General features: G+C 42.3%; 15 protein-coding genes and 3 long non-coding RNA genes across 24 annotated transcripts in view; 8 read left to right on the forward strand and 10 right to left on the reverse strand.

Annotated features, from left to right (window-relative positions):
• Window positions 1–361: 361 nt before the first annotated feature.
• On the reverse strand, window positions 362–20,135 carry LOC119135075 (gamma-aminobutyric acid receptor subunit pi). The gene is made up of 10 exons (XM_037272421.1): window positions 19,894–20,135; window positions 15,402–15,497; window positions 7,653–7,765; window positions 6,850–6,917; window positions 5,389–5,606; window positions 4,055–4,137; window positions 2,329–2,466; window positions 1,973–2,125; window positions 1,366–1,556; window positions 362–1,170 (listed from the first exon to the last, which is right to left on the reverse strand). The coding sequence occupies exons 2-10, from the start codon at window positions 15,452–15,454 to the stop codon at window positions 811–813; spliced, it is 1,377 nt and encodes a 458-aa protein (XP_037128316.1). The 5' UTR covers window positions 15,455–15,497; window positions 19,894–20,135; the 3' UTR covers window positions 362–810.
• A 5,842-nt stretch (window positions 20,136–25,977) lies between these two features.
• LOC119134610 (cilia- and flagella-associated protein 46) lies at window positions 25,978–48,804 on the forward strand. Its single transcript, XM_037271437.1, is given in 60 exon segments — window positions 25,978–26,068; window positions 26,393–26,467; window positions 26,545–26,663; window positions 26,876–27,007; window positions 27,148–27,212; window positions 28,057–28,221; window positions 28,729–28,852; window positions 29,676–29,770; window positions 30,091–30,207; window positions 30,583–30,682; window positions 30,952–31,050; window positions 31,556–31,746; window positions 31,884–32,109; window positions 32,578–32,695; window positions 33,428–33,557; window positions 33,711–33,835; window positions 33,958–34,073; window positions 34,235–34,341; window positions 34,610–34,822; window positions 35,035–35,188; window positions 35,293–35,448; window positions 36,595–36,699; window positions 37,166–37,347; window positions 37,523–37,654; window positions 37,734–37,899; window positions 38,325–38,391; window positions 38,479–38,614; window positions 38,685–38,868; window positions 39,028–39,181; window positions 39,254–39,268; window positions 39,347–39,357; window positions 39,482–39,787; window positions 39,956–40,063; window positions 40,171–40,329; window positions 40,405–40,553; window positions 40,772–40,870; window positions 40,950–41,010; window positions 41,103–41,243; window positions 41,309–41,509; window positions 41,576–41,682; window positions 41,801–41,983; window positions 42,085–42,223; window positions 42,895–43,089; window positions 43,572–43,760; window positions 43,962–44,078; window positions 44,712–44,894; window positions 45,042–45,215; window positions 45,526–45,623; window positions 45,868–45,938; window positions 46,329–46,501; window positions 46,578–46,684; window positions 46,765–46,844; window positions 46,967–47,131; window positions 47,227–47,297; window positions 47,492–47,600; window positions 47,973–48,075; window positions 48,166–48,278; window positions 48,360–48,441; window positions 48,619–48,740; window positions 48,743–48,804. Coding segments are annotated over 59 exon segments (7,620 nt in total). The 5' UTR covers window positions 25,978–26,068; window positions 26,393–26,418.
• Window positions 48,805–55,345: 6,541 nt separating this feature from the next.
• Window positions 55,346–62,832, reverse strand: valopa (vertebrate ancient long opsin a). The gene is made up of 5 exons (XM_037272429.1): window positions 62,119–62,832; window positions 58,943–59,153; window positions 58,727–58,844; window positions 58,221–58,454; window positions 55,346–56,006 (listed from the first exon to the last, which is right to left on the reverse strand). The coding sequence occupies exons 1-5, from the start codon at window positions 62,483–62,485 to the stop codon at window positions 55,767–55,769; spliced, it is 1,170 nt and encodes a 389-aa protein (XP_037128324.1). The 5' UTR covers window positions 62,486–62,832; the 3' UTR covers window positions 55,346–55,766.
• Window positions 62,833–73,711: 10,879 nt separating this feature from the next.
• LOC119134811 lies at window positions 73,712–74,761 on the reverse strand. The gene is made up of 2 exons (XR_005100402.1): window positions 74,629–74,761; window positions 73,712–74,272 (listed from the first exon to the last, which is right to left on the reverse strand). It is a non-coding gene; the product is annotated as an uncharacterized LOC119134811 (long non-coding RNA).
• Window positions 74,762–78,319: 3,558 nt separating this feature from the next.
• Window positions 78,320–80,818, forward strand: nkx6.2 (NK6 homeobox 2). The gene is made up of 3 exons (XM_037272444.1): window positions 78,320–79,029; window positions 80,169–80,341; window positions 80,432–80,818. The coding sequence occupies exons 1-3, from the start codon at window positions 78,534–78,536 to the stop codon at window positions 80,693–80,695; spliced, it is 933 nt and encodes a 310-aa protein (XP_037128339.1). The 5' UTR covers window positions 78,320–78,533; the 3' UTR covers window positions 80,696–80,818.
• A 2,588-nt stretch (window positions 80,819–83,406) lies between these two features.
• LOC119134523 (inositol polyphosphate-5-phosphatase A-like) lies at window positions 83,407–159,519 on the reverse strand. 4 transcript variants are annotated; one of them, XR_005100362.1, is made up of 17 exons: window positions 159,028–159,518; window positions 150,529–150,570; window positions 145,499–145,599; window positions 145,203–145,290; window positions 126,627–126,690; window positions 125,106–125,209; window positions 120,710–120,762; window positions 119,552–119,671; window positions 113,667–113,751; window positions 102,028–102,123; window positions 101,577–101,651; window positions 96,462–96,535; window positions 88,109–88,220; window positions 86,116–86,184; window positions 84,997–85,084; window positions 83,887–83,982; window positions 83,407–83,856 (listed from the first exon to the last, which is right to left on the reverse strand). XR_005100362.1 is itself a non-coding variant. In XM_037271241.1 (17 exons), exons 1-16 carry the CDS (start codon window positions 159,106–159,108, stop codon window positions 83,933–83,935), a joined length of 1,251 nt encoding a protein of 416 aa, XP_037127136.1. In that variant the 5' UTR covers window positions 159,109–159,519; the 3' UTR covers window positions 83,407–83,856; window positions 83,887–83,932. The 4 variants fall into 4 exon arrangements, 3 of the variants coding, with proteins under 3 accessions (XP_037127136.1, XP_037127135.1, XP_037127137.1); XM_037271241.1 differs by having other exon boundaries at window positions 85,048–85,084; window positions 159,028–159,519; XM_037271240.1 differs by having other exon boundaries at window positions 83,407–83,982; window positions 85,048–85,084; window positions 159,028–159,519.
• A 12,608-nt stretch (window positions 159,520–172,127) lies between these two features.
• On the reverse strand, window positions 172,128–178,362 carry pwwp2b (PWWP domain containing 2B). Its single transcript, XM_037272255.1, has 3 exons — window positions 177,826–178,362; window positions 174,074–175,811; window positions 172,128–173,230 (listed from the first exon to the last, which is right to left on the reverse strand). Exons 1-2 carry the CDS (start codon window positions 177,963–177,965, stop codon window positions 174,074–174,076), a joined length of 1,878 nt encoding a protein of 625 aa, XP_037128150.1. The 5' UTR covers window positions 177,966–178,362; the 3' UTR covers window positions 172,128–173,230.
• A 503-nt stretch (window positions 178,363–178,865) lies between these two features.
• LOC119134487 (serine/threonine-protein kinase 32C-like) lies at window positions 178,866–205,110 on the forward strand. 2 transcript variants are annotated; one of them, XM_037271183.1, is made up of 12 exons: window positions 178,866–178,985; window positions 189,002–189,057; window positions 193,238–193,389; window positions 197,454–197,627; window positions 199,598–199,635; window positions 199,797–199,886; window positions 200,397–200,500; window positions 200,687–200,803; window positions 202,031–202,156; window positions 202,259–202,387; window positions 202,951–203,018; window positions 203,852–205,110. In XM_037271183.1, exons 1-12 carry the CDS (start codon window positions 178,940–178,942, stop codon window positions 204,027–204,029), a joined length of 1,278 nt encoding a protein of 425 aa, XP_037127078.1. In that variant the 5' UTR covers window positions 178,866–178,939; the 3' UTR covers window positions 204,030–205,110. The 2 variants fall into 2 exon arrangements, with proteins under 2 accessions (XP_037127078.1, XP_037127077.1); XM_037271182.1 differs by lacking the exon at window positions 178,866–178,985 and adding an exon at window positions 181,724–182,168.
• On the reverse strand, window positions 184,495–203,853 carry LOC119134489. Its single transcript, XR_005100350.1, has 4 exons — window positions 203,257–203,853; window positions 195,779–195,783; window positions 195,294–195,296; window positions 184,495–184,507 (listed from the first exon to the last, which is right to left on the reverse strand). It is a non-coding gene; the product is annotated as an uncharacterized LOC119134489 (long non-coding RNA).
• Window positions 205,111–209,855: 4,745 nt separating the features above from the next.
• On the forward strand, window positions 209,856–223,471 carry LOC119134486 (L-threonine ammonia-lyase). Of its 2 annotated transcripts, XM_037271180.1 has the most exons (12): window positions 209,856–211,294; window positions 213,465–213,804; window positions 213,880–213,996; window positions 214,100–214,341; window positions 214,438–214,603; window positions 215,198–215,297; window positions 215,387–215,462; window positions 216,151–216,276; window positions 217,060–217,227; window positions 217,377–217,434; window positions 218,075–218,135; window positions 222,531–223,471. In XM_037271180.1, exons 1-12 carry the CDS (start codon window positions 211,179–211,181, stop codon window positions 222,680–222,682), a joined length of 1,722 nt encoding a protein of 573 aa, XP_037127075.1. In that variant the 5' UTR covers window positions 209,856–211,178; the 3' UTR covers window positions 222,683–223,471. The 2 variants fall into 2 exon arrangements, with proteins under 2 accessions (XP_037127075.1, XP_037127076.1); XM_037271181.1 differs by lacking the exon at window positions 222,531–223,471 and having other exon boundaries at window positions 210,581–211,294; window positions 218,075–218,181.
• tmem254 (transmembrane protein 254) lies at window positions 218,936–221,653 on the reverse strand. The gene is made up of 4 exons (XM_037271184.1): window positions 221,503–221,653; window positions 219,992–220,095; window positions 219,592–219,651; window positions 218,936–219,527 (listed from the first exon to the last, which is right to left on the reverse strand). Exons 1-4 carry the CDS (start codon window positions 221,587–221,589, stop codon window positions 219,410–219,412), a joined length of 369 nt encoding a protein of 122 aa, XP_037127079.1. The 5' UTR covers window positions 221,590–221,653; the 3' UTR covers window positions 218,936–219,409.
• Window positions 223,472–224,591: 1,120 nt separating the features above from the next.
• Window positions 224,592–226,400, forward strand: LOC119134611 (double homeobox protein 4C-like). The gene is made up of 3 exons (XM_037271438.1): window positions 224,592–224,616; window positions 224,659–224,870; window positions 225,419–226,400. Exons 1-3 carry the CDS (start codon window positions 224,592–224,594, stop codon window positions 226,124–226,126), a joined length of 945 nt encoding a protein of 314 aa, XP_037127333.1. The 3' UTR covers window positions 226,127–226,400.
• A 2,410-nt stretch (window positions 226,401–228,810) lies between these two features.
• Window positions 228,811–236,876, forward strand: LOC119134592 (rho-related GTP-binding protein RhoQ). The gene is made up of 5 exons (XM_037271417.1): window positions 228,811–229,382; window positions 229,670–229,728; window positions 234,217–234,381; window positions 234,504–234,599; window positions 235,098–236,876. Exons 1-5 carry the CDS (start codon window positions 229,241–229,243, stop codon window positions 235,257–235,259), a joined length of 624 nt encoding a protein of 207 aa, XP_037127312.1. The 5' UTR covers window positions 228,811–229,240; the 3' UTR covers window positions 235,260–236,876.
• Window positions 236,877–241,192: 4,316 nt separating this feature from the next.
• On the forward strand, window positions 241,193–255,529 carry socs5b (suppressor of cytokine signaling 5b). Of its 2 annotated transcripts, XM_037272503.1 has the most exons (4): window positions 241,193–241,675; window positions 245,506–247,222; window positions 255,121–255,127; window positions 255,515–255,529. In XM_037272503.1, the coding sequence occupies exon 2, from the start codon at window positions 245,543–245,545 to the stop codon at window positions 247,217–247,219; it is 1,677 nt and encodes a 558-aa protein (XP_037128398.1). In that variant the 5' UTR covers window positions 241,193–241,675; window positions 245,506–245,542; the 3' UTR covers window positions 247,220–247,222; window positions 255,121–255,127; window positions 255,515–255,529. The 2 variants fall into 2 exon arrangements, with proteins under 2 accessions (XP_037128398.1, XP_037128397.1); XM_037272502.1 differs by lacking the exons at window positions 255,121–255,127; window positions 255,515–255,529 and having other exon boundaries at window positions 241,194–241,675; window positions 245,506–249,529.
• Window positions 249,742–272,791, reverse strand: LOC119135138. The gene is made up of 3 exons (XR_005100495.1): window positions 272,780–272,791; window positions 268,572–268,578; window positions 249,742–249,953 (listed from the first exon to the last, which is right to left on the reverse strand). It is a non-coding gene; the product is annotated as an uncharacterized LOC119135138 (long non-coding RNA).
• prokr1b (prokineticin receptor 1b) lies at window positions 264,133–267,811 on the reverse strand. The gene is given in 4 exon segments (XM_037272504.1): window positions 264,133–265,275; window positions 266,071–266,227; window positions 266,230–266,636; window positions 267,674–267,811. Coding segments are annotated over 3 exon segments (1,140 nt in total). The 5' UTR covers window positions 266,507–266,636; window positions 267,674–267,811; the 3' UTR covers window positions 264,133–264,569.
• Window positions 271,122–277,333, forward strand: LOC119135128 (filensin). Its single transcript, XM_037272497.1, has 8 exons — window positions 271,122–271,634; window positions 273,059–273,119; window positions 273,397–273,492; window positions 274,048–274,140; window positions 274,639–274,752; window positions 275,513–275,733; window positions 275,869–275,960; window positions 276,030–277,333. Exons 1-8 carry the CDS (start codon window positions 271,267–271,269, stop codon window positions 276,992–276,994), a joined length of 2,010 nt encoding a protein of 669 aa, XP_037128392.1. The 5' UTR covers window positions 271,122–271,266; the 3' UTR covers window positions 276,995–277,333.
• A 326-nt stretch (window positions 277,334–277,659) lies between these two features.
• Window positions 277,660–287,065, reverse strand: part of pcsk2 (proprotein convertase subtilisin/kexin type 2) — a 15,562-nt gene continuing 6,156 nt past the window's right edge. Inside the window, exons 6-12 of the mRNA XM_037272499.1 lie at window positions 284,443–284,519; window positions 283,661–283,749; window positions 283,366–283,541; window positions 282,406–282,621; window positions 281,701–281,801; window positions 280,264–280,491; window positions 277,660–278,612 (exon numbers count right to left, since the gene is read on the reverse strand). Coding sequence (XP_037128394.1) covers window positions 278,123–278,612; window positions 280,264–280,491; window positions 281,701–281,801; window positions 282,406–282,621; window positions 283,366–283,541; window positions 283,661–283,749; window positions 284,443–284,519 — 1,377 coding nt within the window. The 3' untranslated portion in view covers window positions 277,660–278,122. The remainder of the gene's footprint in view (window positions 278,613–280,263; window positions 280,492–281,700; window positions 281,802–282,405; window positions 282,622–283,365; window positions 283,542–283,660; window positions 283,750–284,442; window positions 284,520–287,065) is intronic.

The raw sequence follows: 287,065 nt of genomic DNA on the forward strand, positions 1-287,065 counted from the left end.
ATGCCAACAACTGATAATATTAAAGTCAGACAAGCAGCCATGGAGCAGCCATTGGAGCTGATAAGGAAATGTAGACATCTTCATTTTGTCTGTCTTTATTCCAGCGTGAAACAAATGGTCTGCTGTCTAGGGAAGATAGAACGGTTTCCTCTCCAGTATAACAAAACGTTTTTCTTTAAACGAGGTTGAGTCATGTGAATTATGAACGAACGACGCAGTCTACTGATTTGGTAGTGATGCGAAGTATTAATAGCAAACGAATCAAATGATGTCTTCATCTCCTGTGTTTTTAGGTAGTCTTGAGTTTTTTGTGTACTAAAGACAAATAAATAAAGACATTTAGTGCTATTTGCTGGAAGTGAATTTTCCCCCATACTGTGCAAGTTTTTAAAACACATCTGCTTTCTTTTTATTTCTGCCACTGTCCATTCGTTTGGCCTAGTTTGATTCAAGATGTGAACCTTCAGGCAGAAAAGGATCAGAAAATATTATCGGGTAAAAGCGAACTGTCCTTTCAGCCTTTCACAGCACCGCCGGACATCAAATGAAAAATTGCAGCGCCGTCTTCTATGAATTAGCCACCAACCAACTTATTTCACATCAAGCTTTTCTGCGTATCGGACCTCACTTGTCAGCATTAAGTAGGCAAAAACAGAGGTGTTGAATTAAAACACTTTTGCTCTGCTCAGAAAAAAACATTCTTGTATCATTATCTTCTTCATTCTGTTGCTGCTTAGAAATATAGTCAAATCTCACCTCGGAACCACACCTAAGTCACACGGACAGTCAAATCAACTTCCTGTCTAACGACTAAAAGTACAAATAATACGTCCAGTAAAGAAGATTAACAAGAACAAATGAGAGGGGGAAAGTGACTCTTGAGTAGTTGTCTATGTAGTGGGGATTTTCTATGTGACAACAGCTTATGAAACTGAGAAGTTTACGAAGGGTGGCCAGAACCACGAGACAGCGGTTGGGGGGTTCTGGAGGGGAAGCCTCAGGCTTGGGCTCGCTGCCTGTCGGGCTGGAGGGGTCGACCGCCAGTTCGGTGGGAGCGGCTGCGGGACCTGCGTCGGGTTCCTTGCGTCTCTTGGTCCTGTCAGAGTGGCTGGAGATGGTGGTGACGATGCCGTTCATTTCGTCGTCAAAGTTATGCATTTGGTGGCCGTACTGTGGAGCAAATGTTAAACGACAATGTTAGCTGCGCAAGGAACCGGAATATTTTCGACTTGACTTCCTCTGAGGTTTTGAATAAATAATAGATCCCATTTTTTAAAAATCCAGAGGAAGGAATCCAGAAACATTTTCCAGTCAGTGAGCAAAGAGATACAACAGCAGGACAGAATAATAAGAGGAGGATCTCACCATGAGCATGTGCGAGTCACCGTAAGTGAGGGTGCAGAAATGAGCCACAGCATACTCGATGAGGGCTCCAAAGATAAAGCTGAAGCAGATTCCTAAGTACACGTCAATGGCCTTGATGAAACAGTTGGCGTTGGGGAGCGACGTGCGAGCTCCCATCATCAGAGTGGTCATTGTCAGCACTGTTGTCACTCCTGGCATGGAACACGTACGCAGTGCACATTCGTTCTCATTTTTCATTGAAAACAGGGTCATGAAAATTTGAAGAGGATTTTCCGGGAAAGCGGGCATTAAAGCTAGCTCGGTAAGCTCAATTGCAAAGTACGGTAATGATGAGATTGTCCCTAATCTAGGCTGTGAATAAAGACTACTCTGTCATTTGTAAGAATGAAACAAACAATTACAAATTCAAAATAACATTGTTTACCATCCGAATGTTTGAACTGCGATGGAAACAGATTTTGTTAATAATGCTTGTTTGCATTGTTGCAATGTGTTGTTCCTGTGATACCATTTGAAGAGAAGGTTACATTTATCTATGCTTATAATTCCTTCATCCATCATTTAAGCTCAGGATCTGAAAGCTTCGCTCTTTGCGACTGCTACGTACCTATACAAATTCGAGCTGGGACAGAGGACAGGGAAATCCAGAAGGAGACCCAAGAGAGGACCACCAACAGGCTTGATGGAACGTATGTCTCCAGGATGAAGTACAGGATGCTCCTCTTTAGCTCAAAGTGGAAGACCAGCTTGGGGTAGTGACCTTTCAGACAAAACCATAGAGAAGCTCAAATGTACCGAAACGTTTTGGCAAGTCATGTGATAACAGCGCATGAAATGAAATGTACGGGCCGAAATAAGCACACAAACAAGCAAAACAAAATGAAGTAGCATCAAATAAATAGCAACAAACTTTGTATATGTAATCATTTCTTTCCTGTTAGGATCTTTTGCCGTTCTACTCACCAGTTTCATAGATAGCCTCTGACACAGAAGTGTAGTGGTCTTCCACTGTAAACTGAGCAAGTTGAAGAGTGTCTAGGCCACTGACAGACTCATTTCCTCTGGTCCAGTAGAACATGACATCATTGATATTGTAACCCCCTATGGAACAAGAAACGGATGAAAGTGAAACTTTTTTTCCAAATGAATTTTACAAGAGATACGGCACTTCAAATGAATGACTTCCTTTAAACGGAAATAAGCACACTCGGATATTGTCATGCTCTTCTGCTCAAGTGGATGTGCACTTTCTGCATCAAGCTTTTCTCCTCATGTCACACAGGAAAGCTGCTATTAATACAAGACAGAATGTCACTACAGCAAAATGCACCACTACTGAGGACACCTATTAACTGTGCTGCACACACTATTAGGTTATTAAGGGATTACAAGATCGACTTGGCATAAAATCCCTCTTATACAAGAGCGCAAGGAATGGAAAACTCGCGCACGTGTTAGCCTTGAGGGGGATACAACATTCAAATCATTCTGCTTTCATCGCAACACCTGAAATGGATACATTGGGGAAGAACATCTCACAAAGCTTTGAAAGATTGTCAGCCACAGTGCAAATGGAATATTTTCACAGCTATAAAGTTCAAGACCGATAAGAATTGTTGACAGAAATGCATCCGTCATGCAAAGATATGTTATTGTCAAGAACCTCATTGGTGTGCTTCACACATTTTTCACCAGAGGGTGCAAGAGATGGGGGAAAAAAAAAAAAGACTCAGCGCTATAATGTTTTTCTAGTTCACTTTTTTAATTACTCGTCATCCCTCCATGTATTATTTAATGTATTATTGATACGCTAAATAATTGAGAAGAGAAACCCCACATACTAAGAGCAAAAGTTCAAGATCTATTTCCCTGAGCATTATTGAAGAACTCTACTGTACAATGGATGTGCCTGAAATGTCAAATACCACACAAGTCAGGATCAAATGGTTACCAAATGTAACCATCACATCTGACATATCTGTTCAAACATTGCTACTAAATATTTGAGCACAGAATGCTCCGCCGCCGCACTCTGCTGTCAAGTGATTTTTTGCATAATTTTAGAAGAAATGAATCTTTGACTACATCTTCACACTGGGAGATATGCAAAACAGAGGAGAATTAGGGCAAAAGAAAGTGAGAGGGAGATGTCAGTAAAGGGAGCCAGAAGATCAAAGTGAAACTTCAAGCAAAAGTGAAAGACAGTGGCAAAGGTGCAGGCAGATATTTAGCTGGGACTTATTGAGACAGCGGAGGAGGGAGCCATCATCCTTTCAGCGCCAACCTCGGGATGTCGTTGTGTCAGTTAAGGGGGATTGCAGCCCCTTCATTTTGGCATGATGGCTTGTTTGGCTTTTGGCAGGGACCAGAATGGGCTAAGCCTCCATGGCTGACTGTCATTTAAAAGGCAGCAGATCAGCAATGACAGCGGATCACCGAGGGTGGCAAAAAGCGCACGGGGGATTGTTTGTTTCTCAAATCAGGGTCTTTTCATAACATGATTTCGCTACAAAGATGCTCCTGCTGCCTTCCTGATACATATGAAATGATTTGTGGGAGAGGGAAAAAAAAAAAAGAAGACCGATCTGACCACGATCAACCTTTTTGAAATTTAGCGAGAGCTAATTCTTGGGTTGCTCTTCTTAAAACACTTGGTGAACTTGGCGAAAGAGAAACATGAGGTTCTTACAGCTCTCCAGTTGTAGTGTGCAGGTTTGCTTGTCCATGGGATACTTGGTCAAATCCATGTTACAGGCCACAGTGGTGGTAATTCTGCGGGACATAAATGTAGCAATTCATTTGAGAATAGCAGATGGCAATTTGATTGTTTTTTTTTTTTCAATCCATTCACATATACAGACACACTCTGCTCTTTTTCATTTGTGTTTGCGGTCTTTTTGGAGAGGATTGTTTGGCGGAGTCTCCTGTGTTTAATGATGTCATCAAATTGCTCAGTTGTGTCTTTTTACTTTGGCCGTCATGCCACAAGTCGGACGAACAAGCCGATGCCACCATCAAACACGCGTAACGTGAGAACGTGAAAAGTGATGCAAGATGAAGTCTATATTTGAAGTGCTGTTAAATCATGATATTTATATCAAGGCGTACGCATTGCACAGCATGCAGCAATAATTACTGCAATGAAGAGGCAAGTGTGTAGATACATACGGTCCTTCTTGGAGAGTCATGACTAGTTTTGTGTGATTGCTTTTTGGGCTCTGCACAAATCCTTAAACCGTGATGCAATTAATAGCTGTTCATTCTGAACACAGTTCAATTGCCCAAATCAACCTTAACTCTAATGGATATTTAAATCATGATTTGTGAAAATCCCCTTGACATTGCTTCATGAAATCTCTCCTCTCAGCCACTTGACCGTATGTACATCTCAGTGCTTTCTCATGTTGTCCCTAAGGCGAGCACTGAAACATGTGCCTCACATTTCTCATTTCTTACCATCTCTTTTCTCAGCCCCAATTCCTCCCGGTAGTCATTCCTCTTCTGATGGTGTTTTTAGTCTAGTTTCACTCCGACTAGCCAAGCTCTCCAAACACCATCTCACTTAACATTTTGGTCTCAGTGGACCAAGGACATTTAGAGCACTCATTGCAAATGAAATACATTAAAAAAAATAAAAATAACAATGCACATGTTGGCAACACAACAAACTCCTCACAGTAGTATGCCATCCAGAGAGATGTGCTCCTGCAGACTGAATTGAGTGGTACTACCCAATTCAATTTTACCACAACAAGATCTTGCCGTTCATTTCTTCTCTGCTAGTTGCAAAACTGCCGTTAGCAAGAGTCGAGAGGTATCCCATGGGAATTTTTCTCTCTTTTGCCACTCGACAAATCACTGTGCTTCGATCCATTGGTAGCAGTATTGACTCCCTGTTCTGCAATTATGTAGTCAAGCCATATGCCAATTTCTTCTCCATCACCCTGATGACATTTCATTATTTAGCAAAGCAGAGAACACAGCCGACAACCAATAAACTGGCAGTTGCGTTCATGATCTGACCTCAGCGCATAAAGGACGGTCCCATTTGGAAAGATGCGAATCAGTCGGTTCTCCACAGTGATGTCATGAAGAAAAGACTTCTTGGAGTCCACGATGAAAGTGTCAGGGACCCAGAGGAGCTCCACAAGCCGTCCGTCAAGGCTCAGGCTCTTGTTGCCTTCAAACACCAATCGCTCGTCCGTCCAGCGCTGCCGAAGGAATATGGTGGCTGTGTAGTCCTACGAGATTGAGGTCAAAAGGTTAGAACAAAGCTAATGGACTATTTAACTGGCCATGTCCAAAATATGCTGACAGATAAGCACTGATTTCGCTAACTATGACAGTCCTGTGTAGTTAGAGGGCGTTTTTGTTTTTTGCACCGTTGGATATTGGCGGCATCACGTCCCTGAGCTGTTCTACGCCTAAAGCAATTGAAATGCGGCACATTGCATCAAGTCAGCAAGTTAGCTTCTACGTTTGAGAGAACACGGAATTGTGTGTCGCTGTGCGTGTGGCCATACTGCAAGTCTTGTTCTTTTGATAGGTGTTAATGACCTTGGAGCTTCCGACTGCGCATCAAAGGCGTGCTGCTAACGTGAGTAAGCGAGAGCAAATGCTCAGGTAATTGTTTTCCATTCATCAGTGAAACGGGATCATTTGCGTGGCTTCTGAAGGGCTTGACAGCAGGCAGGACAGCAAACCCGACGAGGTGTGACACGTTGTCACATTTACTCTATTCATTGAAGGCTATGATGAGTCCGTTTCATTTTTAAAGGTCAGATACACAGTGGCAACAATTACAGAACACAGATGAATTGCGTTACCGACATCTGGACGACGACTGATATTCCCATTGGACGATTCGTGGAAACGTGCGTAGGGCCACAAAGGTTTAAAGTAAGCGCATGCAATGAGATCATAAAGATAATAAATGCCCTGAAAAAAAAATGGCCTTCAGAGAAATATTTGCTTTACTGCGTTGGTATAGATGAGTACTGTATGTATCTGTATCGTGCTCGCGCTATATACGTATATCTTCCATTGAAGTACACATCTGCTGTATTGATTTGATCAAGTTGTTGACTGTGGTTTGCGCCTGCCTATATTGGCCATTCAAAGATACTGAACATTGGCAGAAATTGAATCACAAAGCAAGCCAAACTTGCTTAGTGCAATGGAAGAAGTGTGGAATGCTTCAGAGACCAAAACATCTGTTTCATGATCTTGGAGGATTTCCCAAGTCGCGGACTGGCATGCTCTGTGTTTGTGACATTTGTTGGATGTACGCCTAACTCTGAGAATGAATCTTGGAAGGACTTATAACAAACAGGAGTTGGACTAAGTTAGTTCTGTCCTGGGTGGACATCGCTCCGCTTCTTAGAACAGATACGATAACTTCAATTTTTGTGACATTCTGTTGCACATAAAAGTTCACATTTGGAGTCGGCTTTTCTTGGCCAGGCAGAAAAAAAACACTCTTACCATATTGATCTCTGAAATGGTGTCAATACTAGCAATGTCCAAGCTCATACCAACAGTCACAGGACCATCTAGAAAAAATAAATAAATAGAAGAAGTCAATAATGGATGCAATATGTCCAGGGGGATTGTGGGATTACACAGTAGGTCATGTCATCAAGAGTTCAATCATGCATTGTGTTGAATAGTCAAGTGGTGATCAGGGAACACTCATAAGCCCTAATATTTAATGGCATCATCAACTATGCTTTGTTAACAGTTACATGCCAATTAGAAACATCTTTGCTGTAATGCGTTTGTTCATTATTCCTTGTTATAATCAAGTTTAATGAGGCTCTTACAGAAAAAAAATAACAAAGGCCGAACAGCCAAAATTTGATACAAATGTGGATTAATAGCTGTGCTGATGAAGAATCATTTTAGTAAATATTCCTGTCAATCATATGTATAATACTGCACACTTTCATCCATCTCCACAATGGAGGGTTATGATTTCTCAAGTCCACTTTTCTCTTGGGCACCTCAAAAAGCAAACTGTTTTTGTAGCCTTCTTCAGATTTTGACCTTGCCACAATCATACTGATACACTTGAAGCAAACATTTCATTTCTTGAGTGTGTTTGAGTCTTTGACTAAAATGACATTGAAATAAATGATGATTGTCAACTATTTTTTAGTGTGCCCCACAAATAGTATTGAAGAGTTTTGATATGACAAATTTCACACAATCTCAGACGGAATCAGTATACAGTAGGATCATCCTCGCTGTCAAAAGGTCAGTACTGCGTGTGGATGCAATTTCCTTACTGTCAAAGAAAGGCCTCAGGTACTTGTTATAGCCTTTCATCAGCTTTTGAATGGTTGGAGGCAAAATTTCACCTTCCTTCATTTCTGCATTGAGCATGGAGCTTTCGAGCAACCTGAGGAGGATGAAAAGAAGTGAGAAAAGAAAATCTGCACACACTCACATATTTACCAGGTAAATTCCCTGATACTGTGGAGTATCCATTTCGTTCTGGTGAAACACTTGCTGAGGGAGGCATGAAATTGAGAGAAATGGGATTTTCCATTCAAAATAAACATGCAGCTTACATGAAAGCTTGTTTAATTATTTTGGAGTCACTTATCATATGTTACGCTATCCGCACTTGCTTGCATTTTAATTGGTGGCGTTCAATATATTTTGCTACGCGCGCTATCCCGAAAGGCTCATTGGGAGTGTGGGAAGACCATTATAGAGCTTGTAATTGTGATATGATTCGCCCCACTTTCCCAATCTTTTGCTTAATTGTGTGTTTGTATAGAAACTGGGAACTGGAGAATATAGGAGCTTTTACATGTCATGGTATAACACTGGCGGAGAAGAGACAGAACTGGTTCTTCCTCCTCATTCCCATCGCTCACTATTCCACAACGGCAAAATTGGTCACAGCAAAAATATGATGGCACCAGCGGGAAAAATACACTGTTGAGAATTGGAGACAAGCCTCCACGGAGAGCGCACACATTATTCTATTTGACAATAGCACACAGTTGAGGAAGTCTCAACCGGCACATCACATGAGCTTTGTCTTTTTCACGTAGGTGGATCTAACAAGGATGAGAAGAAAACCAGATCCAAACTAAAACCTCTTGTCGATGTTGTTGTTGAGCTGCTATGCTATGTTTTCGCTTTCTTTATTGTTAACAAGGCAAACAATGTTACGCAGAGGTGTACTTGGAACAAATGTATAGACAAATAACACTATTTACTGTATAGTTGGGGTGTTTGGGTGCAACAAATGTTCTTCTTCCTCAAGGTGAATCATTGAGAAGCACCGGTTTTAATGCAACAAATCAAATATACTGCATTTAAAGAAAATTGGGATATAAATGCAGTAGTGCAGTAGAGTAGTTGAAAATGAAATGAACTACAGAGAGCAAATGATATGTCTTTTTTTCCCTGAACCGAGTCATTTTACATCTGTGGCACCATGCTAATGATGTTTCACGAGTCTACTGTGAGCAGTAACATTTTATATGCGAAGCTTTGCTGCACAAACCTTGTCGGGTGAGTCAGAAAGCCACTGTTAATAGGGCTCTAGATTTGCAATACAGCATATCAAAGCCTTGGATAAATCCTTAATTAACATCAAATATGTACCTTTTAACCACGCATAACCAACCACTCAGTTATGGATAAAAGCAATTTGCATCATTTCGATTTGGGAAATCATAAAGATGCAATAAACAACACGTACAGATCTTATGAAAATCTGCCTGGTGCTTGTCCTACTTGTAAAAGCCCCATGTGGCATCCAAGTGGAACTGGTGCTGAAGCTGACAAGCATCCTCACAAATAAATGAAAGTGAAGTTCAGCTTTCAGAGCACCTGACTGTGTCAAATAAGTGGAGACAGCTGGTAAGTTGCTCCCAGCACCCTGTTGCTACGCTGCACCAAGTCTCACTCACATGGCTTGCAGCCTGTTGTTTCAGTAGGCAACAGTCTTGGATGCCAAAGCCATGTTAGTGATGCCGGTGACAGCGCTCTGCCTCTGGCCCACCGAATTATCATTCACAATTATGCTTGCCAAGTGCATGAGTGGATTCTTTGTCCAAACACACGCACGCACGCACGCACACAGACAGACAGACTTTTCATTGAGTTGATCTATTTTGGTGGATAAACATAAAGAAAAGAGCGTGCAACAAACCCTCGGAATCATTGTACAAATCAATTCTTGAACACATTTTCATTATTTGTTTCATTTTTATCATCGCAGCTATAGGTGTTATTTTTCTATTCCATTTGAATTCTATTTTTGAACTGCATTTGAAAGCAAAGTCTTCAGAGAGCACATTTTCCCAGGGTGGAATCTGCCAGACCTGACACACCTGCCCACTGGGCTGCCTATCAAGAATAATAAGATGACACACTGAGTGCCCACAACAGAGCTCAGGGGGCTGATGCCATGCAGACAACAATCCTTACTTAAGACTGCGTAAAAGAAAGAAAGAAAGAAAGAAAGAAAGAAAGAAAGAAAACGACCCTTTGTGTAATATACGTATGCATCTAAAATAGCAGCTCATCACAGATCCTACGAGTACGACTGCTCAACATGATCAAAACTACACATTCCGTACAACATCACTCACTAGCTGTGAGAACAGATGGTGCTAAATATGTCCAATGCTAGCTGGGGAAAATATACTGCAGACATGTCAGCACTGCTGTGCATAACATACTGTTATGTAAAGGGTATTTTGTTGAGCTCCTAAATTTTTCTGAATATTCTCGAGAGTCATAGTAAGGAACAATTGTTGCAAAGTAAGTTAGGAAACACTCAAGCAGAAGCAGCAGTCGCACCCTTGTGATTGTGTACAGGACAAATGGTATGGAAAACAAATGGATTCTTTTCTGTGTGACTCGTCGGTGCCGATCAATAAGAAGGAAACACAAATAATGGCAGCGCCGTGAATCAAGTAGCTACCAATCAATGTGCAAAAACACACACACAAGGACAAAAAAGCGAAAAGCACATTAATGGGCTGCTCACCACTTTCCCCTGAAGAACAATTCATTAACGTCTTTATTTTGATTGCTACATACTAAATGAGATCAATAGATTAGCTGAACAAGATCTCCATATAATTGGAGTATCGTCTAAATCACTTGTAGAATGTATTTCCTCCTTGAAGGTCCTTGACCTCTACCGCCACGTGCAGAATGTGACGTTAGAAGCTGGAGTAACTTGCGACCACTGGGCGGCCTTCCGCTCTCTATACATTCAGGGCCCTGAAGGCAATACTAAGATGGCCGTGGCTACATCTTGAAAGCTACGTTGTATGAATCACTTCAGACATAGCTATACAGAGGTGCCTTGGAATGAAGGTCTCACGCCCTGTGGCAGAATTTGCCTTTTCAGATACGGTTTCATGACATAACCTCTGGAAAGACCTCCCCCCGGCCCCACACACACACTCATCTTTCCCAATCTTCATTCAATTCAAAGGAAGCATCAGTCCAGGCGGCTCTCGCGCATTTCATAGCACATTAATTTAGATGAACATAGCCTCCCCTGCAGTGAAGTGAGTAACGCTCTCCATGGATTTCCTACTCCCCTCCCCGTCTTTCCTTTCATGCCTCCTCCCACTCAGCAATATGCACGAGTCGTAGCGGCTTCCCACACTTCCTTCATTGATTCATGTCATTATCTCACTCCAGCATCCAAAGCATGGCTTTTGTTGTACAGAAATCCCATGTGCATATTGCACAGGGAGCGATTTCATTTTTTTTTTTTAATGCATTCTGAAGCATTTCAGTGCTGGCAGGGATACCGTTCCGGCAAAGTTTGTTGTTACTCCCAAAACTCTGACTCACAAGGGATTCACTAATACATTTTCATGGGATTTTTTTAACACTAGATTTATTAAACCCACGAGTCGTATTACCATAATGTATGCATTTTCTTCCATACTTGTAAATGAATTAAAAACACAGCTGTAAGACCTGCTTGTTTAATTAAAATGAGTTATTGATCTAAAATGTCCTTAGTTCACATTGAAATGATTTATTTTAGAACAATAGCACATTTTTAAAAATAGATGAAGCCATTGAATTGTATTTGTTTTCTTTCTGGTGTCCACATGTCATGCATCAAAAAAGCGTAGCGCTGCTTTGTCTATTTGGATGGAGTACTATTTGAATACGCTTACCATATTTTACGACTCGACAAGAGGCTGCTTATTTCCCAAGTGTTGAACAATGAGCCTTTGAATGTGATGCAGGTAATTTATGAATTTTAACTGACCAGCTTCAAGATGCCAATAAACAAAATCTCATCACAGCGGACAATGAAAGTTGCTTCACTGGCCATTCGCCGTTGGAGTGTGCGCGCGTGGGAGTTCTATATACGCGGAGCGGTCCGAGATAGTGTCAAGGTGCAACTGAGAGCAAAACGACAAGCCATGTGTGCAGCGTGAGGCCCCTCTCTCTATCTGTTGCTTGCTTGTATCGCGGCTCCCGCCATTGTTAACAAAAGATGACAGGCGTCCCCAGGGGACAGCATTAATGGCTCCCTGCATCTCCCTAACACTTAACTGCTTCCCAAAGCTGCTGCTGCTGTATAAGATCATTGGAGAATTGGTCTCGTGATAACAAGAGAGACTGTGAGAGATTCGGGACTAGAACCAAAGTTCATGAACTTGTTCATAATTTGGAGAATCAAAGTTCATGAACTCGTTCATAATTTCATTTAGCACATTTTTGCTTTGTGAACGCGCTCATTCTGGGCCCAATGAACGTTTTTTCTTGCTAACGTGCATGCAGTCGCGCTTTTATGCGGAACTGCTCGAAAACCTCATTTAATCTGACAAAACGCTTTAAAATTGAGGAGTGTGAAAGTGCATTTTTCTGTGTGGACAGTCAAATCGAGTGTCATTTTGGTGCAATGCACCTTGACCAAGGAAAATGGCCAGTCACATATGACTTTCTTCGTAATTAAACACATTATGTTTTGATGAGTGTAATTCATTGCGTCTGCTATGGCATATTATAAGGAGTACTGGAGCCAGAAATTGCCTTTTGTGTCAGATGTTTATAGATCCAAACTCCTGCTCACCTTTTAACGTAGTTACACAAAGACACTGGTCTGAGAGTACGCCACTGTGTGATCAATTGCTGTTGGCATAGTCTCCTGACCGGGCTCCATTCTGGTGCTTTGCTGGCTGGCTGGCTGGCTGTCCATTCTGATCCTGTCCATAGTATAATAAAATATTGCTGTTTGCCTCTTTCGTTATATTTTATGAAAACAGCTCCTATTGTGGTAACGGGCCGCCAACTGACCATCCCTGGGATATTCCATTCCATTTCAGAGCACCACTTCTATGCTGCTGTATCCTCAATACCTGCTGAGGCACCAAGCCGGAATAGCGGGACTTCTGGAATGTGAACTGAATGTAAACTGGTTTTAAGCTCAAAGATTGAAATGCTGACACCTGTGTAGGAACTTGCTAAACTTCCTCTCAAAGCTTTCCATCAACTGCTTTGCTTTGCTTTTGCGCTGACCAGATCACTTGTATTTCATTCCTAATGGCCCAAATAATGCTCTAGGACATTGCCTTTGGTCAGCCATCTTTGCGCGTGAGCAAATCAGCAAACTCTGCACTGACCTCCGATTGTAGCAAGCCATGGTGCAATGCGGATGATATTGTCAAGTCTCGTCATTATTGCCATGATTTCAGGGAGAATTTCTCCAAGGGCGGAATCCCGACTCATGCAGTGGTAAGAAATCAGGTGAGGGCGGAGAACTTTCTGGCACTGAACCAGTCATATGTCTCAGCTTAGCGTTCTGTAACTGGAGCTCCTTCAATGGCAATTGACAGCACTTTTTTCAAATCTAGTCTTTTAAATTCAGCAGTTCCAGGATTGCGTTGAAAATGTCTTCACGCCATCTTCAACAAACTCTCTTTTTGACACTGTGCATTATCAAAGGCATCAGTGGACTTGCATCCACAGCTAGGAAATGCATTTTTAATCCCATGAAAACTCTATCAATGTGTTTAATATTTATGGCCAGTGGATTTAGGCATTTCGCTAAAATGAAATATCTTATGTTAAGGATCTGCGTACGCTGTGACTAAACTAACAACTGTAACAAAGCAAAACAGGATGCAGTAGGGAGCATCCTTAGCAAAGCTACGTATCTCTGGCAGCAATTGCATTCATGATGTATTTACCTCAAACTAAGCTTGCATCACAGGATCATTGAGCTCCAGGGTGCAATTAATGCTACAACTCTAAAAAACTGCTGCTTTGGCCAAGATAATCAGTTCCATGAAAATACTTTGTAGTGTCAATTTTAATTCATTAATATGGGCCTTAGATCTTATTTAAGCTTTTAATAGCTGGATTGTGTCGAAAATGTTCTTTAATAAAGAAGCAATAGCACCGCAGGCCTTCAATTGGATTACATTATACCATGGCGCGCCTTCATTTCCATTTTTATTTTTTTTAGTTTGTTAGCAATCTTTCAGGCTCCTCTGCCCACATCCAGAACATTTTCTACCTATACTAGTTCATTCAGCAAACGAGAACACAAAGAACCCTGTGGTTTGAAGCTTTTAATATAATGGAATAGAGAAACCAAGACTAATCACTTTGGAAGATTAAAATAACTCCCAACAGAGGGAAGATATTGTTCTAGATAGGGAGGGGACCGACAATTAAGACTGATGAATATGCCAAAGAGGGTTCGTTCTGCATTGCATCAGCAATAAATAGAATCGTCAAACCATAGATCGATCCATCCATCCATCCATCCATCCAACCATCCATCCATCCATCCATCCATCCATCCATCCGCAAATAAGTCGCCGTGTGTTTGTAAAATGCTTGTAGATACATTTGTATTCCACTGGTAGATGGAAACGTATCATTCCTAATAGCACTAAAACTGTCCAGCCTCTTGATCCCAAGACCAACATGGGTTTGCTGATGAATTGCATAGTACTGTCGATTAGGTCTCCAGGGTCTTTAGATCAAACAATTACTTCAACTGTAATAAGGTACGGCCTCAAAGAAAAGTCATTTAAAATGAGCTGTTTCAAAAAGTCAAAATTATTCAAATGGGGCTACTGACAGAACAATTGATTTTGGCATCTTTAGGTGCTCTTGGATGAGCTCTGAGTGAACATTCAGACAACAATGTTTTCCTGAGAAGTGACAAATGTGGCGCAAAATATCTCATCAGCCCCATAAGACCCGTGCTGGTATCTAATCAGTCAGCATCATGAAAGCGTTAATGGAATTTTAATGTTCACGCTCTGAAAACTGCAGCTGATTGTCAATGTGGAGGGAGCCTTCACACACAAATGATATGCTCTCCTCTTCTCGCCATTAGTGTCACAGATTCAAATCTGACATGCACTTATTGGGTTAGTCTATTCTTATGCCCAGTGCAAAGCGCCTTCTTATTGTGCGCATGGCTAGAGTTTTATTTCTTTTACAATCAGAAATGGCCATTTGCCTCGTTGTGAGTGTGAAAACAGTGGACTTGCGTCCTAGACAATGAAAGCAACTCCTCTTGTTTCCAATAAGTGTTTGACATTTCGGAAGGAGAAAGGGAATCGCTGGAGCCCATGCAGAAGATTGAAGCTAGCAAAGTACGATTAGTAGGACCAAAATCAGAATATAGGTGATAATAATTATAATGGCTTGATATTTATAAATTAAATATGACATCCACTTCACATCTATAAATTAAATATGACATCCACCTCACATCTCCACAGTGCTCAGAATCCAATTCACCAGAATCACCTGTGACAAAACTTAGACCTGCTTCCAGCTATTCTAAAGTTTAGTCGATTTTTGACCACCAAATTGTGGTCAGATGCACCAGGAGCATGTCAAAAAAATGCCCTCAGGTCCGCAGCATGACGTCGCCTGACAAACTCTCAAACAAATGGGCACGGAAATCAAGATGCGCCACTTTCAATGCCCTAGTCCACACGCAATAAAATACAGGCCATTGTCTTTCAAGCTAAGATCCCCAAATTGTATTCCTTCTTTTGTACCTGCTAATGAGGAGCACAGAGAACAGGTTCCCCGCAGATACAAATGGACCCATGGCTGCAGAGGAAGCGAAGAGGCTGCTGAGTGGAGTCTGGGATCTGGAATAAAAAAAAAAATGGAAGTTACCATGACGCAAGACTTGATAGATTGTGTTGCCTTTAAAATGAATACTCTTTTCCGCATCGAAAAAAATAGAATGATGCAAGAAAGCGTTTGTGCTTAACAACACACTTGAAGATCTTCAAAACAAATTCAGATGCCAGGCATCACAGACAGTCTTGCCAACTGCTCAAAATACTGTCAAATATAGTCATTTAGGAGCACTTGTGAAAGAAGGGACTGGCCTCTGGCTGTCTGATGACCTCAAAAAGCCTCATGACTGTACCTTATACAGCTGGTGACATGCCCTTGAGATATTCTCTATACAGCATAATGACATCTTGTTAATGACTTTTCCTTGTGAAGACTGTGCGCTTCAAAGCCACTGCTAGATACTTGGTTGAAAAGCAAAAATGAGCAGCACAGTTTCCACCAAAGTGGGGCTCTTTGTTTTTGTCATCTCTCAGAAGTCGAAGATGAAAGTAATGAGAAAGACTTCGGAGACTTGCACGTTCACCACTTGAACAGACTGCTGTCGAATGCAAATTCATCGACACGCTACTTCATGTTGAATGGAGGCCAACGCAGGTTACATGTACTATTACACAAACATTTACGCTCGCATTCATATCAAAAAGCAAGGTAGAGTCTTCAATGAACAATACGTGCATGTTTTTGCAATGTGGGAAGAAATCAACGTTTTGGTGAATTGTGAAAGAACTCAAGCAAGAACTCTCTGTTCTCCTGTGTGAAGCAGTCACTTCAAAAGTGTCTCTTTTTTTTTTAAACTCAATTGCTCTCTTACTAATATTATTTCTGTCAACCTTCATGAAAGTAGACTAATCATTATTGTGTTGAATCCAAATGAAACGTCGACTTTAACGTTGAAAAACAATGCTCGATATTAGTGCCTGTTTTCCGACACGTTACAGACCAAACTATGAATTGAACCAGAATTAATTTTTGGTTGCATTTTCTGCACGGGTAGTGACAGAGTGACCACGTGCAACAAGGACCTTTATAGAGTTGGAAAGCTAGATAAGTGGGAGCAACACAGGCAGAAGAACGGAATTAAGAGGTCGGGCAAGCGACAGGTAGCATACAGGTATCAGACAGACAGACAGGTAGCAAGCCCGACTAACGGCTTTGCAAGGTTTAAGTAACAGAGTCAATGAGCCGGCAGCAGGTGTCGTAATGAGCAGCAGGTGCGGGCAACTAAAACAGGACGGGAGGAGCAGTCGCAGAGAAAGAGAACTGTCCAAGGTTCTGATCCGTGCCAGGCGTAGCTGAGAACAATTGGCGGAAGGAGGTGACGCCAATTCTAAAAAAGGGATGGATTTTTTTTAAACAACAAAACCATTGAAAATGAAGGAATGATTAAAATATGATCTATTTCCTTGAACTGAGCGAGGTATGTGCTCAACTGTGAGCGAGTTTCCCTCCCCAGAGTTGCATCGCAGCGGCTGCAAAAGTCAATGTGGCGGAGGCTCAATTCCCCACACTGTAAATAGTCAAATAGTGTGGGAGACAGTGACATTAGCTTTGGAGAAACCTTTACAAAGCCTGACACATAGTTTCAAATCAATATTTGGCAACACCAAATGAATTAGCCGCCGCCTTGACTCAAAGATGAGAACGATACAAATATGCATTTGTTCTCATTTCACACTATGAGCACAAATACAATGAAGTCTATAACGAGCTGTATTTAATCAGATAATAACAATGAAACACAGAATAATAAATCCATCCATTTTCTACGCTGCTTGTCTAGGGTACAAATAGATAAACAACCTTTTCACATTCATATCCATGGTCCAGTCATATTATTTGAAGTTCAAGCATGGTAGATATGGCTTAACTGTTACATTTAATGTGACCCCGATAGTTTGAAAACAATCTAGCAATCGTGATGGTCGCCATGGGAACATGTTACCCGTGACAAACGACAAACCCGCATCTGCTCATTTTCAAGTATGCTGGTGTTTTAAGAGTGGGAGTCTTCCAAAATGATTCATATCATCTGTGGGCATTTTGATTTAAAGCAGACTTGAAAAGGGCATAAAGAAATATAAAAATATATGTCAGGCAGAATTGAGTCACTCATATTCCTTTGTCATAGATAGATACGTATATGAGTCACATCTGGCCTCAAAATATTATACATCACTCAGTTACTGTCATTTGCAAGTTCCAAATGAATCCCCGGGTGAGTGTGTTAAATGGCTCTGAGTACAAATGATGAAATAATGGCTGTGCTTCACCAATTTGGGATTCGACTGAAGCCACGCCACAATGCCAAATGCATGCACGGCATAATTAGTCTGGCAACCAAAGACGCAGACGATGAGAAACAAGATTAGCTGGTCTAATGAAGACAGGATTTCATGCAGGCATGATTCAAAAAAGTCAAAGTCTGCTTTATTGTCAATTTCTTCACATGCCAAGACACACAAAGAAATCGAAATGACGTTCCCACTATCCCACGGTGACAAGACACAATATACATCCAAGTAAACACCACTTGGTCTATCGTGGAGTGCCAGAGTCCAATCCTATAAGACATATGTGGAGACTCGCAACATCAATCCCACAAAGACTGAATTGAACCGTTTTTTTTACTCACTTTGCATTCATTTGCTTCCAACCACTGACAAAGGATGATGCATTGCACTCACCCTGAATCAAAAGGGACTATTTTCTTTATTATTATTTTTTTTAAAGCTTCTCAGCATCCCCATATCTAAGCTTTGGACACATTTCTTTGACACGTAATCCTTGAAAACGAAAGCCCCCCGGGGAGACCTTTTTCTCTGAAGAAGAATCTGGACACTTTGACATTTTTGAATTGGACAATACCAGACGGATTTATACCCCTTGTGATGCATGCAGCTCTACTTCAAACAAACCTACATGATGATTTCACTGCATGCAAGTGTCTGAAAGTGAGTGAATGCTGTATATGGTCTCTGCCTGATGACATCACTAATGTGCTTGTTGGGATTCGGAACTCCCCATTTATCATTTTACAAGTTTAGGTCAAGACGACAGTCAACAGGCAGGTTAGGGGATAATCTAGATTGCAATCCAGATATCAACTATGTCTTGAAGTAAAGAAATGAATTGGCAGATAAAAGAGATTAACAGCCAACAACCACTCACACATGATGTTTAGGCTACAAGTGTATGCTTTGGGCAGCAATTTGAAATCAAATGAATAGGAAAGAGACATTTTTTCAACATTCTCACGGTTTTTGAAAATGTATTTTCATTCTTTTGCCTTTACTGTGATATAAGTCTTGGTCTTTTCTTGGTCTTAGTGAGTTCTCTTGTCAGGCAATTATCGTCTTGGTCTCTGATAGTGTGCTCCTTGATCAGATCAATACATTGTCAACTTCTTTTTCATTCCTGTCAACAACGTGTTAATTTGTTCCAAGTGCCCTCCCTCCATCTAAAAGAAGGAAAAACAACAGCACTTGCAGCTCTGGAGTAGTGATGATAACACTTTCATTTGCCACACAACTCTATTTATGTAAATCACATTCCTCTAGCCTCCAGTCGCGGTTTGTAATGGTTGGCCTGCATTGTGAGATGTGAACGCTGGCAGCTGGCACTTTAGAACCAAAAACTACACCAATTAAGTATGCTTTGCAATCTGGCTTTGGTCCAGAGATGAAAGGCAATAGGAGTGTTAGCCTACAAATGTTTTGTGAAATTAGAGGAGACCTTAGAGAATCGCAATATAATGCTTTCACGGGATATCAGAATGATTTTCAGCATTATTGCTTTGCATTTTGTCATTACAGCAGAATTTCTATGAATTATTTTATGTGTCATTGAACCTGCTGACAGACAAATCAATTTGCTTGTATTCTTGTTCAAATGGCAATTTATTTCCGAGTACTACAGTATGGCAGAGATTGCAGCATTGACCACATTGAGGCTTCATCCCTGCCTGACCTTCAACTTGTGTGCTTAAATCTAACCCTATCCCAGATGGAACATTTTATTTCTCCTGAGTCCAAAGCCAAAGAAATCAATAAACGATGAAGAAACACAAGATTACATTTAATAAAAAAACCTCAGTCCTCCGACATTCACATTTGACACCAAGAAATGTGCATATACGAGAGAGAAATAATTCAACCAATTAAAGCTGAGGCATACGCTCCTGATGACAGAGGACTATTTCACTATAAATGAAGTTTTAAAAATCGCTCGCATCCTTCAAAGTTGCAGACTTCAGATGCCTGCCGATGCGCATCAGCGCGCTGAAGAGAAAAGCGGCGCACGAGAATAGAATGAAGGAAAAGAATGCACCGAAAAGGGAGGAGAAAATATTACACTCAAGAAGTTATAGCACCGATTTTACGCGGGGTAAAAGAGGAAATGTACCTGAAAGTGCCCGTCGCTGCGATGTCACATATTAGCGCATCCTTGATTATTGACTTGTGCCATCCGCAATGGCAGAGATTCCCTTCTTGTCTGCGTCCTTGCAGTTATAGTTCGACACCTGCTGCTCACGTGAAGAGGACAGAGCAACCGCTTGTGCTCACTCAGCACATTGCCATATCACTTATGGGCTGGCTGGATGGCTGTCTGGCTGGCTGGACGTGCTTCTGCGCAATGACGCACACCGCGCATGCCAGCGGATGTGGAGTCGACTTCCCAAAAAATGAAATCTCAAATCTGATTCGTTGACGACCACTGTACGTTGTCCTTCCTTGCTGCGCTCTGTGGGTTGGAAAAAAAAAAATCAAAAGAAGAAAAAGAAAAGAAACACATGCATGTCCTGATCAAATGACAAGTGACAAGAAATAATATTAGTTCCATGCACTCACAAGGGTTCCCATCAGCTAAATGAACTCTAATTGTAGCCTGAATGAAATGGGTATCGGCACCCAACATGCACGCCGTGTCGTCTAGTTTGGTTCTTTGAAGAAATCAAGTGACAGTAATCCTGTCAGTGCAAATTTAACGCTTGGAAGCAGCACCTGCAGGCTATTATGCTTTCTAATCGACCACGTTGGGAACAGTCTGCTTTCAGGAAAGAAAAATAAATAAAATCTGCAAAATATTCCAAGACTCAGGATGAGGTTTAACATTTTTCCTGCAACCTCACCTTGTTTTCTTCCAAGATGCACCTAGAAGACATCAACATGTCCAGAGGTCAGTCACACTCATGCAGCTGTGCTGTTCCTATGTTAGCTCAAGTGCGCTGGCTACAATTGTTGAAGCTCAGTCGATAAGGCAGGAATAGTGCCAAAGTGCCACCATCCATGTGGGGGAGCGTTTGCTTGCCCCTTTGTTGGCCAACTGCCTGCTCACGAGCAGGAGCTTGAATAAGCTTCCACCTTCAGGGAACCTGCTCTGTAGCTGACCTCTGATCTGTCCCTGAATTGTGAAGGATTATGTAAGGAAAATAGAGTCATGCCATATGTAGGCCTACTACATTTGCTTGTGGATCCAAGATATGAACAAGGTGTAGCAAAAGTTTATTTGAAAAGGAGTGCAGGGATTATGTAATATTAATATTTATTTCACCCCTCCGCAACTCTTCACTCATTTGCATTCAAGTTGCCTTGAGGTACAGCGACTTGCAAAAGGTCGAATGTGTGCACACGGGCCGCACGTAACATGCAGATTTAACGTTTTGATTTTTAATTTGGTAGGCACTTTACAGTCATCATCACTCTTAGCAATATTTTTCTTTGTGTGTTCATTCCTAATAAACTGTCACTTTGATTAAATGATAAAAAACTAAAAGGTGTTGTGAAGACATTTTTTGTGAAGAGTGGATTTTTATGTCACCTTCTTGACCTTCGCCTTTGTTTATGACATTAACACATGACATTTTTATAATGCCAAATAGTTAACATTTGCTTCAAAGAAAACAGAAAAAAAGGTCAACAGCACCACCAAAGAAGAGCGACCACTCGTTTGTTACTACAACAACAGGGGGGGGGGGGGTTACAATGCTGCATATATTAAACTTCTACACCAGCCTGCTCCCGCATTGGTGTCCATTTGGCCTAAGGACACTATTCTATACGTTCATGTATTCTAGCCCCACTGCAAATAAGGAGTGGAACATAAGCTACGGTATGTTGTTCCACATCAAGTTGATCAAAATGGCAAAATGTTGGAAGAAAATATCTTTGAAAGTTTCAAGATGATGAAGCCTTTTCAAAATACGAATCACATTTCTGTCAGTGTCTGACGGTGAGCTTGGAGATGATAGTCTTGACCAAAAGCTAAGAGTTCATCACTAGCCAGCCACTGAACTTGTCTGTCAGCAAATGTGCCTTTTTTGTTCAATGAAATGGCTTGTTTGAGGAATGTCTGTCTGTCAGCATTTTATCCCAAAGTCAAGTGGGATGGTCTCACCTGCGACACGAATGAGAAGAAGTTGTGTAGGAAATGGATGGATCTTCTGTACATCCTTGAAGTTCCAACAGTGCCTCTTCTACTTGTTTATGCATGACGGAATGTGAGAGCGGTGACCACTTGAAGGCAGGTCATCCGGCTTTCAACTTGCCCCTCCCCGTTCCTTGCCATTCTAATTCTGCTGAGGAACGTCACCACATGGACCTGAGCTCTCATTCATCTTCAGCTTTTTACCTGCGGTCATAGCAGCATGTGCATATTTTATTCATGGTTTATGTGTGCTATCATTTATGTTTGTGTTTACGGTGCACACTCAAATCAAAGCCATTTAGTTTGGGTTTTTTTCCCAGTCATGGTTTGGACTCTCAACGAATCAATTGTGTGAAATGAATATGAAGAAATGATGACCTTTTTCTTCCCCCGTATGATTAGTGTCAAAGGTCAAATGATCATCCGAGCATTCGAGAGTCCTCCCAAGTTATTTACCATGTGACCAGAAAACAAGAGGAGCTTTTTGAAATGGTTTTGCATTATTCATCATTTCATCTGCTACAATGCTTATGGTAAAACAATTCGAAAAGCTTCAATGGATTTGAAGGGTGACCTTGCTTTCCTTCCTCATCTGGGTGATGAATTTCCGTGTAGAGCTTCAGAAATCATTTGGCCACAATTTATTCCGTGAGTGTCTTGCAAATACAGTTTCATATAAAAAAACAAAGTAACAAACAAACAAACACTGCATGCTTTGTATTTCCCTCAGGGTACAAATTGATCAAGATACATGTTGTACTATAGTAGTGTTGTCATTTGAAGCTCATTTTCTATCTTCTTCTCTGTAAAGTGGAATTTGAGCGAAAATGTATTGGCATGATCTCAGACTATTTACAGCATCCTGGCTATCAGGAACAGATGTCATCGAAAGCCTTGTCATTTTCCCTGAGCTTTTCCTCTATTATTTTCCTGCCATGCTCATCTTAAACTGTCTTGAGAGTTTGCTGACATCAACACTGTGATGGCTGACGCAAGCCCGTGTGCACAGGAAAAGGATGTGTGCTTGTTACAAAACAGACTCCCGTCAAGAGATACAAATATAAAACATGTTTTAATAATGTGTCCCACAGCTCTATAGGGTTTACTTGCTCGCTTCAAGATGCCTTTGAATTAGAGCAACGGATACCATCGCTTGGGTAGATGCTACTTCAACATTGCAGTCGAAGCAAATGAAAAAAGAAACATACCAAAGGTTCTTTCATATCCGAGTCGAGTTTCTTACTCTGATTTCCTGGCGCATTCTTATCTTGCATGCGTTTCTGCAAATATCTTTTTGGCTCATTCAGACATGTCTTTCAATCTTTTATTCAGGATTTTGTTTGTTCTTGCTTTGCCCACACAGAAGCAGAAATAGCTGGGATTAGCGGGTAGATGGAGAATACGAACAGGCATGGATGTCATAATCAGGCGAACATCTGAATATATATTTGTATCCATTTTCAAATAAATACAAAAGTTACGTCTTTCATAATCCAGATCTTTGGTGGCAAACTCACGTGACTCCTGCAGAAAGCACAATGGACTCACTGAGTAATTAAAGGAAGCCTAATATTTACAATTGCTTATACGTATTAATATTTCAAATGCTAAAGTCACATCTGAGGTAAAGTGGCTTCTAAAGTCTAACTTCGGTTGACTAAAAGTCAGTATTCAATACTTGGGTCAGGTGTCCAACAACAATATTGTAATAAGAGCCTCTCTCAGTTTAAGTGTGGGTCATTCTGATTAGTGAATGAAAAAGAATGATCTGAATGAAATTGAAGTTCTATGCAAATCATTTTCTTGCTATGTGTGTAGCAACAGTACCTCTGAAAGCATACTGGACAAAGATGGATGACTTGCAAGCACGCATTTCCCATATTGCCACTGCCTGGCAAGTATGATTAATAGCCCACTCATCCCATTCATTGACCGTCTGGAGATAAGTTCTGGATGACGTTGTCTTTGTACCTTTGGAGTTAATTACAGCACATGTTCAACAAATGGCAATACAGTGTCTTGGAAAAGGTTTAGGATTCTTTTATCAGGAAAGGAACATTTTACACATCGGCAACCTATTCCAATGGGAACTATGTAAACATTTTGACAAATGTTTTCATGAAAGCGCCCCTTGCACCCGCAATATGCTGGAGTAAAAGGTGATATTCGGCAAATAGTTTTGATGTTATTTGCCCGCAGAAGCAAGTATTTTCTGGAAAATAGGTAAGAAAAGGAAACATCGTCTGATTTATTGGGTGGAAAAAGCATTACGTAGGATTAGTTGTTATCATCACACGTTACTGGCATCACTGCCTGTAATCCCCCAACACAACTTCACCAAGCACATGTAACCTTTAAAAAAAAAAACAACGAGGCTGTCGTTCCCTTCAAAGAGTTGATTTTAAGAACCAACGCATCATCGCTATTATATGGACAGTTTTATCAAATAATCCTTTGTTGATCCCCAGAGAGGAATATCCATGTGTTTCGACAGTATGGGGTAAAGCACCAGCAGCTAAAGATTAATAAAAAAAAGATAAAAAATTAGAAAAGTCATTCTGTATGTGTGAAATGTCTATGGAGCCTGATTGGTTACGTCGTCATTGGAGCTGATGGATGCCCCTGGCCCTGGATGCCAATTTAGCACGAGCTGACGTGATTCCAAATCCCATCAGATTAGCCAGTTCAAATGAAATCACTTGACATATTAAATGCAATGCATAAAACTCACCATCAGGGGACCCGGGGACTCGTTTCCAACATAAATGTGTTGCGCTTGCATCTTCTTGCATACACACACACATGCACACGGTGCACATGCGGCATAGCGGCAATATTGTGTGCTCTTTTATTCAGACTCAGAAGGTCCTCGCATTCTGATAGTCAAGTTTCCATTAAGATTGCTCGGAGCATCAGTTGTATTGATTGACAGTGTTTAGCAATTCCAATAGCAGCATGGCAAAGTCAGAATGGCTGCAAATCAGTTATGATTAGGAACACTGTGATTGCTCCACTGGCAGACATCAATAAGCCACTTAACAGACACCGGCTGGATGAATCCTGACATTGTACTTGTGCACATCCATCATCCAAGCAAATATCATTCATGTTTATTTCGATAAAGAAAGACCCAAATCTTTGGATGGAAACGTTTTGTCAAATGATTCTGTCTTTCGATAACGTCACAATGGATTTGAATCAAAACAGTAAACATCATTGACTCCATCTTTTCTACATTGTAGACGCACAGACATATCACCTAACTATTCTGTTTTCTGAACAATCACAATGTTCATGGATTTTCATTCCCAGATAAAAAAAAAGCCTGCAAGCGTTTGCTGGAGTTGTTAGATAGTTGCTATAGGCCACTTTACATGAGATGTGGGGTTGTTGTGCTCGAGGCGCCGGTTTACAGTTAACTTACGTTCCATTTCAAAATGTAAAATGCTCAAATAGCATTAGTGGGGTATTGGGAGTACCCGCTTAGAATACAGACCAAGGGGAATGTAGAAGCTGAGAATCAGTGCGGGTCCCTTCGAATCGATTGGGAAAGCCCTGGGGTGCCCTGCTTAGCAGCAAATAAATTGTTTGTCCCCCTGAGGAAGGCCAGCCCGGCTGAAATGCATTAGGGTATTATGTCCATTTTGACATGCCCTGATATACTGTATAAGAGGCATTTGAACTTTATCCACAGAGTGCCTTGGGTTTTGATGTTTTTAGTATAGGTGGATAGATATATGGCTAGAAGTAGCACTTTCAAGCTGAAATGAAACATGTTCTAAATAACAAGTGAGTGGAATAAATGACAGTTTTGTTCTGCTCATTTGAATGCATTAAAACAATAAGATCACTAATGCTGCAGAACAGATGTATGCTTGTGACATAATGAGTGAAGGGAACACACAATTTTCATTTAGCAAACCTATTCATCATGATTAAGGACCATCTGTGTGGGGCGGACGCAGCAGATCAATATTACAGAGAATAAAAAAGCACGGTATTTTTGTCTTTTGTTGCTTACCGTAGGGCAAACACGGTGGCTCTGTTGCTAAGCAACACACCAAACAAATTAATAGTAGTCATAGTGATTGACGCAACATTTGGGAAAAACAACGAGCAGAAGACATTTTCTTCTTAAAATTCTACTACACGGGTAATGTGACTGTTTTACGCTTTATTAAACTAACTAGTGAGATGTAACATTTAGGGTACGTTTGAAATAGCTATAATGCAATCAAGGCTTGTTGCACACTAAACTCGGAATGTGCTATTTTTAAATTGCTGATTAAGCACCAGAAGAATAAAGAGCTGATTTAACATGAACAGGTTAAGAAATGTGCCAGGAAAAAATCACAAGTATTTCAATTCAAATTCATAAGCTTGTTGGTTTTGTAAATAAAGATACCAGTAGCTGTTGAGATAACAGGGAAAGTACCTGCAAGGGAGCTTGAAAATCAGTTTATTTCTGCTTTTACAGTACGTGCTCTGCAAATAGACGGCAAAATGGATCTGGATGTCCTCCAGTATTTGGGCAAAGCCAAGAAGAAAAAAGGTTTGTCTTCCTGCAGGTTCAGTTACTGTTAAGATACACCATTGAAGTTGCATTTTACAGTTTTGTTGCATAAACAGACTCCGGAGCTTTGCAGTCAGCCTTCAATGAATTGGAAGAGATGGCAGAAGCTGACTCAGGAGGAACACTCAGCTTTGACCGACATATGTATATCTACTGTGCAGAAGTTGCTCTGGAGGTATGCGCCCCGACAATTGAAATAATGACAATGCAAAGCTTAGTTTAGCTGCAACCCTTACGCAGATGGAAAATGACCGTTTCAATAGGTGGATGCTTCTTGGATGATGCAGGTGTACCTAAATAGAAGTGTCTTAGCATGGTCTGTGTGCAATCCAAATGACAAACTGATAAACGTATTGAAACTGTCATTTTGTTTGCATTGTGTCTTAGCTGGGTTGTTTCGAGATAGCGGCAACCTGCCTGAAGAGGTTCTTTGCTGACAATCCACCACCTGATCAATATTTGTGTCGTGCCTTGCTCTGTCAGAGCCAACTGAAAGTTCCCCCGCCCACAGGCAACATGGTGAGTACAGTAAATTAGGTACAGCTTCTTGGTGGACTTACTTACACTAGAGATGCACTCAATAGAAAGAGGCAATGGCATTTAGGGAAATAACTCTTTGAGGTGATGAGTTCTCACTGCCCTATTTCTTTGTCTTTTAGGGAGACTTGAAAGAGAATGTCCAGTATTTACTTAAAGCTATTGACATTTCAAAGCGAGAGAAAAGGTAAGAAATCCTTTTAGACAATTGATTGTTGGAATAAACCCATCTGCGTGAACAGTAAGACACAAAATGCATACCTAGTCAAATATACCAGCTGTAGAAAGTCGACAATGCAGTGCATTAGTGTGTATAGTTAGTTTCATTTTTCATGACATGAATGTTTGAATGGCAAACAATGAATCATTCAATGTTATCTACTTACTTACCATGACCATCTGTCCTGTGTTGGTTTAATTCAAACAACTTTTTGATGTACATTAATTCCCCGGTGTTTCTCTGTAAAAGATATTTGGATATTTGCAATGCATCTGTTAAGAAAAGGGGAATGCGTCAAGAAAAGGGTCAAATGAGCAAACCACCAGCACCTAAAGGGATATACCGTAATTTTCGGACTATAAGTCGCACCGGAGTATAAGTCGCACCAGCCATAAAATGCTCAAAAAAGTGAAAAAAAACATATATATGTATATAAGTCGCTCCTGAGTATAAGTCGCCCCCCCACCCAAACTATGAAAAAAACCGCGACTTATAGTCCGAAAATTACGGTATACATATACGTATATGTATGTTCAAGCAAGCCCAGACAAGTACACAACATGCTCTCTGGTGGATAAATTAGGAACACTAAAGTAGCCTATTTAAAATGAACACACATTTACTTTTTATACATCAAATGATTTCTCTACTGTGGCTCATGAAACAAATCGTTGAAATGTCACTCTTTTTTTCCCCATTTCCTCTTATTTAGACATTCATCACAACACAAATTGCGAATAGGGTTGCGTCGATATATTCGTCGGCTATCCCTGATGTTTTCTTTGTTGCGCTTGTGGTTTGTTTCTGGCAGATCGCACTACCTTGTGTTCAATGCCTCAGTGCTGTATCTCCAGATGGTACGTCCTCTTCTCCAGCCAGGGCGGTGCCGCCACCTCATATCCTCCCTCGGGCAGGTGGTCAAAAGTCTGGAATTGGTGGCAGACAAGGACCACAGCTGGAGGGCTCAACTCATGATGCAAGTGGCACCTCGTTGCACTCTTATGTTCATTCTTCAATCATAGCCATGCCATACCAAGCTAATTAAGCAGCGTTTGGTGTGCCGCAACATCTTTGTGGCTTGCCAATTAATTGGCTTGCTTTTGGTGTGCGCTGATGTAAGATGTCTCGTCTTCATGAAAACACCTCAGGTTCAAATGCTAATTTGGTTTTTGGTCACCAGACACCATGTACAATGTGTGTACGCACGCTGCGGTGCGGTGAGAGTGACTTTTAATTGGATTTACACTTCCTGACAGGATCAGATGGGGTGGATAACTTTTTTTTGTATCTCAGTCCACACGGTCCATTTTATCATACGGAACAAAGCAACTGCACCGTGTACAAATAAAGGTCAATGATTGACAAATAATAAGTGTCTCATATTATTTGTTAATCACATATGGATGCACTGTGTTTTTGACTTTGACACAATGTGAAAAGATTTTTTGGAATATAATGTCCATCAATGCTTGCTTGTGTTCAGGTACCTAATTGACTCTCTTTTGGATGCTGGGAAAAGTGATGATGCTGCAAGTTATGCCAGAGTTACAGAGGAATTCATCAGAAAACACTGCCCTCATCTTTTAGCAGACGTCTTTCGCTTACAGGTATGCAGTGCAGGGACAAATGGAAACACATTTACTATATGGAAGAAGCAAATTAGCTTTGTGGGATTTTGTCCAAAAGTTATATAAGCATTGCAAACAATAGAAAACAGTTTTTTTTCATTTTGTCCCTCGTTTGTGAACACATGGAAAAAATATTGACACCCCTCTGTTAATAAAAGAAGAATCTGAATGAAAAATAACCAGATGAGATATTGCTTTGGAATTGCGGTTCAAGAGAAAGGTTTGAAAAACAAACCGATGACACATTATCGTCTAGAACGATCATTCTAATGTCTTGAGAGAACCTTGTTTTTTGTGTTTCGTGTGTTAACACAGCATGTCAGCCAATAGCACAGTGGCTATGTGGCATCATTTGAATGGGATGGCTGACTGCTTCCATGTTTGAAAACATCTGTGATGCTAATTCAAGGACACGCCTTGGTTGAATGTCCATATGTCATTTCCAATCTGGTACCATCATTTTTGTTTTTTGAAATGTGGAATCCCAATTCAACAGCAATGTTTATTTACTATGTGGCCCTTAATCACAAGTCTCAAAGGACTTCACAAATCTCACGTTTGACAAATATGTATGAAAACAAAGGTTTGAAAAGGACATTTGGAATGAATGGCCCTTGGTTGTGGAACTATTTATCACAGTATGGTAAGCAACAAAACGATTCTGTAAGGGAATTCACGGATGCATGCACACACGCTCTCACACGCACGCACACTGTCCACAGGCACGAATGAAGCGACAATTGCGTCTCATAGCATTTGTATCCCAGAAGTATCAATTGTAACCGCAGCCCTCTTGCCTTAGGTGTGGCACAACATGTCCAAAAGGGAAATCCTCCTCAAAAAAAGCCGTCAGTCTACTACCTTGACTGTCATTTTCAAAATGCTGCAATTCAAAAGGTAAGGAACTATATGATTTGGAATGGATTTCTTATTTGCTTACTCTCTGCACAAATTTGGTGAATTAAAGTTATACTTTTTCAATCTACATTTACAATATTAACTAAGAATGATCTCAATGATTTGTGTAGTCTATCACCATAAGCAATTGGATGCCGTTTTTTAGCCAAATGTAGAAATACTTGTGATTGTATCATTGTTATATGTGACGTGTTCTGTTATATATATATATATATTTTTTATATACTATATATTCTGTAAAGAGCTTTGTTTCAGCGACAGCTCTTTTAAAAGTGTTTTTACGCAAAGACTGTTTTTAGGTGGTTGGGAGAAATAAAAGAGGAGGAACTAGCAAAAAAGGATTTGAATGAGCTTGAGGAGATTTTGAGTCTCCTGGGGGACTCCACAAAAGCTTCTCCCATTCTGCCAGCTGAAAGGTATGTCACCTTAAAATCCATGACACTTCTTCATGTCTTACCTACTTGCAGCCAATATTTTTTGGGAGCGGCAAATACGGTCAATAGTACTCCCGAGTACATTCAGACATATGTTAGAACTGATTCACAAATACCTTCAAAGTACTCACAACTAGGCTTGAACGTCCATTGAGTTAAACCTTTTACCCATTATGCCTTTGCTATTGACTTGTGCATGCAGGAATAAAAAGCTATTTTGTTGTCAGTATTTGGCATTTCCCCCCCTACTTGTTGTAATGTAAATTATGGCTGCTCTTGGGCCTCCGTTCCGAGTACTGTCATGTAACATTTTGCTTTTGGCTGACACTGCACATTCTATTTGACCTTGTATTTCAGAGTGGCCTTCCTCTTGGAGCTGGCTCTGTTGGCCTTACAAGGGAAAGATCACAAAATGGCTGAGAAATGCTTAAAAAAACTTAAGCCGGCAGGGGACACAGTGAGTGCCCAATATTCAATCTTGTGAAAGACACTGATCATGTTATTGGGAAACAGATCAATATTACTAACAGACCTGTGGGCTACTCATTGGTGACCCTTGCTTCATACCACACCAAAACAGCATTGGAAAGATACATTCATAAAGGGAAGGCGATGAAAACGATGCTATAAATGGCAATATATCATGTATAAATAGCTTCTTGGGTTTAAAATAACGCAAATCTTTTCTCTCATTACATCAAACATTGACTCGCTCTCTCCTTTTAGAGTCTCGGTGAACAAATAATAATGGAATGTATCAACTGTGAAATAGAGCTCCGGAAGAAAGAGACAAAGACGAATGACTACTCCAAATCCAGTGTGGAGGTGCTCCATCAGCAGACACATCTCAGATGATATTAATCATCAAGCAGTAACTTTGGCTGTTTGATAAGCACTTCAATGTTATTATACTTTCCTTTATTCATTCATCTTCCAAATCCTCACGAGGCTCACAGGCGTGCTGGAGTTTATCCCAGTAGTCCAGTTGGCAGCCAATCACAAAGCACATATTGACGAACAACCATTCACATTCACGATCACACCTAAGGACAATTTCTTGGGAATGTGGGAGGAAACCCGAGCACCGGCCTGTTAAAAGTTTCACTTTCTTAAATATTAGTTACATTGACGCTTATACTTGGAAAGCCAATTAAGTCCTGAAATTGCTGATCAGATTGCGTTTCATGTTCGTTGCCGATCGCTTCATTAGTGCATACACTGCTACACTGTATTCCTGCCGTATTCTTCTTATCCTCGTTGTTTAATGGCAGACTCTGTGATAGAAGGCTTGTCTCTTGTAATTGCTTCAGAAGATATTGTTTTCCCCCAGGCCCGTCTCAAAGCAATAGGAAAGCTAAATCAGTGTCTGCTGGCTGCAGTCAGAGAGGGGGACCCTCAAGCTGTGCAGGCCGTTTGTGCAACCCAGTGGAGCTTCTGTCTTCCACTCTTGCAGCATAATCTCCGCCAACACGTTAAGACACCTATGTTGCGGATGGCTCAAACACTAGAGGACATGCAATGGTAACCCGTTTGATGGATCGTTGCTAAATGTGGCCATCTAGGGCTACTGCTTACTAATAGCAGTAAGATAAGATGTATATCCTAACTTGTTTTTTGGGATTGTTCCTATTGTAAGAATTTGGATTTTATTTTCCCAGCATGCTGTTCCTAGTTCGAAGTCAGGTCCACGCGGAGCTTGCCGCGTCTGAAGAGGAAGACGGACTCCTCGAGGCTTCGATGACTCACCTACAAAAAGCCATGCTGCTGGATAACGGCACACAAAAAGAAAGATTGTCGTCAGCTTTCCATCTCCTTCAGCTCAGAAGAAACCTTTATCAAACGCCCTCTCGGACCGAGGATAAAGCCGCCATGCTTATGCAGCAGGTTTGCAGCACACATTTGAACAGTCCTGGAAGCGTGCAAGGTAGAAATTTTGACAGAAAGGATACTAGTCAAGCCTATTAAGAAGGAATCGAGGAGTAGCCAGTAAAATCTATACATTGCCTACATGTGCCTACATTTCCAACTTTAATAAAGCAGTTTAATTGCCCGTTGTAACGACATTTTCTTACAGCTTGTCTTTTCTTCCCTTTATAAAATCAAAGACAGTAATAGCAATGCTGTGTCCTTTTGTGCAGACGACTTGGGTTTGACTACACGGCCACTGCCGGTCCCAAGCCCGGATTTAAACCAAAAAACGGAAAAGAAATTAAATAAGTAAATGGGGTTGTTTGGCTGGGTGGTTTTTAACTTTACTATATGCAGTGGCCACATGGCCGAATGCCTTTGGCTATACGTACAGTGCCCTTCATTATACTGTACTTGGCAGTAACTCTGGTCTTTTTCTATCAGGTCAAGGACAGGCAGCCCCAACAAAATACAGATTGTCGTCCCTTACTGCTGACTGTGGGCCAACTATTGGCCCCCGCTGATTTCCAGATGGTGTTGAATGCAGATAGCATCTCCAAAAGTACAAATTCTTCTTCTTCTTCACATTCAGTGGTCACATAATTGTCAATTGATTTTCTTTCAACACATCTTGCACGTAAACCAAACATTTCACAAATGTACTTGCATCCTGCCTGCATGCATCCAGTCTGCATGCACTGAAACTAAAATTCAGACTGGCATGTTAGCGTCACATGACTTCTTAATGTGAGGACATTGATCGTCTTTGTGTAGAGGCTTGGAAAAATAGATTCCATGCATTGTTTCACATGAGCTGTGATATTGCGGCATTTCAAAGGACATTCATTCCATCATGGGAGACGACTGTTAATTAAAAAGTCATTTAGATCAGAGATAGCACATGGAGTGAAGGATTAGCAACAACAACACACACTCATATACTGTATACATTTTGAACCACTGCTGTATTCTTCATCTAATTTCTCCACCAAATGCCCCCAGTGCTGCTGAGACCGTGGCATATCTAAAAAAGATCTGAACGAGAAGCTCTCTTTTACGCTAATGCTTTTGCTGCGTAAACCACTTTTTTACACACACCTCTTCTTCCTGCTGTGTGTATTTATTCTAGGCATATTTAATCAATTGTAAATAAATGAGAGGCAGTCACTGAAGTTCAACAAAGTGCAACAAAACAAATAGAATATTATGTGCACTCGTCACCTCTACAATACCGCCCTGATAAATTATGAAAGTACAATTTTGCATCGTAAATCATTGAGTTTTCTTTGATTAGTTACCAAAGCCAGTGTGGGGTGTGGACCGATAGCTCAGCTCTCCGCTCAGGCTCACAATTACTATGCGGCCGTACAGAAGTTGGATGGATACCTGGATCGACAAGGAGAAAACGCTGACAACACAGAGAGGTGTTTTGAGCGTGCATGTGCAAATTGGTTCTGCCACTTTTTAATGTCAAACTGCAAATCTGAATCCCATTGCAACTTCAAAACCTGATTACATTTGTGTATCATTTCCAACGGCGTTCATAGAAGGTGACGTGTATCTATCGACTTGTCTAGATTGAGGTTATGGGCGACGCTTGCAAAGACAGCAAGAAAACAGGAAGTCTGGGATGTGTGCAGAGTGGCTGGTCGATTCTGTTTGCTCTATGATGAAGCCAGAGCCAAGATGTCCATTTGTCGCAGTAAGATCCTCAATGAAATGATCTGCTTCCATATTAAATAGGCCTGAAGACAAAACGTTCATATTGAGTTACATTTGTTAACATTTCAACATACAAGGAGTTGTTGCCCATTTTGTGGACAGAATCCAAATGCTCAGAGCAAGAGAGCTCTACTGAAAACCTCAACAGCTATGAAGAAAATCAACCTTGTGCAAAAAAGTTGCGCCTTTTGGCTGAAATATGCTTTATCACTGCTGAGGTATGTCAGTGTTTCCTAAAATCCATATTAAGGGCATATTTTGGAAGATGATCTGAAAGTCTGGGATTTAACGTGCTTTAAACTGGTGTGTGCATATTGTGTGTAATTCTGGAACGATGTAGCTAGTGTTTGAAGGTGCAATAATCACCTTTCTTCTTCAGGCTACTGCCCAAAAGCTCCAAATGCAAGGTGTGCAGCTCAACAGCCCTGCAGTCTTGCCACAGGATGTAGGTGTATCTGAGGATGACCCACATTGGATTATTTACAGGTATAAAAAGACAAACACAACTATTTGCTTGGTCCAAACTCTAAAAACACACGAGGCCCTTTTTGCTAGCCTATCAGGGAAGCATAAAATACTGTCCTGTCCTCTATTGACCAGCTGCCACTGCTTAATGACATCTGTCAGATACTGACCACGCTGAATATGATCTATCCCATTTAACTGTTTCACATTATTGCCTATGAAATGTGAGGCTATGAAATATATTTGCAACTGTATCTGTTGTTATTCTTCTTTCCGTAACTCCACTCAGAGACTGGATCCAGGATCTGTCCGCTTATGCCACGTCCACTTTCCTGCGAGCAGCCGAGCTCGGCACACAAATCAGGGAACCCTGGATTGTGGCAAATTCTGCCATTTACTTATGGAACTACAACAGGCACTTGCTGGTTACTGGAGACTATAACTGCCTCATCCCCACCTTCCAAAACCTGGTAGAGATGTTCCAAAAGACCGAATGCACAGGGTAGGCTTTACTTTTAAAAAATGGATTTAAAAACGGCATCAATTTGCCAGTCCAATTTAAAATGAGGCCTTCAAGCTTCTGTTTGGATTGAAGCACTGGTCTGGACTTTAGCCTTGCTTTAGGCCTCCCACGTTATGGTTTAAAACCATTTTTAAGTGACTTAACCTTCCCCAAATAGCTCGTATAATACATTGATTTTCATTCATCCATAGAAATCATGCTTTAGTGGTGCACCTTTGTGATGCCGTGGCCCGAGGTTTGTATGAAGAGCTTGCGCTACCGGTCAACATGGGAAAAGTCAAATCTGAGAAGACGAACGACGTGCTCGACCCTGATGCTCTCCTGAAGGTTCACAAAGCTTTTGAGGTATGTACGTCCGTTTGTGACGGTTTCATTCATTCAAGTTTCAATTTCTTCCAGTAATACTCAACTTGATACTTTATATACGTATGTTTTGTCTTCATTCTTAGCTGTGTAACTACGCCCTTTCCATATCCCACGGCACCACAGGGGAGGCAGTACCTATTGCTGTCCAGAAGCAACTGGTGGCCACGTGGGCACAGATCAAGATCCTCCTGCAGCAGCAGGCTGGCTGCCAAACGGACATCGGTTTCACGGTACCCATGGTGAAGAAGTTAAGCCTTGTTTAGATAGATGGATGGAAGGAATTGTACATTATACTCTATTATCATCCAGTACTGGAATTGACAATTTGGGTTCATGTTTTTTAAACCCCAAAACAAAAGATCTTGTTTTAGACGAGCAAAACAGTGTTTTGAGTTTTTGCCTTGAATAACAAGGTTGCTTCCTCCATACCCCGAAAGAAAGATCACAACAAAAAATCTTCTTTTAGACGAGCAAAACCGTGTTTTGAGTTTTTGCCTTGAATAACAAGGTTGCTTCCTCCATACCCCGAAAGAAAGATCACAGACTTGCCTTAACAAAGACATCAATGTTGCTGCATGGCACTGGATCAAAAACTGAAAGTTTTTACAACCCAAAAAAAAAAAAGTTCTCAACTATATTTGGCTTTGTATTTCTTTGACACCCACGACATCTATTCAATTTTTCTCCCCGACTACATAGAGAGAAAAGATTTGCTTCTTTTCCCCACATATCAGTCATTCAAATGAACAAATAAAGAAAAGAAAAATTGCTTTGTTATGATCTTAAAAGAGAAATACTAACCCTAACCTCAACTCAAGCGTGACCCATTTGTTGTTTTCTGGTCCCAGCACACGTTTCCTATGCAGTACACGTTGATGTTATTGCCATTTTCACATGGAGTTGTAACACACAGCGACTCCGTATACAGTCAATGAAAAGACTGCTTCGTCACAGAAATCGACTGCTAAATCACCATAATCATATCGCCCTGAGCTTGATGTGTTTTTTGTGTCCAAACTAATTAGATTTGTTCCTCCCCGGGCTCACTGAAAACTGCATAAATGGTTTCTACTTATAATTTCAATCCATCATTCATAAAATGTTGTTCTTTCAACGCGCAAGTTTTTTTGGTTATTGAACATACAAATGTCTTGCATTATAAACAACTGAGTCTGTTTTATAATCGAATATGCTTTTTCATTTGATAATGACACTACATGTGCACAACCTTCACTAATGTTTAATGCTACTATTCTACAGGCTTACCTCACAATGTGTTAAATGCATGTATAATTCATAACCAAGCATGAATACAAACAGATATGTATGTAGTCGGAAAATGACTGCATCCAAAATCTAAAGATAATTCTTGTTGTATTCTTCAGATTGAAGAAATGTCACCTATAACGCGTGTGCTGATTGCAGTGGAGATGCTTCAGTCGTATAAAAATTCCAGTTCCTCGGAAGGTTATGATCCCAGTCTCTCAGCGGTACGTACCTACATCACCAGTTGCCTTGGTGACCATACATTGAGTTAGCTGTCCAATACCTTGAGAATGAATCATCCCTAACTAAGTTAACATGGGCCCAGCTTGCCTTTGGCTCTGTTCCTCTTGTTTTGAATGGATGTGCGCTACTCAACCTTTGCTCCGTCTATTCTTAAATGTTATTTTTCTTCTCCGACAGTACTGCTCCCTCATAACGCAAACTCATGCACTACTATCTGCTCTCGATGCCTTGTTCCCATTCTTGACTACCTCATTATTTGTAATGCTCTTTTATTCCTTCCGCTTGATTTACTCCCTTATCATTTCAACTCTCCTCATCACTTGCTATCAATCTCGTCTTATCACTTTTTGTAAATCGTTCCCTTGTGACAGCTATTAATTGTCCTTTTGTCCACCAAAATCCCTCCGTCTTACATATTTTCTGCCCCCCCCCTCTTGTCACAAAAAGTTGGTGAGCATGGTGTCTCAATGCAAGTGGACTGATGCTGTGGTAGAGTTACAGACATGGTGCCAGCTGGCTGCATTCTGCCATCATGCCAAGGAGTACAGTTTGGCCCTGAGCTGCACAGAGAGAGCCATGGATCTTGAGGATGCGGCATCAAAGTGTCTTAACACAACTCCTTGTCTTTTGTAAGTACAATGACCTTTTGTAATCATTTAATCCCTGAAGATCGAATTGTATAGACATAACTTGTGTATGAGGGGGTGAGATGGAAACATCTTGGGTGAAGGGAGAATGTTTCCTGAAATGACCAATTCTTTTGAGGTTCTACAGACTTCCTAATTCTGCTTCTCACTTCCCTAGGTATGGCTTGCCTGCAGTGAACGAGATGCTGAGCACAGCAGCTTGCTTGAGGGGCTTAAGCTCAATCCACGAGTCTATCGGAGATGTACATATTTACAAGACAGCTATGGACATGCTTCTGTCCAGTATCAGGTGCACCTGGAGCCCAAGTGCTTCGAGGATCCTCATTCAGTTTCTCAGCCTCTGTTCTAAATGTAGATTCTCTTCACAGGTACGCCCAAAAGGCAGGGCATTCGGAACTATGTTTTACAGCTGCCAGGCATTATTGGAACAATTGCCTACCTCGAACGCATTCCCCGGAGGAAAGGCATCAGCTGAAAGAGCCCGTGGAGGCCATTCTTAATGCCCTCCTCCACACCTATCCTAAGCATACAAATGTATGACTCGCATTCTTTGGCCATATTGACACCTGCTGCACAGACATACTATTTATTTCCCACTGTGGAATTGTGTGTGAGAAGGGCCTGCTGCCAATATTGGCAGCCAACATTTTGGTGAATCGTTAATGTTATTTTTCGAAATGAAATTGGTTTCCTTCCTATCAATCTGAGTACATTCTATAGACAGCAGGGCTCCAGACTAATTCATTATTTATGAACCGGTGACAACTTGTGGATAGGATCAGGAGTGAAATCTCAAATTTGAGAAATCTCGCTCTCTATCTCTTTCTCTCCCTCTCCCTCACACGCACACACACCACATACTTCGTACTACAGCCTAAAAGAAAAAAAAGCCTGCTGACTGCTATGGTAACTGTAGTAGACCACTTTAGTAGTAATATTTTTCAAAATTCATATTTCAGAAGCAGGACAAAGTGAAAAATATGCAGAAAGGAGTCCCTCTTGGAAGTTCTAAACCTGAAGCACCAAGTAAGAGCTACAGTACGTACCATATGGATCCTGGCATGGTTCTTCTCTTAATTCTCCACTCTTCTGTTTGTGTGCTTCTGTGAGCAGATGAAGAAGTCCTAACCCTAAGATCATCACTGTACTGTCTGTTGCTTCAAATCTATATTGATAGAACAGATTGCAATGGTGCTTTGCAGCTGTTGGATAATGCCGTTCGAGATATGCCTGCCACTAAACATCGACTGTAAGTCAAATGTCATTTCAAAAGAGCGAGGAAGATAAAAGCAAAAGTTGTTCTTATCTGTATTTGACAGATTTCTGCTGAAATGTCGCATCCAAATAAAGGCACGGCTGGGGGAAAGCGTATTGATGGACATGCAAACGTTACAAGGCAAAGAGGAGCAGAATTGCTCCTTGATGTGGCACAAAGCAGCTCTGTGTTCTTGCCATGTCACGCAGCAGCTGACCTGCTATCAGAAGTCGGTCACCTCTCTCATGGTAAGGCGACTGCAACTATCAGCTGATGAAAACAGTTAAGTGGGGTCGAAAAGAAAAAAACTGGGATCTTACCACCATCTTGTGGAATCAAGACAGGATTACAGCTGTCCAAAAAAGAACGCGTGCATCTGTTTTCTATGTTCTACATATGTATTGAAGTCTGAAGAAAATCAATGGCAAAAGGTCAGCTTCCTGCTTGCGTTTGGAGCGTGGATGTACTGTCACAACTTGTCGACGGAAGAGGCCCGACATCAGGTTCAGTGGGCCATTGATATTCTTCTACATTTGGAAACAGAGCAGTCAGAAAAATCAGGTACAACCTGCTGGCTAACTGGTAATTTAGTTGCTTTGTTGAATTCATATCTTTTATGTTTTTATTTTTCAGGTGTACCTGTGTCAGGTGAGTGTCATTTCACGCCACTCATGACCAAAAATATTTTGGAAGAAAATGGCCTCTTTTTTTTCTCTCAACCGTAAGGTCAGCCTCATGTGTGATTACTGTTGTCTTGTTAATATTCCTTCTCCACAATCCAAAAATGTGTTATATTGACTTTTTGTTAAGTGCACATTTGAGATGTTATTTGTACCAGCGTGAATGTCATTGGAGTCACAGGTCTCCTCACACTCCAATCCTCTTATTTTCTACCTTGACCTTGCTCCATGTATCCGACATTTTTTCCCACTTTTCTGTCTCGAAGAAGACTCTCAGAATATGGATCCGGGCTCAGTGAAATGTGAAACTCTGGCTGTTGTTCAAGGACTGTCATTCACACAAACGGTGTCCAATCTGAGGGAGGTGCAACGCCTTGACAGCTTGGTACAAGCGCACACTCTGCTTGCTGTCATGGCAGATCGGAATTCACCGGAGCACCAGTTGAACCTGCTCAGAGCATATGATTTTGTTCTCCAAATATGGCAGGTGAGTTGGGTTCTTTTTAAAACAATCATGTGCTTTTAAATGTGTTTAAACTTGTCTTGATGACAAAATGGGTTGATTATACACATGTATAAAAAAGACAATGGATTGAGCCCTGGGGCACCCCACATCTCTACCTGTCGTAAATATGGAAATTGTTTATCCCTGCAGATGTCAGCGCTAGTTGTTTCTGCGACCCCCAGCGAACAACCGAAAGGCCAGAATCCCACACCTGTCGGGAATAAAAAAGACAAGGGAAAAGGCAAAAAAGTCAAAGATGTACTTTTCGACTACTTTTCCTCATTTGGGTGATTCGCTTTAATATGTGGTTGTGATGAAGTATAGCAATATGCTATTGTTTGTGTATGATTTCCTTGCCCTACCAGCCTACCCCACCGACAGTGAATCCCAAACCTGTCTTGGATTCCACTCTTTTTTCTACTCTGGAGTATTGGGTTAAATACACGTGCTCTGATCAGGTCCGTTACACCTTCAAAACAAATTGTAACCCACAGTGCATCAATATTCACAGCATTACAAATCAGGTAAGTCCACTTCAATCACATTGTTTGGAGTTTCATGATTGATTTTCATCTTGTTTTTGTTGTGCCTGATGTTAGACCCAGAGCTTGTTTTATCTTGACCTTCTGGTAAAAGAGCTTCACTCGCTCTCATTGAGTCACCTGACCCTACCTGTTATGCACCTAGCTGAGACGTTTGCTCACGATCTTTTGGATAGGAAGAGCCTTTCGGACTTGTATCGTCTCAGGTAGAAACGCTGACACGTGAATACTTTGTATAGCCAATCTGGTGAAGGTCGTAAATGAAAAACTACACAAAAATGATTTATGGGCGGGATTTCAATAACAAGAGGGTATTAGTTTAATTGGTGGCCATATGGTTTAGAAATATTTTATAGGCCTACTGTGAATCCAACATCAGGGTCATGATTTTTTTTTTTTCTTTCTGGCCTTCTCTCCTTTTCAGAATAGTTCGGACCTGCTGTCAGCTTGGCATGGAGACTGATACCTCGTATCATGAGAGTCTAATGAATCTGATGAAAATACAAGAACAAGAACAAATTACGTATGTGAAGGACAACTATGTGTTTTTTTTTCTACACATAATATCATTCGTTTATGATAAACTGTATTCACTGCCTTAGGTGCCATGGAGCAATCACTCTTTCACAGGAGAGAAAACGCCTCTATTCATCGCAGAATCAGGTCAGCCCAAAAATGTCTATTTATGTTGTAATCATTACCTTTGAGAAATGAAAGAAACAAGAGCGTGCTGATGCTTCTTCCATTGCTGACAGGAATCCGATATGGAGTCGCATTTACAGAGGAAGAATTTGTTTGGCTTGAATATTTGGGTTGACAAAGCAGAGGTTTGCCTGGAGATGGGATTGTACCAAGGAGCCCGGCAACTCCTGGCCGAAGCTCAGTTGGTCGCTCGAGTGAGTTGAGAGAATAGTTGTTCAAGTTAGCTTCAAGCATGACATGTTTGTTTCCTTTGTATTAGGAATTTAAAGACCAGACTGTAATGCCAAGGATCTTACTGGGTATGGCTGCTCTCGCTTGTGAGGAGCAGAACTATGTGCAGTCCCTCTACCTTCTGGATAAGGCCCAAGCCCTGGGTGGGGACGAATACTTCTGGCACACGTTTACCCTCACAAAGGTTGATGCTGTGTTGGGCCAGAGAGTCCAGGATGCACAAGCCAAGGTCAAGAAAAACATACTGCCGTTTCTCCAAATGTTTTTTACATAAGCATCCGTTTCTTTTCAACAGATTGACCAGATTATCAAACAAGGGTGTGAGGCTTTGACGGTGGTTCTGAAGCGACGGGTGAACCGAGTCTCAGAGATCACATTTTTAATTACATCATTAGAAATGAGGTCATTGGACTTATTCATTCATTGAAATATTCCTGAAGATTAAAAAAAAAAAGGTCGATTCGGCGGTGAATGACAATATTTGAGACATCTCCCAATGTCATTTATGCTTTTGTTTCAGGGGTGCCATTGAGTCTCTAAGTGGCATTTGTGTCAGTGAGCCAGGAGTGGCACTGTCCACTCAGGAATTGCACATACTGAAAGCTGCCTGTGATACACTGGGGCAATGTGCCAGGGTTTTCACCCAACTCAACTACAGAGAGCATGCTGCTAAGAGCCATGAAGAGTGCACATATGGGTTGAGGTCAGTGAGGGCAAAGTTGCTCCGGATTTTTGGGGGTCCCCCTGTTTAATGCAGACACTATATCTATGTTTTCCTTTTACAACATTGTCAACCTTCTGAAGATTTCTGGCCAACAAGGCTCCGGACAAAAAAGAGAAGCAGCGTTTTCTCCTTGACGCCTTCTCCCACATGCAGTTAGCAATCTCAGAACAAGAACGTGTGGTTTTGAATGCTGAGAACCTGCTCCTCCTGGAAGAGGCTGTAAGTCAACGGCACCGATTGAATGTCGCAAATGAACACTTAAAGCTTGTTGTCATTGTCAACACATTCATACCAGATGGGCTTGAGCGCAGGCACTGGCTGATTTATTTGGATGGCATCATTAAAAAAAATGATTGCACCCTAACACCTCTTGGAGAACCAAGCACAATTGGGTTTTGGAGTGTGGACTTGGGTGTCTGTAAGAATACTTGCCCAATAGATGGTGCTGCTGCTCTAGTCACTTGTGCTCATCTGTTCTAGTCATCTTTTTATGGCTACAGTAATCATCAATATTAATATCATTAGCATCTATAGTTGAAAAAAATGCCACCTGGTGCATTTGATCAAATACATGCACCTTATGATGTGTGAACATTTAAAGCTTTGCCATTAGTAGTTTTGCTTTGCAGTAAGTGTTTTTTTCCAGATAACCTTTCATCACTGGCTGTTTAGTCTTTTGCTTTTGTTCAATCAGTTATTTTTTTCTGCAAAATCATTTAGACCGTTTTTCATGAATATCTAAAAAGTTCTGAAATTGCTTATCTTTTTCACAATAAATCCAATTTTACTTTAATATCACTGGAATACAATACTACAAGTATGCGCCTCTCTTCAATTCATGATTTAAATACTAAGTATGACATGGTATGTTTATTTTCCTTCTTTGCCAGAGTCGTGGAGTGATATTATCACCCAAGTGGACACTACTACGCCTGCGTCTCACCCTGGCAGATGTTTGTTTGGCAATACTCGAGGAACACTGTGAAGAAATAGTCAACCGAGCCCTGGTCAAGGACAAGAGTACTGCTGAGATAGCAATTGAGGATTTTATGCGGCGCATTCCTGAAACCAACTCCATTGAACAGGTAGATCTTGCATAAACGTCAATAAAAGTCATCTTTGGTGTTTTGTGCGATTCTCGGCCACCCTGTGGCCCCTCCAAGGAGAAAAACCTAGCTCCGCCCATGCACTCAGTCTTAATAGGTTGAAGATGCTAACGCTTGAGAGAGACATTTAAGGATGTGAGTGGAAACAAGTTTAGACTGTAAGCATTGCTTCAATCAATTTCATGAGGAGCATAATTGCAAAGGGGTGATGGAGTTTAGCTTTGCCCAATCACAATGCAGTTAAGTATGCCAATCATTCTCTCGAATGAAGCTTTTGCTTCCTCCCACTCAATCTTCATAATGGATCATAATATAGGCCAGCACAAGTACTTGATTTCCATTTTACCTGGCTATTTTCATTCAACCAGTATTTTATTCCTGCCAAAGCAATTTGTTTCTCACAAATGGTAGGCTTTTCACATGCTGTTACGTCCGACATGAAATCCTTGCGTCTTACACAGGAGTGGATGAACGTGGGAAGCACATTGGGCCAGAAGTCATTGTGCCAGCTGGCTGCTGTGAACTCTTGCTCGCTGGACGACATGGAGATGAGAGCACGTTTCTTGAGTTTGATGGGAAAGACCCTGAGACTGCTGGCTGTGCAGGAGGATCCTGTTTATATGTCTTCTCTCTGGGACAGACACTTGAAGGTACAAAATGCCTAGTCTTCTCTTTTGGCTCCCACAGCGCAGCAAATGCCTGTTTCCAACTGAGCGAGTCTACAAAAATAGCAAAGGAAAGAAAAGTTCACACATGCACCATGGACTTGCGCTGAGCAAAAAAGAAACATTTTTTTGACCATGCTATGGTTTCTATTAAACCTGTGATCTTAAAATCCTCCTCCACAACAGGAAGGTACATGTGGCACTAGTACCACGGTGACAGAAGACAATTTTGGAAAAGAGAAGGAAAGTACTTTAAGCAGTAAAGAGTCCAAGAGGACCTCTGCTAAAAGCACTGAGCCACAGGTACATACTCATCTCTTGTTTGAGATTTTACTAATGTGTCAGGAAATGAGTTGAGCCAGGGCGACCAAATGCAGCTTGGACCAGGGTTTATTGAAGGGAAAAGGGAGTTGGAAGGGAGGAAGGAAGGAAGGAAGGAAGGACGGTGGGCAACAAAGACGCAGACGGGCGGGATAGAGACTCACGGCCAGCAAACAGACAGACACACCGACAGACAGAAGTCAACTTGGCCAAGGATACAATTCTGACCATGAGCCTCCAGACAAGACCAGGGGGAAACCAGACGACAAGAACACAAGGCACGGACAGGAACCCAAAACAACAGTAGACACCGAACAGGAGGAACACACGGGCAGGGTTTAAATACACAAGGTAACAAGAGGAAGCAGGTGACAGACATTACGGTAACAAAAGGGGTGTGGCTGAGGGAAGTTGCCAAACACGTCCATTTCCTGTTCTGATTGATTTATTTATTTATAACACATCCCGGCATAGCATTGTATTCTTTGATATGGAATGTTTGGGTTCAATTGATCCTTTCTTATTAGCGGTACATTCGAACTGATTCCAACTACAGTACACAATAGCAACATGACCAATATTTGTTTGTAACTGCTACCTCTTTTTGCCATGCAGCAAAAAAAGCGCAAGGTTGAGCAGCTTTTGGCCCAAGCCAAGAACTTACTGTCTCAAACGGTTAGTCTATGTCTTGAGCACAATTTGCCAGCCTCCATCTTGAGCGATGCCTCTCTCAATATGCTGGAGTGTCTTGGCCAGTCAGACCATGAATTGGCATGTCAGTATCTGGCCTTGTTTCAGGTAAGGTTCTGTGCATCACAACGTGTAAATGTGTGAGAGCTTTGCTTCTTTAATAATGACCAATATACCAAAGGTCATCTGTAATTTGTTCTTGAAGAATGCCACCTCCAACTACATGACCCCTATATCATGTGTTTTGATCCCTAGAGTGCTTGTACCGTGGATGTGATGGCTGATGTTTTAAATTTGGCCTGTGACGACATCAGCGTGTCCCAGCTATCGGCTCTACTCAGCCTGTACAGGAAACTGGCTGTGTCTCAAGAGGGTAGACCCACTAAAGTGTTGGAAGGAGTAAGACACTCCCTGAACAGCATTTCCAAGGTAGCACACTATTCATGATGAATGCTTTCTGTCATAGCATGTTGCTTAATATTGGGGATGTCCATGCTCCTGAAAATTGCTTACAGATGCTGAGCTATATATATGACCTCAAATGCTTTTGTACATTCAAACTCATGTTAAATGACACCATTCAAGTCAAAGGGTTTTGTGCTAACACTGACTGTTCATAATTCTCTCCTCGGTGATTCACACTCCAGGAGAAGAAAAATAGACATTCTTTAGAAACATTTTCTGCGTGTTTTTAGACACAAGTTATTTGATGTGACGTAACGTACCACTTTTTTTGCAGGCCTTTTCCCAAATAACTATCAACCCCAACCACCTCCAACTTCTTGCAGAACTTTCATCCGACCTGAAGATTATTTTACTGCAGCATTCTAAAGATGGGTAATTTCTACTTGTGTAAATGATTCAATCACTAACAACTAGCGAACTTGCCGTCTCGGAGAAAAGACGTCAACATGTACCACTGGTGCATATCTTCTTCTCACAGTCTTGTATTGTTTTTTTGTTTTTCTCCACCATCACAAAATGTGGCTATAAGATTCAATTCCTTGTTGAAGTTTTTTTTTCATGATAAACCTCCTGTGTACCTTAGTAACATTCCATCACCGTGTGTGTCGTGTTTTAGGTCTGAACTTTACGGAGCACTCTACAAGGTGCCTGAACCTGCAGAAAGTCAAAAAGGAAAGACATCACAAGGTTAAAAGCACATACTATATCTTTAATGCTTACAGAGTAACACACGTACACAATACTCATAGGAATGTGTTATCACAGTCTGCATTTAAATTGAGTTGGAGGTTTGTGATGGACAGGTGTTTTGCATTTGAAAGATGCATTCGAACTTTAGTTTGACCTCTTTGCATAAGACAAATGTAAGTCGTAGTAAAGAAATTTGTTGTCTATATTTTGGAGAATGGGGTGGTTCCGTGAAACAGAAAATGGTGAGGAAGAAGGAGAATAGAGAAACAAAAAAAGAGGGATTGCAGGAAGATATTGGCAAGAGGTGCTCTCTGGGACCAATTACAAGTGGTGTACTGCAAGTGTCTCTCAGCATACATTGAGTGTGTGTAAATGTATTTGTTGTAGCTTGGCCGCCGTGCTCTAGAGTGGCTAAGGTTTCTGTCTGCCAGAGGGCTCTGCTGGCTCTTCGAGAGCAGAAGCAGGCCTTTGACCAAAAGATGAGACACGGACTCCTAAAGGAGTCCTGTTTGCATGATGGACGAGTGCAAAGCCCTGAAGACGGTCACATTTCTCATCCGGTATGTCTGTCCTCCTCTCTTACCTACCGCAGTAGTAGCAAAAGCACCTAACACGTTCTCTTGACGTTCTGAGCAGAGATCTGATCAAGAAAATACCTTAACGCTTCACTTCAAAGAAATTGTTCAACAAATGGAAGAATACTTGAATCCGCTCCTTTCTCAGTTTGATTTCACTTTCTTGAGGTATCGTACAGCAACTGCGCTACGCTTGATGCCTTCACGATTTCATGAGAAGCTTTTTCTCTTCTTTTTTTTTATCACAGTTCCCAAGAGTCAACTGTATCAGTTTCTGAAAAGGCCCAAGACAAAAGTGAAGAAAAGAAAGTATCCTTAAATGAAGAAGGTATAGTACAATTTTATCCTGAAGTATTGCAATTCCATATATTACAACAATCTTTACTCTTGTCTTAATACAATTTGGTGCTGTTTAGAAGACGCTAATGTGTGTTTGTCTGTGAAAATCAGAAGCGACAACAAAAGCGTTTGTGGTGTTACTGGCAGACTCCAAATTGATGGAGTTGCCATTAGAGGCCTTGTCTGTCCTTGAGGGAGACCTACTAAACTCTGTATCTCGAGATTTCTCCCTCCAGCTTCTCTGCAGCCGTATACCAAAAAAAGAGCCTGTCAAAGGTATTGAAGATTCAAATGTGCCCTTTGTGACAAATTGAAATCAACATTAATAGAAAAGAATCCAACATGCATGCATTTGTTCATTGCATTTGTAGTCGCGGAAAAGGAGCCCAAAGGAGGTAAAGGCGGGAAGAGGAAACCCAATCAGAACCAACCCGTCAAAGTGGTGAGTAAACTGATCTGGTCCTGCACATACTGTAGAACTGGCCAAAAAAAAAAAAGACTTACACTAGATAGTGGTCTAAAAAAATATTTTTTTAAAATATTTTTGTTTGCTATCATTCCTAATGTGTCTGATCAAGCAAGTTGAGTAAACAAAGACACTTTTGTGCAAAGAAGGTATGTCTAACATGTCCACAGGTAGCTCCTGTCAGTAATGTCTTGCCTGAACACACCGTCCCAGTGGACACACGGAACTTCAAATGCATCTTTAATGACAAAGATATTGTCAATACTTTCACCAATGTTGGTGAGTAAAACTTAATGCCAGGTAGTGGTTGTTGTTTTTTTTCTTGTTACTTTTTGGGGAAACACACCAAGAAAATATATATTTGCACTTTATAAACATAATGCTCTGTTTTGATTGACACTGTCAGAGATGTTTTCATTTCTCTATTAAGTTTGTTGTATAGCTTTATTTCCAGTAGGCTGTGTCCTACTATTCTATCTTATCTAAATTCTAAATGAATAAATGCATGAATCATGTTGCTAAATAAACTATCTAAGAATCCTAGTTTTTCATTCTCATTATCTTCACAGCCTTATATCGCATTCAGCTGCATATTCCACTTACTGTGACAAGTGTATATTTAATGACAATAGTTGCCCAAATGTTTTCCAGAAGGGACCACTCTTGTTGACAGTATGAAGATGAACTGGGGCTCCTACGGTCAGAATTTTAACAATTTGTTGCCGGGCTTTGTGGGCATCAAACAAACTCCCAGGTGTGACTTTGTCATTTTTGTTTTTGGACAAAGCAGACTTTGCATGGTCATAGAGGAATGCACTTCATCTCATCTATGTTTTTTTTTTAGTTTGAGTGAGTTGGAGACGGTGCTGTGCAAATGCAGTGGCTTCATGTACCTGGGAGCAGAACGCTTCTTGGCTCCGATCCCACCTGCCAAACTAGCAGCACTCAATTTGCCAGGTCCTTCTTTCCCCAATGCACACATACTATATCTCTATATTTAGTTACATATCTAATGAGGTGATTTTCTGTCCTTTTCAGAATGTAACTTGGCTCTTCTGTTTGATCTGGTCCAGAGTAAAACCAGTGCTGTGCACTCATCGAACCTTGACATGCACAAAAGGTCAAATGAAGCTTCCTTCATTAGAACATGTATTTATTTTCATCCTTTTGTCTTTAGTTTTGACATTTCCTTTCCCTGTCTCCGCTTTCAATGGGCTCCATTTCAATCCTTCTCTTTTTGGTTGAAAATGAGATGGTTCCATTTTTCCTGGCAAGCCTCCTAACTCTTTTGTTCCAGGGCCGGAAAACGCAGCCTGGAGAAGCCGCTGGAGGTGGCTCTGCTCTTGAGCTTGATTGGTGTCAACTGCGTTGTCCTCAATCAGTGGCATAGCAGCCTTCAAGAGAACTCGGAATACATCACCAACTTTTGGACAGTATGTTTGTTTCTTTAGCTGTTCACATGTTTTGTGTTGTGGGGACTTGAGAATAAGAAGAATCTCTGTTGTAGATTTTCTCAGCGGCAAACAGACGTGTGGTCAGATTGTCCATCTCCTCAGACGAGATGACGACGCAACAGGATCAAACGGTAGGCTCCATTCTGCATTCCATCTCAAACAATGTTGTGTTTCTGCAAATGTATCCATCCATACCAAATTGTTTTTAGAAATTTCGAATCACCTTGTAAAAACATTTCCACCTCTTCTCATCTCTCTGAAAAGAGAAAGGCATCAAATAGACACATCTAACTGCAGTAGATACAGACTTCGACCTCTCAAAAGTGGACTTTTTATTCCCCCCCCCCCCCCCCCCCCCCCCCCCCTCAATGCAGATCACAGTTCTGTCTCTGATTCGGATGAAGATCTTCAGCACAAACCTGATCTGACACCATCAGACTTCAATTGTGTTCTCTATGGACTCCCCAATTTAACTGGCACGTAAAGCTATTCAATCAAGTCAGATAATTTGATAGAAGTCATGTGAAAAGTGAAGAATGGATATGACACCTACTACATTCTTCATGACATTCTATTCTTTGGTGTTTCGGATGGTTTCATAAATATAGGATAACATCAACTTGAAGCCGTTTCCATGCCTTTTACTTCTGCAAACTCAAAAAGCATTTCTCATTTGTCTCAAATAAATCAGCAACACATAGAGAAAATGATTCATATTCTATTTTAAACATGCACCCAGCCCTAAGGTTCCAAAACACCGGGTTGACATTAGTATTGTTTATTTTTGCCAGTTGTATCCAGAGGATGGAGTGAGACTGGAGCTGGACTTGTATAACGCTTGACCTTTGCGTGCACTTCATGTATGCATGTGGGTCAGTGCAAGAGGGCGCTCCAAATGCAAACCTCGTAAGCCAGAGGCTCTCAAGAGACTGCATGAAAATGTGTTGAAATGAAATGTAATATTAAATAACTCATCATGAGGTAGTGGCTCTGATATCCATGGGTCTGGACCCTTAATACGAAATACTTTTGGACATTTTTGTTTTACTCTTGGGGTTTCGGGACAGATCAGCAAGGCACGCCTCTAGATGACAGCAATCTTTTTCTTTCCAATGACATTGAATTGAATAGTGTCCACATAATAGTGAAAGCCGGTGTTACATTTGCCCATCATTCCCCCAAAAGTAGGTGCTGAACACTATAGGTCCAAGTACTGATCCCTGCGGGATGTAACATTGCGAAATTCACAAGTTGCATTGCGTTTTTCAACAAGTCAAGAAAATCCTTGTTTGCTTGGTAGTCCTTTAAAATGCAATCAACAAGTTGCTTTAATTAGTCTGTAAGAGACGCCATCAAAGATTAAAAAAAAACTTTAGGGGTTGTTTTTTTCCTCATTTTGCATGATTAGACTTCACATGTTTGGACTTGATCTTGACTTAACCTCTGGGAGCATCTGGCTCCTGTCTGCCATGCCTCAAGGTGGACATTAAAGCAGCCATGATGTGTCAAACAGAGCGGTAAATCGGATTTCCTCCCACTTTAAACAGAACAGGAGTCCACAGGCATTATTTTAATAAGCATGATCTTCAATCTTATAGCAAAGCAACATTTAGCCACATCACATTTGCCCAGCGTATTCATAATCATGTTACCCAGTGCTAAACTGTAATTAGATTGTCTAATCACATTAGGTGTTGCAGTGGTATTGGCTTGCTCTTAGCACACATCTGTTATTGATTTTATAATTGAATGTGTAAACAATGTTTTCCAGTCAGCCACTGTCAGTCAGTCCATGCAATCCAAGTCATTATATAGCTGCACGTCTGTGTTCGCATGATGATCATATCATGAATATTTCAATGGTCATCATTTCATCATTTGAATCATATGGGAAGGAATGCAAAAAAACACTCTGATTTATTATACCACATCAGATATTTTTATATACTATATTTGTATACATATATTTTTTATTTGGGCATACTGTATATATATATATATATATATTTTTTTTTTTTGTTCGGGGAGCTCATTCTGCACAGTATTATTTGTCATTTGTCTCAGGAAAGTCACAAAGGAATTCTGCACTTTTTTTAATTTGGTGCCAACAATTATCCTGAATAATTCTGTATTTTATTTGAAGACCAATTTTGGAACCTCATTTAGAGAATATTCAAATGTATCACCTATTTTTGTCCAAATCCATCACTGACATGTGCAGTTCTATTTGGGTTTCACCAAATTACCCAAATGGACCAACAACACAGGGGCTTTTTGATCTGGTCTGTTTCATCATCTGCCTTTTCCTTTCTCCTGGGATAAAATATTAATAGCAAAAGGCTGATGAATTGATGACAACCTATAAATTAATGATGGGATTAAATGTGGGGATATAGAAAGCACCAATGTTCTTTTTCATCTTGTGAAGAAATGAATGATGCTGTGGGATATTTACACATTAGCCATTTGACCTGACAATTTGAGCCGAAACCTGATGATGCCATCAGGTCTGTTAGTTGTTCACGTTGTGTCAGTTGGCCCCACTGACGGTAAAGGTTAAGAGTCTCGATAGATCAGGCAACTCCCCGTTTGTCTTCTAACGCAATATTCTCAGTCTGAAGTGGATTTATTGCGAAATGATTTTCTTCTCCTGAAATTGGGCTCATTTTTAGACTTGGGCCTTTGCCAGCCAATTTTATGGCTGTTACATTATGCTGATACGAATCCAACTGATTGTATGGTGTTTTCATGGTCCTAATAGAAAAACAAATGTGTTGCAAGATTTAGTTCGCATCAATCCTTTCAAATTGGATTTATAAAGTAAGTAAACAAAAAATGACATGCAAGTGTCTCAAGTGAGGATTGTCTTGAGGGTCTGTTTATGAGTGAGAGGATGGCACGGGCAGATCAGTGCCATGCGGACTCGGTATTGCTCTGTGACAAGGGAGCTAGAAACTAAACTCAGGGAATACCTTGGGATCAGAGCTGGTCAATGAGTCTCGGGAGAGGGAAGTCTGTCTTTTCCTGCTTAACATGCTGACCGCCGACACAACCCTGGAAAATGGATGGCTAGATAAGATGATGGATCGATCCCATGACGCAGGCCCTATATTTCATCCTTTACATTTTACTGGTGACTACAGTTCATTTATACAGTGTACATAAGTGTAAGGTATAAAAGCAATAAAAAAAGATAGATTTTGTAAATCTACAGTCTTGTATCTAGTCAATGTTTATTCTCTATTATACATAAATGCCTTAGCTAAAATAAGATTCAAAGGCCTCTCTCTGTATTGCATTATCCCTTTTGTATGTGTTAAAATCTTGGAAAGATTTGGTTAGAATGTTTGTATCGTTAAAGCCACGCAATATGTCTCTGGGCATATTGGACGCATCAGTATTTACAGCCACCTCTCACTATATATGATGCAGTGTCAGTTAATATAGTTTGTCATGTGATGTGTGATGTGGCGTTAGCTTTACGGCGTACATCTGGACCAACATCCATCATCAAAATAAGATAAGTTGTAAATATTGATCGCTTCAACCTGGCAATTCAGAAAGACCTTGAGAACACCAATGTTGAAGACAGACAATCTAAGTTACAGGCTGATTTACTTTCTTGTGTCGCCACCTGAGGCTTTACCTTAGTCACGTAAGAACAGATCACAACAAGATGAGTACAACAGCAAAAAAAAGCATTTCTACAATTCTTCTCGGAAAAAAACTGTTTGGAAAACATTACCCTCCCTCCAATTTCTGAGACATGTAGATCAAAATGGAGACCTGATAAATGATTGGGTCATTCCACCTGAAAATCAAAAATGGCATGAGTCGATTTTTATGAGTCACCCTGGACATAGTATATAGCAGGAAGCTGTTTGCAAACTAAAAACATCCAGGCAACCAACAACAGCACAACGAAACCTTTACGAACCTACAACGTTGCAAAACAGCCCATTATAAAAAATGATAGCTTGTGCGTGTCTGTGGAATCACTAGGTCTAACACGTCTTCGCGCAGATTTACACTTCACAAAAATAGAGCATGTAATTACCTCCAAGAGCATCCTGTTTCAAGCCTCGTAATCGCAAGTTACCGTGTCGTCTCGGTCGCGTGATGTCAAAATGGGAACAGCGTGATGGTGAGGATTTTTTTTTAAAACCAATTCTAATTGAACTAGGAAATGAATTGGTGAGTTCATGGATCTCTTGTGCATGTGCACCACGACCGTATTTTCATCTGTACCCAGCTGGACTTTGATGAAGATGCTTTGGTAACCTGCAGAGATATTTGCGAGCAATTTTGATTAATTGCGATTTCAAATGGGTGTTGTGGCCCTTGAAAAGAAAATGTTTTTTCAGATGATTGCTATCATGCTTGTACAGACGAGGGATGCATCTCAAACATTGTGGATAGGCGCCCTTGAGGACCAGAGTTGGTGACCCCTGTGCATAGGTTCCCTCCTTGTTTTGTTCTACTTGTATAACACTAGCCACAGACTGCCTCGTGTGTGTAGAATTAATTCATTGAAAAACTGTCACACCTATAGTGAGGTCATGACCTTACTGAGTTTTGACCGGTAAAATAATTGGATGAAAGGGCACTTCAGTGGAGGAAATATCTCTAGAAGCAATTTCACAATCACAGTTATGCTCTTAAGACTATTGTAATGCATTTGCCATTCTTTATTTCTCGACACCATACCTATTGATTTGCAATTGATGATAATACCAAGTTGAGGGTAATAACAGACAGGTACAATCTCAACATACAATCTCATTTGTCATATTATAATACGGGTGAAAATGATAATATGTCCTCTATATGGCGTAAATCACAGTTGAGATGAACAATGGTGTCTTCTAATAATGATGACAAAGCAACACAATTCACTGAAACAGAGTTTGTTCCACCGGATTGGGCACAGATTCAAACACAAAGTCAGTACACAGCAAACACCATACAATTACTTTCAGAACATTGTGCACCATGTGGAATTGAGACTACAAACAGTATTGGACATAGCAAACAAACATGCAACACAAAGGCAAGAAAACGAGAACACTTTGTCACATTTACATATGTGTGCGTGCGTGATTCTTCAAACATGTGACCTGGCTGCCACATAAACTACTTTGATTAACAGTATTAATTCAAACACGCTACGACGGAGTTTGTCGTAAAACAACAGCTGACAGTTGAAATGCCTGTATGAACACATACATATATATATTTACAGTATACACTTTATGGAAAATCGTATCGGTACATTGCCATGGACTAATAAGACACACAACAGCTATAACAGCTATCAATCACTCTTCTGGGGATTTGTTTTGTCCATTCATTCATCCATCCAGGAGAGCAAAGTGTTCGACAGGCCCGCAGTTACGGACTGTATTCGCTACTAAAGTTAAAAGTTAAAGTCCCAATGATGGTCACACACACATCTGGGTGTGGTGAATTTTGTCCTCTGCATTGAACCCATCCCCGTGTGATTTTGATCCATCCCCTGGGGGAGAGGGGAGCAGTGAGCAGCAGCGGTGCCGCCCTCGGGAATCATTTGGTGATCTAACCAAAGTCATCGAAGCAGCTCTTTGTGTTAGGGTTAGTCACGCTGCAACAGAAAAGGGCCTCAAACTCTCACCACAAAGTTGACTTTGTAGGAAGTTAAGACACGTGAAGATTATCCCTCTCGTACCTTGTTTTCATTGGTGTATTAAGGTTTCATTTCCTGCACGTACGTGAACAATCTCTCGGTTATTGTGTAATGATGCCAGTAGCATTTGCTCGAGTCAGATGTTTTCCTGGCTGCAAGAAGAAATTCCAATGAAATAGCAGTCAGGATTTTTTTTTATCTGTAGCCCGTCTAATTCTGCGCAAGTCCTGAACAGTTCTGGCTACTAAAGTGAGGCTTAAATCAGCAATTTACGAACATAAAGCCGCTATAGCTAAACAAGCATTTGTCCAATGTACATGTTGCTGACTTAACTTGCAAAATTCAATCATGCTCACAAATATAGAATTGCCCAAAATGGCTTATGGTTTATTATACATATTTGATTTATAGATATATATATTTTTTTTATATAATTTATAATACATTAAAATGCAAGGAAAACCGATCCAGCCCATGAGAAGATAATTCCTTGAAGTGTGTCAATCAATTTATTGCCTATATTTAGCTCGCGCTTATTGACTGTGTGCATCTTTGTGTGCTCATTGTTCTCATTTTCACTGCATAGCGTGTCTTACCCTTGTATGTCAGCAGTCCAGGCAATAGGGACTTCCCTCACTGACCATCTGCAGTACGGATGGATAAAAGTATTGCCAGTCCCTAGTCAACCCACTATGAACAAAAACTAAAGCCTACAAATTCCGACAGAGGTTTCTAACTTTTTGACGGGTGGATTTGACTGAAGATGTGCTGCCAAACTGAAACAGCATAGTAAAACAATGCATCCTCTGCAGGCTTTGTCTCAGGGCTTGAAAAATACAGAAAGTAGAGTAGATGAAAGGCAGAATTTTGGTATATGAATATGACTGACTGGCTAACTCACGCTGTGATTTTCCAGGAGCTTCGTATTCGTATGGAGTTACCACGTGAAAGTCGATTAAAGTGCAGGTTGCATTTTGTAGCAGATTCGAAGTTGTGCAGGTGTGGTCAAGCTTATCTATTGGGTAAAGCTGTGAACGTTTCTATCTGCACATTTTCTTTTCTCGCAATATTTAGGGCCAATTCAAATGAAATTTTAATGCACTTCAGCAGAAAGCTTCATTTGCTTTTGATTCCTCAGCGACTGCAAATGAAATGCGAAGGTGACAGCTAGGGAAAAAAAAAATAGGTTAGTCGACATATATCTTGAGCTTAATCCATCTCGAATGAAAATGACTACTGGGAAGTCCAAAGATGTGTCTGGCAAGAGTTGCGTGTTGTTGTTGTTGTTTTTTCTTCTTCAAGTTGGAGTAGACCTGCTGCAAGTAGCTGTCACATTGGACACACTTTATTCTCCGGGATGGGGAGCTGCGCAAAGGAAGCACAGTCAGTTGGCGAATCTTCCAACCTGGGCGACGTTGTACCGCCGCCGATGGGGATACGGGCCGCAATGGCAGACATTTCTCCCGTTTGACTGTCCGCAGTGATTCCTGGTCGCTCTGATGTCTGGTTCATGTTGCTTTCTGGCATGCCCACAATGCCGGTGAAAAGCTGGATGATGCACTTCCTGAACTAAACACAAATAAAAAGCGTGAGGAGTCTAGCATCTGCTTGAAGTTTTCTGTAAATAAATGGCTCGTCATTAGCTTACTCTTTAGACTACTTTAACTTTCCCAGTGACTTGATCCCACAGGTTCTTTAATGGAACCAAGACCTCGTGCTGTCATTTCTATTCTTTTTCAGCACTTAACTTGAACATAATTTGTCATAGCTTGTTTGAAATTCTAGATTGTAGATTTCCCTGACCTTTATTGATCTAAGCAAAAAAGATTAAAAAAAAAAGAAAACGTGACTAAAAGTATTTAAAGTAATGTGAAACGGTTTTTTTTTTCTTGTACGCGCATCCATCCACATTTTGAACGTGTAAGGGTCAGCGTGAGAGCTGAAATCGATCAGCATTGATTTGTGAAATTGCAGAGTGATTACGACTGCTGAATTGAATGACAATTGAGCCCGCCCCCATCACTACATTCCTAACACAAGAAGAAAATACATCACCATCCATGTATTTCTATTGTTTGTTTGCAAGCTTCTACCCAAATGTATCATTAGCACACACATTGTTCATCTCAGAAATCACATGAATCGACATCACGGCTGAATTGATCTTGAAATAATGTGATTCGCTGTCAGTTTGGCCTTCACATTTTAACGAGTTCCTCCTTGAATAGAAGCTGCTCGTGGTGCCAAATGTAATAAAAATGATGCCGTGAATTCCAGAAATATCCCACTCGTGAAAATGGGTCAGCTGTGAGGTTACAATGGCCTTGGACTTAGAGGCGCTTAGATGTGACTAACAGAACACGTTCAATGCTGTTTTGAATATATTTAAGAGAAGCGTTTTATTTGAACCATATCCCCAGAAGGACGGATTAGGTGAAAAGGTGCTAGAAAAGCATCTGGACCACGAGGTCTGTGCAATAAGAATTGATATATCACTTTTCACTCGGTTGTCAACAGAATTGGCTCGCTAAATGTGCTCTTGCTACTTTCCATAACCGTGTGTCTTCAATGCAGGTAATTCATCTTAAAGACTGTTCTGTTTGCAAGTCGATCGGCGTTTTCGTTTCACAATGAACAAAGCTTTATACGGTAACAATCTTTGCAAGTTGTGGGGGAGTGGATTTTATTTCTTCATCAGGTTCGTAAGTGCTTTGGTGGAGTATGTCCATGTTAGTCATCCAATTATGTGTAGCAGCCAATTTTAGCAGCATAGGGTGATTTGTTATCCAGCCATGGCTTGCCAGTCAAGTAAGGTAGCACTCTAGTTTGTGTCATTCATTAGTCTGTAAATACAGTCTGCTAACTATTAGGAGACTGACTGCGCATGCGATCTCTGTGCAGAGACTGAACCCATTCCCAGAACTTTACCAGGGCCAATGCCAAAGGCTCAGTCCGCGTGTCTTCAATGTAATTGCGTTTTTGTAAATCTTATTCGCATGATGTAATAAAAGTCACTTGACTTCAAGTACTGGCTGCTTAGTTTAAGCATTTGGATTCTGTACTTATTTACATCTATTTCCCATGTTGACAGAGGCTGACCCGTTTAAACAAGTAGGACACTCCTATGGACATACAGACAGCATGCAGTTCCCTGCAGGGGAGTCTGAATGGCTTTTTTTCCATGCAATTACACACTTAGTTGGCGGTATGTTGCATACGTATTTCCCATCGATAATATTTAGCGCCATCATATTAAGAAAGCCTATCCAAGACCTTGATAGTCTCTGGTCATTTGAAATGATTGAATGAGCAGTCATGTGCTTGCTGCCTTGAATCAAATAAATAAACAAAATCCAGAGACCAAAATACCAACAGTCACTAAGGAGCGTTTGAGTCGAGTGCAGTGCAGTGCAGTATGGTAAAGTTCTTTCTTCTTTTTTACAAACTTTCCATTTGTCGATATCGGATCAATCGATTATGCTGTTATGTGTAGGCTTCGCAAATGTATACAAGAGAAATGTGACTGGAATGCGCCTAGCGGTAGCACTAGCCAACTTTACAAGCATTACATAGGTGGGTTATGCATTTTTCAACAGCGCTTCATCTGGACAATTGTACCTACTGAATTGTACATTTTATTTATTCATATGATGTGCATTATTTAGAAGCACACAAACTCCTCTGCCACTATAGACGTCTTGGGATCCACTGCAATATTATTCTGCTGTATGTATACACATAGTGATACTATGTCTAAGCTTCCGTTATAAGAGGAAATATTACCTGTCTGTTCATGAACACGTAGATGATTGGATTATACACCGCGGCCGTCTTGGAGAAGAATGCAGGGATGGAAGCCAACCTCGCATCCAATTCAATGGTTGGATGAATTGTAACCAGTATAGCAAAGACTGCATACGGTGTCCATGCCACCATGAATGCTATAATCATGACTACGACCATCCGGGTCACCTGGCGCTCAGGCTTCCTGGCGGTGGCCAGACGGCCATGGGACACCTACAGGGGAAGAAAACCCTTCTTGATTTCATTTGGATTGGAGATTTTGCTGATATGGCTTGACAGGTCAAATGAAAGTCAAAGTCAAATGCACTTTTCAGTACACTGGTACTGCTCGACTCAGGTCAGAGAAATCACGATGCAACTGGTTAATAAGCAAGACAATCTTTGGGGATGACAATTCTCTTGTCCGTCTGTTATGCTCCGAACAATGCTATAAATGCAATCATCGCAAAGTACGATTGCCTTTGTAAAGGAAAACATTTTGTGACCTTCCGGAGCTTCCGCAGGAGCTTCCCATAGCAGAAGAAGATGAGTCCAAGAGGCAGAATGAAACAAGTGGAGAAGAAGGTGATGATGTAGCTGTGGCTATTGATGTCGGACGTATACCTGGTTGACACACATTGATTGAAATGCTGTTTCGTTTCAGCGTACGGCAATGACATCTACATATACGATACTGTCAATGTGCCGAGGGTATTTCTCACCAGTCAGGCTCACAGGTGGTCCCAATCTTGCTGACAGTGTATCTGTTCCAGCCCAGAACCGGAGGGAAGGTCCAAACGAAGGAAAAGATCCAGACGAACAGCAGGCCCATGACGGCGTGTTTGGCTTGCAGCCGAATGTTGCCCAGAGGTCGGCAAATCACGAAGAATCGTTCGAAGGACAGAACGGCCAGAGACCACAGGGCTACGATTCCTGGGACAAACAGCAGGTCGGTCACAATGGCAGAATACCAAAGCCGCATAATGAAACGTAACCTATACTAATGTCTTGATACCATATATGAAAACCCTGAGATAATTGAACTCCTCCATTTGGGGTGGTATTTCATCATCCCCTTACTGGTTCGAGCAGGGAGCCATGGTCCCAGATTAAGAGGTGCTGATTTTCATCCCTACCGCTTCGCACTTGGCTGCAAACCGCTCCAGTGAGAGTTGACATGACCAAGCCAACAGCACTGCATCGGCCGCAAAAATGCCCCTTGGATGCACCTAGAAATTGTTTTCATGAAGCTTAGAAACACAATCAATGGTAAAAGCCAGCCTTAGTGGTGTGCAACCCTTACTGGAAACCAACCCAAGCAAAACTCACATGTCAAATCACGTGTGGACAGGTTAAAAAGGAGGCCGGCCCACATCCCAGGGTCTGCCTACTTATCCAGAGGCACTGTCCTCTATGTCTCATGCAACATCCAGAACCTTTAGGAATACCCACTTCCAAAGGGCCATTAATCAGGTGATACTATGTGTTTAACCAATGCAGAGTGTCCCAACCTTCCCCCATCCAGCACTAAGCCCGTTAAAAAGTTCCTCTTTTAATATGTGCGCTCATTTGTGTATGTAACACCGTCATGGAATTACATTGAACGATTCCAGAATGTTATCATGTTAAGTGTGTGGTGAATTCCTGCATTGGCAATGGCTTCCTCTCTTCACTGAAATTGTATTATGGTCAATTGTATTATGCTTGGGAGCGTACGGAGATGGATGGCCTGGTTATAACAGTGCGGCTATTTATTATTGTTTGACAACCAATCTCAATGGTATGAAGCCAAAGTGTTTCAAGTTACTAATGCTAGAAATAGTTAAATGATCCAAGGTGGGTGAATTAGGCTGCCTCGTGATAGACTGGAAAAAAAAACTCTTTAATTATGATAATAACTCACTCAGCGGGTAATTACCTTTCTCTGCGCAACCAAAGACCCTCAGTGTCTGAGCTTAGTGTGGAGGACAAAAGAGAGTGGTGGAAACCGGGATGTTCAATTATGTTTCACACATGAACCCATACAAAGATTCACTAATGAAACGGACACTTTTTGTGTCTTGTTGTATTTTTAGCAGCCCATAACAAATAGAGAAAATGGTGCATTCATTTAGAAAGTCTCACACACATCTACATATTTTCTTACCACCGCCTCGAAATCTATTCACTATTGAAATCCTGAGCAAAAAATAACTGGGACGACTTGTTTCCTGCTTAGTTCAATTCATTTCTAATTTATTAACACACACCAACGCATCTGACCACACTAACACACTTGTCGGAACTTAAGACAAGGCTGGATTTCCTCTTCAGTCCAATCCTATTGATTATACATCACCTGATCATATGTATTATGCAAGATAGTTTCTTTTGGTCATCGTTGAACGCGATAGGCCTTATTTACTTGCTTCCCAAATTGTATTTTTTACTCTGACAGAGTGTTAGGAGGTGTGATTTATTAAGATCTTCTACCAAGAGCTGAAATATTCAGTATATGACAACAGTTGTAAAAGTGGTGACATAGGGCTTTCCAGCTGATGGTCTTCACAAAAAAAGTGACGACATTGGAAGTGTTCCAGGAAGACAAACAAACATTACAGCATTCCCTTGCTAGATTGCGGTTCAGCTTTTGCGGCCAGGTTTATTCGGAGATTTGGCGGGATGTCATCATATCTTGCTTTTATTTACTCATTTGTTTTACAGCGTAGGAATGGCAAATGTCAAATAGATGCCATCATTTGTAGACTCTGTTCGTACATCAGCTTTTGCACGCACAAACCTTTAGTAAGTCTGGCCGATTGTGTTTTATGCCACCAGCGTGAAAGCTGACCTTTGTTTCAACATACGTATATGGTAATCATGCTGCATTGGCTTTGTGGTCATAAATCCTCCTCAAGAAAGACTTTATTTATGTGTCCTAAGAAAATGTGCTTTATTGGCTAAAATTAATTTGTACCTTGCAGGTTTTCACATCTATTTATTTAATGCTTTGAAACTTTCTATTCATGCAACAGAACAAGTATAATATCAATTTGGAGGATTTTAACTGATACTGCAAGGAACTGCCTTTTGCATGACACAGAATACGTAAGTAATTGCACAAGTACCATTTTGCGTCAGATTTCGAAGCGAGATTTTCAACTTGATTTTCAAATGCATGCCTGAATGAACTTTACTTTGGGTGACCTCAGCAGATCGTCAGCACAGCTCTTGACCCAATTCACTGACTTCATTCAATAGTGGGCTCAATGCTGGTAACTCACTTATGATAAGCCATGCAAGGTGATCGACAATTAACATCTGCTGAGTCCAATATTGGCCCGTAAAAAATATTAATAATCAAAACGATGCAAGAGCCCATTGTTGTAATATTTCTCAGTGACTATCCTGAGTAAAATCCGTCATTAAGTGCATTTCTTGATGAATATTTTGAATACATATCCATTTATAAAATTCTCAAGAGTTAATTTGGGTCTGGCGATCTACTTTTCCACACAGGGTAGAAACAGATGTTGGAGTCATGATCCGACATGCAACTTTTGTGTCATGTTAATTATTCATCATGGTAGTAAAAGAAGAAAAAATGTTGCAACACTGACACCTGCAGCTTGAAATGAACACACAAACACAAACGGAGAGACAAAAAAAACTCTAAGAGGTCTCAAGTCTTCAACATTCATGAAGCAAGTCTTATTTTGTCGAACTCCTCCCGGGATCATTATTGCACTCCATTTCAACGCACAACTTTCATAACATAACTTCAATCATCATCATATGGTTGAATATCTGAGTGACAGTCAAATTGAGCTTTTCACAACAAACAACTTTAATCCGAAAAGTATTTTGCGTCATGCAATAAATCATCCAAGTGAAAAAAAGTAATAAAAGGGGCACCTACCGAAAAAAGTGACAGCAAAGCCCTCCAGCACACAAGCCCACCGGCCCAGGAAGAAATAACCTCTTGCATTTGTCAGGAAACTTATCAGTCCTCCTGTGAGGGACACTAGAAAGTCAGCTATAGCCAAATTGACTATGATGTAGTTGAGTGGCTGTCTGAGTTGTTTGAACTTGTATGTGGCAAACATGACGAGGAAGTTTTCGCTCAGCGACAGAAACGTGACCACAAACATGAGCAGCGCCAAAATGGTGAAGTTCCACGGGGCGATGTTCTTGATGGGTCCGGTGAACGGGTCATCATCGATCTGGTGCAGCTCAGCCGCCACAGTGTAGGACACCGCGTTTACGGACAGACTTAAAGCCTCCATAGTCCATGACCACCGTGCACGCACGCTACTTGCAAATCCGGATTTGGGTCATATTTGCAACTTTAAGTCAAACGCGCTCAGTGCGTGCCGCAACCCTCTTCTTAGAAACTTTACGCGCTGATATCCCTGCAGTCTGAAATGCATCTTAAAGCCGTGGTGGGAAAGGAAAAAAGGAAATTGAAAAAAAGTGCAAGATGTTTAGGAAGGGGAAAACGTGAGCGCAGAGCTGCCGGGAGGGCGACGTGCGCAGTGGACGCACGCTTCACAGGCTGGTTGCAGGGAGCAAGAGCAGCAGTGAGCGCAGAGCTCCCGTCTTGGGGTGTCATTTATAGGCTGCTGATGATGATGATGCTGCTGCTGCTGCGGCTGATGCTGATGCTGATGCTGCTCGTGCAGCTGATGATGATGATGATGTTGAAGATGATGATGATGTTGGCGAGCGCACAGTCATTCTCCTCCAAATGCCAGCGATCCTCTCATTCTTCATCATTACCAACAACCACCAAGAAGATTTAAGGATTTTTCACTAGTGACATGGCTTGTTCATTTACTCGTGGCGTCACGAGCTTTATTTTGGTATTTTAGGTATAGGCTATATTCATGAATGTGCTTCCCATAAATAAAAAAAACTAAATAAGAAAATAGACCAATAAAATAAACAAATACAATAAACAAATAAATAAAAGATTAAATACATAAATAAACATTTAGAAATAAATCGCCTGTGTAGAATGACAGGACACTCGCTCTCGGTAAGGTTTGTGCGCGTGGGTTTATCTCTCGGGGGTTCATGCATGACCGGGTCACGCACGATCGAGTAAAGAAGGCACTCTCCTAGTGGTGGCGATCTTACTGTAATTAGCATGTGCATATCTCCTGCACACATTCCAGTGAGTCACTTATGCTTCTTCTGCCATGTAGATGGCTCACCTCTCCTGTGCTGAACTTGCCGCTTTGATTGTTCAAGAACTACAATGGCCGTGTTCATTTCTCACTGCGCCAGTCTGCTCTTCACACTACATCCTAGACTTGTGCTGGGCCCAACAAGTTGATCCTACGTCAAGTCTGGCAACAGTCAGAACTTCAGGTCACTTATCTGTTGTTCATCAGAGTCACCCCGCCCAATAAGAATTTGCCCAGCTTTGACAGGGAACAGGTTTAACATTTACGATATGTCAGCCAGACTATTTTCCGAGCAGCTCAGGGAGGAATAATTACTCTTCACACATCCCACCCAAGGGGATAATCACTCCGTTTAATCTTATAGCAAAGTCGACAGAGAAACGGTTGACTAATGCTAATCCAGGAAAATGCTCCAATTTGGTCTGATTGATTCAACAAGGTTGAATATTTTTGCATGCCACACTGACCTTCGAAATACATAGTCGTTGAAAAGCATTTATGTTATGAGCCACTTGACGAAACAATGTTTTTTTACGATGATGATGATACACATATTCCAAATGTTTGCTAATCTTGCATACACTTTCTGAAGGTCACAAAACTCAACTTTTTATGATTATTATTTTTCTCCTTGTAGAGGTGAATCAAAGTACGATTGTCTACAGTGTCGCTCGACCCTTGGTCTTGTTCGTTGCGGTGGAAACCAACTTGTCACACATCAGTGAACCTGTCCTAAATGAGGATTTATTGTCTATTCTGTCTCGCCAGACCTCAGTATGACTGACTGACTTTGTTTGGCAGGCTTGGAAAGCAACAGTGCCAAGTCCAACCTTGTGAGTGGGTCAAGAAGAGTCACAAGACCACATCCAATTAGTTACACTCCAAACTCTCTAATCAGACCTTTTTCACACTGTGCAATGGAAATATGCTCCATCAGCACCCCATTTTAAGCATTGAAATGATTTCCAAAAGTAGCTCTATTACACGAATAATACATAAGTGTGGAAAAAAAAATGCCTGTGTCTGTTTTTTAACTCATTCAGTGCCATTGACAGTCAAAGATATTAACTGGGTTGGCAGTGAACGGGTTAATGCCACTGATGTTTGTCTGTGAATAGCCAGCACAAGGCAATCTTATCGCCCTCCGTCATTGCATGATACTGAACTACAAGTAGGGCAGTGACCTGTGGAATTGGCTGCTCTTACCATTACAGGATCCAATAGAAGACCACTGGGAGGAAAACATCATTCAAGTTTGTATACAGTTATATTTGGTATTGGCTTCTGTCATGTTCAAAGCTGCAAGAGGTGCACTAATGCATAGCAGATGCAGATACATAAATATGTATTGATGTGGCAAATTGAAATACATATGGCATGCATGAAATTCAATTCATCACAACATCAGTGCCTCTGGATTTTATTGATTTTTTTTTGTTGACAGCCTTCTTACCATTTCTCTTCTTTATCACACCGATTTGGCATTTTTCAACATTTCCCCCTAATTCTTTAAAAAATCATTTTATTTTGCAGAATGGCAGAATTGGTGAAGTGACATGATTGTTGCCCCTCACGACAAGGTTTGTATTTAACCTTGAAGTAAATAGCCCAAAAGAATTTCTGCCACGATAAAGGATCAAATATGTACGTAGAAAAACAAAACACCCCTTGTTGTTTGCGCACTTTGCATGAGTGCAGGTTGGTTCACTTGACCCCTCTCCTCTCCCGGCGGCCTGATGAGCCTTGTTTATGTTGTGTCCATGCTGGAAAGCGAAAAGTTCAGCAAAAGCCTGCAGGTATGTCCTATGACTTAATTAGATGAGTTCAGCTATTTTTGCTCTGCTGCTTGTATAAAACAAATATTGCAATGGATTCGACTAAGCATGCTTTCTAAAGCCTCACCTTACTTTGTTATTTTTGGAATAAAACAGGATTTGGCCTTATTTGAAAAAATGTCTTGACATTAAAACTGACCTCTGTGTTAGAAGTAAGATAAGTAACCGAAAGTCCGCTCTTTGCACTTTGTGCAACACGGCGAGATGCCACCAAAACATCCTGCTCCTTCTAAGGCTCCATGTGCGGAGGTGTCATTGTGCTCGGCCACCAGCTGATGACTCGTTTGCTTAACAGCAAACAACAGCGCGATGGAAAATTTCAACTCCGATCCAACAGGCAGGCAGAGAAAGCAGAGTGGTAAACTTGTCAAAATGATGCAGAGAAAGGTCCAGATCGCTGTTCTGACAGCACGGCAGACAGTTTGCTGTTCAACCGGAGCTGCAGTAAGACTTTTCAATTTTGGGGGGGGGAATTTTTCTTTTGACTGCACCAAATTGCCGACCGACCAAACTGCAGCTAGTCACTTTTGATATGTTTCAAATTTGAGAGCGTATAAATGTATGATGAAGTCAAAGATTTATAAATGACTAATGGGAGTTAATTGACTACTGTCAAATTCAAATGATATATGAATTCATATTCCACAAACAGTATGAATAAGAATGCCATGTTTAGATTTGGCTCATTTAGTGTATCTTTACTGTGTTTTGTGAAAAGTCTAAAGCCATTGTACGGTTTGTCTTTTTAGGTTATATTGCAAAATATTGCATCCTTTCTGTTCATGCATTCTAATGTGCACGTATTTACTGACAATCAACTCTTTGTACACCATATATCCATTTGACAAGTGACCTTACAAGTGTGGCGGGTGACACATACTTGATTTTGCTTACTGATGCTAAACATGTTGCTGTGTTTTCAATCGTCAGCCCAGAACGTAGTATGTACGTCATGTACCGTGTCTGAGTGAAGCTTTGCGACTTCGTGGAAGCACATTATCATATGAAAGCACCACATGAAAGGGACTAATGTTCAGAGAGAGAGAGAGAGACAGAGACACAGAGAGAATATAGACTTAAATGTTCTCAAGAGACTGTAGAAAGCCTTCCCAGAGACGAAAAGGAAAGCAGCTCCATATTTTGCGTTGAATGCCACGGTGAAACAATTGGCTGCCATAAATAGTATGGGTGATCACAAATGCATTTGAAACGGTCCACATCAGTCCAGTGTTACCTCTTGGACACGTGAATAAATGCGATGCGCCCAATGTGTTTCCTCCAGTGTACGGCTGTCACAAAGAGGTCACGCTAATTCATTCTTTGTGACATGACAATCAAGTGGATCAATAGTCCCCAGCAGCTCAAGCAGATGACCTCTGCTATTCTTGCTTTTCCAAGAACGCAGCTGGAAAACCAAGTTTTGAGCAATGACTTAGTTAAAGCTGTTGTCTTGATTACTCTTGAGGCTCCGCTGGATGGTTCGCTCAGTGACCACCAGGGAATTGTATTACCTACCCACAAAGTGATTGCACACAAATAAATCCCCTGAGGCTTACCTTCTGTAAAAGGGGGGACGCGTGCCACCAACACTATATCATCATGTTTGGAATCGATCCTTCATGTTTACCCGTCCGTGTTGAATGCCGCAATAAAAAGCCCTGAGTTGACAGGATCTGTATAATTGCAGGCAGGTCACCTATGTACATCTGCAGATCAGCTCTTACGCATTTGAAATTTCTACAGTTGTATAAAAGATCAGCAGTGGTGCATTTGTGCTATAAATAAAAGGATGCGCGCAGTTTTAATCTTCCAGCGAAATGATTCAAACAGTATCCAAGTACAGTACACTGTCCCTCTCTGTCCTTCTCGTGTTTTAGCAAAAGAAGTATATCTGGCCGTCTACGACGACCACGTCCAAAACTCCTGTCAAATGATTCATGGTGTGCATTTCGAGGGCACAAAAGGTGGGAAAACTCTTCAAAGTAGCAATGGTGACATGAGTAACGTTTGCTTTATTATGACCTCATCAATCACTGAAACAGAACGACTCCGCTAGAAGTAGCTGAATTTATCCTCATCAGTGAAGAACGTTTGAATGGATTTCTTTGAGCTGTTGGTGTTCTGCCTTATGATCATTCCTCTGTGTGTTTCTTTCTCTTGAGGCATTCCTTCTCTTTATGATGTGAAATAATAAGTACATTAGACATTTTTGTTTGTTTTTTCCAACATTGGTTAATGCAAACGCTTGCAAATCCCTTTCATAGAAACCAGACTGGGTGTTACCATGGCGACACTAGCTTGTTTTGTATCCCAAACCATGGAAGAACTTTTCAAAGCAATTCATGTAACATGGTGAAACATATTATAAGAACGTAATATCGAAAAAAGGTGGAATTTGACTTGAAGACTTTCCATGATGGTGTTTGTTTCAACAGAGTGGGAGGGAACTTTATCATATGTCACCCAAATATTTGCTTGATGTCTAGTCCTTCGTCTGATGCTGCTGACTTTGAAGCAACACCTGCTATGTTTGTAGGCCCCTGGTATGTGGAGCTGAGATGACCTATAAGAAAGTGTCAAGATCATTTCTATACCTCCAACCTCAGCTAATTTGGGTCTTTGAGAGATCAAACGGCCGTAGTTCTGACTGTGCGTCTCGCTGAGGTCATTTATGCTGTGGGCTGTTTAGATGACACTCACTCCGGGACCTTTCTTCATATGCCAGTCGTTCCAGTGACATTACACTTTGCTTTCTGCCAGTTCATTTGCTTTCCCTCTTATCTGCCACATGAGAGGACCAGACAACCCCCTCCCATCAGGAGACAAATGAAAAGTGTCAGCGCTTTTTTTTTTTTTTTTCCAGGAAGACGCAAGCTTGGGAAATGGACTGGCATTTATCGCCCATCAGTTGATTGGTCAAGCTGAAAGGCTGCGAGCGAGTCTTCGGGCCGCTGAATACAATCTGATTTTGCCACACGCGCACACCTAGACAACAGGCTTCAATAGATGTATATGCGCAACCTTAACCTCTTCATTAATATCACGAATAAAAGTAGCAAATTGTTCCGTCTATTCTTGAACTCATTTTTATTCCAATCTACTAATGTCAGATTTGCCAGGATGTATTTTGTTGAATGGTCAACACAATTCTCTCAAGTCTTTACCCCGTATCTAGTTATCTTAATAACCTATGTAAATGCTAATTAGGCTTTTGTATTCGTCAGAAGGCTCACCGCGTGCACAATGCATTATTATTCCATAATGGGCAAATCGTATAAACAAATGGCAACAGTGTGAAACTGTCGATGAACCTCTTCCTGCCGTGTTGGATAGTGCAACCTAGTGCCATGTTGAACACTCCACCTTTTCAAATGTGGGCCTGTCTATGTCTGCTCGTGACATAACCTCAAGCACTTCATACATGGTTGCATTCCAATAGTTTGTCGTGCACGGTAGAAATCCCCAGCCGCAAACAAGTGTCACTACCGCGCTAGACGGTAAAGTGAAAGAAGAAGAAAAAAAAAGTGTAACCGTAACTTCATGTCGACAATAGATGAAGCACCTATTTACAAAAATGGTCATGCATCTTTCTGGCGCTTCACTCACTCTCATCCCAGTTCACCCATAAAACATAACAGACAAAGAGGCTCAAATGAACCACCAATATAGAAATGTTTATAAAACTGTGAGATCATAATAGTAATAATAAGAAGAATTCATCTATTGATTACACACCAAGAACAAGACAAATTCTTGTTCCAAAAACACAATAGTATTTCATCCCAATGCAGTGTTTACGTCAATGGGAACACATTAAAAAGGCATTTTGACTCAACTTCCATTATAAAAGGTCAAAAATGATCACAAGAGGACTGATTAATTTGTCATTGGCAATTTTCAGTTGTGACCATGCTGGTGATAGATTCTTGGCTGAAAACACACATGAGTTCAACATTACAGTGAGAGGGAAAGAGTGTCATTACGGTGATGTAGATGTGTTGCTATTTGAGCGGCGCCCGAGGTGAAGACTGTTATGAGCAGCTGGCCGCCTGTTGAGACCTTCAGCAAAACCTAGTCTGGATGCCCTTGATGCATGTCTTAGGCCGCAGACACGTCCAAAAAGTCACCAAGATTCAATTGCGCCCCCCTTAACCCGCCCTACTGCTGCATATAGGCTGAATATGTGTGCTCATGCTTCATTGATGTCAATGCAATGTACAAGTAAGCATATGGTGGGTGCACCTTGCACTAATGGAGTGAGGCTGGGGTCAAAAGGTTTGTACTTGAAAATTCATGGGTATTGAAATTTTTCACATCAAATTGTCAATTTTGCCAAAGGCTTAAAATGGGCCTTATTGTGGCCATAAGGTTGCACAATTGATCAAGAAGGTGGCGTCATAAGTGTGTGTGTGTGCATGAGTAGACTTCTTTACACACACACACCTTCAAGCTAGCTTGTATCGCAGCATCAGCAACGATCTACGTGGTGCAGATAGATAGATACTGTCCCTGTCAAATAAAAATTTAAAAAAGAGAAAATTGTTTCATCGAGTGTTCGCAGCTCACGCAATTCTTCACCGATTTTTAAATTGCAAGGTCACAAGTTTATCCATGAATCCCCTAATGAGGCAAGTTGTACAGTTGAGATGAAAGATAAATCATGTCAAGATGGCTGCTTGAAAACTAGCTGGGGTAAGGAATGCGGGGGCTCAGACTGCCCGGCCGGCCAGGCGCAGCTGTTTGCCCGAAGACGCGACAAGGCGGGGGGAAAGATTCTGCCAGCATACTGTGTCACCTCCAACCCAGCACCCAGCACCCCTCCCTCCCTCCCTCCCTCTGTGCCCACATGGGGACTGGACACATATGAGGTCTGATTATATGGCAATTACACAGCATGGCCCACTTTGATCACTTCATGTTGGATATGGTCATCCTACGAGTTTTTTTTGTTTTTTTTTAGGGCATTATTTGCTGGTATGTTTTCTTAAAAAAATTTGTTTACTTTCCATAATATTCAATTCCAAATACTATGTCAGACTCCATTACAGTTAGTTGAAACTGTTAGACATTTAGAAATATATTTCTACTCTTCAACATAAGAACGAACAAAACGTGACTTCCAAAAAAATAAGAGCAAGTATAATCTCCATGGCAGCTTTATGATGTATTTTTCCTTTGAATGCTGACTTAAATGTGTCATGTATAAATGGATGGATTGGAGAGTGAGCAGGTTCGTGAGTTGAAGAGAGCAGCTTGAAGGTTGATGAGGCAGTCAAGTGGACATCCTCTCCAACAGGAGTCACCAACCTTTTGAAAAATGAAAGCTACACTACTACTTGGCCAGTGATTAATGCAGACGTTACTTATAAAATAACAAATAATAAATAAATCAATAAAATATTCTTAATGTTGTCCTGGGCCAATCAAGTCATTTTCAACTGGGTGGAAAAGATCATTTTTGTTTTATTTTCTTCATTTTTAAAGGTGACCATTTAAGATGTTAATTTCGTAAGTGCATTTCTTTTTTTTTAAAGAAGGGATATAATATATTTAGAGAGGCTTTTTCAGATAACACCATGTTAGAGCTTAGAGAACATCTTGATTTTTCACCTGATTTGATATGAGCCTAATTTTGCAGGCCTGTAAACAGCCAGAGTTTGATTGCTGAACCGTGGGGATGCAAACAACCCGTAATTCCTTCTTCCTTTTCTCTGAACACTCAACAGAGGCTCCAACTTGCTCTGGAGCGAATACAGGAAGTGAACCAATTTGTTTTTGACTCACACTAAGTCGCTTTAGATGTGCTGCACTTGTGTGAGCAAAGATGCACAGAATTGCATGAACAGACATCAGCAACGCTTTTTTTCCGCTAATAAATTGAAATAAATGTGAGTGACAATCTTGTCATCCATACTTGATCATATTCAGAGTGGTTGTCTCTTGCCAGGGTTCGGCTATAATGAGCATTGTTTGGCCGACTCCTCGCTGGAGTTTATGTGTTGACAGTGATCCTCAAGCAGGGACATTCAGCCAGCCCATCCTCATGTGAATTCATGGGCCCGCCCGGACCAGTGTTAGTGACTCTTTCCTCTTGCTTCCAGCTCTCCTGGAGTGAGGCACTAAATGGGCCACAAGCAGCAGCCCCCAGGGGAGTGCTTACGCTCACCTGAATGACGACCTGAATCCAAATCCTGCCAATGTTTTATTGCAAAACGGATGTAACTGGCATTGTAATTGGGCATTTGAGGGGGGGGGGGGGGGGGGGGGGGGGGAGAGAAGGAGAGAAGCGAGGAAAGAGAGAAGAGAGAGATGAGAGAAATCAATAGCGCTATTTTGTTGGTGTGTAAGGTTACAAATAAATGAGAACAATAAAGGAAGTGAAAAGACTCTTATAAAGGAGAAAAAAACAAACTTTTTGGCATGGACTATATATTGTTAGTGCTTCAATTTGCTGACTTTTTCTATGTATAAACTAGGTCACTCATAACCTGAGGTTCCATTTTATCCTGCTTGAAACTTGAACATATGGTCAAGGTATGTGTCCCAACAAAATATACAGGTGAAAATATGCCATAACGCTAATAATCCCAAGGTTGTTGTTACAAATCTTTCCCTAATCCCCAGATTTGTGTGAGTCAACGTTTTCATTTCAACTCTGATATTAAAAGAGAATGAAGAGAGCATGCAAAACAATTTCTAAGTCCCCAAACTAAAAAAAAACATTCTAATTAATATCACCTACAAAGATACAGCCCTCTAACAAAAGAGTGCTATTTTTTCAATAACAATGCATGTCAGATGGTCCAACACTTCCATGTACACAGCTAAAACTAAACATATATGCAGCAAAATAATATTTGGTTACTAGCCTGCTGATAGAGGAGCCCAGGAAATTCCTGGCGCAATAATACACTGATGTAAACCAATATCAGCCTTCTCTCACAGTCAGCGAGCTCAAGTGATTGGCCAGCTCAGTGGCCTAGTGGTAGAGTGTCCTCCCTGAGACTGGAAGGTTGTGGGTTCAAACCCCGGCCGGGTCATACCAAAGACTATAAAAATGGGACCCATTGCCTCCCTGCTTGGCACTCAGCATTAAGGGTTGGAATTGGGGGGGTTAGATCACCAACTGATTCCCGAGCGCGGCACCGCTGCTGCTCACTGCTCCCCTCTCCCCCAGGGGATGGATTAAAATCACACGGGGATGGGTTAAATGCAGAGGACAAATTTCACCACACCCAGGTGTGTGTGTGACGATCATTGGGACTTTAATCTTTAATCTTTATTAGGGATTAATGTCTTCATTCTTCTTTTTCTCAACACCTATTTGCAATGTCAAATTGTTTTGTTGCCTTCGTCAAGGCTCACTTAGTGGCCCCTTCAGCTCACGTAGCTAATTATCTGCCTTGCCTGCTCTCTTGTGGCGTTTTGCAATTGATATTTCCTTGCAATTCTAAGTGCCAATCAGAATCCAAGTCTTTTGCTACTTTGTGTTCTTTGTTGTCTTGAATTGCTTCGACTTTTATTTGAAAGTTTCTAAAGTAAGAAAGAAAGAATTGACATCTCACCAGCTGCTCTAATGAGGAATTGCATGAGAGAAAAGAAATGGTCATAGATTATTGTGAGCAGTCTACATTGGTGGAGGTAGCATCCATTCCAAATCTCAATGGAGAATAATACTTTGAGAAATTCAAAAGGAGCTCAATAGAAGCCGGTTCTTGCCGAATCTCTCGACAGTAAATGAGTCTTAAATTGAAAGACTCATTCAAGGTCCTCACACATTTTCCCGACTTACTTATCCTTGGTCTGACTTGAAGCTGTCAATACTGGAATCACACTCCTCTTTGTCCTGCACATAGAATCAGCATCTTTTAAAAACACCTTCAGTCGGATCGTACTTCTCAGATGTAGTAATGACTTCTGAGGAAAGGAGCACAACATTTTACGAAAATAGGCCTAGCATTAGCGTGTCACGGAGTGGAATGGAGCAGGGCGACCAAATGCAGCTTTGACCTGGGAAAAGGGAATTGGAATGGAGCATGAAGGGAAACAGAGAGCAACAGGCAAATTAATAACATGACCGACAGACAGGTATGGCAAACAGAAAACAACCGAGTGAAAAACAGAAAGGCAGTAACAACGACAGACAAGAAATAACCCGACAGGAGGGACACGCAGACAGGACTTAAATACACCGCAGCTAACGAGAGGTAGGTGAGGGTGATCACTACACTGATTGTGAGGTGACACAGGAGGGGAAGGGAGGGGCGAGCACACAGACAAAAATGATGACCAAATGTACACACAAAGGACCGACCGGGGACGAGTCGTGACATAGCCACCTTTTTTGCAGAGTCTTTCAGGCCTGCGCTGGCTGTGTGAAACGTTCATCAAATTATAAAAAGTCTTCTGTTACATAATACGCTTTTGGGACTGATATAGGTTTACCTTGAACTCCAGCCACATTGCATGAATGGAGATGGAGCACAAGTCAGAGATGATTTTTTTCGTCATTTAGGACATAATACAACCATGAGATGGATTCGATATATTGTGCTGTTGATTATAAAAGCCTTGTGATGAAAATGTCATGTTGGCCTACATTTGAACTGTTGGGAAAAAATGAGCCCGAGCCAAATGTAAACTAACCTGCTAACCTGTACACTGTTGTGTCGGGGTCAGCAACTTATTGTAATAATAGGAGGGATACAAAAGCTGCAATAGTTTGAAAGCAGAGAACAACGCCAGCCAAATCTACATCCCCTCCTTTGTCATTCATCTGACTTTAAGACTCTCACGCCTTCACTTGGCTCCCTCGACAGCAGACATCAACAGCGTCCCTGAAAAAGGCCTCTAAGAACCAAAAAAATGCTCAATATTTACAGGGAAAGGGAGGCAATTCAACTGGCGCCAGCTTCTGAGACCTTGGCGCTGCGTCGGAGGCTGCAGTGCCCTGGCGATGATGACCTTTGCGTGTCAAAGCAATCAATCAACCTGACCCTGTGGGTGCTCCAACTCTCCCAAACTGCCAGTCCGTACCCTTGATGGCAGCCTAACAGGAGACATTACATTAATCTCCGTGCTGACACTTATTACGCCGGTGTCACATACACCGAGCAGAAGTTCAAACCTTCAACATGCTTAACTTTCATTTGATTTCAACACAGTTAACATTCGAAGGTAACCCTGCCTGTATTTCATCTTTAATTCAAGCGAAGGGCCATTCAATAAGGCCAGTTATCAAGCATTTATAGGCTTTGTGCAAACACTGTGACTCACCAAAAGGACACAGACATCATTTGTTAGAAATCATTGACAAATGAACTTTCAGAATACTCTCAACTGTGATTTTTTCCCCAAAGCATTAGCATTTTAGTAAAAGGTTAATGTTTCATGATTGGCACATACTGTATTTCATTCCATTCATCTAGCCATTTGCTTTGCTGCTTGTCCTCATTGGGATCATGGGTGACTCCAGCGAGAAGCAGGACGCATTCGAGACCGGTCCACAGAAAGGGTTCAACCAACGAGTGCCGACTTGACCATTCTGCAAAGACAGTTGATGAATTTCCAAATTTGCAAGTCTATCCTTACAATTGCAAGGCACACTCATGCATGGCATGCAGCAGGGTAATGACGCAAAAGAAAACATCCAACTCACATTTCTTTGAACTGACCACCATCTTTCATCTTTGCAGTGGGCCACGGACATGAAAAAATAATATGGCATTTTTATTCTGTGGAGACATGAAAACAACACAGCGGAGAAATATTCAAGCTAGGCGCCCTTAACTTGTAGTATGCGTGTTAGGTTAGGTTAAAGGACATTTTAGGTTCGTTGAAATTAATCTCACATGAATCAATATCCTATGTAGCCTGCATATATACGTATATATAAAGATGGGGGGGGAGGCTGCAAGGCTGCATATCAGTGCTTAACTTAATGAATGTTGCCATCTAGTGGTTGTAAACGTTGAAGTGAATGAGTACCAGTAATATGGATTACTACTAGATTTAGATTCAGAAAAAAACACATGTAAGCATGAATGAAACACTCATCCTGAAAGACCCAGATATCCTTCATTAGCTAACATTACCAATTTATTGAATGTTTCTGGGTGGTTAGGGTTAATTAAAAAATTAAACATTAAAAAGTTATTTAATGTTTCTGGATGGAGAAAAGTCATTAAATTGGCTCCGGTAATTGGACAATGTTTCTTTCAGTTTTGTCTATGAAGGCAGGAAGTGCTCCTATACACATTTTTAAATGCGTCGCTCATAACTAACTAGTTGATGGACTTTTGTTTCCTAAAACTTTTTTTCGGAAATAGGTCTTCAAAAATGTCACAAACATGCTTAAAATGATTTATTAAAGAAATTGGTCTCATGTAATATTTCAATTTTCTGAAAACTGAATGCTAGTTTTTCATTATATGTTAGATGAAATAATCAGAATTACGCCCAGTTAAAGTTTGAAATATTTCAATCTATAAAAATATCTTATTTAAATATTGATTTAGAATTTTGCATACAAACAATACATTCTTATTATAGCGTTTGTTTGACCGGCAAGCAGATTTCACTGTCACGATTTAGAGTGTCACCACAGGGTGGCGCCAACTACCTGTTTTCCAAGCGCATTCGCTGTTCAGTGCGTGTGAGGCTTCTTTTAATTTCCACCATGCACCCACCCACCCACACATCTTTTCAGCGCTTTGCGCCATTGATTAAACTTTGACAAATAATTATTGCATCCCTGTTTTCACCTGAAAACACAAACGTTTTTTTTATGTGTGTATTTTCATCTTCAGGCCGTTAAGTGTGTCATTTGTAATGAGATGTGAGACATTGAAAGGAAGAAATGAAAGAAATCAGGAATTGAGATAGCCGAGCTGGTGTCTTCTTGTGTGCAAACATCTGCTTATCTTGCCCCGTGAGAGCTTTTTCCTTGCCATCTGTGCCCAGATTGCAGGCCGATAATCTTATCGTTTCCATCTTTATTAACCCTTTCCCATTCGATGGATAGACAAAGGCCTCTGGTGGAGGGAGCCATTATTACAAATAACAATAGATTTTAATGGCATAAATCAGACCCTCTTATTTGCCCGCATCGCGGCCGAGCAACAGGTTCAGATTGTTATTTAATTGTGATCATAAACTGTTTAATGTTGATAGTACCGTCGTTTTATAGTTAGCAAACCAAAATGCACGTGTGAGTTTATTTACAGTACGTAGCATTTATGTAAGACACACACACGCCTACACGCACACACACACACACATATATATATATATATATAATTTTAAAATGATTATTCTATTAAAATATGCTATTGATCGAATCGAATCTGTTTTTTAAATCTTGGTTTTGTGAGCACCACGGCTATTTTTGGAATGTTTAAAATGAAGTGATGTAAACGCAAGTCAATTATTATTCAATTGAAAGTGCCATTTAGTTTTATTGTGACGGCCTGTATGGGCTGGCAGAGTAGCGTTTGGCTGCAGATGAACTGCATGAAAAATGAAAAAGTGCCCATTTCTTTGTCATTGATCTCTCACTGACTGCTTGATGTACCATTGAGATGGAGCCTGGGATTTATTGTGTTTCTTTCCCAAGCTGTTCCAGTAGTGATTATCTAAATGTATTTTATAAAAGAATGCACATAAATATGCGAGAACCGGCCAGGTGTGATATTTAAATGAAAACCTTCCCAATGTGTACCCTTTCAACTTTGAAGACATACTATCACAATTGTGAATCAGCTCGCGTTGAAAACCTTTTAAAAAATCACAATCTTTTCCTTGGTGAGAAAATGAGAAGCAAGGTGCATTTGGTGCCTTTCAAATGACAACATGGTCATATTTCACTCTTACAACCCTACATCTCCATAAAATATTACAGCACTCACAGTGATGACTGAAGCCCCCCCTCCCACACACACACACACACACACACACACACACACACACACACACACACACACACACACACACACACACACACACACACACACACACACACACACACACACACACACACACACACACACACACGCATTCCCCCTTTCTAGTGTGATAACATTGTTTGTCTCCAATGCAGGCATTAGTTAACTCGTGTAAAACTTTGTCCTTTACACTGTAATGTTCAGATAACTGGTCGTTGTTAATCTTCTTGTTGTTGTTTTAAAAACAGTCAACATAGGGATAGTTAAAAAAAAAAAAAAGTCAGGTAAATGTTTAAAATAATTAAAATCGAATATTCAATGCAAAGTTCAATTTCAGATTATTATTTTTATACAGCAGTGAAATAATAAAGCAATATTTCAAATACATCACATGAAAAATGAATCATTTGACATCTTATTTTGATGAAAAGTCTAAAATGATTGAATTACGACGAAATTCAATGATATAAAAAATCGTTACGATTGTCTATTTTATTCTTCGCTACCTCCAGTAACCGCTTTTAATATTTTGATTGCGTGCATTTGTTATATCTTTTCTATTAGATGCGTCATGATGATGAACTGCAGTATCTCCTGCATTTAAATTGACGCAGATGTGGATACATAATATTGAAACGTTTTATATACATCCACCCACCCATCCATCCATTTTCTGTCTAATAATAATAAAAAAAAATGGACAGCACCAATTCGAGCACTTAAACATATTCCATATTTCGCAACTTCTCACCGAGAAAAAGTTTGCAACTGTGACGATTGGTGCAATCGTTCTTAAAATACAGGACGGATTTGCTTGTCGCAAACAAACAATTAGAAAGACGACTTGTATGATGTAGAATGACATTTACATATACTAGCCTACTTTTTAAAAGTGATGGCCCGCAGTGAAATAATAAATCCAGTGAGTTTTGTTGGCAAGGAGTCCTCTCTTCGGCGTCAACGTTGAAGTTGCCTTTTTTCGGCAGCGCATCCAAGCAGCTGCAGCTTGCTGGAGAAGCGGACTTTTCTGCCTCGTCCAATCGGAATAGAGAAGCCCGGGTATCCTGTCCAATCAACGCACGGCGGTCCTCCGCCTCGGCCAATGGGAGGCCCGCGCGTGCAGACGGCTGCGCTGTTATCAGAGGCTCTCTCCTCGCTGGCAACACACCGCAAAGAGTCCGTCAAAAGCGGCCAGAACATCACAAGAACGTCCGACTTCCTGTCACTTGGCCCGGAGCCCACGCAAGCCATCCCCAAGCCAAAGAGGACGTCTGGGAAAAAAATCGGTGTGTTCCCGCACCAGGATAGTCGGGGAACGCGCCCGACTGAAGAGTCCATTAACTTTCATCGGCGACTTCATGTTGACAAATGTTAGCCGTGGGGCAGATGGAGGCTAACCGGCAGAGTGCTTTCGTCCTGGGCAGCACCCCGCTGGCGGCGTTGCACAACATGACCGAGATGAAGACGTCCCTGTTTCCTTACGCGCTGCAGCAGAGCCCGACGGCTGCAGCGGCGGCGGCGGCGGCGGCTGCTGCCGCGGCCGGTTTCAAAGCGCCGTCGCTGTCCAGCCTCAACTCGCATCTGGCCAGCGGGGCCACCCCGCACGGAATAAGCGACATCCTGGGGAGACCCATCACCACCGCTGGTCAGCTGCTTTCCGCCGGCTTCCCCAGGATCAACGGCATCAACGGGCTGGCCAGCACCGCCGCCGCGGCCGCTGCCGCCGCCGCCGCCGGGATGTACTTCGGCCCCGCCGTGTCCCGTTACCCCAAGCCGCTGGCCGAGCTCCCAGGGAGGGCGCCCATCTTCTGGCCGGGCGTCATGCAGGGATCCCCGTGGAGGGACCCGCGCGTGCCCTGTCCCTGTAAGTACCTGCAAATACTTTGGAGATGTCAAGTAGGAAGGAAATGTTGCTTTCCACTGCACTGGGAGGTCGCGCAAAGCGCTTCAAGTCATCTCGAGCAAATATTCAAAAGAAAACCTGCAAAATATATCAAGCGGACACATACTATTTAGTGCTGCTAAGAAACGGAAGAATGTTTGGCATTTTCTGACATTTTCTCGAGGTGTCACATTCATTGTAGTGAATGTTTACTTGCGAGGGCCGTTGGAACGTGTCACCTCATCTTATTATTACATACACAATTGGCCCCGACTTAAATTGGCATTGGTATATTTTAATATGAAATCAGAAGTCAAAAGCAGCAAATCAATCTGTTGGTTCATTGGCAATTTATTAGCGGTTCTGCAAAAATAAATGCTTGTAAATCTGCTTTAAGGGAAGACAAATGGTCAATTCTGGGGATTTCATTTTACTAGTGAAAAGAGCAATTCCATTTTGCAATAAATATGAAGTAAATACTTCATTTGCTCGAGAGGGCCACATTAAATCAGTTGGCAGGCCAGATCTGGCAACTGCCCCCAACCCCCCCAGGCCTTGACTTTGACACATGCTATAGACTTATACACACACTTGGAAATTTTGGTCTGTTAGTTAATTTGATTTACATAGTAGAACTTTCCTCAGAAGACCCAGAAAGCTCTTCACATAGTTCAATAATACAATGAGAGACTGCTACAAAATAATTTGTTTATCCCGTGATATTATTATTATTATTATTATTATTATTATTATTATTGAAAGGTTTTTATGGTTGTGAAACAAGCTGAGCAAGCAACATTGGCTCAACAAGTGCTTTTATTTTGTTTGTTACACCTTTTTAAAAACAATTACTGAGAGCTGAATAAATACAGAAGCGCAGTTTAAAGTTCAATTCAAATCCAAATAAAAAAAAACAATGATAGTCTAAATTGTGCTTTACTGCTTTTTGTAAAATTATGATGCCAACTTTATAATGGCTTGACTAAAAGGCCATCTTAGATTTAATCCTAACTTGTTTTTTAGTCATAAAAGAGATATCTAACAAAATCATGTATAACTGAGGATCATTTTCTTGACATAAATAAATATATGTAACCATGCACATGTCTTTGTTTCTGCAGCTCAGTCAAGCCTGATGATGGACAAGGATGGCAAGAAGAAGCACTCCAGGCCCACTTTTTCTGGCCAGCAGATTTTTGCACTGGAAAAAACCTTCGAGCAGACCAAGTACCTGGCAGGTCCTGAGAGAGCTCGCCTGGCCTACTCATTGGGGATGACAGAAAGCCAAGTCAAAGTAAGGAATTTGAGCTTTAAATATAGCTTTCACTCTGTCTTTTGGGGGAGGACCTGTTGAGCATTCTTGCGGCCTTGTGTCCACAATCAGGTGTGGTTCCAGAACAGGAGGACCAAATGGAGGAAGAGGCACGCGGCCGAGATGGCCTCGGCCAAGAAGAAGCACGACTCGGAAACGGAGAAGATGAAGGAGAGCTCGGACAACGACGAGGACGACGAGTACAACAAGCCGCTGGACCCCAACTCGGACGACGAGAAGATTACGAGACTGTTGAAAAAGCACAAAAGCGCCGGTGGAGGCGGCAGCAATTTGGCCCTCATCAGCCCCTGTAGTAACAGCTCGGACACCTTGTGATGACCCCGCCCGCAGCACGGCAAAGCGCGGGGATGGTCCAGACGAGACTTTCGGAACCCATTTGCACCCGACGCCATCACCGTGGAGAGGACACGTATGGGACGACCGGAGTTCCCAAAAAAATGTAAACGCAATCCGGATGGCAACTCTAATCCACAAGTGAACCCATGTGCTTGTTTGGATCCCCATAGGTCATATTTTGATTCCACATATAATTTAGACAAATTAAATGGAGAGTCATCATTTTGTGAATGAGTGTGAATGCTTGTCTTTATGCGATTGGCGGGCGACCAGTCCAGGGTGCAGGCTCGGTTCACCCCTGACCCCGAGGACAAACGCTATAGGGACAAAATGGATGGATGGATGGATGGATATTATTTGGACTCACTTTTTTTGCTGATCCGGACTCAACAGCAGTGTCGGGTGTGAAGGGGCTCTGAAGCTTTCAAAGCTCAGTTTAAGCAGGGTATCCACTGTCCTAAAAGGCTCAAAGAGAACGAAAACGGATAGTTAAGGGGCTGCACGTCGCAGCCCAAAGACCACAAAGTATACATGAGATTGTATGTATATATTTTTTACAGAATGAATAACTTATGTTGTTTAAAGCAGTGGGGAGGGGGACTGTCCTCCTCGCAGCCCTGATACGCGCTTATTTCCTCCATAACAGAGACACTGCTTCGTTTTGACTTTTTTTAAGTCGCACACTTTAAAATGTTGTAAATAGACGGTGCAAAAAAAAAAAAAAATGTAATTGGCACATTTCTGTTTTGACCTCATCACACATCACGATAGAAAACTGGACCATGTTTTTTTTCGTTGTTGCTTTTAAAGAGTATTATTATTGCAGCTTGTGGGGAGGTTATAGAGAGGAAGAAAGAAAAAAACACTTTGTATTATGAATAAATTATTTAACAAGCATCTGTTTTGTTTTTTGTCTTAATGTACGGGCTCAATATGAATTAAATATGTGAAATTACTGAAAGTTGATGTTCATAGAATGTTGAAAAATAAAATTATTTGAAATTGAATGTAGAAACCATAAACTTTATGATTGAATTATAATTTTGGGGACTATATTATAAATTCATTCATGACAATTTTTACAATATTTTTTTTTAAATAACCCAGCTTCTATTTTATAACAAAAGAAAATCAGCTAATGGCAGTTGTACACTGGACACAATTTTATGGAAAATTCAAAATGTCTTAAATTATAACTCAATTCTCTAGTATGAGATTTTTTACGTTGTGCAATTTTAGATACTACACAGTCTAAATAACACCGATGGGATAACGGCTGTACATTTGTTTTTCGTTTATTTTTGTCAAAAAAAAAAAAAAGAGGCTGATGAAACGTTTGAACAGATAAAGGCCTACGGCTAATGTGGCTCCTGTGCTACTGCAGCTTTGTTCTGAGTTGGAATGACTTCAGCAACACATATTAACAAAATAAAATAAAAAAACAACTGATTGAATTTATGATCAATTTAAGTGCAGAAAGACATTATTGACTAGTTACAAAAGGACAAGGAGGCATTGGGTGAGCTCTAAGGTTTATTGCTTGGCAAGTGCATCACCTGTAGGCCATGAGGCGCTCCACAGGGGCTGGAATAAAATCTCTATTTGCTTTGATACTGTAAAATGGAGTGAAGGAAACTGCGGCTCATAGTCCCACAGTAAACTCACAACGAGCAGCGGGAACAAAAACAAGCATGACTTTGTTTTATCATTTCCCTACTTGTTTGCCTAACAACCCAAATCACACGCACGCACGCACGCACGCACGCACGCACACACACTCATCCACACATACGTACACACACGCACACAAAAACACATTCTGCAGTAGGCATGAAATTATTTTCCACTTGCAGTGTTTTAAATGAAAACAAAAATCACAGAGGATCAATCTAATGACTTAACACGTGTAGTGTAATAAATTCAAACCATAAAAACAAAACAGGCATTCCCAGTCATGTATAAATGCTTTTCCTTTTTCTTTTTTTGCACTGAAGACTGTTGCAGGCTACATGGAACGCAAATAAAAGCAAAGTCTTTTACTTGGTCTCTTCTTGCATTTAGAGTTAATCTTTTTTAAAAATAACCATTGTCTTGAACCATATCCTTATTTCCACACTTCATTTCTGTGTACTTGGCACCATAACAGCAGTAACAAAATTGACAAAAGGACACCCACTCCTACCTAAAATATTACATTCAGAACCATATTATTATTAAGTAGAAATAAATTAGAGTAAGAATGATAATAATGCAATAACGTGAGTGTGCTATATATGAAAATTGATACACTTTGCATGGTCTATGGCACTGCTTAAAAACATTCTTGGAGAGGAATAAATCACCGTGGTTGGACACTTTCTCATCATTACTCAAAGGTCATCGTGGCTGCAAGGATCTCCCAAACGCAAGAATTATAAATTATCTCTCTTTAAAAAGTACAGTACATAAAACAAGACTCAAATGATGTGGTCATGTATGGCAGCGAGGAGAAAAAAAAAAAACACACACACACACACACACACACACACACACACACACACCTTATATTTATATATAGACGGCTGAAATGAACTGAAAAGTTCTTTCAAAGGAATAAGAGAAAAGCACTAAAACCAGCAAGGAGCCTAATGTTATTCTGTCCAACGTACAAATTAACCTATTGAAATAGATAGAAGTCGTTTGCATTGCACTTTTTTTTTCTTAAAACTTCTTACACAGACATAAAGGCAGAAAAAAAAAATGGCAATTATGTGTAGCACGACTGATTTTTCCATTAGAGTTTTGGCAACAATTAGGCCCGCCGTCCCATTCGTCCATCCTCTTCTATTTCTTTTTGTGAGGGGCACTGGGGTGAGGGGGGGGGGGGGGGGGTGGGCGTGGGTTGCATGGCAACGGTGAGGTCAGCGATGTGTGACTTGTCTGGAGCCGGCCGGGGCCCTCACACCCTCGGGTGCTGGTCCACATTTTCAACAAGTGTTTTATGGAGAGGAAAAACGACGTGCTTTCAACTGAATGAGCTGTGGGGACGGCTGCTCAGCACTGCTGGAAAAGTTTGGATAGCTTCTTCTTCAGTGTATGCTTGTGCAAAGTGTATGTGCGTGCGTGCGTGCGTGCGTGCGTGGATGTGTTTGCACGTGTGTGTGTGTGTGTGTGTGTGTGTGTGTGTGTATGTGTGTGTGTGGTCAAATGTGTGTGTGTGTTCCTCTCCTTGTGTTCTCACAGAGGCGCTTCACAGAATATATTCTCCCCCCTTTGGCAACAATTTCCTGTGGGGCGGAAGACAGGATATGTTTTTAAGTACAAGTAGAAATGTAACGGCAACATTTTTAAATGCACACCGAAGCTCAAGTTTGTGAGTAAATGTCTTAAAATGACTGCAGCATTTTAAGCAATTAGCAAACGTGATGTGGGAGCTCATACTATTTGGACAAAGGTTTTCGAACACATTTTGGGATGAAGTCATCATCAAGTTTTTACCATGGACATTGTGAATAATGAAGCCTATGCGTTGAAATTGAAGGGCCCGATTTGGATCCAGAGTGGCAATGCATAGTTTGGAATGAAAGAATGTGAGAACCCTGACCTCAACACTCTCAAAGACCTCGGGATGAAATACAACAGACGTTGACTCTTAGTCCCCTATGAGTGTCCTCCGACCTCACACATGCTCTTAAAGTGGCAAAATAGGAACCATGCAAGTCCATCCATCCACTTGTATAGCGCTTGACCTCATTAGAGACCCGCGCGGGAGCTGGAGCTGGAGCCATCCATTGGGCAAGAGACACCCTGGAATGGTCACCAGGCAATTGCGGGTGGTAGAAAAAAAAGTTTCTGCTCATGAGAAACCAAAATGTGCAATGTAATGCAATAACAAAGAACACTATATATTTGGGAGGTGTATTATTAGGTGTGTGTGCACTAATATTGTTGATCATTTTTTGATAATGTATGTCTGACATGAGTTCAAGAAAGATATGAAATTACATTGACATAATTTAGACACAGAAAATGAATGGAACTTTTCACACTGCACATCTTATGATAAATATTTTAGCTTGATGATTGCTAAAATACTCTGACAGTTAGAGACTCAGTACAAATGGAAATTCAATGGAAAATCCAGACCCCCAAAGTCTTCATGACTCACAATTCCTATAGCACGTGTCCTAACACTTTTGTCCATAGTACGGATTGAACCGAGACTCTTAAAGTGACCGTGTTGGATTCACAAATCAAAAACTGATGAGTAAGTGTAAGAAATAAAAAGAAAGCATATTTACCACGACATCACTGCACCACACAACACTTGTGCTTATTTGCATTACGTTTACCTGCCCCCGGTGTTATTCGGAAGGACAGGAAGACAGGCTGCAAGGAGGGAGAGACAAATGGCAGTGAGAAGATGGCGAAAAGTCACATTCAGAAGAAAGCAGTTCCTGAACACTTGATTATTATTGCCTCGCTTGACAAGTGGAAGTCACAGAGGTTAAACTCACATACCAGGCCGGTGTGTTTTGGAGCCTTCCCGCTAACAATGTGGGACATTTTTTAAACATAACCAGCTGTGATTTTAGCACCAGTGTGCGGCTAAGAGCTGTATGCGCTCGCTCGCCCGCCGGCCGGCTCGGGTCACCTCGCACACACACGTCAGCGCCTATGTCACAGTGAGTAAGCATGAAAGACCTGACTTAAGGCGCCTCTCATTCACAGCCAGAGCCGCTCCGCTGTCTGCACACTGAAGCCACACTGTTTAACATCAGGAGCCCCCCTCATCCTCTGCAATACATTTGGGTCATAGATCTGAAAATGACTACTGAGGATCCTTGAAAGGAGTCACGGTGAAGCTGTCTATGCCATCCCAAGCCTTGCGGCATCATGTGCGCCTGCCTTCATGCAAACATGGCAGCTCGACCATCATACGTGTGATCTCATTCAAGTGTGTCAGTAGTTCACTTCAGATCACAGAATTAGCGTTTCTTTTTTTCTTTTTGTCAACGCGAGTCCTTTCCATTACATTTGTTTGTACATACAGCATATCCTTAAAGTAAATGTACTGTGTTTTTGTGTTAGTGTGACAACTCCGTTTCCCTCACAGCATCCAATACATGAGTATGAGAAAAGAATGCTCTTTTTGGCAAATACAGTAGGCTAATATAACTTAAGTGTACAGGTATTAATGATAATGTTGATGCTGCTCTTTTATTGGCGTATTAGACTTTGCAGGTGTACCTAAGGTGGCCAGTGAGTACAACCACTTCATATTCAACAGATTTAAAATTAACATCGGACTATAAAACATGGGAGGGATTACAAATACCTGTAGTAACCTATCCGTTTGACAATGTGGAATTTCTGCCTCAACCTGGCAGCATTAAAGTCATACACATAAAGCCACACACCTTGTGGTCCCCCATGCAGACATTGGCCCCGATGTTATCATAGACGACAGACTTCTCCTCATTTTCCGGCTGCAAACAAACCAAGAAAACGATGAGTACAGCAAAGACGACAACAACGTGCTTACGTGAATAGTCGGTAAATGCATAAGGTACGCCTAGTTCGTAATAAAATCAAAATTAAATATTACATTAAAAGGAATATCATGAATAAAGAAGTTTTTTAAAAAATGATTACACCTGCATTTCACATTAGCTTCAAATATTCTATAACAGAAAACTTCCCATTTGTAGATTTGCTTGAATCTCTAGGGAGGATGTCAAATGGTAATACAAAGTTGCTGATTAAAAAAAAAAAAAAGTAAAAGTGAGCGCAACCCAATCTACTTTTTGCAATAAGTTGCAAAACAACCTCTCTCACGGTTGTCGCCACTGAGGCGAAAACACCTTTTGAGATCCTCTTACCAACTTGTGCCCTGACCAGTGAAGAGAAATGAAACACAGAAGTCATTTATAAAGTGTGTGTTTTGCTTCTAAAAACGCCATGCACTGTCGCCGTAATCTCCAGCCCATCTGAGGGAATCGTGTTTCAATTTCACTTTGCGCACACAAAGAAGCTGTTACCCATGCAGACGTGTATCTGCAGACTGGAGAATAAATCACACTTGTCTGGTTGAACTAAAGAGTTTTTAAATAGCCATCATCCCGCCCCCACCACACACACACTCGTGCGTATGCACACACTCATTGTGACATGGTAAAGTGCACAAGCGGTTCAGAAGAAAAGAGACAGGGAGCTCGAGAATGAACCATAAAGCCAAATCCAAATTAACTTCAGGCCAATCCTACGGTGGAGCGGGGTCAGCAGCACGCGCAGCGGCGCCACCTCACGCTACCTTTTTCTCTGCACCGGCACCTCTCTATATGTCCGCGAGCCGCTGCCTCCCAAAGCCCGCGCATACATTCATCAAAGGCGCACTTGATCATTTACAAAGGCGGCAGAAAATTGTGGATTTTCAGGCTGCGTAATCTTTAGACAGATAAACAAATTATCCGGGGCCCCTCCGGCGGAGGAGGAGGAGCGTGCGCTCGCTCGCTCGCTCGGCTAAACATTCATTACCGCCGCTCCTGGAGCCGGTGCCGCCGCGCCGCGCAGCCAGCAGGCAACCTTTGGCGTGTTAGGGCTCGGCAAGCAGAAAATAACATGATGGCGAGTTAACCGACCGTGCCATGATAGATGACGCCACGCGCTGGCCTGTTTACAGGCCCATGTCTCAACAATCTGTAATGCTCAGAGCCGGGCAACGTGTGCTCAGTGAATCATCAGCCAATCTGCGGACACACTAACTGTCGTCCGCATTACAAGCCATTAGCTTTCGCTCCACGGAAACCCGGCAAAGAGCCCAGGTGCGCCAATGTCTTTCAGCGGCAACGCTTTTCTTCAACTTAGCGTTCTGCGCTTATTGTCGCTCCGGTCGGTCAGCAAAGAAGAAAGGTCAGGAAGGAATTCCTCATTTGTGGTGAACAAAAGAAAGTCAAACTTCCTGAGCGGACCCCCGTTGAGGGTACATCTCGTTTCACAGCTGAACAACGGCAATGTTTGGCTCTCCCCACCCAAATATGTGCTCAGAATCCAAGCGCCAGGATGAAAAAATGCTTGGTTGCTCGTTCTCGTAGGTCACGCAAGCTTTTTATCTTGGGCTCTTTTTCATTGACATGATCATATAAGGAACGCACGCGCAGGGCTGCTTTGCAAAGCATACAGTAAACAAAGGAGTGAAGCACACACTGCCTGCCTGAAGACACCAACGGTGGTTTTATGAACAAGATGAGGCCCCCAGGAACTCTATTGGCCTGATTTGCTAAAGATCCCAATTTGCGGGCGTTAAACTGCGCGTTCACTCACTCTAACAGGTTGCGATGGCCATTAAATGGACAAAAACATGTGAAGGCATCTTAAATGGCATTTGATGATAATCAGGAGGATGAAGCTGACCTTTAAGACGAGGTCTCTGGCAGATGAAGACATGAGGATTCGGTCACACCAGGCAGGGCATCTGGTGTTCATGTACTGCTTCCCCTGACTGCTGTCTTCACTGTATGGGTAGCTGGGGCACACAATCAGTCACATTCATCACTCAGGTTTTGTTTCAATTGAATTTTGCAATAAAAACGGAATAAAAACTTTCATTTATTTAAACAAAATAATAATAATGAAGAACCAGAGATATGAAGAATCCATATCAACATGAATGCAAATACATCTTAACTGCCACCTGTAATGTGGAGATCGAAATGTGAGATATGAAAGTGTTGAAAACAATGACATCTTCTGCTTTATAGCACAATGTGATCCAAGTCATTTCAAGAAAACAACAGGAGGTCCATTAGCATGACTAGTCATCCGAGTAATCTCTTGAATCAACACATACGAACGGCTTAATCAAAGTAATATTTCTCTGCCAACTGCGCAGGTTGTGAGTGTGTGTTTGGCGGAGAGAAATGAGAGAAAGACAGAGGGAGGGAGGGGCAGAATAGTGGCGAGAATGAGAGCAATCTAGGCGGAGCTGGCTGGCTGGCTGGCTGGCTGGCCGGCCGGGGAAGACTCACTTGCCGATATGTATGACTACATCCCTACACAGTCATCAAAAACAGATTAGGTGCAGCGGTGGCGGCAAATGGCCAATAGAGATTGCACGTGTCTCCAAACAGCATGGAATGATCACTTGATTTAAGCAGAAGGAGGTGCCGGGCGAGCTGATAAAGATTTACATTGTGGAGAATTCAATTTGCCCGTTCGGCTCATCAAACGGCTTTAGATTTACACAGCGCCGATCCAATTTGTTTGCCGGCGCTCATCAGGGTGGAAGGGAAGGCTTACGTACTGTAACGCCAATCCAATTTGCTCCTTCAATAGGGCGTCTGCTAACTGTAACGGAACACAAAGTGACTGTTCTCTGCAAGCGACGTTTTCTTACGTATATTAAAAAAAAAGAAAAAAAAGTCATTTTCTTAAGAGCTGATTGATTGAAAATATTCAAAAGCGACTTACAATACCATTGCGCAGTGATGGACAAAAAAGATGTCCCGATGTCATCAAAACTGAAGATGAAAATGTGCCTGTGTTAGTGTGCAATTTCAACAATCAGGCAATTGTCATTTTCAGTTTTTCATTTCAGAAGCACTTCATATAAATGCTGCATGCTGTGACCACCATGTGGACGATTCATTTTCCAATGAAATCAAAAATGATTGAGCCAAGGCAGAAAGTTTGAAAAATGTCATCGCACAAATGTTAAAACAGTGATAATAGATTTTCTACAGTTATCGACCAATGAAAAAAAGACACTTATAAATAAATATTTGGTCTTAACAAATGAAGTGAAATGTGTTCATTTCCCGCGGCACACCTTTAGAGCTCTCACAATACACTGGTTGAGAATGGCCTCTATGGGGTTAAAACCAGGGCACAAACAGGGTCAACACACACACACGTGCACACACGTGCACACACACGTGCACACACACGCACACACACACGCACAGGGCCGGCCGCCCCCCCACCAGGTGAGCAAACAGACCTGCGGAGCACAACTTAAAGAGTTTCCCTGCCTCCAATTAGCATCAATAGCACTTAAACCACAGGGGAGATGCATGATTTTTCTTTTCGATGCTAATCAAAAGGCTAAAGGAGTGATCCAGATAAAAGACAGCATCAAGAATGGGATGAGTGAAACACATCCAAGAGAGAGGGGATGAAGACTGACGGATCAGACAGAAAGAGGCTAAGGGAAGGTGGAAAAGAGCAAAATCTTCAAAGGACTTGTGGAGATGCTTGAATTCCGGGTGGCCTCCTGCTTCCTGAGGGACGGTGGGAGGGAGGAAGGGAGGGAGGGAGGGTGGGATCGCGCTCTTCACAGTGAACAATCCTCCTATCAGTGCCCGACTCCATTACGGCTTTATTGACCAACAAGAAAGAGATTGAGAGAAGATGAGAGAAGTTTTCCTCCTCACTTCCTTCAAACCATAAACTTCCACCGGATAGCAATTAGCCACAACATTTTTGTATGACAACTGGCAGTTGTAAAAGATGATTATGAAAGTCTCACAATTGTGTGCGTGTGGACTTAAAGGCCGTTCCCCTTTTTCTGTTGGTTCCGAGCGCGATAACAAGCCTTAATGCAACAGCAAACAGCTGAACGCGGCGCTCTGGCCAAAGTGATGAACGTGTCCGATTAGTGACTTTACAAATTTATCACAGTGGGTAAACGGTCTGGTCTGAGAGGGCGTGTGGGCTGGAGGCCATCAGTCCTATCAGACCCTTATTGCCCATAGCAAGACTAATTACAGTAATTAATTGTCCACGCTGATAACGTTGTGCACCTGCAGAGAAGCCGTGACGCAATTTAGACGCACACAAGAGAAGAGAAAAGAAAATTAGGTAGGTACACTGCGCGTTGAAGGATATCCAATAGAAGAGCAGGAAAAAAAAGTCGGATATTTTGAATGATATGTTCAAAATTGTATTTTGCAGTGGTGTACAATTGCACCACATCATACTGAGCTGTCTCATTTTGCAACACAATATGAATTATTATACTACTTGTTAAAAAAAAGAGACCCTCCAGAACTTATAAATTTCTTTGAGTTTTCCAGTTTTTTTCTCATTTCTGAAAAGCAGTTTCAATTGAATTCACCTGAGATTCTCTGAAAGTCAGAAATATATGTTAAAAAACATTGACAAACTCACCCAAGAATTTTTCTCTGGCGCAAAGAAAAGATTAAATACTTGACTTACAATTTTTTTTTAGTCAGTATCTTTAAGGTCAGTTGTGGTCAACTCTTCAATTTACCATCGCATTGTTCGAACGATGAAATTTCCATCGGCAAACACGTAGAACTGCTCAAAGTTGAACTTCGCAAAAAGATGAATATGATCTTCTGATCCCAGTTACAGTAAATTCTAGGCGAGGGCGGCTCAATTAAAGTCTAGCCCGGCAGACACCAGGCAAAGCAATTATCTTGTAGTCATTTGTAATAACTGCCAGGTCTGCCCGAGAATAATAAACTCATTTGCAAAACACATCTTATTTAAGTAGACATTTCGATTTTCTGATTGGTTTGTTTGGCCATTTTTTGTGGCGCTGACCTATCATCTCCGATGATGCATGAGAGTATGGTCTCATATCCAGAGTGTGTAGAGCCCATCAAGAGCTCACTCATTCACGCTTGGTTTAGGGCTTAATGTTTGATTTGACTGCAGACGCATTACTCACATTTACTTCGGCCTGCTTGTTTTCACACAGTAAAACCAGGCGAGGCGAGGTGATTTGGCCTATTGGATTTGGCCCTACCTATTGACCAAGGGGGCTTGTCATAGTCACAAGCGACACACATATTGAATTTGCTACTTTTGAAAACATCAACAGTTGTTTTCATTTGAATCGTACACCAGTCTGGATTGACTTTGATCTCCGAATAAAATAATGTGACTGGGAAGAATTTAGTTTCCATATTTGTAATGACCGAACCGGCAAGCTGGGTACGAGTCTTTACGAATCCTTGAGAGCGGAAGGGCACACAAAGGCACGGCGGGACGTTGTCGATATTCGAAGGGCTTCTATCGGCTGAAACGTCAGAAAAAGCTCGGTTGCAAAGTTTGTTTGCGTTGTCAGGGGAGGCCTGGAAAAACACAAGCCGACATACACGTAGTCGCGGGCGCGCAAAAAGATCAGCCAAATGCTATCAATAAAGCAGGGTGTTTGCTTGGGTTTGTCGAGCTGGGAGCCTCGCAGGCACAACATTGGCACAGCGCAGTACAAACACAGTCAAATGCCATCGGTAGCTCATTGCTCACAGCTTGCTCGCCTTCAGCTACGACATGCGTAGCGTTTAGTTTCTCCACGGCCAGGGAAGAAGTCACAGATGGCCTCGATTCAATCGTCTCCAACAAAGATTGTTTTCAACAAAGCCCTCCCTTCAGTGGCATCATCCCGGGCAATGACACATGACAGTGGACATTATTCAGCTATTATGGAGACAATGGGCCCTCACCAATTTCACAGGCTCTCTCGTAGTTCGAATGATGGATGCGCAGATGATTAGAAACAATGTTGGTGTTCAGGAGATCAGCTGTTTTCCTTCACGAGCTACACACACAGCACCGCTTTAATGAAACATTTAGTTTGTTCTCCAGAAATGGAGAGCGTGCATCTAAATCAGGACACAATGACTTGTTGGCAGAGAACAAAAAGACTCTTTTACGCTGGAAGTAGCAGAAGCCGTGGCGCAATCGGACAAACACGGCCACAAGCAAATGCACAAATAAATACGGGGTGGATGACATCACCCATGCAGCCGTCAGAAGCCGAGGGGCTAGCTTCACAAGAAACTGCTTGGGTCTCAAATATTCTCATACTATGCTATGCTATGACAGCAGACCTTTTTTTGTTGTTTTTGGAAAGGTTTCACATATGGGCTCAATGTTGGACCTGCAAAAATGGCCGAAAAGGCTTATAGGTATGCCAGGTTGGCATATTGTGAAGAAACACTATTATTGTGCACTAATGCATTGTCTTTATGGATGAAATTGAATTCCGGCTGTATGATTTCATACATGGCATCTACCGTTTTAGAAAACTATGAGACCAGATTTCATGTATTTCAGCTGAAAACAGGCTTGCCACTTTAAAGAAATCTTCCTTGCTCTGGAAATTGACTCTTTATTAGCGCACTTATTAGCAGTTGAGAAATTGGCGGAAGGCCACATGTGCAATTATTCCTATCTTTCTTGGAAATGGCCAAGGTGATTCTGCCTGAAATAGTGTCTTACTTCCACCCTTGTGCCTCGTCTCTAGCGTTAGAGGAAAAAAAAAAAGAAGCTAACATGGCCAGGTTGTTTCTAGGGGAGCTTTCAGTGAGCATCTAGCAAGTCACCTTTTGACCCCAGAGCAAGAGGTCTGCGCTTCTCTCTATCCATGTCTAGACTTGCAAAAAAACACACACAACTTTGACTATTCTACTGGCTCTCTTGGATTCCCATCATTTGATGCGTGTCATCAGAGGTAATAAATACGATGTATTCAAAGTCAGTTAATTTTTTAGATTCCACATCACATCTAAAGCGCCTTAAGAGTGATGCAGCTTCATTAAAACATTGACAGTACTGATTTAGGTCAGAACAGTTTGAGCATGAAAGGGAATTATTTCTATGTATTGGAAAATCATCTTCAGTGGCTTTTCTCTTTCTTAGAGGGAAAAAGTCCCATTGCTGTCATGTGTCTTTCTCCATGTTTCCTTTCAATTGACTTTGCTTCACTTTTATTTTCATGCCCTGAAATCACTCATGGTTTGCCAGCCACACGGGTAGACTTGTACTGTTGGTGGATGTCACTCAAAATCTTTCTCAAAGCCCATTTCCACTAACCATGTTAGGGGGTGAATACATTCTTCTGTTGCGCTCTCACTGTCCACTGCATTCCCAACTGACGGCGAGCTCCCGATTTAATTTTTCCATTGATTTTGTGCAAAAAAAGGAGCAAATAAATTGAATCAGAGGAATACTAAAAGCTTTCCACTAAATCAATCAAAATGCATGAATAAGTTTCAATATAAGTGATGCTGTGGTATGTTTTACGGGATATATAGATCCAATTTACCCAATGTCGGACTGATCAAGGATGTTATTGGAATATACATCGACTGGATAGTGGCCTATGATGATGGAGGGCGCTGTATTTACAAAGTGATACTTGTATGGTTGCCATACTGCAGAATACGGCCAGTGTACTTCTCCTCACAACTCGAGTGTCGGTGTGTGCGGGTGGGCGGGCGGCCCGGTGGCTGATCAGCAGCGCATGGCAGCCCATTGGCTCCGGGGCCAGCTATGACAAGTTGAGGGTAAATTCCTCACCTCTGTGCTTGAGTACTTATACTTGTCAGCAACAACTTTGACAGACAATTTTTGAGAGTAAAAAAACAAAAAAAACAAAAGTTTTGCAAATGCGGGGGGGGGGCGGGGATGCACAGGAAAAATTGCTACATACAAATATTCATGGTGGGATAAAAGTTCCAATCTGGATAAAAAGCATGGAAAGATGATTCACTTGTCATATTCACACCGGTTAGATCAATGAAACTAATGACGCATGTTGCATCCTTTTGGTTGCTGTGTTTTTCTGACAACATCCTCTCTAATCCCTCCGGCAAGACAAACAAACAGAATTGAGTTTGTGTCTGACATTCAACACATCTCAAACCCGCCGTGTCAACGGACCATCGTTTGTCTGATCCGTTTTTTTTGCTTGGCATGGGACTAAAGCTCCGCTCTTATAAATTCCTCACAATGCCTTTGGCGCAAAATCTCAAAAGTCAATTTGAATGTCCATTTAAAAATAGAAGCTTCATTTAGCGAAAAGGCCAGAGATCATTTTTAACCATAGCAATAATAGTAAGTGCATCTGTGTCATCTTGCCATCTCACTTTGTGATTTCTACGCCAGCACAACACAACAGAGAAAATTCACTTGCAGATGAAATGTTTGTGAATAGAATTGATTTATAGATTTGAACAAAAGTGAGCCGTGTGTGTTTGTGTGTGTGTGAGGTTGTCTTCTGATGGCCGCCACTAAAAAGAGTAATTACTCCACAGATGGTGAGGGGCTGGTCTGGAGCAGACTATGTGATGGAGAACAATCATTGAGGCTTGATTGCTCAAGAAGCACAAGGCAGAGCTGACAGGAGGAGGGGTTCCGCAATGTGCCATGATCAGTGTGTGTGTGTGTGTGTGTGTGTGTGTGGAAGAGAAATGGGAGGGGGGGGGGGACTGTTTAAGTTTAACTAGGCCACTGCGACCCATTACGGGCCTTGACAATGATGTGGTTTGTTACACACACAGAGTAGATCAAATGAAATTTCATGTGCTGCTCCTGGGTTTCATCTATTTGATTCATCATCACCTCAAGCATGAGGAAATCATTTGTATTCCAACACGGCGGCGCCGGCACAGTCATGCCTCCCCGTGGAAAGATGATTAAGTATTATATGGATAGGTGCAAATGTCATCCTGTATAAAAGGACAATAAATCGGCATGTCACTTATGCAAAGTGATGTAAATGGGGCCCCTGATTAAGACACACAGTCATTTAAAAAACAGGGACCGGCAGAACCTTGACACACACCCACACCTACTGCGTCTCGGGCTCTCACACACACAGACGGTAAGTCAATTTGAAATTCAACATTGAGTACTTCATACAACACATGGCTTTTGATAACGACTTCAAAATCTCTCTCCTTCTCTCTCTCTCTTTCACACACACAGAGAGAGAGAATAAAATCCCCGTAGCCATGTGCCTGCCACCAGAGCAGTTTATCAAGTAATTATTGTTTGATTACAGCGTTTCATTATCTGCGCTGATTGAGTCACAAGCAACGGCAAAGGTCAAGCGCCATTAACGCGCAGCTCCCGAAACATATTTCCACGCCGACAGCGTATTTGCCCTCCCTCCCTCCTTCCCTCCCTCTCCTTCTGAAAGGGCTAATTGCAAATGCATTTGTTTGAGGAAAGAAGAGAGGAGGCCGCATGCTCCCAGTCCCACTGAGACGCAGCAATATTAATCCCGTAAAAAAGGAACTGACACAAATTCAGACGTGCGCGCCCACATTGAAAGATGTTTAGGCCAATTGATGATTAATCTATTAACTGCCATGAAACCGTTTTGGAAAAATGTTTTTATGTTAGATAGATAACAAGTTAGATGGCACAGTGGTCAACATTTTAACTATGATTGATGAATTGTTATTTTGGGCAGAAAATATACAAAAATAACATTCTCAGGCTTTACTTTTTGTCATTATAGCCAGCATTTTACGACAGGACATAAAAAAATCCGTACTACTACTGCAGCTGCACTAAGTCGTTGTATACAAAGTTTCAAAGTATAGCACAGACTCAATTTGTATTCAGTTTTGCTCAATATGATTTTACTGCGTACGTTGCACACCTTATTTGTAAAATACATGTTTGACATGAAAAGATGCATGCAGTGGGAAATTGCATTTTTCATCGCATTTTGTTGCCTGATCTTAATAAAAATGATTACGCTGCCAATTGTAAAGCAAAATGTTTTGGCTTCTATAATGCAGTAGATTTATCATGACAAAAAAAACAATTTTTTGAATTCTGTTTAATGTTTGGTGTGAATTTTAATTGAATAAAAAAGGTTGCAGCTCAAATTGTTTACTGTAAATATAAGTAAGCTGATAATAAGTTTGTACAAGAAAAAAAGAAAAGAAAAAGTATAGTACAGTGTTGAATGAATATCCATTACGTGTGTGTTTGCGCGTACCTGGGTGGGAAGGATATTTCCAATTCATGCAGTCGATCCTTGAACACTGACAGTTCTTTGTCGTACTCTAAAAGCTGTGGAGGTAAAAAACAAACAAAAAAACAATTGAAAGTGTGCAGGGAGACACAAGCAGCAACAAATGATATTTTGCAGCTAGTCCAAACCTTCAAATGAACAACACAACCCTAATCTACTCTATGTGTCCACATTAAAAATTGGGCTTTGGAAAGCTGCTAGGTGTTCACAAACAGACAGGCAATGACAACTTACATTTTATCTTTGACAGCTTTTCTGATAGAAGAGCTGCACTGACACAAACTACTCAATAACAGCAAAATCCAATGGTGACTACTTTGATTGATTACTATCCATCCATTATCGCGATGGCTTATCCCGCGCAGGGTCGCTGAGACATGGGGCCTATGGCGTGAGGCGGGGCACAATTGCCCAGCTGACAGATAGCGGCGCACTCTCAATCATACGTCTGGACCGTATTTACTGTGGAACAAACTCTCCACGGAAAAGCCAAAGCTGAGCTTTCAACCTGAGGAGGCTTTTTTCGTCGTGAGGCAACTTCTGTCCAATTCATTCAACCAAGAGCAGCCTTTACTTCAGCTTAGGGTGTGGAAAATACTTCTCAAACTCACAAAAACATTTGATATTATAAAATAAAAACTATTAAAAAAAATAACTGGAACTATAGCTGCAATTATAGGGAAAAATACTCTGTTTTTGTCGCGTTCAGGGTTCGTCATTTATATTTATTTTGGTACTGCTGGACAGAAGAAGGAAAGTCAAACAGCCTTTTGACAATGGTAGTTTACCTTTCTTTGTAACACAACACCAAGCAGACAAAAACTTTAACTACTAAAAACTCAATTAAAATGGTGTTTTTGAAAATAAATAAATAAAAATAACAGACCTACTCCAAATACTAACTCAAACTAACTGACATTACACTACCAAAGTCAAAACAAAATCAAAAATCCCAAACTATTATCACCCTGACCCACACCAATTGATGCAAAAAACGTTTTTCCACTTTGTTTTAAAAGATTCAAATGTATTCTCAAAGTCTGTTTCTTTCAAATGCATACTTTAAATCAGTTGTAAACGGATTCATGTCAACAACAGCATCTAACGGTTTTTAATTCTGTAAGACACTTTGAATTGTTGATGCATGAGTGGTGCAATACAAATAAACATGCCTTGCCTAGTAGTAGTCAATATAGTTGTAAATAATAATAACACTAATGAACATTCACAACAACAATAATAACAACACAAAATTGCAATAACCGTTAAAAACAACAGCAATAAAAATTGAATAACACTTTCTCAACACTGGCAATAGCTGTCAGTCTGCGTTTGTGTGTGTGTGTGTGTGTGTGTGTTGCCCTGTCTGACAAGGGGGTTCTCTGGCCACAGTGCCAGTCCATCTCCACACTCTTCATTAATCATGTCTCCTCACCCAGCTGTACTCACTGGCTAGAGTGTACACACACACGTCCCCCAATTTACCCCCTTTCACAAAAGCCATAAATCATTAGTGAAAAGTGCAATTAGTGGCTTCTTGTATACATTAATTATCTGGGAGATGAACAGGTAGCTATGGCACCTGCATGACTGCTTCCCTGAGGGACTGACAGCGATGTTCTCTTAGCAACCCTTGGAGGGCCCGGCTCGGGCCGGGCCTTTTTCCTTTCAAAACATCCTCTTGGATCTGGGACGCTTGGTTTGATTGTACAACGGGCCGTGCTACATTTTCCACAGCGGGGAACAATTACAGTCTGTCGATCCCGCGATGGGACGCATTTGACGCAAAGCGGACAGGCGAGTGGACATTAATGACATTACATTAGTGTATTACACACGGCGCTACGTTGACGCGTACAAGATGAAATATCAACAGAGATGACATGGGTTCGATTTGAGAGGAAAGTGGGAACAAGGCTTGTAATATGAGAGTAACAATTGCCCGGCCTGACAGATTTCTGCCGTCGACTCGAATGGTCGCGGAGTTGACACGTAAGCGCGAGTCGGTGGCGCTGTGTGTTAGTATTTGTGATTATGTGTCAGCCATGTAGAACAGTGGCCATTACTTGCAGCCAGCGGGGCCCTCCCGGTCGGAGTCTCTGCGGTTCAAGAGGGCACATGCGACGCATTCATCAAACTCACGCTGCCGGGGTCATAGGAGAGACTCACACACTGTGGATGAGGGATGGCAGAGGAGACGATGGGATGGGATGGGATGCAAGCCCACGCTCCACTGTCCACCCTGTGCCACCATCCATCCACCGCACGTGCGTGCGTGCGTGTGTGTGTGTCAAAACAATCAAAATGTTGTTGCCGCGCACACTATTATCATTACATGAGCTAATCAAAAAAAAAATAATCAAATAATAAGGCACACATTCACAGCAGCGTAATGAAAAGGTCTTTTTTTGCCTCAAGGCACATTATTGCACATTAAGGCAAAGGAATCAAACTGAAGTCGACTTCAGTTTGATGTGCTTTAATCAAAACAACCGTTGCTGTTCAAATAAAAAAACGAGTAAAATCAAGAATGTCTTTGTAACTGTCTCTGTCAATTTGATCTTCATACCAACTGCAAGCTTGTGAATGACAACAAAAATGATATTTCTGGGGATCAATTAAGGCTTTAATCTAATTGAATCTAATGGACTTTCTAATCTTAATACGTACCATTTTACATCTACATTCTGCTCGGTGGTCACATTAGACGTATCATTAATATTAATATGAGATTGAGGCTTGGACACTGATTGAGGTAAATGGGGTATAATACAAATACTTTAAGTGGGTGGAAGAGTTGATACAGCAGATGAGTGGCATATGGCCGTGTGTGCTCGCCATCTCTTCTAAGTGAATGTTGAGTAATTCATTCAGGTGAACGGATAAGACCGCACGCCAGAATTTCACACTACATTTAATCCCAGGTCAATTAAGCATAATGCTCTGCCGCTGCGGCGGCGGCGGCGGGTGACTGCTTTAAAAATCAGCTTATATTGGTTCAAGGCCTCTTGACATTATAAAGCCAACAGTAGTTTGTCAAGCAGAAATGACCTTGGGAGTTGTGGAGGAGGTGATGCCAGATGATGCAGTACAATATCACACAGGGGGGAGATGAAGAAGTGTCTGGGTAAAAACTACCCTGTCAAGAGCTGGAATTTCTGACTTTGCTTGGATGAAAAATCTGATCCTAAATCAGAGAGGCGGCTGATGGTTGAGGCCGGAAGTTGAGGGCTCGGGGGAAAAAAAAAAGGGGGGGGGGAATATGAGGCGTTGGGCCCCCAACTGTCCCTCTGTCGGCATACTTGTCGGCCACCTGTAATTGTGCTTTGATTTAAATCTTGTCAAATATCCTCTGTGACAACACCTGCTGCCGTTAAGCCATCAATAAATGTTGAGGTGAAAGGTCATTTAATTTGATTTTTACACCTCATACTTGGCTTTCATTGCAAGGGCAATATTTTTCCTTCTTTTTATGGGACCTTCATTATTTGGTGTGGAAAAGCCATAAAGGGAGTGACAGAGAGGTGGCCGATTGGTACCGAGCGGGAGGGAGGGAGGGAGGGAGGAGAGCACACCAAACAAAGCTGCACTGCTGAACTTTCATTTCCACCATAAGTGAATTAGGTGCTAAAGAAGTTAGACGCATGTCAGGAAAAGGACACCAAGTCCGCAATTTGGCTTAACGCACGGAAGGAAATGCCTTTGAGTAACTTTTCAAATCTTGAAGATCAGATTAAAGTACATGAGGTCTTTTCCACATGTACTGACAGCAAATGATTGATTTCACTCTGACAGTCAGCTTTCATTGAGCGTAGCTTCTCGATTGCTATTTGGGAGTTATATTTAGAAATCATATTTATATCTATTTTTTATATCTTTATAGTTTTCTTTTTGCTTTGAACCTTTCTCTCTCTCTGCACTTTCGAGTAATATGCTGCTGGCGTAAAAAAAAAAAAAAAAGAGGCCAGGTCAGACGACAGCAAGGTTCATCACTTACTACCACCGCCCCCCCATCTGCCGACGCTACACTGATAAAGTTACAATAAAGAGATTCTGAAACACAATCAATGAGCACGGATGTGTGTGTCGAAACGACGTGGGGACTGTACACAACACAAACATGAAAAAAACACACACGCACATGCACACAGTTCCATCTCTCCACTGGAGCAGAGCCCCGCCGTGCCCCTTGACGCCACAAGAGCCCGGAAAATTTAATCTTCCCAAATACTCATCAGGGCTCTCCATCGTCCCGCCATGACAGCGCCGGGGATAATTAATTATACAATTTCGATGGGGATATCGACTAAACAAACCTATTAATCATAGCAAAAGTCAATAGGCATGGACACATTCAATCATGTCCCAGCCAATGATTACTCCTCTCAAAATACAATAATTATTTTTAAGCGCTGCCTCGAATTAAATTTCTGTCAAGCTGGTACAAGTCTTACAGTTGATGAAGGGCGCAATGATTTTTCTTTTTTTTTTCTCTTCTTCCCCTTTCCAACTGGAGGAGGGATATTTATCCATTTGGAAAGGTAGTTTGTTTTATAAGGATCATAACATGGTGTGTTTAACCAGACCATCAGATTATCTCTGAAGCCCCTATTATGTCGTCTATCTTGTCTGACTTGGCCAAGGAGGAGGAGGAGGAGGGAAGGGCAGCTCGGATTCATCTACTTAGAAATTGAATTGTTTCTCCGTGCTACAAGATACATATATTAAAAAAAAATCCTATTTGATCCAAAGTACATGTTTAATATAAACACTTGGACATGGACAATCTAATGGAACCCAATGACATATTCTGTCCCTTCAAATATAATTTAACAATAAGAAAAACAACAACAACCAATTTCTCATTTGCCATACACTACAACAAAAACAGATGCTCTTAAATTGTACTGAAAATCAATGTGGAACGTGATCAACGGCAGCCATAGCCATTATACTTTGGGGAGAGAAAGTCTACATGGTCAATAAAAGAAATTAAAGCTGTAATAAGTGACTTGGAATGAAGAAATGATGGAGAGTGGCTGAATATACAAAAGGTTAGGAGGCATTTGGGTGACTTACCGAGGTCCCATTGTTTTCCCGGAAAACGTCTTGGTTGACATAACTAAAAAGCTTCTTTTCAAGCTGAAGGACGACCTGAATGGGTGGCAAGAGAGAGATGGACCTCTGATTAATACCATTACTAATGGGACCAGCACTTAGTAATTAGAGCTCTAATGAAGAGCGCTGCGCTGTGCTGTGCGCTGTGCTGTGCGCTGGCTGCAGCGTTGCGCACTTCATTCCACACGCGTCTATAATATCAAATGACACTCAACGTGGCAATGAAAACATGCTTGTTTTGCCAAATAAGTTGGATCACGTACAATTTATTTGAACCACGTTTGCAAATTTCTGTTGAGTCAAGTATTTCTCCATGCAACTTTCCACAGGTTTACCTTGCTGAAGTCAAAGCTTAAATCCATTTTAATTGAACCGAATAGTGACAAGTCGACGCATCTGGATTCTGTCTTACCTTTCTGTCATTATCACTTTCCCTAAATATTAGCTTGTCCACTTCATTGGTGTCCGTGGTCCTTACTGTCTGCATGGTGGCGGTGGAACACAGAGTCTGAAGGTGAAAAAGGAAGAGATAAGACAATATGCTTATTCTTATTATGGACAACTAAATACCGTCACTGTCATTCCCTGTGTAACCTTTGTTGCGTGCTGCCAAACAATGACGGCAACACAAAAGCATTGGAATGATTTGAAAGAACCATATGATCACCTCACTGTCCTTTCGGGACCAATGTCGTGACACCATGCACTGTGTATATGGTTAAATTCCCCTTTGTGGACTCTTTTAACAATTAGCTCAACATTGGACCATCTGTGTTTGAAGACAGTTGAATGAGGTAATCCCCGAGCCAGTGGTTCCCATAGCACACAACGCACACTGGATGAGCTGATTGCAATTCAAAGCACAGATTAGATAATCGGGTCAAACTAATATAGCCAACAGAAAAAGGCCTTTGAACTGAAATGGCCCAAATTAGGCTGCTTTTGGCCAGGAAGAAACGGCACACTAAATTAGCCCAAATGACGAGAAGAGGAATCAGCGTCGACTCGATTTCGCCGCCGCCGCGTCCGTCTCGGACTAAACCGCAACTGCACATTTGTAAATCCCTAACAAATAGCTCCATCTTCCACTTATTTCGGCAATCCTAATGCAGGGTCAATATGGTCACCTGGCAGTGAAATGCTAATGCTCTTAAGTGCGCTTAAGCAGCTTTGTGCAATGAATAGGCCAAAGAAGGCACTAGCGAGAGGGCAAAGAGATACTTTCTCGGTCCAAAAGTCATTGTTCCTTACATTCATGGAAAATCATCTTTTTCCACCCCCCCACAATTCAGAAGAATTTGTCACTTAACACTGAGCACTAGAAAATACAGCATTCCCTTTTTTCCTTTTTGAACATATTAAAAATAACACAATCATTATTTCCTAATTATGCAAGAATGGAATTGACATATTCTAATTAATATAATAACTATGTGGCTTTTTTGATGTGTAAAATGAAAATAAAAAAAACAAGACCTGTAACACAGGCATGATACTTTAGTCTTATTTCAATGATTCAGTTTGTTGGTTGCTTGAGGGCAAAACTATGAAGATAAAAGCATGATTGGGTTTTTATGCAATGATAGTAGCAATATAGTGGATGGTGGCAGCAAATAGGAACTTCCGCACCTGCCACAGCTCCCCCTTCTGTAAGACAATCTTTGCCCGGTGCTCCCTTTTCCAGGCTCTGGCACTGTTATTTCATTCATTCATTCATTCATCTTAAACTGATCATCGCATTCAAAAGCACACGCAACGTAGACACACTTTGATCGATCCTGAGAAGTGATATTAGCAAAGGAAGGGAGGATATCTTCAGTCATTTGGCCATTTGATCAGATCCTGCAAAGTGACTTGGCATTACATTGCTGCATTATGTGTCACAGGTCAACAATGAGTGTTTGTAGAGGGCCAGAAGCCGGCGGGGGGGCCGGGAGGGACGGGATGGGAGCTTGCCGAGAAAGGCGCTGGCTTTATGCATCAATGGAGTATAATCTCATGACTGTCGGAGGAGGAAGCGGCTGTTTAAAGGAGCTCTCTATTCCAGCTGCTCCTTTTAGTGGAGAGGTTAAAGCAATCTGCCCCACTTCAAAGACCAAAGACCCACACACACCCAAGCCTTCTGTCTCGGGTCCTTCCAGCAGATGGAGGTGAACCACTATGCCAAACTTAAACAGTGAGAAACCCAACCCACATTTGACCATGTCAATCGTAGGGGGGTTTAAAAACATATCATATTTGGCCAATGTGCAGCCACGTGAAATTGATTTATTTTTTGTACAAAAGAGCCACACTGCCTGTTGCAAGTTTAATTAGTATTCTAATTTGTGTTCCTTATTCATTCATCCCCTTTGAGGGAGGGCCACGCATATTGTAGCGTGCTCGGTGATTCTTTTGTGAACAGCTGTTACATTAAACTACCCCCTGGGGACATATCATTTTAACTTAATTTAATTGAATACTATTAATATACTGTGGTTAATCTCACACACACACACACGCACACACACGCACACACACACACACACACACACACACACGTTCAAAACTCATTGTAATTCTTTCCAATAGGTTAAAAAAAAAAAAATCGAACTGGCCTACGCTCACGAGTGCCTTAGTATGTATGAAGTGTCGATGGTCAATGTGTTGCGCAACTCGCATTAGTTCTCAGACTACTATGACTTTCTTAGAAGACTGTGTTCCCCCTTTAGCAACAATTTTTCCTCTGCATTCTCTGCATAAATGATAATTCATGATTTCCAATCCAAAAAAAAAAATCGTGATTGATAAGTGTTTGACAGAATTGTCTTCATTGTCTGCTACCAAATAAAAGCAGTAGTAGCACTGCTTGTTTGTCATCAAAGTTAAGTTTGTTTTTCAAAGTGTTATTCAAATGTTTCTTAACAACATGCACGAAGAGTTAAAACCCATTTTATAATGGGGAAAAGCTTTACCCCGGGCTGGATTCATTCAAATGTCATACTTTTCATTTACTAATTTGAAATTCAAAGTAATCTGCGGTCAAGCATGAAGGGATTGATGGTATAAATATTTCTGAAATGTTTAATACAAGTAGAACGAAATAAATCTAATAATGGATTCATCTTCTTGATTTATCCTTTTCAAGTCGAAATGATTAAGAAATGAGTATTATTCAATTGACTTACAAATCATCTTACGGAATTTTGCGACTGCAGAAGGGGAGACAAGATGAGCGGACAAGGTTCCTGTTTGTCAACAAGCGCAGTGGCATTGTCAGAATCCGGCATTATTTCCGTTGCCAGCTAAGTAAACGTGTGCCAGCAGCCACGCTGGCATATTCAACCAAAATAGCTTAGCACCCGATCACTTCATCATAGCAATTGTGCATGCGTGCTTGCTACGTCTGCCCAAGTGGAGCGTCTCAACAAATTTGGCCCTCAACTTTACAGCCAGCTATTACACCCAAAAGCCAGTAAATCAGTGGTGACTCTCCCCACCCAATGTGACTGGACACAAGCCAGAGTCATCCACTCTTGCCTCCCCTGGCTGGCCAATTTAATGCTTCCAAACAAAGATTAATCACTGACAAACAGAACAGGATTGGGATTCAAAATGAAGGTGAGGTGAGAGTGGACACATTATCAAGAGCAAAGATAGCCTGTGCGTGACCCGGCAGCCATCAACTGTTGAGCCTACATCCTTAACGGCAAGTGAAGCAGAAACTCTCGACTCTTCCTGTCAATCCGCCGGACTGTGTCATTGTGAGTTTTGTTAGCGATGCATGCGCCCTAGGAGGTCTTCTAAGCTGCCACGCCCTCGTCAAAAAACACTCTGTAAAAGGCCATGCGAGATGGCGATAATGTGCCCTATTTATCTTGTGCATTAGAACATCTGGGAAACTTCTCTAAAAACAATTGCGGGCTGCCATTTGGGTTTTACCTCCAGAAACCAGCCAAAAGCATTTGTCCTCTTGGAATAGATAATAGACAGGCCACAAATCATTCAAGACAACAGGTCCGAGCTCGGGGTTTGTGAGTGTGTGTGTGTGTGTGTGTGTGTGTGTGAGAGAGAGAGAGAGAGAAAACCAATGTATGTCTATGTTTGGTGTGTGTGTGTGTGTGTGTGTGTGTGTTCCCCCCTGGTATTTAACTTCTCTGCTGGCCCATTCTGCAGGGCCCCGCAGGACAAATTGCCCAGCATGGATGTCTTTGAGAGGCAGTGCAGCGCGCAGAGAAAGAGACAGGGCTGAAACACAGGGAACAGGCCCATAAAAATTCATCACTTTGACCCCGACGACCTCCTGCAACCGAGGAGGGGGTGTTCACGCACACACACACACTCGCGTAAAAACGCACGAGCCAACCAAACTTATACTCAACGCTACAAACCACTATTGGGGAACATACTCCAAACGCTGTTGGGTTAACCCCGTCCAATAAGATAAGTGAAACTCCCAAATGTGGAAAGCTTCTCCTTCAGACATTCATAGCGCCAAACACAATAGGCATGGAAAAGCTTTTCCACGCAGGAAAAGGCCACCAGATGCTTCATTGTGACTCTGTCTAACTGTGTAAAGTAGTAGCAGTAAAAGGAGGGTGGGTTCTTCTTCTGTGGCGCATTAGCCCCAGTAAGAGGAGGTCATTGTCTCAAAGCTGGCCGGGGCTCTTGACACATTACGGCCACCTGTACAAAGAAAAGCTAATGAGGGATTTTCATTGGAGATACCTCCCCTGCCCCTTCTTGTCAGCATTTTGAAACCAACCGCGGCAGATGTCGCCAAGCCTGTTTAACGTAGCCGATTCTTTTGACCTCTCCATAATGCCATACATGCACAGATTCCTCAATTGCCGCCATCACGGAGAGATGCGCTTAGCTGCGGTTCTGAAAGCAAGCGTTCAGAAATGCCATTTATGGTTGTTTCTTTAGAGAACATTTGTCCAATTAATGAGAAAACAAATTCAGGTCCAACTGTGCCATGGCCATTGAATCCCATTTGTATATAGCCAACAGAATCACTATTGATGGAGTATAAACACTTACTAAGCACTTAAAAAACATTGCACTCGTTTAATTTACCTATCCCACCATAGCTCTAGTTAGGAATCAATTAAAGGAAACAGATAGTGAGGTAATCTGTTGCTGCTGAGTCAATTACTGGATATCGAAGAGGCACTCAGTGATTAGTGATTATCCAATAAGAAGGCAGAGTCCTGTGGGTTCATTACTCGGGCGTTCCACAAAGAATGAGATGGAACAAATACTGAAAGAAAGGGGAAAAGTTTCATACGGAGCAGCTAGCCAGACAAATGATTCCTTTTCTCTGTCTATTCAGCAGTGAGTTGACAAGACTTGTCTGTTGCTTCCCACAATTCCTTCCCAGCCGATTTCATACAGGCAGGTGACCAAGCAGCTTTTTTTTCGTGAGGCGAAGACCCCAGTGAGGCATAAGAAGCCCCCGTTCACACACAAAGAACATTGATTCATTGGAGCACCACCCTTTAATTTGTTTGCATCATTTCCTCTTAATGATGGGCTGAGAAAGAGGTGTAATTCAGTCCAGGGAAAGGGAAAGAGGAAGGTAGTGGGAGAAGGGTGGGCTGTTGACACCCCGCCGCAGAGCCAGCGCTAGGCAACCATCTAGTGGGTGGGCTTTGTGATACATTTTACCAATTTTTCATGCCCATCCCTCTTGATGTGACCCCACTCAGGGCCTTTTATGCCGCTGACAGCTCTGCGCAGGAAAACATGCTGCCGCTCTGATAGCATGAAATCGGGAACAAAGACCCCCAGGGAGAGGAGAAGGGGGCCGCTGAGGCCCACTGTGCTCCGGTCCCGCCTGGCTCTGGCCACAAACAGATGTTAGGCCAGCCCCGACTCTCAGACCCCCCCCCCCCACCCCAAAAAAGGAGGGCCTTTAGGATAAATGGGCCTGAAATGCATTGTTTTGGGCACCCACTAAGACAAAAATGGGAGCAGATTCCGAAAAGGGCCGGTCAATATGTCCATCGCTGATAAATCACACGGGGAGGACTAAGAGCCCATGAATTCTAATGTGGCCCTTAATGGGCACTCTTAAATATGATGGGATAGTTGTGAGCAGGTGTGAGTGGAGCTTAGTAACTTAATGTCAGTGGGCAGAGCTGTTTAAAAGCTCACCGTGCCAACACCGAGTTTACAGCAGCAAAACAATGAGAAGCGCCACTGATGAAGCTGACATTGAGTACACACCAAGTTGATAGGACGATCAATTCTAGGTTGGCAATAAAAGACAATTTATTCATTACTCATCACGCTCCTCTCTCACTTTGCAAAGGCTTGAATTCAAGCCATTAAAAGAGCATGAGCTAAAGGTTTTGCTCAAGTGAATAGGAATTGGGACTGACTTGTTGAGTGAGCAGCCATGTGTAGCCAGCCTCTCTTTTACAGACTGCTTCTTTGCATATGCATAGAGCAAAGTCAAATCATTACAATGCAAAGGGGATGGATGCTATGTGCACAACCCCCCACAGTCAATACATTATTTGGCCAGCATCTCCAAATTTCACTCTTGGAAAAAACGCCGGTTGAAATATTTGCAAACAAATACAAGAGGCGGCACGGCACCTTTAACCAAAAGCTTAAAAAGAGGAAGCTAAGGTGTCAGGAATGAGTTGAGACCAAATGAAGCGCTTGAACCGGGGCTTATTGAAGGGAAAGGGAGTTGGAAGGGAGGCAGGTGGATGGGGAACCCAAGACACAGACGGGCGGGATCGACACTCACGGCCAGCAAACAGACAGACACACCGACAGACAGAGATTCACTTGGACAAGGATACAATTCTGACCATGAGCCTCCAGACAAGACCAGGGCGAAACCAGACGACAGGAACACCGGGCGCGGACAGGAACCCAAAACAACAGTCGACACCCAACAGGAGGAACACACGGGCTGGGTTGAAATACGCAAGGTAACGAGAGGAAGCAGGTGACAGACATGATGGTAACAAAAGGGGTGTGGCTGAGGGAAGTTGCCGGCCGAGCACTTAGGTTATATTTGTTTAAGGCCATCTTATTATTGTTTTGCCCAATATGTAATGATTCAATTATGATTTTTTTTTATATCAATGTGAACAGTACAAGCACAAAATCGCTGAACTCAGACCTACATAAGGGCCCTTATTTACGTACATCTGCACCATGCGTCCGTCGTATTGCTTGATTCTCAAACAAGTTGTCTTTGACTATTATTACATGTGGGAAACAGCAGTGCAGTACTGAATGAAAGGACACCTGAGTGGACTCAAGCCAAGGGCTTATAAGGCCATGTTCCCTCCCTCTCTCTCTCCCAGGCCCTGTTAGTGCCAGGCTCTGCGCTCATCCTTGGCCTGGCCAATCACACCATCTTACTGTTGGCATGGTGTTGCCAGTCACAGAAAGAGGACACAATGGCAAAAGCATAGCTGGTGCCGGGCTCAAACGGCCTGTTGTTAATGAATGGGACCAACAGAAGCCATTGCTTGTTCTTTCTTTGCCAGCATTTCAATGATATGGACATCACTTCCAGCAAAGCCGCGTCGCACAAGTTAAGCCCTCATAGCTCAACTGTTTTTTCCTAGTGTCTTCGGCGCTATATTCATTAGCATCAAACACAAACAGAGAGAGAGAGAACACACACTGTTGTCTAGAGGGAATAGTCGCCTTCTATATCCAGATGGGTTATCGGTGATATAATGGTTCCTCATTGTGCTAGATTGGACTGTTCCAGCCAGATAATATGCCTTCATTGTATTGTTAAGAAAGCACTGGCATCAACTATATGGCAATAAACAAGCATAGCTGGCAGTAAAAGCCCTGTTTAACTTGCATAGTGCTGTCAATGGGTGGTGTTACCTGCAGTCAGGCAATTGAGATAGCATCAGCATGATTGTCTTACATAAAAAAAAAAAAGACAGCTAATTTGGTAGGCTAAAGCTTAACGTCTCGAGAAACTACAAATATGTCTCCACCCAGAATGACATTGCAGTCGTAGGGGATTGATGAGTCGACAACCAATTTGACACAATTGATCCAATCAATGAATTGATTACAACCACAGACCTTGAAAAGCACAAATAAAATAGATATAATAAGATATAGAAGATATAGATAGAAATACAATAGCAAGTGCATATTTACATGCATGTACACCGTTTACACACGAGTATGTGTAACACCATGGGTCTTTAAATACATGATTGTATTTGGAGAATTGAGTGAAGTCAAATCCCTGGTGTTGAGCTGGGGGGGTGCAGTGGGCTGGGGTTCCATAGAACAGAGGCCCAATCAGTGCTGGCCCGCTGGTTAATGGATGGATGGCCCCCAAAATTAATTAGCCTGACTAATGTAGTGTACACTTAATTACACTCGCCGGCTTTTGATTTATAGCTAGCAAGTAACACACATGCTTGTCAAAGACGGGCTAAAAGGGAAAATTGCTTACCCGTTACAGATACAAATTATTTACTCAGACTAGGTTCAACAACCACGACAATGACCATAAACTAGTTCATGAACATGTTTGCAATATCACAAACAACTGTGGAGGGAGGTCTGTTGGATGTGCTGTACACTCGTAAAGACTTGATCAATTCTCTGAAAAAACAATTGATTGTCATCAAGTAACTATTTGTACAAGAAAATATATTTTGGCAGTAAACAAATGACAGAATAATCTTTATGGATGTGTTCACAGTATCTCCACAGCTTGTTTGTTCGTTCGTGTGTGTGTGTGTGTGAGTGCATGTTGGGTAATTTCAATCTGTACAAAATGAATGATCTATCATGTTAAGCCATCATTAAAGGGCATTTTACAGGCGTTCATTAGGAAAGGGGCTAGTCAAGGGCCCCACCTTTAATTTCATGCTGCTCAAGCAAGAGAAAAGACGCTGGACAAAGGACAAGAGATTGATGCTTGCTCGCTCCCTCTGCATTTCAAGCAAAAACAGACAGGTGGTGCTAATTCAAAACGCTCTCTTGTGAGAAGCAAGCGGAGTCTAATGAAAGCTATCCATGTAGCGACAGATCGGGCCGATTTACACAGCCCCACGCACGCCGTGTCGTGGGGACAGTAGATCAAGTCGCCAATTAACCTTCCTGCCGGCCTCGATCAATCTATGACTTGGAGAAAGCTCGCCACCGGCGTACATTCTCTACAGATATTACATTTACATTCTATTAAGTTTAATTAGGAGGGATTTTAAATATACTAGGAGTCTAGGCATTGCGCCCTGAGCTTGTCACCATTGCAGTTGATTCACGGCTACGGGCCACGTCAAAGATGCGCAGTGGCAAACATGCACGCTTGCATTCACTCGCACATTCTCAGAATACATCTTATGCTTCTGATTTTGTTTCAAAAACTGTCTGCAATGTTCAAGTATAAAAAATGGGGATAATTTGCCCTAGGCAGAAATATTGTTTTTTTTATGGGGAGCAGCTGCTACCAGGCAACGCTATCATGAGTCAATTTCAATCACATGCAAAATTGCATCAATGTACTATTTTTATAATCAGAGGCAAATTAAATGTTTTGCTGAAAAAATATCAATTGTGATTATCCCCAAAAAATTATTTAGGTAATAATTGAAATCTCAATTATTGATTGCAATTATTGGAACATCACACCTAGTTTGGACATTTAAAAATGTACAGTTACTTTTGACATCATCACCACCAGACAGAGGTAAAAAAGAAATCGCAGAGAACAAAACGTTCTAAACGGTCCCCTTTGCCGTTTCATGTTACATTAGCACTGATGCAAAGCATGATCAAGCCAAAGCATGAGGAAAGGGACTGGATGGGCCCCAGGCTGCTCAGCCTTAACATTAGTCTCCACGTGGCTGTGTCCTTTGTCTGCCAGTCAAAGGGCCGCCAAATAGAGGTCAATTGAAACCAATTCCCTCTGTCGGACACAATAAATAGGGTTGCCCAGGCTGGAGAGAAGGGGGGTGGAGGGGACACTGTGGGCCTTTGGTTACTGATCCTGCCGCAAGCATGCCAGGAATTTGCCACCTGGAATTTACCCTGGGACAATAATAAAGCCACCTCTTTCCAAACCCACCTGCTTTAAAAAAAAATCAATTTGATGTATCTAAAACCCTCAAACACAAAACCCTGACATCGAAAAGGAGCCAGTGAAAATGAGAGCCGGCCTGGCCTGGCCTGGCCCGGCCTGGCCCGCGTGTGTCTTCAGATAAGACGGGCCATCGATCCAGTTAAACACTTTGGTGGATGTGCACTAATTGTCCACTTGACATTAATTGTCATTAGAGGCTTTAAAAGGGCCTACTGGCTGTGAGTTACATCCTGTGGCATGCTTGCAAGCCATTTGTTTATTGGTGACATCACAGCTCTCGCTCTTGCTAATACGTAGGTCACTGTTAAATCAGACAAGTTGACCACTGCGTCGGTCGGACGGCTTTATTTGAAGTGGAGCAGCTTCTTTATTGGTAGCTCAATGACGTCATCACTTTCTTGCGTTGCCTCTATATGTTTGAGAAACCCTCCTCAAGACTTACTTCTGTGTTTGTGAGTGTATTTGTCCACAAGTCGACTTCCTAAACCAAAAGCCCCCCAACATTGACGGCACACCCCCTTCAAGTGGGTGTATCTCGCAGTCTTTTGGCCTTAACAAATTAGTTTAGATGAGTGTGTGTGTGTGTGTGTGTGTGTGTATTCACCCTGGATGTGAATGTGGATGTGAATGGGGGGTAAGGTGCATATGAAAGGAGCAGCGTAGAGGGGAGGGGGTAGAGATGGACACATACTGATGCAAGCCTTACACATCCCTGGAAAAGGGGTCATGACCCCGACCACACTCAAACAGCATGTCAGTGTGGTAGAGACAAGGAGTAGGTTCGTGCTTACCTACCACAGAGCAGAATGGATAAGAAAGGAAACATGAGGAGAGTTATCTAGATTAGGTACACAGGTGTAGCACTGAGAAGATCAGATGATACCATCGTGTTCAAGAAGGGATGGAGTGGAGTACTGCTAATGATACAATATTGTGTGATTTATGGACTATAGGCATGGCAGCTCCATCCATCCATCCATCCATCCATCCATCCATCCATCCATCCATCCATCCATCCATCCATCCATCCATCCATCCATCCATCCATCCAAATCCAATTACTACGGCAAGCTCTAAATATGCACCACGTGACAGTTAACTATAATGATTGACTTTTCAATGGCCCCACTGTTTGTACAATCTTCTGTTGAGAGTCCTTGCCTTGGAGTCATTATCTCCAAAGAGACACACTCACATGATCTGTGAGTTAATGTCACCTAATTGGAAAACCCAAATCAAATGTACCGCACAAACTTTGAGGCCATGTGTACCACACAGAGAGAAGTCCTTCCTAAGCCATTTGAGCAAAAACCCTCCATTCAGAAAACTTCCCCTCCTCCTTTCTCTCATGAATGGCTTTTTGGTTGAAGCGCACAATGCCCACACCTTGAACAGGGCCACTGATTCCAAGAGCATTGTAGTCAAGCGGAGGGAGAGGATTGTGCAACAAGGGGTTCTCCCACTCTGTTATCAACCAACACCCTGAGTCTCCAGTGTGCCTTTATGACTTGTGATACCCCCAACACCCATCTGGGGAATGCTGAATGACTGCACTACCTTGCCTCTTGCTGGCCTCATTTGCACCAAGAGAAGGAGAAAGAAGAGCGGGAGGGAGGGAGGGGTGCAGGAGAGGAAGGGCAGTGAATGGCAGCAAAACATAACAATGCACTTGGAGGCACAGTTAGCAAACACAGCTGGACCATCCACAGTGAAACCTTTAATGAGTCATAACTCTAAAAAGACAGTGCTACTAAAACACTTTTACTACTTTATATTGCAGTCCCGCTCGCTCGCTCTCTCTCTCTCGCTCGCTCGCTCTCGCACATACGTCACAATTAGTTTGATAGGACATTACATTGCTTGCATTGAGTGCATTATTAGACAGCTATGTCCATATTTCACACATTACAAAGACACCATGAAGCTGTTTAGCACGTTGATTGCTGGCTCATCAAATACAATAGAAGAGCACTCACCTCAATAACCTGTTTTGAGTCCAACCTGAAGTTAAAATCCCCGAAGACGAAATACGGCACCCTTTCAAAGCGCTGGTCCGTGATCCTGCAAAACATTACCAGCAAATGTATTGAGCTGGTATGATCTGGGATGGACAAACAAGAATGCACGCAGAAAAAGCTTCCTGACACTACATAATTGAACAGAAAATATTCCATTCTGAAAAATACAAATGTCAATATTTATTTTCAGTAAGCATGCAATATATCTTTTTTTTTGTCTGTTACAGTTCAACGTTGCACCGCTTGAAGTCATCAGATGATGAAGGTCACAGCACCACCTTGTGGCGTGATTCCTCTGAAAAGATGGTTTGCATGAGATCTACTGTATTTTGCAAGACATCTTTTTATCGTCTGGCTCAGTGCAAGAGTTTAGGTTGCCGGGATGCATTGGCTTGTTATGAAAGCAGATGAATGAATCCTTGAAATGTTTTGGCTGACCACTTGGTTTAGATTTGCAGCAGATCGGGCATTTTGAATGATCACAGATGAGTTGAATCTTGGCAGACAAAATCATGATCACGCTCAAATTCAAATCCCGTGCAGCCCTAATGAGAACATATCGATTCTGAAACAAAAATAAGAACTATTGACAAAATGCTTTTGGGGAATAAGATTGAACTGACATTGATCAAATGAGAAGAACTCTTTGTTGTGTTAGTGTTGGAAATTGAGGCGAATGTAGGAGCCTTTGTATAATTAACGATTCAGGATGCTTGTCTCACTATCACTACTAATCGTGTGGATAAATCTGGCCGTGAACTTCCTAGGCCGCCGCGCTAACAATATATTTATGGGGCCGTAAAGCGAGAGGCCACTTCTTGCTGTTGTGGCTGCCTGTCTTAATGCACGGTCACTTCCTCTCTGTGAGTCAGTGAAGGTGAAGGAATAAGACAAGGAATGCAGCTATAACTTCAACATTAGATTATATTAAAGTGACATGAGCCCAAAGGAGCAAGTGGGATAAATGAGCAAATGAGTGTTGAGTGAATACAGCGGCTTCTTCCAAATGCCGACCGTAGCACTGAAAGCATACAGGCAATTTGCCAATATTTAATGCATATCGGACTTTTTCATAACAGCACTTACTTTTTTTATTATTATTATGAATGAACACGGAATAGTTACCGGTTTTCTGTTTTGCAGAGCAACAGGGAATGGAATTTTTATTGTAGATCCAAACTTGAGCGACTGTAAGATGTCCAATTAAATAAGTATAACATGAAACATTGAAACTACTTTTTATGTTTAATAATCAATAAATAATAATGTGCTTGACTGTTTTTTTACTGTACTTTTGGAAACAGAACATTTTAATATGCACGTATAATAATAATTCTACTCTTTCAAAATGTAGCTATGTTAGTAATTTCAACATGTTACTTTATTCTTGTATTTATTTATTCATTTATTTTCTTGATGATCTGTCATTACTCATCACCTAATTTACGTGGCAGCAGTTGAATGAGAAAGAAAAGAAATTGTCACCAGATTGCTCTTGTCCAAAAGTATTCTAAATGCACCCATTGTATCTATCCCACAAGACTTAAAAGTGCACTGTTGTTCTTTCTTAATGACCTTACATCCAGGTGCAAAGAGACTCAACTCGACTGAAACACAGTGTGTGTCACTTTGTCCTGTTAGCTTACATTGAGGGCTGTAAAAAGGATGAATACTTGCACCGTAAACGGCTGAGACGGTTAATACGTAATGTAGCCCATGCCTGCTCCTTCTGCTGCAAAAAAGACCCATCAAAATAGAGTCGGGCTGTCCGCTGTGTGACATGTATGTTTTCCAGTTGCCTTGAGGAGTCTTTCAAGGCTACCCATTCTGTAGCTTGATCCCACTAACAGCCATGTCTAATACCCACAGCTTGGCTGTTTTGTCCGCTGCTCCAAGGTATCAGCCACAGGTCAGAAGGTAACATTCTGTTTACACGATCATTTCCTAAAGCACTCATGCTGACCCGCTGGTGTGAAAGTTGACTTTTTTTTTTCCCTCCCCTCCTGCCTTTGTGTGTGGAACGAAGAATTGCAACATTAGCTACAGCTAGTGGGTGTGAAAAGGCTGTGAGAGTGGGGGGTCCAGAGAAAGCTTCCAACCCACCCCCGCTGGCGGGCTGGCTGGCGGGCTGGCTGGCTGGCTGGCTGGCGGGCTGACCCTCACCCTTAGCCGGGGCCCCCATTAGCCTCGTCATCACAGTTCATTCATTCAGGCAAACTGTAACAGTGTCAGTGACATTGTAGCACAAAGACACACTCCTTTATACAGTCTATAAACATGCTTTCTCCTGGCCGATTCATCGTGCAGTGACACTCCTGAAAGAGCCTCTTCACAAGGCCCGTTCTCACTGAGGTTTGGGCTTGGGCCTTCATAGGGCCTTCCTTGGGGTGGAGGGGGGGGGGGGGGGGGGGGTGCACACAAAGACAGGGGTCAGACGCTAATTTATAATATGGCCCCCCAACTCTGCTCCCAGGCTCCTTAAAGCACCACTATTCTCTTACTCTGCATCTAAATTGCTCTCAAAGCAACACTCGAAAGAAGCATGTGATGAAGACACCAAGGACATCGGCAAATGGCAGATATGTAACCAGCAGATAGAAGATTTAAAGCAAGCGCACATCCCCTGGCTCTTTCTCCGGTCAGTCAGTCAGTCAGTATTCCTGGCTGACTTTGAGCGGGATTATTTAGCGTGATTGGCAGCTAAACTGGGACGTAATAGACAGCCGATATGGGATTAAGAGGGTGAAAGTGGGGCTCATGTCATGATGATATTGACAAGATGATTTAGCATAATTTGGAGCGGCAAATTCAACTTTGCACACAATGGCTGGGCCGTCCATTGTCAGTGAATGTGGAGAATTTGGTCGAATGTTAAACATTGTGAAGAATGTGCTTGGTGACATCTTCCTGAATGGGTCAGGGGTGGCCCTGACAGGGCCTTTGACACTGCCGAGCGGGCCATCCCCACGTCCCGTGTTTGCACCACACAGCTCTTCTGCAACGCCCACTCCGGCAATAACAGCACACAGGAGAGAGAGCGTGCTGTGTGGGATGTTTGGACGGTCGCACAGAGGCGAGGAAATAAGTCAATTAAAGGAAGAACAACTGTGAGAAATCCTTGAGAACAAGTGGCCACTACGGCAATTTGACAGCTATCATATTGAATCAAAGTCTGCATCGAAACAAAGCGTCATTATTATTGAGAATGTAGACATTAAATCGACAGTGGACCCGGTCAGGTGTCTCTCTTGAACGACTTGGGACCCCAAGACTGAAGATGGATAGATGGATGAAAAAATGCACCAACTGATCTTCATTCTTGAAGGCTGACCAAAATCTATATTCAATCAATGACTTTGAAAATGTCCTTTTAACTGAATTATATACGAACAATCATTCAAATGATTCATTAAACGAACAATCTTATAAATAAATATAAAAATGAGATTTTAAACATGCACATTACTATCGCAAGTTGAGAATTTCAAAAGTTTGCAAATATAGTCATAATAATGCAAGCGATTTATATCCTTGGACACTGAAAGAATAGTGGCAATAGTGCTGCTTTTTGAATGGCAGCTATTCGGAGTGTAACTCATGTCAAAACATTGCATTTCATATGTACGTACGTGAACACACCCACACACTATGACTAGTGTCATTGGAATCAATTCATCCTGGTTGCGCTTCAAATGTCTATAGCCGGCCTGGCCTATGCGCGCTGGCTCTTTCAGCCCGTTGTTCTGGGAAAAGCCGAAAGGGAAACATTTAGGTTGTAGGGCTCTTTGAGCCGCTCTGACACTTGACTGATGAGCGTCCATAAAATGACAAAGCACGGCTGTGTGGTAGCCAGTGTGGCCCACTGCCTCCCCATGGGAAACTAATTGCTTTGAATTGTTAAGGGCAACATTATTTTTCTGCCAATCACCGCCTTTCAATGGTCCCGAAATGAGCATGAAACGAGCCTTTTCAGCCAACAAAAACGCTAAATGTCCTCAATGTTGATCAAATTAACTTCAGCACTGTGACAATGGACTATATTGGTGTGAAAATAATGGCGTGCCACCAAAGGAGCCTTTATGGCAGGATTTCACAGTTGTAATGTAAAACTGTTCTCGGTGAATGAGGCTGAGCACTCTGAATGGAAGTGGGGAAAAAAGAAACAAACTCCAAAACACAATAGGCATCTTCTTATCTCACATTGTCTCACTTGAAATAGCGTCTAGAGACTTGATTCAAGTGCACAAACATGATGGCTGCTGTTGGCAAGTACAACAAACATCCTTCATAATGGTGCAAAATGTTTTGCTTTTGCATCAGTGCATCAAAACACTTGGCAAAGTAAAACTAGCCCGAGTGACAGAGCTGTACGCTTTTTAAGACTGAGGTCTGGCTGGCTGTTCCTTCTCAGCATTGTTCCCCTGAGGCCTTGAAGCACTTTGGAGATAAACACCGTTTAGCAGTTAAAAGAGGCACTGAGGAAAAGGCTTATCAGATCAGATCACTTCTCAATGGGCTGTAAGCTGCTGCATTATACAGCCTGGGCCCCAGATAAGGTGTTAGCTGAGGTTTGATGCCCACTAGCCCAGATCTGTCCTCTCTCGCTCTCTCTCGCTCGCTCTCGGTTCCACTTCTGTAATGACTCCTTGTGGAGCTCAGCTGGTGGTGTGCTGCCCTTTTTGCTTCTCCCCTTATCCTGCAATGTGAGCTCAGAGAGGCAAGCAAGAGGAGAGGAAAGGAAAGGAAAGGAAGGGGGGGATTGGCTTTAGATATTCCCCCTGTCCCTTTTCCTGCTCTGCTTTCTGGGGGTAGGGGAGTCACAGTCAGGACAATAGTCCAAAAGATGGTTCCCAACCAGCCAGTGAATGGGAACACTGTTGGTGGTAGGACTTCATTCAAAGCCCAGCTCGAGCACATTGTCCTCCCAGATCAGCAGAGGATAATGGAGTTTGCTGGTGGCTGCCAAAAGGTTAGCAGCCTCTGTGAAAGGACCGACCCATTATTTATTGCCCTTTACAGAGCCCGAGGACCCTTTTTGTGCTCCACCTCCTTTCCTTCTGCACTGCCAGCTTTTTTTCTTCTCTCTCTCTCTCTCTCTCACTCGGGTGCTCCGGATCTGCGCACCGCAGGTTCCCCCAAAGTGAACGAGTGAGGCGCGGTCGTCCCCTGGACATCCTAGCCTGTCCGCAACGCGCCCCATCTTTTCCTTCGCACCACTTAGCCCCGACGCCCGAGCAGATAAAAAGGAGTTTCAAATGAAACGATATGACCCAGAAGTAACGGCAAGGTTACACGTGAGGATTTTAAAAGCAGGGAGCGTGGAAAACGCCACTCAGCCGAGTGAATTTTCATTCAGCCCTTTCTGCCACCCAAGTCCAAGTCTGACACTCAACTATTTACATCTATTTACAAGCTGACAGTAGAAGGGGGGGGGGGGGGGGGGGGGGAACAGCTGTAAAACCCATAATAAAAGTGGAGGATTCAATCAAAATAGAATCTTCATCATGCCAGTAAATCCAGTTAAGTAAGGGCATCATAAAAATGCAGGAAAACATCCTTGTCCATTAAAAGGTGGGCCATTCTTTCATCAAAGAGAGAATGGTGTAAATAAAATGTGTCCCGTAATTCAAGCGTGTCACCCTTATACGTATAGTTATTCAAAGTGGAGACGACAGGCGGACACGTCGTGCATTTTGATGACATTTATCCGGGAAGTAACCCAGCAGGTAGAGGACAGCCCTCGCTAAGGACTTTATTCTCAATTCTGCCAATATACCAAATGATCGATGCGTCGGGATGTCACAAGAAAACAAATGCGGATAAGGTGAGCCATGCAAAGGTACCTGTCTAAAACGTAGCCCAGCGCCTTCTGCCTGGTCCCAGAGTAGATGGAAGGGCTTTTCTCCCAAGCCACCAGATTGGAAGCATCGTGGAAAAGGTGGATGTTGACCAGGTCCAAACAACTGGGTTTTAAAAAACAGAAAGTGCATATAACAAACATGACGTCCCACAACAAATCAGCATTTATCACAAAGCCTCAACATTTATATTAGATGTGTCGATGCTTTTTCTTTGGCCTTTTGTGGCATTGCTCTTTGGTGCATTGAATGATTTCTTTTTTTTTTAAATGTAGTTTTGAGATGTTCAACTGACCAACATGGCAGCGTTTAGTGAACTAGGTCAACTCATATTTCATTGGAAAGTAGATAGCCATTATGCTAAGAATCATAAAAGTATTAATATAATAATAATAATAATAATAATATAAAAATAATACTAATAAAATAAATAAATATAACACGCTTTCTGGTAAGAATCCTCAGCAGTCGACGTATACAAATAAAGGGGCTAATCAGCTTATATTCACTTTGTCATGTCAAGATGGAGGCGATAGCTCAATACATTGATATCCCTTGCTGATCATATCAATCTACTGTGTTTGTTTGCATGAAAGATCTCCCGGGCTTTCCTCTGCGGAGGAATAAAATGATGCATGCGTGTGCTCCTTTATCGCTGCTATCACTTAAGCAGTCAGTCTCTCTTTCTCCCTGCTGCGCTTGTCAAACATCATGCCTCTATTAAATGCCTAGCGTTTCAACTCTTTAGTTCTCATGTCATACCTCCATTAGATTAGCAGTCACCCCGACCCGCCCTTCCCTTCCCTTCCCTTCCACCCACCAAGCATCTTCTGCTCTTGCAAACTTGAAGCTGCCATTTGCATTCCTCCCACACAGCTTCAATTGCATGTAATGTTTTGTGTCATCTGTCATATGCAACTCCTTGACTAACACGATTAGGTCTAATCAAATCCCCGCTGGCTGGCTGGCTGGCTGGCTGGCTGGCTCGCTTGCCCGGAGAGGATGCAGCTATGTGAGTAACTGTCAAACACAGCTTTTTTTTGTCAAGTGGAAGACATAACGCTCACATTTGAATGGTCATCTTGATTCACAATCCCTACAGCCGTCTTAAACAATGACGTGATGGGAATAAAAAAAACTCACCACTCAGGTAGGGCCCATCGAGTTCTGATGAATCCCTTTCTGGACCACTTGCACTGCAAAGCACAAAATAGTTTTAGAATAAAATAAAACAAAATAAAGTAGAATAGAATCAAATCAAATAGAAACTTTATTGTCATTGTGTCATCATTGCATAGGGGGACTCAAATTTAAGCACCAAGTACGACCTAAAAAATTAGAAAAAAAACAATCAGCGAGTCATAATAAATAATAATAAAACAATCACTCTCTTTTCAACCCAAGCCTATCTTCGACACCTCAATATCTTAATTTCTGCCAGCTTCAGGTCAACTTTCTGTTGTCTGTTCAGTACCACCTCTTCTGATCCATGTTCTTCTTTTAGAGAAATGCATATTCCGAATTTACTCATAAAACGGAATGTACTTGTAATTCCTCTTGGAAAATAATAAGCACAAAAAAAAAAGTTTGACGCAGAGTGTGGACATCTGGTATACAACAGTTGTTTGATCAGGTCCCACCCGTCTTAAGTTAATTATCCAATCACAAGTCTAAAGATCTTTCTCAAACACCACATGATTCAACATGAAGCTGGTTATTAAATGAGGGACAAATTGATGCTGTGAGTGTTCTACTTCTTAAATGGATAAATAAGTCTCTTTCCCGCAGCGTCTCGTTTGCTGTGCAAGTCTCTCTGATACTCCTAATGGGGAGTTAATTGTAGTGATGAATAAACTAATTATGGGCCAGGTCACATAATTACAAATTGACTCATTTCATTTAAAAACAAAAAACAAAAAAAACAAAACAAAAAAAAAAACCTCAGCTTCACATTAAAGGCCTAAGAGCTATTTGATTGCGCCTCACATCCTTCAATCTGCATTAGAACAAGATTAACTGTATCAAATTGAATTACATTAGCATACTTGAATTAATCCATACGGCCTTAAAAGGATGTATGGACTCAATTATGAGTTGCTGCCCGAATATTGTGACGTTAAAAGCAGCAAATGGAATTGGATGCGTGTGAATGATTGAACTTGGAAATAAAGAAATAAATGAATCAAATTTGGGGGGGGATTATTATTAACGATATATTAAAAATGACTATAAAGACAAATATCCATTTGCACCACACAGTAAAATGTGCTTTCCCCCTGCGACCTGTTCAGGTGAAGTTGAGGAAAGAAAGTGAGTGCGCCTCGGATGATGGGGGACAAGATGAAAAGTGATGCTGGGGGTGGTGGTGGTGGTGCTCAGCGGCCATACAAGCACTGACTGCAGCCAGAGACGTTTAATCTCGATTTAATTTAAAGAGCCATTAACTGCAATCACAACATTAAAATCAATCACTTCCCTGACACCTGGCCCCAGATTGCCCCATTTGCTCTACGTATGACTGATCGGCCCTCTGCTTCATCGCTTGCTTATAAACACGACACACACGGGCACACACACACACACACACACACACACATGCAACACTCACATCCAGCAACACCCACATTTTGTTTTTCTAAACAACAGAGGCAATTCCTGTTTTAGCAGAAATTCAGTTCATACGATAATCTCGTGAAATCATTCAAAGGCAGAGGAAGTAACGTGTCTCTCTATACTGCCTGACAAAATGACATCATCATTTGGTGGCTGACATTGAAGCAGAGATGGTGACACGGATAATGTCCGGCTTCATCTAAACTCCACACACACACACACACATCTTACAAAAAGATTCATGTTGGCAATATAGTGTCACTTCTTCAAAACAGGAGACATATTTGGATTAAAAGGATAAGTGACGTGTAATCATATCATAAATCAGATTTAGTGGCAGTGAAGAGTCACTGGGCGGGGATGAGGGTGAGTGTCAGAGGGCAATGGTAGAAGGTCGCAAGGCTCCAGGTGACATTGGCTGACCCAGCGCAGGTCAGTGATAGCGTCTCTGCCCGTGACAGTGATGAACGGCGGCTACACGGCAGGTCACGTCCAGGGCTGTCAAGCAATACGTATACGTACGTGCGGACGGTCGGGCTGACTGCAACATGTGCACACATCCATACGCACGCGTGCAACGCAAATTCAGAAAAAGAAATTTAGGGGCCTGGAATGAATTCAATGCTTTTATGGACATGCTTATGGCGCGAACAACAAATCCAAACTCCTATGGGAGGTGGGTGATCTACTGCCTGGCTGCTATTTTCTTCCCGCTTCTTTTTTTTTTCCTAAAACAATCAATCGCAAGGGCACGTTAAGGTTTTGCTCGTATTCTTTATTTATATTGGGCAATGACAAATGCGCATGATGCAATGCTTTGCGGAGGCGTGTATCATTGCAGCAAGCGTGTAAATAGATTCACGCTCAGCGGGGGGTGAAAATATTATATAAACAAGACAGCAAATTCATTATGGCAACCTTTCAAAAGATATTTGCAAACTTCCTTCTTAATGAGTATGTTAATTAATCTCACATTACACATCGACAAATGATAATAAATGATCATGAGTATGAATTGCAAATGTAATTCATCTGCCGAGTTTTAAATTACAATTACATGTCGACAGAAGGCAACAGACCAAATTTAGCTTGTGATTTTTTTCCCCCCATCATGTTCATCATGTGTACTTATTACACGGAGAATACGCTCAAATGATTACACCATTGACATCAAATTGTGGGGTTCACTTTGGGCAGTTTGTGTTCAGTTCACACCCAGTGAAGTTGTTGACTGCTTGGCTGGCGTGTCTGATAATAATTGATAAAGATAGAAATAAAGGAAACGCTGGCTATCATTTTTTGTTTGAGCTATTTTGCTTTTTGTTAACGATGACAACCTTGGTCCGAAATTCATTGGAATTGGGGTTCGTACATTTTTCAGGTCAGGAGTTGAAGTTGTTTCCGATTTTTTCAGATGTACACATACACACACGCAGTGAGTACCGTCACAGCATGATGTCATCATCATCATCATCCAGCCCAATGACATTTTATTGATGAGAACCTATAAAAGGTAAGACAGATGCCGTGAAGCAAACATCCGTCTTCCAGCGGCCAACTCATCTGTCTGCTCTCACTCTATAACCTCCGACAGTCGAGTTCTTGTGACAAATAAAAAAGTAGTTTATAAATGATCAAATATCTAATCTAACCTAATAAAATATTTCATTTGAAGCCAACTTCAGTTACGAGCATGTTAACTCCTTCACTGCCGTTGACGTCAAAGTTGTATTTGATCTTTGACGTCTGTATGCGTCAACGGCAGGGAATGAGTTAACAAACATAGAGTTGCCGGTCGATCTGATAAACGTCTTTTTCCAAATGTGTCGCTCCAATATCGCTGCTGTGTAACCTGAACAAGCTGCGAGTGGAGCAACTGGTTTGGGACCGCTGCTCAGTCCAAGATCCGCATGTAATAGGATTCCTCAAAGCCTCAGATGGATGGCAAATGTAGGCAGTTTCATCTACTAAAAGAGGGCATAAATCACACGGGGAGGAAGCAGGGATGAGGCAGGGGTTATCACCAGTCTGGCTCCCTCATGAGAGCTTTGCATTAAAGCATTAGTGAAATTAATTCATCTTTCATAAGAGGTTTGAGCAGTATCTGTGATCTATGATAACAACCAATTTCTCACTATGGAGGGCTGGAGGAGGAGGAGGGAGACGGGAAGAAAAAAAAAAATACTCAGCGACCCTGATAGACTACACAAATCTGCTCTTTTTAAATGGGCTAACATTATCTGGAGTGCCGCTCTCCGGAGCATCATCCCAGATTCATATCCCAGTCAGGAAAGGGCCATAAATCACAGGGAAAAAACTTTTCTTAGCTACCACTACCTCCTTCTACCTCTGTTCTTCCGACATCACTCCCCTTCTCCCACTCGGGATGGACCGTTCCGTCATCTTTTATGCTTTTGGATGCTTATCCCGCCCGCTAAAGACAGAATGACGCTTTGAAAAAATGGTTTTGAATGGATTTGTGTCCAACAGTTAATTTGATATCATATCCAGATTGGGGATCTCGATGTGTGGATTGGTGTTGGTCTGCAGAAGTCGGATGGAAGCGAGAGTTTGCCAAAGACATGGAAATAGGGGCCGGCTGATTCCATCTGTTTTGCATATACATATGTGCAGAGGCGGGCGTTGGAGCGTGCTTGACAGATGAGTGGGGAGCGCCAGGATGACACGCGGGCGCTGGTGCTCTTCATGACTACATCAGCACAGCTCTGTTCAACGCTCAGCACCATCATGTAGCATACATGAAAAGTGAACGCATCAGAGCCAGCGTGGAATTGTTCCTCGGGAACCGACCAGCAGTTTTCATTTAGAGACTATTGTTGTTTCAGAGTGCAAAAAAAAAAAGTCATTTCTTTCTTTGAGAGAAATTCAAATGTCCTGACACGCAGGAAGACAAACCATCACCCACCTCGGGAAAGTAGTCCTGTGGAAACTTCTCCTTCTCCAGCGAGGGTGTGCTTTCCAGGGTCTCGGAGCAGGTTTCCTTCCCAACCACCTTCCTGTATTTCTTTGCTGAAGATTGAAATGGGGAAAAAAAAGAAAAATATTCTTTAAAAAGCATTAGCGGGCACTATGAGCAACAACCTTGTACAGACAACTGCACCATCTGCTGGCTGGCCTGAAAACAGAACATAACGAAGCAAACAGACAAACAGCCAGACCAGCCCAATACTACCAAGTCTGGCGCTATGAACATCGGTGATTCTTCTCGAGCAGCTTTGTATTGTTGCGATGCAGATTGTGTCGACGAAGAATACCATATTTGCCTGTGGAAGTGACTTGATAAACTGTGTGAGGGAGAATTTATGCTGTGAGTTAAAAACAGCTGCAAGTTAGAAAGCAGAGGACTAAGTTATTTTATTGATTTCATTTTCATTTGAGTTTTTAAAGTTTACTATCCTCATTGAAATCCTCACATCTACTAAATTGCTACTTTAAATATTTTATGTTTGACGCAAACAACAACAACGTAAAAAAAGTCATACATGCAGGATATCACTTGAAACTATTTATTAACTATACAGTGGAAATATTGAGAACAAAATAACAATAAGGATCTGAGTAAAAATAACTGATTAACGGAATCCAACACAAAATACATAAAAGTGGGGATTCGAAATACAGGCTGATCCAATTTGAGCGGAATTTCCTCCGAAAAATGAGGCTTAGTAGTGTGCGTGTGCGCGTGTGTCAGTATGACCTCCCAACAATGTGTGGGCATGCTCCTGATGAGACAGCCAATTGCCTCCTGAGGGATCCCCCTCCCAGAACTGGATTACGCATCAGTCAGCTGGTGGACAGTCTTTGGCGCAACATGGCATTGATGTATATGGAATGAAACATGATGTCCCAGAAATGCTCGACTGGATTTAGGTCTGGGGAATGGTCATGTCACTTCAAATGCCGCATGGGACGGACAGGGCTGGGCTGTAAACACTTGTGGATGTCGGGCCCTCATAGGTATATTATTGAATAGGAAACATATTAGTAAATCAAAATTCCGAAAATGCATAGAGCCTGTGCCATCGCCTTGTCCTATCCTGTCCTGTCCTGTCCTTCACTGGGGTAACTGGTGCTAATGCTGACTTGGGTCTAATAAGAAGCGCGGCGCGGCACCTCGCCTCGCCTCCACATCTATATCTTGTCTTTAATTAGCGCGGCCACGGGACTCCAGGGCCCTCTGACACCATGGGATGATGAGACTGCCGTAACTGTCCAATAACCCGCCGAAGGCCATTACCGCAGGCCCGAAATCTTTGGAATTAAATTCTAATATTAATAAGCATGATCGCTCCTTTACATTATCCACCGCGCCAATCTTCGCTCGTTGCTTTTGATGGAAATGGGAAGAGCCTACAAATGGTTGTGGGGAGGGATGAGGGGCCACCGTAGGGGGATTTCATTTCAACTGTGTTGCTGTGCGACTCACCTTTGAAATCAAACTGCTGGATGTTTTTCAAAGACTCATGAATGAAGTAGAAACTTCCCAGAGCCTGGAAGAACAAAAGACAGAAGATGATATATTTGGAATCATCTTCAATGAACACGCACATCTTTGTGAATTTTGTTTTTTAAATAGTCATTCAAACACTAAAACTCACAAGTGAATTTGTTCAAAATGTATTTGATTCCAAGTTCACGCACAGTACAGTCTCATCAACTAAAGGACGCATTGAGCTGAACACTTGAATGGGTAAAGATCCACTTCAATAGGCTTAAAATCGAAATTTTCTCTGTGAACAATCGGAAAACTTTCCCAGGAAAAAGTGAGTCTCCCAGATGGGGATTTGATGCGGTTCACAGTCCACTACACTGCTTTCTCTTGGCCCTATTTACATTTAGGGCAAGTGAAGGAAAAGCTCAGGCTCAATCCGCAACGTCTTTCACATGGCAGACCTCGTTCCGAGTCTCTTTTCAATTCTGAGGAAAAGGCCGCTCACTTTTTCCGTAAAGAAGAGTCCAAATTGAAATACTAGCGCTATTGCGAGAAGTTAATGGCTAAAAGTAGAAAGGACAGGCAGGAAGTCAAGTCAAGATAGGAGGAGGAAAAGAATGAGAAGTGATGAAGTGACGATTTGAGGAGCGGATCAGAGAAAGGACGTGGCTTTAGTCTTGCTATATTTTCCGTGGAGGTCTGGAGAAAACGCCTCTCTTCGACAGTCTGGGCCCAGCCTGCATTATTTATGAGTGCTGGCACATCTTGAGATTAAACATTTGCTGATTTGTCAAAAGCACAAACATGAGGTCCTGCTCATCTCCTTGACATATAAGTTCAGCCATAGGAAGAAAAAAAAAAAACACTGTCGCACATTTAATTGATGAGAGGAGCGGCTGGTGACCTGTGCCTCCTGTGCGCTCCCCTACTTCCTCGCTCTGATGGAGGACAGAGAAAAAAGGGGGACACATAGAGGGGGGGGGTGGCGAGAGAATAAGAGCATTGGGCAAAGGCAATACTCAAGGTCACAGCTTCCCGTTTTTCCCCGCCTTCCAAGAAATTCGGTGCATACTTGTCTTTGGCTTCGCTTTCATCTTTTGACAAACGGTAAATCTCGTTTACATTGATAGGGAGGAAGGCACGCACAAAAATGTTGAACAAGTGGGAACAAAACTGAAATTAGTGTTGAATATTACAATCACATTTTTATTTGGGGGATTTTGACTAGACCTGGTTTGTTTTTATGTTTTGTGATTTGTACATTTTCACATGCTGTTATTTATTTTTTTGTGTATTTAACCGTGTTTGTTGGTGTATGATGTATTTTTACTCGATGCACACGGTAGTTTAAAAAACACGGATGAGTTGAGTATCTTTCAAAAGTCAATGCTCAATCTTCACAAATTTGAAAGTTACTTCAGAAAAAAGAAAATACTCTATGAACACAGCCCTAAAAATAAAGATAAAGTGGGAATAAAAATAAGATGAAATGATCCAAATATTCACATCTCTGGCCAATCTTAAGATAAATGGATGGAAACGGATGAATTCCTTTAGCAGCTTTCTGTACACTACTTAACCCTGGCAAATATTCCGTTTACACAAAGGTGGCTGCTAGCGCTGGCTCTCATCTGCCCGGCCGGCTCTTCATGAAGAAGCTATTATATTAGCAGGCTACAATTAATCCATTTGTCTCCTAACATGACAGACAGCAAATATTCATTAGGGCTGGGCTGCGCTGACAGGCCATGCTTATCATTTACCAGGAGCTTGACAATGGCCTGTGTCAAACGTACGTTTGTCACGGCTGACTTTATTGATTAGCTGCCAGATTTCCATGAAATAATTAAAAGTATATTTTACATATTTATAAACCCCCGCTGCCACAGCGGCTACTTAATTCCCCATTAGTAAAATGCACTCTATTAGGTGCATGATGCGGGGGGGCGGCTAAGGGGGAAATGAGTAATCACCGTAATTGTAGACAGAAAGACAATAAGCGCACCATAAAAGCTGGGATTTTATGGCCGCTTCTGCCAATGCTATCTCTTATCGCGACTTGTATTGCCAATGCCTCTCAAAGATAAGAGAACATTGGCTCCCCTCTCCCTTTGTGGCCGCCGTCCGTCCATGTGTGTGTGTGTTCATGCAAGTGTGCAGTTGACATTTCTAATACTGCGGCAGATAAGAGCTGAACAAGTCCCAATAGACTAGCTAGTAGAAAATAGAGACTTGAGTGCCGCAGTACATAGCCTGCATACTTTGCTCCCATGAATGCTTTATCGATAGCCGGGACTGCGGGAATTAGTTCTGGCCAATGGAGAGAAGCGCCGTTCCTCTGACCTCTGAATAGATTTTCTGCATTTAATGTGAAAAATGGCCCATAAAGCAAACATAAAAGTAATCATTTTTCTTCAAGGTCTCACCTCCGATACGTGCTAAGGGAAAGCCGGCGGTCCCGAGAGAGCCGCCACGTACACACTCCGGTGTCATCCCGGTGTCACTGTAAAGCTTCTCAGAGTCATATTCTGCTGTCCCACAGCCATGAACAACATGGAGCAGAATGGCTTGCTGTGCTTGTGCTGGCTGTCCAGTGAGCTTTTAATAGGGCAAAACTGCAGGTGGGCTCAAGGCTCCGTCCAGCACGTAAACCAAGAAGAAGGGCTTGTTTGTTGTGCAATTAGATATTGATAAATATTTTTTTGGGGTTGTTACGTACAGCCATCCCAACCCAATCCAAGACTGGCGGAGCAAATCTATTGGCAAAGACGTACGTGCCGGGAAAACCAGATTTTGATATCTATAGTCAAACCAATCATTTGGAAGAATTATGGAAAACTTCCCCCCCCAGCAAAAGGTCAATTCATATGCAAGATGTTGGGCTCAATGAGCACTTTGGTCCGATACTGCACCAACAGCTTGTTTGCCATCAATGCCACAAAAGTAGGCTGCATCAATAGAAATGCTGTGCCCACTGATAGAGATGGAGAGGTCTTAGTATTTCCTACTGCTGCTGCTGAGTACACTGGCCACCCCCAACCTGCCATATGTGTTTGCCAAGGCCCTCTGGCTGAGCCATTGATTGAGTATTCACAGTATTGAGCCACAATCTCTATTATTCATTGGCTGCCTGGAAAGCCTGACTGGATACACAAAAAAACCTCTCATTAAAACTACTTCTATCACTTCCTGTGATTTGAAGGAGGCCCAAGTATTGGAACCATCTGTCATGGCCTGAATAAGCCCTTTCCTCAACTGGGACTGGTTACGACACGGCACGCATATGGGACGTAGAGTCAAATGTGTTAAACAGGTCAGAAAGAAATTTGAATATTCACTTCATTGAATTTTTTTTTTTTTGGAGGGTTAAAATTTAGGTATATTATAGAAGGTACCGTAATTTCCGGACTATAAGTCGCGTTTTTTTTTCATAGTTTGGGTGGGGGGGCGACTTATACTCAGGAGCGATTTATATACATATATATGGGTTTTTTTCACTTTTTTGGGCATTTTATGGCTGGTGCGACTTATACTCCGGTGCGACTTATAGTCCGAAAATTACGGTAGTATGTGTCTCAGTTGATTGGGGAACAAACAAAAGGCTTGTCAGTGTTCAAATGGGAACGATGCAATCATGTCACACGCAATTAAAAAATATTTGTAGCTTCCAAAACACTGTTGCACATCAAATAAAAAGCAAAAATTGTTCCAATAAAAAGAGGATTACAATCTGATGATACTTACTGTACTTAGATACAGATGATTGCTCAGCACACCAAATCACTTCAAATTAAAATAACAACTATATACTGTATCTAATTTTAAACATCCGAATGCGCACAACATTTTCCGCACGAATCGAACTGCAAATGGGGATTTTTTGCAATGGTGTAATACTGCATACCTGCCGAGTAAAGGTTCGATTGTTGACCAAAATGGATTCAATTTCAAGCATTGCCATAAAGGTCCGATTTCACATTGGTAAACCGCGAAAGCCGGCCGGCAGCGCGTTTCCAGGCTTCGTCCTTCTGAAATCTCCCAGAATGCCGAGCGACACACGCTCACCATTGATCTGAAAAGCACTGATTGTATTTTGGTTTGAAGAAAAGATTATGGATGGGGCTAAACAAGGCATAATAGGCCAAAGCCATGGCAGCGAGCGCCTGACCTGCCAACAATCCAGGCCCACTCCCAAGGTTGGCTGCCTCGCTGGGAAATATTGTGCATTAATTTCGTTTAGTCTCCCCTCCAACATTCAATGGTAGAAGTTAATTAAATTGCTTGTCCATTGTGTTCATCCACTTACAAAGTTAATGATATTGTGGCGGGGAATTAAAGAGCATTTTATAAAGCGCACTGGATGGGAGCTGGCAGGCACTACATTGCCCAGTTGAACCCTGTCAGTCGGCCGGCTTCTGGACACCCTAATTAGCGGTGAAATGGATGCTTCCATCTGCCAATTTCCTGCCATGCTCATCAGTCGTGGGCTCCCTCCTCTAACCTGCCCGGCCGGCAGAGGTCTAAAGCAATAAAACCATCACGGCACTGACATCCAACTAAATCAAACACACACACGCAATACAAATACATTGGACTTTTCTCCCCCAAGAGCACATGATGGTCCAGCCTAATCAAGAAAGAAGAGTTTGATAACTTTGTTAAAATGTTTGAAATGCACTATAGCGCCTTGTTTCTATTTTCAGACTTTGGATTTTGACTAAAGCACAGCAAAAGCATTATAATTCATCTTATATCCATCAAATGCTATAGCAGTTCAATTCTTATATAAAACATTACCACTCCCTATGAGATCAAAGTCCTAACAATTGAGATAATTAAAGTGGCATTACATCCTCTATAGACCACTGCTGGCTCGCCACGGCCATTATTCAATTGTTTCGTTTGCTGGAAGATAAAAATGCCTTTAATACACTTATCCTCATTAATGTAAATCATATTTGGCTATGGATGTCCAATAATCAAAAAGAATATTTCAACTTGTGATTCCCATCTGAAACACGTTCCCATTAGGGAAATAGGCCTGTGCAAATGACAGGTCCTCAAATTCATTGATTTCTTTTTTCGGTCTGCAATCTAAAGAGGCTGCTAATGCTGTCACGGACTGTTCATCAATCAATATTTTGAACTGATTTGATCTTGCGCCTATTCACGTGGCCTGCTTTGTGAAATAATTGATTGAATTAGGATCATACAGACTGAAAGCAATGGAAGCAAATGAATCCCGAGAGGTTGCTGCGGTTGAAATAAAGAAGCCTAAAAGTTTGACGTGGGGACGTTTCGCGTTAAAACTTGCTCGCTTGCCTCGTGTGGCCGCACACAGACGAAAGGCGACAACAGAGCATTAAATGTCAAACCATTTGTATTGAGCAAAGTCGACCGGGGCGAATGTCATGTGGTGTCAGCTGGAAAAAGTAATCAGTCAGCTTGTGTCTGGAGATGGCTCTGTCATCGGCCTCTCCCATGACAAAGCGGCCTCTTTGGCAGACATACGTATACACACCTACATCCAAATACGTATAAAGGGAGCCTTAGTTTGTGGTATTTGAATGGTGATACATTGCCACCTATCAATTCATTTCATCAAAAAGATTTGTAGTTGTCAGCATTTCGACCTCCCTTCGTAGAACTCTTCCATGTCATTTTGTTTGGCTCGTGAACTTGAAGCGTCGATAAAATATGACAGCTTCATCAACACACGGACAATCGATGGAAGTTGATCCCCTCGGGTCGAGACATTGGATTGCGCTGAAGATTTAAGCGACAAAAAAAAAAGGCAGGAAAATATTATTATTCCTGTATGGAGAAAAAATAAGCAGCTTTCTGTCTGGGTATGAGCAGAGGCGTTCTCGGAGCACAACAGTGAGCACAGGAGCGTGAAGCTTTAGAGGACTCTGCAAAACACAGGCGGGAGGCAGCAGCTCGTCTGAGGCTAAGACGCCCGTCCAGTGCTTCTTTGTGACCTTCTTTGTCTTTATGTAAAAAGCAATGTGCGACAATGATGTGTTATGTAAAATTCCCAGAGGCTTGATCTAAACGCTTGGATATCCTCCATGCTAGCTTAGTTATACTCGAGTGCATTGCCACTAAGAGCGCATGGACGCTGCGTGAAAAGCAAATGGAAATGCTTCTTAGATATCGAGAAATTATGTCGTAGGTCTTTTCCTCTTATTGTGTCGTTCTAATAATCAATTTCAAAAAGGCAACAACAGAAGACTTTTCCCTCACGCAGATGTTTCTTTTCAGCCGTACAATGGCAGTAACCAGCCTTTTACGTGATCCCTCTTAAGATTGAAGGACTTTGATATGCCTGTGAGCTGGAGACCTGTACCAGGGCCAAGAGTGGCAACAAACCCGTCCGTCTCCATCCTCCAAGCGTTAGAGAAAAGAGGATTTGAAAGGAAAACGTGCAAGTCTCAGCTGAGCAGGTGCTACTTACTGTACACGACAGAATATTGTTAGGTCACACATGTTTACTCAGATATGAGAAAAGAAGTGCAAATGTTTAAGACTTTGAGGGAACGCATCCGAAAGAAAATATATCATTCAGAGTCAGTGAGGCAAACTCAAATGTATCTGGCATACCTGTATTACCAAATCATTTTACGGTATCATAAAAATCGTGAAAAATCCATAGATAAGCCACAATTTCTGTGTTGGCTAAAGAATGAGATTACAAATGTAATCAGGCAGTTAATACTTGAATTAATTTGAACGAGGACAACACCCAATCTAATTAGCTGCAGAATGGCGCATTCAGGGTGCAACTGCGATATGAACTTTAGCAGAGATCCTGTTGACTGAGGCACTCTTTGTGTTCGATGACTTGCCATTTGGGAAGGATTACTACTAACTTAAGAGGACCACAGTAGTTTGATACTTGACATTGTTAGAAGAAAGCATCACCTTTTCAGCCTAAACCTTTCAAATGGATGACTTCATATTAGGGATGGCTTCGGAATGTTACAGTACGCACTTATAGACAGCGCTTTTTCATTTTTACATGTGGGTTCATTCCTGGTTGGCGCCAAATTATTGGGGTGCTTGGTTTAGTTTCTGTAACAGTAAAATGTTTGTTTCCCAGGTTCTATTACTGATCACTAAAAATGGACAAAGGTAATTAAAGAAAGAAGAGAGTTTTGTTTCTTTCGATAGGTTTGGTGCTATATTGTCACAAAAGATAACATTACGTGGCTCTTGAGTCAAATGCTCTGAAATTGCTGGCAAGTTAGAGAAATCCGACAGCAAATGAGCTAATATATTTTATAATGAATGAATCAATTGAATAAATATGATTCTGTTTTTATTTTGACTGTAAATATTTGTGTGGCTCAACTGTATTCTATAATTAGAGCTTCAAAATGAGGAGCTAATTGAATAAATATTACTGTTTGTTTTTTATTTGTTTACTTTGACTGTAAATATGTGTGTGGCTCAACGAGGTGCCAAAAAAAATTAGATGAATATACAGCATAAAACAAGGGCAAAAATATCAAGCAACTTGGGTGTGATTGAATACATTCAATAAATGGGCCAATGCACTCCCGTGGTCAAACATATGGAGATGTATTTTGTGTATTAAACAACATTGTGACAATTCACCATGAGCTATTGCATGCTCCGCCCTTAAACACGTCCAGAGTAAGTTTCATCAGGCAGGCAGACAGACTCTGGAGGTCCCCTACTTGCTTGTTTGCCCAGCACCGCCCCTCATCTGCTCAAAGCCGTCTAACGTGACCTCGGGAACCTCACGGCGACTACATTAATTTTACAAACAAAAATCAATTGGCCAAGAAATAGGACAAAGAAGAAGCTTGTTGTTAATACACCAAGCGGGGCACACCCTCAGCCTGAGAGTTTATGGTTGTTTTTTATCGGTAATAGTTTAACAGCCGCTGGCAGCTAGGGGACAAAGGAATTGCTCATTTCCTATGACCCGACGGATGAAAGACATTCCAAATGAAGCCACACACTGTGTGTTTATCATTCTTCTAACAGCTGGCCATTAAGACAAATTTCAGGCTACTGAAATTGTTATTTCAAGCATATGATACTTATTTGTTCAATATTACATTGTTGGGATTTGAAGAATGCAGCAAGTCAAGGAGCAAATTGGGGCAATTTGCAGGCCATGTGCCCTTCAAATTGTTATTGCTCTGTTTATCTGTTGCTTCGCAACATTACCGAAAATGACATTAGGAAATTATGATCTTATAAATGACAACCTGTTCCCATTAAGAACAAATGTTTGCAATTTGGTGCAAAGAAAAGTGGCATGTAATTGAGTTGAAATGTGCTTTGGGAGCTATAAATATGCACAGAACAAACTTAATACTGGAAACCTATTTCAGAATATATACCCAATAACTACTACAGATGTTTTTCTTAAGCACACAAGAAATATTTAAAAAATAAAATCATAAACTGACACTAAAATGAATAAAGAATTGTTGAAAAACTAAAACTAATAAAACACTGAAAACTTTAAAAAAATAAATACAAATAAAAACTTAAACCAAACAAAAACAACTACAATGAAAATATAGACATATTTTCAAGTCTATAGAAAAAAAAATGGGCTTGTTGTTCCAATACTTTTGGAGGTGACTTTATAAACAATGTGTCAATGGTATGCAGAGTTTTACCAGTTAATTGTAGACGATAGAAAATGGCTGCACGATGCGATGCCATTACTTTGACGGGCGGCAAGCGAGGTGGTATCAGGTGAGAGAAAAGTGAGTGAGTGAGTGAGTGAGTGAGTGAGTGTTTCAAATGGCCTATGTGTTTGAAATGTGCTGCACAATACCTACTAATTCTATTAAGTGCCTCTGTGGTCGGTCTAGCAGTGTGGTTTTGGGTTGATGTAAATGGAAGGCTGGTTGACTAAACAATGCAATAGCATTAGAATAAGGTGATTGGATGGCAGAGTAGAGTAGAGTAGGGTAGATGGCCCATGCCTAGCCTGCTTGGACCTTGCCAAGTCCATTATGTGTATTGGAGACAACTTGACATCCGTCATGGTGAGCTGCCAGCCCAGAGAAAAAAGGGGCTGTTGCTATTTTCTTGTGGAGATGGCTTCCACCTTTTGCGATATCAAGGTACGGATAACGCAATCGAATGAAGACCTCGTGAACGAGCCGTCCCGCTTTTCAATCTGCACCGGGACATTCGGTTTGTTTAGGAAACCCTTTTAGTCAACTCGCTCAAGGGCGTGCTTATAGACTTGACTTGTAGCTGAGTTAAGGTTTCATGATGTGTTACTTTTCTCTTGGTCAAAAAGTCTGATAGTTGTTTTTTTTAGCTTTATTTTTTAATCGCTATCTTTAATATTTAGTCTTTAATCATGGGAAATACGCTGTGCCCACACTGCTTCACTCCAACTAAATGAATTCCAGTTGGACGAAACTTTGAATAACAGAAAAATGTTTGATTTTAGTTTAAAATGGCTTATCTTAACTACAATCCCTTACATCATCTCTATCGTGTCAAATCGTTTTTCCACATGACACTTATGTAAAAAAATGGAGTTTACCAAAATATTAGCTACAGCTCTCATTAATTTAATTCAATTGTTAAATTCAATTTATTATAGTCATGATAATCCCTCCAGAGGAAATTCAACACACACGCTCCCATATACTTGTGTTACACACGTGCAGAAATGAAAAGACAAATAACAAATAAAGGAACGTCTGATTTTCCGTACTTCATTCTTAGCACATTTTCTTTAGCCTTGTCGTCATCAGTGACCACTTTGTGCTTTCCTTTCTTTAACAGAACCTTTTGGCACGGACAAGACATTCAGCCCATGTGTGTGCAAAGCATCAGCTTTATTCCTTAGCCAATTACAGGCACAGGGAATTTAAAAAAAGGCACTTGTTTAATGTGTGATTGCCGAGTGTGTTCATCTGAGACAGGTGTCAAGAGGTTGTTTCAACTATAATAATTAGCCCACAACAGCACGCTTAGCAGCAGACAAGCCACAGACAGCTCTTCACCAAACGAGAAGAAATTGCTTGGATTTAATGTAATGATTTTCCCAGCAGCCCTCTACTGATTATAACAGCTTGTGCGTGACACTCGGCTGGAGTGAGGAGATCAATTCCCCAGGAAGGCTTGTCTTCTTCCGACAGGCCAATGAGCCAGGATGAGCGCAACAATCACGGACGCACGGCACATTCAGCGCCACCCTCTCATAACCTTCTTGTCCGCTAGATGATAGCGAGCAGCGGGAAAGGCGCTCCCCTCGGACCCACTGAGCGACTGTCGACCCGTCCGTCCGTCCGTCCATCCGTAGGAATACACGTCTAAAGCAGGAAAAAGGTCAGGCTGGCTGAATGTGGCTGGCAAACAGGCAGCGGGGGGGTCTGGTAGCCCGCGGATGAATCACAGGAGAATTGGTGCATGGCAGTGAATGAATAACCCGCCATGGCTCCCCAAACCCCATTATTTCCCTCCTTCTCCAACAGGGCCTGAAATTCATGTCTGCGCATGCTGCCAGTTCATTAGGGGGAAGATGTCATTCCTCTTCTGGCCAGGCCAGGCCAGGCCAGGCCAGGCAGGCCCCGCCGGGAGGACCCAGCTCTGTTTAATTCCACATCAAGCGCTCCAGCGAGGGCCTTAATCTCTGCTTGTGTGATCAATACTATATCAGTGTAAATTAAAATGACAATTTTAAAGTAATTAAGCCTGTTAATGCTCGATTCAAATGTCATTATTTGCACAAGGAGAAGCAGAGGAGAAATCTTGCTGTGTGAGTGTTTGTCCGCACGTGTGTGTGTACGTGCGTACGAACTGTCCGGGGGATTTGCAGTGGGGGGGAGGGCCGTGTCCACAGTGACAGGTAAAAGGCTTTAACTAGAACAGCACATTTTTGCCGCTGTAGTCACAAAAAGAAGGATTTAACAAAAGCAGATTAACTCTCCACCCATGCCGGCCCGGAGACCTCTCCAATTTCAGAGGAGGGTAACCCAATTGCTGGAATCTCATTTGTACAAGCAAACCCAATTATGGCCATATTAGATGAGAAGTGGCAGGGAGAGAATGCTTGCGGAGGGAATCAGGGAAAAAAATAATAGGGGCGGGGGGGGAGAAAAAGGGAATGTTACACAATAAAAATGCACTTAAGTATAGAATGAAGCTCAGCAGTAATTGTGTGATTGGATTATTTGTGTCTACCCCCTCACTTTGTTTTTAAAATGCTATTTGGAGTCATTGTGATGGTTCGAGTGAAACAAATAGGGCCCAACGTTAACCTTGTGTCTGTGTGTGTCCTCCCTCATGTGAGCTGAGGTGATGTGTAAGTGAAAAGGAAATTAAATGATCACATTGTTGCTTGTTATTATGACAGGCTCACAGCCAATAGCCGGCGACCCGCTACTCCTCATAGACCACATTCACCAATTATGTCCAGTCGCACCAGTGAGGGGCCATACTGGGCCACTGGCACGATTGTCTTTATGGAAAAACATCACGATTAGCAAATATCCATCCATTATCTGTGAAATTGTTATACATGTGCTTTGCAAATTGCCCAAAAAAAAAAAAGTGGCAGGGCAAGGAAAATCATATCCATATCTCCCAACAAGGCCGTCGAGGCAAGGGGGATGAAGAAAAGCCAATAGCAAAGACGCAAAGATCAATCATGGATGTGTACATTTTGTCGATGCTCCACTCCTTAAGCAAAATACACACACCACAGAAGAGACAAAGCTGTTGTCACGATTGGATTTTTTGGGAAACGGATGTTTCATGTCAGTTCCATTACAAATGTTCACATTGCCTTTAAACAACGTAAGATTATCGACACGGTAACAATCGGCAACACGCGGGTATGAAATTAGCAGTTGTGATGCATGCCCGACCGATCAAGCGGGCTAAAAGATACCCCGAGGGCCGAAGAAACGTGCCATTATATTGGTTTACGTCCAAGCGGTCCGATCCATCACGCTTGCGTGTTGGCTCCAGTTTGAAGAGCCGACCCATATTAATTATCAGCTCATTTGGAGGAGGGGGTGCCAAGAGTGGAGTGTTAGAAATGGCTGACAGGAGCGAGTGATCAATTGAAGCCACCAGAACTCGACTGAGGGTGATTGAGGTCAGATTGGTTGTTTGTTCCAGGAGAGGTAAGGTTGCTCAAAGGTTGTGTGTGGGCTGCTCAGTGAGCAAAGGCAAACATCAGGGACAGCACGTTCGCATTCCCACTTTTACATGTTAACCCATTTCAATATTCAATCAACAAAATATAGAATCAGAATTCCATTTTCATATGTAGTCTGTCGGTGCTCAACAGTCTTGTGTAACTTTTGTAAATACGGCCAAGAAATTCAACCTTGGGTACCTGGGAGATTTTATTACGCTCCAATGTCATTTTGTCTGAAAAAATACAGAATTTCTGAAATATGAGAAAAGTATATTGTAAGACATATATAATCTTGTCGGTCGCTATGACAGCGTTGATCAAATCCACAAAAATGGTTGCGACCTGTCGGTGACTCAACAACTTGTGCTTCTGGGTCCATATCCGGCGACACACGTGACAAAAATGAATCTGTATATATATTGTTTCATTAAAATAAGAATAATATTTGTTATGGATATGTTAATATGCTCACCCTTGGACAGTGATATGTCCACCAATAAATGTCAATAATAAATCGTATGACAACATCCCTCTAGTGTTTGCCGATGCAGGCGTGCTTGCTTGAAAATATAATGCATACTGATTGATTATTTTAGAGTGAAGTGGGTGGGGGTGGGGTGGGGAGTTGGGAGGGTGATGTTTTTTTTCTCCTTGGAGGAAGAGAGGACTGTGAAAACGGAGGGCTCTCAATAGATGGGGGATTATGGAAATCAAAGAGATTAGCTAATGGGAATATAATGGCCAGATACTGCCCGGGTCAGGCGGCCCATGCAAATGAAGCAGCGATAGCCACTGGCGAAGGGACGATCGATATGGACGGTGGCTAATGATAGCCCTATATCAGATGTGCGACAAATGGACACGGCTGCCACACACACACACACACACACACACACACACACACACACACAGTATGGAGCGTAGAGGCCTGATGCCAAAAGACAGACGTGAGCTTTCAAGATCTCGCCAGTTCCGTCTCACCGTTGTCAGCACGTGCTCTCATCGGTACCGAGATGCAGATACGGCTTCAGCCTCGTTCGCCACACTCCACCGAGCATCTTTTCATCCCCACTTGGCCTCCAAACACAACAAACGTCCTTGCGGACAATCAATAGCAGCGCGCTCCCGACTGCCAAGTATTACGACAGAATTTAGATACACTAAAGAGTTTATTTTCCTATAGACTGTGGACAATGTGACATTCTTCATTGAGAGTGTGCAGGTATTAACCTTCTCCGGATGGATGAGGTAAAGCCATACCATAAAATGCAACAGACGTGAAAGCTTTTATCATCAGAATAATTGGAACATCACCTCTCTTATATATCAGAATGGCAATTTTGAGCATGTCAGAAAAATTTCAATTCCAGGTGCGGGGTGGTGGCGGGGACCAGCGCGGCGGGCTTGGCCTCTCCCACCCCCCCCCCCCCCCCTTTCATTTTCATTCCCGCCCGCCCGCTCGGCACAGTCATTCATCAGGGCCGGGGCAGAGGACACTTGCCGCCTGCTCACGAATGCATGGAGCAAGCAATAAAATTAACCTTGTGGCAATTGTTTTCCCAACCGTTTGATGGCTCCGTGTCAGCTCATCTGTTAAAACTGAGAAGCGTAAAAAAAGTCATACTTGGATGTACAAAGAATTATGACTTGTGAAGGAGAGCGAGAACTGAATGAAGCCAGACTAATGCTCGATTATTGAGTCCTATCAAGGAGGAGATGGTTGCCTTTTGATTTGTGCCCGGGATCGGGAAAGAGAATCGTGCGCTTTATAGGTTAGGATTATAATCCAAGGCAAAAACAAGACGGTTGGACATAATTTAATGCCGAGGTCGACATCAGCGACCCGGCCCTTTCACTGGGCCGGTGGGAAAAAGCAGTGGACGAGAAACGACGTAAAAGGGGGAAGGAATAAAAATCCTTCACCTAGTGTTTATTTGCTCTCGACAGCTCCAAACCAATCAATATTTTTAATTTGGGTCCGAGTTATTATTTTTCACATCGCTGCATCCGGGTGCGGCGTAAAGTGGCTCATATTTTAGCACTAAAAAGATCGATATGACAGGCTCACCTTCACTCTGCACCCTCCGTGGATGGGATGGGGGGGGGGGGGGGCAACACATCATAATGGGACGCGTGCTAGGAGCAAGCTGCTCCGCCTCTTTCTGCAATAACGACATTATCGGTGGAGTTTGCAGCGCGCATTTTGTGTAAGGAACCAACCCGCGGTAATCCCGTAAGGGACAGCTAGTGATGGGAAAATGAAGCTTCAAATTGGGTTTATGAACCAGTGGTATTTTTTGACTCCTCTAGATGGCACACTCTATTTAACAATGGGCTGAAACCAACGGTGCCACCTCGAGTGGGTCAAAAAATACAACAATTGGTTCATGAAGCAAATTTGAAGCTTCATTTTCCCATCACTAGGGGCAGCACCGGAAGAACTCTACAAAGCAAGGCTGGAGCAGAGATTCAAATCCGTGCTAACCACTACTTCGCCGTGCCGCCGCTGGCCCACTCCTATTCCGTAGCCATTCATTATCTATCCATTTCTGGGAATATTTTTAGAGTCAGTGCCTTCTCCCTTAAGGGCATAACTCAGCTGATGGCAGATTCATTGATTGTTGCTCAAAAGGTGTCATGAGTGGCTGTGTGATAGTGCGCCTGTTTGCATGAGTGTTTATTCCACTTTGACATCGGGCATATGCACTTACGTCTGCTCTGAGCCTATGAGTGATGGTCCAAGAGAGTTATTGCTTCGCGATATCACAGAGCTACTCCATTCAAGTGGCCTCAGCCGGTGGCGTACTTCTAACCGTATTGAAATAAGAGCTCACTTAGATTTAGTTTGCAATATTTGAACCTGCTTATAAGGCTGGGAGGGGGGGGAAGAGCAGCTTCTGCTAGTTAACCTCCGTGTGTAAAACCAACAGAGTGTACACAGGGACTCCCCCTCTTTGACCCCACTTTCTCTTACGCGGGGCTGTATATAATCTCTACACGCAGCCCAGTTTTGTTTTACCATAAAAATAGAACAGGGGGGTGATATAGGATGCTGTTTAAAAAGGTGATAAATGCAAGCGACACACATTTCGGAGGCATACTGGACGGAGGAGGCCTTGTCGGCACGGTGGGAGGGAGGGAGGGAGGGAGGGACACTAAGTGTTCATAAATTCTTAGCTGAGCAAGGCGGTACCGATGATTGCATTACAGCATGCTGCCTGGAACAAAATTAAGGACTCACCACGAGAGTCGAGTGAATCTGAGCTACGGGCATCTGCTGACAGATCTGTCGTTGAAGCGTGGATTATTACGCGCTGAGGACGATGTAGCGATCAAATAAAATATCGACTAATTTTAATTATTTCTTTAAAATCTCCTATACACAATAAGATGATGTCAATACAATGTGTTTGGGGTTTTTGTTTTTACAGCAAGGAGCCCATGTAGGAAAATAACATTTGCTCAATGCCTAGGTCTGAATATTAGGATTTTGATGACAGGGATGACACATTCATTTTCATATTTGATTACAGTATTCCAAAAATAAAGATTCACGTCAGCTTAAATAATGCTAAAAGGAAACCATGCGCATGCATGAGGTTGCGAATACCAACCTCGATGACTTTTTAACAGCCACCAAGAATACAAATACTAACACATTTATAGTGCATTCAATTTTAGATTTGAAGTTCTGATTTTGCACATTTCATTATTTTTTTTATTTTTTTAAACATCATTCTTGTAATGCGTCCATCTACACAGACTGAACGGAAGAAGTCTTGCCCAACCACTGATTGATTAAATAGTTGATTAAGAGGTGTCCGTTAGTCAGTTTAGTCTCTGTTTATTACTCGGATAATGGCACACACAATCACAGACACGCCCAAACAAACACACACACGGAGCACGGGAGGATATATATCGTCTGTATCCTGTCAAGCCACATAGGCTGATTTATTCTCTGTCATTGCTCTCATTCCTGTCCTGTAGACCACAGTTGCTTTTAATTTCCCATTATAATGCTTTGGAACGACTGAGGTTGAAGACACCAATGAGTGTCCTGTCCTGTGCTGTGCTGTGCTGGCATGGCCGCGCAACTATTAAGATGTCCAAAACATCGGGAGACATTAGAGCCCATCATTTCAGATGACACGAAATGTAAGTCCAGGGCCGAGCCCACCATAAATATTAATGGCCGAGAACAAGTGGATTGGGAGTTGAGTTATCAGGGCAGGCCTTTCTAATTGACATTTTACCTGCTGTATACCTTAACGCGGGTTGTAAAATTCCCAGCCGTAGGGGAGTCGTGTCACTCAAAAGATCTTGGCCACCGTGGTGTGTCCTTTATCTCTTAGGAATTAATATCTAGTTGCATTTACATTACGTTAGTTTTGAGTTGTCTAGGATTGGGAGGAAATACGTTTACAATGAGATTAGAGATGCATTCGTTGACAACTAATTGATTATTATTGGTGGATGATGATTTTTGATAAGCGAGTAATTGTTTAGATATCTTTATCATTTTAAATTGTCTCATAATTTCATTTGTCAACAGTAAATATGCCCCTATTTCTGTCATTCTCCATGAAATAGAAAATAAAACATTTGCTTTTACTTTGAAAATTGACAACAATTTTTTCCAACATGATACTGACCAGATCATTAACTGAATCAAAATGAGTAAATTAAAGTTTTCTGTACTACTAGCATATAAAAATAAAAAAATATATTTTCTCAAACTAGAAAAAAAAAACATTGTTAAATGAGACACTTGCAAATATTCATTTTTTCAATGAAAAGGAAATCAGGTGTTCTGGCAATAATGGAGCTCACTCACATTTGAAAATGTGTCAATCCAAGGCAAAAAGGCGTTCCCTTGCACACACACACACACACAACACAGAGCAAATAAACAAGCTGACCTTTATCTTAACACACACTTGCTCGCCCGCTCACTACATTTCCATACTCTCACTCAATCAAACAATTCACTTCCTAAAACACCAGGCAACTGCATATGGAATACAACAAGCCAGGAAAACTTCCCACTTACATGATCTGAAAATTGACAGGTGGCACAGACAACAAACAATTATCCCCGCAGCACCAAGGAGAGAAATCGAAGATTGAGAAAACAAATATGACTGATGTGTTTGAGGCTAAATGGCAAGCCCTGTGTGAGGAAGACTGAGGAGTCTATTCATATTTACTGTTGCCTGAATTTCAATCCAAACATCACGGAAAGGACATGCCGTCTTTCTCTTTCCATAGAGCGATTCTCTGAGACGAGAGCAAACCGTGATCTCGATTTGATGAGAATAAAAAGACAACAAAAAAGGTTAATCTATACACAAACACTATTAAATAAACAGCTCATAATGCCAGGATATATGAAATGGCACATAATTACATTTCCAAAAGGCCAGCGTTTGTAATATTCTTTTAAAGAGCATATGTGACTCAGCGGGTGCGGTGATTTATGAGCGTTTGTGGAGATGCAGCCAAGCGCGCTGGAAATGCTGAAAACGTGTTGGAGAACATCGGCCAGCACACGCAGCTCAACAAACACTCACGCACGCAATGTGATGGCGCCACGTTTTCCACCAAACTGACCTAATCTGGCTATTTTTGGGACATAATCTACTCGTGGCTGCCTTCAATGTAACAAAACCATATTTGAAGCCATGATGTCTTAACAATAGTGGCTGTTGGATAGTAGAAAGAAAGAAAAAAAACAGAGGGAACATCCTCACTCAGTCCAGCTAGTTTGAGTCTTTGGCTCCATCAAGAGGACAAAGAGCGCCTCTGAAAAGCACAAACGTACAGTACATTTGTAGTTTTAAAGACATGTTTTCTTTATTTTATTTTTAATTTTTACGGCTATAGTCCTACAGTTTTGTACATTGTTATTTTTGTGTGCTAGTGGGGCGACCTGATTTTGAAATTCTGTTTTTTGGCCGCGCGATATCCAGAATTGGAACAAACATACTGTTATTATATGATAACTATTAACTGTAAAGTTCCCATCAGTGGGATTAACTTCTTGGACATCTAAACATATATTCACTCACAGATAATAAGCCATTATTGTGCTATTGACTCTGTAAAATGGAATAGTTATGAATACAAAATACACATTCCTGAAGAAAATGAAACAAAGTAGAGCAGGTAAATATCTTACTGTTTGGAAAATGAATGAATAAAAAACATACACCTTCATTTGTGTCATGAGAAAAACATCTTGGCGAATTAGGCCAGGCAAAAATATATTCTCAAAGCACTACTGCCACCTTGTGGTTATAGAATATTGTTACAATCTGTGTCTCAGAACATGTTAAGGATCTGTAAGTAGCAGTACAACCAACCAATAATGTTATCAGGGGCACATTGAGTTGTGTTTGTAGACTTACTGTGAAATGTTCCTGGGACTTGTAGTTTTCATCGAGGTAGACACGAGCTCTGCTGTACTCCTTCATGGCATCACTGGACAACAGCTCTCTGGTCAAAAGATGAGAAAAGTGTCATTCAAGCAGTGGAGAGAGTTGTCCGTCCGCGACTGCAATCAAGCGCTGACTTCATGTAAAGCGGAAAAACAACATTGAGAAAACTTAAAATCAATCAAAATGTTGTGCTCTCATGTCATCCAAATGGCCATATTCTCCAGCACAAGAAAAGACTGGAAATCACTGTGAACGACTCTACTTACTTGACAAAAGTGTCCACGTGTGACATGGAAGCCTCATAATTCTTCCCACCCACTTCTTGACAGTGCACAGCTAAGAAATGAGGCTTGTGTGACTGAACTGTCTGTAAGGAACGAGAGAGAGAGAGAGACAAAGAAGAAGGAGTCAAAACTGGACCTCACTCAGCAAAAACCAAACCTCCGCCATTACATTTTATTTGATTATATATGTATTATATGTTAGGCGGCTTGAACGGTTGCCTATTTGTTATCCAAGCACAGCAATGTACACGCGTGTCTCGATAACGACAGCAGAAGTGACTTCGTGACGAGCACAACACGGAGCTTTCACTTCTCATTACTTAGGGATGTGCCTCGCCTCTGGTGCTGCTGTAGGGTGCGACCGATGCTCCTGTGTCAATATTTGTCCAAACGTATTCCGCTCGGAACCAAAAGCGGGTGAGCTCCTGTTGCAACAACACGGCGGGAATGCTAACCGAGAATCGAACACCTACCAATGCATTTCAGAGTCCGTCATGGGTCTGCTAGCTATGACGCACTTGGAGGTGTTTGTGAATATGCCGTCTGAGGTGTGCAGAGAGGCCGAGCGAGCTCTAATGGAAAATCAATAGCACAGAGTGATTTACAGCACTCGGGCACTCACAAGGTCGGCCGATGGATGGCAGGCAAGGCTTGACATCAATGTCACTCCAGTCTTGTGTTGTGGCTGGCCGGCTGGCCGGCCGGCTGGCTAAGGGGAGCCAAGGAAGCTATAAATGGTGTGTGGACACTAACCCATTCTTGATACTTCACCTCAGCAATGCATTATGCTCACTACAGGCCCAATCAAATAAAAATAATGTATGGCAATAACACTATGGATTTTCCATCAACCTCTTGCCTCGTCACTTATCTCAATGAGCCAAGAGCGAGAAGGCCGAAAGCAGCTCAAAGTTGGAAAGATTAGTGGACCTATGGGCTCGGAATGGGAAAGGGCACATTCTCAAGAAGCTTGCAACGATTAGCAGGGGAGAATGGGACTTGACGTGGACTTCTTGGCTCGTTCGGCTGCACTCCATTTGTCTTTCCTGGATGTAAATTTAGCCCCGCTTTGGCAAACAGGCCTTGTCTAAAGCCAACACGAATGTATTTTATTATTCTAAAGCCTACACGGTTAATTAATGCTATTTTCCTCCCGTACGACAACACTAGAAAAGACATTTCATTACAATGTTGACTTTTAAGTGTCCATTAAACATGTCCATCCTTGACAGACGCTGCAGCTCACATTGATTTTCTATGCTGAAGAGCCTTACAACACAGTCAAACGAAAATGAAAGCGGTTGACACCAGCAAATATATTAAACCAATCTTAAATTACCCTTAGAAATAAAGGGACTACAGATCATTTCATTTACAAACAGAGAAGACATTGGTTGTCTGCCAAAAATTGCTAATATTATTTTTTTTTGAGCAAATAGCTAGGGATTGGTTCCACAGGGAAAAAATGTAAATCGGTGAATTTGAAAAGTGTGAAATGCAAATGTGCTGTCAAATCTAAACATATTCAATGAATATTCAAAACACCGCAAAACACGACATGGTGACCTTCAACACACATCCCAGCAATTTGGACATTTCAGAAGTGAATGTGGAGACCCGGCACAATCACTGGCCTGCCTGTGATGATGCAGACAATGCAAATTTGGGCCGTGTGACTGCCTATTCAAGAGTGTGGTACAATGCAAATCAATATTTACCCTACCAGACCAGTGCCGGATCTCATTTACCCAAGGCCTTTGCACACAAGGACCAAGCCATTTTTTTTTTTTCTTTTACCAACATTTACAATAGGAATGTTTCGTGTGACTTGGCTTATGTTGCATTTGCAAAATGTATGTAAAATGTTCAAAGCACGATTCCAAATAGACACCATTTTGAGGTGGGATGAGATAGTATCCTATCCTGTTTATATACACAACACCCGGCCGGCACGCCTCCTGTTTTAAAAATAGGTCTGACAATTAATCAAAATTTGCCATTGGCTGGCGGCCAGTTCAGAGCGTACTCCGCCTAGCATCCTCCAAAGACTGCTGGGTTGCCTCGAGCACGCTAAGCGGATGAGGAGGATAAGCGCTTTGGAAGATTGATTAATGAATGAATGAATTAATTAATCAAAATCAAGGAGGAGAGACAAAAAAGGAAATCGACCATAAACAGGCTACTATTGGCATCACCCCTAACTTTACTAAAGTTCTGCAATAAAAAAACGATATACCGTAATTTTCGGACTATAAGTCGCGGTTTTTTTTCATAGTTTGGGTGGGGGGGCGACTTATACTCAGGAGCGATTTATATACATATATATGGGGTTTTTTCACTTTTTTGGGCATTTTATGGCTGGTGCGACTTATACTCCGGTGCGACTTATAGTCCGGAAATTACGGTAAATGTTCTAAAATGAATGTATTGCTTTATCATTTCAAATACAGTGCAGGACTTTAAAAAAATAAGCTGCATACAAAACTCCACTGTTGCAAAATAAAAATAAATACATAAAAATAATAAACTATAAATAAAAATAATAATAAAAATAAATAAAAATGCAAAATAACAAACTGTTCCATCATAAAAGGGATACATAGATACCACTGCATTGTTAAAGGCACTCAGGCAGCCCTCGCAGATACGTCACCAATCTGTGTCAGAAAGGGAAGGAGTTCCATTCTTCTGAGGAATTCCCTCAGTTTATCTGAGTTGGCATATACAGCCAGACTCCAAGTATATCAATATGGGGAGGAGGAGCTAAGGTTTAAACAGGGTGGCGGCACACTGTGACCTTTGCTACAGTTGCAAGTCGATAAAAGCCACTTTAACAGCTTGTCTTGTTTATTTTCCAGGACGTTGCATAGGAACCTCAGAGGGCACATTGAAAATAAGCAAGCCTTTCCTTATTGGCCTCCTGGTCAGTCACCGTGGATTGACTAGCAGCTTTTAAGTACTTGTGTTTCAAAGTGAGCCCTAACTCTTTGTTTTACCTTTATTTGGCGGGAGAAGCAGGGTCATTTTCAAGAGAAAATACGGCGCCGCATAAAGAAGCGTCAACTATTCAAATGAATTGCCGACAATTTTGAGCATCAATTTGTAAAATTGTACTGCTCGTATAATACCGTATTTTCCGCACTATAAGGCGCACCGGATTATAAGGCGCATCTCCAATGAATGGCCCACTTTAAAACTTTGTCCATATATAAGGCGCACCGAATTATAAGGCGCACCTTCAATGAATGGCCCATTTTAAAACTTTGTCCATATATAAGTCCATATATTTGGACACGCCTGCTGCAGTGGCTCAATATTGGTCCATATATAAGGCGCACCGGATTATAAGGCGCACTGTCGGCTTTTGAGAAAATTGGAGGTTTTTAAGTGCGCCTTATAGTGCGGAAAATACGGTACTTGTTTATTTGCACCCTTTCTATTTTTTTTCTTTTTCTTTGGAGTGGGCAAAAGTATACATTTGTAGGAAAAAAAATAGGAAATTTTCACATTGACAATTATTATTAGCTATAATATTCAATTGGTGCTATTCTTGAGAAATTACAGTCACTGGAAGCCCGGGCCCGAAACTCACCCACCGGCCGCAGCCCGTCGGAATCTGATACTGGCTAAACAATCTTGGTTTATGCAGCAAGGTAAGGACCCAAAAACAGCGCACATTATAATCAAGCCTCTTTTTTTGCTTGAATTACTTGCATGGGAAATGTTCTCTCTCACGAAACACCCAATTTCTTTTCCAAAATAGAACAGATACAGCTGTAAGAGATTCACGTTAAGCCAGAGGATACAATAAGCGTATTGTGCATGCATGGACCACGATGATTTATTTCACGTGGCTGATTTTAGTTGAGTTGCCGTTGAGGGTTTTTTTTCCCCGGCCACCACGCACAAGTTGAGAGTCATGCGTTTTTCCATGACGTCAGCCGGGAGCAGCACAGAGCTGGCTGGCTGGCTGGCTGGCTGGGTGGCTGGCATGCAGGCCGGCCTGAATCACCCAGGCCGCACCTCACGCTCCCTCTTCGTGCTCTTCTCGTGCATTCCCTCCCTCCCTCCCGCTCCTTCTCCCCCCCCCAACTATGCAAACATGAAGTGATGTTAGGCTTTTCTCAAAGATGTGTAAGCTTGCTCTCCCATAATGCAACACCAGTGCACGTTGCAATACACTGACTCGGTAAGCAGAACGCCGCCGCTTGACACAGTTACCATACCTGACGAGAATTATTGATATAACATATGTTCAATATTATATATGGTCGTATTTTCCCAACGGGCACATGGAGAAAGACCGGACCCCGACCGGGCACGCTCAATTGTGCTTCCCTTGATGTTTGTGAATTATTTTACAGTCGGCGTTCAGTTCCCAATCAGATTCATTCGACGATGCCGTTTGCGTGGTGAAAACATGACATAAGTAATAGGCATGTACCGCCACGGAAAAGTAAACAACAAAGCTAGCTTGACAGGTAACTAATGACATCATTATCTTGTGTACAGTTAGCAATATACAGTTCTTCTAATGCATGTGAGGCAAATGTTTCTACCCTGCAGCAATATGTGAAAGACTGGGACTAAAACAGAATTAAAAAAAAAAAAGTCTGAGAAGTCTCCATATTATTTTCCTGTGGCAATATTTGGATAGTTGAGAGATGGTATTCGTGTATACACTTAAGGTAAAATAGAGTGACGTCAATCAAGCATTGTGTGTACAAGGTGAGTCAGACCACAATCAATTGGGACCAGGGCCTTAGTTTACATTTGGTTTGCAGTCCAAACTTGTTGAATTCATTTGGGCTAACAGAAATGTGAAAAGTGAACACATCCGCATTTGGACCATGCATGGTAACAGAATTCTGGAGCACAAAAATAGAACATTGGAAATCATTTTCATCAGGGAATTATCAAGGAGGGAATTTGTCTCCTAATATATAGATAGAAATTTTTAACAGTTTTCAGGTGTTTTAATGCCATGTGTGTGCCATGTCAGTCATACGTACCTGGTAAAACTCCTTCAGCCACGTTTTCTGTAGATTGTCAGGCTGCAAGGAGAAGAAACAAACGGTCAATAAAATAATAATTCATGATGATTTTCCAATTGGAATCGTGTAGGATTTCTTTTGACACCTGCTGGTGCAAAGTGGAAAAAAAAGCAACATGAGATATGTTCCTGGAGACTAGTCAAGTTAAGCCATCAAGCTTCCCCCCTGCCACTTCTTTTACCTTATTTTGCTATGCCTGCATCATCATCGTGGCCTCTCTCTTTCCACTTTAAAAGGCTATTCTGAGAACCGGACTTGATTTCCACTGTGCTACGGGAAAAGAGTCAGGGCCCTGGGCTGTCTACTGTACCATTTAAGGAGACATCTTCCTCTGTCGATAACTCGCTCTGACGAGCCGCAGTTGTGTATACATGAATGCATGAGTTGGTGTGTGCGAGTGTAGGTGTGTGTGAGCTCTTGTGTCAAATGCTCCAGATGTCTTTGAATGATCAAATGATGCTTGTAAGTTGCACAAGTATAAAAGTGACACAAGTAGGCGCTTGAAGCAAGACCTCAATTCAAGAAAGCAGGACCTTTGCTAGAAAGTGTCAGGCTATCCCACGAAACCTGGCAAAAGATCCATTCAGAAAGAATCAGTCTCATCTCTGCATTTTGTGATGAGGTTGAAAATGTGTATTTGTGAGCGCACGCACCATCATCCAAGCTTCAGCCAGATCCGACAGCACATATTGGAGCTCTATATAAGGACATGAGCGCTGGACCTTGTCATTAGTCACATGAACAGAGGAAGAGAAATAGAGGGGGAAAACTAGCACAGAGACACCGAGGAATACAAATGTTAAACAAGAAAGTGATCACCTGGATGACCGACCAGTTTTTGCTTTCGCTAAATTGTGACGAGCCAGAGAATATCAAGTCGGTGCTCATGAACGCATTGTGGTTAGGAGCATCGTATTTCAAGTCAAATGAGGTCTCAACTGACATGTTTTCTTCCGCATTGAAATAAATATTTCTGCAAATTCATAATGGACCTTGCAAGAATCAAACTCAGAGGGTGCCAGGCTATAAAAGGACACTGCTGATGACCCTAAAATTGTCCCAGAGCATCTGTGGAATATATAGCATGCTCGACCAACATGAAGTCAGGAGGGCTTAAAAAAACCTCTTGCAGCATGATTCCCAGTACTTTCCAGCAAGCTCAGATGTAGGCTGACCCAGCTTCGGTGGAACAGATGTTGACCTTGCCGTGGAGGCTCAGATGAAGCCCAGTAGGCGGCTTGAGGCCCCGGCCGGCCCTGGAGAGCAAGTCCGTCTAATAGAAAAGCCATTGAGTGCCACTTGTCTTTGGGGACTTAGATGCCTACCCATGGTGCTTTGCACCACCCGCAGCTTATCAGGATGTCATTTGCAGTTAATTAGAGAGGGAGGCTGCACTCCAAGAGGTAAAAATAAACCCATGGCATCCCAAGACTGTACACCTCCACTTCCTCCTCTGGCACCCTCAGCCACCTAGTTTTTCTCAACCTCCTCCACTCATGTTTCTAACTTCATGGCCTACTTAAATCAAAGTCTGGACCCAGATGCTGTATGTATTTTTGTGAATTCAGGGTGGAAGAACTTAATCAAACAGAGTTGATTAGCTGCAACAAAAAGTATTTCCTAATGCTCAGATGTCTCTTTCTTCATCAAACAGAAGTGATGGATTTGATTTACAAAAGGAATTAGGAATGAGACAAACATGTGGAGAATGTAAATGACATTTTTGAAACAAGGTCATTGGCTCTCAGAGGCATAGGCAGCTGCCTAAAAATACCTTGCCTAGATTGGAGGACACTGGAGCAAATTAGAAGAAGGAGGACAGCAGAAGAAATATGTATGACAGGAATAAACTGATTGGATGCTGTGACAACTTTTAGAATGTTTCATTCAGAGGCAGGTGTCAAAATGAGAGATGGCTATACTTGTAGGCAACTTTTGTGCCATGGTCGGGTCCTAGCCAGATTCAGACGTGTCACGCAGTGTTCGGGAACCCGAAGAGGCTCATTAAAATGCATTCGAACAAATCCGCAGGGATCACCAGAGATGAGATAAGCTCCTGGGAAATGTCATCCTTGAGGAGGCGGACCTTGAAAGTGCTTGAAACAAGAATTGTCCCACGCCTGCTATCCTGTTATTAGCTGGATTCAAAATGTAAAAAAAATGTTCATTCCTTTCTGCTGCTTTGAGAAATGTCTCATATTCCCACAAGATGCCAATTAGCACCCTCATAGCACCAAAGGTGGGATCATGTCAAATATGTGAATGGATCAAGTCTTAACCTCCAAGTCTCCATGAGCAAGTCACTTTATCAAGGGTGAATCAAGTGTAACGTGATCTGATATCAAGTCACCGTTTTATCATCTTCATAAATAGAGGAAGTCCAATAAAATCAAATTAGGATCAGATTTTCTAATCCATACATACTATACAGAACATATTGAAACTAAGTGGAAATCACTTCAGTAATGATTGTGATGATTGAAATCAGAGTGTGCAGGCAGCCAACATTGGTGTTGGGTCTGATTTAAAAAATATACTATATTGGAGATTTTGGGAAATTGGACTGTTGCTCCATCAAAAACAACAATCTTATGGCAGTTCCGACCATTGTGTAAACGAAACATTGTGCAAAATGCGAATGGTAGCGGAGTGATGGGTGTGTCAGTAAATTAGCTTCACACACCCGTCACTTGCGATTTGTGTCAATGATATGTCATCAGAATACAGGAAATGACAACAGCCACAACAAAGCTGCGTGCGTGGCTTCAATGTCTTGTACTACTCTGGGCTGCAAGACTGTGGCAAACTTACTACAATTCAAAAGGTGCAGGATTTTAAATGTGTACATCCAAAATGTTTACGACGCGATCGCATCTCTTGCGTAAAAATCAGTCGGTTGCTGTTGTGCAATCCACAGCAGGGTTGGAAAGAGCTGTGCAAGTGATTTGTAGTATCTGACTCGTTTGAGCTCTCCCACTCACACCTCTGCCATGTGTTACTCAACAACGTACATTTTTTTTTAGCTATTCCATTGCCGCCGTCTTCAGCAATGCCTCTGCAGTCAGAATTCCATGGCTGAGGAAGAACGGACGCTATTCCATGAGTTCTTATCTTCTGGCTAAATGAATGGTGTCTTGCAAAAAGCACACTGAAGAAGCAAACTTTGCTTGGGGGATATTCGAGTAGCAAATACTAATATACTTGATGACAACAATGACGCAACCGTGCAGCAAGTTTCAAACTGTACAAACAGTTGATTTCACATACAAATTGTTTGTGTGGTTCTTGACTTTCATTTGGGTTCACAAGGAACCTTGTTATTATCCAAATCATTATTAATAGTAATGAGAGTCTGAATTCCTATTAAGTGTTAGATATGCCGTTTCTTTTAAGCTTGAGTTGTAGTTTGTACTTGTGGTAAGATACTAAGAGAATTCATCAAGTGAGAAAAACGTTATTGGGGTCAGCGGTTGAAGTGACCCCATCCCGGACCAAAGTTCAGCTGATTTCCCAGGGCCCGAAAACAAAATACAAACAGACAAGTCGTGTTTGTGTAACCAATTCGTTTTCTTCATATGTGCACAGCAGCAGAGGACATTTGAAGTGGACGTTACTGTGACTTCCCATCTTGGCTATTCTATCACCCTCCGCTTAATGCAATTTTTGTTCTTTTTGCTGTCAACTATTCTTATCTCACATCACTCTCATGCACACAGCATCCTGTTTGCTCCGGGACAGGAACTTTGCCTCTGTGTGACATCACATTTTCTGCATGCGTCAGACACTTATTTACAATTACAACGAGGAATCATAACATACCAAATGAGAATGGAGAGTTTCTTGTTCCGTGAAATGGCACAAAACAAAAAAACTGAGAACTACCCCATTATCAGATGATATACTCAATGATGTATCAATTCCTTTTCTACACCACCTAACCTTTATCCAGGTCTCAGATGTGCTGGAACTTATTTCAGCGTACACCCTGAACTGGTCGCCGACCGATCCGTATCGTAGCAATTGTGACAAAAAGTTGGGAAATTGAAATCGACTCAAATGTGACTCAAGAAAAGCACCACAAAGAAACCTTGCTATCTAATTCGCCTAAACTTGAAGCGGTTCATTTCTGAGGTGATTTGTAATGAAGCTGTGACACAACAAACTCATCATTTTCCACTTCCTTTACAAGCCAGATGCACCAAACAGATGCCAGAGCTTGTAAAAAAAAAACTTGTCCTGTTTTATGTGAATTGGACAGCTTCAAATGACATCTTGGGCTGCCAGCCACACTGCTTCCGTGGTACAGGAAAGACGGGTGCTTCTATCATACAACCTTATTAAAACGGGCTTGGGCAGGACGTTTACAAAAGCAGTTTGACCAGGTTTGCAACCGTACTTCACAAATAACAAACGTATAATACGGGCCAAACAGATTTTCTTTTTTAAAGGACGATTCGGATATTTGGCAGGAAAAAAAAGGCAAATTACTGTCAGACCCTAATTGGCAAATGAGTTCCTTTCTGAGAGGACAGTTGTTGTCTTTTCTTTGTCAAATTTGGCCTGGCCAGGGAGGCCACAAGATGAACTGACAGCCAAATGGAAAATCTGGCAAATGGCCACGCTTCTGCCAAGTGTGAAGTATTTCAAAAGCCTCTCAACACACTGACACATGCAAAACGTAACAATCATCATTTTCACATAGCAGCGCGTCGCTCCATAATGCCTCTCCATGGGTGCTTTGATTCAAACTGTGAGTTACACACACTACCGGCGACTATAAAATTATTTGTAGCTTTTTTTTTTTTGCAGAACGCCTAAGACAGAGCTATTGTAGACTCCGAGGTGAAATCTAAAAATAGAGATTGAGAGACGTTGCATTGTTTGGAGCTATTCACAGTGGAGACTTAATTGTTGCTGGGGGAAGACCAAGTGCAAAGAGCACTGTGATAAGACGAGTGAAAGGAAACACACACGTGCATTTTGGTGCGCACACACTACAGGCCTGTTGAAGAACTGGAGAAGCCTGTTGAAAGGTGATGATAGATGCATTGAAATTTGGATTCATCTCAATCATGCGTACGTGAATGTTTTCATGGTGTTATTGGATAAAGGCAGAATTGACGTCAATTGTACTGCACGTTAAATCTTCCGTTTGTTTGCATTTTTTTCTGAGAAATGTAACATTTACATTAGCCACGAAAGAAACAAAAATGTGTTTTTGTTTTTAACGACAAAAAATTTGTGTTCTTAAATAATGTACTTTGGAAACAAAGTATTCACAATAAAATAGATTGTAAAGAAATAAAGTGTGTGAATGATGATTTATTGCTGAAATTCAGTTCATTGTGCTGCTCCTACTGGTGCGCCTGTCTTGGCCACCAGGGGGCAGTCTAATACCGTCGTGCAGACACAAACTAATAAGAATAGTACTACAAGTGACATTTTGCATTGTTTTTTTTTTTAGAATCAAGCCAAGTAGACTTTCCTAAGGCAAAGCTGTGGTTGACTCAAACATACTAGATGTAATTGTCTGTTTTATGTTTAGTGTGACAAGAGACTTCAACTGGGTGCGGCATTAAAGCATGACAACTCTTTCTGATGAATTGCTCCCTAATTGGCAAAAAGCTTCTCATTGCGAGTTAAATTGAGTCATCACACAGCACTCATATCTCAAGTCAAAGCAAAAAAATTAATCGCCCAAACGGCTGCTCGAAAACCACATGTCGGGCGGGTCACTCCTATCTCAAAGATCTCACTTCTGTCCATATATCACAAATAAATGACACTCCAACAGAAGTGTGTCGATTATTTTCTCTATACCTTGCTCACTCAACAAATGTGAAAACAGGCTCATCAACAGCATGTCTACACAAACTCTACAAATGGACTATTTTGTCACTGAGCTGCAAAATTACAAGCAGAACCTTCAAATATACAGTTCCATATTTATTGGAATAATAGGGAAGGAAATGTTCATCTAACCCTTTCAACTTGGACATAACTGTGGTAAATGCCTGCAACGCCTGGCTGAAAGTCGGTGCGCCACAGAGAACACCAAAATAGCACATCTCACCTGTGTTTGACAAATCTTTCCATTTGGTAATACGCTTCAGAATCAAAACAAAATCCACAGTCTTAACTGTTGTACTACAACATCATTATTAATATCATTTCAGATGCATTAGTGTGGCCTGCTGTTTATATTTTTTTAAACAAAGCATTCTACCCCTCATCTGTGACGTTTGTCCCTTATAACACGCAAGATGAAAAGCACAAAAATAATCTTCGAAGGCATAATCAAGGAAAAGGACTGTTAACACCGAGATCCTGCAAAATGTCTGCATCGTATCACCGACTCGTGCTTTTTTGCACAGAACTCAGCAAAGCGGTATTTTTGCCACAACCTCGTGAGCTTTCCCACGACGATGCAATTGCATAATTACGGTAGATGTTTGACAATGCCAGCATCTGGTCAAACAGAGGAAAGCTACAATTGTTTTCGGGGTGGGAGAAACAACTCGGAGTGCTAAAGTTTACACATTGCCGTGCTCCTACACAGAGTTGGGATCCCGCTCGCATCGGCATCAGCTCTGCTACTACCTCTGAAGGCAGAAAACTCCAGGGTCACCTTGGTCACCCCCATAATGTTCCTGTGACTTTCATACAGAGAAAAGAAAAGTAGGAAAAAGTATAGAAACAAATGGAAGCACTGAGTGACTGTCTCGATGTAGTATTTTGAATATTAGTCATAAAAAGGCATAAGTTATAACAGGCCACTAGGCAAATAACAATTTAAAAAAATAAACAAACATAGGCAGTAAATTAAATTCATGTCAGAGAACACTAAGTTAGACCCGGGCTTTAACGTGCTTTAAATCATAAAACTTTCGAATTTAGTTCAACAAACGACGCAAAAAAATAACGATGAAGTCATGGAATGAGGTTCAGTTGAAAGTTTGAGTAGCTCTCCTTCCAACATGCATTTCTAAACATCTCACATTGGTGACATTTTCACAAGCGTTGACTATGAATCTGGCTGGAATAAGTCAGTAGTGAATCGTTGGAGTTCTGTACATCCGGCACAAAAATAACCTTTTGTCCACAAATGATTGCATCTGTGTCGACAACGTCTCATTGAATAAAATCCGAGGAAGTTCTGACCAAATTCAGATGGCCTCTTTGTGTCTTCGGGTCTCACATGACACCTCGTGAGCAGACCTAAATTTGGAATCCAACTCTACAAAGACTTCATTCAGCTGTGACTTAAGGGGTATCAACACACCAGGAGCTATAAATAGAACACAAAAGAGCACACTCACTCAACCAACACAAACAAACTCTCATGACCATTTTGGCTCGAGTCTTTTCAACGTCTGGGGGAGAAAAATCCACCAGACATTCAAAGCTGAGTTGAGAGGCGGGATATTTATAGGCCACAAGGAGGGGGAACTCTTCCATCTGTAGTATAACAAAAAGGGACACACACTGCTAACACAACTGAAAGTGACACTAAAGTGTGGCAAACTCAAATACAACAATGTCAATGTCACAAAGGCATGTAAAAAAAAAAGCTGTCAAGTCTCAAAACAATAACAATGTCATACAGCGGAAGCTAACCATCCCATTTGTGAACAAATCAGTGCATGCAAAATGTGTGTCAATTCCGTTTTCCAAGTTGTTTATGTCCAAAAGTCAAAAAAGCAAAAAGTCATGGTCTGAAGTAAACCCTTTGCATCAAGGTTGATGTTTTGCACGACTTCAATGGGACATTTTGGTTGAATTTGAATTCTAAAAATTGCAAGACAAACCACATTGCTGTTTGTTTTGCACGACTTCAATGGGACATTTTGCTTGAATTTGAATTCTAAAAATTGCAAGACAAACCACATTGCTGTTTGTATTGCACGACTTCAATGGGACATTTTGGTTGAATTTGAATTCTGAAAATTGCAAGACAAACCACATCGCTGTTTGCCAAAGAATGACAAATGAAATGCTTTTAGATCTTGAATGACCGCAAGATTAGCATAAAAATCAAACAGTGTCATAGACCAAAAATGGATGAGGTTGTTTTGAGCGTCGCCAAACCCAAACAACGTGGGCTTGTGTTGTGGATCTCCTGACAGTCAGTCTGACATCTTCATCATTTCGATATGCGCACACATGCAGATGAGTGAAAGTGGGCCACGGCAAACAACAGGAAACGTACAAGCTAAAGACCCGGTGAGCGTGTTTGAAAAGTATGACAGCCTCGCGTGTTTATGCGCGAGAGCGTTGCTGTTTAGGCTACCGCGGGCGGGCGACTTGAAATGCGCGAGTCGTGACAAGCCGATATGTTCCGCGTCTTTGAAAACGTCAAGCAAAAGACAAGTGCGTGCACAACGCTGGGAGTGCTAAAGGGGAAGCAAGGCACGAACGAACGAACGGACGGACGGAGGGAGGGACGGAGGAACTCACATCCTCGAACAGGGATCCAACGTTGGCTGTCACCAGCAGTATCCCTGTGCCGCCTTGCGCTGTTGTCAGCTTTCCAGCCATGATTCTCTCTCGCAGGTGGGTCGAGGACCGGATGGCGAACTTCACAGGTAAGAAATAAACCAGCGAGCGGAGATCGTCTCGGACAGCTGCTTAAAACACGGGCAATTCGCGACTGAAGCCGGGGATGAGGTGGCTCGGCTGGAGCATATTTTTCAGCAGTGCAAGGTCCGCTCGCTGGTCGTTACCGTGCTGCTGCTGCTGCTGCTGCCGCTGCTGCCGCTGCCGCTGCTACTGCTGCTGCTGCTTCTCTCGCTACTTTCCCCCGTCCATCGTAAAAGTTTCCCTTTTAATCCACAGCGAGCGCCTGTGGCTTGTGATGCATTTCAGGGAGGGGAGAGCCTTTTCCTGAGTGCAAAAGTGTCCCTCGTGAAGCAGGCAGGCAAGCAGGACCATTGCGTTCAGGCTTCACAAACCAACGATAGGCTGGAGTCCCGCACTGCTGTGACGTCACTGTGCCTATCGGAAACACGGGGCTCGCTCGCTCGCTCGCTCGCTTAAAGGGCCAGTGCGCCTACGAGGAAAAAACAGCTGGTGCTCTAAGAGTGCGCCTCCCTCCCTCCCTCCCTTGCTGCTGACATGAGCCGCCGCCGCCGCCGCATGCTTGATTGCAGGGGCGAGTCTAGTCTCAGAAGATTGGGGGCATTATGGCCACCCATAATGCAATGCAGAATGCTTAGCAAAATACACAGTTTGGTTGAGTTCCTTTTAGTTTGATTTACAGTTGACTCTTAGGAAAATCAATTGTCTTGCAGTTAAAAGTGAAAACCTATATTCACAGCACTATTATTATACTATTATTTCACGATGCATACTTTTTGTTATTTTTGTTTTGGTGCTTTACCATGAGATTTTTCTGACACAAAAACAAACCGTGGCTCAGAGTCAAGTCAAGCCAAATGTATTTATATCGCTGTAAATCACAGAAATGTCTTAAAGGTCTTCGCTTACCCACAGTTGACAAATATTAACTACATCCCCTGATCTTAAGCCCCAGGAGGGCAAGGGGGGGAAAAAAACATTGGGGGAGGGAAAACTGAGAAACCTTCAGAAGGGGACGCAGATCCACGTCCATAAAACTAACAGTACACAATCGCATTTGAAAATGTTACCTCTAAATTGTGTGTGGTATTCATGCTCATCATATTCCAAAATTGCGATCCAGCAGTTGAGTCATTGAGATTTTGCAGCATGAAATAAATGATTGTTCCCATCAGGTTTTGCGTGTGAAAGCCAACATGTGGCGTCATTTAAAGATCATCATGCCGGAATTATGGGAGCTCCCCTGGTGATTCGAAGGAAGCCTGAGAGTAAAAATAACCGCCTTCAGTTTAAGGTAGCTGGGGGTCAGCAGCTCGGGGCAGGGATATGACACACCGGATAAGCGCACAATGAGCTCCTGATGAGGACAGATGAGGCAAACATTCGACTTTCTGTATTGATGAAGTCACCAAAAGTCAACATATGTATTTTGGGCCCACTCGTGCAGTGGGATGTGATGGATGGACAAACATTTTGGGGACTATATTTCCACTTTGATGATGTGTGCGAATTGGACGATGGCTCATGAATTTCTTATTGTGTGTACCGAGGAAGCGGAGGAGCTGAGCAATTACTGCCAGAGTATGTGCTCACCGCTGTGTCGGGAATTAGAAAATGGCGTGCCATGTCGTCGTAGAATTATTAAAAGGTACAATTTTACTCAAAGTATCTTTAAAATATACCTTAAGCCTGTTCATGGAATGGAATGGATTTCATTTGTCTTTGAAGGGCAAAAGTGAGGAAAATCTGGTTTGAACAAATCTTTTATGTTGGATAATTGTTTCAAATTGAAATAAAAGTGACTTTAAATGAACAGAGAGCGAGGAAACAAGCACTTCACTTCCTAGAGCAGAGCTCACCAACTTTATTTGTAAGAGGGCTGGACCTACAAATAGAAATTCAATAAAAATCAAATGTAGTATTTGATGTTTATTGATTATAATTTTGTTTCCATTTCATAACCAACCTGAAGGCGTTTTTAGCCTTTATAGTCTCAGTTGTTCTTTTCCGTCGCTTTAGTATGGACCATATGACATTTTCACTTTGATCCGCATAATGACACAACTCCACAACTTCAACTATACATTTAAGCATCATCATCATATCAGGTAGCTTGACTCCACCAACCATCTCAGCCAACTGGTTGACAACGGAGGCATGCCTCCACCATTCTCTCTCCTAATTAAACAGCTTGAAGGCAGACCAAGTGGAAATAGTCCTAAAAATACCAAGGCAAATATGGATGGAAGTCTGTGCACACAGATAACAGTAGCGCCAATGTGCATGTTGCTTAACAGTCGGTAAATACAAGAGCATTAGTGGCAGGCAGGATATCCCAGAGGGAAATGCAACCACCGTGGATGCGGATGGCTTGGTGTGCCTATGTGTGTGTAGCGTGCGTGTGTGTGTGTGTGTGTGTGTGTGTGTGTGTGTCATGTATGCTGATAAAGAGGTTCCACACACATGCCTACGCACACGTAGAAACTCCACCCTTTCCACTCTGGGAAATGGAAAAAAAAAGTGTTGGAATTCCAGACAGCAAGCAACTGTGCACTTTGACCCCGGTGTCACAACGACTCCAAATGACAGGTCTAAAAATAGGAAAACCTGGAAATAATCTGGCATTCTAATGTCTGCAAAGGAGTACTGTTTCAGTTTTTTTTTTTGTTTGCTGGACATTCATCCAGACCATACTATTTGAATAAATCATTTTGCGCCCATGCTGCTTTTTCTGTTGGCTCACTACACCAAGATAGTCTCTTTCTGTTTTGATGGTACGCTTAAATTGCTGACATATTTCTCCAGCACTCAGAGTGAATCCCACTGTGATGAGGCCTATTTTGGAGCTCCCACTGCGTGCTTTATAATGTCGCCCCAACTCATTTATCCTCCTTACCAATTAAATTGGAGCATATTGTTCCTGCGGTACAAAGGTCAGTTATTTTCCGAAAGAGCTTGGTGATGACCCATTTTACTTCAGGGGAGACTGACTGCGAGGATTTGCTCGCTTCAACTCTCAGTTCATCATCCTGCATCTTGTTTTCGGCACCATTTTCTTCACCTGCAACTGGAGCAAGGGAATTAGGAACGCTTTCAAATAGCAGTCAGGAAATGCCTGCTAAAACACCTCAACTTTATTTCAGGTGAACCAGTGGTACTTGAAAAACTGGCAGGTGGGTGTCAAGTATAGAGTAAGTAACTCATTCACTGCCAACCCAGTTCATAACTTTGACGACTATAACCTTCAATGGCACTGAATGAGTTAACATAAAAATCTTTCAAAAATATAATATAAAATTGTGTGCGTGACCCTGGCCCTACCTGAAGACATATTATATCCTATAGCCCTCAATCCATTTAAATTGTAGGTGGCAAAAAGTCAAGAGAGCGACCCTCTGAGTCAAGCTGTAATGAGAGAGGTCTGTCCTAAATATAAACCGAGAAGATTTTTTTGCTCCATGTCAAGCAGAAATCCCCCAAAGGTGCTGAAAACAGGCCTGAGTGTATCTAGGAAACGTCTGGTGCCAGAATGGAAAACAAGCCGTGCTCTGTGCTTCTCTCCACAGGTCTTATATAAATGTCCCAACAGAAAAGGGCTTTAATTGGCATTAAGTGGTGCCGCAGCCCGCCTGAAAAATGACAAAATTGTTCCACCTTGGGCTCAGCACATGTTTACTTAAAGAATCATAACGGAATCTTCTCTTCCAATGTGTTTATATATTTTGGGGTTAGCGCCAGTGTGGAAACTGTCTCCTAGTAACGAACAATTTAGCACAGCAAACACTCAAAGTATAATACAAGCTTGACTGAAGTCAAGACAAACAAGGCTCTTGTAATTATACTTGTAACAGTCAACAAAAAATGTCAAGTGGGAAGCTTGTGAGTTGAAAACACTTCAAATCATATGGAAGAAAACGATTCCACTCGATGCCATTGAGTAGATCACACCAGTGATTCTCTGCTGGACTCACAAGTGGTTTCCATGCCATCACTTCACTATATTGGAAAAGCCTTTTTTATTTTCTAATGGATAGAGCGTGTGAGTAGGAATTACCGCAAAGAAAGTAAGAGCATCATTTTGAATTTGGCGCATGCCATCACCAAGTCACCAAATGTGGAAAGTCTGGAAGAATGTTCCGAAGCACCTAAGCGTACCTCACTTACTTCTGGTGCTCCAAGCAATGAAAAAGTGAGAGTGTGAGTTGATTTCTCTTGAAATGGGTCATCTTGATGATGATTGAATTCTGTGGGTCCCAGGAAGAGGCCAGCTCACTTGCAGTATTGCTTTTATTCCAATAGAGGGCAGTAGAGAAATTCTTTCTGGGGTCAATTGATTTTGCAGTACATTTATTTGATTCCTTCTTAGCTTTTAATACCTTTTTGACTTGACCATATAAATCAAGGGGACAAAATATGAGGGGGGAAATTAGTCATGCTAAAAACTCACCTATTAACATACATTTGAATTGCCAAACATGATCTCTAAGTGTTTACTATGACCAAATATATTGTATAAATAACCTTTGGAAATGCAGAATTTATAGTATGTTATTCGAAATATATGCGCACAGAAAGAAAATATTTCTTTCCTCAAGGCTCAATTTAATGTCTTACTTTATATCCAGGGGCCAAATCGTTACACAAGTACTGTACAAGTTATATTAAAGCAGGATTTAAATTAGGCGCATAGTAAAGACTTGTACTTGTTGCAGTGAGTGTGTCGGATTATGTACTACTAATAATAAATGCATCTTATGAACAAACATAAGAAAATAACACGTATGACAGTTTTTGAGGAAAATAAAAGGAATGGGAAAATAAATCAAGAACAATACAGTAAGTCTCATTTTGGCTAAGATGTATTATGTTATTTAATTCAGTTTATTTATTGCATTTCCACTGTAAATGCTCTGAAACTACGAATGCGGTGCTAGACACAATATAGTCTGTTGTTTTAATAATAGAGCATTGTTCACCTGATTCTTTGATGTTCTAATGAATTGAAGTGCAATGGAAAGGAAAACACCATGAATGAGGATTTTCTATTGATTTTACGTTTCCTGGAGAATGGGATCTCGATTGTAGTATTGTTTGATTCGCACTGTTTATTCAGCTGCATACGTACATGCCCTGCTTTGGAACTAGGAACTGTCAAATACTCTTCCTACATCAAGTCTCGCAAACTGCCAAAGTAAATGCCACAGGGGTTTTTTTTTTTATGCTATGTATTTAAAGCATTTATATATATTTGAAAATAGTTTCTCATTAGTTTTGACTGTTGTTGGTGTATGTGTTGTATAACTCGATTTGACCACTAGATGTCAGTGTTGGATTGACTTTACTGTTGTTGAAAAGCATTTGCTTTAAATTTGCAGACGCTTATTGATGGCTCTCGTGCACAAGCTGACTATTATTGCCCAAGGGTCAGTGTTCTTGGCTTCAGATCCCTGCGACTCTAAATAAAGGTTTTAAAATGAAATGCAGTGCTTAGGTTGTGCCCAATGACTTAAGCGACCTAATTGCCTGTTTGCCCCCACCCCAAAAAAAGCATGATTTTTTATTTTCATATGAAAAGAATGAAAGAGGTAACACAAACATCACAATTGTGTCATTAATACAAACGTGTTTCAGTGGTAGTCAAGCACGGGCGACACCACAGTAGAGGGCCCCAAATGGAATTCTGCTGAGGGCCCCCTAAAGACTTGGACCAGTACTGGTTTTGCCTAATGGACCACAGTGTCCATTAGGCAGTCCAGATGAGAGGGCATGATAAGACATGAGTGACAACTCCATGGCAGCTGCGTGCTCCCTTCCCGAACAATCCATCCCCGGTCGGTCGGTCCATCAATGTCTCTTCACAGAGGGAGGCGACAGCTGTCTGGGCCCCTCTTGTCCTCACCGCTTCGTCCTTCACAGCTTTCTACATCATTTGGTCAAAAGAGAACCTGCTCTCGCTTTCAACTTAAAAGACGCTGCACACCCTCATTGAAGGAATGTGACGCTCTAAATCTTTTGACCAGAAAGCCACCATGATGTTAGCAAGTGGTTTGATTGACAGGTTATACTGTAGATGTCATTTCATAACTGATTATGAATGTAGAGAGTTGCCAATAGGTACTGTCAATTATTTACTATAAGGATTCCTTTTTCCTCCTTTTCAGGTTGACAATGTAAAAATATACCAAAATGAAATGCATCTGATTTCACAACATGAGATGAGTTTGTAAATGTTTTCTGACTTTTTATTAGGTCACTGCGCTGCTCCTCCAGACTTGTTCCTTTTCTTATAACTACTCTTCAGAAAGAGATGATCGGTAATGTCTTCAGTGTGACTATGCGCACGGCTTGAGATTTTTGAAATATAACTTAAACAGGTGCTGCTCTTGAGTCATGAAATGAGTCATACTTGGCCAACACCAGTGAGTCATTATCTCGGTTGCATGTCGATTGCACTGCTATGCCCCAATATTGTCCTTCTGGGTAAACTTCACTCCAACAGCTTGCAGAATTATCTTCCTAGCAAAATGATATTGCAAATCTTGTATCCTTACGTTCGCATTCAGCTTGCATATTTACAGCTTATCTTACCATCCACTATCTTTTTTTGTTTCTAGTTTATGAGAGTCAGCAATGAGGCTGTTTTACGACGCTTCCCACCAGACGTTGTGACCGCTCTGTGGGAGTCTTTGCCATAAATGGACAGCCTTTCTGTCTAATTGCAAACATAGAATACGTATGACCTTTCACAACTCCTGTCACGGGGAACAAAGTATTCAAGTGAATGGAAAACTTTGGACGACTTACTGAGCTGAAGTTTCTCAAGGTACATCCCACAATCCCGTTGAGTTCATTCCTGGTCATATACCATCTTGAACCTGTAAAGCAAATCCATCAGAACCCACAACACGATTCAATGAGAATTACGTTTTCCAATTAAAAAAAAAAAGTAAAACTAGAAAACACCAAAATATGACCTTGGCTCATCCATATTTTCAAAGGTGAGAAAGCAAACAGAGACACCTTATTTTCTTATTTCTCTTTCATTTGTGAAATCCAACATGAACTGGTAATAATAATGGTCAAGTCTTCTTCATCATATTAAAAATGAGATCAACATAGCTATATTTTCCCTGGCTTCACTGTATCTTGTTGATTCACTTATTTCACCTTTGTTCCTCATGCCTCAGTGTCATAAATTCCAGTCCACGTGACTCGCTCGATTTGGACTAAATGTGATTCTGTTGGTTGGGTGACACCATTGTGATCCAGGCAATTCAGTAGGATAATCAATTTGACACGGCAATCATTTTAGACCTGATCCCAATTCATTTACACAACATGCCACATCCAATGAGGGAGTCGTTATTTGTTGCTTTATAATAAGATGATTACCACATATCCATTAAAGCTAAAGTAGACTAATTAAAATCCCGATGGCTGTGACAAAGTTCCAGAGTCATGATTCCATCTCTTCAATTATTTCTATCCAGATGATACAGTGTGCGCTTACGCATCCATGCACATGTGAGTCACTCATATTTGAGCAGGCAATGAGCTGTGTGGGGGATCAAAAATGAGGCAGCAGTAAGCCATCGCTGCTGGGAATTGTGGGAGTCATTTGGAGTCGTCTCGGCCTGATATTGGTTGGATGGGAAATTTGAAAGAAGTATCAATTAGTCAACCGCAAATATTCTTTGAAAGCCTGACAAAAGATATCATTTCTTGTCACCAAATGGTGCTTCTCATCTCTAGCGCAGCGACTCGCATTGATGTTTCACAATGATTCTTTAAAGTGCAGATAATGGAGGCACCGACGATGGATATGAATCGGCACTTTGGCATTTCCTCTGGGATGACAGACAGTCCACAATCCAGGCAATGAGTCATTTGGACATTTGTCCTCCATTTTTCCTGCGTGTCATTCTGACTTCATTTCCTGACAGGTTGCACAAGTGACCAGGCAGGAGCCTTTTTTTTTTTTAAACAATAAAGTCGATCAAGTGTACTGTCGTCCCTGGCCCCACCCCCAGCAGTCTCGTTATTTTTCTCCTGTGGCGCAACATCTGATGGCCATCTACCATACAAGGCTAAAGAATGTCAAATATGAAGGAGGGCAGGGAATGCATGAAGTGAGCTTCTCCTTCTTTTCCTTTCACTGGATGAACACATTCCCTGTGCATAGCTGTGAGGATTCATGGATGAAAAGAGAAAGCCACATGTGCCTACACACAAAGGACACACGTTGTGAAATATTGACAAACCAACAATTCCCAGGCCTCGGGAAATGGAAGCTGTGCTAGTTCAGCTGCTACTGACTTACCGCAAGCAAGTGAAACAACAACAAGCCCATCGCAGAGCTGTTTTCTTTCCTCCCAGAGAGATGAGGAGAAGGCTTGGTTTTTGTTTTTTTATTTCAATTCCAACAGCAGCAGTAAAAAAAAAATCCAGACTCACCTGCAATAGGTTAAAAGACCATGTAAAAAAAGGACCCCTCTCACATATTTGAATCACATTTAGACATTTTCATTCCTTTACACCTGCTCTGACTCTGTCGCCTGTCATAAATAGGAAATAATCATAGAGCATCACTTTAAGAAAATGAGAGATCTCAAATGTCATTTCGACACAAAATGATGTCCTTGGATCGAATCTGATGAGGCAGATAGACTCTTTTAGTGTCTTCACTTTTTCAATGAGCTACTAAATTAGTCAACTGCATCCATTCCTTTTGTCAGAATGAAAAATTCACATGAGGTTGTTCAGCATTTATGTGGATGTACTGTCTATAGAAATGGAAGTATGACTTGAATGAAGGCGTTTTTCTTTTGGCCCCAGTGTCAGCTCAGATCCCGCTGCTGTTTCAGCAGGCGCTAATCCACTCGATCGTGTTAACCTCACACACATGCGCCCCTCACGCCCCCTCCCCATTTAGATTGCAGGCTGTTGGGCTGTGAGACTTTCGGAAGCCGTTCCGAGCGCCGATGTGTGCTGCGGCAATAGTCTTGGATTAGTGAGACAATGGCAACGGTTTTGGAGGAGGCAAGGTTCACAGATGGGGATAACCCATGCAAACTCCACACAGTCCAGGTTCAAACCCAGAACTCTGCACTGTGGTGCAGAAGCGAAAATCACTAGTGTTGGCGTCACGGAACTAAAAACACCCAAAAAGAATTTTACTGCAGCGCAGTTATTTCAAAGCATCATTTTATAGTCTCAGACACTTTTTTTTTTCATTTCAATTTAATTAATAATAATACTGCTGCTTTTGCTCTGCCCACTTGACCTTTGAACTATCCCACTTTTTTTTGTGCCAAGTGAGTCAAAGGAACACTATTTTTTGAGGATGCTTTCTTTCTGCGGTTCCACTGTGTCAGACTCATAGTGGTTGTCGTTTGGAACGACTGCGGCTTCAGAAAAGAACATGACTACAGCACGATGACAATGCAGGAGCTATGAGATAAGCAAAAGGAAGTTGAGGAAAGACAAACACAGCCAAGAGAACACCGAAACAAAGCCACTCGCGCCGTCCTTTGGGAAAACATAAACAAATGAATGGGCTTACTGCGTGCACAATCGCTTCAACAAATTTCACGAGGAGATGCCGAGTCGTGCCCTGTGTTATTATGCTATATCCCTCCGTGTGGATGCCCATCCCCCTTCGGGCCTCGCATTGAACGCAAGCAGGCTGGTAAAGTTGGGGGGTAGGGCGGCCAATGGCTTTTCTTTGGGTCTCCAGAGCCCTACCGAGCGAGCGACAGCTGCTCAAGGAGGCCCGAGGCTGTTGCTTGCTGGGCAGAGGCAAAACCGCATCCTGGGGGAGGACTCATGCATGCTCACGGCCACACAGTTGAAATGAAGGCATCAGCCATGTTGACTCAATCTGTCCGCTTATGGAAATATTTGAGGAGTCGCTAAAGGGAGAAGATCAACATGACACACCGTTTCAAGGTTTTTGGAGCATCGTGAGCGGCGGCTGGTTCTTGTAGCCCCCCCCCCACACACACACACTCTCATTACATAGGCCACATGGCTTGACCTATGGTTTGTCATGTAAATAGTGCACCACACCCAAATCCTTGAAAAATGTATCAAGTCTCCTTCTGATTTACTTCAGGCGCACAGTTGTCGCTTAAAAAAAAAAGACTAAAATGAATGAACATTCTTTTTTAACCAGCTTCCCCCTCCAAGCTTGATCTACATCATGCCCAGTCAAAATCCTAATAAAATGCAGACTTTTTTTTTTTTTTTTTTTATCCTACTTGATGTCGATTTGAATCGAATGGAAGCCCCAGAGATGAGGAAAGACAACCATTGATTTATTGGCAAAGGGGGCTGAGTTGAGTTTCAGTTTGTTGTGTGTCTGGAAGCCATTTTACAATGTAAGCTCTTTTTTGTTTTCTCCCCACTGATCTTGATAAGCACACTTTGTCACGAACATGGACGTCTGCTTGTTTGGTTTTGCCGTAGATCCCCCGTACATCATTCAAACCCAAATAGAAAACAAACTTGAATCTAATTACAACATTGAACGGGGGTGCACCAGATGTAATCATCTTTCACCATCATGTCAATGGAAATTGAATTGAGCACACCCCAGTGACTCATTAGCATGAGACAGGATGACCTCAAGACAGGCCGATGAAAGTATGACGTTTTCAAATGGGACTGCTCAGGGCCTAATATGTAAATGCGGTTTATTGCTAAAGCATGACATCAAATGATTGCCCCCCTCCCTCCCTCCCTTTAGTTTCTGGCCTGACCTCTCACCCACAAAATCGATCAATAAAATCGCTAAACAGTGGAACAAGGACTTACGGATGCAGATGTGGCAAAATGACTTCTGTCCACAAAATACATGTCTAATTTGGATAAGTTGGCATTGTGGAAAAATACACACGACATACTTTGCTTCTTTTATCGTGCTCCAGCTTGAAAATATGTTCCCATATCTTTGTGCTTGATTAACTAATGATAGCAGCCGGCCGGAATGGTCCACCATACGTACCTGCATGGCTTTTCACATCAGACGGAGTATCTTTGAACAACAGAAGGTTCTCGGGCTCTTCATCTCATTATCCCAAAAAAAGCCCCTTTTGACAAAGTAAGAAGTCGAAAGTACAGCTCCACACTGGGCCACCTATGGTGCCTAATTTAGGAAGGCAGCTATGTCTTTTGAATGTCATCTAAGGTTTGCTTTCCTGGCTCTAGACCTTTTCTGTGAGCGACATTCTTCTCAAGCAGGCCAGCCGCGCTTCCACTCAAGTTAATTATGGCCACAGCTTGCACGGAGGCATATCATTAGCAGTAATTGCACACAGCATCCCTCCGCCATTTGCCTCTCCTTTTTTTTTCCCCCCGAGTTACGCTGCACTCATCCATGGAGGAGGGAGGGAGGGAGGGGATGGGGATGGGGAGAAGTCAGCCCAAGTCGAGGTTGCCATGTACAAGCATGTGCCCGCATGTCTGAGGGGGGGAGGGAGGAAATCGGGGTGGTTGTCTACGAGTGGGATGTATTTTCTCCATGCTGTTTGTGGAAACAAAGGGATTACTGTGTGCTTGTTGTGTAAGTAGATGTAGAAGCAAACGTATGTTTTGATACAAACATGAGGGCAGCTGGTCCCTAAAAACCGGTTCAATCACGATGTGGAGATGGCAAACCATAAACACTGTGGAAGTATATGAACATACAACACCTGTCTGGGAATGAATGGGGCTGTGCCAAGAACTGACCTGAGGTCCACTCATTGGTCACAATATTAGGTACACTCTGCTTAAGCCAATGGGAATGGTTTGCATCAAATTCAGCTATCGGCCGTTAGAAGACAGTTGCTTGTTTACTTTCAAGCTTATCTTGCGCATCCCCCGGCAAAATAATGGAATCAACAGTCTCAGTGGATGTTGTCCCTTTAGTTGTTTCAATTTGTCGAAGAAAAAAAAGCCATAGAGCAAAAACTGAAAGGTTAAAAACATTCCTGGTGTGTTTCTTGCTTTGATTTAAGAAGAAATCAGGATACGAGCCTTGTTTCATGTCTTTTTACAAATCCACTGGTGAAGAATCGAAAAGCCTCGCCTACTGCAGCAATTCCTTTGCGGGTGGTTAATTCGCACCTATGAATAAAATCTAATCTAGCCATCTAAGTGTGTCAGATAAAGCTGGAATGTGTGCCACAAGTCCCTCGGGGAACAAACAACAGCAGCCATTTTGTTCTTAGGCACATGCCAAGTGAAGTGACTGAAAATGTTGCTTGTTGCATGAACAAAATGTCTCCCAGGAAAGTCTTGGAAATGCAGCTTTGCCTCTCTGGTGCTCCGTTTCACCTGTGCAGCACTTTTGGAGCCAAACGGCCCACTCAGATGCCTCGCGAGGCACTGCACTGCACTGCCTGAAGGAGGCTGGGCGCCAACGTTGAAACTAAACAAACAGTGCAGCAGTAAGAAACACACAAGCGCAACCAGATGGGAACTTTTCACTACATGTGTGGGATGTTGTATTTCATTTGAATGTGAAATGCAAATAGTTTGGGTGAGAAATCATTAGCAGTGTCTTCACATATTATATGTGCATATCATCCATTATTAATAATAATTGAACTTTGGCAGCCCTACAAATAATGACCACGCCAATCCACACCAGCACTTATATTGCTTGTATATTTTATTTTATGCACTGTACATGTAAAAAAAAAAATAGCCAAGAACATTGACCAATATGGGCAACAGTTGATAGCCATGTTGCACATACATAGGACACGTTTCCCCTCTCTCAGGCATACATACTGTACATTTAGAATCTTGTGTAAGGCTGCCTGGAAAAGTAGCCGGGCTTGATGGCAGTCAACGCATAGAGCATCACAATGGTGGTTGTCTGCTCCCCGAGAAGGGAGGAAAAAAAATAAAGATACTTCGTTGGCAATCAATGAGCCGTTTTTCTGCCATGATCACAGCTAAGCTTTTGGAGGCAGGCAGAAATCAGAAGGACCGTGTGCAGGTTTTTGTTTTTTTGGACTGTGCTTAACGCAGCCGTTTTTGCTTGACTCCGCCTCCCTCCCTTATTCAAACAGAGCTGCTTTCAACACGACGAGCAGTTGAATTCACAGTACTCTTACAGCATGTTATTTCCTTCTTCCCAAAGTCAATCATAAAGCTTTAACTGATACTGCATAGGGAGTGTTGACACCAATTTGACCCATGTCTGTCCAGTGGAAATGTTCACGTGGGCTTTTTGTAGTGTGTAGTGAGTGGACAATACAGTGTACACAAACATCCAAAAAAAAGAAATGTGGACAAGACTAAAAGAAAAAGTTTCTCCAAGGCCATGGATAGTCAACCACAAGGATTTTCTAACGCCCCTGCTGCCTATCTGGGCTGCATCTCACTCACAATAGTGTTTCAGACAGTGAGCTTACAGCAGGCCACCAAGGTACCGATAAAGTGCTTTTTTTCGTAATGCTTTAAATAATTACAAATGATGGAAGAAAAAAGAAAGAGGGGTTGACATATCTAAAGTTCAAAATGAAATGTAAGGGTGACATACAAAGGATGGCCATCAGTATAAACAAGTCATGTTGGATGGAACACTTGTCACTCGATGAGGAACAGTTACTATTCTCACTGGATGGAGCTGTTCACATTTTGGAGATGTTAGGTTGTTTAAGACTTTTGGAACCCTTCCGTTAAATGTCCTTGTACAAAGGGTGGCGCGCGCAGGGATTCATGACAGCAGCACACTTTTTCCAGATAGAAAGATGGATTCTGAAAATATAGCAATAAATACATTCTGGTTCTTGTTATGTTGCTCGTTGTTCGGTTCTATCGAAACATGATTGCAGTGGGGGGGAACAGGAATAGTCCCAGCAGACCATGTGCTGCATGGTCCTTTTTTGTCGTTTTGTTTTGCTCCCATGTCCTAAACAATCCTCCACCTTGGCAGCCATTTTACAACAGCCTTGTGAAAAAGAAACGAAAGTGGGGCGGAGGGCAGCATATAAATAGTCGCCGAGGCAACCGCACATACTCCCCTCCTGGGTCTTGATGACAGGGTCACAAAAAAACCCTGGGAGACCTCCCTTCAGCACCCAGCTTCCTATCCAAGAGAAAGCACAAAGACAATCAGCAAACAAAGGTTTTTTTTGGAATTATTCTTTCTTTTCGGAGGACGTTTCATCACAGATGTAAACCTCAGTTTGATAGTGCTCTTATCTGCTAACGCTGGAGTGACCGTTAATCACTGGCAATATGAGCAGAACGACAGCTCTTTTTCGTGTCCGCGATTGAACTTGATTTCAGAACGGCATTGTGTCGTCGGTGCCAACTCTTTGAAACAGCAAAAAAGTTTCCCTAATAGCATTTGTGATTCCTGGTAAGGTTAACTAGAGATCTGTCATGTGGAACTTAAACACTTGTTCCTGACACTAAACTTTTTCACTAGACTGAATACGTTTAAACAGGTACCTGAGGCAGGAATAAACCCCTCAAGCTTTTTTTTTTTTTTTTTTAAACCGAGGTAGTCAAAGTACTCAAGGACCCGTTTCAGCTTTAATAGTAGGCAAATAGTTTGTCAACTGTCAAAACTGCCACATTGGTGATGCATTTGAAATGTTATTTTGCACCCAAAGGTACATTTTCATTGTTGCCAGTGGCATTTTGCAGAGGAAAACCACTTTTCAGATGTTTGAGGACTCGTTGAAGCAATCACTAGAAACAACAGTCACTGTATTGCATGAAATATGTCTGTACTATAACCAACTCGTATTTTACTGCTGATTACTCCAATAAAATGGACGTCACATGCCAAGAACTCACTTTTTCAGATTCTGGAAAAAGTACATTTCCAATGACCCGTATCATCTATCGTACTACAAGCAGTTGAGTGAAATGCAATCCTGGAAGGAGTTTACATCGACCTGTTGTCAGCGAGTCAACTAACCTATGGGTCGCAGTGAGAAAGTAGCGACGTAATCTCTGGGCTCATGTGTCCGACGGCCTTGGCCGCCTCCAAGATGGCTCTCCGGTACATCCCTTTCTTTTTGCGGTTGAAACGAGACCTGAAGAGCTCTCTGAAGGGTGAAAGTTTGGCAACGGAGAGCTGGGATGTGGTGGGGGAACCGAACCACGCCACCTTGGCCTGGGGCCACTGGGCTTCGCAGGTGGCCGTTTCCTCTTTGCGGGTGCCGCTGATGCTGAGGACCCGTGCGGGCCACCAGGGGAAGCCGTGAATTTTGCCCCATACAATGTCTCCCACGGCCACGGCGTGACCTTCTTCCGTCACGCATTTTGTCATGCTGCGAGTGTGTAGGCGCACCGTGAGGGGGGGCACCGTCTTGCAATCGTCCCGTGAAGGTAATGAAGACGAGGTGACGGAAAGGTCTTCGCCAGGCGCCAAATCGCAGAGCTCCGGCGACGTGCCGTCCGAGCTGCAGGACTTGGATTCGTCCAGGCTATCGCTGCTGCAAACCGACAGGCTGGACGAATCGGCTTTGCGTTTACGGAAATTGATGAGAAGCGTGAGGTCGTTGTGGCCGCGCTCGGCTTCCTCTCCTGAACTCCCTGACCACAACTCCAGAGAGTTCTTGCCTTCTCGCGAGTCCTCGGAATGGGCCAGGCAAGGTCCCGGCGCCCTCGGACTTCGTCTTCTGGCGTCGCCGACGAGTTGCGCCTCGTACTCCACCACGCTCTCGTCGTGTTCCCTCGGTCTCAGGCGGATATTGGGCGAGGGTGGTAAACCCTGACACACGGTCGTGAAGGGCCTCGTCAGTTTGAGTTTGGGAATGGATACAGTGAGACCGGAGCGGCGAGCGTCTAAAATGTGTCTTTGCTCCTTGGTGGCATTGGAAGGAATCTTGCCGTTCTCTCCCAAGCCATTATGCGCTAGCTGCTTGGGACAGAAGGGTTTGACTGAACCGTGGACTCTGGAAGGGATCTTCATGACCTCTCCTTTGCCCTGTGGAGTGCTGTATGAAATCTTGATGACAGGACTGTGGGGAATAATGTCGCCTGTGGGGAACTTGTCCCCTTCAGCGTCACTCTTTTTGTCCTTCCTGAGACGTTTGGTGTCCACGCCGGTGCCGTTTTCCCGTCTCTTGTTGTCCTTGGCGCCATCGTTTTTCTTGGAGAGCTTATTCGGTGTATCTTTGTCTTCATCGGCGTCGTCGTCGCTGTGTAGTGTGTTTTCCTTTCGGGAATTCTTTGTATTGTTCGCGCCGTCTTTGCTGTCCTCGTCGCTATTCAAGGTGTTTTTGCATTTCTCGCAAAGTACCTGGCGCGGCCGCAGCCGGATGGTACTCATGGTCATGCGGCCGGGCTCTCGCGTCCGCCTCTTCTTCCTCTTTATGGGTCGGGGAGGGGGCTGCGGTACCCATTGGTTGTAGCTGTGGCGTACCCATAAAGGCTGGGGGAAGGGGGCTCCTTCAAAATAAGGAGGGTATGGCGTCTGCCCAGCTGGCACTGGTGTGGGAACTGGGCAAAGTGGTGGTGGAGGAGGCGCAGGAGCTAGACTGCTTTCAGGGAGACTATTTTCATCCTTTGGTCTTTGTGCCGCCTGGCTGGGAGATTTGGAAGCTTGCTCCTCACCCAGAACGTCGTCGGCTATTTCACAAGTTGTTTGAGATACCGCCGGGAAGTCGACCGCTTTCGCCGCCAAATCTGGCAAACAGAAGAGCCCGGTCCTGAAATGAGGATGACGAAGAAAAAAAAGACATGAGTAAAGTTCATTCAAACATTCCAATCACATTGTTACTTTGCAGTTTTACACAACCATTACATTCCTAGCTTAAGTTGAGTGCTTTTATTTCACCACGTCTGAACGCAGCACAAATACATAGATTGTGTTTGATCTAAAATAGAAACGGCACAAAACTGAACAGAAAGGAAAAGCTGAAGGAACTTGTGATTTTACAATAAGGAAGTTGTAATATTACTGTCATAAAGTAATATCTGCCTGACAGTTTCACACACAAAAAAAATAGTCACTGTTTCCGGTACATCTACAGTGTTATAAATACGTTTACGAGGTTAAAGTTGAACAATTTCAAGGTTGCGAAAGGTGCCCAAAATGAACTACTTTGTGCAAAACTGTGAGTACAACAAGGCAATTCCTGCCGCACTTGTGTTTTTCATCGAAATATTTACCATTATGGCATTTCAAAGTCATAGACAGCAGGCAATGAACTATTTTGCACAGCGTTGTGACAATAGGTTGTCAAGAAGCCACACTCACAAAGCGTGAAACAATTCTTTTCACCTGTATGTTGAAAATTCTTCATTTGTGGGGGCTGGGGACAAAGGGTTTTGCACTCAATAGAAGATTTAATGTCACTCTCAAAACATTCAGACAGACACATTATGATGGTTGTGCTACAATAGTGTTGTTTTCATTAGAAGACAAAGCCACTAAGTGACTGCCTTTCTCCTCGTTTTTATTCTATATCAATCTATTTATACGTTCCTGGCTAATTTGGGGTTATGTGTGGTGAGATTTTTAATGAGTGTACAATTAGTGTGCTGGTCATCCCCTGGAGAAGAAGCGGTCAGCACTGAATAAAAGTCTCTTGACATGTTTCCCCTCTATTGATGTGGCACTCGGGAAGCACGATACTCACCTTTACACACACAGACACACACACACACAGTGCTGTTGGCTGTGACAGGGAACAGGCAAGGCAGGTCAAGCATACCACAAGGACACGGCATATAGCTCAATACGATGACACTTGATGTTGTGTTCAGTGTTAAGTAAGAAGATCTGCTACATATATCAATTGTGAAATGTACAATGTTACGAGGACAAAATGAACATTTTGTGACCCTCAATCACGGCCTAGTTGAAATGAAGGAAGGGTAATATGAAGAGCAACCTACACATACTTTGTGGGCAACAATCGGATTCTGCTAGTCTATTCATAGCTTTTAAAAGGTGCAACAACGCTTACATTTGACACGCACACAGAGAGGAGCAGAGAAGACGTTACACATTGGCACTTGCCAACAATGTATGCCTTCATGGCCCTCACTCACTTTTCAAAAGAGCTGACTGTCAAAAGATCCAATTGATCAAACAGAACTCAATGTTACTTGAAAGCTCAAGTTGGATTCATTGTCAGCACTGCGTGATCACATTCAATCCTAATACTATTCAATCTGTAATGGAAGAAAAAGATGTCTTTTTAATCAGCCTTGCTACAATACCTGACTTCTTTTAAAAGGGGCATCACTAAGGAAAAGTTGTCACATGTAACGATGTTTTGAGACATTACATACACACTGAATGGCTAAAAAAAAAAAACATTCCCTGTTTATGCTCAATACGTAGGAGCTGATTTGTATGATTAGTGCTAACAATAAGCTATAGATGAACCTCCTGACATTTGCTGTTGTTCACATCAAGCCATTTGCAATCTCAGTCAATGTGGCATCTTTCTTGACATTCGGAACACAGCGGAGGTGAAATGACGCTCTTGACTTAGTTATCGTCAGCTATTATGAAAATAAAGATATTAGCTTGAAAGCTAGCACGATAGCTACAGTGTCAGCTACAATAACCCATATGCTTTCCTTATTGAGGCCCAGGTGGCTAACTAGCCTGTGCTAGCAGTTAGCATCCACGGTCCACTAGCCGCAAGCTCGATCCGATTAATTTGAGCTCGAAAAGATCAAAGTGAACATGAGGCAAATGAGACTCACTTTTTGTTGCAGTCGAGTAATATCCCCGTATAGCTTCTCTCTCGATAGGTCAGCGTCACCAGTAGCGTATCGTTAACTATTTGATCGATAGTGACAGGTAGCCGAGAGCCGGCCAGCAGCTCCTCGGCCGCAGCCTCCATGTTTCCCGTGGTGAGGTATCCGGCTCGGCGGTGCTCGATCCGGGCCAAGGGAGCCACGGTCGCGTCGGCTAAAGCTCCCTCTCCCCTTCGCTATTGAAGCAGGAGGCTACGGCAGGGCATCAAATGACGCCATCACCCCTACCAAGTCAATTACACTAATACAGCCACCGCTGACATCACGCTGCCTGTGCAAGCAAGAGAAGCGAAAAGCTCTCAAGACCAGGCCTTCCTTTCCCTTCCCTTCCTTTCCCTTCCCTGCCTTGCCTTGCCTTGCCTTTCCCTGCCTTTCCCTGCCTCACTTTGACTTCGCAGTCATTATTGGCAACGTTTTGCCTCGGAAATGTCTTCCGTTTTGTCCGCAGCTTGACGAACACCACGAGATTTTTTACACGCAAAATGTATTCGCATTCATTTGAACAGGATGTGTTACAGCTAACATAAAATACACCGTACAAGAAAAACAACAACGATATAAGATGTGTTTTGCAATCCCAGTCGAAGATGGGCTCTATAATTAACCCTTGATTCCGTTTTTTTTTTTTATTTGATTGAATTAAAAAAATGTCGGGTGAAGTCATCTCAGACTGACTCAGTTCATTTTAGAGTTGGTTTGTATTACAAAAAACACTTGGTTATGTGAATTTGGTCACATAGATGATCGATCACCTAATTGTTTTGTACTTTACTGTCTATATTTGATATACAAACTAGTAGGATGTTGAAAAGATGACAAAGTAAGGACATGACAATTACAGTATACTCAAAGGGATTTGTGTTGCCTTTATTTTAAAAATATATAGATGCAATGCCTCATGATAAATGATCAGTCTAATTGTCTCCTATAATCATTGCAAAATATTGTTTGATCACATCCAATCTGAATTCTCTCATCTTCCATTCAGAAAAAGTCAATGAAATGACATCAACATGGCTGCTTGTGGTCATGAAGTAGGTCAGACTGGCTCCACATCTTCATGTGCAACTGCTGTAATGTGTACAGCAGCTGTCTGTGCCCCTCAGGTCTGTCTTATTTGCATTTTTTTTGTTCCTTTGCATGCCCCCTAAGATGAGCTGCCATTTGAGATCTTACTTAGCAGATATGGAGGGCCGAAAAAGGTCAAAGGTTAAAGGTAAAACTAACCTTTGTATCCACCTGTTGCCATTCATACAATAGAAAACGTCATGGCTTGCTTGGAGTATCAGCTTTGTATTAAACTACATGAACATCAATTTGTGAGTTAACCAGGACAAGCTCATATTCATTTGGCGAGTTTTGTTTGCAGTGGATATTTTCTTATGTAAAACGAATGCCATGGCCCTCTAAACATCGCTTTATGTTGCTGCTTTCGAGTATCATAGTCTATTCTATTGTGGGTTGGGAAGATTGGACCACATGTGAGATATTGTCTGTCAGTGGAACTCGGATGGTTCAACATTTGCACACATCATTTGTTTCCTCCTTAACGTCATGCAAAGTGAAACAAAAGAAGTGATGATTGTCTTTTGCAGGCCTTAAAAAATCCACTAGGTGTCGCTAGTTTCACTTTAGTGACTGTAATCTGGCAGATGTAGGGCTTGTCTGCCCTCTTGTGGTGTTTAGTAGTTAGCATAGTAGTTTTGTTTTTATAAAAAAAAATATATATAAAGAGGATAAGCTATTTAGAGAATGGCTGGCACATTGTTTTTTTCTTTCAGCAAAAGTACTTAAACTACCCTTTCTTGAACACTTTTTCGTTTTGAAAACTCTTTAAAAGATTTTTGGCTTCTGTGGGTGAGCCAAACAAAGTACATTGTAGTGGATTGTGATGGAAGAAAAACAGTTTTGACCTTCCTGAATGTGAATGTGACCTCGTGAGTGTTTAGCGTTCTGTTAGGACACAATAATAGTGCGTCACCATACCGTAATATTGTCACGACAGGATTAAAAGATCTTTAAGAATACGTAAATGCTTCTCGTCTTCAGAAAAGCTTGCTTGTTGTCCAGTCATCTCAATGCAGGATGTTTCTTTCCAATGCTGACTCTCAGACAACAGAACAACGAGAGCTCACTATTTAGATGGATACATGGAAAATTGAATGGTTTAAATTGCTATCTTAAATGATCCATTTTTTATTCAGGTTTAAATGAAAAGATATGTTACACAATGAGTATTTATGATTGAAAACGGTACTGTGTCCAAGACAATTATCACAAGACAGCAGATTTTTCCCAGGAGACTGCAGGCTTGTCTTTTCTAATAACCTTGGCGGAAGTGAGATGAGCAGGGGTGACTGCGCTCATTGTGCAGGAGCAAGCGCTCCTGCGGAGGGCTGTCTCGGTCTTCTCGCAGTGATTAGCCACAGACAGCGCTTGGCCGGCCAGAGTGCTTCCGTTTGGAACCCGCAGGTCATCGATTTTTTTTTTTCTTTCCATCTGGCTAAAAATATTACAGAGTTGGAACTGGAAGGCTTCAACTGTGTGGCAAATGGTGTCTCCAAGGGAACAGAGGTGACACTGGAGAAGCAGGCCGGGGAGCTATTTTAGTGGACAGACAGTGGGAGCAGATGGCAAAGATGCATGTGCATGGTGAAACAAGGTTTGCTGAAAGTTAAGGTGCCTTTGTTTCACCTGGAAGGGTCGCTCACTCCCTTGTCGCTTTAGGATAGGGCTCCTCAGCTAATGGAGGGAACTGGAGCCCCTCATGCACAATGTCAATGGAAGGGAAAATGGCGGGGCACTTTCTCTCATTCAGTCTTTTGAGGCTTACCACACTTTGGTTGCAATGAATGTCGTTTTTGATCTTCAACAATTGTATTTGATCTTAAACATTTAAGCACAGGAAGTCTTGATGCAATTCAAATCCCCTACTTCAGAGCTGTGAGGCAGATGTGACCCCCTTTTAAAAGCCCTTCAACCAAATGATGCTAAAATTCGTTGTTCATAAACTTTTCAAATAGAAAAGGGGAAAATTGGCAAAGCACATTATGACTTCTTGATGAAGATATCAAATTATAGGTATTTATTCTCTTGCTATAGTTATTTTGGCATATACTTAAAAGGTAGGATATGAATAGAAAAGGCAAATGTCAGCAGTCAGTCAGCACAGAAGAGTAAAAGCAGAGCTCCCTTCCTTGTGCAAGCCAATTTCAGATGCAACTATTATTTCTGAGGTACGCTCGCAGCAAATTCAATGATGACATTCGGGAGAGTATATGGATCTGATTTCCTTCAAGGGATGAAAAGATCACTGAAAGCTGAATACAGAATACCTTGCCGGGAAGCAGTTAGGTGTGACACAGTACTTGGAGAAAGCAATGTCATTTTAGAGGTGGCATTAGTCAAAAGAGAACCATTCCATGTGGTTGTCATACGTGACAGTCGCTCGACGTCGTTTTCATTCAATGGCCAGCCGTCAAGAGACTTGAACAACTACGACTTCCGCTTTGAAGTTTCAACATAAAATATCTTTAGGAACGTTCTGCAGTAATTACGACCAATTATCAGTCCTGTAAAACCGCATCGTTCAGACTAGAAAAATGCCTTTTCATTATATATTAATCCAAACTTTCCCCCGTATTACCTTTCTGTGGTATTAGGAGATTTGCTTTTTAACTTTGAATCAAATGTAATCAATATTAACTCACGTGACCATGTTGATGTGATGACAAATCCCCATGTTGGGTAGACTAATCCAACATCTGTTTTTAAATACGTGAAATACGATATTATTCTTAAAACGGAATTGAACAACTTCCGATTTGGTAACTACATGTAGCTTAACTCACCTCTCACTCGGAGCCCCAGAGGCTCGAGTAAAGTCCGTGTGGTTTCCTCTCACGGACTACGGAAGACAACCGGACACGATCGAGACCGATTGACAAGCCTATCGTGCCCGTGGAACACATTTTCACGACACCGCCGTTGCTTGCTTCTCTTAAGAAGAAAACATTACTTTAACTCGCTCTGCACATGCATCACTCTGACCAAATAATATTAGAAACCCGGGCGGTATGCAAAGAAAAATCAAATAAACAACGGGTTCGGTTTGCGTGAAATGTGTCCATTTCTTCCTGTTTAGCGTTTAGTCTCCCACTGAGGTGGAGTTTCTCTTCAAGAGGCGAGGAATGCTATCTGAGCATCAATGTTTCACTGGGGAAAGTGGAAGAAGAGGATGGGAGCCAATAGTTCTTCAAAGAGACCCGTTTTTGACGAAAAGGAAGATGGTAAGTGATGACAAAGTGCAAATAACACTCCTTTTTACTAATTGTGCATGCTTGTCAATATTTTGTTTACATCGTCTGTCATCGATTTTCAGGTGATTAGCATTAGCTTGAGAGGTTGCTGCAGCCTGCAGAGTTGACCAAGTTTCTTTCGAAGGAAGACAAACTGCGCACCCATTGTTTTGTCTTCATATAACATTGTTCTATTTTCCTTTCAGTACCTGCAATGAAAAGTGTTGCGTAGCACCCACTAAGCCAGTGCGTGAAAAATGTCCATGCTTGGCATGAACCCATTGAGACAGAAACTAGTTAATTGCATCAATAAGGCAAGATTATGTCATGCATGGGATTAATGTTAATTCATGATGGCTTGTCAGTGTGGAAAATCTCTCTCTGAAGTCCCCTGCTGAATCTTGATGATAAAGTACAGAGCTTCGGTAGTCAAGGCAGTTCAAGGGACAACTGGAGTAAATGAGGTCATTTCACCGCGGGGATATGGTTATGTTGCCTCCAATAGTCCACAGCTTCCATGGCTGCAAGGAATAACCAATTTAAGCATCTTTTTTTGCACATCATGTAAGGCAATATTCAGAAGAAATATTTTTACACCCCTGACAGTTGTGAAAGTTTCAAAAAAAGTGTCCTGAAATGTGAAAAAAAAATAAATGCAGACAGCACCATGCATCTAATTATCTTTTTCTGAAGTTAAGTCATTGGCAAACAACTGCAGTCCCTACTATAATTTCTTTGTAAATTTGGTATCATCTCATTTTCTAAGAAGCTTGTGATAAAGTGGGACAGTACTGCGACATATTGATAAATTCCTAGAGATCATTGTTGAATTTCAGCCATTCAAGTGTAAAAAGAAGTTCACTTCTGTACATTCAAAGTTAGTCATAATAGAACTCACTATTTGTTTTCCCTCCATTACTATCCAATTCACATCTGGGTCATAGCATCAACTGTTGTATAAATCAGATCAGATTGAAGAGATTTTGTCCATGGGGCTGCTGTTATTTATCATCACCCTGAGATGACACCACAAATCAGATTATTTTCCATAGCCTCAGGTTGTGTGCGTGCAGGTTCGTGGCCAACAATCAGTCTTTGGCAGAGTTGTGTCTCTTGAGTGCTCTTTCTAATTCATTTGCTTTAATTACAAAGCATTGAAAGTTATTTACCCTTAATGCCAGTCTGCTCTCCTTGAAAAGTTTACAAGTGAAGATTCTGCAGTTTGTGAAGCAGCAGATTGTCTTTCATCCAGTGCACTGATAATTGTCAAGGGTTGTTGATGGTGTCTTCTGTGGCTGCCAGCGTTTTAGCTCTGTTGCTTGGAAATCTCATGAAGAGCATGTGGTCTACAAAAATGAAAACTGGGCTGGCAGTATTTCTTCTGAGCTTTGTGTGTGCTCTGGTAAAATGTGTTGTGCAATTTCATTTCCCCGTTTTATCATTATTATCATAAATAGTGACACAAACAGCAAACATAATGAAGTAGACAAGGTCAACTCATTCTGAAAATTCTCCAGTGAAATGAAAGCTTATTTTACATGATTTGATATATATTTTATTCTGTTCTAAGAATTACATCTGTCAAAGTAGTACCAAAGCTCTAACAGGAGATTTCTTTTTCTTTGGATTTTCTTTTTGCAAGACGATGTCAAACCGACGGGGCTCCACCAATACTGATGTCATGAATCATGTCACTTGGCAGAGCACCTGAAAATGTCACTTCAAATATTGTCTGTCCAGATAATATTTCACCATGACAACTCATCGCCATTCTTAAAATGTACACGTGATTATTCTTGTGCCTATCAACCTTGAGTTGTGTGCTTTTGAGGCTCCTCGCTCAAGCCAAAGGCAAATTTCCACTGATGTGGACAATAAGCCTCCCTCCATTCTTGTTTTGTGCACTTGTGCGCGTGTGCGTCTGCCTGAATGTCTAAGTGTGCGTGACTGCTCTTCCCGTCAAGGATAAGTGTATGAGGCAATGAAAGCAGATTTTGTTGAGGATAAAGATAGCTGCAGAGAGATGGCTGATTACTTGCACTGAATGCCCAGACACCCACTTGCTTTCATCTGTGTTACAAACTCCCAGTTTTCACTGCTTTTATTTTTTACAGCTACTGGCCTCTTACAAAAAAACATCAGCATTGGCCGGAGCCATCGGATGGATGGAGCGCAATATGTGAGGAATACAATCAGAATTAGGACATTGAATTATTTTGTAAACAGTTGTAGAGTGCTTACAAAAGTGAACAAGATCAAATGTCAAGGAAAATTGAAGAGTTGAAGTTGGACAATTTGGGTTGAAGAATGGTGACATTTGACACTTTTTGCTGAAATGTTGCTCAGCAAAGTACAAGTCCATTGTTGAAAGGCCAGAACCTTTTCTCTGTAGAAAATGTAAACTTGTAAAAACCTAAACATGACTGAAAATCAGAAAAGTCCTTTGAACATATGATGAGAAAGCTTTTATTGTCATGGGAAATAGCACTCCTGAGAAAATGCATTCGTTGGAGAAACAATGGCATGTGAACAAGAAAGCAGGGGAGTGAGGGCTTTTTCATCATTTATTTCCACTCTGTGTTCTTAAGGTAAACTTACAATTTAAAGGTTGAATCCCAATCCAATAAATGAAAAGCAGCCCAGCTTGACGCACCATTTCAATTAGAAATATTTGGTCATTTTTTTCCACCAATTCTAACACTTCCCAAGGGTCTTAATAACATGTCTGTCCCTTTTTTTTGGGTCAAATTACTCCAGGGATTAAAAGTGTTTGAGCACACTTTCAAGCTGTGTTGTAATCATTGTTCAATATAGGTATGACCTAAAATGACCAAATGGCAGAAAGTATATTCCAAAGCGAGCCTTTTCTTGCCGACACCGCCATTTTACAATTCTCTTAGGAAACCATCGGCGAACCATCTGCTTGGCTCACTTTTCTTTCCCAGGGAAATATATTGCTTCTTTTGGGCTATCCCCAATCTATTCCCACTGCTGCAATTTAGATTCGTGATAAAAAAAGCAAAAAAAAAAGCGACGCAGCAATGGTGAGAATTCCTGTTGAGGAACCTGAATTGAACCGTTGGGATATTTTTGGCTGCAAATAGAGAACAATGACTAAATCAGCAAGAGTGACACTTCTAAATGCTGGAGATTGTCGACCTATTCATTAGGTCCACTCTTTTATGTGTGGAGCTAGTCCAACATAAAACAGGATCGCCCTCAGAGACCAATTATACTTTTTTTTCCTCCTTCTGCATCGTTTTTATGTCGCGGTTAATGCAGCTTGCTTAGAGTAATCATTTTCTTGCGTATTTGTATGTCTCAACTAAAAATACTGCCATATACAGTTAGGTCAAGAGTATTCTTTTTTTTCTTTGACACATTTGCAAGACTATGTGCTTTGTTGGCCGCACTGTCTTCATTTGACTTCTTCAGGCTTTGTTGCAGAATTTAGAAGATGACATAATAAGCCAGTCTGATTTGTCCCCAATGGGTCTGAGGTATTTTTTATTTATTTTTTGTCTGACAATGATGGAGGGAGGATAAACGCATACGTCTGCTTCTTACACCCACTCACTCCAGAGTCAAGAATTGAATAAGAATGCTTTCACTTAACATTTTCTTTTCGGCGCAATCGACGAGGAATGCCAAATCTGCTTCCGGTACATTGGGGCAAGTTGTTTGAAACATTACAATACTTTAATTCCGTTTTATTATTTTGGAAAGGATTAATGAATCACTGGCAGCAAAATAGGAGCATTTCTCTTGGAAAGTGGCTCTCCATATAAAACGAGGTTGCGAGAAGGTGACTGTGCTCTTCACATCACTGCCGGAGGACAAGGCAGAGCGTCCAGTCTCAGGCTCCGCCTCCCTCCCTCCCTCCCTCCCCCCCGCCATCCTTGGCCTTTTGTTTGAGTTCACTTGTGTTGCACTTGCCTAGGGCTTTGTTTTGGAGTTTACATTTGTGGGAGATGATTTCATGATATCATGTAAATCAGCGTGTCCATCTACCCAAAATGCAATAACAGGGTGGCTGTGCGAGCAATGTTTACATGCTGTGAGTCCGTAATCACATTTGCCTCCTACCCAAAGCATATCTTGCTAACCTCGGGCCTCCAATTTGATTATTGGAGACGCAGTAATGCAGAAGCACAACTAATAATCCTTTACTTGATCACGTTGCCTATGAAAAGCTCCAGTCCTTTTCGCGCTGGCCTGCGTCTCTTCACGCGGTGCTGAAAATGTTCGTTTTAGCCTGGCGCAGCCCTCGTATGAATCTCCTCATTTTTGTCCAATTATCATTTGAGAGCCATTACAGAAAGTGTTGCACCTCATTGATAACGAGCTATGTAGTGCTGATGAATATTTATGAGCGCCGTTTAGAGAGCTCAGTGACTATGCTACAGTGGTGATCAAAGCAAAAAAAAATGATTCTGGCAGCTCCGTGGTAATAGTGATTTAAGTAAACCGACTCATCAAAAGTGGCTTTCGGCCACTAGAGTATATTTGAGATGTCTTTGGTTCATCACGAAACACAACATTTTTAAGCCACAGTTCAACTGAATTTTTTATTTCTAAATATTCTCACTTTTTTCCATTCAAATTTAGTCTCGCATAAGAAGCATCTCAGAAACGGAGCTTGCCTATCAATAAAGCCACAATATCCTTCGTCACCATTCAGCTGAGTGATTCAAGATGCATTCAAGATCAAACATCAACGGAAGGTCACAGTACTAATTTTTTCAGCATCTTTCAAGGGGCAGTAAAATCCCTGCAGCGAATGAAATTTCAAAGTTGACATGTTCGTGATACGCATCCAACGTTGACTCTCAGCTCTGCTAAACATGGCTAGCTGCTGCACAGAAAATTATCACACAGAGGAAGTTAGTCTTGTGTTTGCGTTGATCCTCGTTGGTACTCGTGACACTCAGTGTGGGTGTCTGCTGAATCTTGAAATCCCTCAATGCTTTCCTCTGTAATGCGGCCTCATTCTTACAAGGCTGTGTCTTTCTGCTTTACTTTGATTGCATTGTATGCATGTCTCATACTAAGTGGGCTGAGGCTAAGGTAGCCCTTGAGTCAAATGTGGATTTTCAAAAGGCAGAACAGGAAGGTATCCCATCCAGGGGGAGGTAAGATCACATTCCACACGACAGTTCGTTTGCATTTCAGTCACAGGCGTCACATGAGCTTCCGTAAGCATCTTTATGCGGCATTCCTCAAAGATTGGCACATCAGAGACGGAACAGGCAAACTAAGATGCGCCCGCCCGCCCGTTTCTTTCAGAGAGAACCCTCGCAAGCGGCTTATTGCCAAGAAGGTGCATGCTCGGACGCAGCTGATATTTCGAACATTAAATGCGTCAGAGCGGCGCACCAAGGGATGCCTCGGCCAGTGTCAAACATATATCGTTTTTCTTTCGTCCATGACGAAGGGTTTTGAAGAAATGCTAAGTTTAAACTTTTGCCTGATTGATAATGTACCATTTTTATTTTTGTAATTGCCTCATTAAAAATGTAAAATGCAGAAAGACTCATTGTACTGTAGTTCAAATGGACCTCTAATATACAGAAGCGGTATGACAGCGGTACTCTTAATCCTAATGGGATCGCCGACACGTCGAAGATATCAGGTTGCCCCCATTAGACGATGCTTTGCCCCTTTCGCAGTCCTCGGTTGAGTCGGAGCTCGCTCGGCTCAATACTTGGGTAGCAACTGACAGGGGAACCGTATACCTCGTCCACTTTATTGATCATGTAAGGATTCTCTTTTTTTTTTTTTTTTTTTTGCACTAAGTAGCTTCCTTAAGGTGAAACTGGAGGCCACATCATGGACAATGTGATGTTGTGGGTAGAAATTGAATTGATAGATTACACACGAGTACTTTTGCTTTCTGAATGATATTTCCTTAAGGCAAACCTTGTGGAATTTTACATCCACATTTGTTAATTCCGATTTCATTTTGTCCACCATGACCTGGCTTGTTGCCAGTAGCAGCTCCTCCACAGGAGCCAATCTCCCATTGCAGACGCCAACGGGTGCCCACTCAGCATATCACCCTGGTGTGTCAGCAGTTTCCTAAGGCAACAGGGGAAGATGTTGTTCTTTCACATTCTCTTTGATAGATGAAACCCTGTTACGCTGCATGCTGCAGGGACTGGTCAGTCTTTTGTAAAGCGTCCAGCCAAACCTGGGAAAACCAATCATCTTTGCCATCGTTTTATTAGCACTCCTCCAAGGAAAAGATTATTTTTCTTGCGGAAGATAGATATATTTCATATATATAATATATTTTTTATTATACTTTATATATATATTTTTTTCCACCCAAGTACGATACTAATTTTAGCCTTTAAGGAGAGTACACACTATCAATTGTTTTTTTTTGTGTGAGTCTGTTTACTTGACTTGATTAGCATTCTCTGGTGAGCGACATCAATTATAAAGGCAATTTGTAGTATATGCATGATTGGAAGTCATTTCCATAAACACTTGAAGGATATATCACTGAAGGTGACTGAAGCTCATGTGTGCGTGCTTTGGGGACTCTGTTGATTGTCTTTTATGAATGGATGCTCTCTGTTTGTTCTTTCATCACTCTCAGCTATCCTCATGGCAGTCTGTTGAACTTTCAATATTAAATGATGTCTTACTCCATTGCACAAATGTCTCTATATATATATATTATCCAAAGTTATTATTATTAACGTTTTATCCGACCAGCTATAACAGAGACTTTGACATTCTTGCTAATGTGCTTATTGCTCTGTATTCTGACAAATTTAATAGTGATTAAATGCCTTTTCTTTTCTTTTTTTTTGCAGTGAATTTTGACCACTTTCAGATATTGCGGGCAATCGGGAAGGGCAGCTTTGGAAAGGTAAGCTTTTTAAGTCCTCCTGTATTTTGCGCACGGTTGATTTCCAATAGTCGTGGGTTGTGTACCCGCTGGCGAGCGCAGTCCTTTTCTCTGCCAAGAAGCCAGACAACTTCTGATTGCATTGGACTTCCCATTACATTAAGCTTACAAGATGTATTATTTTCTGACTTTGAAAGACTAATTAATAAAAGTCACTTAGAGGAGAGTCCATTTGCTTTTCAGCCCATGCCAGCAAACCTGCTGGGAGTTTTGACCCATATCTACGTTTAATTACAGAGCACTACGGTACTGTCTGCTTGTGCTCCATAAAGCAACTTGGCTCCCGTGTGTGTGTGTGTGTGTGAGCTGCGTTGTAAAAACAAATTGGAGCCGTTCTTTTTGTCCATTTTGATGGTGTTAGGATAAACTTTTGTTGAAAAACAAAATGTGCGAGTGTTAAGAAGTAAAACCCGGCCGGGTGAGACGTGATGCTGTGTGTGTGACAACACAATTGGGCTCCAGAGATGATTGTAGTTTATCTTCATTTTGAATCCTAAATATGGTGGCAAATATTTGTTTAGCTTTTCAGTCTCTGCATGTTTTTGCAAATTCATTCCGTTTTGCTCGTCTCTAAACAAAATATGTCTCTCTTTTGTGGAAAGTCATTCCCAATGCTGAATACATTACCATGCCAAATTATGTTAATGTGATGTATTCCTTTGTTCCACCAAGCTGCTGTCACGTTCCTTCTGACACCGAAGGGAGAGACTTCCAAACATGTATAAATCATAAGATATGATTTGTGTAGTCCGGTGGTTGAGTTAAAAGCAGCATCACGGCAGAAGAGGACATGTTCCTCCCACAGTCGAAAAATCAATAGGTTTTATGGAGTAAAGACTCAATAAAATATGACAAGAAATAACCCTAACCCATAAAACAGCATGTCCAGTATCGGCTTGTATTTACTTTCTAAGTCCAGTCATTCCTACATGGATGTTATTTTTCCTTTTTTTGAAAAAAAAAGTTTGTCCACATTCATTGTTTCCAATCTCCGGCTTCCTATCCTCCTCTCTCATCCTTTGTATCTCCAGTTGGACAAGAAATGATTGGTAGGTTGCTGCGATTCTAGCCACAGGAGCGGAGGTTGGACGCCAGCGCATTTGGAAGACACGCTTGCCCTAACCGCCCGCCCGCCCGCCCGCCCACCTGCCCGCCTTCTAGAGTGGCCTTGCAGCGCCACTGAAAAGATAATTGCCTGCCCCACCATCTTCTACCTTTCCCCCCATGTGTGTCAGCCCCCTCAGTACTTGGAGACAGCTTTCCCATCCACAGGGCTCATTAAGGCCTTCAGATGAAGCACTCAGGGGGAGTAAAAACAGCGAGACGTGACAGTCATTGACACTGACGGGAGTTTAGTGACAGCTCCTTGATACCAAGAGTCAGACGGAAAAAGAAAACAAACACAGAAAGGGCAACAGAGGGAGGTTGATGCATTAAGACAAGGACGGTCAGTAGTGGTGCAAAAGCTCAGCTGGTGGACACTTCCAAATCCCGCCTAGCCACTCACTCAGCAGTAGTAGTAAGTGCTCATTAGGACCTAGTGTGAAGTCAATGTTTAATAAGTGGGAGTGGAGAGACAAAGTGAGACAGGGAGAAGCCGCAACACCTCGTCATGTCGGAAGACACCAGTTCCTTTGGAAAGGTCAGAAGATGATTAAGCCATTGTTAGATTGGTGTTTTTTTCTATTTGCTCTCCAAGCCTTCAGGCAGGTCACTTGATGCCTTTAAAAAAAAAGTACACGATGAACATTTTATAATTAGAATCAGAAATGTGGGGAAAAAAGCAATCAAATCGTTTCAATTTGGAAGCGCAAAGTGGCGAGGGATCACTGTACTGCTCACTGGCAATATTTGTCCTAACATCAATCCACAAACGTAATTGGAGAATGATGGATGTCATCTCTCACCGTGCAGTATATTTCACACGCAGCGCCGAGAATTGGCTAAGCAGAACAAATGGTAATGCCGGCCGGCCGGAACTCATTCAATCATTTCTCCATTATTATGATATAGACAAGACACAAAAGTAGTACTTTGTAACTCAAACCTGTTGTAATAATGCTGGGCTTCTTTACGGAATGTTCTGCTCCCGCATGAAGCAAAGTCAATATACGACTTGTGAGTAAAAAAAGTCATTTTCTGATACTCGGTAGATATACAGATCTGATGACGGGTCATTTAAAATGGCTTTGCCGCGTCACAATCCTTCCTATATTGCTTCTCGCTATTCAATTGATTGTTATTGCAGATAAATCTGCCAGAAATGATTGCGGTGAATATTATGTAAATTTGCTACCAACCCGAACTGAGGAGTTTACGGGTATTTCCAGCTTAGGGAAGTTGTATTTGGAATAAAACGATTTATTTTGAAATAATCTATCTATTTTTTAAAGGTAAAGCTATTCCCTGTCTCCTTTATAGCCATTTTATAGACTCGTTTTTTTTCTTTTTGAATTTTTAAATGCACAGCGTTTGTTTAATTGCTCACTTTGGATGACTTGTGATTTTAGGAAGGAACCTGCTGTGATTAGTGTGATTCTCCTTTCTTCAAGCTAATTAGGAATAAATGCCCTAAGACAAAGGAAAAGTTACTGTCATGCTCCAGCCATCCAAACGATTAAATGTGACTAATGAAGCTTTTATGATGTCAAATTGAATCTATTTGGGCCGCCTGTCTTTGAGGATAGCGATGAGACAGACATTGTTGGGTCCCGAGTGAAACCAATTTGTTTTTGTGTGCGTGCGTGCGCATGGCTGTCTATCTGGCCACCTCGAAAAAGCTATTTGGGAGAGTTAAACAGGTGCTGTGTGCAGCTGCTGGTCAAAGATTACAGGCAACAATGTGACAGCATCTCACTCGGCGCCATACACTCCACTATTGATTGAACAAAAACAATCAAGCAATTTTGCTTTCATGATGCATCAGCTGCAGCAGCAGCAGCAGCAGCAGCAGCAGCAGCAGCGCTCAACCACCTGGACTGCAACTTCCTGTTTGTAAACACAGCTGCTCAAAACAGATTTTCAGTATTCCCCCCTCTATCTACTATGTCCCTTGCGTTAATGAAGGTGGGAAAACTAGCAAACAGCAACTTAACCGCTGTTTGTTTCAAATTGGAACTTTTGAGTCAACTATTGCTGAAGAACTGCGGTGGTCTCTTTTGTCCCCAAACCGAGACTTCACAGAGAATTGCTTCAATGTGTTTTTCATACAGGTGAAAATGTCTCAATTTATATGCAAATAGCTTTGAAGACATTGGAGTGGTATATTTCTGGACTATTGATTTTGCCTTCTCCACAATAAGCCAGTTTAATGCACGGGATTTCTTATCGTCTCCATGAATATATGAATAAATCCTTTTGAACTTTTATCATTTTACCGCGCTGACCAAATCTTTATGATTCCAGACAGGAAAGAGCTATCGGTACACGCTTGATAGGTTCAGACCTAATAACGATCCTCGACCGTAATCCCGTTAGAAAGAATAGGGACAGCCGATCAAATTGAATTTCCAAATCCTCGATTTTCCTCCCAAATGTCATACCATTTTGTTTAGAGCCAGTGAAACATCTTTCCAACCAAGTACATGACGCTAACATGGAAAATGGTTTCAACAGAAATAGTTTATTGCTTATGTCTCAAGAGTTTTTTTAGTTGCCATAAAAGAGGAAGACTCTTCAACATTTGGTTTGCAAGAGTTTAAAGGGTGTATTTACGATGAAGTGCAGATGGCCTTGCTTTGGGCAAAGAGAAACTGGGTCCGTGATGAGTGAGACGAGCGAGATGATCAGGGCTGACCTGGAGCTATGTATTGTAATGGTGATCGTTGTCCAAAAGAAAAAAAAAAAAAAGCCAATAAACTGATAGGCGATGTTCAGAATGCAGGTCTTAATGCTCATTTTGGATTTTTCTGTGTGTGATTGTTCATATGACATACTACGTAATGCAGCCTCATTACATATGCATCCATCCCCAAAGTGACCCGTATGCGCTGAGGAAGCGATGATGTCACTCGCACCGTAGTCTTTAAAGAGGAGGTCAACGCTATATTGATCAAATACTGTGTTAACGTTATTGTGCTTGAAATTGATGACTTCCATTTTTCTCTCCATTGTGTCACCACTTGTGTCACTTCAATTCCAGGTATGCATCGTGCAAAAGAGGGACACAGAGAAGATGTACGCCATGAAGTACATGAACAAACAACAATGTATCGAAAGAGATGAGGTCCGAAACGTCTTTAGAGAGCTTGAGATTCTACAGGAAATTGAACATATTTTTTTAGTAAATCTCTGGTGACTATCTTATCTTTTTACCCTTTTCATGTGGAATGCAATGCTTTGTCTCTTGTCTGCATGCTCGTCTAGCCAAAAGATACTCATGGGATGCATGTTTGCTTAAAACCTGAAATGCATTCTTTGTGGATAGAATGCACCTGCAAAAACTTTATTTGGCACCAGGAGGGGAAAAAAAGAAACGTGTTTACAAAGATCACAATGATTAACTTTGATCATTTACAAAAGATACGTATTTTGGACTCATGCAAATACATTTGGTAATAAGTGTGCTTTGAATTGACCTCACTTCTCCCTCGAGTTGGGTAAATCAATGAATGGCGGCCGCTTTCATTATTCAACGCTCATCTCCGAGCGAGCGAGAGAGACACGTTTCTAAATGTAATTGGGGACCTGGCACGGCATTCATGGCATATTGCACAAAGCACTTAACTCTCTTGTAATTGCTAGCATGATATTGCGTGCATCCATCTTTTGCAAGGATATTTGCTCTCTCGCACATCATGCACGACGCCCTCATAATACGCAGTTAGTGACAAAGCATTTTAGTCTAATTGGGAATGCTTGTAGCCACCTTGAGGAGACGACGCCATTTGAATCAGTGTACAGTATGAGCTTTTTTTATACTTCAATTCCCACCACGAGAGTTTGGCTGCCAAAGCCCTCCGTGTTCTAGTTTGCCATGTGCCGGCCGTGGTGTTTTGCTTACTGCTGCTACTCACACACAATCATACCTACAGAATTTGGAGCAACTGACAATCTGACACTTTCTTTCTCATTTTGAATCCATAATGGTGACAAGCATGTACAAAGCCCCTCCCCCCCCCCCCATTACTCCTAAAGTTGACAATGGCGTTATCTCCTTGTGAACAATGTTTACGTGATTGCTGGGGGTGTCAATGCGCTACAAATTGCTTTTCATTTTCTTGGACTCTTGCTTGTTTTTCACACTTTGCGCTCAGTTTCGGCACGTAAAAGCAAAAATCTGGCCGCCGAGTGATGGGCAAATCCAGCCCACTCGTGAAAACTGGACTCCTGCCGAAAGGAGAGGATTGAAATGATGTTTGGGGAGTGGCAAAATCACGTCACCCTTCAAGGTAGCGCCATCAAACAGAACTCCTGTTGCTCAGAGCTCGGCGGTATTTGGCTGGCTCTCACCAAAACCTGTCAAATGTTCCGATGCAGGAGGCCAGCGCAGCGCTGCTGCGTGATGGAGTCCAAGCACAGCTGTTACGAAGTGCGCTGTATTTTGTTGACGTTCACAAGCGCTGAATGTCGGCAGCTGTTTTATTCCAAGGTTATCTTACTTTGATGAGAGATCATTTATTAAGATGCTCAATTACCTGCATTGCATCGAATCTTCTCCTTCTTGTTTTGTAACGACTGGAGATGTCATGTGAGTGCGAGCGTAAAAAGGCGATAGATCCGACACATCCCATGTTCACGGGCTTACCCCTTTGGTGTTGCAATTTCTGTTGCTTAGCGATTTTGAACGCATGTGCAATGGAGCCGCCGGGGAATTGGGGATCTCGCTCGTCTCAAAAGCAAACATGTAAGAAGCGCCAGCCTCGATATGGTTTTAGATGTGCTTTTCTTGAGAGCGTGCCAGGAGAGAGCCAAATACACATCTGCAGGAACACACCAGCCAGCTGTCACAGGAAATAAGGATTCCTCCGGTAATGGAGAGAGCAAACAGAAGAGTTGTCGAAACGAGTGCTGGGCTCGTATTTTTAAGATATACAGACTCAATAGGGTTTCTTTCCTCCATCGTTGACCCACACGCAGTTAATTCTGGCTTGGAGACATCCAGTTGTGTTTTGTACTGGCATCTGTAGCTGCAGAGCCAAATCATTGAAAGGATACCTTGTGAATGCCTTAAGCAGAGCTGATGTTGACTTTACAACACACTGTAATAATTGCTCTGTCAGCGGAGTTAACTGGATTACCTTGGAGGGGTGACTATTGAATATTATGTACTACACGTGTCAGATCTTTCCAAGGATTAGAACATGACTGACTCTTTCTTTCTCTCACGTGTTTCAAACCTAGAGTTTAGAGGTCACCTTTGGCCCTTGAACAATTGTTTGTTATTGGAAAACAGCATTTTGCCTTGAGCACGACAGCAAATAGCTCAAACAGCATTGTTCTTTTTTTCCCGACAGAATCATCGTCCAAAGTATGTTGCCTTTGCTTCGTTGAACCATTGATAGAGCGTTGAGAGTGAATGAGTGTGCGTGTGTGTGTGTGATGTGCAGAAGGATGGTGTTTTTCCCCTTGTTTATTCACCCCCTTCATCACGATCCAATGGCACAAGAGGAGTGTAGTGGATAAATGTGCTGCGTCCTGCTCAGACTCCATTAGGAATATTGATTTCAGGCTTGGGTGAAACAAGTCCTTTTTGCAATTGTGGAACAAAGTAACCCTTTAAAGCCTCAGTCAGATTTCATAACAAGCTGACATTTCGACATGAATGCCTGCCGGAAAATTGGCACGTCACGTTGAAACGCACATGGCCGGTTTTAGGCGACACGTCGCTGCTACTTTTCGACAACCGCTGTATTTGTCAGACGTAATGCAAATAGGAAAAAGTAGGGCACCTGCAGCTGTACACTAGTTGTTTGCTTTTCAGGCTTTGAAAGCAGAAAGAGTGCTCATTCACACTGTGCGGGAAATCCTCGGAGTTACCTGCAAGACCATTCAGTCACTTCCAATTCGACTATCGTCACTTTTATGTAGGCCGCCTTAACTTTGCAGACCAAACACAGGCAACGGGATATAGCAAATGGTCATTTTTCTTTGGCGCCAAACTCTTCCTCATTCCCTGCCTCCCCGTGCTCATTTGTCACCGTGGCCTGATTATTTCAGCCCTTTCCTCGGTCGCCTTCTTGCCAGAACCTTCCACTTTTCGTCAGTGTGACTAAAGCAGGCCAGTCTTGTTTCCAAGTGGCCTCTTACTGCTTTTGAACACATCTCCCACCTCAGATTGCTGACAATCATTCACAACAGCCTTTGATTGTGTAGCACACACAAAAAAAATAACATTCCAGTTGTGATGAGGTGACAGCATTTTCTTTTTCCCTCAATGCATTGGCTCTTGACTGAGTTTGATTCAGGATCGTTCGAAGAACTTTTAATAACTCGCTTTCTTTGCCATTTTCCAAACGAATGTCATGTGCTAGTTGAATGTGGGGTGTTTAAATAACGAGTGCCAGAGCAGAGGAAGTTATCTTGTCAAGTGGCTCCTGTGAGTTAGATAGTGTCCATGAGGTGATAAATAGGTGACAGTGAGCCATTGTGCATCCTGGGGCTAGCCATCTGCGACAACACTGAAGATGATCTTTGCAGCTTTGCTTCTGTATCACTGGCCAGCCATTTATATGCAGGAGGAAATGTCATTTTGAATTATTTAGTAGCAACACAAAGCAGAACAACCCATTATCGGTCCTATCACATAAAAGTCAAGAACAAGTCAAAGGCTTTCAGAAGTGGCACCAAACCCTGCTTGAAATGTTGTTGTTGTTTTGTTCCTCTCTCGTGCAGTTTGTCTTTGGATTCATTTTCACTCTAAATTTCAAACAAAATAGCATCCATTTCTCATAGTTGCAGAGTCGGAAAAATGATATCTTGAATTGGCTTGGATCCAGTTTGTTCGCCCATGTGCTTAATGGATTGGTCAGTTTATGGAGCAGAAATCATGACGTGAAGCATTTCAAATCCCCAGCCTCTCTCTGAAAGCCTGTGTTTTAATTTGATGTGCATGGTTAAGTAAGCCTGATAAACCAAAGTGTCAACTTTGGAGCAAAAGCAGTTTCCAATGAAGTCACATGAAGCAAAGATTTAACCATTACTCTTTCAGATGTAAGGTGCGTTTTATCCACAAATGCCAACAAACTCATTTTGGGTTTTAAAAAAATGTAAACAAATACATTTAAGCGAGTGATGCATGTTTTCTGTAATTGCATGGAGTGCGTCTTTGCTCTTTGTGTACAGCTTAAAAAAAAAAAGAAACTGTGGTGACTTTGTCCTGTGTCCTTCTCCCTTTCCATCCGTAAACCCGACCCCAGGTACTCATTCCAGGATGAGGAGGACATGTTTATGGTGGTGGATCTCCTGCTCGGAGGAGACCTTCGTTACCATTTGCAGCAGAGTGTCCCGTTCAGCGAAGATGCCGTTAAACTTTACCTCTGCGAGATGACACTTGCGCTCGACTACCTGCAAAGCCAGCACATCATCCACAGGTCCAAAGTTAGCCTCTTCTTTTCATCCCTGCATTTTCCATACGTTCATGTGAATTCCGTGGGCAAGCGGCAGCTTTCGATGCTCGCGTTGTGCAGCGTCACAGATGGCAGCCAGGAAGAACGTGTTGACAGGAATGTCAGTGGAATGAAAAGGGCGATAACGTTCAAAACAACTGCTGGCAAACTGAGTTGGGCAGGCATGGAGTGAAACTAATCCCAGCTTTAAGCGACCAATAGAGGTGGAGAACACGTGCTCTCGCTATCTCAGTAGCCTGCCTGGGATTTTTCACTGTCAAGTTAGAACCCAATGACGGCCGCACCATTCTTATTTTGTGGCTATGTTTCATATCATGATGTTGTCTGGATGGGGCAGTTGTATGAGGGAAACTTTGGCTCAGGGATAAAACTGTTTTTCTCAACTGACTATCGATCCAAAATCTATTTTCTGCTGTTATGTCTATTTTGGTTTTAGATGATATCGACAGTTGGTGTGAATGACCGCTGTGTTTTCATGAAGTGTCTGAACAGATAACCTGAAAGACTTAGCGTCATATTGTTGACTCATAATTCATAGGCAGTATGTAATTCCGATCCTTTATCATTTTCATTGAAAGGTCCCCGATACGTATGTTAGATTTCCAGATCATTTAGTTGCATGCAGCCACGGTGGGCATTCGGTCTGCAGCCTTTGTTTTCAAATATGCTGAGCACACCGTTAATTGTTAGCTGGTGAAAGAGCTAGTTCCCTGCAGACCCAGATTTAGAACTACGGGAGGTAGAAAAAGAGTTTGAACCTTGTTCAGAACACTCATTGGAGCTGCGGTGTACCATCTGAGTGTGTGCAGCTACACAACAGTGCACTTGTGTGGATCCATCTGCAAGGGAAGCTTTTAAGCCCGATATATACATTTGAAGAAAAATCGCTAGATATATATATATATATTTACTGTTGAGCTTCTTCCCTTTGCTACACGATAGGTGGCACACTGAGCCAATAGTACCCGAAAAGTCCTTTTGCATTTTTTGTCACCGTCTGCTCTTGCAGCCCTAATCCAAACCATAGCCACCCCGAGCTTCTCCGTTTTGTTCCACCCTGCAAGTTTTTGACAGGAGAATACCGTACAATTATTTGACTGCACTAGCTGAAGGAAGAAGGTCTCTGGTCTCCTAGCAACAGTCTGCTGCTGCTGCTGCTGCTGCTGCTGCTATGCCCAAGGAGGCAAAATTTCTTCTTTTGGTGAAGAAGGCAAAGGGATGAGTCCCTCTTGTGTAGTCTCCATCAGGATTTTAACGCAGCAACATCTTATCTCACTTGATTTCTTCTCACTAAAGGCATTTCTGGTTAACAATGAAGAAATCCTTTTTTTTTTTTAATCGCGCTACAAGGGTTATTAGTGTAGCTGAACTTGAGAAGTTCTCCTATGAATATGCATGTATGCCCCTCCAGTCTGCAAGATCATAACAGCATCCCTTCCATTTTTTTTTTCTTTTTGGGGGGGGGGGCAATTTTAACATTTGGGTCTTAGAACATTGGGAGTAATGGCTCCACAAATGTTTGTGTTATGCAAAGTAGTGTGTGTAGTATAATTAGTTTGGCATCCCACACCACATTAATCATTTGAACTGCTAAAATATGACGCATCACTAGCATGCTTGACTAATATTGAGCCGTGTGCTGACAAATCAGCACCAGTCTCCGTGGGGTCTTCTGGTGCATTCTTTTTAATGAAGGATGAAAACATCATCCGATGGTCATGCTCACACTTGCAAAATGTATTTCACACTTATTGTCCATAGATCTTGAATCAACTCCGACAGCTTTTCATATACACAACATATGAATTCACATTCACATTTCATTCCAGCGCTCCCTATTTAACTTACGCTATGAAAAATGACATGACTGACATGGCATCGCCTGAGTTTGTTCTGAATGAAGTCATTATTATGTTGTGTTTGTGTTCCTTTAGAGACGTCAAACCAGACAACATTCTTTTGGATGAGCAAGGTAAGGATTTTTCATATCTGATACGTATAGATGTTTCATGTTGAGTGGGAACCGCACCATGGGAGGATGTCTAATGATGTTCTCCTTTTGTCATTTTGCTCGTCTAGATAATTCATTAATGATTCTAAATGAGTGAGTATTGTCTGATTATTTCCTTTCAGGCCATGCTCATCTGACAGACTTCAACATAGCGACAATAATAAAGGATGGAGAGCGAGCAACGGCCTTAGCTGGAACCAAGCCGTACATGGGTAAGTAACTCTTCACCTTTATTATACAATTTGCATACTTTTTTTTTTGCATACTGTCTGGTGAACATCAACCTCGATCAGAATTTGGGCCTTTGAATTTGCTACCTCTTTATTCTTCAGTTTTCAAAAACATGTTGGACACTTCTGTGCTTTCAACTTCATATGCCAGTTGAGGGGTGGCTCCTTTTCTTCTCTAGCATGATGATTGCACAAAAAGGTCCTTAAATACATGGTTTGTTTTTGTTTTGTTTGCACTTCAGAGCCCCGATCTTGGACCTAACAAATATAGAGATCTGACAATGAAAGCATTCCGATTGGCAGATACAAACTGTTGGATTGACGACATAAAACGCTCAAATCATAATAATGTGTCACAAAGATTAGGTAGTCGCTCTGCGCGACTAGAAGCTGCAGTAAAAGGTGTCTCAGTCAGATGTCTGCTGATTTCATCGGGGCACTTGTGTGTAGATTTGAAATGTGAACTATCTGTACACTGTGTTCCCCTCTCAGCTCCCGAGATCTTTCAGTCTTTCATGAATGGAGGGATGGGCTATGCCGTTGAAGTAGACTGGTGGTCATTAGGTGTGACCATTTTCGAAGTTCTACGGGGATGGGTAAGGCGTTACACTCAAACTCTCAACTTGTATTTTTATTTTTTTTCCACAACCGATATCAGTTTCAATCACATTACTATGACATGCTTCATATCCCTACTTGTTTCATTTCACACTTGATCATTAGGCATTTAGATACAAAGTCTTTTTCTCCTGAATGCTTCTTTCATATTTCTTTCTTTCCAGAGGCCCTATGACATTCATGCCAGTAACTCACTGGAGTCTTTAATCCAGCTCTTCAGCACAGTCAGTGTCCAGTACAGCCCGGCCTGGCCCAAAAACCTGGTTTCTCTCTTGAGGAAGGTGAGTGGGGGGCATCAGATGCTGTTTGTTATTTATGTTACAGATTGATTTGCCTACATGATGTCATTTGACCACATTCAAGTTTATAGGAGGAGGTAGCTCATGTACGTATTTGATTTGTCAGTGACAGTATTGTGGTGCACTTGCACTTGCCTGACTTCAACGAAATAGAACAATTCTAAACATAAGCCTCTATTTTTGTTAAGATGTCATGGATTATGTCACCTTGTTGAAAATCCACTACTAACACAATCATATTACACCTACAAACAATATTTCTTATTTATAACCATCTAACTTGGTTTCCTTTTGATTGAGTATATTTGTGATGATTTTAATTTTGCCTTGCTATCATCAACAGGGTAAATGGATGACATTAAGCTTTGTTAAATCGAAACATAATGAAATCAAAATCAATTCAAGGGCAAGCTGAAAGGAAGAGCAGAGCAAAACAGACAGACAGACAGATAAAAGGGTTACATCAGAGGTCACGTCGTGGTCGGGTGGGAGGTCGATGGGAAATGGCTTGGCTACAGCTGGAGGAAGGGAGGGAGGGAGGATGAGAGGAGACCCTTACGACTCGGGAGAAGAGACACGAGGCTAGAAATCTCACGTGGAGGCACAGTGACTAATTGTGCACTATTTGATTTGTTTTCTAATCAGAGGCCTAAAAAAAATGCTTCCGAGTCAGCTTCTATCTGTTCAATACTTACTGAATCAAGAGTACTTGTTATTTTTTATTCTTTTACTTGAGTTGTTTCTGCCATTTTAAGATTAGAGATTGATATTATTTGGCACTCCTGGTGTGCACATTCAGGATGAAGTGTTGGACTTTTCCTCTCGGCCGCTAATCGATGACTCTGTCTGGTCTCCAGTGAGATACATCTATCTTGCCCTACAGGAGGAAACTGCACAATACTGAAATATACAAGGGGCCAAAAAATCACATGCATTGACTACCCCCCGATAGTTTCCGTGAAGGGAAACAACATGAACAGTATCAGTTCATGAAACTGCGTGGAATAACACCACCCGCTATCTGTGTCAAACCCAAGGTCCGGGGGCCAGATCCGGCTTGCCATTTCATTTTATGTGGCCCGCAAAAAATATCAACTCCCATGAGCTTTCTAAACTCTGTACCATCATTTGAAATTTGCATGTGTGATAAATCATAATGTTGAATGTCTGTAGCAAAAATGATCTGTGTATGTGTTTTGTGTCCACCAGCTACTTACAGTGAACCCTGAGCATCGTTTCTCCAGCCTGTCTGACATGCAGACCTCTCCCTACCTCGCTGACATCAACTGGGACGCCATTTACGAAAAGAAAACAGACGCTGGATTTGTTCCAAATGTTAGTCTCAAGCAACACGACACGTGCATGCACACGATACTTTCATGAAAAAAATCAAAACTGATTAAATCTCTTCTTTGGATTCCTCCTTTGGTCATACAGAAAGGTCGTCTCCACTGCGATCCCACTTTTGAGCTGGAGGAGATGATTTTGGAATCTCGTCCCCTTCATAAGAAGAAGAAAAGACTGGCAAAGAACCGGTCTCGGGACAACAGCAAAGATTCACAATCTGTAAGTCCAATGATGTCAATTTATTCTTCATTGTAAAAAAAAAAGAAAAAAAAAAAAAAAGATTATTATTCCACCAGTATTCTTCGTTCAACTTTGCAAACTTCAATAAATTACACCAATTTTGCTGATTAAATCCTCAAGTAAGTTTAAGAGCGACATTTATCTCCTCCTTTGTCATTTCCTGCCTGATTAAAACAATTCCAACTTTAAAATAATGAAGTCATTTAGCAAGTCTGTGGAATTATTCATCACATTCCCCCAATTGTCAAACGTTCACCTTACTTGTAAGGAAATTGCGTAAATAATGTCGTCTTCAGAGCCGTTGTCATGCCCTCAAGAGCTTTCAGAAATGTCCGCTTCTATTTTTGTCCTGCGCAAAACATCCAATTTTGAAGAAGACAATCGATGACTTATTGTCGGGGGAGAACTGATCATTAACCTGATCTCACAGGTTACATCATCACGTGATGCAAATTGACATTGACGTTTATTTATGCCACTAATGCTCTAGCACTCCATGTGTTGGACTCTTGTTATTATTATTTGTGTGCGTGTGTGTGCAGGAGAATGACTATCTACAGGAGTGCCTTGAAGCAGTGCAGCAGGAGTTCATGATTTTCAACCGAGAGAAGTAAGTGCACTACCGATTGAGACTGCCTTGACTTTACATGACGCAAGTGACAATCCTGAAATTGAAAGCATCAGACTGCAATTAGGCCTCTTCAAAATGTCAACTAAAACTACAGCAAGAAGCAGAGACACAAAAATACGATGATTGCCAACTACAGCCATTGTAATAATGTCAAGGTTCCTTGCATTTAAGTGCATGTAACAGTTAATGAATATTGTTGTTACTTGACCATCTTGACACTTAGCTGTTCTGCTTAGCAGCAGTTGAAGGGATTGCATCGCTCCGCATGCATGTTAAGGGGAAGTAAGTAAGAAGCCATTAAATGGATGAGTAGCTCGATAAAGGCGCAATTTATTTTCACGGTTGACTCACTGAAGCAAGGAGAAGCATCCGCTCCAGAATCGTAATGGCACCACCTGTCTGTTCATCAACCGGTGTTTGGCGTTTTTGTCCGTGCCGACAAGGTCTTTGCTCTACCGAGTGACAGACAGTCTGCTTACATATTTAGATCGACAGGAAAACGGTTTAGGCTGTCGGTTGCCTCCGTACTCCAAAGTAATATTTGATGTCAGGCAAATTGTAGGATTTTTCGGTCCGGTTGTGACACTGCAGCATGACCAAAATCCTTCTTTATGAGAAATGACACATTTGGACCTAATTGGGTGATTATTGATGAATCCTATTTCGAACGTGGCACATCATATCACCCAAGTGCTCTCATTAAACTTTCAACATTGTCTCTTACGTTTTCCCAAATCTATATTCGTTTCTGGGAACTAAAAATAGTCGTGTCAAATAGGCATGATTTGAACTGTGCGGACTGCGTTTTGTAGATTGAAAAAGCGTCAAGAAGAGGCGCAGAGCGAGGCCGGGGGAGACGACGCCAGCGGAGACGCCGAGGCCGGCGGCACGGACGACGACGCGGCCAATCCCGACCCGGAACCCGAGCCCGAATCCTCTTCCAAACTGAGCATGTGCGGCTCGGTGTGCTCGTCCCCTGGCAGCTGCTAGTGCCACATCAGCTCTCTGCGCACGATCCAGGATGAAGGTCTCTCTCTCAGTGCCATGCCCATAGATATATTCTCTCCTTTGCGGTTGCCAGGAGGGGAGGAGGAAGCACACAGCGGGACTGACTCACTGTTGGACCCAATTAGTTTCATTTGGTTGCTCGCTTCCCCGGCCGGTGAGGCAAGAACCAAGCAGATTGTCCACCTCCTTGTCCGCCCTTCACTATGCTCCAACTTCTATGCAACGTTGCGCTTCATTCACAGCATTGCAAAGAGTATCACACGCTAGCGATGATGACATCCTGCCTGAGCAATTGCTCTTGGTGATATTTTGGTGGCTTTGCTGGTTTTAGTCCAGATGCATTTTCCTGCCTCCTTTTCAAAATGAGCCTAGGATGTCTGAATTATTCAACACACACACACAGGCGCTTTTACAGTTTTAGCTTGTCTCTGCTTCACTCCTCCCCTCAGCCTCTCTCTCTTATGTCATGAATGCCCTAATTCAGAGCAATTGTATTTTTTATGTCCTGCCTGGTGTACTTGTATTGCCACACCTTCCTCAAATCATTGGCGTTTATGCAACAGTGTCAAACGAAACCGAATTTACATTGTTGACATTGAAAGCGCGGCTCCAAAAGATGCCGTCATTCAGACCTTGTATATTTAAGACGTAAGGTAGAGTTAAGATTTGGAACATGAACTAGCTGTCAGTGCTTCCAATTATTTTCACAATCAACTCCAGTATTGCCATCGTGATAGTTGTTCGGTTGAAACGCGCGGGAAAACGTAGCAACGATCCACTTTAAAGCCCGTTCCAAACTGAAAACCATGTAAATAGCGTAAATTGTAGGTACAAAAAAAAAAGAAATCACCACAGTTTTATGTGGCGCTGCAAAGTCAACATATTTCAAGTCAACTAAAGAAGGAAGCTTGTGGAGTCAATCCTTCGCATTGCTTCGTTCTGCTCTTGGCTCCAAGTGTGCAGGCACATCTTGTAGGCAACATAGGCCAAAGCTTTTCTACCATTTGCATAACCATTTCTAAGCAAGTGTGTATGTGAATGAACGTGTTTTTCTTCTTTGTGTCAGTCCGGTGTCCAATCGTATTGCCGACGGTCAGTATTGGGGTCAGAAGGGAACTTAATGACATGCAAAAGAGCTGAAAGAATCTTCTGGCCTGCGTGGCGTTATCTGGCTAAATGACATAAAACAGTACTTTTCGATATCTTTCAGTCCAACACGATCCATCACGCCGAATTATTTCCATTTGATAACTAATCCGAGTTATGATATTTCACGACAGTCATTAATGCGCACAATGAAGTCATTTGTGCTTTGGTGTTCGGATGCATTACTGAATGTATTCAAACAAATGTTTACAAATGTAATACGTGACACTATCTGAGGAACAAAACACTTTTGTCTTACCTTGCCGCCAAAAAAGCAAAACATTCAAGTTATGTAATCCTTTGATGCTTTCTAAACTGAGCTCGTGCATCCATGTCTTGTAAAAATCTTTGAATTTTGAGGTTGGACTCAAATGTTGTCTCTTTAAAATACTGACCTTAGTCCCCACACTGTTTAATTAGCATGATTGGGTTATTAAAATGAATGAATGCGAAATCAAATGTAGCATCACCCAAGTCTGTCATATACAGTCTATTTTTTTTCCCATTTCTTATTTTTTATTATGCATGCGGAGTACAGGATAAGCCTGATTTTGCCAAAGCCTGGAGCTTGAGCTTTCACGGCTGATTTGTGCATGCACAAGCTATTGATAATAGCATACCTCGATTTTCACACCATTGTTGACTCGGAGTGCAACTGGCCTGCCTCTTTCAACTGTATTGAATTGGGTGTTATATGGACGGCGTGATATTAATGTCATGTATGAATTAGCATCTGGGATCCTGTTAGTTGTCTTGATAGTTTTAATGTTCCTACGGCAGTGAGAATGTTCTGGTGTTTTTTTTTCCCCGACAGTTGATGACTTGTCATTACGGTGAATACAATTGGACAGTAAACATTTGTTTCCAAGTTGTACGAAATGAAAGAAAGCAAAGCGCTAAACGTAAATCCACTTGTATTACAGTGAACCCCAATGATCTGAAATCTGCCATTCGAGTGAGATCATCTAAAAAAAAATGATTTGGTATCATTGATTTCATGTCTACCATGCGCTTTTAGCAAATTCAAACACATTGTGAATGCATTTGAATACAATTTGTACGTCGAATGTTTGGGGGGGGAAATACTGTACAGTATTGAAAAGTGCTGCATGCTGTCAATACCTCGAGAGGGCAGTAATGTTTGTAGTTCCATAGCCAGGTAGGTTGAGTGTCAATTCCGAACTTCTTCAAACAACTGCTGTAACAAGCGTCCTTCATAAAGCATATCAAGGAGGTTTATTTTCTCCTGTATGGTCAGGATCTTCCTCTCCAAAATGTTGTCAGATGATGCCATCGTAGAGCTAAAAAGTATCCTATCCCAGAACGAGCGACGTTACCAGCAGCCAATCCGAGCCGAAAATCCAGTGATATTGCTTCGTACGCAGTACATATTTTTTGAATTGCAATATATTTCTTTTCAACACAGTACAGAAAAAACCTGACAGTACTACACAAAAACAGCACACTTGTCAAACTGTGCCATCGGAATGGTTTCGAGTTGTTACTCTAGCGTTCAATGACGACATATTCCATGTTTTAATGTTCAAGGCTCATACACTCGCTGGGTGAGTGAGTGGAAGAAGGGGTTCCAAAAAAGGAAGAAAATATTCCATATTTGGGCAAATTGATTGAAACGGTGTGCACATCATTTCAAATCCAGTCTGTGTGCATTCTGCTGTATGCCAATTATTGCTCAATGAAGAACTGTTTTGATGATTGTAGCTTTGAATGCCAGTCCCTTTGTTTTTTTTGATAGCAGTGATCATTCCCAGCTGGACATTGCTTGCTCACTTTACTGGCGTGTTCCTCAAGTGGTAGTTTGGATGCTCTTTGGTGTTTTTAAAGCGCTCTGTGCTTGTTTTTGAGCAGCAAAGCATGTCTCCTAATCAGCAGTGGTCCAGTGGATGCCCTCAAGGAATGCAAAAGTGTCGATGTTTGAACTGTCCGTTACACTTTGAAAGTCGCTGCCCTGTTACCATTCAATTCGGACGATGCAATTTATGTTTCTCCTTTCTTCCATATGATCCTACAATGCATCATTTTGCGCAGTGGGATTTTTATGAGGGGATTTGATGAAAAAGCCTTGTTCTGTAAACTGCTTTTGTGTTCTAAACATGCTGCTTTCATAAAGAAATAAAACTCCTTTCCAGAAGGTGTCATTGGGCTGTTTTTGTCTTGTGAAGCAATTCGCTGGTGAGTCAGTCAACTGGTGATATCATATGCAATACTGCAAAATCCCTCTCATTTAGGAGTTGACGTTCACCGGGTCTTCCAGAATGTCCACAGGTGTTCCTGTATTGTCCAGTCGGGGGCGCCACTTTGGATCTTCGATGGCCTCCAGGAGAGCTGCCAGCTCAACCTCCAACTTGCCAACCGTGTCCTCCACTTTCTGCAAAATACAGACGGTATGTTTGTGTCCTTAGAGACTAAATAATACATTAATAAGCTGTAGTATGAATAATGGAATCATCAGTCATGAATTATACAATACTTTGATTTGTATGAATTATACAGTTGCCCAAAGCAGTTACTAAGGGAAGGTCAGAGGAAGTATACAACTTCTTGATGAGTTTTTGAGACTGACAGTAATAAATCACCTTCTCCACTTCATCCAAGCGATTATGACGACTTGCGTGTTCCTGACACGCGCTCGAAGACACGGCTCGAGGCGACCGCTCGGCATCCACCTCTGAAAGTGCGCACGTGAGTAAAGTCGCACTGTAAAGCAGACACAAAACTCACACAAACTGATGTTCAAAATTTTCGGAGAAGTCGAAGAAATCCGTCAAGTCCTGAATTAGCAAAGCGGCCCCAGGCCATCACATCGATTGAAGTTTTGTCTTATCCGTCCAGAGAATAGTCTCCAAAAAGTCTTGCAAATCAGTCCGTTTTCAATTTGCTGCTTCTCAATAGAGTCAACAAAATACAAATATGCTCTCTTAGAGATGACAATGGGAGTCTCTTTTTCATTGCGGCTTGGATGAAACTTCAGCGCCCCGCTGACGCCAAACTGCCTTTTCTGATATCGAACGTCGAGGCACTGAGAATTACTCTCGCCTCCATCATTACATTGGTACTAGGCAGCTTGCCTGCTGTGGCCCACCAGACAAGAGAGGCTGAAAAACGGAGACACTCACTTATTGCTCACTTGTGGAAAACTGATTTCCTATTCACATCCAACTGGCAGTGGACCGAGAGGAAGGAGGCCAACATATCGAGATTGCTTTCTAAAAAACAAGCCCAAAACATGCTTTTCCTGAAATAGAGGCGTAACGCTTCTTATGCTCATTGTCATTATTTTCACCTTGAATCGCATCTGCTGTGGCAAATTCATCGAGGTAATCATTTCTATAACATAAGTTAGTGACAGAAATGAGATCTTTTCCTTTGGGTCAGGCGGTACAATTAGATGTGAGCTTGGCAAAGTAGACGCTTTTTGGAACAAAACATGCTGCTGGGCCTCCAATTGAAAAACAACAGCACCCCTTCCCCAAACCACAGCTGTGTTTTTACATCAGCCAGCGTGTTTGTGGGATCAGCGTGCACACATGCAATTTGGAAGTGAGCCACTGAGAGCAACATGCTGATATTCAAGATGAGTGAAAATGTGCACTTTGCTGCAAAGTAGCTGACGAGTTATGTTGCCATAGCTAGCTGTTTCCAAAGATGCATTCATTCCTGTTTGCCTTGGCCGATGCTAGATGAAGAGCTGCTGTTTTTTTACTGCCAGAAAAATCCCATAAGATGCACACAAATACTGTCAGAGGAAACGAAGCAAACGGACGTGGTGATGTAACGTAGTGACTGTGCCAGAAGGTAAAGGTCAATAAGCTTGTGTGCGTACGTCACGTTCCTGCCTGCAAGCGCAGAGGAATTCACTTCACTGCAAAATTGAGAATTTGGTGCACCAGGTTGTCTTGATCTCACGTTCCGTACAGCCGACCGACCATTCTTGCCGTATGAAGTCATCGGAGTGCACGCACCAAACGCGTCAAGTACTTTCCCCATTTAATTGTGCTTTACTCAAACAAAGCAACGACATCTGATCAGAACTAAAAAAAGACTTGTCTTTGTGCTCACACTCAATTTGATTGGATGAAACTACAGCTGGAATGAATTACAACCATATGTTCCTCGACCTACATGGTGCGGTTCAGCTTCATACTTCACATACGTATATCTCTGTAAAAGTCACAAATGTCACACCAATGTGTCGCTCCATAAAAAGAAATCTCAACCTCTGCTCCTTTCCTTACCTGCCACGGTGTAGCCAATCAAGAGGATGATGAGTCCAATTGTGAAGGTGAAGGGGTGGACCATGGTGTCTTTTAAAAAGAGCAAGGTGAGCAATTAGTTTGGAGTGCAATGCTTCCTCTATCCCACTTTGCTGTTTCCTCTGGAGTGGTTGCGCCCAGATTCTTAATGAAAACATGGAATGCAGAGCAGAAAGCTCCGTTTCTGGGAAGGGGTGGGATGTTTGGACTCGGGAGGGAAGGGGGTGGGGGCGAGCCATCTCAGTCAAACTAAACACCAATACACTTACAATGAATTCATAGTTGATCAACCCACACTGTTGGTTTGGTGGTGCTTTTTGATTGGACTTTACCGGTTTGTTTCCTTCTTAGAGAATAAAATCTTTAGGCCGCTAGTCTTTTTCTCCGAAATTCTCTGTTTCCAGCAGGAGCGCAGTGAAATCCAATCAGTTCGTCCTCTATATGTAGTTGTGTTGATTGCTTCCTTTTAGCCAGCTTTCTTGGTTGGCACATGTGCAAGCGCACACAACCTGGTTGCTGTCAGCGTGGTTATCTTCTTTAAGCCAGACTGTCTTCATCCTCATGTTCTGCTCACTTGTCTGCCCTCTTAAGCAGATCTACAGGTTAAGTAGCAGAAACTGAAAAGTGGAGGAAAAGTGAGAGTGTGACACGAGTCAGGCTGTGATGTAGCAATAGAATGAAAGTTCAAGGAAATATGCACGCAAAGAGAGAAGGTGACGGCACCTGGTTGCGCTCATGTGTCATGTGACACACTGCTGGAGGCGGGGTCACCTTCTCCGTCGTCTATTTCGGTGCATTTTTCCACTTGTGTCATCATGACAAAACATCACACCCACTGGGAAGGACATAGTGTTACAGTTCAATGCTCGGTCTTGTGTTTGGGGGGGAAGATTAAGAAAAGGATTACCTGGAAGTGTGGGTCATACTAGAGGTTGCTTCAAGTTAACTGGGGTTTAACGGGAGGATAACGTAATCTGTGAGGACGGTGAAAGTGCCCGTCTGGTTTCCGTACACGGACGGAGCCCAATGCAATGGATAGCTTGCGTGCTCTGGTGACAACAATGGTTTCAACTGTAGGCTTGGATAGATTGAAGTATGTCTGAGATCTGTTCCGAATCATTTCCCCATTTGGTTTGGCTCCATCGTTCAAAACTGGAATCCATCCAGGCTGAAGCGGGGTAGGATTGACTGTGTGCAGTTTTTGTTCTTTATGTGGAGAAAGTGCACTAGATGATATTTGAACCAAGCGCCAACATTCCAAAGCAGGGATCTGAAGTTGGCTCCACAAATGTTAAAACTAATTTGCACAGGCAGATACATTCATTGTTGGTGTAAGTTATTCATTTCTGATCCAGCCCCATTCATACTGGTCTCCCCTGTCTGGTTTAGCCTCTGGATCACTGCTCCTTAGATAAACCCTAAGTCTGCATCTATCCCCTTAGACCGTCTGATTTGGTCTACGTCACAGAACAGGGACGTAATCCCGGTCTGGGCTGAGAATAGAAAGTTGGGAGGGGCCAACTCACCGCAGAGACGCTCTCAAGTCACTGTACATGTGTCCCTTGATAATCCCTTCTTAAACAGCTTCTCAGCTGGGTACGAGTTTGGGAACTCAGGTTTACACCGTGGGAGCTGTACTGGGCGGTGTCGGACAGCTGAGGAGGATTCACGTACACGTACAGAACTCTTTGGATTCTCTTCTTCAACCAGGATGAACTTTGCTGCCCAGTTATTCTATTCGAGCTACTTGAGTGAGCGACTGGAACGATTGTTTTCCCCAAAGCCTGCACTTAAAGGCATGGAAGAAAAGGACCCTTTTTGGCAAAGGTGGGAAACATGTAGTGAGCCAGAGCCAACACAACATCAATCCAGTAGTGATGCGCTGTCTTTGTGACAAAAAGCAACCTCGACCTCAAAACAAAGACTTCAGGTGTTAGTCCAGTTCCTTCCTACCTCAGTCCCTCTTCCTGTTTGTTCCTCTAGCAAAACCCCCTCATACCCTTCAGAGCTCCCCTCGACCCTCATTAATCCTGTAGTATTGCCAAAAGTCCACCTCCAGTCTAAAACAAAGACTAGACTTCAAGTGTAAGCTCAGTTCCAGCCTCAGTCACTGGTCCTGTTTGTTCTTCACTTTTACACCTCTCGCTAAAAGATCTCCCTCATAGAGACACAACAATCAGCTTGTCTTCCAAAGATTTGACTGCTTCTGTCTCCAAAGTTCCACAGGATCTCCCCGAATCTTGCCCACATTCATCCCAGTCCCTAAGAGCACCAACCTCTTGTGTCTGCCTACCTTCTAATTCTTCAGTCCCTGTTTCATATCAAGAGAAGTTGCTTCCTTCCCTGGATTCCCCAGTAGACATTCTCCTTCGGTTAGCACTTTGTGTTCTTCTCCTCTTTGTTGCCAGGTCATGCCAACATTTTGTAAGAAAGCCTTCATGCCTGGTACCTATGTTTGGTTTTGGTTCTGACATGAACCCAATGTTATGTTAACTGCCCTCTCTGATCAGCCAAACAAGGTCATCACTGAACAATCATTTCATTAGCTGTTCATCATTACAGACAAGTTTTTACCCAACTCTGGTCTGTCAAGGTAGAAATTTCCCAAAATAATAACCACACATGCTAATGTTAGCTGTGCACCCTGTGTAAACAGAGCTCCCTCCATCCAGCCTTGGGCTTTTCCATTCACTGTTTTGTTTACAAGTCGAGCTTGTGGCTGAGTAATGGACTCTGATAAGTGGGGCAGAGGGCAATCATAGAGTTGATGACGGGAAAAGGTCAAAGAGTTGTGGTTTAAATAGAAGCAGCGCTGAATGAAATGCACTCAAGATGACTCACATGGTCAGCAGTCATGAAATACAACTAAAGCTCCCCAAAGATCAAGTGGAAATGAAATCATAGCACACTTTCTGACAAGCACAACCTCTGTGGATGTGTTCAAGTCATTGTCAGTGGACAGGCTCTCCAAAAACCCAAACCTTGCCATTAACCAAATGTGATCTTCTCTTCCGTCTAGGTGACGGGGTTAATCTCCAATGGCGATAAGCCTATTATTTTGTTTGTACTGTGTGAAAGGCCTCCTAACTAACCAGGCGGTGGCAAAAGCAGCTCCACCACTTTATTTGTTTAGGAAAGTTTTTTTTTTCGTTGTCATCAGATCATATGAAATGAAACTGTTGAAATGACTGTTCCGTTATATTGGAAAGCAATTTCCCAAGCTGCTATGAATCAAAGTGGCCTGTCTTTCGCCCCTAATTGCCACTTTAATCCTTAGTGTGAACCATGAAAAGTAAAAGTGGACAACTAATGAATCATAAATGAGTTCCTAGATGCAATCTGTCATAGTGAGTAGAAAATGTTGACATGAAAGGTGAATCCATTTATCTTGGACAGAAGTGGGTGTTCTCGTTCATATAGTTTTCAGGCATTAGGTGGTAATTGTTTCAAACTGCCACTTTGGGAATGTTCTGACGTTCACTTTCAAACATTTAATTGGCTGCGCTTTCATGTCTCAATGTCAGAGTTTTATTATCAGGCTTCTGAAAATGTACTTTAGTATTATCTTTAAAAATCCACTCTTGTCGCAGGATATTGAGCAAAAAAGACCTCAAACAGTACATCTGTTTGAAACTTAAAGTATTTTTATTATATATATATATATATATATATATATGGTGTCCAGATTGCATCATTTTTTCAATATCCAATCCATAATGCATCCCGCTTAGTCACGTTGTAGCCATCTGATGGACCAAATTGTTGACGGTAGACTTACCGAGGCCCCGATGTTTTGTGGGGGAGGTTTGGCGCAATTTGCAACGGAATTCCAGACTAATGTATGCTTTGCATTCAAAAAAAAAGATATATGTATATTGTCATTTGATTGTTCCCATCTTGGGTTTTAGCAAATCTTTTATTCTGTAGTCATTTATCTTCATATCATAGTCCAGATGTAAAAAAGCTCGCTAAAGATGTAAGGACTTGTACCTTCTAGAGAGGAGCTGCGTCTGGGCCCCGCAGAGCCAGAAGACCTTTACAAAGGAGCGCTCCTCAGCAATGGCACCGCCGTCGGCCGCAGACCCACCCTCATTGAACCAGAGAGGCTGAAGGACTTTGGTGAGGAGGAACTCCTCAATGGTGACGTGAAGGTCCGTGACACAAGAGTGCTGGCGGCGGTGGAAGCACCTGCAATGGCGCTAAAGGAGCCGCCGAAAACCAGACGCGTCAGCGAGTTCAGGATCGTCCCCAGACCGCCCATTCACTACCTGCGCTTTGAGGACATCAGTGCCGCTGCCTTCACTATCCAGACAGGAATACAGAAGACGCCCTGCACGGTAAACAAACACAATTTGCAACATTGTATTTTCCTTTGGCTTCATCAAATCCTCTCACTGTCCTGTGTTTCTCAGTACTCCCGGCTGTCCAAACAGTACGGGATGGAGATTTATCTGAAAAAGGAGCACCTGAACTACACGGGCTCAGTGAAGGAGAGAGGAGTGTTGTACCTGCTCTCCTCCCTCACACAGGTAAGACCATCCCTTCCTGTCTGGCAGGTCATAAGAATCTGCCTCGTCAGTCAGTCAGTCAGTCCATATTGACCACTGGATCCCTCCATGTCGATATTTTCAGGAGCAGCAGAAGAAGGGAGTGATCGTTGCCACCGACTGTAACTTCTCCATGGCTGTGGCCCACCACGCGGTGGAGCTGAAGATCCCCGTCTTCGCTATCATGCCGGCATGTTGTTCGTCGCCTCGTCTCAGGATCTACAGAGATTACGGCGCCATGGTCATCTCCTATGGCAGCACCGGTCACGACTCTCAGAACCACGCCCGCCACTTGGCCGAAGACAACGGATATCTCTACCTGGAAGAGTGAGTCATTTTATTTATGCTTGGAACTTGTTACAGACACATGGAGAAAAAGAAAGCTGAAAAGCTTAATTGAGGCAAGATTTTTGTGCTGTTCAGAGAGGAAAATTCCAGCTACCTGGCAGGACTTGGCACAGTAGGCCTGGAGATCTACGAGCAAGTGCCCAAGCTTGATGCGGTGCTGGTGCCCGCAGCTGGACAGTACGGTCTACTGGCGGGCACGGCGGCAGCCATCAAGCATCTCAACTCGCACATCCGTGTCATAGTAAGTTGACGCGCCGGAATGTATCAACTTTTCTAATCAATTGGTTCATTTCCATTTTCCACCGTGCATGAGGTCACATTAGACAAGTGGCGACTCACCTCCTCCATTTCTCTGGTGTGCATCCAAGGATGTTTTGGGCTTTTCTTGACAAGATGAATGTACTTGATGTTTCTTCCTGTTTCCTGTTTTTCCTGCTTCCCTTATCAGCCTCCTGCTAAAGGTCTGACACCTTGAGGTCTGTTTACACTGGAGGGAGAGGATGAGCCTCTTATTTTTCCTCTTCAATATACTATAATACAGTGTTCTGGCTTTAGCGAGTGCTTTACATTCTAACGCACAGACGGGGGGGGGGCTGCTTGAGTTGAACACGCATGGATGCTCTCACTCTTTTCCCGTGATCAAAGAATTAAAGATGTGCGAATAAAGCACCTTCCGGAGAACCCTGCTCAGTGTCTGTGTGTGCTGTGCATGCGAGGGCGGCCTGAAAAAACCTTTTTATACTTTGGAATATTTATTTGATGCGTTTGTGTGGTTGAGCGTGGAAAAAACGCTGCAGTGCACATAATAATTCAGCGTGTGGACTATCTTCAACAGGGAATAGAACCCGAAGCGTTCCCTTTGCTGCTGCAATCTCTAAAGACAGATGGCCCCGTCAACGACGTTCATTGCAAGCCGAACAGCAAGCTGTATGGAGGTAGTCGTGAATGAAATGCGGATCCCAGCTAGCTTGAATAATCCTTTGTGGTTCCTGTTTGCAAATGTTCATCTCCTGTCTGTTGTCAGATCTCGCGGGGTGCTCGCTCGGTATCAACACCTTCCATCTGGCAAAGAAACTAGTCGATAAAGTCATCTCTGTCAGGTAGTCCACAGCAAACCTTCAAGTTGTTGCTTAATGACTACAATAGAGTCATTACATTAAAAGATTTGTTTGTTGAATGATTTTTGCCTTTCCACAATGGAGTGAAATGAAATACTGATGTAATGCGGCTGCAGTGAAGCCCTGACAAAATATCTCCTGGGAGGAAGCTTGGCAGGAAATTGGAGATTTCAGCATGCCTGTAGGCTCCAAACTTCAGGCGGTCATTAACCGTTCAGGGTTTTTTTTTTTCTTCTTTTTTTTTTCTTCTTTTTTTTTTCTTCTTCAGATGGCAGACTGTAAAATGTCTTGATAAACCTTAGGGATTGATTTTTGTCATGCCATCTTCAATGACATGAAATAAATCATCTGAATTGAAGACATATTTTTCTTCCAGTATCTCTGCAGTGCGACCAAAAAATAAATCTTGTGTCGACCACAAAAAATAAATGATTCATATTCAACCAACAGATAGGTTTCTATTCCATTTTGGATTTGTTTGGTCAATTTTCTGGTTGGATTCTCTTAATCTCTTAATAATGATGATATCTGGCGATTTCTAAAAGGAAGAAAATCGAAAATGATGTAAAGAAAGGTTTGCATCTCTAAGATGCTCAAACTTATCTGCTGAATTTCTGTGATCTTGAACCTGAAGTGCCATGAATGAGTTGTGTTTATCCCCGGCCGGCAGTGAGGAGGATTCTTTGGTGGCAATGTTGAGGTTTCAAGAGTTTGAGCGTTCCACTGTGGACACAGAGGGAGCCATGGGATTGGCGGCCATCTTGGCTGGACAACTCAGCGAATTGAGAGGCAAAAGGTGCGTTTGATTGATTTATACATTAAGACTTTCAAATGGATCAGACGGAAGCGCTGGAGCGCTTCTGTCAGACGCTTCCCTCGGTGCTCGAGGAGGTATCGTGCTTATTTGCATGCAGAGATGATCATATTTGAGCGATTTTGCGTCGAGCTGCCGCACATTCCCCCGGAGCGGCCTCTGAAACGATGGGATGGCTTCAAATGATGATATATTTCTGTCACGCTGTGTGATGAATTGTAAACAAACTCTTGTGACTCACAGCCCACACGGATTGAATTGTGCTGACCTGTCATTGCTTTGAAAGTCTGTGAACATAATGTGAGTTATTTGGTTATTTAGTTTGTGAAAATTGTCCTTCTTGATGCTCATTTTAATAGGGCTGAATTTTCCGATTGATTTGATGACTCTGGCAATATGGTAGTGCGTGACTAGATATCAACAGAAATGAGAAAGAAATGTGTTGTTGCAAGCATGTATTTATGGACACTGCTTTATGACAAGAACATCCCACAAACCTTTCTCTTCAAGTTAGAAGCAGTGTCTAATAACATATTTTGACGACCTAAACAATAATAATGATTCATGATATTCCAAAATGACGCATGGTGATTAGGGAGTCCTAATCTGCCTCTGTGTGAACCTGAGTGTGGAAAAAACTGTACCCTTGACTTCTCTCGAGTTTTTTCATGATCTCTCTGTACACTCCTCAAAGGTTTTGCAGAGTTGTGCCTTTTCTCCTGACCACACAACCAAGGTGCTTGATGAGGCAATCTGTCTATGTAGGGTGGCAGTGGTGGTGAGCAGCGCTAACATGGATCTGGATCTGGTGAGGCAGTGTGTGGACCGAGCCCTGGTGCTGGAAGATCGTGTCAGCAAGTTCTCAGTACAGCTAGGGGAATGGCCGGGAGACATGGCCAAGCTGTTGGACGTCCTGTCCAGAGAAGACGTCAGGTGAGTCAACTGACACTTTCTTCATGATTGGAGAGTAAAGTCACCCCACCCAAAAAAAAAGGTCATTGAACTGACCCCACGCTATTTTTTTTATGCTGAATCCTTGAAATAATCATCCAATTTTAAGATTGTGCCGATACCTTCCTCAGGTTGTTGGACGTCAGCCATCGGAGGCATAGTGACAGGTCCAACCTCTTCAGGGCAAAGGTCAGCTGTCAAATATTCTTTGTCACCTTAGTTTTCTCCATCGTGGAAGAAAACAGCATTTGTTAAAAACAAAAAATGAAAAAATCATAGCCGTTTTCTTGGTTGCATTGCTTGCACTTTGTGTTTGTTCGACTTTGCTGTCCAATTAGATTTCAGCTTCTCTGTGTCGAGCTATTCTCCCCAGGGTCTTGAGAAACAGTAGTAATAGCCCGTGTCATTTCAACTGTACGCATATTAGCAATGGCTTTGTTCCTTGATCCAACTAGATTTGAAATAAGCCCTCACAAGCCAGCAGCATTGTTAGATCCTCCCATTGGTAAAACCTGTCCATCAGCCTCAACTTGCAACAAATGTACGTGGCAATCGGCGCACATTGAATTACTATCAGCCTCTCTGCTGACGGTGATGTATTGTATTTCAATATTTGATGATTTGGTCATGTTATGTATTATTATAGCATTGATTTGTAGTTTTGAATGAATCCAACATGCGTGATTTTGGAATATGTTGGGGGCTGTCGCATGGGAAGAAGACGCAATACACTATTGCTTTGTGATGTCTTGTCAATATATCATTTCCTCGGAGCGTAGTGGAATCAATAAGTGTCTGCTGTGTCAGTTGTATGCTTTTGCGTTGCCAGGTGGAGTGCGTGGTGGAAACCAGGGACAAGACCCAAAGCGCTCAGCTGCGGAAGACGCTGGGTGAGCGCTATCCGTCTATATGCTGGCTGGAGCGATGAGAAAAGATTCAAAAAAAGATTCATACTAATGATAAAATGACATCTATAACATATGTGGACTCAAATCACATTCAAACAATGGATGTTCCTAATATCTGTGTGAGCGCTGAAAAGCAACACAATTATAGATCAAATATTATTCATATCACGGGGTTCTGGAAAGCTCACGTAGTTTCCTCTCTAATGAGGGCCACAAAAGATGCTCCCCGATAGACTCCGTTTTAGTGACACTCACTGGAATTCCACTCAATATGAGCAGTGCTTGGATTCCATTGTGTTTATCTGCGTATGTACATACTATAAAGTACAATGAGTTGAGTGTATACAAATATTAAAATGCCTCTATTTGCAATTGTTAATTTTCAACTGCTGTAAATATGTTTCAGTATTATTTATACTGTGGTGTTAGGTAGGTAGTATAGTCAGTCACTCCAAGCAGAAATTCAAAAATACAGAATAAAGGTATGCTTAACCTGGTGGTGGTATGTGATACAGTAGACGTCCCATTTTCAGGGTTGCACTGTATGGAAAATTCTAGATGGCAGTACTGATATTAAAGTTCTAATATGAAGAGAATACAATAGAAATGTTTGTTGTTGTATCATAGAAAGAAGTGCAGGAAAAAAAAGAAAAGGACACGCTTAGCTTTTACCATTGTACGGTTATAATAATCTGGTTACGGTGGTGATTACATTTCAAATCTAAGATTTGTGCCTTGTACGTGAGGCACGAAGATGCCACAAGAAGCAGTCTTTTTCTATGTTCATGGTTTTGGCGCCTTCTTGTGGCCGTTTAGGGTAATGCAGCCCTACTACAATCCAGTCAAGCCACAAAATGGACACTGAAGTTCCTATGTCCATTTGCTGACCGACTTGGATATTAGCTGATAAAAGCAAGAATATTTCGGCAGAAACACACACCAAATCTATTTGTAAGAAGTTTTCATTTCAATTGTTAGCATTAAGAACATCAAGTGCAACATAGTTAAGTAGAACACAGCAACTGGAAGATGATTGTTATTCTTGGAATGGAAACACCATGAATGTATGAAAGCACCTGATAAAATTGTCTCAAAATACCTTTTCTATATAAAAGACTATTCAGAAAAAAATACAATAAGAGTAATCACAGCAATGCAGGATTCAAGTTGATCCACTTCACAGAATACTTCAATACTTGACCATTTTAAAAATGTCATGTTCCTTGGTTGTTCTCGTCTGGCTTTTTGAGGCCGCATCAGTGCTGTTTGCGCCGCTGCGGGTTGTATTTGATGAGCAGGCCGAGAGAGGCGAAGCCGAACACGAAGGTCTGGAGGAACCACAAGAACCTTGTGGGCGTGGTGATGCCTTTGTTGCTGAAACGTGAGATCGCATTTAGAATTTCATGACACTTACAGCGGCAGCATTATCTCCTCTTACCGGCAGACTTTCAAGGAGACCAGGGCCTCAACAACATGAATCGCCACGGTCGCCCACCACCTTAAAAATCATGTTGGATCAATAAGGCAAAAAATGATTATCAGAAGTGTGACGTGAAAAGCTGCCCATCACATGAGGCCAATTTGCCCCCTGCAAAAGCTGCCGTCTTGGCCGTCAGCCAACATGAAAGCAGAATCCTGGGCAAATCTATTGTGTGTATTGCCACATTAAGCCATCACGTGACAACGTATTGTGCCAGTGGGCGTGGTCATAATGACCCTTGAGGCATCAATGATCAAACACAATATGCCAGATTATCTTTTAAAACAGAAGCTTAATAGCAGCTAATGGCATTATCAGATGAGAAAGAGCTGCAAAATGACATCAAGCCGACTCTAACCCTTTGTACAAGACGCCCGCATGGTTGTCGACAAGATATCTGCAGAAGGTACCAAACGGGCCCAGGAGATGGTATGGTATTATTTCAGGCGCAAACACAATGCACTGCAACAGAAAGAAGTGCAGGTTGAGGTTCACATGGTAGTCATTTCAAAAAGCTCAACAAATTATGAACTATGTGACTCCCGAACTGTCAAATAAGAACTGTTATTTATCAACAAAGTGGAAAAGCCACAGAACATGTGATGCTCTTCGCTCTCCTAGGATTTCTGTTCTGACCCGTCAAAGCAACACTCGTCCGGTTTGTTCTATTTTACCACGCGATAAACAGCTTCGGTGTGGGTGTTGAGCATGACTGCATTGACTGAATGGAGAACAAAGTTCAAACCCTGTTTCAGACAGGCCACTGAAAATTGCATTTCATGCACCTCATCAGCTGGTGAAAAATCGAAATGATTAGTCATGGATATATGGTAAAAATGCACTCTTATTTTATAAACATCTTATTTATTATATGAAATAAATGATCTCCAGCATAGTTAGATCACCAAATGATTCCCGGGCGCGGCACCGCTGCTGCTCACTGCTCCCTTCGGGGATGGCTTAAATGCAGAGACAAATTTCACCACACCCAGATGTGTGTGTGACGATCATTGGGTCTTTACCGGTTTTATTTTCAATCCCTTTATTATAAAACAGGGTCTGCAATATCCCTCACAAAATAAGCAAAAATGTGGATCAGTGCTTTTCAAAGTAAAAGTAGATCTTTGCAAATGTATTATACTTGGACATTTAGCCTGCCAATCTTTTAATGCATTTGCACTTGTACTCAAGTCAAGTCAAGGGTGTGAGTACTTTTGCTACCTCTGGCATAATCAAGTTAAACATGTATCATTTTGGATTGGGTAAGTTGTTAAAGAGTGTGTTGATAACTACTTCTACTTTTCCGAAGAGTTGATTGATCCAGTGCAACCACATTTTTTTCAACACGACAACGTGCAACGTGGCAACAAGAAGGGGGCCAAATGTGCACTGTGCACTAAAGAACAGCAGAGCATTCCAAATAAACACTCGTGTCATGAATTTTAAACGAGGACGCACAATAGCCGACCGACCGGTCAATACTTGAAATAAGTCATGTTTTGAACGAGATTTGGCCAGACTTAAATGAAAGGCTCCCGTCTGACGTCCAAGTTTGGACTTTAGGCAAAATTTAACATCTGGTTTCTTTTGGACGCACGGTGAATTTGATAAGATAAAACATGTTAACAAATAAACAATGACAAAGGCCTCGGAAGCATTTTGCACCAAAAACTGTCATAAATGAAAAAGAAAAAAAAAATGAAAATAGACCTTCCAAAAAAAAAATATATATATATGTGATCGCTTGGCATGACGTTGTATGGTATCCTAGGGACCTTTAACGCAACACAAGCCAGTCGACCTGGAGTTGGCAAAAACGGCAAATAACGTTTTAATACTGATTTTACATGCTCAAGTAGTTTTACTTACACTAAAATACGCCAACCCGAAGGTGACGGAGACGATCCAAAAAAGACTGGTTCTTTTAAAATAGTCACTTCCATCACTTTTAGCCATTGCTACCGCTGCTGCTGTTGTTGTTTTGTGGTGCAACTGTCAAATACGTCCGTATAACACCCTCGGCTTTTATGCATTGCATTTAAATATGGACACGCAATTTACTGTACGTACACATACTACGGAGGAACACACTATACGATTAGAACTGCAACAGTGATTCATTCAAATGTTCATTTAAAGTTATTTTGTTTTCTGATTGCATCATATTAGGCATCCAATATAATAGCGCCACCTCGTGGTTGCGAAAATATCCCCTGCAGTGATTCAGGTTGACGTCAAAATACATCATTACAAATTTTACAAACCATTACAATAAATAGTTTACAAACATTCAATTCAAATAGCTAATTTTTTAAAATGATTTATCTCATTTCTTGTTAGATTGGTGCAAGTATGATAAATCAAATTGAATGGAAAATAGGAGTTTGCAAATAGTGTGGGACCGTTGAAATGTGTTGTATAACAGCCAATAAATGTTTGAATGATTTAGCATTTGTTAAATGCTCGGGGTGTAACCAGTGTCACATTACTATATTGAATCACTTGATCACTGTGTGTGTAAACTTAGCAAATACTTGAGGATAAGGCTCTTTCCTATGCTCATTTAAAGACAATCAGAAAATCATGGCAATAGTATTTTTTCATCATCAATAATATATTTGTTTATTTTGGGGAGAAAAATAACAACCAAATATTCCCACTAAATATTTTATATCTATTAATAACATAGTCAACAGCTCATTTTAATCAGAGATGGCTTAATGTGTCACTACAGGTTCATATTGGCATTAAAAACATATATTTATAATAATAAAAAAAAAAGGACTCAGGCCTTTATTTCAGGAAGGTGAAGGGAATACAGCATATCTAGCAGTGAGTTTTCAAGTATTTTGTGGGGCCACTAAACTGGGCAAAATGTGTCTTCTGATCTCTGATAGGATTTGGATGGACTCTGCAGCGAGTTGGTGGGACTTTGAGGAGCCATCTCCACTTGGAGCCATTGATTCTGGTAGTTACTCAGATAAAGATTAAAGATTGCCTTGGTTTGTTTAGGCACTGTGGGTCACCTTCACACTGCACTGTTTTCTAATACTTGTGCAAATACAACTTTGACCTTTCGCATTGTGTGCTTTTTCTGCATGTTTGAATGCATGTCTTTTATGTTCTAATGCTCTCTTCATGCTTCCCACTCAACAATATGTCGACAACATGCACCAAGTTTGAAGAATGACAATAATCATTTTCTGGTAGCTCAGCACATTCAGGTAGGTTTGTGAAATGGGGGCTAAAGGTCAAAGCATTTGCACACAACCTGGCCAAGGCCTGGACACGTTTAGCCTCTTGACAAGCTTGCCACTCAATTGGATGCGCTTCTTGAGTTTAAAAAGGCTGCACGGACGAAGGGCCAGCGAAGCAACCAGTTAATCATTGAATAATGAGCCACCTTTGTCTTTCCTCTTGTGATAGCAGCAAGCTCTTTTGCATATGAAAGGAAAACAGTAGTAACCACTGATAGGCTTTAGATCACATTGTTCCTTTTGCCATATTTATAAAAAAAGAATTATTGGTGATTGACATGCAGCAATAACAATTGTCACATGACTGTCAGGAGCTATATCGGGAATTAGGGGACTGCTTTGATGTACACGTGCAAATGGATGCAAATGTGCTATGATGTAACCCCATGTGAAGTGATATGCTGAGTATAGTAGATGACCTGAAGCCTGTTCCCAAATGACAGGATAAACTAAGATAATGAGTGTTCAAATGTTTACCACTGCTACTCTTACCACTGAAAATAATCCTAATCATGCTAATATCAAAAACACTAGCTTTGATGACTACTAATACAATTTCACAGATTGTTTTTAAACATTAATTCTGATTTTTTATTTTATTTTATGCAGCCATCCTCAGCAGTAAAAAAAAAGAAAAAAAAATTGTCCATAATTATTCTGATAATGTCATTGTTTTCTTGTTCACCTGTGTTCTAGGTTTGATCCTATGATATTCACAAGCTGAGCTGTAAATTGGTTGAGCCCTCAACACGCAAGGTGTCATTTTCTGTCAAGAGTAATTGGCAAAATGTTCATGAAAAATAATGAAGTTAGCAAATTAATTATGAGGATAATATCCACTTTTTACTGCTGTCACTTTTGTATCATTTGCACAATTTGAAGTGACAACCTGCAATTTACCTTGCCTTTACTTTAACCTGTACCTAAATTCTTTGCTAAATATTACGAACGTAAGCAGACAAACTGACATAAAACAAATGAAATACTCATCATTCATAAGAATGAATTCTCAAAATTAGATCACATTTTCATCAAAACACAAAAGTGCGTTGCACGTATATTTTCCGATCTGTTCAGAGCATCCAAAAAAAAAGAAAGGCAACAGCTGCAAGGAGTACTACACTTGTTTAGTGGTATCGACGAGGCTATCTTTCAAACTTCTTTTATGTCACATTTGCTAATGGCCTTGAAAACACTTGGATAAAGATGGAGCGATAACGATGGGGGTGGGGGTGGCGGTCACACTTCTTCTGCTGACCACAAAGAATAAACCCCACCCCAACACTGTGTCGCTGCTTTACCAAGTCCTCAGCTGATCAATATATAAGGTATCCTGACATAAGCTGTGGACACACAGCCAAGGAACACACAAGCACACTGACCTCTGTCACATCAGACGGCCGTTAGAAATCCATTCAAGCCCTGCCATGTGGAAGGACTCAAAGAACGGTAAGCGCAAAGACAGTACATTGGGTTCGTTTTGGCCCATTTGTTTGGAAATGATTCAGAAAGCAGAGATGAGTTTACAGGCCTAAAATGAAAGCGTTTTGAATTACAACAGCTGATCAATAAGGATGAGGGCCAGGTAGACAATATGTTGAATTGTTTGCTGCCGTCATTCACTTCTTTCTGCTGACATTTCACTGAATCCACCTTTTACAATTTACCATTTTTTTATGATTGCCACAGTTTTTCACAACGATGTGTAAATATCAGACACGTGAAGGTATGTCTTGAATCTTGTCCGTTTTTTTGGATTTCACCTCAGATGACGCCAGAGCCACGGCCTCCAGCGGCGCCTCCAGCGGCGCCTCCACCGGCGGCTCCTCGTCTCGCAGCGCCAGTCGCAGGAAGAGGACCAGCTTCTCCAAAGAGCACGTGGAGCTCCTGCGAGTCACTTTTCAGACCGACCCATATCCCGGCATCAGCCTCAGAGAGAGCTTGTCTCAGACCACGGGCCTTCCCGAGTCCCGCATCCAGGTAAAGCTTTCATTCTGCAACAAAGATTTTGATTAAGAATTGACTGATCAATTCTGTTTTTCAAAAATGTCTGAAGCACTGAAGTTAGCTTGAAATAAGGATTTTGAGTTGGGAATGTGATTCTTCCCCGGAAACTGTTGCCATTACACACTGCTTCATAATAAATCAAGTAGATTCCGGTTTTTTACTGTGACAATGAAAAATCCAATAAAAACCATAAAAGTTTCACGACCCAAAGTTTGTGAATGCCGATTGAAAATGTGTACAGATGGCATGAAGCACCTACACATGTTGTAATATATATTCTTATCACCGGAAGGCCTGTTTTCAAATTGCTATCACTTCATTTCCTTCAAGAAAATAGGACTCAGGCACTTCTTATCAGGAATTTGTTTGAGGTTCAAGACGGCGCAGCGCCCCGAACAGCTGACGGCCCCTTGATCGGAACACTCCCCGCTTCTAGAAAATGATTAACCGAGCAGAATGCCTTTGATTATCTGTCGGGGCTTTGTTTTTTTCCGACGTAACCTCCTGTTTTTCTGTCCCAGGTGTGGTTTCAGAACAGGAGAGCCCGAACGCTAAAGTGCAAAGGGGCCAAGAAGGCCCTGTGGCAGTCTGATAGTCCAATCCAAAATAGTCCAGCTCCATCTCAGAGTGGCCAAGTCTCTATGGGGCGACAGGCCCCCGCGCCATCCTACCCTACTCGGGTGAAGGAAGAGATGGACCAATCGTGCTTTTATGGACAGTGTCCTCCAATGTACCCCAATGTTATTGAGGAGTATCAACATGACTCTATGCACGGTCTTCATCAGAGCACACCGCTAGGCAACGGCTCCAGCCCGCACCTGAGAAGCTACTGGTCCCAGGCCAGCACCCGAATGGACCCCATGACCCCACTATGGTCTCCAGCGGAGGGGCGCAGCTACAATTTAAGCGCCGTCGCCTTTATGTGCCCAGAACAAAACAACTACTCGGCCCGTGCCGGCTCTCAATCTGTCAGCCCCGATACCCCTGACTCGGGTTACTGGGATGCCAACCTTGACAAAAGCCCCTCGGCGGAGAGTCGCTACTCACAGCTGGAAAACTCGTGGAGTGCCGGAGAGGGTTGCAGAGGGTCCGGAGTTCCGACAGGGAACCAGCACGCTCCCTTGCCGGAGTTGTCCCTGCAGGAGATCCTCGGGGAGCTGGATGAGGACTGGCTGGGGGGAGAAGGATTGGACAGCCACGGTACTCATGAGAAAATGACTCTGTGTTGATCACACTAAGTGAATATTTCACAAGAATCACAAATCATACTTTTTTTCTGTTGTGTGTTGCTTCCGAGGCATGTAAGTAGAAAAAAATCGGATACTTAGTGTTACACATGGTCACACTGCATGTTAACACGATTGTATTTATTGATTCAGCCTCTATTTATTACCTATATTTATGTTTTTCTGCACTTTTATATGAATAAATCATTTAAAGTCACAGCACGTTTTTTCAATTGATGTATTTATGGAAATACAGTATAATACATGCAACATGCTGATAGCATTCGGCGAGACGCTCAGAGGAGCGTTTGAATCTAGGGCAGGGGTGCCAAACATTTGTGAAAATGAATTCACCTTCAATATGACAAGTCAAGTCCAAAATGTCTCTCATGTTTGTATTACAACTTAGATTCTTTTACCATTTACATGTTCATATCTATTTCTGGATCGAATTGAAATGCCCTTGGCATTGCCAGTGACTAATGTAAGGAATGAAACTTGATGAATTGTCAAACTAGTGAATATTAAAATCAAAATAAACAAAAGAAATAAAGGGTTTGAGCATTGGAGGGAAAAAAAAAACCCAGATGAAATCTGTGTATGTATAAAATAAAAGTTGACAAAGAACCACTAGATGGTGCCTGCCTGTTAGTAGGACCCAAATTTGTATGGTTGCTTTTTTCTATAGGGAAATCTTTATGCCTTTTGCATAATGACATGGCTATTTATGAGCTTCCATCTGAAGATGGCATCATGTTAGTCGATCAAAATATATTACTGGCATAAGCTAATTCGATTCGCTTTTTAGGACTATGTTTCAGCTGCGAAGCTTAGCTTTCAAGGTGGAGGTCACTTTGAAATTGAACGGAAAGCCATGAAAAAACTCAATTCTCCTCTGCCTGCAGGCCAGTCTTTGCAGGCTTGTTTTGTTGACACAATAAATATTTCTTTCAAAGCCTCCCCTCAATGTTGGCCTCCTGCCTTCATCCACAAGATGTGTGGAAGGAAGTTGTCCTTTTGTTTGCCTCCGGTGTTGGTTCCTTCAGTAAGAAAAATCACGCACAATGGGAACATGACTCCTCAGTGTGCTCCTCACTAAAGATAGCTCAGCACAGGAACTAGTGCAGACTGTTTGATGGATGCTGGACAGGTGTTCTCCTTCTCCAGTGGTCAACAACTAGCAGAGTCGTTTAAGTTGACTATTTGCAATTGTTTGTGAACAGTCCATTTGTATGAAAATGAAACATGATCGTTAACTCGCGTACTTTTCTAGTTTCAAAGCATGAAAAAATGTCAAAGGGTCACTTTATGTCATCATCATCACATCTTGCATGTATACACATTTTCTAAAAGACAAACTTGGGTTAGACGGATGGATATGTGAGTGATGGTCCTCAGCTGTTTGCAGTTCCAGGCAATGAAGGTTAAGATCACTAAAAATAAAGCCTGTAATTCAAGCAAACCCTCCCAGGGAGTTGACACTGGCCGCACACGCTAATTTAGGAGCTCATCTGGGCTCTTTGCGATTGCACTGCTCCACTCTCGCTTATCTCCTGCCTGCGCCAGACTGTGATTAACGTTGCTCACAGACCGGAAGGAAGCTCGTGTCAACGTGCATGTGCCCATATATGTTATTTATAGGCTATAGCATATACTGTACGACGGACGATACCTGAAAGTGGATAGGCGGAAATACGCTTGTTTACCTTTCTTAAAATAGAGCGCTAAATCCCTTGCAGAGCAGAGAGCTCATATAAACTGATGGCATGCATCAGCTGTGGATAGAATACACTAAAATCATGTCAATGTAACTATAAAATGATGCTTATGCTATGTGCGCATGTTTTGCATCATGTAATGAGTTCATGTTTAAAATATGTGGAGAAAAAAACTCAGATAAACCCACGGACACATAAATATAGTTGATATTGAAGAATTATGCAGCAGACTGGACATATCAGACCCCAAGATGGGCCCAGTTTGTTGATGAGAAACAAGCATCGGTCTTCCACTAGTTAAAACTAAATTCACTTGTAGGGTCAGTATTCATTTGTTTCACAAAACAGGCTGGGTACCACCACTATATGCCTTGCAGCATCCATGGTTGTAATCTGTTGCTTTTCTATCATGTAAACTGTATTTGTGCTACAGTTGCACAATTTACAATCCTTGCTAACAATTCAAATGTGGGTTTTTTTTGGACATCAACCTAAGGGATTGCATAAATGAAGCATCACTTGATGTTTGTGATACATCTTCCTCACAGAAATCCCAGAGGCTGGCTTGATGCGTCACACCCAACACAGAGAGGAGAGGAGAGGAGAGGAGAGGAGAGGAGAGGAGAGGAGAGGAGAGGAGAGGAGAGGAGAGGAGAGCGCAGTGTCTCCATTGAAACACCTTCAGCTGGAGTACTACATGTATGAGGTCATTGTTCATGTTTGGTCACATGACCTGCTGCAGCAGCTGTCAAATGGAATGTTAGCGAGACAATCCTCTGCCGCGCCCCCTTCAGCTGATAGGACACCTCACAGCAGTCTAGGGACTGTCAACCAGGATTTCATTCCATACGCGCACACAGACAAGTTTAGCGTTCCCCCCTTCTCCACCGCCACCACCAGTGGGTTTGAATTGCACTTTACACACGGTGCCTTGGTTCCAAATGTAAGCTCCGCCTCTCCACCAAGTGCACACACCTTGTTCTGGAGCCAGCTGCTCCACAGAGCGTCCAGCAGCGTGAGCCACACCAGGGAAAGCACACTCCTGCTCGGCCCGATCGATATGTGCACAAAAGCTCCCTATTGGATTAGAAAGCCTTAATTGAAACCTTTGCACGAGTGGCGACACCGAAGATTGTGACAGAAAAGTGCTTTTCGTCACACTTGGGGGCAGAGTACCGGCTGGTGCTGGTGCTGGCGCTGGTGCTGGTGGTGAGTTCAAGGAAAAAGATGCAGTTGCGTCGCCTCTCGGTGCGCCCTGCAGCCAGGCACCAAGGCTGGTGATGCCCGCCGCTGTGCGGTGATCACCAGCGGACGCAACAGCGGAAAGAGGAAGAGCAGAAGCGCGGCGGGCGAGGAGGAGGATGATGACGATGCTGGTGATGATGATGAGTTTAAGATCATGGCAAACGGAACCGGTACTATTATGTTAAAATGTGTCGTGGTCGGAGACGGTGCAGTTGGCAAAACGTGTCTTCTTATGAGCTATGCCAATGACGCCTTTCCTGAGGAATATGTCCCAACAGTCTTTGATCATTATGCAGGTAGGTGCACAAATGTTCCCAACAATGTCATGTTTTGCTTTAGTTTACGTCCAACATAGTTGAATTGGCAAGAGTGCAGTGAGTTTTCCTGCTGCACTCCAACTGCGTTGGCCTGCCTGCATCTGTTGCTCTAATCCAAACCACTTGTTTGCCTGCCTTCATTGCAGACAGAGGTTGGGGACCCACAGCCCCACCCCACCCCAGCCCACCCCCCTCCACTTCATGCAGCCCTTCTCATCAGCCACAAGCCTTCCTCTTTCTAACCGCTTTTTGTTATTTCCTCCCAGTGAGCGTCAATGTCGGAGGAAAGCAGTACTTGTTGGGACTGTACGACACTGCCGGCCAGGTACGCTTTTTCTTCATGTTACTTTGCTCTGGTGCCAAGCATGTGAAAGATTAACAAACACACCAGTGTACAAAAAAATCATCCTCACGCATGGTTGCAGGCTTCATATTCCAACCAGAGTAAGCTGCAACAGGTGATGGTTTTCCTACTTATTTATTGCCAGTCCGGTGTAGCATACACAGTGGTGGTAGTGATGGGCGTTCAATAGTTCCATTCTGTCAACAACAGGCTTCCTATGTCCAGTCATGATGTCACACATTTGTTCATAGGACTGCCTATTGCTGAGATTTTTTTCCTCAATGTGCCATTCAGTGCACAATCAGTCAAACTCAGCAGCCTACACATGCAGACACGCACAATATTTTCGCTCAACATAAGGGCCTGTTGTGCGTACGCACACGCACACTGGATGAAGCAACCGTACAAACAGAAAATGACTAAATGTTGAGAAATGTCTGGTTGCAGGCATCTAAACTTCCTGATGTGACAAATTAACGACTACCAAAACGGTATCTCATAGACAGTATTTATTTCTAAAAAAACAAACAAACCCTGACTTGCTTTAAAGTGTAAATATTTTCCATTTCTTGTCCTTTTGATTTGCCATATTGTAAAGCAATTACATAGCCGCTATGAGTCACTGTGAACGATTGTCAAGATTAAGGAAAGGCGCCTCGGAGTTTGAGGCACACAGTGGGGCCTACAAAGGAATGTTTCCACAGTTTAGCTCCTGCTTGATTTGTATTGGCAACGTACGCTGCAAAATGTATTCTATATATGCTTCGGCGTACGTATGTGATGAGGGCCATATGCTGCGTTTGGTAAAACTGGAAATATCCCACTTGAAGCTCATCCATGTGGCAGCCATTCAGATGTCATTTTTTGACACACAATTCTAATTTCTTTGTTTTTCAACTTAATGTTTTTATGATGGTAGTGAAGATGGCGAACCCTGATTTCTATCATTCGCACTTGAGTATAAGTCACAGGACCAGCCAAAAGTGTGACTTAAAGTAGGGCAAACCTGGATATACAGTATTTATTAGCTTTTCAGGGACTTGGTGCATCATTGTGACCACACTCCGAGTGAGACTCAACAGGTCCTGCCTGGACAGTTCACACAAGGACTGTGGCAACAGTGCAGAAGGGAAAAACTCCTTCTAAGGAAGGAAAAAAAAAAAAAAAAAAAAGGACTGAATGTCTGTTGGCAATCTGCTAAATATAAAATGTGACCAAATTTACCGCCACTTGTAAAAGTAACAATAGTGATTCCATTGTGATTTCCTGTAAGTGGTCATTGTTTGACCCATCCATCCATCCATCCATCCATCCATCCATCCATCCATCCATCCATCCATCCATCCATCCATCCATCCATCCATCCATCCATCCATCCATCCATCCATCCATCCATCCATCCATCCATCCATCCATCCATCCATCCATCCATCCATCCATCCATCCATCCATCCATCACCTGTTGACTCTCCTGCAACCTAAAAATGTGCACGCCACATGTTAGTCAACATTGCTCAGCCTGGATTTAACAGTGTGAATGAGTCACGATCTGAAACTAAATCCGTTAACCGGGAAACAGATAAACGAGGCACGTAAAGGTCGAGAGATTTCGTCAAGTCTCTGGTCTCTTCATTTTGGAATATTAAATCAATCTTTTAACCCAACAATCCATCCAAGGCTCTGCAGAATACATGTAGCAAAAGTGTTACACTTGTGAGTGTTTGTTTTGATCTGATTGTGACATGGCAAAGTTCCCCCAGATGTCAGCCAGGGAGAGTCGAGTTTCCACAATTGAAAATCCGCCCCTGACTCTGTTGACCTCTTTTAGGGAGCGAGAGGCCAGCTGGTAATGTTTATAGCTTCAAAGTGCGATCAAAGCGCGTTGGCCCAAATAGAGGCGCACAACCACTGCGGAGCTGGAAAGAGGAAGATAGACAGATGTGGCAAAGACAAACAACGAGACAGGATGGATTTTTAGACAGGGAAACTGCTTATGAGGAACAAGTAGTCCCTCGCTTTCATAGTATGTTGAAATAATTACAACCTTGCTTTTGAAAATAATAATAAAAAAAAAGTCAATTGTAAAACCTTTTCTTCTATATAGGGGGATTGGCCCTTAAATGAGGATAAATGGATGTAGTTCTTAGCAAGCTCTCATAATGCCTATTTGTTTTAAGAAATGAAAATATGAAAAAAAAAAAAAGATTAAACGGTGGTTAAGAATTTGCACTGTGAAATCGGTAGTATGTTGAAATCCATCAAAATGGAAGTCAAAGTGAAACAAAGGGCTTTAGAGGGACTGTTGCGAAACAAGTCCTCAACTAGATGGCACCAGCCATCATGGTGAAAAGGACTTCAGAAGATCCAGGCAGATATTCTCGGATGCCTCTTTATGAAATGTGCACCGGTGTCAGGAATGAGTCACCAAGTAGGCACTTACAATGTGTCTGGGCCACGTAATCACAGCTCATTACACTATCTTGCTGCCTCCCATTGTCTAAAAAAAAGAAAAAATCATCACTTCTCGCCCATCCCGACCGCTACCAATTTAATGATTCCATAGGGAAAGTCAGCAAAGCCTTTATTGCGAAATGTGTGAGGAAAGCACAGGGCAAAGCGTTTATTTATTCATTTGCTCACCCCGCTGCGCCTGCATTCAAGACAACCTTCTAAAAGTCCACTGAAGGAGCTGGAGAAAACAGGAAGTGAAGGGACTTGAAGAAATCTTTGGAGAAAATTCTGTTTTGAAATATTGTGCAGATCTGATGATATTGTTCAGTTGTGATTGGCACTGACAAAAGCATTTTTGCAGTTTGCAGCACCTTTGTCAGATCTTATTTGACTGAAGGTGTGCAGCAAGAATTTCTTTTTGTACTTGAATCTTCAGTGGGCGGCTGAGTCGTGTGATAAATTACTTCACGTCAGCAAGTCGGTTCAAACAAATTAGGATGAGTAAAAATAGACACGCTTGTGTTCATGGGATTGAGGAGTGTCAACCAGTGAGTGAAGTGTGCTTAGTTGCTTTGTGGAGGGAGCAGTTATCAGAAGGATATTACTGTAACCATTTATTTACACAACATTGATCATCTGCACTGATAGATTTGAGTGTTTTGGAAGCGGTAGCAGTTTCTTCATTTCCGCTGCCTACACATTAGCTTTAAGTGGATGGCATGATGTTGATAATGTCAAAATATTAATAGTAAATGGACATTACTTATTAATCACCATGAAAGGGCAAGTAAAGGTGACTTTTTTGTTTGTTTTAGCTTAAATTCAGGTTAGCAGAACTCTGGGATTTACAGACAGTGTCGACTTTGCGTTGCATTCTTCCCCGACGGCTGCTAGTACAAATAGCTTCCATTCTGTGAACCGATCCACTTTATAGAACCCCGGAGGTGGGTATAGAATCTCAAACAAAAGACAATGAAAATGGTCTTTTTGGTGATGACTCACTGGAATTGTGCTCGTATGTCACTGAGTCACACAGTGAAGATCAGCATGCTTTGCAGAGACAAGCATATTCTCTTCATGTTTTGAGAGGTAACACTTTGATGTGGGATGAATTGGAATACTTCATCGAATGATCAACTACTGCTGATATGATTTGGTGGCAGAAAGCTTGCGATGGATGCCGTGTTGCTGCAATGTCACAAATCGTTGAAGTGATCTAATCAAACGGTGGCATCGAAACGCTGAAGTGGCCTCGGAGCAGCAGCGGGACAGTGGACGTAACCGGGCCAACGAGCGCTGCACAGCCATTGAGTATAAGAGCCGAGCTAACGTCTAAAGCGCCTCACTTGTGGCCAGAGGACATATTGCTTTTAGTGTCCAAGGAAATGTGAGAAGGAGAAAATTGCTGAATGGATCCCACTATGTTTGGATAGTTCTGTGGAAGATTGGATTTTGCTAGTAAAAGTCACAGGCAAAGAAATACTTTAGCACACCACTGAAGTATTTTTTTCTAAATGGAATACATAAAAAGTGTACACCTGGTTTGGATTGTTACTTGTACATTGCTGTCAAAACATTTTGTCACTTGGCTCGGTCGAGTCGGTAATTGATAGATTGGTGATTAAGTTTGCTTGAGGGCACGGCATGGCATTTAATGCCTCAGGTTGCATTGAAGGACAGCAGGTAGGAAAAAAAAAATCCTAATTGCCTCTGTCATTGAGAAGACGAAGGAGAAAGTCAATCCCACGTGAAGGTCTTCACATTCCTTCCTCTTCGTAACTCAAATCCACTTGACAGTTTTACGAGCACCGAGCCGGTCATAAAATGACACATCATATGTGAAAAGCAGAAGGAGCTTGGCAGTGTGTATGGAACAAACCACTTGATAGGCTAAGAATAAGTTCTTCTTCCACAACCTGGCTTCAGTGAAGAGAACGAGTTTAAAATGTATGCGCCTAAAGATTTCATGATTAATTTCAGTGAAGAATGACAAAAATCTAACGTCGAATCTTTTCCCAGGAGGATTATGACCGACTCAGGCCATTGTCCTACCCGATGACGGACGTTTTCCTCATCTGCTTCTCGGTGGTGAACCCTGCCAGTTTCCAGAATGTGCGTGAAGAATGGGTGCCCGAGTTGCGGGAGTACGCACCCAATGTTCCCTACTTGCTCATTGGTACTCAGGTGAGGATGTTGATCAGCCTTCATGATTTGGGTATGGTATTGAATAAGATCCAATACGACGGCCTCCAAATGTCAAACTCTGGATTTAGAAGAGTAATAATAGCTGCCATGTTCATCCTCAGATTGATCTACGCGATGACCCAAAGACCATTGCCAAACTGAATGATATGAAGGAGAAACCTATCGTGACTGAGCAAGGCTTGAAACTGGCAAAGGAGGTCAGTTGTGTGTTTTGAAGCCAACCCGAAAGCTTTTACGTTCCGTGCAGAGAACCTGCCAAGCTAAATTCCCTTTTTAGAGCTGAAATGATACGCCTGAAGATTGTTCAGTCCTTGGATCCAGAAATAAAAGAAAATCTTCCAAACGTTGATAGTCAGATTCAAACACTAAAGCTCAGATTCCATTCCAAAATTCCAATTTGATTACGATTGTTACACTCCACAATTACAAAATTGGCAGCATTGGGGAAAAAATATTATAAAATGAAATAACTATTTAATTTGACTTCATATTCTTTTACGTGGACACATTTTCTTGATCGTTTGAATAATTGTGATTTTCTTTTTTTTTTTTCTCCATGAGTGAACAGCCTTAACAAGCTGCCCCAACTTAATATTTTTTTGACATTGTTTTGTAGCAAAACGCTGAATACGTTGCTTTTTGTGACGATCACTAACGGCAGCTAAATCCTCCTCCTCCTCTTTTCTCCTCGTCAGATTGGAGCATGTTGCTACGTGGAGTGCTCAGCACTAACCCAGAAAGGTCTGAAGACGGTGTTCGATGAGGCCATCATAGCCATTTTGACTCCCAAGCGAAAGAAGGGAGCTTTAAAAAGAAGAATGGGACCCCGTTGCATGAACTGCTGTCTGATCACATGATGGGCAACACACTCAGAACTTCCACAAAGACTGATGCAGATACAAAGAAGCGCGCTGACAACAACTGAGTGAGTTTTTAATGCTGCAATGAACTCCAAAGGAGCACAAACACCAAGAAAGCTCTTGTCATTATTCAGGTGTTTTACATAGAAAACAAACATGAATCAAAGAAATGTTTGCTTTACAAAAGGGAGCTTGATTTGTAAAATGTTTTAAGACGATATATTCACTTTTGATGATATTGTGAGTCTCTCAAAGCAAAAAGCCGTTTTTTGGACATATTGCTTTTTTCTTTTTGTCCTGCCGCCAAATTTGTTTCCTCATTATTTGACAATGTGTGTATAGGGGATTAGTAAATCAAAACTATTTTCATCCTAGAGATATTTTTTCCTATTCTTTGTCATGCTAGACAGTTGATCTTTTAGAAGTGGGAGTACAAGTCAAACAAATGCACATCGCAAACTGTCATCAAAAGTGGGTGGCAAAAACCACCTTACGCTTTATTTTTTTTATAAAGGCTCAACAAATGAAGCACATTCCTCTTTGCCCATCTTCCAGCACTGAGGATGCACAAACTTGCAGGCACAAGCTTGAACGGTTTATCATCATGCAAATTTGTAATACTAAATCAAAGTCCAAAATGCCGTCTTTATGTATTAAATGTCAATTATTTTTTCAGACGATACAGGGTCAATCAATGAAATAGATGGGAAAAAGGACATGGAATTACAATATGTGTAATTAGATTAGTGACATCCATACCTATATTAAGCATCAGGTTAAAAATTAGAGTGTGATACGATTGCCTAATAGGCTTCTGAAAGCTTCCTAATAATATCAACTTTCTCTCATTTTTCATGTGCTAAATAATACTAGAGAGAGCAAAGTATGGTCGATTTATAATAGTCGTATATTCAGTCTGGTCAAACTTTGTGTTCAGCATTTTGAGTTCAGCTCGGGAAAAAATGAGCAAAAAAAAGCACCATTTTTGTTCAGTATAATTGTGACTGATAGCCACAACCACGTTGACAATATGAAAGAAATCATTAAGGCTTATGAAGGCAAAGTAAGCGTTTTAATATCCTTCCAATGACTCAATGCCAATAGATGAATGGATTTTCAACCAAACAGTACCTTCATATTTTATACTAAGGATCAGAAAGGTAGCGCATTTCTATATTTGGGTGTCTGATAAAAGCGAGGGAAATACTCCATGAAAGAATGACACCACTGCAGTCCAAATGTAATGCTTCTTTATTCTGCTACAATATCAACTTAGAAAGGCTTATTTATTGTGCCATTTTCTCTATTGCTGCTGGCTGGGTGAGGAGCTTAAGACATCAAAATGACACGAGTAAACAGGAGATAGATGATGAACTTACATGAGCCTTTGCTACTTAGTTATTTGTGACTCACCTCATTTGGATAAAGTTTGGAGGCTATGAATTCATTTTTATACAGCAAAAGGACATATTGACCCCATTTATGATGGACTCGCCCCTTTCTTCAGTAAATGTAGGAAAAATGACGTAAAAATAACTGAGTAATTATTGTAGTTGGACAATAAAACCTCTTTTTACTAAGACAACACCAAATAAAACATGCTATGCGAGTCAAGTGAATATGTACGCTCCTTTTTTAAATGCCCAATTAGTGCTGGAATATATTTGGACAGTAGATAGTTGACCTAGCTACTTTTAGACTGCAAGTGGTAAAAATCTTGGCCTTAAATCAAATATGACCTTTGTCAAAGAAATCCAAGATTTGATACGGTTTATGAATTTGTAGTCATTTTCATGACGTCATATAAAGCATATTTAAAATTAGCTACTGTATAATGTCAGCTTTCCAAGGCCACTGGGCCCTGCACTCGTGTCTTACTTTTCCTGCAAGCCAAATGACCTATATTATGTTTTGTTTATTTGTTGTTGGCTTTATGTATGTTTTGAAAAATCTTGCTTAAGTACTGTTGTTCTGTTTGGACTCCAATCCGATGCCTGACTGATTGCTTTGATGTAAATGGTGCTCCTTTTCTCTAGCCCTGCTTGCACGACCGACCGACTGACTGTATTGTCGCTTTGAGTCGCAGGGTGTATCGGCGGTCGGTCAAACAGTTTGCTGGGTAAGTCCACCCTGAACTCTGACTCTGAAGAATTGCAACCACTCGTGCATTGAGCGCCTGCAACTTAATAAAAGTGCTTACCGTTGTCTTTGGAAGTTAACTTTGGAGTTGAGAGGTGAATTGCCTAGAATCGAGGATGTCGCTAAAAAAAGATGTCCGATACCACTTTTCTTTCCAGACCGATACCAGTATGCTTACTTCTTGAGTAGTCACAGATACAGATACCTAGTAACTGTTCTCACACATTTGCTCTATAAAATTTCTTTGAACAAACAAACTGTATATTATTTTATAGCTCTAACTTTGCGTCACATAGATTGTTCCACTTTCGCAGACCCCCCCCCCCAAAATGTTAGGTTGATAAGGCCATGTGACATCATCTCAAAGCTTTAATATAGGGTCCCCTCTCTCATGATTAGAACTTGGCCTCTCTGGTTTTGAGCAGCGTAAGCTTTACTCTATATGGCATGCTGTTGGCTCAACAATTTAATCCGGGACCTGAGAGCTTTAATTCGGCCACATTTTTCTCGGACTTTGGGCACGTACCTGCAGAAAAATATCGGGTGCTCTCCTGGTGGTCGGTCAGCTCATATACCGCACATGAGCTGACGTTAAAAAAATGACGACCGATTCTTGATTTGTGACGTTCAAGAAGTCACTTAAGTGAGAATTTACCAGACAGAAACGCAAAGATGGAAATGGATCCCTCATCTGATCCATTTGGACTGAAGACTTTAGTGGACTGTATTTTCCGAGCAATGTATTTTTCCCAACCGAATGACATGGGTGATTTCATCCACCAGTACATAACGGATCTGATGAACTACATCGGATTGCACCAAGAAAAGAATCTCAAGCTTCTTTTTGTGGTCTTCCAAGAACAATGGGGTAAGATACACATCTGTCATCATCAAATAATGTCAATTTGTATATCCGAATTTACTTCATTCAGGCTACAACGACAGTACGTCATTATTTGTTTTCCTTCGAGCACAGCATTTGTTTATGATGCAAATAGTACATATACATAGAAAATGAATTTCCTCACGTTTGGCCTGTACTATCGCCGCAAGTGGTCATGTGTCCGGATGAATGCTTCTACCTTTCACACAGCTGGTATAGGTTTGATTCAGGGCCAGGTCCTGAAAACAATCAATACATAAAATCAGGTTACTTGAGTAACATTTGGTTGGCTAGCACGAAAAATCATGTAACAGCATTGCACGCAGGTAGTGTAGAAGAAGCTAGCGATAGAAAACACAACACCTCATTGTTTTCGAGCTTATTCATCATAGCCCATAACATTTCTTCATAGCTTTCATTTTTGCCAAATCCTTTACTATCCCCTAAAAGATAATGACACACAAGCACTGTATTTGGTGGTAGCATAAAGTGAAAGGATTTGAAAATGTTGCACCTATTCTTGAAGTATAAACTCATATGTGTGGTTTTGTAAACGGCTCTCAACAGAGATGAAGTTTCTCGCGAGTAAAGACGCAATAAAATGCTTGGACTCTGTCCCATCCTTACAAAATATATCTGAGGCAGAAATTGAAGACCTTTTGCAGAAGCTCTACATGGATTTGGCAATGGCAAATGTATTACCAGATGAGGTAGTACATAAAAATGAACAGAACCAGAAGTGGGAAAATAATAAATGTGTAGTGAATTTCCAAACGTATCTAGTGTCCAAAGAAGATGAGGAAACGCTGCCTCGTGCAAAACCAGGTGTGCCTAGTTCACCTAGGCAAAAGAATCTTCTTTCACCCACTTCACCAAGGAAAGAACCTGTTCTCACACCTAGTCCATCAAGGAAAGAACCTGTTCTCACACCTAGTCCATCAAGGAAAGAACGTGTTCTCACACCTAGTCCATCAAGGAAAGTCTCCATCGGCGAAGGTCGGACAAAAGCGCCGGATGGGGCCCACAGAAGGATCTCCAAGAATAAAACACCAGAACCTGAGAAAACTAGGAGTGCGAGCAGGGGAACTTCTGATAAGTCCAAGGGAGAGTCTTTTGGACCCAGAAAGTCAGCGCCAGATACCAAGCCCAAACAAAACGAGCCCAAGAAAAGCAGGGCGCCGTCTTTCACGTCACCTCAACGACCAAGATCCACCAAATCGGAACCGCCGACCAGATCATCAAAAGAGTCCAAATTACCCAGGCTGGGTTTCAGTCAGGCATCCGGACCGAGGAAATCGGATAGATCACAAAGCAGTCTCACCATTCTCGAGACCGCCGGTGTGGTCTCTCGGGTAGCCTCTCGGCTAAGTGGACCAAAGCGCTCAAAATTAGGACCCGTGTCATCTTTACCTGAGGTGAGGAGAACAAGGTTGAGTCTTCACCGCTTATACGGAGCAGAAAGGCCCAAGACGGCTGGAGCGGAAACCAAAACAAAACCCAAACAGCCGTGGAAAGATACTCTCAGTGATCCTCCGACAAGTGAAGGACCTGCACGGGTTCTTTGGATGGACAGGGAACGAGTAAAGCCTGTGCATAACAGGACACATTGGAATATTCCTTCTACCATCTTGTTTTGATACTATTGTCTTTGACTTCATCGTGTATATTTTGAGCCGTTTGTTGTCTTTTTGCATGCTTTTGAGTTGGAATGGTGTCTTAGTGACTTCCCGGCAAGTTCCCACCTCAGCCCACGGATGAACATCTCTGCCTAGCCGTGTGAGATCCCACTGGGGTAACACTGGCAGCAGGATTTGGTTTCCTAACAGCTCCTTGTGTGTCTGCGTTACGGATGATCACAGATTTTCTCGTGTCCACAGGAACTCCAAGGGTGTAATTGTGAGAGGGTCGGACTAGGAGTGAGCGGAAACCACCTGATGTCATGAGAAGGATGTTACTGTTCCATCTTCTCTCCATGATAAAATACCAAAACTCTCAACAGGCCCTGGAACCAATATTTTGTTTATTGGAAACTATTATCTTGTATTTGAATCAGACTATCGGCAGTGCAATGTGAACATCATTTTCCTGCCCTGAGTCCTACCTGTAAATAAAAATTGTTTTTGTGCTCGGGCAGCAACCACCGAAAGCCTCTTTTTGGTTGCACGAATCGCAGCACTAGTTTGCCATGGTATTACAATCAATAAAATACTTTTGCATGAGCAAAGTTAGACTTTCAGAGGCCGATGATCAAAAAAAAATATATACAAACTATTTCATGTGCATCTAATGCTGAAATGGCTGTGTATACTGTACCCCAGTGACAGCTCTTCTTGGGACAAAGAAGGGACAGGTCCATTGGTGATGCGGCTTGCTTTCTGTTTTGCTGCCACAAGAGGGCAAAAGAGCGCTTCGACTTCAAATGAGTGAGCGTGGCTGGCTGAATAGCCCCACAAAGCAAACAAGTTGATCATATACTTAGTAACTAGTGCTTCATAAATCCAAACAACAAAGACCCCAAAACATTGGAAGTGGAACTTGTAGCTTGCAGAAATTAATTGGCAGCTATCACAAAAGAATAACAGTCAACTGGCTATTTATCACACTCAAATTTAGAGCTATTTATTACATTTACCTCTCTGTCCATATTTCTTGACCAATTGAAACCATTCTTACTGAAAACAAGTCAATCACCTTTTTCAATTAAGCGCAATGAAATTCCCAAATTAGACATTCTATCAGTCAGTCCACTTTTCTCAGCAGATTGAAATCATTCCCATCATTCTAACATTTTACTTTCCTCACGCACTTCAGAAATGGCTTTTTTTTCCTTTTGTTCTTACCTGGGTGACGTCATCGTGAGTGCGGCCTGCCTCGGTCTCGCGACGGTCCACGTTTCCAAGTCGGTGCCAGCGACTCGCTCCATCCAGGGCTGTGCGCTCATTGGTGGCATGGGACGCCCATCACTCCAGGGCTTTCCCTATCCGCGTTCCCGGTCGGAAGTGCAATTGATTCTCCGGCTCTCCATTGGGCCACCACGACGTCAGTCGAGCTGCGAGTCGAGCGAGCGAGCGAGCGTTCCCCGGCCGTCGGTTCTCCGAAAGCGCCGTCCGTCATATTGGCTGCTGGAGGCTGCAGCTACGAGCTCGTTCAACAAGACTCCCACAGAGAACGGGAGTCGATGGCCGTCCGTCCGTCCGTCATTTGATTTGGCTTTTGAAATGTTCTGCACGGTAGCTGCCAAATGTTTTGAAAGCTAGGGATGACACCGTCAAGGATCGTCGGACCTTTTGCGCCTACGTCCGACACCGCGGATATATGCCTGCTCTCGCTCAATAGCCATTTTTTGCAGACAAAGGGGGCTGTTGAATAGGGCTCTCAAAAAGGCACAAGGGTAAGATCTATTTTGACAACACACCCCGTTACACGCGTAACATATTCCATCTGTCCGTACGGTTACAGCTACACGCTTTAATTTGCCCCATTTAGTCTGGATTCTTTTTGGGGGGGATCGCAAACCATGCTAGCCTCATTAGCTGCGTGGCTAGCTAGAACGCTAGCTGTAGCGTCCCTGTCAATAGAATGCTAACGGTTAGCATTTATTTCCCCCCTCTAATTGCAAATATTTACGATATGTTGAACTTTGTGTGAGCGACATCTTCGTGTCTGTTTGGCAGATCCATGTGATTGTTACCATTTTTGTAGGTGCGTTTTACGTTGTAAAGGGGGGAATGTTAGCAAGGAAGCTATCTTGGCTGGGATTAGGGGGAAAAGGAAGACGTCCTGCTGATATTAAAGGATCTAGCAACTGTTATTAGATTGATATAACAATGTATCAATCGCGTGATCGCTCATGTTATTGTCACGATCGAGGCAACTCGTATGATATGGAACCTTAATGTCATCTAGACAGTAACACTGGCACACACTGTAAAATACGCCCAAAGTATTAAAAACTACAATCAGGTTTTGTAAGGACTTTACTTGCTCAATATTTTTTTTTATGAAACCTGTTTTAATTGTGTCCCAGCTGCTGGTTTCCCCTTTACCAGGTCACTGATGACTTATTGCCACACATCATTTTTAAAATTGGTGCCATGCATACAAATAACAAACAAAAAAGTTGAGATTGAACAAATGCTCTACAATTTGTGAATCTATAGCATAAGGATCACATATCACAATTTAGCTTTTGTAATTGTAGTTCATGAAATGAGTGTTTGAAAGTATGCAGAAAATGAGCCATCATGGCGGGTCAAAGTCATTTCACCATTAGGACCTGGCAAAGTGTAAGCCCCAAAACAAGTCTGTAAATCCACCAATTTACTACTATTACTTTAGATTTGGCAATTGCATATATACTGCAATAAATATTGGCATTTGAATTTGAAGAACCTCCCTATAAATGTTTCTGAGGGCGGGTTGTCAAATATCTGTTTTGTATCATTGTCGAGTGGTTTCTACGGAAACAGCGGTTCCGATGTCACTCGAGATGCACAATCAAACGCATACCTATAATTCATCTTTACACAAAACACTGCCCTGTCAAAAATACAGCCATGGTAATGAGTCATGATTTTTTTTGCCTCCAAATGACATTTGCAAACCTGCGTTGAAAGATTGTCGCCCCGCCCTCTAATTGAATTGCTGGGATTAGAACAAATGCCCAAATATCTTCTCTGCCGTAAAGCTCAAGTAGCAGTTGTTGGATTTATACTTGCTGAATAAACATGACGATGTAATATTGCAGAAAATTGACGCTTTGCTTTTGGCAGCATTTGGCTATTGAGTGGCAATGCTGAATTTGAATTGTGAAATGAATAAAGTCGCATTAGAGGCCTTGATTCCTGGCTTATGCTATATTCTAGCACACTAGATGCACAGCCAACTTTCACCGTCTCCACTTCCCATCATGACAGAGCAAAACTAAGCATTCCCTAATACACACAGTGGAAAAGAGCCAGGTGATGCTGATGTCATGATATAATTTCATTTCCCTAACAAATGACAAAGCATCCATAACATTTAGCAACTTGATTTCACGCGTTGCTAAGGTCCAAATCTCTCCCTTTGTGCAAATTCATACCGTCATATTAAATGTAGTGTTTAAAGTGTGCACCCCTAGGCCAGACCAACTTAGTCTGTCACTCAAGGGCTCTAAACACTGACACCAGGACTTAAGGGATAATTTGCAGTTTTCCCGAGATGGCAGGAGCGAGCAGTCATAGACTCTGCTTGTGGTTTTCCCCATAGTTTCACTTCGGACCAGCCAGCATGATTCATTCGCTCGCAGTCTGGACACGGAAGGGGTGAACATCTCCAGACATCTGCCTTAAAAGTTTTGAATAACACCAAAAACACTTTCTAGATGTGTCTCCAAAAACAAAAAAAATTATCATTTTATGACCAATTGGAGGCTAATTCCAAGCAAATTTACCCCACCGTTTTGGATTTCCTCTATTTTTCTTAGAATGTAATGACCAAGTCAACTGCACTAACAATTTCAAGCCATTTTTAAATATTTCTTGGCGTTGTGACTGCACACATCGGAAATGATTCATGTGAACGGCAAAACATGATCGCTTATATCGGCTTCCAAACAACTAACTTTTGTTTCGGGTGATAGTCGGCCGGTCAATTCCAGTTATGGGCATTGTGAGGTCAGCTCCCTTTTTCTATGAAAGTCAAAATGTTGCCCGCCTTCAAGCCAGAGTGGGTTATCTCGTTTTTATCATAATAGTTTGCGCAATGAATCAATCGCGGTATGTATCGCACATGTAACTGCGTGCATTAATTCCTGCCAATTGTACCCTGCAAAGGGCATTAACCTGGATGTCAACAATTACCGTATTTTCCGCCCTAAAAGGCGCACCGGGTTATAAGGCGCACCTTCAATGAACGGCCCATTTTAAAACTTTGTCCATATATAAGGCGCACCGGATTATAAGGCGCATAAAATAGAAGCTATACTGCATCAAACTGAGGTTGACTAGGGTTGCGGTATGCATCCACTAGCCAATAACCAACGAGCCCTCTGTAAACAATCGCGTTTCTCAAACGATCTCCTATAAAATGATCAGAACTGACTAAAGTTCGATCTAACGCATTGGTACTACTTACCTATGTTTCCCTTCCATATCGATCCGTAGATTTACTCGAAACATTAACAGAGCAGCCTATTTTGACATGAAATAGCCTGGTACGTATAGCAGCTATCGCAATAGCATTAGCCATCCGCAAAGTCTCACGAGCCTCAGCTCGCAATCTCCCATGAGCCTCAGCAAAGTGTAAACAATCGCGTTTCTCAAACGATCTCCTATAAAATGATCGGAACTGACTAAAGTTCGATCTAACGCATTGGTACTACTTACCTATGTTTCCCTTCCATATCGATCCGTAGATTTACTCGAAACATTAACAGAGCAGCCTATTTTGACATGAAATAGCCTCGCGGGTACAACAGCTATTCGGTGACGCCCCCTGACTACAGTTGCCGTAATGCTGGGAAGCGATGCGACCTTGTAATTTACTAGTCGTACTAAAACGTACTGAAACATTTTGGCAGAGCACTGTGTACAACCAGTATGGATCAACAAATTCATCAGTTGATCCATATATAAGGCGCACTGGCCTATAAGGCGCACTGTCGGCTTTTGAGAAAATTTTAGGTTTTTAGGTGCGCCTTTTAGGGCGGAAAATACGGTAGTTGGCAACATCATGTCATACTTTATGCTCAACTTGTCTTTATTTAGCAGTTGCAGCTTTTTACAGAACCTATTCCTTCAAACATTTACAATACTAAAATCATCTTGCAAACCTGATCAAGCAATATCAAAGCTTCATGGATGAGGTAGTTCCCCACTCCTAATTCTCGATCTTACATTTTCGGACAATGTTACGCTGCTACCTCTTTGCGCTATGCCTCAGCGGACGAAGCAACAGTGGTTGTATTTTCAAATGGCCGAGTGCAAAGAATGAAAAACTCTGGCATTTGTATGTTCCCCGTCTGCATGGTTTCAAGGAACATTTTGGTCAGGTCTAGACGAGCTCTGTAATACAACGCATACCACCAGATCAGTTGTGAGCAGATCCTGGGTCATTTATAGCTTTGGCCTTGTGTCACTGCATGTCTGCCTGGCAACCCTTAACTCCACTGTTCCAACAGCTCAAATCCGAGCGATTGACATTTTAATACAAGGTCTCTCTTCTTCTTTGGTTTTGCAGGTCCCCGGGGGCTCTTGTTGAAAAGGAATCCAGCAATATGTGGAGTAACCTGAAAAGCAAATGCCAAACTCTGTTTCACAGCAACAGTTCAGGACCCAACGAAGGCAGGAATGAGGCAGATGCCGTCCACTGCGTGGTGGATCTCGGCCACGGAGGCGCCTCCTCGGCTTCGCTTCAGGCATCCGAAGTTTCCACCTCGTCCAGTGGCCACCTTCCGGCGCCGATGGTAACCGTAGGGCGTCGTCATCACAACTGCGTCTCCGACGCCGCCCCTCAGATCGTCGAGATCACTTTCGACAAGGACACCGAGGATGCGGGCGGGGGGGGATCGGTCCCTCTGGCTCGCAGAGACTCGTATTCCCGCCACGCTCCGTGGGGGGGTAAGAAAAAACACTCGTGCTCCACAAAAACTCAAAGTTCCTTCGAGGTCGAGCGACGGTCCGGCCGCCTGCGAGGAAGCGGGAACCGTCGAGACCGACGCTATGGAGTCTGCTCCATCCAGGAGATGAGCGACACTTTGTCCGGAGGTCGCAGTTTGAACGGTCGCTCTCTGCGTCAGCGACTGAGCGACACCGTGGGCCTTTGCTTACCGCTAGCGGCGAGCAGACGCTCCGCAAAGAACCCTGTTCTTTCCAAACGGAAGATTCACCTGACAGAGCTCATGCTGGAGACCTGCCCCTTTCCACCGGGCTCAGACCTTGCCCACAAGTGGCATCTGATCAAACAACACACGGCACCAGTGAGCCCACATTCCTCCACTGCCCTGTTGGACGCCTTTGACCCGGCACACCCTTCTCCCGAGGACGAGGAGGAGCGTCTGCGCGAACGCCGCAGACTTAGCATCGAGGAAGGCGTGGACCCACCTCCGAATGCCCAGATCCACACCCTGGAGGCGGCCGTGCCGGGCTCATCTGTCTACAAACTGGGACCAAAGATGGCTCCCGGCACGGGAGACGCTCCCGGCGACGGCCGAGCCTCGGGAACGGCCAGTTCCTTTGGAGCGTCGACGTCGGGGGCTTGCGGACAGGCGTCAGGGCCCGCGGCTTCGGCCCAGGACACCGACTCCGAGGAGGACTCGACGACCCTGTGTCTACAAGCCAGGAGACCAAAACAAAGGCACGCCTCCGGGGAAGGTCACCCGAGCAGACAGCAAGCCGGGCCCTGGAAGGTTCACACCCAAATCGACTACATCCACTGCCTTGTGCCCGATTTATTGCAGATCACCTCTTTGCCCTGCTACTGGGGCGTCATGGACCGCTACGAGGCCGAGTCGCTGCTGGACGGCCGTCCGGAGGGCACCTTCCTGCTGCGCGATTCGGCCCAGGAGGACTATCTTTTCTCGGTCAGCTTCCGGCGTTATAACCGCTCGCTGCACGCCCGCATCGAACAGTGGAACCACAACTTCAGTTTTGACGCGCACGACCCTTGCGTTTTCCACTCTTCCACCGTCACGGGGCTGCTGGAGCACTACAAGGACCCCAGCGCCTGTATGTTTTTCGAACCTCTGCTCACGGCGCCCCTCCATCGGACATTTCCCTTTAGCCTGCAGCACCTTGCGCGCGCAGCCATCTGCCGCTGGACCACTTACGACGGGATAGGCTCTCTGCCGCTGCCCCCTGCCTTGCAGGACTTCCTCAAGGAGTATCACTATAAACAGAAAGTCCGAGTTCGCTGGCTGGAAAGGGAGCCGCCGCCGCCGCTAAAAGTCAAATAGTCCGTTTGCCTGTCAAACGGTGGAGGAAGATTACCCAACTTGAGAAATGCCTCATTACTGACTGACTGACTGACGGCTGAACCTCTTTCCAATGGAGGTTGCCATTCAAATGTAACAACCTATACAAGATTCATTCTAATCTTTATTTTAGTAATTACTTACGGAAAAGCATATGATTATATCTCTGTAGTGCTGTCTGGAGAGCACAAAGAATTGACTTCAATGATATGTATAAATACAGTATACACAGTACCGGTATATATATAGATATATAGATAGATATATTTTGGATGAGGGCAGGGAGGAGTAGCACAGATGGTGCAAAAACCTCCTGCATCTGCCTGATCCCAAAACATCACCCTGCCTGTAGACCTTCACGCATGCATCCTTGTCCATCCCCCCAAATTCAAATAGCTATAAAGCCACATTGTGTAGCTGCATTTGTACAGGTCACTTTTTACGCACTCAATTGTCTTTCTTGTCATAACACGCAGTCGGCCGGTCGGTCGGACAGACACCTACCTTTCCGAGAGGTGTGTGCTCGCATCTTGCATTCTGGGCTTGTCTCATAGATCAAGCGACATAAGCCACATTTCTTTGCACATGAGCTAGCGTTAGCTTAAGAAGAGACAGGGGGGAACTCTGACAGGGCCCGTGACGTTCAGGAAAGTAGTTCAGGGAATTTAAGTGCTTTTGAAAGAATGGTAGATTATTAACAACACGTGTCTCTCCCTAAACACTGATTGTGATTGATAATAAACCAGCCTATTGTTTCTTACTTGGTATAAGATAAACTTGTCAACTTGATTCTCTCGCTATATGGATCGGCTTTGGGCTCAGGCTACTGCAGAAACGCACGCTTCCAAATTCAGAGACAGACTTGGAGTTCAGTCAGATTGTGCTGTTATTTAATGAACAGAGGGTTTTAACATCTTCATGACAATGCTTGTCTTGCAGTCATCTCGACTCGGTGAGTTAATTATGCTCAGCCAGTTGTAACATGCTTGCATTTTTTTTTTTCTTTTCTCAAAAGGTTTATGAAAAGACAATCAGTCAAATTTGGTGCATAGTTTTTCATTTGGCTGTGTGGGTCACAGGATTGTGTAGGAAATGGGGTGCCAGTAGTTGCAAAACAAAACAATGGAAAACCGAATGAAAGGTTATTTTCCCCATCATTTTTAAAGACTACTCCAAAATGAATGGAGTGTGTTGAGATGTTGCCACCCAGCTAACATTCTGTTGCAAAGCGACCCATACGGCCTTCAGAACATGGCGGTGCTGATGATAATTCAAGTCTGAAGGCCCCCCAATCCATCCACAGCGTTAGTGTAACCTATGTGCCTTTTTCGATTGAATTTCTTTCCTCTAAATTGGCAGCAAGTTGTGCTTCTTCAGTCCATTGATGTCATGGAATCACAGTGAAAACAAAAAGTAACAAATGGGTGCATGTGCTCCACGCGGCGCACATAAGATCTTTGTCAAGTTTTCTGGTGCTAAATTGGATAAGCTATGGAAAATCAATTACATCATTGTAATTATGCCTGGATTAGGATTTCTTCTGCATGTGCTCGAGCTCATTGGACATTTCTTGCTGAACTTCCAGGAGAGTAGTGAAAGAAAAAAAATGTCTCATGTATTTCTTGCTCCATATACATTTGTTGGGTCCAATGCAATCTCTTCTGTAGTTTATAGTCGTCAGTATACCAGTCAAGCCCGAAGCAACTGATTTTATTTGACAATTTTTTAAAAAGTCTGCCCTGTTATCTTTTAAGTTGAACTTGCGTTCAATTCAAACTTAAACCCAATAGTGAGCCGTGATCATTATTTGAAGTCGTAACACATCTTTTTACTTCTTGTCATTATCAGTGAACAGAAATTCTGAACAAACAGTGCTTATTTATTATTTTGAAACACTCTTCTGTTGCCATTGAGAAAAAGAGAAGAGAAAAAAGCCTGTGGCCATGTAACAATATGTGTCGACTAGCCGGGTAATCATTGTTACTGTTCTATGTGCTAATTCACATTGACGTTTTTTTTTTTTTGTAGACCAAATTGAACCCTTTTGTCAATAAGGAAAACAACGTTTTGTTCAAACTTGCACTCTAAATTCTCACATTTCACTTGGATTTGTTTAGCAATGGCAGTCTGCCTGACATTGTCTCCATCACACTGTGAATTGATCAGAACATTTCTATGAAAATAAAATTTTGAAAAGGGGCAAAGTTGGCTTGAAAATGGCTACCGCGCTGTCAGAAATGAAATCATATGTACAATCCTTGCTATCATTACTATCTTGTATGCTACTGCTTGGAAATAACATTGTCCTTTTTACTGAGTAGCACCTATCACGGGCAAATTTTAAAAAATGGATGCCGTTTGGATTAGGACCCCTTTCCTGTCATTCTTCACTCTCGATCGAGTCTCTCAGGGTAACAAATAGGCTGAAGGCCTGTCGCTAGTCAAAGATGGCTACTGTCCCTCGAGTGCCCTTGCCCATTCAGACTACAATGTATATTTTTTTAAATTAATAGCACCTTAATTGTGGATTTTGTGTTATACAGTGCAACTGTCTTTTTTTTATTATTTTTTTATTAGTAATAGGCATAGACAGTTTCTGGATTATTCAAACTTTACCAATTATATGGCAAGTAACTAGAAATTTGAATTGGACTAACATTTCCTCAAGAAAATGAATGAAGTAGGAATCTCTGGATGGAGCTCAATTTGTTTTGTACTAAATAAACAGTGCCCCTGCTGGTTGCAGCAGGTAGTGCACTGTATGTTGCCACAGTAATACACAATAATGAATTCTGTAAAATCATCTCAATTGTTAACGATCAAATCAGTTTTGAAATGCCCATCCATACACAATCGTTCAAATATTGTGAAAAAAGGACATTGATTATATTAGTATTGGGTGTGTCCAACGTTCCTATTTCAGGTAGTGCCCGCCTGATAGATGGTTAACATTGAGGTTGGCAAATAATGACTATTTAATGTAGGTATTGCATATTTCAATATGAACTCAGCAAGAGCGCCATCCTTGTTCACGCTACAGTGATTTCAACCTACACTAACTTGAAAGCCAATGGCAGTTTCTTTTTTTTTAAATGTCTACTGAACAAAAATCGAGAAGCATTGTCATAATATCCACCAACTGCACTCAACTAATGTATGTGTTCATACAAAACATTGCCTGAAATTCCAGAACTTATTCATTTACCTTCAGGCAACATGAGCTGCAGGAGTACCACCATGCAGCCAAGCCCGTTTGTGTGTGTGTGTGGGGGGGGGGGGGGGTTGTTTGTGTGTGTGAGTGTGTGGAGCCCCTATGGAAAAGATGCAGAGATGCCTGTGAGGGGTGATGACTCCTGTGAACAACACCTCTGTCCTTATTCCACTCCGTTAAAATTGAAGCCGGTCCATTTCAAGGATGGTCCCAGGACCTTCTGAACGTAGTGTTTTCCCCATGGGAAGTCCAATATTATCACATAACTCAAGTCACGTGAGGAGAGAGAAACCATTAATATGATCTACTGCAAAGTAATGACACCTGATAAGACATTTTGTTGGCTCAAGCGCACACATGTAAAAAAAACATGGACTACATTTAGCCAGCACCATGTTTGTGTGATTTCAAAAGAAAAAAAGCTTGACAACAAGATGGGTGTCTACATTTATATTATTTACAAAAGAAAAATGCTTTTGTTCTGAAGATGCACTATAAGGAGCCTCGTTTGTGGCGAGACACCACCAGGTCTGGATAAACGTGAGAAGAAAAGAATATTTAAAACAAGTTACCACCAAATGATATATTTTAGAAAGTTGATTTAAATGCTGTATACAAACAGAAATCTATGTATGAATGATTGAGAATTGTTCCTTTTACATCTCGGTGATATGCAACAGAGTCTAATGTAACAATGGTTGCAATCCTGTCACTTTAATGCTGTATGTGCACATTAGTTTGGGGGGGGGGAGGGAGGGATGGATGGATGGATGGATGCGAGTGCTGAGGCAACGGGACTTGACAATGATGCCAACTAATGATATTCATTCGGCCGTGCATTCCCCCAGACTGCCTTGTTCGTTCTGACCAGTGCTGCCCTTATAACTCATTCACTGCCATTGACACGTCAAAGATCCATTTGACCCGGGCTAGCAGTGAATGAATTTCTGCGGGCGGGACAGCAGCCGCTGCCGCACACTGATGTCAAACGAATATGGCCGTTTCTTTTACCTCAATCCCATAGGCCCACCTGTTTTCTTTTTCACTAAGGTAGGATTTGATGTGTGTAAATGGGATAATCATGTTTCACAGTTTGTTCTGTGTTTGCGTCACCAGTCTGAGAGAGAGAGTGTGTGTTGAGAAAGTTCTCCAATGTAACCTGTTCATTTGGAAGAGTCATAATGCTCTACATACACGACATGTAGCTGTCACTCTTGGTGCTTGGCTTCTGCTTCATTGTCTTAATATTCCAATAAAACTGTTAAGTGTAAACCACACTGACCTGTGATGCAATGAGTGATTTAGTCTTCCCCCACCTTCACAAAGTCCCTTTTCTGCCTTAACAGACCTTCTCATAGCCAAATAAGATAAGCAAGCCTTCTGCGCATCGTCAAAAAGTTGCCCCTGCGTGCCCTGCAGTGCAGCCATCCAAAGACTCCTCGACTGTGCCCAGAAGCAGCTGTGCAGTCACTGCCAACGCTTGAAAGTATAAATAGAAGCCGGGTTATCAGTTTCAAGTGAGCTACCCGAGGATTATGAATAATTGATGCGCACGCAGGAGGGTGGGAGACTTCTGTGAGGTCAAAAGAAAACAAGAGTCACAAAGTCATAACCTTCACCACCGTGTCAGATGTGGAACATTGAGTTGGATGCGTGAAGAAGATAAGGCTTGTGTTGGATCAGCAGACCAAGCCCATCCCATTTCAGCCCAATCGGCCTTGTCTGGTTTTCTTGCGGCCCCAAACAGTAAACGCGTTGCTCTATCTCTGCTCGCCACATTGGCCTGTGGCAAGTTCTTTTTGGCAGCAGCATCAAAAAGCAGGTCAAGAGTGAGAACCGTGATGCTGTTATTCAGATTAGCTTTCTTTTTTTTTTTTGTAGCTTGACCAAAAGTATTCACTCACCTGCCCTGACTCACGAATGAGTGAACATGATGTTGGTCCAAGCAGGTCTTTTTTTTTTGTTGCCCACATTGGCATTTTACAATACTCTGGTCATTTTCAGAAAAGCATGGAAAATATTGATGCATATCTGCTCTAACTCATTTTTGTGTTATCACGCAAGTTTTCTTTTTCTGAGGATTTGTGTTCGAGATTGACGTTGGGTTTGGTGCTTTGTGTTGTACAGCCCACACACAATGCTACCAAACAGCTTCCATTTTCATTCTTGGTCGTTTTCTTCTACAAAGATGTCAGCTGTCTTGTTTCTCAGCAACTGCAACAAATAGAGAAGGTCTTTGTCTTTGTGTCATGAGGATGCACGCTATAGAGTTGTCCTCAGCTTTATTGTGAGGGGAGCAAAGTCTGGGAGGACTAAAAAGTGAGATGTTGAAAGACATTTTTTTTTTTTGTCAAGTTGAAGTTCAGGCATTTGGTAAACTTGAGACTCTGACAAGACCTGTTGAACAACATCCAAGTACTTTTTACAACAAAGACAAAATCATCAAGTTCCTTTATTTCATCAGTTCACTTTATTAAACAAACAAACAAAATCATCTTTGAGAAGGTCCATTCCAAGCTAGTTGTCACGTTCCACTGTGTCCGTCCGTTGTCATGGTTTCTGTCTGTGTGCTCGCCCCTCCCCTCCTGTGTGCCCATGATTAGTTTGATTATTCTAACCTGCCTCTTGTTACCTGTCGTGTATATAAGTCCTGTGTGCATCATTGATGTCTTTTTGGTTCCTGTTGTCGTCACGTTTGTTGTCGTACTGTCTTGCTGTCGTCATGTCCTGCTGTCTTCTTGTTTCACGTCCCGGTCAGTCAAGTTATTGTTTGTGAAGTCATGTCAGTTTGCCTTTTGAGTTCCCTTCAATAACCTAAGCTGGTCCAAGCTGCATTTGGTCGCCCTGCTCCATCCGTTCCGTGACACTAGTTTCCATATTGAAAGTCCTTTACGGTGTCGCGCTTACCTGTAAATTACAATAATCAAAAATATATCTAAAAAAAAATCACTTTTCTAAATGAACTTGATAGTGACCTGATAATTTCTCCACAATGTATTGAGCTATACCTTTGCTTAAAGTATTCAAATGCTATTTCCAAGATGCATCCTCTTTGCTCGTCTGGCCTGCTAGTCAGCAGATTTTTTTGTTTTGTATTCCTCTTTTCACAATTTCTTTGGCAGCAGTAAATTGGGCTCTGAGCTCACATCCACACCACGTGGCTCCTTGCTTGCATTTTATCTGCAAACTGCAGCCCTCTGTTGAAAAGGAGACAAGAGGGAGGAAGAGCAGTGAGACAGTGCCAATACTTCTTCTAGTGTTGGAGAGCCTCCAAGTCTGTGGCTCACAGCCATGTGAGCGTTTGACCTTTGCTTGACCTGCTTATGAATGCACAGGATCAGCCCGCTTGCAAAGTGCATAGCAGAATTAGATTTGCTTGATACATTTATGCTTGAAGCGAATCCGTTCTTTGATACTTGAAATGATCTATTCCTATACATGTAAAAATGAGTTTAGCAACATGACTGTCACTGTAAAGTGTTTTTCACATTTTCCTTTTCTTTTTAGCACTTTTTGGGGTTTGCCGGCCCCTTGAGATACACGTATGACGTCATCCGATTCTGTGCCACTTAAATGAAATGATGCTATTGTATGCTGTTCTCCTGCTGTTCTTGGAACTGGTTTTTTATTCTGCCAGAGATAGTGACTAATCATCTGATTTAGAACCATAGAAACAAAAGGGGGTCTTCTTTGCTTAGCAGTGGTTGACTTCCAGCTTTACCTCCTCCAAATTCTTTGACCTCCCAGCTGTTCAACATCTTCCAGGCAAAATAGTTCAGGCTCTGTTTCACTCATATTTTGCCTCCCCTAAACCCTAAACCAATCCAAATCTCTCTCTTTTTTTTTTTTTAATTGTATGTCGGTTTTGAATGAAGTGGAACCTGCAGTTGTGGCAAGTCATTTTGAAAATCTCCAGGTTAGATTGCAAGCTGCGTCCTCCCTCTCCAGCAACGTTTCATCTCTCACTTTGACACAAATACACAGCCTTGTGTCCTTCGGCCGAGTGTATCATTGGCGCTTGGCTGGCCTTTGGATAAACCCTCAGTCTGCCCAGCAGCGCTGCTTCTACTCTCACCCCCTGGAAAGTTCTCCTCACTTCACTCAGAGCAGAGCGCTAGCTGGCTGGCTGGCTGGCACCACCATCTGAATCCATGCATGTGTTTATGGAGCTCTGACAAATTCCTTCCTCCTCGCTCCCTTTCTTGAGTTGCAGACTTGCATTATATTTAATCCCTGGTTCCCAGTGCACGTAGAGGCCGTGCGGTGGAGCCTCTACGGGTCTCGCAGCTGGACCTGTGCCTTCTGTGGCGGATGCAACCAGGCTGCGCTATTCACATTTGTCATGCGGTGGAACGATGATTGAGCTTTCTTATGACTTTGCCTGGGTCACTGGTTTAGACCAGGCAAACCTTGGCTCGGGACACAAATGAAGTTTTGAATCTGGTCAACTGACCTTTCCATTGACTCCACTCGTCATGAATCATTTCATGCATTTACTAACAGACATTTTCCTCATTCATTCAGCTACAAAGTTCAGTGCGTCTAATTCTGTTATGTTTGTAGCACTTTTGAAATGTGGAAGAAATCAACAAAACTAAGGTTGGCCATTGGGTGTTTGGATCCAGTGTTTTGGCAACAACAACAATAGCAACAGAAGGAAGTTGCTAAACAGGCTCCGTGTTAGAAATCATGACGACATAAGAAGATCTAAAAAGAGAAATATGAACCAAATTCCCCATGGGTCCAACTTTGGACCATGTGATTGATCACAGCCCACCATTTTTATTTCATTGAAGATCTCACACGCAGCTGCTGCCATGATGTCCGCCGCGCCGCTCGAATGCATACACACATTCTGCTCCCTGTTCAATGTATATTTGTAGAAGGAGCTGTATAGTCTACTGTACAAACATTGTCTGCCTGCGTGCGTGCGTGTGGGGTCTTTCTTGAAATGGCTCCAATCCAGCCAAAGAGGAGGAATTGTATCGAGTTGCCAAGGTCAAATGATAGCGCCTGTTCAAAACCTTGACTTTGCGAAACGAGAACGTTTGAAGAACGTGCTGAAGCAAAGCATGGAGGCACTGAGTGTTTGAGTCGTAACTTGCGGCCGGCGGTACCAGTACAACAGGAAATGACACAACTCAGCTCACAGTGGCTAAAAAGAATGGGAGAATCGTGCCAGGGAGCCAGCGGAGAACAGCAAATATTATCGCAGGCCGAAAACCGAGGTTTGTTATTTCAAAGACGAGAAGGAAGAGAAAAGTGGAGATGGAGAGGACTTTCAATTCTTGCCAATGGAGTGAAATGCGGGGTGGGGGGAAGATTCCTCAAGTTATGGCGCAGCGCTTGGGCGTTACCACCCTGAACAAAAGCCGAAAGAAGGGCTTGCTGAGGGCTGTAACTGCGGAACACAAACTGACACCGCTGCCACTCCACTTCACCTCCCCCTTTTCGTCCAAGTCGCGCACGCACACACCCTGGCACTCAGCAGCGCCGAGCTAAGAATGGAGCACTCCTCCAGCTCTGCTCACGCAATGTGGTGTGCTGAAATTTCCTGCTCTGAAAAGGTTATTGGGAAGATACCCATTAAAATGTGTGAGGGAAGAGGAAAGACACCAGCGCTTGCCAACCAACTGCACACACACACACATGCACGGAATAATAAAGAAAAGAAGGCGGAGGAGTGGATGGAAATGAGTTTAGTGGAGGAAAGTTAAAGAAAGAAAAGCACAAGAGGGGGAGTGCATGCTTTCTTTGCTGACCACTGGCTAAAATGCCAGCCTTTTTTTAAAGGTGTGTGTGTGTGTTTGGTATTTGCATTCCCTTTCTCCAAATTCTGTTTTCAGTGCTCCTTCGAACTCTTGACTTTCCCAACCCAAAAGCTATTTCCTGATTCCCTCCCTCCCTCCCTCATATAATTATTCTTCTAGGCAGTTCTTTTTTCAGCCTTTTTTCTTCCAGCACTGCCCGTTGTGTACTTAGGGTGACATCACAGCCTCAATTGGGCAGCCTGATACAGAACGTTCGCAATAGGTCAGAGGTCATGACTGCTCCCAATTTTCACACATACTACATGAAAGACCTGTGTGTGGAACATTCACTTGAAGATAGTGTTGTTAAAAACATTTGAATGGGATATTTAAACCATGTGGCAGTGAATGGCATCCAGTTATTTATTTCTGAGTATTTTATTATTATTATTTTTTGTAATTATTTATTTTATTTTTTATAATTATTAATTTGATTATTATTTACATATTTATTATTTTATTTATATATATAAGACATTTGCCATTTCAGTTCTGTGCATTTTGGGGCTCGGCTAAAACAGGGCAAAGCGAGGCAGCGCTCCCGCACTCAGCTAAACGTCCTGTGACAGTACTAATTTCCAGCGCCTCATTGCTGGCAACGAGTGCACATACGTCAGACAGATAGATGAAAGCGTGAGGAAGTTGGACAAATGTTATAAAAATAAATCATAAGTCCAACCTTCATAGCCATTATGTGATTTTGGCGTGACCTATAAAGAACGCCTTGTTGTCAGCCGGGATGACTCACAAGTCGCGGATGTGAGTAAACCAAATATTGCAGCAGAAAGTTAATGAAACATGCATGTTTTGATTGGTACAAAGGAGAATTTTAGTTACTAAGGGCGGATCACAGGAAAGCTTGGTTGAGTTGTCACAGTGCATTGTCTGATTTGAAGTGAGTCCCACGCAGTATGCCCTCATTAAAGGCTTCCCTATCTGCTCCATAAATGGCTGCATTGTTCCCATTCACATCACATTGTCACTTTTTTTGATATAACAAATATGAATCATTTGGAATGTGGCCTCCAATTTCTTTTCGAGCCCACAACCACACAGCATTAACAATGTATCCTCTGCATGTTCTCAAAGCTCTCCCTCTTTCTGTGCAAGCTGTGTTGACGCTCTTTCCCTCCCTCCCTCCCTCCCTCCCATCTGTGCGCTTCTGTCCCCGTTCCAGCTGTTCTGGGTGTGGCTGCTGCTGGCACCATCAGGAACTTGAGCTTTGGCTCCACTGGAGAGGAACTATGTGCAAAAACGGGATATGGAGATATCGTGATACTACTTCAGACGAGTGCCTGATGATGTCCAGGCATCTGCTGGGTGTAAGGTCAGGGTTGGCATGCTGGGGATCAGAGCAGGGTTTAGCACCACTGACCGATGATGTAACTTACAGTAGACATGGGGCGCGCATCAACATACACACCAACAACAATGCACAATGGAAATACAGAGAGCTGAAATATTCAATTAGATGATTAACAAGAAATTTAAATTGATCATTCTCACAAGTGAGTCAATTGAACCCACGAGTAGAATGACGGCCGTTTTGAACATCTCTTTGCGAACAAAGCATTGGAAGGAAAATGTCGTTTTTACTTTCAATATGACTTCACAAATGTTCTTCTGCAAAAAGTATTTGTATCACGACTTTATTTGTGATGCAGTCACATGGAAATGCTGCTATCAACACACAAGAGACTCTCAAATGAACATGCTGCATCTTGTTAAAAACACGTCGGAATCGAAACGTCGGCGTACATAAAGCCTGTGGGGTTTTTCCCCGAGAGCTACGTGGTGGATTTTGGCACACTCTGGAGTCTTGAGACACTTTGCACGCCAAGCTTCAAGCAAAGCCGGAACATGTCTAATTATAACAAAACATCATGTCGAGAATTATTTCATTTGATCATTGAATGTAAGGGGCAATTGGAATTGGTCAGGCAAACATGGAACCCGAAAGATTCACCTGTGTGATTTCCGGAAGAAAAGAGATGAATGATGCCTATACTTTGGCAGTGTCTCGCAGCTTCAGGCTTTGTCTTTCCTATGGTAGCCTATACGTTCGAAGTCAGGGTGGCAGGGATGAGCTCATGGAGCGCCTTTGAGGATCACAGGAAGCCAATAAAAGGCTGCCGGGAAAGAAAGGGGACACCGCCGAGGGAGTCTGGGGCAGGAGGCATCCAGACGACAGCTCTGCAAATCCACGGGCCAAACAGCTGAACCTCGAAAACCTCTTGCAGGGCATGTTGCCACATGCGAGCATTAGCTACAGTATGTCATTCTGCAATCAAGCTGACATTTTCGTGGAAGTGGAATGGAGACCGTCGTGCTTACGTTTCTTGAATGATATAGCCAGTCATTGTGCTACTTCAACTATTTCCGGTGAGTTGGTTCATATGAAAAGGTGTCCAAAGTTGTTCCTCTTTTATCCTTGAAAGATGAGAGTCTCAGAGTAGAGTAGTGATGAGAAGTCCCAAAATTGCACAGTATCAAAGAAAAGCTCATTGGAATCGAATCCATTGGTCTAAAATGGTTGTGATGATTCCAAATGTGAATTGAATACAGACATATCGGATGGATGTCCTTGGAAATCTACGTGGAAATAGACAGGCAAAGGCTATTGCCATTGGACCTGTCGAGTAAATCCAGCTTGAGACCTCCCACTTTGGGACTGCGCTCAGTTATTTGAACCTTTGCCCAGGAAGTTATGTCATCACTGCTGCAATTAGCAGGATTACACCAAAATAGCAGGCCACTCTCTTTCAAATGGATGGCGGCGAGACACAGATGAATTATTCTGCATGTATTATGGATATGTGAGCTTTCAACGTGATTTGTGCCAGACACAATCATTTTCCCTTCTTGCTGCTCTTTTTCTCGCTATTTGTTGTCGTGAGTTCGAGCTGAAAGTCGCGATTGGTTTCATGAGCGCCGAGAGATAAAAGGCATCCTTTGCACGCCACGATTTCTGTCCTCGCACAGCTGGGCGAGAAGACTGCCGGATGGATGAGGAGGGCCGGAGGCTGAAGGGGGGGGGGGGGGGGGGGCTATTATCAGAAGGGAGGGGGGGGGGGTACATTCCTTCCATCTGATCTGTGCTTCTGCCAACCAGGTCACTCTCAGTTCAGTCCCAGGAAACTGTAAAGAAAAAATGTCCTAAATGTGTCTATAATGGACTCGGCCACATTTTACACAGCATGCTTTGGAGTATTTGAGAGGTGTGTGTGTGTGTGTGTGTGTGTGTGTGTGTGTGTGTGTGTGTGTGTGTGTGTGTGTGTGTGTGTGTGTGTGTGTGTGTGTGTGTGTGTGTGGTGTGTGTGGTGTGTGTGTGTGTGTGTGGAGGGGGCGTGATGATGATTGTAACCCAGCACCAGGTATTGTATATCCTGCAGGTTATTTGATCACAAGTGCAACTTTGGAGAAAAGAAAGAAAGAAAGAAAGGAAAGAAAGAAAGAAAGAAAGAAAGAAAGAAAGAAAGAAAGAAAGAAAGAAAGAAAGAAAGAAAGAAAGAAAGAAAGAAAGAAAGAAAGAAAGAAATTGCTTGGAGAACAACACGTGCAGATTTAGTGGATAAAATATTGTACAATATTAAATAAATGGAAGGGCACATTCCAAATGATTCCTCTTTGCTATAGGGGGGGGAAAAAAAAGACCTTCTCTGCATCATTACTCTAGTGACTTGGTCCAAACTGTCTGTAAGTGTCACGACTCGCCCCCGTCAGTCCATTATGTGTAGGTTGTCATTAGTTGTGTCAGTGTCTGTGTGCTCGCTGGCCCCTCCCTTCCCCTCTCAATCTATGTACTAATCCCAGTCACCTGCCTCTCTCTCCTTACCTGTCTGAGTGTCACACCCCTGTAAGATTGTTCTCGTCGTCGTTCTTGTCTTTTTGTTGAGTTCTTCTCGTCCCTAGTCGAGCTTCTTATAGTCTGTCTTTTGAGTTCTCCAAGAAACCAAGCTGGTCCAAACTGCATTTGGTCACTTTATGACAGTAAGCTCAAATGCAGTTTAGGACACTGATTAAACTAAGACAAATTGCTGTTCCTATGGTGTACTTTGTGGCGGCAGTGGTTTTCCTCTCGTGCAGGCTTCCCTGCTGGATTCAAGATGTTGAGATCAGACAGCAACAAAGAGGAGAGATTCTGACTTTTCTTTTTTTTTTTATGTAGCCTGATACAGGAAATATGTTTTTAATTTGTGTTTAACTCCACAGGCTTTTGATGTTGGGCGATAACTCCGAAATGCATGTCAACATGTATGTACACGTACGTATAATACCAATTTTAATCCAAATTTCTGATGATAAGGACTCAAACTATTGTCCAGGTGGTAGTAGCAGTTGTCCACCTGGAAACCCTTACCCTAATATTGTTTTTTCAACATTATCTAATTTAGTGTGGTCAACTGATGTTCACTTTGTGTTGAATTAAAAGCATAAATAATTGCTTTTTTTTTTTCTACACAATTGAGAATTTTGCAGACAAGGGACAACCGTGCTCACTCTTAGAAATGTGCAGAAAGATCATGCACTTATTTCTGCCCTTCAAGCCTTGTGCGTTTCCTCTTCTCAACACAAGTGGGCGCCACTGGTCCACCAAACAATATTGTCGGCAGTGGAATTATACTTTTCCATATCAAACTTATGTTAGGTGCTCCCACGGAACATATTTAAAACAGACAAACATGAACAAATACGTATATATTAAAAAAAAAAAAAAAAATGCACCTACTGAGTGACATATCTGGGCCCGTGTTGTACAAAGACTTACAAAGTACTGCACAGCAACTTGGCAACTAAAGATTGATTCTGATAATAGCTCACAAATGGCATCAAGAGTATAGACTCCAGCCACAGTTCCGTAGTTCTTCAAGTCTACTACAAGCCTTGCAAAGCCCCATTAGATCCCTAAGTACAACACAAAGCTGTCAGGAGCCATCAATAATACACACCACAAAAGCAGGCAGTCCAGGGGTTGCCATGGCGATGAGAACAGTATTTTTCTTCAACCCAGCATGGCGTCCAAATAGACTGAAATATGATTTGATGTAGACCGCTCAAAATGCATACATTTACAATCTGGGTCAATTAAAAGGGGTGTTTGTCTTGTGGACGACATGCCGGTGAATGAATAATTGAGGAGCGGAGTCGAGGGACACACAAAAATACATACGTGTTGCTTTTAGTGAGGGTCATTTTTCATCCGGTCATTGCCAAAGGCCATCGAGGGGGACCTTTGTATCGATCCAGCCAGCCCTGACTATTGGATTGAATGAAAGCTAGCACGGTAATACAAAATGTCAGGCAATAAAGGGTCAACTGCATCATTTCATAGAGAAGAATATAAAGGAGCTCTATTATGCTCTTTGAAAATAAGAACAACCAAGTAGGAAAATTCATACACTCATGCTCTTAGAAAAAAATTCAATTTTCGTGACCATTGTTCGGGAGTCTGGAAGGTTGCCGGGTATCAAAGAAAACTAAATGAATCCATTCAAGTCTTTCAATTTGGAGGCATGTTCAAATAATTCCCCTACTGTCATTTGAAAAAAGGGCACACTGGGAGCAATAGGGAAGGAAGTCCGTCTGGATGGATTCATACGAACGTTGGCCTGCGGCTTGCCACAGGATGAAAATTGATTTAACTCTACGGAATGTCCTCCACGAGAAGCCGGTCAATGCAAACAGAAGGAAAGATGAATGAAGACTAACATTTTCCCAGAGGGGAAAGAAACCCAAGCAAGAACCTCTAATATGAGATTTAGAAGAAATGAACTTCATCTTACCTCAGTCCCATCCTAACTCCTATCATACATTTTTGTCAAATGTTCCTTTTCCTACCCACATGGTCTTAACTAATCAAATAAAGTGGCAAGTCACTGGCAAAAGGAGTGCATTACCCACAATGCAGTGCCGTCTTGAATTACATTACAATAGAACCTTACAAATGGCGACTTCAATCATCTTGGAACAGATAAGCTTCAATAGGTTTCTTGTTTAGTGCTGTGACAGGAAGTGAACGAAAAACAGGCACCAACAACAACAAAATAGTAGGATTTAAAATCGACAGTAGATATAAAAAGTGTACACACCCCTATTTAAATGTCAGGTTTTTGTGAATTTAAAAAAGGTAAATACTTTTTCCACTATTAACTTTTCTTTCCTTTATATTTCCGGGTGTGACAGCCAAACAAATGTACATTTTGTGGTTGCACAAGTGTGCACACCCCCTTCTAACTGCAGATTTGTATCTATTTAAAACTGAAAGACTCCTCCCTATTTTGATCTGCATTAGTCTCGAGCATTGGTTGAGCAACACGTAAAAGATGAAAGCCAAAGCTTTCAGTACTTCTGCTGCTGTTTCTGGGCGAATTGAGTCAAACTGGCATCGATGGTAAGTGTTTACAAACAACATGTTAACATGCTAACACACGATTGTTGCTGACTATCACCATGACAGCACAAAATCCAAATATACTGGAAATTTAAGTTTACATGCTTGTTTCCATTATGTTTCATTTGTTAATCAGATAAAATAAAGAAAAACGGCTTCAATTCATTTAAGAGCTTGGTTATGTGTACTTATCCAAATCTACACATTGATCCACAAAATAAAAATATCTCATAGGAGAAGAAATGGTCCCCCTCATACATTAGGTCATGCACACAGGGACAGTTGACAAATGCTCAGTTGCTCATTCAACCTGTTAAAAGGCACATTGATTAATTGAGTCTAAAATGAGCACAAGGCCAGGCTGCAGTGGGCATCATTATTCATGAGCGCCCAATGATTTGCTGTCAAGCAGCCGATGGGCAATGCGAGCGTGAGGATACAAACACTCATTCAAGCAGAGGGCAGCCCTCCAATCGTCTAATCACTTGCTGGTCGGACTTTACAAGAGCGCATCTGATTATGTGAGCAGCAGAAGCACTTTGAATAAATGTCAAGGGAAACGAGAATGCAACTTTGGCTCGCATTAGCCATTGTCATCATTTCAAACTTTTGCTGACAAATGTTTTCACCATTTTAGGGAAAAGAATGGTAAGACGGGAAATAGTAGCAGGAGGGGGGTGAACATGATTCCTTGTTAATGTCAAAAGCACTTTCCCTGGGTAAAATCACTCTGCGGTTTATGCACATCAAGTCTACAAGTAGAATGAAGAAATGCAGAGTTGAAACAATTTGGCTTTGCTTTAAATGGGATCATTTTTTAGCTTTGGCAGCACACACACACAGCCTTCACTGAGATATTCATTTGCATCATTTCAAGTTATAGCTGGTGCCTTTCGAGTAGTAATCACAACATAACATTTTGTAGGGGTACTTTGAAATTTATTAATATGCTGATGAAGGATGCCTCAAAGTATTGCAGCATTTGTCCACAAATATGATTTGATGCAAACATTTGGATTTGTGGAAGAAAGGAGCAGACAAATGGGCAATTTCACAGTCTAGTGAGTTGTGGGATCCTGTTTGTACTCTGTGTGAAATAAATTAACAAATCAAGTGCAGTGAAGTATACCAAAATATCTGCACCAACGTTGTGACATGGCACTGTGTTTCCCCCCCTCCCGTGTGTTGTGGCAGGACTTACCATTTTGGAGAGTTGTTTCTCATAACAGCAGCTTTACATCCAATTGAAGAAGGAAAGTTGCGGAGTTTCAAAACGTTCATTAAGGTCAAATACAATCACAAAAATACAAAAAAACACGCAAACTTGAGTTAGGGTGCAATTAAAATGGCTTACTGGGTGTCATGTGTTTGCCAGAGGAGAGAGACAGACACATCTCTGTTCCGGATCCACGCAGGGAACATCAGTACGTTTGGAATCAAAATAGAATTATAGTCCAAGTAGGGACACGCTGCTCTTTCCTATTGTTTATTTGAGTCATTCGAACACTGTTGCGTTTAATGTCAACTAAAGGGTAAGCAATAAGAAAAAGACAGAATGTCTTGATTGGCTCACAATTTATGGGAAAGCAATTTAACAGCAAACACTCGACTAAATGGCACCACAAAATAATCATACAGTAAGAGTACAGAGAACAATATGGCATACATCGTGTGGCTGGACCATAAAGCAATACAGCAGTTACATCCGAGTCATCCGGCTTCATTTCACAATGCAGTGTACACTTAAGAGCGAGCGACCGACCGACACAATGACATCACGACTATAGCCTTCAAAAGGGTTACTTCTAAAATCAAAACACTGAAACATGCGACTTGTTTCTGTTTTACCCGACCAAATGATTGAATGATTTCCTCTCTTGTGCTTTTGGTTTACAGTCAAATGAGGGCAAATGTTCATCTTTACCTCAGATGAATGCATTCAATTTCTTCTGTGACAGGCAAGGAGGAGGTCCTCAAGTCCAGTTCATCCACAGTCCGAGCCGGGGCGTACGTTGACCTCCATCTCACCAGCACAATCTTCTTCAGATAGGTGACCGTGTTGTTTTTGACACTGACAAAGCAGAAAGTATTGATCATGCTGTTGCTCATTGCGAGGCATTCGATGATATAGAAGACCACCAGTGAATTCTTCTGGCGGGAGATTAGCGTCGGGTGGAAGTCCCGCAGAATGGCGAAGCCGTAGTACGGGGCCCAGCACAGGATGTAGGCCATCAAGATACCGATCAGGACCATGACGGTTTTGCGGCGGCAGCGCAGTCGCTTTCGTATCTGCTCCGTCTGGAAACCGGGCACATTCTTGAACCAGAGCTCGCGGGAAATTTGGGTATAACACATGGCCATGATTATCACGGGTCCGACAAACTCCACGGCAAATACCAACAAAAAGTAGGAGCGGTAGTAGGCCTGTTGGTCCACGGGCCAGATCTGAGCGCAGAAGACTTTGGGAGCGCTCAACGCGGCGCCGCCCTGAGGGTACTTAGTTGCGGAAGCAAAGTAAGCTGACGGAAATGAGATGACGATTGGAATAATCCAGACTCCGGTTATCAGGCAGTAGGCCGTTTCGTACTTCATTCGAGGCTTCAGAGGATGAACGATGGCCATGTACCTGAGAACAGAGACAATATCAAATTGATGAGACAGCAGAGAGTATCGACATAAGTCAGTCAGTCAGGCTGTATGTTTGCATGACGATGACTAAAATGACAAACAATTCACATCATGCACCCATTCAAAATGGCACAAACATTGCTTCATAGTCTTGCACGGGCCATTGACTCAACACAGCTTCATCCTCAAAGTACGTATTATTTACGAGCGTCTGTTCAAATTTGACATCAGCATAATCTCCTGTGCGACGGAGCACAGAAAATGTGCCTCTGCTCATTTGAGATAAATCAGTCGCCCCGAATCCTATACTATCATCATTGCCTCGGTTGGAAAGAAAAACACTCTTCTTGACTAAAGAGTTCCAAAGAGCCTCATAAGGGAATCAATAAAAGTTACAGTGCAGGAAAAGCCAACACAATTGAGTATTCCGCAGCAGCATTACCTTTACTGAAACCACCAAATGACATGTCAAGTGTAAATGACTTTTAAAAGAAATCATCCATCATCTTCCCTTCCAAAAGCGCCAAGAGCGATCACCGTATGTCCCAATTATGTTTTAATGTCGGCACCACGGAGCGTGTTCGTCATTAAAAGACAATTGTGACTGTGGGCCAAAAGGCAATACAGCGTTTTAACTACATTTCAAGACATAAATCCTTGACGTGTTGGAGAATTATGCAGGAAGAGGACACAAAAATACACATTGATAATCTGTTTTGTATGCAAAGAAAATCGACAACGGATCCATTATCATGAAAAGCTTAGACGTGTGGAAATGAGCCCAAATCCTTACCTGTCCACCGCAATGGCGAGCAAGGCGTTAGTGGAGACGTAGAGCGAGACGGTGCGCAGATAATTGACCGAAGCGCACAACACCAAGCCGTGATCCCACGACAGTTGTTTGACCACATAGTAGTCGACCAGAAAGGGACAACACACCACCGCCACCAAAAGTCGGAAATCGCCAAATTGGCGATGAGCAAGTTGGTGAGGTTGCGTAGCTTCTTGTAACGCGTCAACGAAGCGATGAAAATGAAGTTCCCCAAGCCGCAGACCAGCATGATGCAGGCCAGGACCACGCCAATGATGATGGTGGCTACGTAGAAGGCCAGACTCTGTGTGGTGTCGGGGATTTCGTCGGGCGGAATGCCGTAGTCCACCTCGTAGTTGTCCACGTAGTGATCCAAATTGCCAGCCGTCAACAGGTGGCTGATGTTTAACGCTGCCATTTTGTTTGGGACCAACGACAACTGAGAAATTAGGGGTGAAACATAGCAGCGACGTCTTACAAAGGCCTCACTTTTGGAATGAAAACACTATTTTGAAGAGGGTGAACCATCTTTGAAGAACCCCCTTGACCTGAAAGAGAAAGTCCACGCATAATTCATCAGCCGGTCTCGATTCATATCATCGGAAAAATAAATTACACCGCCAGAGTCCTTCAGCAGGTTATCAAGGATGGCAGGTGATGCCACTCCAGCGAGAAACGGCCTTTGTGCGATTTATTGTAACCTTGTCGACTTTATCGCGAGGCTGTGTCACTAAACTAAGCGTAGCGTGCTCACGAGGCATTTTAATTGATGCCGCAACACAGCAAGAGAGAACACGAGGAGCCGTGGAATATAAGCGCTCGAGCAATGTCTGAGCGAGGGAGGAGAAAAATAAAGCTCATAAAACTTGGGACATCACTGAAACTGTTTGGTTAAGTTCACTTAAGAGGGGTACACATTTGGTCAGTATTTAAGCATTTGATTTTCTCTTTTTTCTGTCAGGGTGGTAATAGTTTTGGACTCGTCATTATGGCTACTTCCTATTTTGTTTTTGATTTTTTTCCCCCAGATTTGATTCTTTTCTAGAGCAGTCTGTGTTAGTTTTTAATCATTTTATATTAATATATGGAGTATTTCTCATTATTGTGATTCAGGGTCTGCAACTCACCACAGAAGATGATGAGATACGGTTTTTGATACGTCGGGTGTGAAACAATTCATGGACGATTTGATTTGAAATTTGAACGGTTCAATTCGGTTGGACCCAGCGGGGTTATGAGTCGATTCAATACGGTGGGGAGACTACGATGCAATGACTTTTATTGTCGAGAACCACAACTGTCCAGTTGCAATCAATTCAATGCCCTTTATGGAAATGACTTGGATTAATGAGAGGGGCATGTAAACCTTTTAAATATTCATCGTGGCAAATTCTTACGTGTGGTTAACACCAAGGTCGAGCCTTGATTGTGAGAGAAAAGGAAACAATAGCCAATTAGGACGCAACCTGCTGAACAACTTCATGAGCTCACAATTATTCCTGACAGCAGCACAAATCAGGAATAAAAAAATATATAATAACAATAATAATAACACTGTATTATTTAGAAATGTAAAACATCTTACCTAAAAATGACGTTCAAGTGAATGTTCAATTTAATTCATAAAGCAATTAAAGCGCCCTCTCTGATTGGCCAGCACTGAAGAAAGCATCCATCATCACGTCACGCTCCTCCTCATTCGCCTCCTTGTAGGAGACAACAAAAAGTTGTTCCTCCACCGCCTTAAATGAGCACCCTGATGATGACGCTGTGTGGAGAAGTAGGTGGGAGGGTGGGTGGAGGAGGGAGGGGGGGGGGGGCGTATGGAGGATGTGTGGGTGTGAGCGTGCCAAAAGGTTGGAGCAGCAAAGCCTTCAGTGTCAGCCAGGGTGGTGATGTATGCACATTAAAAGCTAGCAACGCCTTCAAATCACCTTCACAGGATAGTACATTTAATCAATATGCATTAGTTGTTTTAATTTACTTGTCGTTATTATTGTACAACAGTGCAAATGCCAGGGAAGCTTCATGTTTGCTTTACAAGCCTCTTTGTGCATAATTACAAACCCATAAAAAAAGTTCCAGGTGTCTTCCAAGATTGTTGGTGGTGTTGTTTTGGCACTGAGTTGTGCGGACAGCATTTTTATTATGGTTTTGTCATAAAATTACAAAATGGAGGGATGCGTATGCTGAATATTTACGAGATAAGATCTAATACAAGAAGCTATGTCAGAATTCTTTTATGATAATAAATGCTAATTTTCCTAATCATGTTCTTTATTGCAATTAATGTCATTCTACAAATGATGTTCATATTGAGTCCGGAGAGACTCGACATACATTTGGACTCTCATCTCTGCGAGTGAATCATAGAAAGTCACTCCACATATTGCCTTTTCCACTCCACTGACCCATGAAGGATTCTTTACAATAGCAAAATATTCCACCGTTTTTAGCAGCTGTCTTTGCTAAGCTGGTTTTACCTGCTAACTGTTGTCACATTCGAGCATCGGCAACTTAAAGAGGTGACATCCCGTGGAAAAAAAAATAAAAAATCACTCAACACGCCACAATTTACAATCATATTGATCCTTTTAATAATTGATCATTTAGCGTTGTTAATATTTGCTCTGTCCTGTTGCAAGAGCGCTCGCATACATCCATTTGAAGTTTTTAAGTAAAAAGTTGAAATGTCTGTTTTTTTTCTTTTTTATGAGAATAAGCCATTTGTTTCATAAATGTACATTTCAGAAATAATAGTTTATATTTTTGTAAATCCTCATCATAGCCCAAAGTTATTCTGGCATAATTGTTGAAACAATTTTATATTTATTTTTTCCATTTCAGCCCTCTAGAATTTGTTTGTTTTGTTTTGTTTTTTGCAGTTGAATCATATTCAAAAGTGCATCATTATGTGCGAGGTCCAAGTCAACAGCCAATTGGTGTCTCTCGGGATGCATCTTAAGAGTTCTCCACACAGCTAGTAATCACTCAAACGGCGTCGCTTCTACATATTGGCATGGGCCGACACCGCTAGCGCTGGCGGCGGCGGTATAATCAGATTCTGGAGTATCCAGCTGTTTACACTTAATCAGCATTAAATTACGTGTCACTCCTGTGAGAGAGAGTGGCTGTTTTGTTCAGAATGCTCAAAAAGTGTGAAAGGGAGAGGGGGAGTGCAGAGATCTTTGTGGTCATCCATCCCGAACGGCAGACAAACAGGGACAGACAACAGCTCTGATGACTTCTCCCAATCGATTATTTTTTGATGGAAAGCCAGAACCACTCTTTTTTGCCGTTTGACAATCTTGTCTCAATTGCCCTGAGATCCCTGTTTACAGCACCTGTCAGGCTGTGGTAGACATTATCGAGACAATGAATGTAAATTACACGAGTAGAGCGCCCATTGGCACCGCTCACTTTTCAAACTTCAAACCAGATACTTCAGGAGCGGAGGGAGAGCAACGACACTAAAAAACAAATTGTACTTATATACATTGCTATCACATCATTTCTTTCTTCAATATTGATCTTTTTTTAATCTTTTATATGATTGAAAAAAATCCAATTGCGAAACGCTACAGTTAAATAAATAAACATTGCAAATCTCGAAGGTAAAAGTCAAACTAATAAGTTGTTCTGAGGCAAAATAGAGTGAAAGTCCCTCAAAAATAAGTATGGAACTAGAAGAGAAAGAGTACAACACATCCAAGTATCAAAACAAGCGAGATGCGACAACAGCCTCCACATGTTGCAATTAGATTTGATTAGCCGCTAAACATCAGGGGCTACTTGCTCAGTCTCGCTCTCTAGCCTCTGCCATGAACCCGGAGGGCCTGAGCAACGGCCTAAACAACAGGCTTTCATTTTCCTCCACAGGAGCACTTCACTAATCCAACTTGCGCTCGAGATTTACAGCGCCTCGTAAATGAACAATATAGCTCGACTCAAAGGCGCAGTCGGATGTTATGGCAAATATGTACTGAGTGAATATTGAATGGGAGGGTGGAAGTAGCATTAGAGGCTAGGGGATCAGTGAAATAAACAGCATCAAAAGGGGATTTGTGAAATATATATCTGGGTTTAAAGAGTAGCAAAGTTGTTTGGTATCGAGAGATAAGATACTCTTTTATTTGGCCCGCACGGAGAAATTCCGTGTCTGTTGTTCTTAGTTTTTGGGTGCGGGGTTAAGGACAAGTGAAAAGTAATACCTACATCTATCAAAAGTAGTCAACCAAAACAGACTGGAAGTTGCGAGATGTCTTCTATCATTCATTGCCATTTGATTGATCGTTAGGAGACTCGAAAGGTTTTTTTTGGTAATGTTCATTCTCTTGACAAAAAAATAAATGGCTACTGATTTGATTGGTAGAAAACTGAGTCAGATTGTCTGGATTATCCTGCCATTCTCAATTCCAGGATAAAGACTTTGACCTTTGAATGGATATTGGCATTAGCCTATAATGTCACTGCACACTACAGTTGCGCCAATGTCATTTCACAGTGGATTGACGTCAAGATTTGATCAGAAATTGTTCACTGACTGCATGGAACATGATGTTTGAGGTGTTGCCTCGAGTTGAACGGCAAACACCTGGAACACTTTGGGAATGTCAACTGAAAAAGCTAACACCATAAACCTTTGAAGGAATTCAAGGTGCTTTATTCCACTCTTGATAGAAATATTCCGAAAAGAAACATTCAATGGTAAAAAGTGAGTGTCGTAGCGTTGACTGTAAATGTGACAGTGGCGCACAAAATAGCATCCAAACAAGCTGTCATGCCCGAAACTTCCCTTGTGTCCTGCATTTGGGCTGCAATCCAAACTCCTGCATCAAAGCAGCTGACTAAGAAGCACGATAATTGTGTGCAACAACCCAGTGCTTTCGCACGTGCGTGTTCTTTTTTTGGTTCTGCTTTGTCATCACCAGCGTGGCTTTTCCAATCCCCGCAACAAAGACAACAATCAACTCTGGAAGGCCCCAGGCTCACAACAAGTTGTGGTCACCATCAGAGGGGAGGTGCCCGGAGCTATTTCGTCTCCGAGCGGTGATGCACGGTTTTTAGTCTAGCATGAGACAGCCAAGGGTGAGCACCCCAGTTTTCACACATTAAAGAGCTGAAGAGCACAAGTACTCTGAGGGATCCCACCTGAGCGAGTGAGAGAAGGTTTCCAGCATGTTCAAGACCAGCTACCTGCGCAAGGAGGTGCGCAAGGAAAAGTACGAGCAATCGGATGTCTCCCAGGAGGAACTCGATGACTCGGCGGGCATCTCGGCCATCCAGGGCTGGGAGAACCTCCAGGAGCTCAACGGCCGCTTTGCCCGCTACATCAACCGAGCTCGGGTCCTGGAGCAGCGCAACGCCGTGTTCCGCAAGCAGCTGGAGACTCTTCAGCGCATGGAGGAGGCCACCGGCTTGGAGGAGACCTTCAAGGAGCAGATCCAAATCAACCAACAGCGAATCCGAGAGCTCACTTCTGACCGCGGCAAGCTGGAGCGAGAGCTGAGGGATGCCTGCCGCATGCTGGATGAGTTCACCAGCAAGTAAGAGAAGGGCCCGCGGCGGCTGGGGTCTCTGCTAATATCCCCTTTACAGATAAAGTCGACTGAAATGTGCTTAGAATTGAAAGGAAGTGATAACAAATGCTAAGCCTCAAGGGAAAGGTCTTTGTATCCAATCATCTAACAGCAGCCAATTGAGTTTCCAGTTCCACGAGTGATATCAGGGCAATTGAAAGAACAGAGACTTTTCCCAAGGCCATACAATCCACATTTGGATCCGCGCTAAATTGGGCACTGCACCGTCATAAACAGCCACCTGACTCCAGCATATCCATCATTGGCATCGGCATTATTGACTGACAAGTTATCTTTTTATGTGTAGCGTAAAAATAACTGGCAGTGCGAAAAGAGTCCAGAAAATGGGCTGTTGACAAAATTAAAGATAAAAAAGAAAAAAAGGTCATTTTCAAAATTTGCCATACAGTATCAGCTTTTGGAAAACAAACAAAATAAGTCAGGTCGTTTCTTTTGTGGAGGTAAAAACAGCAAACATGATGTCACGTGATGAGAAAAACAAACGTGGAACTTACAGGAATTGAGACAACAGTGACTTTTGCGGTGTTCCAAAATAGCCGCGATTCATTGAGCAACAATGCCACGTTCCACTCGGTTCCACCGAACATTATCGATGAGTTGAGAAGAATATGTTGGTAAAGACGGATGGATTTCATTGCATGCACACCTGCTCATCAATGTTAACACACAGTTGTAAAGGAGGAGGATTCCTTTTTGCTTCAAGCCACAAATCATTGATGGAACCCCAAATTGACATTCTTTTCATTCACCAGGAATTCATTTTGGACAGCAAAATATATATATATAACACAAGGCGATTGGCTGTACACCAATGCAGCTGTTTGGGTCTGAAAATTCCATTGGGTCAGCTAACTTGGCATGTCAAACAACAAAATGCAAGCATGGAAATGATATATCAACCCTTGCGTCCAGAAAAACAAAATCAGCTACAAAAGTTGTTGAATCATCACTCAATATTGTCACCACTCGTCCCCGCTCGTTTCCATATTGTCATCATTTCTGTCTGTGTGCTCGCCCCTCCCCTGCCCTCCCCTGCCCTCCCCTCCCCTCCCCTCCTGTGTGCCCATGATCATCAGTGTGATCATCCTCACCTACCTCTCGTTAGCTGTGGTGTATTTAAGTCCTGTCTGCGTGTCCCTCCTGTCGGGTTATGTCTTGTCTGTCGTTGTTACTGCCTTGCTGTTTTTCCCCTCGGTTGTTTTCTGTTTGCCATACCTGTCTGTCGGTCATGTTATTAATTTGCCTGTTCCTGTCTGTTTCCCTTCATGCTCCATGCCAATTGCCTTTTCCCTGGTCCAAGCTGCATTTGGTCGCCCAGCTCCATTCCGATCCTGACAAATGTACTTTGTTATATTTCTCTTTTCTCCCAGATACAGAAATGAATGTGATTATCAAGAGCAACTACGGTGCACACTGGAACAGCTAAACAAGGTATTGTGCTAATTGTCCACAAATACTATACAAATGTATAAATGCTGATATACACATGTGACAAATGGCCTGTACAATTTAGAATGTTGTCTATAATAATATTTTCATCCACAGGCAAACTCACTATTAATCAGAATACCATGCTCGGATAGAGCATGTTATTGTCAAGAAAATGTTTTTCAGTCAATTTCCCCTTGAAAAGAACTTACTGTTCGGATGATGCTACTTACCCATGAGTTTTTATCTCAACGGTGCTCGCCCGTTAACTCCCCTGCAGGAGGCCGACAGTGCTCTGCTGAAAAATTTGGAGTATCAGATCCAGTCGCAGTTTCTACAGGATGACATCAACTCTACCAGAGAGAGACATAGGAAGGTCGGTGATACAAGCAAATAATAGGATGATAGAATATAAATATACAGTAAAGCCCAGAGTTATTCCGATCCAAATTGGCTGATAAAGCGTGCATGCGTAGCCCTTTATGGTAATCACGAGCCAAAACACATCAGCGTTATCGTGTCCTAAAATACAATGTTAAAGGGTAGAAGTGGTGATAAAAGTTATAAAAACCGAATATACGTGCATCCAAATAGCATTTTCGTTCATCACATTGACATTATGCAGGACACATTTGAAGGGCCCATTTTCAGTCGCCCGATGGGATGTTTGATGCGGATGGAAGATTAAATATGACCATTTCCGAAGCGCACAGCGTAAAGCATAGAAAGTCAACTTAAATCACGAATGAATGGAACATATTTGCTATTTTATTATTGTAGACTTTGAATGCATTTGTGTATGCTTTGAAGCAGAAATAGAATAAAATAGATCTTTATTGTCATTGTCACACATGGCAATTGGCAAGAGTCATGCATTTGTAGAAACCGTGTTTCGTTCAACCCATTTGTCTGTGTGGTTTGCTCTTAACAGAACCTTGCAGAGATCCAGACCTTTCTAAACATTTTGCAGCAAATCAACCAGACGCTTCCGCTTGCTTCCACTGTGTCAGTGGGCATCTCCGAGGTGAGGTCGTGTACGTGTGTGTGCGTGTGTGTGGCCCCCACAGGGGACTTTACACCAAATGCTGATGAGGTTAGTGGCCTTTCAGTCCTTGTGTTGCCTATGTGTCCATAATCCTACATGTGCGCAAGGGGAGGTGTAAAGCACAAAGAGTTCAGTGCTTGTCTACCTGAAAATATTTAAAATTCCTAATCTATTGAGTCCAACTCATCTGAAAGCATAAACTGCCAGATAAGCCAACTAAAAGTTCAAATGAATACAATAATATAGCAATTGACCAGAAGGTTGGCTAGCCTGAAGTTAACGTTAGCTTGTAATTTGTGTAACTTTGAAAAACTATTGCTTTTGGCAGTTTGACTCCAATTTCAAATTGCACAACATTCAGGGCATTCACATTTGCAGGTAAATTGACAGCACAAGTCAAAGGTCTCAACAACAATGCCTCATGAAAACAACAATGCAAAACATAGATGAAAAGTGATTGTTTCTGTCGTGGTGAAGGAGCAAGAGAAGATGCTGGTGCAGAGCAGGTTGCCAGCCCTGCAGAGTCAGCTGGAGGAGTACAAGAGCGCCCTCTGCCAGCTGCACGCCCAAAAACAACGTCTTCAGGCCGAGGTGAGTGACACATAGTCACCATGGCAACTGCGTTGGAAATATTCTTAAAAGAAATTACAAAAAATTCGTTTGTTATTTACGAGCCCATAAATATTTCAGCTGAAAAGAGACTGAATGATTCATGCAAAGTTTACTTGGAATATTTTCTCAACAAGATATTGACATTTTTATTAATAACATTATTCAAGTGAATAATCAAAATATATGTATTACACTATATATAACAGACAGAATGTGTTCAATGTATTTTTTCAGTTCCATCATTCAAAGTTCAATGGTAAAACCAAATTACGGAATAGATGAGTACAAGTGCTGTGGTTTGTCATTGACACTGAGACACCACTAGATGCCAGCATTTAAATAAAAATATTGGCGTATGAACCTCTAAAGGGTTTAAAAATCGAAATAATGGAGCCCTAATGTTAAGCAACTCCAAACTGACTAAGTTGTTTTTCTTTTTTTAACAACGCATATAGCATTTGTTAGGATAGGCTACTGTAGATGCCAGCAAGAAAAAAAATAGATGCTACAAAATGTCTAAATATTTGATCATCTGTCATTATGTAGCTATACTTAGTTTCCAGTTTCCACCATGGTCATATTTCGACTTCATTATGTGCTCAAATTCCTAATAGTCATTCATGAGCAACACAATATCAAAGACGTACACGAAGCACTGTTAGATCTCCTCAAGGGCCTTTGTAAATCTGGAGAATCATTTCATCAGAGCGTCTTGATTAAAAAGGCGTCTGTCTCACAGGCGGCAATGTTGGAGCAAGCCATCAGGAGCACCCAGGAGGGTTTCGACGACGAGATCCAGCTGTACAACGAGAAAATCGAATCGCTGCGCAAGGACATCGAGGAAGCCGAAAGGGCCCTGGAGAGGCTCACCGGCGAGTGTCGTCACCTGGGCATGTACCAAATTTCTCTGGAGAACGAGCTGGAGAGGTACAAGAGGATCATCGAGAATGAGGACAACAGGTGAGACCCGCGCTGTTACCGTTACGCCTGGGGGCATCGCTAAGGGCTCCAACGAGGCTTGAGTCCGCAAGTCTGGTTAACGTCTGAATGCTGGCTGGCTCATCAATTCTTACCGCCCGCTGTATCCCATCACAGGTTAAACTCGGCAATAATCGGCACACCGGTCACCCTGTTTACGACCAATTACCACTACACCCACACTCCACCTGCCTCAAATCGAGGCAGAGGTAAGTCAATTGTAACCTAGTCTCGACGCTCCCGAGACAACTCAATGACAAAAAAAATGCCTGTCGCAGATATCACTCTTGCCATCCAAGATATCACCAACATAAAACCTCGCCAGAAGATCATGGCCAAGAAAGTTCAGAAGAAGGAGCTCACGCCTAAAGATGTGTTTGACAATGGTCAGGAGGATCGAAACGCAGGCGCTGCCGGAGGAGTGGCCCCAGACGGCGAAGCTGAGGTGACGGTAGAAGTTCCGGATGACAATGTGAGGAAGACCGAGGAGAGGCCCGTGTTCTCCGCAGTGTCTCCGCAAGACGTTCCTGACGGAGCTCAGATCAGCAAGGCCTTCGACACACTTTGCAACATTGTCCGAGATCGGATGAGGAAGTACAAGAGACCGGAGCCCATCGCCGACTTCTACACGAAGGGTCGTTACGTCCTCGTCACCGGCGAAGGAAGCTACCCGGATCCTTGCTTCCGCACCACCACGCCAACCGCCGGACAAGTTGTAGTCATGATCAAAGATAAGCCTCTTGGACCACCTCCTCAACCAACTCAACCCATACCTGGTTCCAGACCTGGAATTCCCGCACCTCCTTCCAATATCACTGGAGGAAAGGAAGACAAGGGTGGAAAAGGGAAGGACGACGGCAGTAAAGACAAGGTTAAGAAAGAAGAGCCTGAACCTCAACCCAAAGATCCCGTCCCAGTCCAGCCTTTCTCTGGCCCCAAAGACCCAACTCCGGTCGTGGATCCTGCCCATCCAAAGAAGAACAAGGATGACGATGGACCAAGCGGGACGACTCCCAAATCTCCCAAATCCATGCCCCGCGCCGCCAGCACCAGTTCCAGTTCTAGCAGCAGCACCAGTACCAGCTCCAGCTCCAGTAGCTTCACTCCAGAAGCCGTGAGCTACGAGAAGGTGGTGCTGGAGTCTGTTGAGAAGTTCTCCGACGGCCGCAAGCTTAAAGGTTACGAGGAGACTTCCATGGTGGTGGAAACCACCATTGAGAAATCCAGCAAGAAGAAACATTAGAAGAAAGCTCACCAAACAGTCCTGCTCTCATCTTCCAGGCTCCTCCTTCGACTTGCAGTCTCAGGTTCCACGTCCAGAGAGCCTTGCTCATGCTTTAGTTCTTTACTGTCTGAAAACTTGGGACAAAAAAAACCCCCAAACAAGCTCCGTGCCACCTTCAAGAAAATAAACGAATAAATAAGAAGTATTCAGAAAGTTGTGCTACCCATCGGTCTTCCATCTCCAATTTTCCCCTCTTGAGCTCATTTGTACAATTGGACGCCACTGCCTGCCCTCAGCACCATTTTGCTGTGTCAGAATTTGCTTTGATATCTTCAATAAAGACAACTCAACCATCAATTATAATTATCAATATTTCTTGGGGCTATGATGGATGGATGGATGGATGACAGACTTGACATAAACAATGGAATGAGTTGTTCCAGTGTCGGATAACCAAGAGTGCGAGTGATATGATGCTAAAAATAAACCGTTAATGTAATGACGCCTCCTCTGAGCAGAGAGTGCTTCAGCTCGCCTGGCTCATTCTTGCTGAGAGGCAACGTTTGTCTCCTCTTGTGCCTTTTGAGATGCAACAAAGCAGGAGCAGTGTCCTCCATCTGATGCTGCAGGAAGAATAAAAAAAAAATACTTCAAGAATTTGGCGGCAGCTCAAGTTTTTGTTGTTGCTCTGCTTCAAATCACTCGAGGGCTTTAATAAACAGCTGGATAGATTTATTATAGTGTACATCAAGGGTTATGAAACACAAACGGAGGAGCACAGGCTGCAAATAAATCACACATTCCTCTCCTCGTTTGTACAAACGGAGCATGTCAGAAAAATGTCAACAGAAACTTGGAGGATGACACGGAATCAGTTTACAGTCAACCTGTACAACAGTTGGCAGGAGAGACGAGAGAATTAAAGCGTAAGAGTGGAGCCTTTTGGTTTATCTACAACGTGTAAAAATAATATCGTTTCTTGGAGTAAATTACTGAAGGATGCACGGTACTTTTATTGTTAAACATTCATTGAAGGTCGGAACTGAAAGTACAAAGAGCAGAGTGAAAAGGGAGCAAGAACAAAATACACAAGACTGGATGCGATGAGAGAAACACATGCAGGCGGTGGAAGGGGGTGGGGATCTTTCAGTTGCTTTTCCTCAGCAAGCTCTTCAAACTTCTCTCCACGGCCTCATCAAGCTCCTCCTCCAGCTCCTCCTTCTTGGACATGGCCAGCTTGGACTGGTAGTCGCGCACTTTCTGGTCTATATAAGGGGCACTTTGTGTTCCGTGCAGCATAAGCGTCCATTCCTTGAGGACGCCGCGCTGGAGCTCGTCGCCCCGGAAGCCCACCTCCAGGACCCAGGTCCCGCGGGGGTCCTCTCCCCAGGTGTGCGTGGTCATGAAGGGCCACTTATCAAAGCCCACCTTGGAGTCGTTGTCGCGAGGCCGTCGGCTTAGCAGGATGGACTTGGTGCCCATGGGCGAGGTCATGTTGATGTTGAGGTCACCGCGGCGACTGGCGTTGACCGTGATCACCGCCTGGACGTGCTCCAGATAGCGGACAAAGTTGTCCTTGCCCTGGCAGGCTTCGGTGGAGATGGCCAGGACCAGCTTGTTGCCAGACTGGATTTTACTGGAGAAAGATGACAAATGGGTGGTTTAATCTATTTTAAGCGGATCATATCATGAATAATATAGTTTGCTGACTTTGTCTGTCGGTAAAATTAGAAATGAAATGCAAATAATCATTTGTCAGATAACGTGACGCAAGCCGAACAGGTTAAGGTGAATCCTGCCTTTGCGGTGCACAAGGAGATTCGTCCCCGCCCCCTCCAATTCCTAGAATGGGCTTGTTTTGAAATTTGTGGAGAACAGTTTGTTGTTTTTTTCCAAGAAGAAGAAGAAGCCACTGTTCCCATCAAGGACACAGCGGGGAAGCAGCTTGCAGTGGAGACTTATTAACATTCGAAGCTTAGGCCCACAATGCAGGCAGCTTCAAACGGGAGCGGTCCAAAGACGTCTGAGCTCACCCAAGCGACCGCAGTAGCAGGAGCATCAGAATAGACGCTTCTTGGACACTTCATTAGGTACCATTGCACATAGATGCGTCCTCAATTGTAGCCAAAGTTTCCCAAAGCGGGCTTACGATTACGAGATGGCGCAATAGTACAAATGACCTTTCTATCCTCTACTTGTTTGTGTCTGCCTCCTCGACACAATTCCTCCTCTTTAAAGAAGAACACTCCGGCACTGGAGATTAAAAACAAAGTAGTCGCAGCATGTCAGCACCTCTGATAATAAGAAGTTCTTTTCCAGCCAAGTAAGTCAGCCAGCGCCGCTATCTGATCAGCGTTCAGAGCGGCGGCGTAGTAAGCTTTGTTGATGTTTATTGCTTTCCCCCACCGAGACGCTCTCGTCGGAGGTGGCCTTGTTGTAATTATTCCTCCAGCACAATAGGGGCGGCGTGGTGGTGCTGCTGCTGCTGTGTAGAACAGCGAGATGAGGAAAAACGTGATGCATGACATAGCCTCCATTTGCACGGCCTAAAATTAGTATGCAAAAGATGGGAGATTACCATTAGCGTCTGTTCCTTATAAAGACTGTTTCATGGCTTTTATGGCTTACTTTATTTCCTTTTTTTTCATCTCTACAGCCGCTTGTCTTCTATTTTCGTTTTGGAACAATTTCATTCGTGGAGGGTTCCTTAATGAGCAGAGTGTTGGCAGAAGCCCACAATGCTGTGACAAAGCAACGTTCATCAAGGTCTGCATGATTGACAGTTCTTCCAGGCCAGACTATTTAAGGGTCTCTAATGAAGCCAATTAAGAGGCAATAGGCCAGAGGAAAGCATTCGCCAGCCCACATGAGGCTCCTCTGAGTCACACTGTCTAATAAAGCTGCGAAGAGGGGAGTCCATGAGAGCAGAGGGGTGTGTGTGTGTGTGTGTGTGAGGGGAGGCAAAAGGTTAACGCAAAACAGAACAAAACAGAGGAACAGAGGGAGGCTAGCGGGTAAATGAGATAGAACAAAGCTGCGCTAGCAACAGGTAGAACGAAAGATGATTTCAGGGTGCGTTGCTGTCAAAATGTTGGCAATCACAGTCGTCCGTCCTTATGTTTAAAGAGTGGATATCAATATTCAAAACGAATTTGACAACTGAACATCACTGTCAAAAATTCAATTGCATATTCCTATTTCTTAATTTCTGAGATAGCATTCATTTGAAATGTTTTGAGAGGAGGCCTCAGTCTGTACATTTCATTTTTTGAAGAAACGGGACTTACTGGTTTTCCTGGATGGATCCAGCGACGCAGTGGAAGCGCTCGGGCACCGTCTTCCACTCTTTGGCCATTTTCACCATGCCGCCGGCGTCTAGCACGCCGTAGCCAAACAGGTGGTTGAACTCCAGGCCCACGCCGTTCCTCCTCCACTGGTGGACCTCGTCGTGGAGCTGGTTCCTCTTAGAGGTCAGCACTGAGAGGTGCTGCATGTCTCTCCATGTCAAGTCGGGGCTGGGGGCAGGAAGGGAGAAGAAATTAATCATTACAGCGAAATGTATATGGAGATCAGAAAAAAAAAAATCATGGAAGATTTTTGAGGTCATAACATTTACATTCAGAACTGAAATTGAATTTTAAACATAGATTTTTGTTGTTCATGCAGATCCATTTCAATATTGTGCAGACGTCATAGGTGCTGCTGTTTTGGTTAGCGTTAATGTCGTTCAAATGAGCTCAGCAGCAGTCGCCATAATGAACTGAGATCATTAGTTATAATCCGTTTTGCTTTTGTTTGGTTTAAGTACATGCGTCCAGCAACTACCGTAATTGCTTTGCTTTCCTGCCGTCACATGATTCAAGAGTAAAAACGCTTTGACGGGGCGAGCGCATCCACTCACTGCCGACAGCGACATCATCATCATGTGTGCAGAGCAAACAACGGTTTCTTTGCACAACTACGCTAAGCGGGTGTCTGTTAATGGTGGGCAGATTCTTGTCGGCGCTTTCACGTGATAAAGGAAGGAAAGGCTCTTCGCTGGGGTTTCTCGCAGAATCCCTTTTTCACTTTTTACATTTCAATGAATTGCGCCATGTTACCGCATACGTGTCATGTACTGTCATTTGTGCGTGCGTAGAAATACTTGCCGTAAAATACACAAGCAAAGGCACTTTGAACAGTATTTCTGTGTATTTTCGATAACTATGAGTCCAAAACATTGTTTCCTGACATTGGCACAGGTACACGGACAAACACTGTCTGGCTGTGGTACATTGACCCCCGACCTACCTTTTATTCAGCAGAGACGGACATGAAAAACAGAAAATACTTCCATTGAATCTCATCTGAACCCAAGGACAAGGACAAGACTACACGAGGACAGCAGACTACATAATATGAAATGAAACAGTTGAAGAGACACGGACAGGAGGATACTTGGGTTCACTGGATCTGCCTGCGACAGATCCACTCATTTATTTTGGAGCATTTTCTAATTTTCCCGAGAATTGTTTTCAACATTTCCACCTGTTCCCCAAAAGGAACATATAGAACTCCTAGCTCCGCCAGTGCTCGAACAATGAAAATAAAAACCTTGATAGTCAAAATGGATGATGGAAATAAAGAAAACAACTCACAGCAACAAGAAGAAATAATCCACAACATCCGTATGCCCTTATACTAACAAGAAGGTAAAATGACAAAAGAACAGAGACAGCACATACTTTGCCTCAAGAGCCAGAGCAAAAACTCCAGCTGCTTCTGGAGCTGCTGCTGATGTTCCGGAATGGCGCAGAGTGCAGTTTCCGTACAGGTCGGTGGTGGCCTACATGGAAAGCAAAATTGGTACTGTCTGTGTAGAAGAGCTGAAGAAATGACTCTTATGAGATTAAAAAAAAAAAGATGGATGTGGAAGTAGTTCTCTGTTCCATTAACCTGCCAGTACACAAGTTATGTTAATATTTATTGACTCAACCTTCATTTGTGGCATTCGGTGGTTAATTAGTTGGAATAACAGCCTGACTGCAATTAGAAAGAGAACCCCGGGGAGGACCCTGACTCTGTCAACAGCCCGTGGTCATTTGCATAATCGCAAATACAAACAGGGCTGCCTTTGTACTCGTTTTGTCTATTACGAACCAATTCGCACAGTTGTGTTTCGAATAGAATGTTTTTGTAAAATTGTCCCTTTTTATTCATTTTGACTGGTTCTTCCCATATTGATCTGAATTCAGCCAGTTTGCATGTTAACATGAGCAAATTTGCATAAAAACACTGACGCTTTTAATAAGCATAACCTTTTCAATGATAGTGTCAAATTCTTTTTTAAATATTACAATCTCAATCCAAATGGATGTAATTATTTGTACTACTGGGTGCATATGAGCTCATTTTTGCAATGATGTGTCTACTTGAACATATACACTCACGACGCCAGCCTCGGGGTTCCTCTTGCGTCCGTTGCTGAAGGTGGACGCCAGCGTGGATGAGCAGCTCTCGTCGTACAGCGCCGTGCGTCCGTCGTTGATGGCCGAGTTGATGGAGATGGTCCACATACTCGAGGCGTAACCATCGCAATTGCAGTCGTCATAGCTACCGCCGTCTCCCGATGCCCACACGTAGATGCTGCCTTTGCCTCCTCGACCCTGGATGGAGACGGGTGAATAGAAGAGTTCTGATTTTGATTGGGCGGATGTCGTGGATGAAATGTATCATTGCAATTATGTAGTGCTACTAATTACAGGATGCAAGAAGCTCAGGCTGATTTATGTATATGATAAAAATCTATGAGTCGGTTTGTCTCATGGGCAACAACTACGTAAAACTCTTCATGTCAAATAGAAATAAAAGAAAATACGCAAAGCGCATTTCAGGATATCTTTATTTTTTGGGCCACATTTTGCACTATTTCCACCTTCCTCACAAAATTGTAAAATCATTATTATTATTATTATTATGTGTTGACAAAGCGATTCTTGACCGCTCGCTTAGTTGCTTGTACACAAACAGAGTTTGTAGCTCCACAGCTCCGTCATTTTAGAGAAGCCTACACCTGCCTGAGCGCAGTCCACCAAGATGATTAATCAGTCTAGTAATAGGCAGTGGCACTGTTAGCATGGCAACAGTCTGTGCGCGCGTGTGTACGTCTTCCGCAGAAGCGGGTGGGGGGGGGGGGCGGATCTTTGCCTGGCTACTGTCACGTGGATGGGATCTGCTTCTCATTCACCAGAAAAAAAACACACCTTGTATTGAGTTGGTAAGGACAATGAAGGTATGCTTTCACACGGTCGACACAGAAATACATCAATCGGACGTTTGTGCTGGGAAAAACTAAAATAGGTCTTGGAAAGCAATGAGCGCTTGAGAGAAAATCCAAGTTGACGCCTTACTTTGTTGACGCCGTCAGCCATCGCCTGAAGGGTTAACTCTCTGGGTCCATCCACGGTCTTGCCATCATCAGTGGGCCCCCAGCTGGCACTGTAGATGTCAATGACTTGAGGCATATGGCTGATGGACGAGGCCTCGATGATGTCCGTCATGAACGGCTGGTCCAACATTCTAATACCTGGCGTGTGAACAAGAAAGGAAATGAAAGCTGCGGGAGATGTGCGGAGCCATCGTAGCGTTATCACAAGTGCCGCTCGCACACATTATGGCGCTCAACCTCGGCATCGTGACACATACCCGCCACCTTGGAGTTGTAGGCAACTCCCACGCCGCAGATGTTGTTGTTGGCCGCCGCTGATACTTCCCCGGCACATCGAGTACCATGACTGGTGACAGGAAGGAGGGAGCATCACAAGGGATTAGGAAGAATTTCTAAATTCCAGCAAGGCTAGAAAAAAGGGATGGTGTACTGAATTCTTCAAACTTGTGGTCTTTTGATGAAGCCCTGACAGGTTGTTAAGATGAAAGAATTGTTTCTACTTTTGTCTGGGTCCAAATCAGTGTGTGCTTGTGTTGCGTCTCTCTCGCCTCCATCCCTCAGGGACCTTGCAGAGAGTCGACCCCATTTCTCCCAGCATCCTTTGCCACTGACAGGAAGCTATTTATAACAGCCGGCTGATTAGCCAAGTTGCGCGCTCGCCAGTCTCCGAGCTGCCGCGCTGACAAACCCTGCGCACACATTTCTACACCCCTGAATATATTTCTTCCGTCTTCACAAGTCGCCGAGGGACAAGGCAAGCGGGATGAAGCGCTATCAGGGACAAGGTCGCCTAAGCGTGAACGTGCCTTCTTTATCCACCGTATCTTGGCAGCAAAAACAAGTATTGTGCTTTCTAGTGTTCTTGTGTTCAGCTCTGTTTATACTACACCGTTATGTCCTAATGGAACATAATCACTCGAGAGCTGCTGAACTCTAGGGAAAGCACACAAAAACATAGTGTGTGTGGGCGTGTGTGTGTGTGTGTGTGTGCGTGTGTGTGTGTATGCTTGGATAAACAGAGGGCGGCTGAGTGAGCTACCTGTTGAACCAGTCATCTGTGTAGCGTGGAAATGGGTAGGGGTCATTGCTGCTGAAGTCATAACTGGCATCTGCATTCTGAAAAGACCAAATTGATGTGTTCACAAAGAGAATATGAAAAGAGAAAGCATTTTATTCAGCTCTTGATCTATTTGGCCAAATGTGTGTTGAAGTTATGCTATTCTGTGTTTTTATGGTGGGGGGGAGCCACTTTATGACCAACCTCCATGTGTCGAATCAATGAGTCTTCAAGGTAAGATAATAATAAGCTCTTGACTGTGGCACAACATTTATCATGCAGATATAACAGTGATGCCAATCCTCTAATCATAATCAACAGGAAGTACGGGGGTTGCACAAATTCTGCTCAATCCCGGGCGGGGCCGAATTGCATGAGACCAAAATCCAAAGAACCACAGAATAAAAAAAGAGGACAAATGTCTTTCTTGGAACATCGTGTCATTAAGGGCTGTGCTGCCTGCTGTGAACTCCCGTCTTATTCCTCATATATGAGTACAGCCAAATGTTCATTATGGGGAAAGGCATCAGATCGATTAGCGGCCATGTTGACTGGATTGTACCTCTATCCTTATCTCAGCACAGGCTGTTATTATCTTTGCCCATGCAACCTTTGTTTTCTCAGAACGAGTTACGGTCTATGAAATGTTAGTTTCGGATCTGCCATTTTCGAGAAACACAGCTGATAACTGACAAAGGTGAACGGAGGTCTGGAACATATGTGCTGAGGGTTAACTTGGGAAGATGTCACTGATTTTAAACTCTACAGTCATTTTTATACTGATTGTTTGTTTGTTTGTTTGTTTTATTTCCTAACAATGTATATACGAGCATAAATTGTCAATAATTCAGTTGTTACGAACAATTTTGTCATGACCTATTTTTCAGCAAGTCCTAACATTTAGCCCCAATAGGACATTGTTGCTTCCAAAGAAGATGACAAATGAAATCAAAATGTTTTCATTTTAGAGGGAAATGACAAGCAACAGGAGACATCTCGACTGTAGTTGTAGTGCTCACATCCATTAAAGTAAACTCAAACTGATTGAATGCGGGCGGCGTTGCTCATAAATCACCGTCTAATACGGGACAAACGGAGAGGACATACAAAAAGGTACAGTTATCGCGACCGATAACATTTAATCATATTATTTTATTTACATAATGAGATAAGAAGCAAATGCTTATTAAACTGGTTGATAACTGCTTGCTTTTCAATTCTGACTTACAGAAAATGGATAGATGGAAGTTGCAATGTTGGCGCGGAATAAATTTATAGTTATGTAAACAGACGCATTTTGTCATGAAGTTCTAAAGTTGATATTGAGCTTTACTGTCCTTGGTGTACAGTTTCAGAGTCAAGACACCGTAAATGAAAAGGAACTCGCTTCTTTCACGCTTCTTCAATCTTTTCAAACAGCACAACAATCAGGAACATCACAGGCGTGATAACTTGTCGTCATGGCAACATCAGCATCCCCCCCGACAACAATGTAACCCTATTAGAAGACTGAAAAATCACACCTCTGTGTCCTTTGCACTATCTCTGAAAACAAAAGGGGGGGATCTATTTATCATCACTGTGTGGTGTAGACCTATTTTCCAAATGGTGAAAAGATAAGTGTGGAAATACACTGAGTCATCATAAATGATCAAAATGACTCCATTGTTCCGAAAGGCACAGTGTCATTTAGTCCTCGGCTAATACAAGTGTGTTCTTGTGTTGTGTGCCATCAAGGTAGCGAGCGCCGCATGCTCTTCTATCACCCCCGCTAAGGCCCACTGTTATTTTTGGGTCAAGGCCGGTCGCTGTTCACAGGCAAGAATTGAGGAGGGAGGCAAACACTGGAGTAAGGCTCACGGGAGGATGTAATAGGCGCTGGATGAAGCGGCTTGACTTTTATGGGCCAAGAGGGACTCATTGCTTGGCTTTTTATGATTGCGAGCAGGCTGGCATCGGTGCGTTTGCAGGATTTCAGGTAACAGATGGCACATTTACGCCGTTGCATTTTTCCATGCAAAATGGTGGAAAGCCGGTCGGACGACTACAATGTTACTTCTTACCCTCTGCCGCAGTGTTCAATTGCGCGTTCCGCTCTAACGTAATCCTTTTTTTTTCTCAACTTTATTTTGGAAACATGGCAACTTTTCATGAAATTTAATGATAATTTAATTTCTTGTAACAGTAGAGTTGTTTTTATGTATGTATGGTTATATTAGTGTGGGTGTTACTTCTTCTAAAAATAGTATCGAGCTTTTGTCGCCACAGCGCCATCTGCCGGTTCAGCTAGGCACATGCCCCAAACACAAAACTGCAGTTTGGGCTGCCAAATCATATCTCATTTCCTTGTTATGTCATCCTCCCACTTGTCCTTTAAGCTTTTATCAGTATGCTGGAGGTAGAACATCACATTATGCACTACCCTGGCGTTATCTGCGCTGGTGACAGATCGGCCTTCCAACGTGCCTGCCATCGCGGACATTAACATTATACAGCTCGGTCGGCTGTCCTCCGAGCTCACTCCTGCGTCCTCCACCAAGCATGACAAGGAGACCCGGCAGGCATGACAGCGCCTCGGAAAGCACCTGCCATCGGCCAACTGGAT

Source organism: Syngnathus acus, chromosome 15 (assembly GCF_901709675.1).
Source record: "Syngnathus acus chromosome 15, fSynAcu1.2, whole genome shotgun sequence".
In the NCBI taxonomy this organism is placed as follows: Eukaryota; Metazoa; Chordata; class Actinopteri; order Syngnathiformes; family Syngnathidae; genus Syngnathus; species Syngnathus acus.

What these genes read in the sequence shown, in the direction of transcription:
- nkx6.2 (XM_037272444.1), top strand. Translation starts at nt 78,534, where the DNA reads ATGTTAGCCGTGGGGCAGATGGAGGCTAACCGGCAGAGTGCTTTCGTC. An exon ending in CCCGCGCGTGCCCTGTCCCT is followed by an intron (nt 79,030 to 80,168) that starts GTAAGTACCTGC and finishes TTGTTTCTGCAG; the next exon opens with CTCAGTCAAGCCTGATGATG. An exon ending in TGACAGAAAGCCAAGTCAAA is followed by an intron (nt 80,342 to 80,431) that starts GTAAGGAATTTG and finishes GTCCACAATCAG; the next exon opens with GTGTGGTTCCAGAACAGGAG.
- LOC119134523 (XM_037271241.1), bottom strand. Translation starts at nt 159,108, where the DNA reads ATGGCTGGAAAGCTGACAACAGCGCAAGGCGGCACAGGGATACTGCTG. An exon ending in AGTCCCAGGAACATTTCACA is followed by an intron (nt 126,691 to 145,202) that starts GTAAGTCTACAA and finishes TTGTTCTTCCAG; the next exon opens with GCTCTGGGAAGTTTCTACTT. An exon ending in GGGAAAACAATGGGACCTCG is followed by an intron (nt 96,536 to 101,576) that starts GTAAGTCACCCA and finishes TTACCTCCACAG; the next exon opens with CTTTTAGAGTACGACAAAGA.
- LOC119135128 (XM_037272497.1), top strand. Translation starts at nt 271,267, where the DNA reads ATGTTCAAGACCAGCTACCTGCGCAAGGAGGTGCGCAAGGAAAAGTAC. An exon ending in CTGGATGAGTTCACCAGCAA is followed by an intron (nt 271,635 to 273,058) that starts GTAAGAGAAGGG and finishes CTTTTCTCCCAG; the next exon opens with ATACAGAAATGAATGTGATT. An exon ending in CCAGAGAGAGACATAGGAAG is followed by an intron (nt 273,493 to 274,047) that starts GTCGGTGATACA and finishes TGCTCTTAACAG; the next exon opens with AACCTTGCAGAGATCCAGAC.
- LOC119134611 (XM_037271438.1), top strand. Translation starts at nt 224,592, where the DNA reads ATGTGTAAATATCAGACACGTGAAG. An exon ending in TAAATATCAGACACGTGAAG is followed by an intron (nt 224,617 to 224,658) that starts GTATGTCTTGAA and finishes ATTTCACCTCAG; the next exon opens with ATGACGCCAGAGCCACGGCC. An exon ending in TTCCCGAGTCCCGCATCCAG is followed by an intron (nt 224,871 to 225,418) that starts GTAAAGCTTTCA and finishes TTTCTGTCCCAG; the next exon opens with GTGTGGTTTCAGAACAGGAG.
- valopa (XM_037272429.1), bottom strand. Translation starts at nt 62,485, where the DNA reads ATGGAGGCTTTAAGTCTGTCCGTAAACGCGGTGTCCTACACTGTGGCG. An exon ending in TCCTGCGGAAGCTCCGGAAG is followed by an intron (nt 58,455 to 58,726) that starts GTCACAAAATGT and finishes CTTCCCCTGTAG; the next exon opens with GTGTCCCATGGCCGTCTGGC. An exon ending in ACGTGTTCATGAACAGACAG is followed by an intron (nt 56,007 to 58,220) that starts GTAATATTTCCT and finishes ATTTGTGTTTAG; the next exon opens with TTCAGGAAGTGCATCATCCA.
- LOC119135075 (XM_037272421.1), bottom strand. Translation starts at nt 15,454, where the DNA reads ATGGGTCCATTTGTATCTGCGGGGAACCTGTTCTCTGTGCTCCTCATT. An exon ending in CCTGAGGCCTTTCTTTGACA is followed by an intron (nt 6,918 to 7,652) that starts GTAAGGAAATTG and finishes TATTTTTTCTAG; the next exon opens with ATGGTCCTGTGACTGTTGGT. An exon ending in CCATTTCAGAGATCAATATG is followed by an intron (nt 5,607 to 6,849) that starts GTAAGAGTGTTT and finishes TCAATCTCGTAG; the next exon opens with GACTACACAGCCACCATATT.
- tmem254 (XM_037271184.1), bottom strand. Translation starts at nt 221,589, where the DNA reads ATGGCTAAAAGTGATGGAAGTGACTATTTTAAAAGAACCAGTCTTTTT. An exon ending in GCGGGCGTCTTGTACAAAGG is followed by an intron (nt 219,652 to 219,991) that starts GTTAGAGTCGGC and finishes ATGATTTTTAAG; the next exon opens with GTGGTGGGCGACCGTGGCGA. An exon ending in GTCTCCTTGAAAGTCTGCCG is followed by an intron (nt 219,528 to 219,591) that starts GTAAGAGGAGAT and finishes CTCACGTTTCAG; the next exon opens with CAACAAAGGCATCACCACGC.
- pwwp2b (XM_037272255.1), bottom strand. Translation starts at nt 177,965, where the DNA reads ATGGAGGCTGCGGCCGAGGAGCTGCTGGCCGGCTCTCGGCTACCTGTC. An exon ending in TTACTCGACTGCAACAAAAA is followed by an intron (nt 175,812 to 177,825) that starts GTGAGTCTCATT and finishes TCCTCATTTCAG; the next exon opens with GACCGGGCTCTTCTGTTTGC.
- LOC119134486 (XM_037271180.1), top strand. Translation starts at nt 211,179, where the DNA reads ATGAACTTTGCTGCCCAGTTATTCTATTCGAGCTACTTGAGTGAGCGA. An exon ending in AAGGACCCTTTTTGGCAAAG is followed by an intron (nt 211,295 to 213,464) that starts GTGGGAAACATG and finishes TGTACCTTCTAG; the next exon opens with AGAGGAGCTGCGTCTGGGCC. An exon ending in GATAAAGTCATCTCTGTCAG is followed by an intron (nt 215,463 to 216,150) that starts GTAGTCCACAGC and finishes CCCGGCCGGCAG; the next exon opens with TGAGGAGGATTCTTTGGTGG.
- socs5b (XM_037272503.1), top strand. Translation starts at nt 245,543, where the DNA reads ATGTGGAGTAACCTGAAAAGCAAATGCCAAACTCTGTTTCACAGCAAC.
- LOC119134487 (XM_037271182.1), top strand. Translation starts at nt 182,087, where the DNA reads ATGTTTCACTGGGGAAAGTGGAAGAAGAGGATGGGAGCCAATAGTTCT. An exon ending in TTTTGACGAAAAGGAAGATG is followed by an intron (nt 182,169 to 189,001) that starts GTAAGTGATGAC and finishes TTTTTTTTGCAG; the next exon opens with TGAATTTTGACCACTTTCAG. An exon ending in TGGTTTCTCTCTTGAGGAAG is followed by an intron (nt 200,804 to 202,030) that starts GTGAGTGGGGGG and finishes TGTGTCCACCAG; the next exon opens with CTACTTACAGTGAACCCTGA.
- LOC119134592 (XM_037271417.1), top strand. Translation starts at nt 229,241, where the DNA reads ATGGCAAACGGAACCGGTACTATTATGTTAAAATGTGTCGTGGTCGGA. An exon ending in AGTCTTTGATCATTATGCAG is followed by an intron (nt 229,383 to 229,669) that starts GTAGGTGCACAA and finishes ATTTCCTCCCAG; the next exon opens with TGAGCGTCAATGTCGGAGGA. An exon ending in TGTACGACACTGCCGGCCAG is followed by an intron (nt 229,729 to 234,216) that starts GTACGCTTTTTC and finishes ATCTTTTCCCAG; the next exon opens with GAGGATTATGACCGACTCAG.